This window comes from Triturus cristatus, chromosome 10 (genome assembly GCF_964204655.1).
Source record: "Triturus cristatus chromosome 10, aTriCri1.1, whole genome shotgun sequence".
Lineage (NCBI taxonomy): Eukaryota > Metazoa > Chordata > Amphibia > Caudata > Salamandridae > Triturus > Triturus cristatus.
This window is the reverse complement of record NC_140593.1, coordinates 901,690,350-901,978,707: the sequence shown is the minus strand read 5'-3', so window position 1 is coordinate 901,978,707 and position 288,358 is coordinate 901,690,350. Positions and strand designations below refer to the sequence as shown.

Below are 288,358 nucleotides of genomic sequence, written 5' to 3'. Positions count from 1 at the left end.
TTCATTCTGTGTTTCGCCAGGTTGGAGCGGATGCCACCACACTTGAAAAGAAACCAGCCCATGATTTGAGCCCAGGGGACTGGGTGAGGATAAAAGTCCACAGAAGAAGTAATTGCCTGGTTCCAAGGTGGGGAAGGCCAAGACAGGTCATTTTGACAACAACTGCTTTGAAGTGTGCCGGACTGAAAAACTGGATACATGCAAGTCACACTTTGAGAGTTCCAAATCCAGCAGACGGCATTGGAAAAGAATACTTTGACGAATCAGAATCAAGTGATGAGTCAAGCAATGAGAATATAAAGTCAAAAGAAAATCCTGAAAGGGGGGAAAGGGAGCCAAGACTAGTTCAGACCCCCAGAGAAGAAATTCTGAGGAAAAGATTGCAGATTTCAGATGATTCAGATTCTGGAGGCGAACAGAATGCCAATAGTGAGCACGGAAAGAAGAAAAGAAAAGAAAAGAATATCCAGTCAGAAGTAACATTCACCCCAAATAAGAGAGTAGAAGAAGTTCCACCTGAGAAAATACTGGAAGAGGAAGAAGGGACAGTCACAGAGAGAGAGGGACAGATTGCGGAAAAACCCCACGGAGGTGTAGGGAACTGCAACACACAGCTAGGTGAACGGACAAGTAGTCAGCAGGAAGATTGCGTGCCGGAGGTCCGAGGAGGGACAGAAGTAGGGCCAACACAAGAGGTGGAAAGAGAGACTGTTGAGACAGGAAAACCAAATCAGACAGAATCTGAAGACAGTGAAACGGAAATACCAGAAGGTCGAGTTCTGAGAAAGAGAACTTGGATTGAGGAAAGAAACGGCAAAGACGGCAAAGCAAGAAGGAATGCTAAAGGAGATATTTGGCCAAACAAAATTAAAAAACGGAGATATCGATTGACACGAGTTAAACCCTCAGAGGCTGAACAAGTGAATGAAGTAACCAGTCAACATCCAGAGAAAGAGGGAGAAACAGAAGTGTCAGAAGCAAATAAACGAGCAAGAAAACCAACCAGAAGTATAAGTCACCTGAATGGACGTACGTGGCACTGCCTGAACAAAGAGAAGAGGCAGATAGTCAAGGAAATTCAGAGGAGACGTTGCTGAAATTGATAAAAGAAGAAGAAACAGGGGAAATCCTGAGAGTTATCTTATCCGACATCGGAGAAGAAGCGGAAGATCAGGAAATCCTGCACGTGGGTGACGAGAAGGAAGTGAAAAATGATGAAAGGCCGAGCTGAGTAATTTAAATTGATCCTTGTAGGAATACACAGGATTGAAAAAAGAAATTGAAGAATTTGGATCACCTGATAAGGTCTTAGCTCTTGTAGGAAAGCTACAAGAGGCAGAGTAGAAGAGGCTAAGTCAAAAGACACGGTTAGATCTAACAAGATGGCTAACATAGATGATAACAAGAGTAGATGTACCTTCATGAGAAGATTGTGCAAGGCATGTTGTTGTTGTACAGGACTATTAATGCCTCTTTGGAGCGTCATCGCTCTTTTGATCTCTTTCAAAATAACCTTAGATACACTAGCAGGACATACTGAGAATATGACTAACATAGTGAAAAGCTCGCAAAAGGTAATACCAGTTAGGACCAGCACTGAGCATATGCATCAAGATAGGTCTATAACTGATTTTTCTAGCAATGTGTTTTCGAAATTATTGTATGAATATGTTAAAACAATGGACGTAAGGAATTGCTACGTTTGTATGCAATTACCTGCATCTGTTTCAGAAGGGGTGACTTATCATCACCTCCCAGCAACTTATGGAATAACATGTAGCGTCTTAACTAGTATATTTTATCAAGTAGGAAAATTAGAGTATAATTTGTCTAATATAGATAATATTCTTGGACGATTGCCCATGAATAAAGAATTAAATCCAGCTAAAGATGCTAATATATTAGGGGACATTTTTATAGAAACTAAAGGACTAACTCTAGAATATATTTTTAGGAACAATTTAACTTGCAGTTTGAAGACGGAAGAGAAAACATTCTTGGATATGGTTGAGGAGAGGAGATTGAAAATACACAAGAATGCCGAAGGACATAAAGAAGGGGAAAACATTTGGACAATAGATGGGAACAAGGAAACGAAGGGTGATGTTAGACCAACAATAGCTATAGACTCACCACAGAAAGTCAAATTATGCATCATGAGAGAAAAATCCCAATATGATTATATATATAGGGACAAGTGAGTGTCATGATACATATTTTATTGCATCCGGATGGGGATTTAGAGGTGGAGAAGATCCAGTTTTCCCTGGACTGTACTATATTTGTGGGAATAAGGCTTACTACAGGTTGCCCGACCATTGGTATGGCACATGTTATGTTGGCCTGGTCTTTCCAAAGATTTTCCACATGGATAGAGTAGAAAATAGTGGCCCAAATAACCTACTAATGCGTAGCAGAAGAGAAACATGGTTAGAAATTGTAGGTGATATTTTTGGAGCCTTGATACCAGCAGTGGGAATATCTTTGAATGCAAATAATATTCGGAAGCTGTCCACCATAGTGGATCGTTTGTCAACAAGCACAGCTGGAGGATTTCTTTTGGTAAACACTGAATTGGTTGCCATGCGTGCTATGATTATGCAAAATCGACTTGCCCTTGACATCTTATTGGCAAAAGAGGGTGGAGTCTGTGGAATGCTGAAAGTTCAACATTGTTGCACTTACATTCCTGACGAAAGCAGAGATCTAAAAGTCTATATTAAGAACATTACAGAATTGCATGATGAAATAAAACGACTGGAGGTTGAGAGTATCTGGACTAGAATTAGTAATACGATGGCTGCTATAAAAGCTTTCTTAGGGAAAATAGGTAGTACTATAATAGGGAAGATATTATTTCCATTAACCTGTGTGATTTTTGTATTATTAATACTTAGATTAGGATGTTTATGTTGTAAATATAGAAGAAATAAAAAGAAGGTTAAATGAGAAATTTATAAAAAGAGGGAAAAGAAACCAGAAAAAGATCTTAATGAAATAGAATTGGAAGAGTGGAAGGAGAGCATGTATGACAAAACAAAAAGAGAAGACGAAAGGGAAACAGAATTTTAAGCAAGAAGACATTTCAAAATTTCTGTAAAAGGGGAAAAATTGAAATTTTTGTGGGTTTTTTGTGGTGATAAAGTCACCAAAGGGGGGATTGATGGAGCGGGTAAAATGTTTTTTGTTTTTTATACCCAATCCATTTATATAAGTTTATATTAAAAAGACTAAACGACTAATTTAATGATTAACAGAGTGCTGTGATGAATTAATCCACCTTATTAACCAAGAGAATATACGTGGGAAAGCATCTGCATGGCTAAAATAATAAGTGAACTAAGTTTGTATGCATATTAAAAACAATGAGCGTTGTTTGGTAATGTTAATGTAATTTGCGCATAAATAAACCAGCATTAACGGCTTTAAATGTTGCATATGGCTAGGTAAATGCATACACATAAGGGTATTAGCAAGGGAATAATATTGTTTAATCATTTCCATGAATTAATTATGATTTTGTGTCTCTTTACTTAAAGTTGACCATTCTGGCATACCTAAAGATCTGAACTGAATCCTAACTAAAGTACATGACCTCATCAATTGAATAATGGAGAAAGGCGCCTTCACTGACTTCGTTTGTGGCCTTTCCATGAACCAACAGACCAGGCCCATGAAGACTACCCTGGGCGAAGTGCCAATGTCCCTGAACGTGAAGCAATTGTTGCCAATGTGTATACATGAACTACCTATTCACAATAGACTGATACTTTCCTGACCTGGGAACAGCCTTTCCCATGCGCCTAGTTTATTCACCATCCGTATGTGAAAGTTGGAGAATGTTTCTTAATGTATTGGGACGTGGTTGAATTCAGCCAATCCAAGGCATGGAAATAAAGAAAATGATACTGTTATATGTAAATTCTAGTATAAATATTAGCAGTCCAGAGAGGGAATATTAGTTGAGACCCTAGAAGCGGAGACCCTGACGGCCGAGACCCCTAGCTGATCGATGCTACTCTATGCGACACTCTATGATGATAGAGATCCTTGTGCTGACGGAAGAGGACGGGACTTTAGGACTCTGATGATTTTCGAAGACCAGCTCTGACTTAGAGAACGACATTTAGCCAGAATAGGTAAATATGACAAAAGATAATATTGCATTATTAGGATTTATTATGATACAAAGGGAGGGACAAGACAGACGGGCTTATTTAATGAGGTCCAGTGTACAAGCCCCAATAATCAAGAACAAAAACTGGGTACAAAGTTCCTCTGGTGCATAAAAAAGTTTGTTCAGAACGTCAATGCTATTATACAGAACCGGAAAGGCCTAGTAGTAACTTGGGAAATTCCCTTGGTTGAACTAGAGCTCTCACACACCCAGCAAGCTGGGTGTCATGCTTAATCATATGAGCTCTGCCCCTCGTCAAGGCGGCGCTGCAATCCTTGACGGGCACCCGAACCGGGGCTCTTTATCGGGGATCTTCTGTTCCTGCCGGTTGGTGCATGGGGGTGAGGGGCCTAAAGTGTGTAGACGTGTGGAGGAGTGAGATTAAAACGGGTCAGTTAGTCCTTATCAATAATTTATTCGGAAGGTAAACTACCCGATTAAAATGGTGTAGAGTGGCTAGTGTACTAGAGAAGGTGTCTAGTCATGAAGCTCTACTCTATAGATCGACATGTTTCGTGCCTCGTGTGTCAGGAGGATCTAGGCACTTCTTCAGGATCATAAGCAACTATCTACACTACGTGGAGAGGTGCATTCTACCTACCACGTCTTCAGGTGCGTTGCCTGCGGACAAGGGTGAAAAAAGTATAATACCAGATAACAATCTAAACAATACTCTTCTAAATATCAACAAGGATTATCACCGAAGTGAAAAAACCACGCAATTAAGGTTTGGATGCATAAGGGTAAATCAACTCTTTAATCATTAACGCATATGGTGTGTATTTACACCCAGTGTGCAAATCAAAGAGTAAAGGGGCGTGCAGTTAAAAGCATATTTTAAAAAAACATGTATTAAAGGAGAGGAATAATACATCACTCATGGACAAAGGGATTGCAGCTGCGAACTCACCTAGTGGGTTGCTAGAAATTGCTAGCAACAGTCCTGGCGGTGACTAGAGGACACCAGTTGGGTCCTGTAGAAATGAAAGCGTCAAACAAAGGGGAATGGGGGGTTAGGGAGGCCTGGTACATGACGTAAGTGAGGTAGGCAGTGGTGGTATGGTAATCAGAGGCACTGATGGGGTGCTGGGTGGGAACTCAACCGTGTATGGCACGTCCCACTCACACCGAAAAAGAACCGCACCGCAAGGAGTGTGTCGAGCGGTCTGATCGGGGCCGAGGGTACGGCCAATATACAGGCGGAGGAGAAGCTCACCAGGAGAGCCCAGAAGTAGCTCTCGAGAGCAAAACGAAGTAATAAGAATCAGGAGCTAAAGGTATACTCACCCGCATTAAATCACGCTACGCTGTAACACCTACCCAATACCGCCAGGAGCCGGGGTGGTGACCGGGAGTGGATAACTCGGAGAGATATACCCACAGTTTCCTGATTCAAAACGTGAAAGGGGGTGTGGTGCGGACGTGGCGCGTCACCGTAGTGATCACGTGAGACGTAGGGTCACGTGATATCGCCAGAAACTATGGCGGACATGTTGGAAAGGGGAGATGTTCTAATCCTCACATACCGAGTACTAAGCACGAAATGGCAAAAGATTCCACTGGCGAACATGTTGGTGAAAAGATGTTGTAAGGTATGCCGGTAAAGAGAGTGTGTTGTAACAGAGACTAGCAGACAATAAACATTGATTAATGGTTTATTGTAGGGTAGGTACCAAGACGACAGAACATCGTAGGCTAGGTTGGAATAGACTAGGCTCGTTATCCCAATGTCGTCAACAGTGTGGAAAGTCTGTGTAGGAAAAAGGGAACAGTACCAATGAAGTAGTGTATATGAGAAGGCCAACTATTGGTGGATAGCCTCTAATCCAAATAGTGCGATGATTCAAGCAAGTAATGGCACTGTTGGAATTGGGTTACATATTGGATGATTAAGAAATGGAACTCCATGGGATATCGTCATTCAAACCCTCAGTGTGGCTCGCTAATCTGTGTACCCATCTCTGTTCGATCCTGAACAAAGATTGTTTGGAAATATGTAGGTGAGCTTCCAATACAATCCAGTGTAAGGAATCAGGGGAATGTTGAGTCTCTGTAAAGTGTCTGTACATTCTCGTGGTGGCTCGTTGGCAACGAATGTTACTTCTATGTTCGGTGATGCGAACTTTGACCGGACGCATGGTCATCCCTATATATTGTAGACCACAAGGGCAGGTGATCAGGTAGATACACTGTCTAGTGTTACAATTAGTGTGTGTTTGGATGCACCACTTGAAGTTGGATCGAAATGTCACTTCTTTGGTCAGTGTTGTGTACTTGCAGACTGTGCAAGTACCGCAGGGATAATGTCCCTTCACAGGTGGTAGACCCCATAGAGTGGTTTGTGTCATATCGGCATGGGTCCTGGGTCTCGTATGGATCAAAATGTCTCGTAGGCTACGGGTTCTGGTGTATGCAAATCTAGGTTTTGGTATCCTTAAGTCTCCTGTATTCAAGATGTTCCAATGTTTCAAAATGATCTTCTTGGTTGGAACTGAGGTAGCTGTGTAAGAGGTGACACATGTAATAGAGTCTACTGGTGGTTTGGAGTGGACTTCTAGTAGTGCTTCCCTAGGGTTATTTCTGGCTCTCTTCATAGAGTCATTGATCACCTTGGTTGGGTAACCTCTAGTCATTAAATTGGTAGCTAGAATCGAGGACTCTTTCTTATAGTCAGTGGTGGATGTGCAGTTGCGTCTAATGCGCAAGAACTGCCCAAAAGGCAGATTGTCTTTGAGAGCCCTAGGATGGTGGCTCTGATATAGGAGTAAGCTGTTACGATCAGTGGGTTTCCTATATAGACTCGTGGAGAGCTCCCCCTCAGATAGTCTAATGTTTAAGTCAAGAAATGCAACATTGGTTTCTGAAATGGTGTGAGAAAAATTCAGAAAAGTGTTTTGTTGATTAATCCAACCTATAAAGGCCATACATGTGTCGATGGTGCCATGCCAAAAGATTAAAATGTCATCGATAAATCGTTTCCACAGTTTCAGGTGGTGGACATAGGGATTGTTGTTGTTATTGATGACATTCATTTCAAAGGCCGCCATGTACAGACAGGCTAGACTGGGAGCAAAAGTACTCCCCATCGAAGTACCCTGGCATTGATGATATAGTTGGCCTTTAAACTCAAAAAAGTTTTCAGTCAATGCCAGGGATGCACACTCCATGATAAACGAGATGGGAGTGGAAGAGTCCCAATCTAGGGAATTGAGGGCCGCTTCTACAACAGTCAGAGTGTCTCCCTGGGGAATGTTTGTGTAGAGGGCCTCTACATCTAGGGTAATCAAGAAATCAATTTCTCCTGGGTCCTCTATAGATCCGATGATTCTGAGGATGTCAGTCGTGTCCCTTATGAAAGATGGTGTATTTCTGACTAAGGGCTGTAAAAAATAGTCAACAAATTTAGACAAGGGTTCAAGTATTGAGCCAATTCCAGAGACAATAGGGCGCCCAGGAACCGGAACTGTGCCTTTGTGTATTTTGGGCAAGGTATAGAAATACGGTATTTTGGGTTCTGTCGCAATCAAAAAGGCTGACTCACGTTGACTAATCCAACCGTTGGTAACAGCCTCATGTACTAATGTGGAGATGGCATTAGCGAGGCGTGGGGTTGGATCAAGTGTGATTGGAGCATAGTATCTGTCATTGTTAAGTTGACGTCTACATTCTGTATCATAGTCAACTGTGGATTGTATTACAGTTGCCCCACCCTTGTCTGCTTGTTTGATAGTTATCGATTTATCTCCAGCAAGTATGTTCGCCGTTTGTATTTCGATTTTGGAAAGGTTGTGGAAGGGAGAAGGAAGAGGTATTGAGGCTAGGTCTTTTAGTACTGCCTTCTCAAAGGTTAACACTTCCACGGGGACCATAGCATTGAGTGGGGTGAAGGTAGAGGGATTCCTCAATCCCGAGTCAACCTCTGTATTTTGAGGTTTGTCCTGAAAGAAGGACTGAAGACGTATCTTGCGAAACAATTTTTGTACTTCACAAAGGTCTCTGAATTTGTCTACTTTCGGGGTGGGGACAAAGCCTAACCCCTTTTGCAGTATAGATGTCTCAGATTCAGTGAGAATACGTGGTGACAAATTCACCACTAGTTTCTCTTGTTCACCGTTTTGCTGCGTGTGTCCATCCCTGTTGTTGGTTGGTCCTGCCATTGGACCCGTTTTTGAGAGCCTCTTCTGTTGCGCCCTCTTCCTCTGCCCCAACCTCTGTCTAAAAAAGGGGGGCCATTGTTGAAGAACTGAGGGGGTCCTGGTTGGAATGGTGGGTATTGCCAATATGGAGGTGGTGGGGGATGGCCTGGAAACAGGGGAGGTCCCTGGAAGGTCTGGGCATTGTAATGGTAGTTAGAGTGTTGATTTCTCCGTGTATTGTTACTGCCCCAGCTCCCTGTACTGGAATTGCTGTCAGAGGAGTCTCTTCTATCCGAGTTCTCATCAGATGAGTAGCTATTCTTGACCGATGTGTAGTCTGCCTTAAGATAAGGGAACACTTTCTCTTTATCAAATTTCAGAATATCTTTCTGAAGCTTCGCTATTTTTTGTTTCATCAGATATTCCTTGTTATCGGTAATCTCTGCATTGATCTCAGCAAGTCTACTCTTGTAGGCTGTAATCTGGATGGTGGTTTTGAGTGCTCCCTCAGCAATTTGTATTCTGACTAGGAGGGCTTCCGATAGGCGTCTTGCTGTATTAATGATGAGCACTAGTAAATCCCTGGTGCATTTCCACGCAACCAGGGACCATTCCTTTTTGAAGGTTGCATCATCTAGAAATAATCTAGGGAAATTGTTGATGATGAGTCCAGTGGGTGCAATGTTAGCACGTAAATATTCCGTCATTAGGGCACCATGGAGAGTTATTTTCAACCACTCTCTTTTTAATTGCATCAATGCATTCCAATCGTCAGATTGTGAGCCTGAGGCAATATTACCATCATTTAGTAGGAGGGACGGTGTTCTCTCAAGTATGTCTGAGACCGCAGCATCGCCGAAGCTAAGCCCTTGGGTATCCATGAGAATTAAAATTAGTGGTTAGTCGGTAGAAAGAGAATGGAAGGATAGACGGTCCAGCCTGGATTAATTTAAATCTGCTGGTAACCTAAAGGTAATGTCCCACGGGTGGATACCCGTGCTAGTACAATGATACAAAGGGAGGGACAAGACAGACAGGCTTATTTAATGAGGTCCAGTGTACAAGCCCCAATAATCAAGAACAAAAACTGGGTACAAAGTTCCTCTGGTGCATAAAAAAGTTTGTTCAGAACGTCAATGCTATTATACAGAACCGGAAAGGCCTAGTAGTAACTTGGGAAATTCCCTTGGTTGAACTAGAGCTCTCACACACCCAGCAAGCTGGGTGTCATGCTTCATCATATGAGCTCTGCCCCTCGTCAAGGCGGCGCTGCAATCCTTGACGGGCACCCGAACCGGGGCTCTTTATCGGGGATCTTCTGTTCCTGCCGGTTGGTGCATGGGGGTGAGGGGCCTAAAGTGTGTAGACGTGTGGAGGAGTGAGATTAAAACGGGTCAGTTAGTCCTTATCAATAATTTATTCGGAAGGTAAACTACCCGATTAAAATGGTGTAGAGTGGCTAGTGTACTAGAGAAGGTGTCTAGTCATGAAGCTCTACTCTATAGATCGACATGTTTCGTGCCTCGTGTGTCAGGAGGATCTAGGCACTTCTTCAGGATCATAAGCAACTATCTACACTACGTGGAGAGGTGCATTCTACCTACCACGTCTTCAGGTGCGTTGCCTGCGGACAAGGGTGAAAAAAGTATAATACCAGATAACAATCTAAACAATACTCTTCTAAATATCAACAAGGATTATCACCGAAGTGAAAAAACCACGCAATTAAGGTTTGGATGCATAAGGGTAAATCAACTCTTTAATCATTAACGCATATGGTGTGTATTTACACCCAGTGTGCAAATCAAAGAGTAAAGGGGCGTGCAGTTAAAAGCATATTTTAAAAAAACATGTATTAAAGGAGAGGAATAATACATCACTCATGGGCAAAGGGATTGCAGCTGCGAACTCACCTAGTGGGTTGCTAGAAATTGCTAGCAACAGTCCTGGCGGTGAATAGAGGACACCAGTTGGGTCCTGTAGAAATGAAAGCGTCAAACAAAGGGGAATGGGGTGTTAGGGAGGCCTGGTACATGACGTAAGTGAGGTAGGCAATCAGTCAAACCAAAGCTGACAGTGGTGGTATGGTAATCAGAGGCACTGATGGGGTGCTGGGTGGGAACTCAACCGTGTATGGCAAGTCCCACTCACACCGAAAAAGAACCGCACCGCAAGGAGTGTGTCGAGCGGTCTGATCGGGGCCGAGGGTACGGCCAATATACAGGCGGAGGAGAAGCTCACCAGGAGAGCCCAGAAGTAGCTCTCGAGAGCAAAACGAAGTAACAAGAATCAGGAGCTAAAGGTATACTCACCCGCGTTAAATCACGCTACGCTGTAACACCTACCCAATACCGCCAGGAGCCGGGGTGGTGACCGGGAGTGGATAACTCGGAGAGATATACCCACAGTTTCCTGATTCAAAACGTGAAAGGGGGTGTGGTGCGGACGTGGCGCGTCACCGTAGTGATCACGTGAGACGTAGGGTCACGTGATATCGCCAGAAACTATGGCGGACATGTTGGAAAGGGGAGATGTTCTAATCCTCACATACCGAGTACTAAGCACGAAATGGCAAAAGATTCCACTGGCGAACATGTTGGTGAAAAGATGTTGTAAGGTATGCCGGTAAAGAGAGTGTGTTGTAACAGAGACTAGCAGACAATAAACATTGATTAATGGTTTATTGTAGGGTAGGTACCAAGACGACAGAACATCGTAGGCTAGGTTGGAATAGACTAGGCTCGTTATCCCAATGTCGTCAACAGTGTGGAAAGTCTGTGTAGGAAAAAGGGAACAGTACCAATGAAGTAGTGTATATGAGAAGGCCAACTATTGGTGGATAGCCTCTAATCCAAATAGTGCGATGATTCAAGCAAGTAATGGCACTGTTGGAATTGGGTTACATATTGGATGATTAAGAAATGGAACTCCATGGGATATCGTCATTCAAACCCTCAGTGTGGCTCGCTAATCTGTGTACCCATCTCTGTTCGATCCTGAACAAAGATTGTTTGGAAATATGTAGGTGAGCTTCCAATACAATCCAGTGTAAGGAATCAGGGGAATGTTGAGTCTCTGTAAAGTGTCTGTACATTCTCGTGGTGGCTCGTTGGCAACGAATGTTACTTCTATGTTCGGTGATGCGAACTTTGACCGGACGCATGGTCATCCCTATATATTGTAGACCACAAGGGCAGGTGATCAGGTAGATACACTGTCTAGTGTTACAATTAGTGTGTGTTTGGATGCACCACTTGAAGTTGGATTGAAATGTCACTTCTTTGGTCAGTGTTGTGTACTTGCAGACTGTGCAAGTACCGCAGGGATAATGTCCCTTCACAGGTGGTAGACCCCATAGAGTGGTTTGTGTCATATCGGCATGGGTCCTGGGTCTCGTATGGATCAAAATGTCTCGTAGGCTACGGGTTCTGGTGTATGCAAATCTAGGTTTTGGTATCCTTAAGTCTCCTGTATTCAAGATGTTCCAATGTTTCAAAATGATCTTCTTGGTTGGAACTGAGGTAGCTGTGTAAGAGGTGACACATGTAATAGAGTCTACTGGTGGTTTGGAGTGGACTTCTAGTAGTGCTTCCCTAGGGTTATTTCTGGCTCTCTTCATAGAGTCATTGATCACTTTGGTTGGGTAACCTCTAGTCATTAAATTGGTAGCTAGAATCGAGGACTCTTTCTTATAGTCAGTGGTGGATGTGCAGTTGCGTCTAATGCGCAAGAACTGTCCAAAAGGCAGATTGTGTTTGAGAGCCCTAGGATGGTGGCTCTGATATAGGAGTAAGCTGTTACGATCAGTGGGTTTCCTATATAGACTCGTGGAGAGCTCCCCCTCAGATAGTCTAATGTTTAAGTCAAGAAATGCAACATTGGTTTCTGAAATGGTGTGAGAAAAATTCAGAAAAGTGTTTTGTTGATTAATCCAACCTATAAAGGCCATACATGTGTCGATGGTGCCATGCCAAAAGATTAAAATGTCATCGATAAATCGTTTCCACAGTTTCAGGTGGTGGACATAGGGATTGTTGTTGTTATTGATGACATTCATTTCAAAGGCCGCCATGTACAGACAGGCTAGACTGGGAGCAAAAGTACTCCCCATCGAAGTACCCTGGCATTGATGATATAGTTGGCCTTTAAACTCAAAAAAGTTTTCAGTCAATGCCAGGGATGCACACTCCATGATAAACGAGATGGGAGGGGAAGAGTCCCAATCTAGGGAATTGAGGGCCGCTTCTACAACAGTCAGAGTGTCTCCCTGGGGAATGTTTGTGTAGAGGGCCTCTACATCTAGGGTAATCAAGAAATCAATTTCTCCTGGGTCCTCTATAGATCCGATGATTCTGAGGATGTCAGTCGTGTCCCTTATGAAAGATGGTGTATTTCTGACTAAGGGCTGTAAAAAATAGTCAACAAATTTAGACAAGGGTTCAAGTATTGAGCCAATTCCAGAGACAATAGGGCGCCCAGGAACCGGAACTGTGCCTTTGTGTATTTTGGGCAAGGTATAGAAATACGGTATTTTGGGTTCTGTCGCAATCAAAAAGGCTGACTCACGTTGACTAATCCAACCGTTGGTAACAGCCTCATGTACTAATGTGGAGATGGCATTAGCGAGGCGTGGGGTTGGATCAAGTGTGATTGGAGCATAGTATCTGTCATTGTTAAGTTGACGTCTACATTCTGTATCATAGTCAACTGTGGATTGTATTACAGTTGCCCCACCCTTGTCTGCTTGTTTGATAGTTATCGATTTATCTCCAGCAAGTGTGTTCGCCGTTTGTATTTCGATTTTGGAAAGGTTGTGGAAGGGAGAAAGAAGAGGTATTGAGGCTAGGTCTTTTAGTACTGCCTTCTCAAAGGTTAACACTTCCACGGGGACCATAGCATTGAGTGGGGTGAAGGTAGAGGGATTCCTCAATCCCGAGTCAACCTCTGTATTTTGAGGTTTGTCCTGAAAGAAGGACTGAAGACGTATCTTGCGAAACAATTTTTGTACTTCACAAAGGTCTCTGAATTTGTCTACTTTCGGGGTGGGGACAAAGCCTAACCCCTTTTGCAGTATAGATGTCTCAGATTCAGTGAGAATACGTGGTGACAAATTCACCACTAGTTTCTCTTGTTCACCGTTTTGCTGCGTGTGTCCATCCCTGTTGTTGGTTGGTCCTGCCATTGGACCCGTTTTTGAGAGCCTCTTCTGTTGCGCCCTCTTCCTCTGCCCCAACCTCTGTCTAAAAAAGGGGGGCCATTGTTGAAGAACTGAGGGGGTCCTGGTTGGAATGGTGGGTATTGCCAATATGGAGGTGGTGGGGGATGGCCTGGAAACAGGGGAGGTCCCTGGAAGGTCTGGGCATTGTAATGGTAGTTAGAGTGTTGATTTCTCCGTGTATTGTTACTGCCCCAGCTCCCTGTACTGGAATTGCTGTCAGAGGAGTCTCTTCTATCCGAGTTCTCATCAGATGAGTAGCTATTCTTGACCGATGTGTAGTCTGCCTTAAGATAAGGGAACACTTTCTCTTTATCAAATTTCAGAATATCTTTCTGAAGCTTCGCTATTTATATAATACACAAAGGCACAGTTCCGGTTCCTGGGCGCCCTATTGTCTCTGGAATTGGCTCAATACTTGAACCCTTGTCTAAATTTGTTGACTATTTTTTACAGCCCTTAGTCAGAAATACACCATCTTTCATAAGGGACACGACTGACATCCTCAGAATCATCGGATCTATAGAGGACCCAGGAGAAATTGATTTCTTGATTACCCTAGATGTAGAGGCCCTCTACACAAACATTCCCCAGGGAGACACTCTGACTGTTGTAGAAGCGGCCCTCAATTCCCTAGATTGGGACTCTTCCACTCCCATCTCGTTTATCATGGAGTGTGCATCCCTGGCATTGACTGAAAACTTTTTTGAGTTTAAAGGCCAACTATATCATCAATGCCAGGGTACTTCGATGGGGAGTACTTTTGCTCCCAGTCTAGCCTGTCTGTATATGGCGGCCTTTGAAATGAATGTCATCAATAACAACAACAATCCCTATGTCCACCACCTGAAACTGTGGAAACGATTTATCGATGACATTTTAATCTTTTGGCATGGCACCATCGACACATGTATGGCCTTTATAGGTTGGATTAATCAACAAAACACTTTTCTGAATTTTTCTCACACCATTTCAGAAACCAATGTTGCATTTTTTGACTTAAACATTAGACTATCTGAGGGGGAGCTCCCCACGAGTCTATATAGGAAACCCACTGATCGTAACAGCTTACTCCTATATCAGAGCCACCATCCTAGGGCTCTCAAAGACAATCTGCCTTTTGGACAGTTCTTGCGCATTAGACGCAACTGCACATCCACCACTGACTATAAGAAAGAGTCCTCGATTCTAGCTACCAATTTAATGACTAGAGGTTACCCAACCAAAGTGATCAATGACTCTATGAAGAGAGCCAGAAATAACCCTAGGGAAGCACTACTAGAAGTCCACTCCAAACCACCAGTAGACTCTATTACATGTGTCACCTCTTACACAGCTACCTCAGTTCCAACCAAGAAGATCATTTTGAAACATTGGAACATCTTGAATACAGGAGACTTAAGGATACCAAAACCTAGATTTGCATACACCAGAACCCGTAGCCTACGAGACATTTTGATCCATACGAGACCCAGGACCCATGCCGATATGACACAAACCACTCTATGGGGTCTACCACCTGTGAAGGGACATTATCCCTGCGGTACTTGCACAGTCTGCAAGTACACAACACTGACCAAAGAAGTGACATTTCGATCCAACTTCAAGTGGTGCATCCAAACACACACTAATTGTAACACTAGACAGTGTATCTACCTGATCCCCTGCCCTTGTGGTCTACAATATATAGGGATGACCATGCGTCCGGTCAAAGTTCGCATCACCGAACATAGAAGTAACATTCGTTGCCAACGAGCCACCACGAGAATGTACAGACACTTTACAGAGACTCAACATTCCCCTGATTCCTTACACTGGATTGTATTGGAAGCTCACCTACATATTTCCAAACAATCTTTGTTCAGGATCGAACAGAGATGGGTACACAGATTAGCGAGCCACACTGAGGGTTTGAATGACGATATCCCATGGAGTTCCATTTCTTAATCATCCAATATGTAACCCAATTCCAACAGTGCCATTACTTGCTTGAATCATCGCACTATTTGGATTAGAGGCTATCCACCAATAGTTGGCCTTCTCATATACACTACTTCATTGGTACTGTTCCCTTTTTCCTACACAGACTTTCCACACTGTTGACGACATTGGGATAACGAGCCTAGTCTATTCCAACCTAGCCTACGATGTTCTGTCGTCTTGGTACCTACCCTACAATAAACCATTAATCAATGTTTATTGTCTGCTAGTCTCTGTTACAACACACTCTCTTTACCGGCATACCTTACAACATCTTTTCACCAACATGTTCGCCAGTGGAATCTTTTGCCATTTCGTGCTTAGTACTCGGTATGTGAGGATTAGAACATCTCCCCTTTCCAACATGTCCGCCATAGTTTCTGGCGATATCACGTGACCCTACGTCTCACGTGATCACTACGGTGACGCGCCACGTCCGCACCACACCCCCTTTCACGTTTTGAATCAGGAAACTGTGGGTATATCTCTCCGAGTTATCCACTCCCGGTCACCACCCCGGCTCCTGGCGGTATTGGGTAGGTGTTACAGCGTAGCGTGATTTAACGCGGGTGAGTATACCTTTAGCTCCTGATTCTTGTTACTTCGTTTTGCTCTCGAGAGCTACTTCTGGGCTCTCCTGGTGAGCTTCTCCTCCGCCTGTATATTGGCCGTACCCTCGGCCCCGATCAGACCGCTCGACACACTCCTTGCGGTGCGGTTCTTTTTCGGTGTGAGTGGGACATGCCATACACGGTTGAGTTCCCACCCAGCACCCCATCAGTGCCTCTGATTACCATACCACCACTGTCAGCTTTGGTTTGACTGATTGCCTACCTCACTTACGTCATGTACCAGGCCTCCCTAACCCCCCATTCCCCTTTGTTTGACGCTTTCATTTCTACAGGACCCAACTGGTGTCCTCTAGTCACCGCCAGGACTGTTGCTAGCAATTTCTAGCAACCCACTAGGTGAGTTCGCAGCTGCAATCCCTTTGCCCATGAGTGATGTATTATTCCTCTCCTTTAATACATGTTTTTTTAAAATATGCTTTTAACTGCACGCCCCTTTACTCTTTGATTTGCACACTGGGTGTAAATACACACCATATGCGTTAATGATTAAAGAGTTGATTTACCCTTATGCATCCAAACCTTAATTGCGTGGTTTTTTCACTTCGGTGATAATCCTTGTTGATATTTAGAAGAGTATTGTTTAGATTGTTATCTGGTATTATACTTTTTTCACCCTTGTCCGCAGGCAACGCACCTGAAGACGTGGTAGGTAGAATGCACCTCTCCACGTAGTGTAGATAGTTGCTTATGATCCTGAAGAAGTGCCTAGATCCTCCTGACACACGAGGCACGAAACATGTCGATCTATAGAGTAGAGCTTCATGACTAGACACCTTCTCTAGTACACTAGCCACTCTACACCATTTTAATCGGGTAGTTTACCTTCCGAATAAATTATTGATAAGGACTAACTGACCCGTTTTAATCTCACTCCTCCACACGTCTACACACTTTAGGCCCCTCACCCCCATGCACCAACCGGCAGGAACAGAAGATCCCCGATAAAGAGCCCCGGTTCGGGTGCCCGTCAAGGATTGCAGCGCCGCCTTGACGAGGGGCAGAGCTCATATGATGAAGCATGACACCCAGCTTGCTGGGTGTGTGAGAGCTCTAGTTCAACCAAGGGAATTTCCCAAGTTACTACTAGGCCTTTCCGGTTCTGTATAATAGCATTGACGTTCTGAACAAACTTTTTTATGCACCAGAGGAACTTTGTACCCAGTTTTTGTTCTTGATTATTAGGATTTAACCTGCATTTCAATTAGATAAAGAAAATCATTATTTGAAGAACTGTGTCGGGTGATTATTTCTTGAAATGTTTATTGGGTAAATTAAGAGTTAAGTGTTTTCCATCAAATTTCCACAACAACTAAATGATCTATTCGACCTCCGGATGGAGGAACTGTTAGGGTGATTCAGTAGATGTGGTTTCCTCTATCCAAGTAAAGAACTGTAGTTCGGGATTGATTTGAGATCCCTCTGTAGGCACGGATAGCTTGATTGACTGAATGTTGGTGTTATGGGCCCCACCAGCGTGTGATGTGTGTATGTGCGTGTGACTGTGAAATCATTCCGTCCGTGGAAGCAGGGGGAGATTTTGTGTTCTGAACTGCACCATCTACACCCACCCACACCCATCCATCCATCACAGGCGTGATCAGTCAGGTGACACTGCCAATAAAAGAGGCTGGGCGCATGTGCCCTGGGACAGTTATGCTGCCACCACACTAGTGTCTGTGTCATTATGTTACTTGGTATGTGGGCATAGGGCCCACTACTTTACATTGGCAACGAGGCTGGCTGCTCCCACAATGCCCTGACACCATGTTGCCAACCTGGTGGAGCACATCCTGCCCAGGGTCTCACTGAGGACTCCCGACATGCCTGAGCACGAGAGACATGTCCCCCAGAAAATGCCCTCAGATAGGAGGAATGGGCTTACAACTCAGCCCGTGGCAATGAAGGGCACCGGACCCACCCACAAAGTAGAGAGTGGTCCAGCTGCATAAGGGCCGCGAGAGACATTAGAAAGCCTCTGACCCAAGCCATGGCAGTAGTTTCCAGCAGGAAGAAGAGAGGCTGTGGCAGAGAGAAAACTGCTTGTCCACTAGTGGCTACCTGCCTGCTGTCACTGTCAGGCAGGGAAGAAGTCACTTGCTCCAGCTACAACCCTACAGCAGACAACCCTGCAGCACCAGCCGAGAAACTGCCAGCCATGAGGAGCACATGAGAGGCACATGCAAGAGCGGAGAACAGGGGCGGAGGAGAGCCGCCCCACTGCTTTCTCACACTGCAAGAAAGTAGAAGTCCCTGGTTCTGCTTGAAAGCAGGGAAGGAGTGACTTACCCAATGCTGTGGGCCCTGACTGTTTGGTCGGCCCTCTGGGACTGACCAAACCAGTCATGCACACTCTCCCTTTTCTCTATGTAGGCTGCATGCAGCCTACATAAACAAAATGGCCTCCTCATAGGCGCCCGGCTGGGCGCTATCCTCACCAATCACAACGCTGCCATTGCATCGTTGTGATTGGCTTAGGGCAGAGGAGGGAGGCTGCCCGTGGCTGCTTCCTGTTCAGGAAACTAGCAGGAAAATGCAGCACCCAGCCAGGAGCTGAGGTGGCTCGGGACCCAGGAAGGTAAGTTCTTTAAAATTTTAATTAACCCTCCCTCCCCCGAGTCATTCTGGCTACTACTGGCAAAGAGCCTAGTGTTAGAGGTGAAGCTGGTGAGGTGCAGCCACACGATGCTGCACCTGGACACTGCTATCCAATTCATAAGAGGCAGGTTGACGAAGAACAGAATCAGTAAGGCACTAGCCACACAGGAGCGCCACACGCCCCCTCGTGACAATATGTCACAACCGCAGGAGAGGGGAAGACTATTTTGACCTCCTGCAACAACCCCCCAGCACCAATGGTGCGCCAGCCACCCCCTAACCCCCTTCCTACAGAACGAGAATTACAAAGTGCCTGGGGCACCACGCACAAGGGGAAGAGAGTGCCCAGCTGAGGCCCACTAGAGGAAACAGGCTCAGAGGGGTGCTGCTGAGGTGAAAGGATGAGAGCGAGGCCCCACAGCGCCCGCAAAACTCACTCAGGGCATGCTACAGCAGCAGGGGTAACTCCCAGTGTCCTGTGCTGCAACAGAGACTGATGTGCTATGCATCAAATGATGGACAGAATGCTGAATGAATCATACATTCACCCCAGTCAAGAGATCTGGGTTAAATCCATTGTTCTTTTGCTCACGATGCCACCCCAGTTTAGACACAGCCATATGCAAATCAGTCTTGACCCTGTGCCTCATGGGAACAGTCAAGACCGAACTGCCAAGCCAGGTCCCCCCGGGACCAGAAATAAGCATCCTGGGACAGGTTTCGGGCACTGTTGCGAGATTTTGAAACCCATCCCAAGTCCAAAGACGCTCAAGTATAAGCCCAAATTCAGCCCAACGCAGACGAGTGTCAGCCCAAAAACCAGCCCAAACTCGAAACTCTCAAATTTTGCAAAAGTAATCTTCAAAATACATTTTAAGGATGTATCTAAATTCTTTTCAATATATAGAGAGTGGGAGGAGGTTAACTGGGCACCTGTTTTAATAAATATTAATTTTCTAGACTAGTAACCACTTTGACTTTTCATCTTGTGGTTCTGTCACCACACAACCAAACCTGAATCTGGCATTCATGAATGACCTCTACAAAAGCACATTATAAACCACTTTATGTCTCTGGATTGAAATTTCAATGCTATCTCAACAATGTGGCTCCAAAAAACAATACTGGAAAGGTTGTGCAAAATTAGCACTACACAATGATCTACATATTAAGAAACATCCCTTGTATTAAAGTAATTGCAACACAACTTGTTTGGCACTGCTTAATATTCTATGTACTTGTCTGAAGATATTCAACAACAAAAAACTCCTTCACAATGACAGTATGGGACAACAGCAAAAATAAACATCGCAGCAGACAAATCTGAAACCCAGTTTTTGTGCAAAACAAGTGTATGTAAATGTGAAGCAACAGTGGGAAAACTGAGGGTTGCTACAGAAATACGAGAGTTCAACACTTTTCCGGTTAAAATGTAAGGAGAGGCCAGAAAAGAAACAGTCACCTAGTCTGACCGATTCCCTGCCCACCGATCTAAAGTCTTTCACCGTGACCACTTACTCTGGCACTGAAAAGTATAGAGGACATTGTTGTTTCCATTGTGTTGCAGCAAGCACATAACTAAAGCTCCTAGTCTTGGCCAGCAGCAGATGGGTTTGTTTGGGGTAGAGATGAACGCAAGTCTGTTGGAACAGAAAGGAAAATGACCCAATTTCCCAGAACTTTTGGCAACACCCTCAACACCGACACTCCCTCAACTCTGATACTGTCATACTGTTCATGTTCCATCCCACTTCATTGTTAGCACTGTCTCACTCCCAACCCACCATTGGTCTGGGCCCCCTCATGAGGCTCCTTTACTCCTATTACCCAGCCAGGGCTTTAATTATTCTTTCTCTTTACTTTAAATTACAGGAAATGGCCATGAATGATTGCTCATGTGGAGGAAGGTGTCCCTTCTTGCACATAAGCAATCATTTAACAAATTATGATTTGCAATTTCTATATGTGCTGACAGTGCAGCACACAGCAGTTGCAATTCGCCATACATAATCATTCTCTTAACGCTGGCACCCTTGCACGATAGTGCAAGGGTGTCTACGTTGGTGCTACGTAGCTGAGTTTAGAGCCAGCACTAGAAAAAAATGCAGGGATATGCTGCACCATTGTAAATACGGTGCATCTCTGCGTTTTCAGAATGGAGCGTGGCATTAGCAATGTCTGCTTAATGCCACACTTCGAAGTGACATCTCAGAAGCTAGTCCACCTACCCCATCGAGCCGGGTGCCGCTGTTGACCGCCTGCTGCCTGGACCGAGAGGTTACTGCGAGGCCCCTCTGCTTGGCGATGCGGTGGGGTCCCCGTCTGCGGTCCAGGGCGCTGTCGCGGAGTCTGCGGCCTGCAGAGCGGTGAGTTTCCTGCCGGACCGGCGGTGTTACTGTGGAGCGGAGCGCCGGCTGCTGAGTCTTGCCTCAGGGCGGACTGCTCTGGGGGGGGCTGCGCTGACCTCCGTGGCCTGCTCTCCGCACCGGGACTCTTCATGCTCGCTGGTGGAGCCTTGGTCGGCCCGGGACGGGCCGCGGTGCATACTGGTCCAGGCTGCGGCCGATCTCGGCGGGATAGCCCGGCTCCTAACTCCGGAGATCGCGCACCTGCTGGGACGTCTGGGGCGTGTCTGACTCGTGCGGCGCTGAGAGGCGGTGGGGCCTGGGAGACCTCCCGGACTTGTCGAGGCCTGCCTGAAGACAGGATAAAGTGGATAATGTGCTGGGCCTGCACGGGATAAATACATTGAACAGCGCATCACCTGCTTTGCCTCTGTAGGGTTGTGTGATCTCCTGTATATCGTTTGGACTGTGTCTGCGTTCTGGTCTCGGCTGGGTGTTCTCTGTGCTGCGTGGGGACGCGCTCTGTGAGACTGGGTGAAGCCAACACAACTCCATAAGCATTTTCCCTACCTGCCGTGAGGGGAACCATCGTGGCGGTGTAATCATCATTGGAGCAGCATCACTGGCGCCGTGAAGGGAATGGCCACCCAAAACTACATCCCCCAGAATTTCCACCACTGGGCGCTCGCCGATGACGAGCTCCGCCAGCGCCTACGATCTTCAAAAGGCCCGCAGGTGCCAAGGGCGGGCCCGTCCTTGCCCGTCCTTGCCAGGAGGAGACAGGACAGGGCTCCCCCTCTAACTCCCCAGGACACGAGCTCAAAGGTACATTTCACTCTTGCCATTTAAGATTTTTAACATCTCGAAGGGGGAGCGTTGAAGCGCCAATCATTATTGAAGCCTCTGACATTTTACGTTCTCCAAGCCCATCGACTTTTTCTTGTATCTCTACCGAAGTACAACTTATAATTTACAATATATTATCGTTATTGCTAGTGAATGGGTAAGAGGAAGGTAATGGAGGGCGGGGGCACTGTGGGGAGCAAAAAGGGCAAAAAGACCAAGATTGCCAGACAGGCAGCTAGTAACTGCGTTCTAGATAGAATTGAGAATATAGTTACTGACTGTGAGGAAGTCTTGGGAGGTAACATCACTGTGATTGCTGTGGGCAACGAGGAGGGGTTGGGTAATACTCCTCATAAGGTTATACCGCCCATGTTTAAAAAAAAACACATTGTCACGCATCCTAATCCCATCTCCCACAGTTCGCTAATGGATGATTCTAGGTTCACATCTGCTCTGGATTCCCCTGCTCCCCGGCCCAAACTTCTAGTGATAGGGAGCTCTGGCCCTAAGAAATGCCTTGACGAGTCCCTGAAATCCATTCCGTGCTCAAATCGCTTTTCAGTGCTGGACTCCGCAGTAGCGACAGTAGAGACAGTAGATAGTCCATCTAGAAGAAGGGGTGATCCTGCTGAGACCGTGGCCCCACCCGTTTCCTGTATCTGTAAAGTATCCCTTGAGCGCGAGGCCCCGAGAAGTGAAGGCTCTGCTGGCCGTTGGTGGGCACTGGACTCCGGCGGTCTTGGCCTGTTGGCAGTACGGGCTCTCTCCTGCCCGGTAGGGGCTGCAGCTGCTGTGAGAGCTGCCCCCTGCCTTGGGCGGCGCGTGCTGTAGCTGCCTCTGGGGAGGATTGCTGATGCGCCTGGTTTGCACGGAGCCGACTGCGACTGAGGTGAGTGCCTGAGCTGGGCCCGCCTGGAGGACCCGATTGACGAGCCTCGACTGGGCACGGAGTTGCTGGGCCTAATAGACTGACTTCCCTTGGTGGGCCGATCAAGCAGTGCTCGCGCCTGTGTCGTGTGCGGGGGCTTCTCACGGGGCATTAGAGCTTTTGGAACTGTGCTGCAATAACTGGGCCTCACTGCGGATCTCTCTGCGGGTTACAGTTGCCTGATATCGCCGGCGCGGAGTGAGGTTTCGGGCACTTGAGACCTCATGGCGCCTGTCTACAAACCACAGTAGGTGGTGACTCTGCTGCGCCTACACATTACATATCCTTCTGTGCTGTTTGCCAGACTTTCACTGTTTGGATTACACTGCGCAGTGTGCGTTGATGTTCTGTGTTTGCAGACTGTGAACCTCTGTTTTTGGTGCGGCAAGGTGAATTGTTTTGCGCTTGCGTGTTCCACGTGGCACACTAGACGGTCCTGTCCACGCCTGACTGCCTGCATGGAGGGTACTTACAGCCGGATCGGCCAATTTTTTCAGGTACGAGAGTGTTATGGGACATTACTTGTAATTTGGACATTGGCGCTTTCACGTCCCTGCCACCATGGGCAAAACGGATAAAAATCAGCCGTGCCTTAATTTTGAATTACGCAAGTCGGGGAAAGCTTCACAGTCTACCGCCTCCGACTTGGAGCTGGACTCCGCCCCTGCACCTCCGACTGCTTTGGAAAGGACTCTGACTGCCATCCAAGCCAGTTTGCAGTCCATTGATGGGAAAATTGAGGCCCTCAATGGCCGCATGGATCATATCTCAGCTAAACTGGAAAGGCAGGTGGTTAGAACTGGAGAGGCAGAGCAACGCATTTCTAATGCTGGAGATGGTCTGCAGCAGGTGACCGCCAAGACCACCGACATCGAGAAAGTTCTGGCAATCATTCAGGCCAAAAACGAGAACCTTGCGGCGCGCTTAAGACGCAATAACGTGCGCATTTTGGGTCTGCCAGAATCCATGAATGTAGGCCGGCTGAAAAAGATTTGGAGAAGGTTGGGAATCTGGGTAATGGCTTTGACTCATTGGGACGGCTAAAGTGGGTTGGGGTGGGGGGATCTTATGTTTCACACAGGAGTTTGTTTAATGTGATTGTGATTACACACTGCTCGACATGTCAACTTATTTCTGCACCTGTTTACACCATGCTTAACATCCTGTTTGCGCTTGGACATCTCACACTTGTTTATGGGCGATAAATATACCTGCCTAACTTGGAATATTCACGGGTTAAACACTCCCAAAAAGATTCGCCAAGTTTTTGCCTACTTAGATAGACACGGGGTACAGTTGGCTCTCCTACAGGAGACACATCTGACTAAGTCAACTGAGGCTATGATTGCGCTTAAATGGGCGGGATACAAGCTAGCCTCATCGTATTCCTCTAATGCCAGGGGGGATCTCATCTTACTTAAAAGAGGCATACCGTTTACACCAATCACAACCCATACTGATGATGAAGGGCGCTGGGCCATGGTACATGGTAAGCTGGGAATGTCAGTGGTCACGATTGTTAATGTATATGGTCCAATGTATATGGTCCAGTCGTGGATGAACCACAGGTATTTCTACAACTGCTCAGCGTGCTGCGCACTCTGCCGGATGCAGCCATCTTGTGGGGCGGAGATTTAAACACACATCTGGACCCTAGTCTGGACAAATCTAATCCACAAGGAGTGCAAACTGTTAGAGTTGCTCAGTGTATACGTGACACCATGGTGGAATTGGGCTTGGTGGATACATGGCGCTTGCGGAACGCTGGAGCAAGGGGGGGTACGCATGCCACTCCAGCGCACAACAGTTGGTCCCGCCTGGATTACTGGCTGCTCAGTGAAGGTCCAAATGAGTGGGTCACGGATATCGCACCCCTACCACGCACTTTATCTGATCACAACCTAGTGCGCCTGGACCTCCATATCCCTACAAACATGCACCGCCCCTTCACCTGGCGCTTCCTTGCTGAAGCTTTACTAGACCCGATATATAAGGACACTGTTAGGAAGGCAATAACGCAGTACTTTGAGCTAAATACGGGCACAGTTGATAGTGCGGCCACCTTATGGGAAGCCTTCAAGGTTACTGTGAGAGGAGTCTGCATCAGTACAACAGCAGGCATACTACGCAACATAAGGGGACAGCTCTCCAAGACGGAGGCAGCGTTGGGGGAGCTGGAACAACAATACACAATCACACTATCTGCATCTATTCTTGCCTGCATACATGAGCTGCCACTGGACTACAACAAACTAGTCGACACTGAAATACATTATATATCACGCCGACAGTCGCTAGAGTGTATGGAGAGGGTGGTCGTCCGGGCAGACAGTTAGCTACCAGATTAAAATTTCGGGCCGAACATCACCACATTACCAAGATAGTGGACGGTAATGGAGTTGAACATTTTACACCCCAAAATATAGTTAACCAATTCAAAGATTGCTATGCAGATACGTATACATCATGCTGGGGCATGAATGATGATGCTTTGAATGAGTACCTGTCCGATATCGCCTGTGCTTGGTTATCAGACAGTCATCGCCAGTACCTTAGCCAACCCATTGACGACACGGACATCAAAGCGCAGAGATACTCCATTGGAGTCGATTCCAGCGCTATATAAACCCGCAAATAAATAAATAAAGCAGTGATACTCTCCCTCCCAAATAACAAAGCCCCGGGGCCGGATGGCCTCACAGCCGAGATTTATAAAGCGTACGCTGACCTTTTGACGCCCTATTTATTAGAGATGTATGCGGAGGCCCATGAGTCGGGCATACTGCCTCCTTCCCTTTGACAGGCCCTCATCATCACACTCCTTAAAAAAGATAAGCTGCCAGCCCGATGTGAGTCATATCGTCCGTTATCATTAATCAATTTGAATGTGAAAATCCTGGCTAAAATACTGGCTGTCAAGCTTCGCGCTGGGGGTCCGCACCGTACCTACGGGGGGTGGGGGTACGCGCCGTACATACACGGGTGGGGGTCCGCACCGTACATACACGGGTGGGGGTACGTGCCGTACATACACAGGTGGGGGTACGGCGCGTCCATCCGCGGGGGGCTGGGGGTACGGCGCGTCCAACCGCGGGGGGGCTGGGGGGACGGCGCGTATATACGGGGGGCTGGGGGGGACGGCGCGTACACACGGGGGCTGGGGGGGGCGGCGCGTACCGGGCACCTGTTTGGACGCCTCCATGGTTGCTATAGGAGTTCGCTCCGGACGGTCTTTTTACCATACGGTTGTACAATTGGACGGACGGTACGAATCGTACTTGCGCGCTCGGACTTCAGTTTTCAGATTCGTACATAAAAATGTCCAGGGACGTGTCGGACAACTTTTCCGACCCGAGGACGTGTCGGGGAATTTACCCAATGCGATTCGTATGGACTTTTTAACATACAAATCGTACTTGCCAATTTGTACGGGACTTGGACGATTCGTACGGTAAAAAATCCAGATACGATTCGTACAGGGAATATTTATCCAGGATCGGAATCGGCCCCTAAATTATTTGTATTTCATTTTAAAATGATATAACAATATACACATATATATAATATGTATATATATATATATATATATATATATATATATATATGCAAAAAAGAAGCAGAGAACTCTGGGTAGTTCTCAAGTTTAGGTGGAAAGCAGCTCCTGTATGGAGCACTCTCAACACCAGCGATACTCTAGATCTGCTCACCTCAAATGTCTGTTTTTCTATCAAAATCTTTAATCATAGGATTAGCACAGTACCATCCACGCCGAGATAGAAAAGGACAAAGTCTTTTGCCATTTGTACAGCAAAGTCTTTAAGCATAGGACTAGCACAGTGCTGTCCTTGCTGAGCTGTAAAATGACAAAAGCCAATTACCACTCCAGGCACAGTATTACAGCTTTGAATTGGTAAAATACCAATCAAGCCAACCTGAAATGAGTAAAAGCAACCCCTGACACAGTGTTTCGCTCTAATTAGAGCTCTTCAGAGAGGCATAGCTTTGTCCAGACACAAGGGAGCACCCAGTATAAGTCAAAGAAATATATATATATATCATAAAATCTATTATAAATTAAAATATTAAACTATTTAAAAATCTTTAACTTAAATTTACCACTCCAGTCAGTGCAACAGTAGGGAAAGTGTTGGTTAAGGGGGAGGAAAAAATTACTATTTCCACTCCAGTGAGTGCAACAGTAGAGAAAGTGTTCGATAGCGGAGGGGTAAAATTTACTATTCTCACTCCAACAAGTGCAACAGTAGGGAAAGTGTTGGATAGCGGAGAGGTAAAACTTACTATTCCCACTCCAGTGAGTACAACAGTAGGGAAAGTGTTGGATAGCGGAGTGGAAAAAATTACTATTCCCACTCCAGTGAGTACAACAGGAGGAAAAGTGTTCGACAGCGGAGGGGTAAAACTTACTGTTCCCACTCCAGTGAGTGCACCAGTAGGGAAAGATTTGGATAGCAAAGGGGTAACAATTACTATTCTCACTCCAATGAGTGCAACAGTAGGGAAAATGTTAGATTGCAAAGGGGTAACAATTAATATTCTCACTTCAGTCAGTTAAAAAATAAACAAAATATTAACAACAAAAATATTTAAAATAAATATAAAAATATATAAATATATTAAAACTTAATTACAAATATATATAAAAAAAACATTATAATGTTAAATGCATATGCCAAATACCTACAAATATTATATTAAATAACATAAAAAATAATTTTCAAACAAATACATATTTTTAATTAGAAAATATTTAGAATCAAAAACATTAATTATTACATACATTTACTTTTTTTTATTTCCTACCCCATGACACCCCACAATTCACAACCCACATCTAAGTTTTATTTAAAAATGTGCTTACATAATTAATGACCAAATAAAGATATATTATTAATTAAAAAACAAATTAACACTCATAAAAATTAATAAACTCAACACACATTACCCCTATAATCCCCACAAACCACTGGTAAAATTAAACTGTAAAAAAATTAATTACACAAATAAAACGTATTTTCAATTAAAAAACAAATAGTATATAAAAACTAATTAAGTAAGTAAAATTAATTTACTCACTACTCTTTACCCCTAAAAAAGTAAAACCCACTAACATAAAAAATATATACAACTACACTGATTAGATATAAATTAATCAATTAACAAAATCGCGGAAATTTTTAAGAATTTCTATAGCGCACTATATAGTAAAAACCAGGAGCTGGATAGTACAAAAACAGAGGACTACCTGAACGATTGCACACTACCTGCCCTCTCATACCAACAAAAAATCAAAATCAACAGCCCATTTACTGCTTCAGAAATCGAAAGCTCGATTAAGGCCCTCAAAGTTGGCAAGGCCCCGGGCCCTGATGGATTTAATGCCAAATTTTACAAGTGCTTCTCCTCGGTACTGATTCTCCCACTTTTAAACTTGTTTAACGAATTTAGGGACTCTGGACAGATTACTGGGACGCCAGCAGAAGCTATCATAGCAGTAATCCCCAAAGAAGGAAATGACCCAACACTCCCTAAAAATTAGAGGCCGTTATCTCTAATTAACTTAGACAGTAAAATGTATGGAATGATTCTCGCCAAATGCTTTTTAAATTTTTTATTTAAACTTATCCATCCCTCACAAGTTGGTTTTAAAAAAAATAGACTTTCTAGTGACAATACTCGAATCCTAGCTCATGTCCTAGAGAAAGTCAAATTCACTGACTCACCAACAGTTGCTATCACTTTGGATACCGAAAAGGCCTTCGACAAAGTTGATTGGGCCAATTTGAAAGCAACACTTGATAAATTCAATCTGGGAGAGAATTTCACGCGTATGGTTATGGCACTATATTTTAACCCTTCGGCTAGAGTCAGAGCGGGAGGCTGCCTCTCATCCTCCTTTCAATTAGAGCAGGGAACAAGGCAGGGCTGCCCTCTTTCACCCTCTCTATTCCTACTTGCTATTGAACCTTTCCTCTACCACCTTAGGAACAATAAACATATCACAGGGATACGTTTCAATAACTGCACAGTCAAAATAACTGCATATGCCGATGACGTGTTAGTTGTCTCCGAGAACGCGGAAACTACTATCCCTGCTCTCATGTATTCAAAAGTATACTTTGCTTCCGTATCTGGGTATAAGTTAAACAAAGACAAGACTAAGGTAAAGCTCCTGAACAACCTGGGGGGGAAAGAAATTATTGGTAACTCGGGTCTCTTATGGCAATCTAAGTGCTTCAAGTGCCTAGACTTAGATTTCACAAGAGATCTGATCACCATCCTTCAGACCAATGAAAATACTCTCATCAAGAAAATCTGCCTGCTCTCCTCACCATGGATATATCCTCTTTACCCCACTCTAAATATATTTTGCTTAACACTAAAAGAGCCCTATTATGATTGGAACACTGCTCCACACTAAAAATCAACAAATCCAACTTGTCCTCTCTCTGGTGCAACCCGAATCTGAAGGTAGATCAAAAAATGGTCCACTGGGAACACTGGTCTAAAAGCGGCATAAATCTAGTCAAAGATCTTTTTACTGGCGGCGTCTGCCGCTCTCGCCGCTCGGCCGAGCGGCCTTGTTTAAAATGATGTCCCTGCCACGCTTCCTCTACGCCCTCCAGAATACTATGGACTTGGTCCCGGCACGCTATTTCCGTGAGGTGGAGGGCCTCCAGCGGCGCCTGTTCTGGGACGGGAGGCCGCGCATTGCTCTGGCTAAATTGACGCTCCCGTGGTACGATGGGGGGGTCGCCCTCCCTGACATTAAACGGTATTACTGGGCCTCCCAACTAGCTGCAATTAATCATGGCCTTTACGGGCCCGCCTTGAACCCGGCATTTGAGATGGATAAGATGCTCCTGCCCGGTGGCGATTACAATCGAGCGCTCTACGCTGGCGTGCCCGACTCCCGTTTGACGGGACCGACGCGTGTTATGGTGCGTGTCTGGCACGCGGCTAATGCAGCTATGGGGTGGAAGGACCGTTTGACCCGGGCGTCACCGCTGTATGCGTCTGAGAGGTTGGGCTCCCTGTGGACGTCGAAGGGCTTCGAGAAGTGGGACACGATCGGAATCAGCACGGTGGGAGATCTCTGGACGAGGGGGGGATTCAAAACTTTTGAGACGCTGCAGGCGGAGTTCCAGCTGCAGGGCAGTGAGTACTTTCGGTACCTACAGGTCCGCCATGCGCTGGGCTCCGTCTTCCCGGATGTCGCATCCATTCCGGAGTCTTCCCCCCTGGAGGACAGAGTCCTAGATGGCCATGTCCCGGACAGCACGATCTCCCTCATATACAAAAAACTGATCAACGATAGATCGTGCCTGCTTACTAGTCTCCGCGAGGCTTGGGTTGCCGACGGGCTGGAGCTGGACGATGAGGATTGGATTTCCGCGGTGGCCTCTCCGAAGGAGGTGGCCATCCCGGCTCGCCTTCGTTTCGTCCAGCTCAAGATCCTTCACCGGGTTTACGTGACGGGGCCAAGGCTTCTGCGTATGGGTTTTGCTGGTGACGGAATGTGTAAGCGTGGCTGTGGTGCGTTGGCGACTTTCATGCATATACTGTGGGAGTGCCCGAAGGTGGAGCGATTCTGGCGTGGTGTGCATGAGGTCCTGCGTGTGGTGACGCGTGTTGCGCTGCTGCCTGAAGCGAGGAGATGCTTGCTGAATGTATGGGAACCGAATGACTATTCGGTCCCGCAGACGCGGTGGGTGACTCTGGGATACATGATAGCCAAGCGCGACATTGCTCAATTGTGGGGATCCCAGAGGCCCCCTGCGGTGTCGGCCTGGAAAGAGCATATGGATTGGTGTATGTTTCGTGAAAAGGTGGTGTATGTGGCGAGAGGTAAGCCTGGGGCGTGGGTGAAACTCTGGGGCCCCTGGAACGCCTACCGCGGGGGTATTTGTGAGCCACCACTGCTACCGGCTGCCTCGCCTGCTCCGTCTCCCTAGATGGCCCCCCTCCCTCAGCCGCGGGCGCGCGGTCCCCCAGTCCCTGATCTATTCCCATTCCCCTCTCCAGAGTTCTGCTGCTGGTTTGGATCCCCCACTTATGGAGCACGTGCTGTTATTTTGGATCGCGGGTTGCCCTGCGGGTGTGGTTTTTTGGTGTTGTTTTGTTTCACGAAAAGGGAACCGTACTGTGGGCTTGGAGCTGTGTGGCCTGCACCATTGATTACTCCTGTTTCACTGCTCTGCACTGCCTAGAGACTTTTACTGTATGTGTGCAATATGTTTTTGTCATTCTAGCGGCCGGCCGGATGGTTGTAGGCCCATACCTGTAACTTTTACGAACTGCAATAAACGGTTTAAAAAAAAAAAAAAAAAAAAAAAAAAAGATCTTTTTACAGCGTCCCTCCCCTTGCCTTTTTCTGTGCTTCAGTCCCGACACGGGCTAAAACCAATAGATTTTTATAAATTCCTAAAACTAAAATCTCTCCTTACAATGCGCTGCATTAAACCTTCTGATCCGTTGATATTCCCAAAGATGCTACAGCTACTAAAGTCAGGAAACACCATCTCTAAAATATATAAACTTTTATCCCCTAAACCTCACAAATCTCACATGAAATGTGAAGTAAAATGGGAATCTGAACCCAACTCTAGCAATATTTCATTGGATTGGGAGAGAATACATATCACCCCCTTCTCGAATAAAATATCTCCAATATTATCACAAACCAAACTTATGCTAATAAATAGGACATACTGGACCCCTGAGAGAATTTTTAAAATTAACCTCAGTGAGAGCCCTACATGCTGGAACTGCAAATCTCACGTCGGTAACCTTGCCCACATGCTCCTCCATTGCCCTATCTTACAAACCTATTGGGATAAGATTTACGAATGTATAGGCTACATTTTCAATGTACCCCTCCAAGGGAATTGTCCTATAACCTATTAGGTGCTTTGGACCCTAAGATCACAGATATTAATTATCGATACTTGTTAGATGCTAACTTTAGCCTGCAAAACTGTACTGAATAAGTGGAAAAATGCCAAAGAGGCATCATTTAGGATGTAGCAAGAATGGCTATCCTTCCTCAGAGGGGCAGATAATGTCGCACTTCACACCTCTCCTTGGCGTAAATCACACAGGAAACTATGAAAGTCCCTTGACGCCTCCTCCTTTTCATATGATCCTCCATGAGAATTGACTCAACCCCCTTAATGTAATGCCTACAGAATGTTTATTTGCAGTGATATCCATGTACTGTATTGTATTTCCTGCTATCACATCTGTGTAAACTGTAGCTGCTTGTCACACCTATACTGCACTGCAGGGTATTTTTATTATCATTCGGAGAGAAACTGTGTTTGTCTGCCCACCTGTATATCACTGCGGTATCGCTCCGTCTACCATGGTAAGGCACTTGAGTAACTTATTGAGTAACTTATTGTTTTAATTTTAATTCTCTTTCATTTTTACACTTGTGTTAATTTTATTATTATTATTGTGTTCACCATTATTATTTGTTCTTTTCTTGAAATTCAATAAAATGATTTGAAATTTTAAAAAAACATTAATGATCAACCAATTATTAATCAATTAAACATAAATTATTTCCCACACTTTAACCTTATAAGCCCCATAACCCACGGCTAAAAGAAAATCACACAATTACCATAATTATCAATTAGTTAATATAAATTAACAACTAATTATTAATTAATTAAACATAAATTACTTCCCACCCTTTAACCCTATAAGCCCCACAACCCACACCTAAAATTAATTACACATTTTCATAATGAATTTCGAATCAATCAATTATTATTAATTAAGAACTAACCCTATAAACCCCACAACCAACAACTAAAAAAATCACACAATTACCATAATTAATGATCAATTAATTAATATTAATTAACATCCAAATAATAATTAATTAGAAATGCATTTCTTCCCACAATTAACACCATAAAATCTAAATTACATAAATAAAAAATAATCATTAATTTATTATGATTAAATCACTTCCCACCCTATTCCCCTATAAACCTACAACCCGCTATGGAACGAAAAAACGCAAAATGTAATTAAAATAAAATTGATACCTACTAAAAATGTAACACATATATTAAAAAACAAACCATACTTATACAATTAACATACATCACATACATTTAAATGTATACTAAAATACATAACACTAATTTAAAAATCGATATTTTAAACAACCATATTTTTGCAAACAATATTAATGACTTCTATATTCTTAAAAACAATATTTCTTACCTTAAATTCGATATTCTTGACCATGATATTCTTGTTGTCGACATTTCTGAATCACGATATTTCCAACTCGATATTTGTGTAAGTCGTCATTTCCAACTCAATATTCTGTCTCAACACTTTTAGCTACTTTGTATCCAGAGGCTGTCGCACTAAGGCTATCAGTCATGATTGAAATTGTTCCCAGGATAGGTTTTCCCCATGAAATTCTCACTGACCAAGGAGCCTCATCTAGGAAATAAATACATTTTTATTCGCATTTGATTTCAGCATAATGGCAACCATTTATATCCGAATTCAAGATTGCAGAAGAAAAAATAGACTCAACCTGTTGAACCCTCCCTTAACACAATGTCTATCTCCTCCTATTGATGCCTGCCTCCCCCCAGGCTCCCCACCCACGCTGTGAGAACACGGTTCAGTCTCTACTGGGATCAAGCCTAATGCAATGCCAGAGATTCAATGTGTCATTACACGGTAATGGAATAATAATTGTCAATTTTAGAGCTCTCCAGGATCTTTAATACCCACTGTGGGTATTAAAGATCCTGGAGAACTCTAAAATTTACAATTATTCCTTCATTACCCTGCGATGCAGGGTAGTTCAGTAAAGTGTTTACTAAAGTACGCTATATTTGGGCTCCATTGTCTCACAAAATCTTTCTCTTCTCTCCTGGCCCTTTATGATATTTTTCCATCCCTAGGAGCCATCATAGATTTTCAATTCATGTGTGTTCAGTGGGGACTGCATGCTGCTCCCATATGGAACAGTCCTCTGCTTGGCCGCTAACAACAGGTGGGAGATAAGGAAGCCTTTTTTACCATGTAGAGGGACAATGTCCTATGCTGGGTGACACAGTATTACCATCTCTGGGCATTTGGTCAAGTTACAGTATGTGGTTTGTTATATTGTTTACAAGTTTGAGTTTCAAAAAGTCTTCGATTTGGGGCAAGCCCAAAGAATATGTGTCAGAGTTCCATTCTCACCACATACCCCCAACACATGCTGGCCAACCTCATCAGGGTATCAGTTATCCATACAAAATCTTGAGCAAAGTTTACTGAACCCCTGCATTGGATGCAAAGTTGTTTGTGATGTGTCCTCCCATTGTTCTGCATCCAAAAGAATGTGTAGCTCTTTCACCCACACTGGCTGAAATGGAAATGTATCATTTCCACAATTAAAGTTAAGCATAGTGTACATTCTCGAAATTGAATGTGTATCCCCAGTGCATGTCAGTAGATACTTCTCAAAGGGTATTAGTGCCCTCGACGCTAACTCTTTGATTTCAGGTTTATGTATCTAGTGATGCAGTTGCCACTGACGTCTGATGAAACAAAAGTAGGGTTTTCCAGCAACCAGACAGGTATACAAGAATTGTTTTGGCATCCTGTTTTGCTTCCTTTAAAGTGCACCCACAGTGTTAAAAGGAAAATCCAGAAAACAGAATTCTGGTAGAACAAAAGTAAGGTTTTCCAGCAACCAGACCGTGGATACACAAGAATTGTTTTGGCATCCTTGTTCCTTTCCTTTCAAGTGTGCCCCAAATTGCCATTTGTAGACGCAGCAGACCTGTCGAGCAGGATTTCACATTCAAAGAGGAATTTACACTGTACTGTCAAAACGGATGCACACAGCCCCCACCCTGTCTATTCTGGGAGGTTCAGAGGAGTAATTTCTTCCCATTCAGGTGAGCCAGTTAATTTCTCCTGGAAGGTTTTTCACTCCTTCTTTATTCCTATTCAATGATAATCCCTGGCAGGGAAAATTTGAGAGCAAATGCAGATTAGCCTTCAGGAATTTTTGGCAGGGAAAATGTAAATTTCTCAAAGTTACTTTTCCTGTATACTTATTAAAAATCCAACTTAAGCATCAAATTAGATTTCTAATAACTATTAAAAATAGTGGTTACATTTTTTTTTAGCAAGTCCCATTCCATATTAGGATTTTAATCTGTACTTTAGTGTTCTGCCTAGGATAGCTGGGCCTATCACAGTGAAAATTAGCTTTTAGGGCCTAGTCAGTGTAAGGACACGTTAACATTACATTTCTACATGTCCTGTTTTTAAAAACCATGCACCCTGCCTTGCGGACTACAAGGCCTACTTGGAGTGACTTACTCAAATGTAAAAGATTTGGGGGGTGTGGCTAGCAGTCAAAGGAAATGGCCACTGCCTAGAGAGGCTCCGCGATCTAAGCGACATCCCCATTAATCCTGAGACTGAACCGATGGTGAATTAAGAATTAAAGCAGCGGAGGGGGCGTCGGAATAACCAGGGCATCGATTGAGCTGGTCATGAGCCCTGGGCATTGAACAACGGACTGCCTACGTCATGTGGAAGAGACGTGGCCTGCGGTGTATGTCAAAGCTGGTGTATCGCGTAAACTGCTGGCCGAGTAACTTAGAAATTCATGCGGGCCAGATCCAACGGGAGAAACTGGGGCGATCGTATGGCATGGACAAAGACGAGCACTGCTACAGGTCGGGAGCCGGAGCGCAGCCACACAGCGTACTGACTCTACCTGCGCAGTACCGAGCGGTGCATGGACTGCGAGTGAACCTGTGGCCGGGCAACGGCTAGGACGCGAGACCTGGCTCCGGTGGGCGGAGGTGGAGTTCGAGTGCGTCGACCCAGCGGCGAGTGCCAATCCGGGCCGGGGTCCTACGCACAGTACTGTGACGCGCTGATACCGCTGGCAAACGTGCAGACTTGGGTGCGCATGAGAAGCCTACCGGAGAACACCTCACCATTAAAACCATAGGCCGCCCGACATCCTCACATGCACCAGGTGGCCGATACACGGAAGCTTAAAGCGAGTGCAGCGAGGAGGTGGTTACCAACATCTACGGCTGCTGTACTGGCGTTCCCCGTGACAACACTGGATGTGCTCTGTGACTCCATAACCTCAGCGCGATTGCAAGTATATTCTCGCCAGCAAAATACCAGCACCACCGCACTGCCTGCATACGCAACCGTACCTACCAGGTGACGAGATTTACCCTTTGCCAGCACTACTGTTTGGAGTCGGTGGCTCGGTGGCTCGGGAGCCCGCAACGCTTGAGAGGTGCCCGGATCAGAAGAGACAGTCCTGCAGCAGGCTGACCCACCAGAGCTCCAGCAAACTTTACCACTACCGGAAGGCCTTAGGTGGTGGCATATACGGCCGAAGTACAGATAAGCCATAACAAAGGCGAACTTCCCCTGAAGCATGGCACAAGAGGAAACCCTATCGTATTTTCCAGCCGCACAGTCTCTGATTTCTAGTACAACAGGCCCTCCTCTCACTGTTATATCAAGGAATGTAAACGGCCTTGGCGATAGGATAAAGAGAGGATTGGTCTTACAATACCCTAAACGTAGGGCACCGGCAGTAGCCCTGGTCCAAGAATCACACTTAGTGGGTTCTGCCTGTAAAGCCCTGGATAGGTGGGGTTTCAAAATGGTGGCACACTCCGAATTCACTTCTGGCTCTCGAGGAGTGGGAGTCCTGGTTAGCAAACGCTTCCCACTTATTGTTACTGGGTCCTGGACAGATGATCAGGGATGTTTTGCAGCTGTATCGTGCCAATGGGAAGGACGGCCATATAATCTAGTCTCAGTATACTTCCCACCGGCACTGCATCGTGGCCTTCCCGGCCCTGGGTAAATTCCTATTAGCACTCCAACAAGGCAAATTAATAATGGGGGGAGACTTTAATGCCACTGTCGATGCTGCCATGGATCGAAAAAAACCCAGGGACCAAAGCGGCACAAACCTCTGGTTTGCAGAATTCATGGACGCCTTTGGTCTCATAGATGTTTGGCGATCAATGTTCCCACAAGAGCGGCAATACACCTTCCGCTCAGGAGTACATAACAGTCTCTCGAGAATAGACTATATGTTCACACTGGCGACGGGTTTGGAGAGAGTAATAGAGATATCACACCTGCCCAGGGGTATTTCCGACCACTCCCCTGTTTTAATCAAATACACATCTCATGTCCTGGGACGACGGCGCATCTTTTCTGTCTACCCTGGGTTCCTTAAAAACCCCAAGATTTGGAAGGGTCTAATTACAGCCACGAGACAATATTTTGCGGAAAATGAGCACTCAGTCACATCCCCAATGACTCTGTGGAGGCATATAAGACGGTACTGTGAGGCCAAGCAATCTCATTAATCACATGCCATAAACATGACAAGCTACAACAGTTGGAGACCCTGGAGTGGGAGGTAGGCAAAGCCGAAGACAAACACACTTTAGATACCAATGACATCACTGCCCATAAGTTAAATTTGGCCAAACAGGAATACAGGGACTTTGTATGGGAAGAGGCGAAGACTAGGCTCACCAAGACACAGCACACTATTTATGAAGTTGGAGATAAGGCGGGCAAGCTCATAGCCTTGTTAGATGGACGGGAAAAGGCTAGTCACTGGGTGGTGCAATTGAGATTAGACACTGGAGCTATCACTACAGACCCACAACAGATAGTTGACGCGTTAGCGCTCCATTACGAGACGATATGTACGCCTACAGCCACAGCCACATTAGCTGACAATCTCGCCTTTCTGAAGGATATCTAGATGCCTACACTAGCACCTAACAAAATTCAGGAAATAGAGGCAGATTTGACCTCAGAGAAACTGACACAAGCAATAGGTGCACAACACACTGGGAAAGCTCTGGGACCTAATGGCCTACCTATCGAACTTTATAAAAACGCAGCAAGTCAACTCGTGCCACACTTGCTTGAAATGTATGAAGATAGCCTAGAACGAGGAGAACTACCCAGGGATCAACGTTCAGCGACGATAGTGGCAATCCATAAACCTGGTAAACCACTGCAGGAATGTGCATCGTACCGGCCAATTTCTCTACTAAATGCGGAAGCCAAAATACTGTCTAAAACACTGGCCGTCAGGCTACAACCATATCTCACAATGCTGATACACCCGGACCAATTGGGTTTCATGCCGGGCCGCAACACGGCACTTAACCTGAGGCAACTGCACAGTGTCATGGCACGCATACCATTCCTTAAAGAGGACGCTGTCATTCTCTCCTTAGATGCACACATGGCATTTGATCCAGTCGAATGGCCTTTCCTTCGCGCAGTCCTTAGGCACCTAGGTTTTGGCCCCAAGTTGTGCGCATGGGTCCAACTGTTGTACACAAAACCCTTAGCACAGGAAGGGGGACAAGACAGGGCTGTCCCTTATCACCGCTCCTGTTTCCACTAGTGCTTGAGCCGTTGGCGGCTTGGATAAGACGGGACCCGGTCATCCAGGGGCTAAAATGGACGGAGGGATGGGAGGATCGCATTTTATTATATGCGGATGATGTGGTACCTTACATGGCAACCCCCGCACGTTCCATTAACTGCCTCCTGTTTATTTGTGCTGCGTATGGCAGAGTCCCAGGTTATACCCTAAATTGGGCAAAATCACTCCTATATGTGCTTAGCGGCCCCCTTCCGCTGCTACCAAGGAACTGTGAGATACAGGTTGCAGATGGGGGGTTTAAATACCTGGGACTTCATATCATGCCCCAGCCCACGCAGTTACAGAGAAAAACCTCCTGGAGCCCCTAAAACTATTCCGCCGGGATGTTAAACATTGGCGATCCTTACCACTGACACTGTTGGGGAGAGCTGCCCTTTTTAAAATGATGGCACTCCCTGGATTCCTGTACGCCCTACAAAATAGCCCATTCCTGGTTCCCCCAGCCTATTTCAAAGCGATTGAAGCCGAAGTGAGTAATCTCTGGGATGGAAAGCCCGCCCGTATAGCCATGCATAAATTGGTGAAGGGCTGGTATGATGGTGGAATTGCCCTTCCAAATATAAAAGTATACCATTGGGCTTCACAGCTCACCGTGATAAACCAATGGCTTCACGCCTCACAAGAGGAACCGGTGCTCCGTATGGATAGGTATGCCCTTGGTGCAGAGGGCGTTATGGGAGCACTTTATAATAAGTCGCGGGGGAATACCCTCATTTGTCCAACAGCACACACTGTACGAGTATGGTTCACTGCACTCCGTACACTTGGCTGGGAAGGGGTTCTAACACAAGCCCCACCACTCTGGGAAACCCGACAACTAGGCCGATTACGCAATATCAAGGGCTTTAAGCAGTGGGACCTAATATTTATCTCAAAGGTAGGGGATCTTTGGAGTAAGGGCAAGGTCATTGCATTCTCTCAGCTTCAAGAAACATATGGAATGGCCTCAACAGAAACTTTTCGTTACATGCAGATCTGACACGCACTCATGGGGATTATCCCACCAGGAACTGAGCTATCAGAGGCCTCACCGTTAGAGGACAGACTCTTGACGGACCACATGACTAAATAAGCCATTTCCCAAACTTATCGCAAAATTATAAATAACCAACCGGACCCCACAAAAACCCTTAGGGAAAGGTGGCAGACCGATATTGGATGAGACAGATTGGCAGGAGGCATTGCATCCCCGTGCGAAGTTGCAATACCCTCCAAATTAAAATGAGTGCAAATAAAAATCCTCCACCAAATCTATTAAACACGAATAACTATGCACCGACTGGGTCGGAGATTGCCAGGTACCTTTTACCACATATTGTGGGACTGCCCAGGGATCACACCATATTGGGAAGCTGTCATGCACACAATTTCACAGGTTAGTGGAGCTAGCGTTTTGCCGGAACCAAAGAGATGTCTTCTCAATATCTGGGAACCGAGGGACCTTAACCATACGGCTCAAGACTGGGCGACGCTAGGTATGATGATAGCTAAACAAAATATAGCTCAACACTGGGGAACGAGGTTGACTCCCACCTATCGTCAATGGTGTTGTGATATTGTTGCAGGGATTCTGCTTATGCACAGAACTATGCACAGGAACCAGGACCTCAGTGAATTGTGGTGTACCAAAAACTCACCTCAGAACCCAGAACCCCTTATCCGACCAGCATCAGTGTCCCATTCGTTATCCGAGTTTTATCTCGGCGGTCCCAATGTATAGACAACCCAGAACAAGCGACTTAGGGTATTCTCAGGAAGGGTGGGAATCAGAAATACCTGTTCGTAATTATTCTCATATCAGTCCACAACAGAATAAACAGAGACACGGTAAAGTTTAAAGAGTTTATTTTATAAACCTTGTGTCCTAAGATGCAGTACTTTGGCTAACATAAGCAGACAAATAATTAAGATCAAAACCATCAGCATAGTTACAATACCATAGAAAATGAAAGGAGTAATCATAATAAAATGACAGTGGATGACAACCACCTTCGTTTTGCTAGTAAACTAATATGTATATTATTAGACTCTTAAAAGGTCTCTTAGGCTTGAATGGGGAACCCCATACCGTAAAGATCAGCTTAGTGGAATCACATCACAGGATCAGATAGACTCTGCTCCTGGGAATGCTCTTCTTACGAATGTGTCTAAAGCATGCTGCCTGCAATATTAAAAGCACTCGACTTCCAGGTATTTGCAGCTGCGTGCGTGTTATGGCTAAATAGTGGGCCGATCAACCTGAACCCAACAACATGCCCTGTCTAGCGACCCAGACTGTTTCTTTACACAATGTTCAGACCAAGGTCGTTGCTCACTGTTAGGGATGTGAACAACAGACAGTTCTCATGTGAAGCAAAGTCGAGCAAGCATTTCTCAATTAATAACATGTGACCACAGTGTCGTGTGCAAAAGCAGCAAAAGCGGCAAGATGACTTTCTAACATCTAACGCGGTTGTGCTAACTTAGCATTGTACGTATATAGATAGCAATCTTCACTACATCCCCCCTTGATCGGACCACTAACCAGTAGGGGTGCACTTGCAAGAATGCAGAGTTCAAGTTTGATAGAACGGAACCAAGGGCATAAATTGTAAGTCCATATAAGGTAAGTGAAAAGTTCGAAGAAAAAAGAGAAAGAAAAAAAAATAAAGACGATTGAAAAAAACCATTTAAAAGGGAAAAAAATATAATCGATGGATGTTCAACGAAATGAAGGGGGAAAAAGTCAATCCATCAAGGTATAAGCACAATAAGTTGCAACAGCCTCCAAGAGGAAATCATTGGAACGTACTGCAAAATTATCTGCCATCCAGTTAAGCAAGGGGAAGGAACACACATGTTCCTCGACAACTGGAGCCTCCAGCACCACTCGAGGACAACTGGTGTGTTCTTCAAGATAACTTCTCCCTAAGAATTCAGCTGCAGCCGTTCCGATGTCCCAATTCCCTAGGACTCCATGTGCTGCTCCACAGGCCATAATCCTGACGCCAGAACAGTCCAACTCATGAGTCACTAAGGGGCTCATTAGTCGATCATAATCCGGGGCAGGAGACACCGAGTTTGACAGGCACAAATCCAGAGCCCATTGGAAGGGACAATCTAGGCAATGAAAGACGGGCTGCACACAAGTAAAGTAGGGAAACCGGAAGGACAATCCATAGGCTATGCTTAACGTCGCCAGTGGTAAAGTGCCATAGTATTCAAGCATCCGGTTATGAAGATGGAGCAGCCGGGACATGCTGTCGTGTGACGCAAGTTGTGCATCCATAGCGTAGTACGCAGATCAACAAAAGCACCCCAGCCACACGGGCGAGAAGCAAAGGGAGACCTCCAAAGACGCTGGAAAAAATAGAATGAAAAAATGCCGGGATCACACCAAAAATAGTTTGAAAGGAGGTCACGAGGCCGGAGCCCACAATTTTAAAAAAATGAGCCAGGCCACTTGTTGACGAGGCATTAAAGATAGTCTGAATCAGGGTCCCAAAATGAAGTGGGAGATCAGTATTCAAAAGTGCTTGCACCTCAGTGCGCGTGTTTGCTGCGTGAAGGACAAATGTTTTCCGGGAGGAAGTCAACGCGACTTCTTTTTGAGACAATAGAGCCCTTATTCTGCTCATCTTATTGAACTCTGCTTTCAAGGTTGGAATGGAAGGCCAGATGGATATATCGAGCCGTCCATGCGGGGGTGGGAAAAGGACGTTATTACAGCAGACTACTCTCTGTGATACAGTCACTATGTAGGGAATTCCCACTAACATCCCACAGCAAGCTTCATTATTCAAAAGCAAATAACTACCGTTAGCAAGCAGCGTAAAAGACGGTGTTATAACTGGCACAGGGATCCCTTTCAGGATGCAAGCCAAATTAGGAGCGTGCACATTACATGCACCATGCAATTGGATGCGCCTACACGCTACAGAGTGATCCGGAGTGGAAGTGCACTCTTCACCTTTTAAATTAACCTCTTTTCCGTCCCTCACGCATCTGTACGTGAATGGGAGTGACCAAACTTTGTGTAGAAAGGCAGTACCAAGTTGTTCATATCTGCCCAGGGCATAATGTTTCATGCACGAACTGAACTTAAACAGGGGGAACGGTAATGTGATCAACCCATGTATAAGCCACACAGCGGAATTCAATTCAGCAACAGAGAAAGGCAAAGGTTCTAATTTCTCAATGTGTAGTAATGAATATGTAGCATCTTTCATGGACATGAACTGTTGTTTCGCAGTTAAATTAAAAGGAAGGAATAAAGATGAACATTCATGTAATCCCAAGGGACTTTCCCTGCCTTTAACGTTTCCAAGGTCCATGCAAACTGCATAATAGAACGCAATTGATTTTGACCATGATACAATACAGACAAATCATCCTGCACAATGTCTACCACAGATGATACTATATTATCCAAGGTATAAATTCTGGAAGACAGGGTGTTAATGCTATTACCTATTACAGCCAATACTTTCTCCATATTGGCTTGGTCAATAGCTCGTAATCGGGATGCAGCCTCAATTTGCGACAACTTCCAAACTTCGTTGTAAATAGCATACACCCATCTCTTGGACCTGCCAACCGCAGGACCCTTAACAAAATCATTCAAATCTATTTTGTCGTTCAATCGTGATAAATGAAGTTTAACAGATGCTAAAGTGGAATGTTGCAGCCAAGATTGGCATAACTTCCCTACTGAGTAGGTAGTTACAGTGTGAGAAGATTCAAAACGGGGGTCTACACAAACCTGTGTATACCCCTGCGCTAAATCCAGAAACCAATGTTGACAGGAGTCCGAACTCGTCTGCCACACCAACCACCCTTCCGGATTTAATTCAGAAATATTGAAGGATGTGTTGGAAACCTATGTCTGCAACATAGCAAGGGACAGATCCGTATGATTACCCCAATTAGGATAAACACCCAGACCCGGAATGGAGGGAGAATTTAATTTTTTAGAAGTAGCCAATCCAAAACAGGTGATCTGAAAAATGGACGAATTTAAAAATAACATGTGATTCGGGATAAGACAGGCACGATGCAAAGCTTCTGTTCCCTGTACCTGCCACGGATTGGAGCCCCAAACCAATTTAAGATCGATAGTAGCTTTCCATAGATCATACCCTCCAATTGCCAACTCGTCCATAAAGGACTTGGAATACAACAATTTGGTGTGTGTCAGTCTAACTTTAGAAGCAGACTCAGGCGCAACCCTAAAATAAAAGGAGTCCGGATTTGACACACTGAAATCAGAAAAATAAGTGAATTTGTCCACTAACGTGGCGGAGCTGCCCAGCCTAGGGGCGGGACAGTGTTCCCATTGTGTGAAATTTACAAAATTCCTAAACGTATTTGCTTTGTGCAGGAAATGCGTGCCATAATGTTAATAACAGAATTGCTCATCATAATTAGCAGTATCTAAATACAAATCCTCAGCATCAAATGCAGCATAATATTTCAAATCAGAAAACAGTGCTTCTATGGCTTGAACATCCCAGTCATCTGAGCGGATGTTCTGCTTAACGACATCATCCATAGAAACACGAAATACATTTGGCACATTAATTACTTCAGTGGGGCCATGAATTTGAAATTTTACAGCATCCCAAGCGATCCCATCACGTACAGGCCAGGCAGTAATGTTCACAAAAGTCTGGTCCCTTTTCATAATATGTGATGAGGAGTGGGGGGCCAAAGTTCCATCAATTAGTCGAATCGTAGATCTTTCTTTCAGGTAGTGTCCGTTAATAAGTATAAAAAACACTACCACAAAGCCAATGGACATAAACAAGAAAATACATATGAGCATTAGCCAAATGTAAGTCCAAGGGGGAATTAAAAAATGTCTTTTGAACCAGGCCACAAAAATCGAAACTTTGGACGGGGCAATGGAAGTCATTGAATTAGAGTCAAAAGAGTCTTGTGAGTGGGCAACTGTGGTGGATTGTAAAACAGGCAATGTAGTATCCGCAGGATAAGCATATTCAACATCTTCAGACAGACCACCAGGTGTCGGTGGCAATAAAGGACTAGTAACTGTATGCATCTCGACGGCAACATCAGGCACTGTGTTAGAAGCTCGGGCCACAACAGAATTTCTCAGCATCGAAGGGCAAGAAACCGCCGGAGTCATACTAAGAAGAATCGGCCACTCGCTGTAGCTTGACATTGTCAATAGAGATGCACCTGTTATCCTTTCGACCAGGAAGTGGAGGTAAAATGACTGTTCTAGTACCCTGTACTCCAAGCACTGGAACTGGTGCACGATAAGAGGGGCCAAACTCCTTCTTGTTCTCCACCTTCTCACGGACCAGATCACCAACTCGAGGTAGCCAGCCGACTACCGGAACCTGAAGCGCAGCATCAGATGAGGAGGGTACGTGTTCCTTCACTAGACTGTCTCTGGCTTCTTGAAGATTCTGCAATACAGCACAGTGTTCATCTACGTCAAAGGGTGCGGCTGACGCCGCCATGTCTAGACCATCAAGGTCTGGGACAAACATTCGTACACCAAAGAGCATCATGTATGGGGTCCGCCCACCCAGAGACCTTCTAGGGAGATTATTAAGTGCACGTTGCATGTCATATAAGTGGGCTAGCCAGTTCCGGCCAGTACCTAAAACCCTGGCTGTCAAAGATTGCTTTAAGTCACGGTTCATTTGCTCCACCACACTATTACCCTCAGGTCGGTATGGAGACGAAAATTTGACATGGACCCCCAAATTTCTCATGGCTTCTTTGTACGCCTTAGAGGCGAACGCAGGGCCCTGATCGGAATGAAAGGTACCACATGCAAAACTTCCAACAAAGACACGCAAATCCTTTATGACAGTACGGGAATCAGCACTCCTTTGTGGCCACACCCACAGAAAACGTGTGCACGAATCTACTGCAACCAAGATGTATTTGTACGCAGTATCAGAGGTAAATGGCCCTCAATGAAAATGTCCTTGCGTACAGAACTAAATAAGGTAGGCATAACCCCCCCTTGTGTTTCTTTCTACGCAGCTTCCTTCACGATATTCGAATCCCTTTTGAGGCCCAAATGAAGGTATTTAATTTCGACTGGAGAGTCCACAAGCTTTTTTCATAGACTACCAATGGGATATTCTGTAATATAAAAATTAACTTGGGCAGCAGCATCATTTTTATTAGATTCACTCTACCAATCAGAGTCAGAGGTATATAAACCCAACCCATTAAAGAGTTGTTTATTTCTTTTGTGATCTTTTGAAGGTTTTTTTCTGCAATCTTGTCAATATTTTGGGTATTCAGTATTCCCAAATACCTGATCACCTTTTTTGTTGGATAAGCACAGGTGCCCAAATTCCATGCCATAAATTCTGTTTTTGTTGCATTTATATTATATCCTGAAACACTCCCAAACTTCTTTGCCTCTTCATACATCAACGGGATTGAGACATTCAAGTCCGATGTATAAATCATTAAATCATCGGCGTATAACGCCACCTTCTTTTCCCAATCCTTAAATTTGAAAGATTGTATACCTGGGTGCTGTCTGATCTTTTCAGCCAGAGGCTCGATATATATGTTAAAAAGCATCAGGGATAAAGGGCATCCCTGCCTAGTGCCTCTCTGGATTTTGACAGGAGCAGATGGATTACCATTTACTAGAATTCTCGCTATGGGGGCTTGATATATCAGACAAACTGACCTACAAAAGTTATTTCCTAGATCATATTCTTTTAATATGTGTTTTAAGTAGGCCCAGTTTACTCTATCGAAACCTTCGTAGCATCTATCGTTATGATAGCTAGCGGGATTTTGTATACATTAGCTATATCAACCACCCCAATCAAGTGAGCTCCCTTATTCTTCTCCCTCTAACAAATCCCTTTTGGTCCCTGTGGAGAAGGCACTCTGTTACTCCATTCAACCTCTCTGCCAATATTTTTGCAAAGATCTTATAATCAATATTGAGCAGAGAGATAGGCCGATATGAATCACAAGATCTTGGTGATTTGGAGGGTTTAAGGATTAGCGAGACCGTTGCTTCCTTCCACGAGGGTGAAATATCTTCTCCCTTTTCAAAAATATGAACAAACAATGTCATCAAAACCACCGGAGCAAGAACATCCCTTAGAACTTTGTACAGTTCCGCATGCAACCCATTCGGGCCTGCAGCTTTCCCAGATTTACCCAAATCAATGGCTTTCCCAATCTCAGCTCTAGAAATCAACATGTCCATATTGTGAGATTTATCATCGGTAATCCTATTTATAGGGGTCTGACACAGGCACTTTCTTATTTCTCCTACTTAAACATTTAAGTCTTCATGATAGACTTCCTCAAAGTATGACTGAAAGACCTTTTCAATTTCATCTGGGGGTCTTAAGTAAACCCCCGGGACAGCAGAGTTCAGCTCATTAATGGTACCTCTGGCCAGGTCTTGCATGGACTTCCATGCCAGAAGCTTCCCAAACTCTCCCCATACTCAAAATGAGCTAGTTTACTGGCTTGCCATTTCTTTTTCAACCTTGAGTCAAGAACAGCCACCAGATCTGATTTAAGAGATTCTAACCTTGCTGTCAAGTTTGTATCCAACGGGTTACTCTGATGTGCAATGATGTAATTCTCTATTACATGTATTTCTTTTTCTATTCCCTCAACTTTATACTTTTTATGTCTAGCAAGTTGTAGAGAGGTTATTAAACCCCTTAAAAAAGCCTTGTACGCATCCCAAACAATATGTATTGGGGCAGTACCTAGGTTAATTTGAAAGAAGGCCTCTGTTTCTGACGGTAACTTCTCAATTATTTCTTCTTCCAAAAGAATGCCACGCTCCACAGTTCATCTCCTGGGAATCAGTCTAACTGGTACCTTAAGAGTTAATGACACTGCTGAATGATCAGAAAGATGTTCCCCTACATGGTTAACATCCTGAACCCATTTCTTTAAAACTGTACTCAAGAGAAAGTAGTCTAATCTAGACTTATGATTGTATTTTTTATTGTGGAAAGTATAACTTCTTTTCTTGCCCATTTTACTCCTCCATACATCATATCAGGCAAGCTGTTTCATTGTGTTTTTGATCAATGCAGCCATTTTATAGTTTTAATAGCTCTACTTCTCTGTGATTTATCAAGTGCATGGTTTAGGACCACATTAAAATCTCCAGCCAGTATTAATGGATCTGTGTAATTTAACAATTCATTTTTAAAAGGCCCTGGATCATCGGTGTTCGGGCCATAATATCCTGCCACTGTAAACTTAAATGTATGGCATTTAACCTTAGCTATGACCCATCTCCCCATTTTATCCACCGTGCTGGACTCAAGAGAGATAGCTGAATTTATTTTTATAATTATAGCAACAACCTTTGTTGAGTGTTGTTGCGTAGTACAAACTACATTCTGAATCAATTTTCTAGATTTGCATAGAGATTTTAGTTCACTTTCCAACAGATGTGTCTCTTGTAATATAAGAATCTGTTCTGAGGTATCCCTCAAGTACTGGAAAAAAAATTCCAACCTATATTTTGTCCTCAGACCATTAAGATTCCAGGAAAGCACGTTTAACCTAAAATTCTGATTATCCACTGGGCAAACCATTTCCCTGATCTCTTCTCTGGTTAGAACATTCTATTCTGGCAATTTGGCGATTTGGACATACCAGATGATTCGGATGTAGGTGTGATGTTTAAGGAGATGCTCACAGATGTTGAGAGTGGGAGTCAGGGTTTTCTATACAAATATGGAGACCCGAGATTTTTCAAGAAAGTTCGCTTAAAAATACTACGCGGTTTTGCTGGTACTTGGGCTAAGATTAAGAAGACCTTGAAGATTAGCTACTTTAGTGCTCTTGCTCCTATCTGGAATGCTCCAGGGTCACCAGGGTAGACTAGAGATTCTCTGTCAATTCCTCTGATAGAGCAGGTATTTTGCGCTGGGAACAGATAATATTGGAACGGTCTCTGCTATCCTGGGATGAGCTGAATTCACTTACAAACAGCCGGCTTTCCAAATTTAAGTACTGGCAAATAAAAAGTTGATATCAAACCATCAGGACTGAGGTGGGCTTGTCCAATGAACTAGAAAAGGCACTTTTGAGACAAATTGCAAAAAAGAAGGAGGTAGCGACTTTTTATTGGTTAATGCTGGACCTGGAGGAAGGAGAGTTTAAACTACCGACGGAGCTGTGGGGAGAGAGTTTGCCCGGCAGTCATCTTGAAGATTTATGGCAAGTATCTCATGACATCTTGTACATCACAGTACAACCTGCAAATTTAAGAAGGAATCATATCTTTTGTGTTCACAGGGTGTATTGGTCTCCCCTTAAGCTCTCACAATTCTCGAAAGGTCCAGCGCCTAACTGCCCAAAGTGTCTTTTGGTTGATGCGGATGACGTTCATATGTTTTTAACCTGTTCAAAGCTACGGTATTTCTGGGTTCTGGGCAGAGGTAAATAAAGGTATGGATGATATTTTTGGCCTAAGCATCCAGGTAAGCACAGCTTTAGTTTTCTTTTGCTTGTCTCCAGATTATAAGTCATTTTCCAGGTGGGAAAATAAGTTATGCTTATATTTGATTTTGCTTGCAAGAAGAGAAATTTGCAAAAAGTGGATAAAGGATATCTCCCCAACTTTTTTAGACGGGGTGATTTCCATCAAATATACAATGAAGATGGACAGAGTTAAATTAGAAAACAAATATAAAAATAAAAATAATAAGGATAAAAGAAAAGATTTTTGGAGTGCATGTGAGGGATGGTTGGGCACTCTTGATCAATAGGGAAATCAGTCCAATGATTAAGCCTTTACACTTTTTATTTACTTCATCTCTCTGGTTCTGTAGGGCGCCCAGGATTATACAGAACAAGCATGTAGAGAGGCTCTGTGTAAAGCATTTCCATCTAGATGTAGAGCTCTCCAGTTGGTGCTATTTGAGAGGGGGGTCACAGGAGTAAATTCAACAGCTCTGACTTATCTGATGGACTAAAAATACATAAATAAGTCAAAGTTTTAATGTTTGAAAATAGTAATAATTTTTTTTAAACTGTAGAACAGTGGGTAAAAATGGGGTGACCACTCTAAAGATGGAGTTTCTCACAAAGCTTCCTCTCGCTAAAAGGAAAAGAGCAACTTAACTGCTCTCTTGTCAGTTCACATTGTTTTAGTGGAGGGATGTGCAAAATCCATATGCATAGTCGTGGTCAGTTCCAGACTCACATCCTACTGTGAAGTCCACACCCTGTTGAAAGACCATCTCAACAATTTTGGAGCCTCGATCATTGTCTGGCTTTGACAGTACTACCACTCGGCCAATCTTAATCCCAGCCACTAACTTTACCTATGGGACACCTTCTCCTCACTTGCGGACCCCATCTGGGAAAAGACTATCCCTAGCCAACCCACAGATGCATCCCCACATGCAAACAGTACCACCATGGCCAATAAAGTGATATGGCCCATCCTGCCTCCTAGGTCAGACTTCTGTCTCCAACGTATGGTCCGCCAGCATGTTAAAAAGGCAAGAAAACAACAAAGGCTACAGACAACTGTTAGTGTCAGAAACAAAGCCACTGGCCATCCACTGAAAGGTGAATCCAAGTCCAGTGCCTTGGTTAGGGCTCGTATCAAGTCTGTAGAATGGCATGGAGTAACTCACTTGTTCTTTAGGTTTCTCTGTCCTCTTTGGCTTCTAACAATGGAGGCTACCCACTCAGGTTGCAAACACCAACCCCATCCTCCCCCAGTCCCCTTGGGATCACCTCCTGAGATTTCTTTGACACCCTAGTGCGACTGTCACATCGACTGTCCTTCCAAGCTTTCTGGGATCAGCCAGTATGGAGTCCACTATGTTCTGGTGCATCTTTTAAGAACAGTAACTCAAGATAAGCTTCTTCATTATCAAAGTATACAGCATATCAAATCCCAACTGCCCTTCACCCAGCTCTCCAGTGCTTTTAAACTGGTGTCTACAAACTCATCCCAAGATTTTTGTGAGTCTTTGTGTGCATCTCTTAATTTTTTATGGTACTACTCAGCAGTGATTCCACTGCATCCTTCATGTGGTTGCAGTACTTGGCTACTTCGTCATTTAGAATCAGGAATATATCCCACTACGGTGCATGCATCATCCTGAAAACAATTCTCCCAAGTGCTGTTTTCCCAAACTGTGCATCCTCAATGCCTTCTCATAAGAAGCAAACCGTTTATCAGTGCCATACCCCACAAAGCTAGGCGCAACAAGTTTAGGTAATCTATGGAGTGATGACCCCCTGTGGACTCCTCATTCTTGTTGTCATCATCTCCTTTGGATGATTGCCCAGCCCGACCTTTCTCTCCTGCAAGGCCAGTATCTTCTACTCAGAGCAATCAATTTTCATCTCTGTCAGCACAATGGAAGTCCGCTTGGCTTGAACGTCCCTCTCTGACTACTTCTCAGTGTACTCCATCTGGTGGACTCCCAGCTCTCAGGGCTCAGGCTATGGGAGCCCACACTTTCAGTCCTGGAACGTACATGAGAAGTCTCATTGAGACAGATTGTTATCTGTCTCCTCTTGTTATTGACCTTCCATATTTTCCTTTGAGGTGGTCTGTAGCTGCAGAACCTCTTCCTAGGCCTTGAGGCCTGTGTAGCGATCCTACTTTGTGGAATTGCTGCTCAACTTCAGCCCTCTCTGCTTGGACAGGGTCTCACTTCTCCCATGCTGAGACTCTCCAGGATAAACAGATCCACATCCATGTTTCCAAAAGTTAAGTTGTAAAAATGAGAATACATTTTTTAAAATAAATTATCAAAAATGACCCAATCAACATCTCATGCCAATTAAAATTAAATTTTTACTATCAACTGTGAATACAGGCTTTTAATTTTGACATTCCAATACTGAGTGGTCCCTACTAAACAGAAATTCTGGATCCCACCACAGAACTCAATATAAGCAAATTTGTGTGTGTTAATAACCCATTTGCTTACAATGATAATATACTCAACTCAGCAAGCATTAGGAACTCCTTCCTTTGGACTGGGTAGACAGCACAAATACATTGTTATGGAAGTAATGAAATATTAAAACACAGCACAACAGCAGACAACAGCAGAGAGCGTCACACAGCTATACGTGGTGAAAAAGCAGTACAGGCCCAAAAACTTGTGCTGATGAGAAAGAGGTGAAGAGTTTACTTGAGAATAGATGGCATGACCTGTAAGGTTGTAGTTAAAGTAAAACTTGTGTTTGGCAAGCTTGAAGGAATTTATGGCATTAGCACACAGGCACACAGGCACGTATTCTGTGTTTTCAATAGATTGAAACATGATTAGAAAATAAAGCAGGAAATTGAATTAGCCAAGAACACACAGAATCCGTGAAGTGGTCTTAGGAACACAATGATAAAGCACACACACAAATAAATATGCATTCACCACAAATACACATGCATTCAAAAGTAGAAGAGAATGTGTAGAGAATTAGGTTAAAGTTTAGGGTTACGGGTGACTTCATGTTTTGCAACCAATGGAAAAAGACACACAAATGATGGATGGAATTAATCAAACGTTCCCCCCAAACAAGATAGCTGTGTTAAATCCAGTGTTCTATTGCTCTCAGTGCCACTCCAGTTTAGACCCAGCCATATGCAAATCAGTCTTGACCCTGCTCCTACTGGGAACAGTTCAGCCCGAACTGGCAAGCCAGGTCCTCCTTGGGCCAGAAACAAGCATCAAACATCCCTCATAAGCCAGGTTAGCTTCAATCCAGTGGCACAGTGAGCCTGGGACCTATGTCTGGGCATACCTGGCGCACTTAGGACGAGAAAGCTAAAGACACAGAAATGATGGACGGATTGTGAAACAAATCACATTTTCACCCCCAGTCAAGAGATCTGGGGTAACTTTTAATTAACGTAATGTTTTTTGTTGTTGTTTTTTCAAAAACCTTTATTAACCTCTTCAGTGCCCATGACGAGATGGTCTCGTCATGGAGCACGGTTGCGCTGTGCCCATGACGAGACTATCTCGTCATGAACCCCACCCACTAGTGCAACGCCCGGCACAGGAGGGGGAAAGGGCGTGGCACTGAAGGGGTTAAAGGCAAAAAGGTAAAGGAACACAGCGTGATGCCCACATCCCTAAATGGGCCGGCAGCGCGAGGTAAAATCAGGCAGAGCAGTATGGACAGCCAAATTATACACAGCAAGCCGCCTACAACCACTTCGGGTCGGCCGCGTCAAATAGGACATACGGGACAGGCAGTTATCGATTTCATGTTCCTCCAGTTCTACGTCAGCAAATATATGAAACAAGGAATAGCGACTTATATTTGTGAAGAACAAACCCCCCCTCCCCCTCTGGCACTGCAACAGTATGATTAATAAAGCAAAAAAAAGAAATAAAACAATTTGACTCTTGGTATACCAATCCACAAAAAAAGAGAAAATATCCTGGGACCATTTACATCAGGAGTCTTTAGGTACGAACTGGGAAGTGCATGTCAGCTTATAAGTCAGGATGGCTCATGAGATATAATGTAAGTGGGGCCCAGAAGTCCTTAGGCCAGGATGATTCAGGCAGTATCTATGCATAGATTTCCAACTGTTCCCTACAGTAGGATAATTCCCGGATCCACTTTCGAACCGTGTGTAATCTCTTTGCGCCCCAACATTGTGCCACAGCCCGCTTCGCCATCAGTGTAGCCACAGCAACCAGCCTCCTATTGCAGGGTTTCAAGGACCGCACGTTACCCAACAAGCATAACTCAGGTGTGCACTGCACTCGTTCCAACACAACATCCGTTAGCATACTCGCAACTTTAGCCCAAAAGGTAGCAATCCCGGTACAGCGCCAAGAGAGATGCAGAAAGTCAGCGTCTGCCTGCCCGCATCGCACACAACAAACAGTATCCCGCAAGCCAAATCTCCGCAATTGCACAGGGGTATAGTAAAGCTGATGTAAAAATTTGAAGTGTATAATGCGCAGGTTGCAGTTGGCTGTGAGTCGCCTACTCAATTTGCAGCAATAGTGCCAATGATCCACTGACAGCACATTACCCAGGGCTACATTCCATTTATTGTATTGGGGATGCACCTCCAATTCCCGCTCGCGAAGAGATGCGGTGTAGAGTTTAGTAATCAGTCCCTTACGATCCTCCCCCACGAGCACGGCCTGCAGCGCTCGCAGTGTCTGAGGTTCCACGGGGAAATTACATCCCTGATGGCTTGGCGAACCCGCACGTATGTAAAGCACAGCATACCGCCCTGCGGCCGGCCCGTCTGCATGGCTCGAAGTGAACTGAACTGGCTTCGTATATACAAGTCCCCCATGTGCGAGATCCCGGCAGCTTGCAGCGTGGTCCGCGCCAGATGCTCCTGCACCGCAGATATACCAGGGTGCGCCGCGATCACCAATTTGGGAGAGTAAAGATAGGACAGCTTCGCTCGTTGCGCCAGCGTCTGCCAGGCCCAGGCGGTACACTGCACCGGATTAATTTTCATCCGGGGACCTCCTGTCCCTCCCGAGAGAGCCGCCCCCACCAGTATTAGTGGGAGTATTTCATCCGCCTCAATCGCAGTATGAGGGAGAAAGCGTTGTGGAAAAAACAATAGTGCGCAAATTGCGCCTGAGCGCACAGGTAATAAAGGCGCATATCGGGAGCCTCAAACCCACCCCGCTCAAAAGGCCGGATTTAATGTATCCCAGCTGCAGCAAGGTTTTTTGCCCCTCCCCCCAAACGAAGGACAATAGGGTTGACTGTAATGCCTTGAATACAGAGATATTCAGGCGGATATGAATATTCACAAATAAATATAATAATTTTGGCAACATAACCATTTTGAGCACTGCTATGCGATCTGCTAGTGAGAGTGGCAGGCGAGCCCACCTCTCCGCCTTTTCAGTGAGTTGTGTAATGGAGCGTCATTAATTCATGGATATTACCTGCGCAGGGTCTCTGTCAACCAGATCCCTAGGTACTTCACCGGGTCCTGAGTCCAGGACAGAGGAAAATCCAGTTCAATCTCATAGGTACCCGCCGTCAAGGGGAATACCGTTGACTTGGCCCAGTTTATCCCTAAGCCCGAGAAAACTTCAAACTTAACGTATTCTCGCAGCAATTCTGGGAGATAGGTCGCAGGTTCGCGAACATATAACAACATGTCATCCGCATAAAGCGAGACAACAAGTGGCCGTTGTCTGAAGCCCAACATCGGGTTTTGGTGTCGCTATATAGATGATATCTTTATGATTTGGGATGGAGATGATACATGCCTTGCAGATTTTCACAACTGGTTAAACTCAAGAACAGCTGAATTTAACTTTACTAAATGTGCCGACCATGATAAAATAAACTTTCTGGATGTATTTATTCAACAGGAGAATGAAGTATTGGGGGTTTGTCTATACACAAAACCGACAGACCGGAATACCCTTTTACACTTCACTAGTAGTCACCCACGTACTTTAAAAGAAAATTTGCCATATGGGCAATTTCTTCGCGTAAGGAGGAACTGTACAAACAAAAAAGACTTTTTCACTAATGCAGAGATATTGAAAGACAAATTAATAACACGAGGGTACCCAAAAAAATTAGTGAAAGGTGCACTTAAAAGAGCATGGTACACCCCAAGGGAAGTCTTACTAGTTCCGAAAGTAAAGGATAAAATACCCCATTGACATGTGTATTAACTTTTGATCCGAAAGCGAATAAAGTTAAGAAAATTGTCCAAAAAAACTGGAAATTAATTGAGACTTTGGGAATTTCGAAACCTTTGTTTGCGTTTAAAAAAGGTAAAAATATCCAACAACAACTCGTGAGGGCTACAAGACAGACAGAAAAACCAAGAAAAGATCTGCGGAACCTCCTGAAATTGCCACCTGTAGTTGGCCACTTTCGATGCCAAAACTGCTTGGCATGTAATCTAACAGAAGACTCCAAACAATTGGAGATTAATGGCCTTACGCACTACCAAAAGACGTTTTCCAATTGCAATTAAAAAAATGCAATTTATTGCATAAGGTGCCCATGTAATAAATATTACATAGGTCAGACAACACAGCATGTAAAGAAACGTATATTGCAACATAAATCAAGGATTAAATGTAAAGTTCAGGGGGCCCCCTTGGTGCATCATTTTCAGAATCAACATCATTCAGAGAATGACTTAAAATGGTCAGTAATGTGTTTAGTCGGTAATTTTGAAAAAACTGAGCTGCAAATGAAATTTAACAGATTAGAGGCCAGACTGATAGCAACATATCATACCACAACGTTAGGCCTTAATGATAAAGATGAGATCTGGGCTCTGTTACAATAATTGAGCTGTTCAAATGGCTTACAGGTTCTTCAGACGATGTTTCTTGCAATAGCAGGTTCATACTAACCCGCAACAATGTACTATGGATGGCTAGAATGTAAGGAGTGGGGGTAGCATACTGGGTTATAAGGTGACTTTCTTTATTTTATTTTATTTTATTTCAACTCTATTCTTTATTGTTACTAAATAACTATAAGAAAGAAGAACTTTGGAGCACTAAGTATAATTTTAGTGCATTTGATATGATCTAGACAATTGTCTTTTCGGTAGTCTGGATTTTAATCGGTCCCAGTCTTCCTTTATATTGAATACAGGAGGACTTAATTAGGTCGCTCTACTATGGCGGTAACATCTTGTGATAGCAAGTGATTTTTCATTTTGGTGAATTTTGGTGAATTAGTTATAAAAATAAAGAGTTTTTTATTATTATATATATATTCTTGGTAATTACCTTAGATATTGTTATTCGCGGTTATCCGTGTTTATGCACTATTAGTCTTTTTTCGTAGTCAAAAAGTGGTCCTTCTATTAGGTTTACGGCTCTTAACGCCTTAGTCTTTCTTCGTAGTCAAAAAGTGGTCCCTCTATTATGTTTACGGCTCTTACTGCCGTGTTTAAATCTACTTCCACATCACGTGAATGTGGACGTGATCCTTGTGAACTGGAGAGATGGAACGTTAGAAGTTGGTCCCTGGTATAAGCTTGGAGGTAAGGAGACGGGCGACCCGGTATGCGTTAGAGAAGACTTTACTGTTTGATTATGGTTAGTGAGAACCTGTACTTAGATTTATTTTTTCTTTGGGTTTATCGACAGAGGTGAAGTGCTAAAATATTGTAAGTGCATAGGAAATGCCGAAAACAAGAATCGTGTAATGAGTTGTTTCGCTATGGTTCAATAGTGATTTACAAGGTATGTACAATATTTTTAGTGACACGCATGTTTTACATAACGCATTTGGTGCATCTCACGGTGTTAGTTATAGTTTCTGGTTCCTGTTCTAAGTAACAACTCCATTCGTTTACTTCGAGACAATATAGATTACGATACAATGGGAAACTGACTAATAAGACTGTTATTAGAAAGTAGATATATCTATTAGAGTTAGACTGATTTGCCTCTGAGATAATTATTCTTTTGGCTTTGTTGCTTTTAGCCCGCCAAGATATACAAAAAATATACAAAAAAATATCCAAGAAAAAGGAAAGACGACCATTTGTCTCAAAAGACTGTAGTTGGACAAGAGGTAATATTCAGTTCCCGTTATAAGGGGTTATACGTACTTTTTCGGGTTTATTGAGTAGAATTGAATTATGCACCTCTTTACTCAATTTCTTTATATTCACTTTCGGTGATAGGATAGATCGGGTAATAAGGTTGACTCACACCTTGGGTGTTTGATTTAAATTTTTCCTTTTTTGTATGGGCCGCCTCTTCAGTCTTTGTAATATAACTGTAATATAATGTATTTTAATATTGTTCCGATTGTTCCTGTGTATATAATGTATATTGAAATAAGATGGACATTAATAAGGACAATTTGTTCTTATAGGTTGAAAATTATTTGGATGCCCTAGTCCTGATGAGGCCGAAAGAGTTATTTGGCTGAAACGCGTCGACATTTATTTTGAAGACACTCGCTTGATTGTGTTTTGTGTTTTGGAATGAATTTTGAAAGAGCACTCAAAATAATTAGGAGATTGTAAACAACAAAATCTCGAAGTGTTTCTGGAGGAGTGATCTTCGATTTATAGGAATGCTGTCTCAAAATAAGCACATAAGCATCCTGGTTTAAACAAAGGGCGTTTGTTGATATGTATATGTTCAGTTGTTTTGTCATATGTAAGTATTGTAAATATTGTATATGTCTGTATATATATGTCTAAAAACAAAAGATTTTCATGAAAGTGTGCAGAAAATGTGGGGTATAAAATAAATATACTTACACCTACACTACTGAACAGTCAAATATATATTTTTTTAAATATATTTTTTGTTCTCATTGGAATCGCCGTTGACTTGGCCATAAAATAAAGCATCAAAGGTTGTGTTGGAGAAAAAATATTTCTCTAGGGAAGAGATAATTTATCTATCTCTTCGCCAAAATTTATGTTATATTATTAGTCCAGAGGCATTATTTATTTTTTTCATACGTTGTCTGAAGCGCAGCGCCGCTGAGGCATGTAGTTGGCGCAGTTTGCAGGCCAGTGGCTCCAATGCTAATGCAAATAGCATTGGCGACAGGGGGCAGCCCTGCCACGTGCCTCTGCCTATGGGAGACGCCGAGGACACCCAGCTAGTAACCCGAACCCTGGCCACAGTTTTGGTATACAGGACCCTGATCCAGTGCAAAACAAATGGGGGGAATCCCATCCTTGTGAGAACAGTAAACATATATTTCCAAGAGAGGGAGTCGAACATTTTGGTAGCGTCGAGGAGCACCGCCACGGCCTGGAAATCTGAGTCGAAGTAATGGAGAGTGGCAAAAACAGTGCGCAAGTTGTGCACAGTAGATCTCGCAGGCACGAATCCGGACTGATCGGGGAGTACCAATAAGGGGATCAAGGGCTTAAGACGGAGGGCGATAATTTTTGGCAATATCTTGGTATCAATGTTAATCATCGAGAGTGGTCTGTAGGAGTCGCATCAATTGGACGCCTTATCGGGTTTCAGAAGCATCACTAAGAGAGCCTCCCGTAATGACGGCCGCAGACGCCCCGTGTCATACGCTTCCGCGTAGACTTCAAAGAGTCTGGGGTCCAGGTCGTACGCAAAAGCCTTATAAAATTTGCTCGGGAGACCATCGAGGCTCGCTGCTTTGCAAGTGGGGAGGGACATAATGGCGATCTTTACATCTTCCTCATCGAACGGTTGAATGAGGTATTCTCGCTGTCCAGGGGCAGGCCAGCCTAGCGCGACGTCATCTAAGTACGAGTAAATATCATCCGTCTGCACCGCGTCTCTATTGCTATAAAGGGACGTATAGTAGTTGAGTATAGTTTCACTGATGGCTGCTGTACCATAGTGAGCTTTCCCTGCCTCATCTAGCATTTCCGTGATATACTCCTGACCCCGCGATGCAGCTAACTTCTGAGCGAGGGAGCGGCTAGGTCGACCCCCCTCTCCATAATATCGGGCCATAGTACGTCTGGATCGGTGTACCATCTCCTGGTCAGCAGTTTCATTGTGCTCAGTAACCAACTTGCGAATCCTAGACAATGTTTCAGGTAACATATCAGAAATATCCCTCGCCAGTTTGTAAATCCTGCGTCTCACGACTCGCAGTACTCCAGCCTGCGCCCCTATGCAGACCCCTCTGATAGTGACCTTAAAGGCCTCCCACATTATACCTGCGCTATCAACTGAGCCAGCATTGTCCCGAAAAAAATTGCGGATAGCCTCCCAAACCGTGGCTTTAAAGACCAAGTCTGTCAAAGAAGACGGTTGCAATCGCCACTGGAATGGTGGCCTCTCACATGCCGAGACCTGCAGATCCAAGAGCAGTGGGGAATGGTCCAACAGCGTCCGGGCTAAGTGACGCACCCCAACCGCCAAGGGACATACTGCTTCTGTGGCCAGCCAGAAGTCCAGGCGGGACCACGGCCCGTGTACAGATTAAATAAACGTACTCTCTCGCAACCCCGTGTGCTACAGACGCCAGACATCCCTCAGACATCCAGCAACCATCAAGCCAAGTAAAGTCTCCGCAGCTTATTTAGGCCGTGCACAGTCACTACCCATCCGATCAACATCCATATCTAAACAGACATTAAAATCGCCTCCCCATATGATGTCGGTGTCAGGGAACCCTGAGATGCGACGCCAAGCATCCGTGAAAAAGGCCGGGTTGTCAACATTTGGTCCACACACTTTCCCAAACAGAACACTCGTCCCGCCCAGCAGGCCATGTACCAGCGCTACTCGGCCAAAGTCATCTATCTCAGTACGTATAACCTGAAATGCTATCCCTTTTTTAATCAATATCAACACTCCCCGTGCATAACTAGAGTAGGAGGAAGCAACGCGTGTCCCAGCCCATCGGACCCCCACATTCTTTTCCGACGATTTCGTAAGAGGAGTCTCCTGCAGTAAGGTAATCTGAATATTCATTGTGTCTAAATAAGTGTCAGGTCCTGTCAGGTACGGGGTTAAGGACCACTCACCTCGTAAGCCGGATACAGCGGGAGCGATGCTGGTGACCCCTCCCCCTCAGTGGTGCTGCCCACCAACCCTAAACCAGGACGTCCAGCGAGGAACACCACTTCGAGGGGGGAAGGATCAGAAGGAACCCCGGGAGAAGGAAATAATGACGGAACCCTTGGAGGCTGACGTCTGAAGTTAACCTCACTCCAGAAACGCACTCCTCATAGACCCTGTAAGAAAAGAGCAGAGCGTGGTAGAAGGGGTACGGGGTGTGAGCACTGACAAACAGTATAGATAGCACAATGTCAAACACTAGAGCGCTACTCACATGACCTGCGAGTGATGTCCCGCATGAGAGGGTAGTCCAGAGAAGTCAAGTAGGGCTCCCCTCGCCGGTAGTCCCCTGTCATAGCCACGAATCTAAGCCGCTCTCCGAGCCTTTCAAGCGGCTCCAAGCGCGTAGGGTATCTGGTCAAGGTGCGCTCTCCGAGCCTTTCAAGCGGCTCCAAGCGGTTTAGCTGAGGGTTCCAAAAGGTGAGAAGGGTTCGTTCCTGGAGCGCCCCGAAGAAGCTCCTGGCGTGACGCCCACAAAAAGAAACAGCAGGGTTCAAAACAAGAAGACAGGTCCAAGTGCGTCCAGGTTCGCACCGCAAACCCCCAGGGCTAGAGCGGCGTCCTGTTAAGGAGTCCCTGCGATTTAGCCTGTGGAGGTACGCGTTCTGGTGCGCAAACAAAAAGGAGTTCCCTTTAGTAGGGCATGAAAAGGTCTGAAAGCGGCTGTCAGCTCAGCCGGCGTTGCTCCATGTAGGAGCCTGGAATTCACCTGTGGAGGCTCCGGGTTCTGATGTCGCGGTGGAGTCCAAGGAGTTGTGGGGCTGGGGCGTGTCTCCTCACTGCGGCTCCTCGGCTGCTGGGTAAGGCGGGAGACGCGGTTCGCGGAAGGAAGGACGAAAGGAAACGGGCAGCGCTTCCCTGCTCGTTCATGTGCGAATGGCGGTTGGCAAGCGCCGGGGCGAAGGAAGGCGGGGCCTATGTAGGTCCCGTTCTCGCGTCTTCCCCCAGGCATGTTGGGAGGTGTAGTTTCACGCCCCGCGTGCGCCTAAACAAGGTTGTTCGGGCGTTCCGAACCGTGACAATAAGCAAATACTGCCCTGATCTTTTTGGGGAAGTTGAGGCCTCGGACATTCCAGGTTAAAAGGCGTATGATTCCACTCATCTGGTCAGTGGATTGCGAAGGAACCTAGCAATTAGATAGATTTGAGACATGTGTGCGCTAGTGTAGGAGAGTGGAATCTGACTAATGGTTGCCCCCAACTTTTTGCCTGGTATTTGAGTGGTTTTTGACTAGTCTGGCTATCCAGGACCCCAGCCTATCTGCTTTCTCCCTAAAACTGAAGTAAAGTACTCTAGGTACAAACCTAATTGGATGCTGGGCATACCCTACCAGTCCCTTGTAGATGGTACCCTAGGTACCCAGGGCATGGGTCCCCCAGTAGGCCTACCAGGGCTGCAGCACTTATTGTGCCCCCCTGGGACAGCCACCCAAACTGACACCACCAGACCACTACTGTAGTCTGGGTAAGGTGGTGCTAGCACCCCTTACAGGGATGTAGGTACCCTATATCCCATACCCTTACAACACATATACTCTCATAGGTCACCCCTATGGCAGGCCCTGGTAATCCTACAGGGCTGGGTGCTGAGGTATGTGTGAAGGGGGACCCCTACGTGAGTAGGACCCCTCTGCAACCTTCGTAAAATCATTACTGGGTTGTTTGTAGTGTGGCCATACCATATACACTTAACCGCATTATAAGTTATGGCGTCATCGCTGTAACTTGGGAATGGCTACACAGAACCATATCGTGTTTGGTGTCAAACATGAAGGAATCATACCCCCAGTCCAGCCATGGGCATGAGGGTACGATTCCCCCTTGCTAGGAGGGTGATATGGGAAAAGCGGTAGAATTTAGACACCAATTTAAAAGTGCACATGTACCACAAAATGGCTACTGTCCGCCACCTACACGACTCTGGCTGGCTGTTGCTGGGGAAAACCCCAGCCTCGCCATCTGGACAATAGGGCTCCTGTGGCAGGGAGGTGCCAGCACCTCCCCAGACAGGATATGTGGATTGGAACAGGGTGGGTGCACCAAATGTCCTTTCAGAGTTGCACGTAGGCAGCTGCAGAGCCCCAATTCTGCATACACCGCCTGGAACCGGTTCAGGGGCATCCTGCCCCTCGCCCAGGCGGGAAACACACAAAGGGGAGTGGGTGTAGCCACCCTTTCCCGCCTCTACTCTGATTGGTAGGCTCTATTTGGGACCATCCCCTAATCTTGGGGATATATGGGAATAACTTTGCCCTAGAGCCTTAGATTCGTCCAGAACTTTACAGAACTGACCTTCGACGAGCTGCTGCCCAGCTGACTGAAGAAATCTCCCTTGGGATAAAGGAGTTATCCCCCTGCATGGCAGGCACCTAAAAGACTGCAAGATACCCGGTTGGAACTTCGCTGCTCTCACGAACTTCGACGCCTTCCATCAACCTTGAGGTGGGTCTCCAGTGCATCCCAGAGTCCTGTGAGCGTGCCCAGCAAGTCTGAGCACCGTGGACCACGTGGGTGCCGAGATCCCTGCATACCACGAGACCCCAACCACCTCTTGCATAGCACACGACCCCGACCAGTGAAGAAGTTGTGCTTTGGCCCATTTCTGAGCCAACCTTCAAGCAGCATCCGTGCCAAAGCTCAGCTCCCTAGTCCGCTCCGGTGGCCCGTGGGAGCCCTTTTACGCACTCCATTTTGCTGCCTTCCGCGGTCCCTTGTCTCTCGACTTGTGGGCCCTGACGGAAGACAATCTACCTTTCTAAGAGTTCCCCTGGTTGCTCCAGGCCTGCTCTGTGCTCCCTGCAAAGGAGAGCACCCTCAGACCTCGTGGGTCTGCACCAGCAGCTGCTTTGTACATCTTGCGTGGGTTGCGGTTGCCAATGCTTAGTGGATCCAATCGGGACACTAACACCGCAGCGACCCTCAGATTACGTGGGACAGTTGCCCTCCAGAAGCTGGCCTTCCTTGAAGCCTCCTGGAGCCCGTGACTGCAGAGCCCAGCTGAACCTTCTACACCTGAAGCACCCGACACCCACGAGCTCCTTCCTGTGAGCTCCCTGGTCACTGTGCTGTGACCCAGACTCTGTCCCCTCTGCTTTCAGGTTCATCTTTATCTTCTCTTCATCTTCAATCTTCACGACTTCAACGACGCTTTCAGCTAGCAGCAGTTTGGACTACTTTTCCATAGAAAATCAGCCCGCGACCCGACACCAGAATCGACCTATGCACCCGGCTTCCCTGGGGCAGGTAACAGTGGTACTTCGGTACTCCCGTGGTGGTGGGCTCTCCAAAGCCTTAAGTCTCAAACCTTAACTTTGTACTGTTGCTAGAAGTGTCTTTAAACTCTAAATATTCAACCGCGACATTCTCCATAGGCTAACATTGCGATCCCGATAGCAGCTCTTTGCACTGCACGCGTCTCCCGTGGGTCCCCTTCCTCTTAACTGTGGGTGGATTCTGAAGGGGCAAGCGATCCTGAATGCTCTAGGCATTGCCTGTAGAATTGTCGTGGTTCTTATACCACTATTTTAGTATATGGTTTGGTCCCCCCCTGGGGCCCATTGATTTCTGTGCTATTTATTGTGTTTATAAATGCTTGTTTGAAGTGTAACTTTGCCACTAGCCACATAAAGTGACTGTGGGATTCTGTCTAGAATAAATACATATATTTTATATATATACCGGTGTGGGCTACTCTTTCATTTGGTTATTCAAGGGGTTATTATGGTAAAACAATAAGCTTAACACTCCTTCAAGACTTAGCCTGAAGGCTGCTCTCCACAGCTACCACTAGGATAGCTTTCTTTAAAGGTTGTCTTAAACCTATCATCAATAAGAGTCGAATTGGACTGGTGCAAGGTGTCCCTATAACTAGGAACAACATATGCCAGGCCAACTTCTCACAGCTAGTACAGTGAAAGAAAGAATTAAGTGCAAAAAACACAAAACATACAGTGCCAGAGGATGTCCCACCCTGTGCAACCCCTCGTCCCCCCTCCCACTTCAGCATCCCCAACTCGCCAAAGCCATCCCAACCCACCCCCACCTCCTCCCAACAAACAAACAATAATATAAACCTTAGTTGGGGTATACCCATACAAGGGCGTTAGAGTGCAACCTTCATCCCGTCTAGCAGGAGGTGGCTGAGCAGGGTGCTGTAGCTGTGCCTGCAAAATACGCTACCATGAAACCCACACCAGATATGTAAGCATGTGTAACATAGTTAACCCCAGCCAATTCCACTGGTGCGTGGGAATGAAACAAGGCGTACATATAAGTAACTGGTCGTGGGTTAATATAAAACCATAGGTGACTTAGAGTTATCCGGACAGCAGGAGAATTCTACGAGTACCACATATAGGCTTAATGTTCCTCCGTATCTGATGGTGTTCGGGATTCACGTCTCCTTCGCTTAAGGCATTTGGCATGTTCTAGGGCTGCCTTGAGATTGTTGAAAATGTGAGAGTCTCCATCCGGGCCAATCTTCAGGCGGGCGGGGTAGAGCATAGCATACGGGACCCCTTCGGACTGGAGAACATCACGGTCCCTATAGTTCAATACTCTCGCAATAATGGGGCGAGGGGGAGCTCCTGGAACCGGACGAGCAGCCAGCGAGCGATGGGCCCGCTCTACAATGAACATGTGAGACAGCTGCTCTGTACCAAAAATGTCTGTAATCAGTGTTTCAATGAAGGTCTCCATTTTGCCTACATTGGTGGACTCCAGCAGCCCAATAATACAGATATTGTTACGCCTGGAGCGTGCTTCCAAGTCCTCATTTTTAGCTTGAATGATGGACAAGACTTTTTCCATGTTGAGGGCTTTCCCGGCGACATCGCTCAGGCCGTCCTCTGCTGCAGAGACTCGCTGCTCGACCTCTCCCATGCGGGCGTTCTGTTTTTCCAGTTGTGAGGACATGTGGTCGAGCCGATGATTGACAGCCGCCATCATACCCTCGATAGTCTGGAGGCTGCACTGCATTGCCAGGAACGTGGCCTCGAGGGTGGAGGGCTCCCCCTCTGGTACGTCGGCTTCAGAGTCCGAGGCGGCCTTCTGCAGCGTCTTAGTGGGCCTTCATGCCTAAAAAGTGAGGCGAGACTGGGTCTTGTCCGTCCTGCCCATGTCGCCCAGATACCAAGAGGGGTTATCTGCAAGGGGTAAGGTGGAGTCCGGCCCCCTCAGCGTCCTGTGTACGAACTAAGCAACAGTCCATGGGCACCTCCTCCGCCGTCCACTCCCCCAGGCATCCGCAAGACCGCGGCTTACATGTGTGAACTCCCACCCGCACTTCAAGGGAGGCAAGCAGTGAATCGTCAATGCGAGATCAAAAGAGAAGGCTGTCACGATCGCACCTGATACCTGCGCTGCGTGTCGAGTCCTTCGAAAACCGGGATGACAATCGGATCCCGGAAAAGAACTACAAGGCCCAGACACCCCGGCAGTCCACGAGTCACGTAATTGGGCAAGCCGCGGAAGGCACAAAAACCTGACACACCCTCACGAGAAGGCCGATTATTCTCGGACGTATCCTGAGTTGCTACGTGTTGACGTAACATCCCGCAAACCTTCTTCGTGCCCTGAAGACAGCGATCCGCAGCATCGGCTTCCCGAAGCCTCCAGTCGCAGCGCCAAGAGACCATCACCGCCCAGGGATTTCCGGGCTAACCCAAAAAGGGGTTTATCTTCTCTGTTCCTGGCTGCACCAAGGAGCATAGTGCAACCTCGCTGCCCAAGGATTTCCGGGCCTCCTCAGTCCCGTGGTATAGCGCTCCTCGGCTCAAGGATTTCGGAGCCTGGCAGTAGTAGCGCCATCGTATACCTATCGGGACCACCGAGTCTTCGAAACACAATTCCCGTGAGGAAGAACCCCTGCTCTTGGGGATTACCGTTCCTCTAGACCTCCTCTGTCCCTCTCGTCAACCCAGAGGATACTCACAGACCCGTTGGGGTTGCACGCGCTAGGCGGAACTTACCGGACTCCCGTTTGGAGATACCTAGCCCGGGGCAGCGCCCTTCAATCACCTCCCCCCTCAGCTAGGTGGGAGGAGACGTCAGGTAAGCGAATCACCCTCATAGGGGAACCAGGGGGAGGACAGGCTGAGCTGGCTATCGCTCATAGTGTGTTTTTTTCCTTTCAGATCTCCATCCCAGCCGTTCCTGTTCTCCTTCCCTCGCTCACCTGCCTCTTCCGTCCGAGTGTGTAACACATCCTCCGGACTAGGGGCAGATGGGAGGTGGACCCTAATTAGCATCAGCATCATTCTGAGGAGAGGAAACCAGCGGGTACGCGACAAAGCGCCACGGGGGTTGGTAGAGACCGCAATCTAATTGAGGCGCGGAGCGATACAGACCCCAACCGGACGCGGGGCGCTCACAGCCAACAGAGGCACTGCAATTATGCGAAGTTGCACGAGAGCCAGTCCAGCAAGAATCCCAAGCCACAGGAAGTGCACCTCACCTCAAGCTCCGCAGTGGCAGCACCAAAACCCACCTCACGCAGGTAGGTCGCCCAGCGGCTATGTTCCCGGTGCCAGCTAACCCTCAGCCAAGCGGTAGCACCAGAGGAGCGTCTGGCAGGCGTGGGCAAGCAACACAGATCAGAGTGCCCAACAGGTAGAGCACTGGCTGGTCCCGGGCCAGGCCCCACAACCTCAGCAGTCAGGGCAGTTCAGAGCACCGCAGCGCGTCTGATACAAGATGGACGCCGCGCTCTCCTCAATAATCTAGGTAACAGCGCAAGGCGAAGCTATCTCTCATATCTTTTTAGCTAATTGACAAAAAGACTAAGCTGCTATTTTGTATTTTGTATTGTGTTTGGTGTACCGTTACACATTGCTCATTTGCACGACGTTTTTTAAATTACTTTTAAATGTTTTATAAACAACTGTGCTCTTGCATATTGGGAACTACTTGCTTCTGGGTCTAATTACTCACCTGCTGCAAACAGTGTGTGCTCTCTTCGCGGGTCACGGTCCCCGGTCCGTCACGGCTAAAAGTGCCGATTGAACGGAGGGACGAACGCGACTCCGCCTACCTCCCGACCTTCATTTCCTGTTCCAGGGTATTTAAGGCAGATGGTTTGCCGGCCGCGCTAAATCTAGGTAACAGCGCAAGGCGAAGCTATCTCTCATATCTTTTTAGCTAATTGACAAAAAGACTAAGCTGCTATTTTGTATTTTGTATTGTGTTTGGTGTACCGTTACACATTGCTCATTTGCACGACGTTTTTTAAATTACTTTTAAATGTTTTATAAACAACTGTGCTCTTGCATATTGGGAACCACTTGCTTCTGGGTCTAATTACTCACCTGCTGCAAACAGTGTGTGCTCTCTTCGCGGGTCACGGTCCCCGGTCCGTCACGGCTAAAAGTGCCGATTGAACGGAGGGACGAACGCGACTCCGCCTACCTCCCGACCTTCATTTCCTGTTCCAGGGTATTTTAGGCAGATGGTTTGCCGGCCGCGCTAAATCTAGGTAACAGCGCAAGGCGAAGCTATCTCTCATATCTTTTTAGCTAATTGACAAAAAGACTAAGCTGCTATTTTGTACTTTGTATTGTGTTTGGTGTACCGTTACACATTGCTCATTTGCACGACGTTTTTTAAATTACTTTTAAATGTTTTATAAACAACTGTGCTCTTGCATATTGGGAACCACTTGCTTCTGGGTCTAATTACTCACCTGCTGCAAACAGTGTGTGCTCTCTTCGCGGGTCACGGTCCCCGGTCCATCACGGCTAAAAGTGCCGATTGAACGGAGGGACGAACGCGACTCCGCCTACCTCCCGACCTTCATTTCCTGTTCCAGGGTATTTTAGGCAGATGGTTTGCCGGCCGCGCTAAATCTAGGTAACAGCGCAAGGCGAAGCTATCTCTCATATCTTTTTAGCTAATTGACAAAAAGACTAAGCTGCTATTTTGTATTTTGTATTGTGTTTGGTGTACCGTTACACATTGCTCATTTGCACGACGTTTTTTAAATTACTTTTAAATGTTTTATAAACAACTGTGCTCTTGCATATTGGGAACCACTTGCTTCTGGGTCTAATTACTCACCTGCTGCAAACAGTGTGTGCTCTCTTCGCGGGTCACGGTCCCCGGTCCGTCACGGCTAAAAGTGCCGATTGAACGGAGGGACGAACGCGACTCCGCCTACCTCCCGACCTTCATTTCCTGTTCCAGGGTATTTTAGGCAGATGGTTTGCCGGCCGCGCGCGGCGGGCGCGCCTAGGGCAAGCCCGTCTGCGCCCGTCCGCGACCGGCCGCCGACCAGAGCCGGCCAGCATGCCAGTTGTAGGAGTGGTCGATCTGTTTGCTGGTCGCGGGACGAGTTGCTGGATCTCCAAGGTCCTCTCTGCGCTAGATCTCATCAGTTTGACCTAGCGGCTGCCCCATTGCCACTTAGCTGCGGGACCTGCCAAAAGAGTTTGTGTTTAGATCAGGCTACCAACACAAGACAAACTGGTCCCCGGGGCCTTTTAAAGGAGCGTAAGGTTAATATAAAGGCAGCCCTTATTAATTGCAGATCTTTGGTTAGGCATGCAACAGAGGTGTGGTCACTTCTAAACGATGGGATTTGGGACTTGCTGTTTTTGACAGAAACCTGGCTCCACCTGGATACGGTTACATCAATTGCTTTGGCTATACCCTCTGGCTTTAACTTTTTCTATGCCAATCGGGAGGGCGGAAAGAGAGGGGGTGGGGTGGCCATTATCCTCAAGGATTCGTGGGAGATGGCATCCTCGGACTCGCTGGCTGAGCAGGGCATTGAGGGTCTTAATTTCTGCATACAATTCAATCCGACTTTTGCCCTTGCTGGCATCCTTATTTACAGACCCCCTGACTGTGCTACAACGGCTCTCCAGAATCTATGCAGTTTAATTGCCCAAAAATCAGTAAAGTACACCAATTTTATGGTTCTAGGAGATTTTAATGTACATGCTGGCGATGCTAACAGCGCACAAGCAGGTCAACTTATATCTGCTTTCGCTGGCATTAACCTCATTCAACAGGTTTTCTCGCCCACGCACATTGCAGGCCACACCTTAGATTTAGTATTTACCACTCTTACTGATTTAAATATGGAGAGTCCAATTCCGTTAACGTGGTCAGATCATTATCTGATCCCTTTTGGCTTTACCCTGCCAAATGGTGGGCAAGCGGAGGGCTCCTGCTGGACGCTAAAGAGAAATTGGAAAAACCTGAATGAAGCTGGCCTAAGCACTGTTTTACGGGCTACTCGTCCCCACCTATCCTCTGACCCAAATGTAGACGCAGTCTCCATTCATCAATGGATTGCCTCTGCAGTAGACGCGGTAGCTCCGGTTAGAGTAGTCAAATCCACGAGATTGTCCCCGACTGCCGCCTGGTTCTCATGCGCCCTTAAAGCCACAAAAAGTAAGTGCAAAAGATTGGAGCGCCAGTGGAGAGTGAGTTATAGCGACTCAACCAAGGCTTCCTACAAAAAAGCATTAAAAGACTATCATAAGGACATAAAAGCAGCTATGAGAGATTACTTTATCAACCGCATCCAGAATGCAGACCACTCGCGAGGTTTTTAAAGTAGTTCAATCCTTTTTTAACCCTAAGGCACTGGAGACCAATGTCAGACCCACCCCAGCCCTGTGTGGCAAAATAGCCAATCACTTTGAAAACAAAATTTTAAAGGTCTACGACTCCTTCGCACCATCGGAGCCAACTATGGCGCCAGACAAATCTCCAATCGCGTCAGATTCTCCTATGCTTATCAATTTTACGCCTATACTATTAATGGATGCTCTAGCCGTAATTCAGAAATGTCGCTCAGGCGCTCCTGATGATCCCTGCCCACCTAAATTATGGAAAATAATATCCGCCCCTATGGCGGATACATTACTCCAGCTATGGAACTCCTCGCTGGACACGGGAATCTTCCCGGACTCTTGGAAACATGCAACTCTTCTACCACGACGAAAGAAACCGAATGGTGACCCGGACGATCTTAGTAATCTCAGACCTATTTCCTTACTCTCCGCCCCAGGCAAGATGCTGGAGAAACTGGTGCAACCTCAACTGACCTCCTTCATCGAGCTCAGAGGGTCACTGCATGATACACAATCAGGCTTCAGGGCCGGTTTCAGGACAGAAACCGCGCTCCTTGAGGTCGCAGAGTCAGTTAGATGGGCTCTGGACTCAGTAGCCTCGGCAATGCTGGTGCTCTTGGATCTATCTGCGGCGTTTGATACCGTGGACCACTCTATACTGATCCAGAGATTACACGCCGCGGGATTTGAGGGTAAAGTTCTGTCCTGGCTGACATCCTATCTGAGGGGCCGTACTCAGAGGGTTGCCCTTAAGCCATATGAGTCCGATCCGAAACAGCTGTGGTGTGGTGTCCCGCAGGGATCGGCCTTGAGCCCCCTACTCTTCAATTTATACCTCGCTCCGCTCTTCTCTTTGATCGCCAACTGGGGTGTTAAAGCGATTTCCTACGCTGACGACACCCAGTTGTTTTTCTCTTTCAAGGAGCAGACGGAGGAGGCTTTTAAGAATTTTAAAGGCTGCTTACGGGATATTGCGGCTTGGATGAACTCAAACAAATTAAAGCTGAACGCGGGGAAGACCAAAGTATTGTTCTTCGGTCAGGGCTGTGTTCCTGACGCAGAGTTGTGGTGGCCGGTAGAAATGGGTCCACCTCCCTCTCCCGCCAAATGCATCCGGAACCTAGGGGTGAGATGGGAGACAGATCTCTCCTTCTTAGCTCAAATACAGCAAGTCTCAGCTACTTGCTTCAGTAAATTAAAAAATTTACGGAAAATACTGCTGTATTTACCAGAAGACTGCCGGAAAACTGTAGTCCATGCAACAGTTACCTCAAGGCTGGACTATGCTAATGGACTGTACCTTGGTCTGCCAAAATATGCGATTCATCGACTCCAGATGGTTCAGAACGCGGCTGCGAGACTGGTCTGCCGTTTGCCTTCTCGAGACCATGTCTCTCCGCATCTTCAGAAACTCCACTGGCTTCCAGTAGAGAAGAGAATCGTTTTTAAGGCCATGACCCTGGTTTACAGGGCTCTAAGCGGTAAATGCCCGAGCTATCTGAAAGAAAGATTGCGCCCCTATAAACAGACCCGTGCGTTGCGCTCAAACTCCCAAAACCTGCTACAATCTCTCCACTTTAGGAAATCTCGCCTAGGTGGGAGAACCTTCACGGTTAGAGAAGCCACACTGTGGAACTCCTTGCCAGGCTACCTTCGTCAGGCTAACACAGAACCTGGCTTCCAGAAGGCCCTGAAGACCTGGCTGGTCAAATCAGATTAACACTCTTGAGGTGGCTCTCTTCCTTCTTCGTTTGCTGCAGTGCGTGAGGTTTAGCGCCGGGACACACCTGTCGGGTGTAGCTGTCGCGCTCTATAAGCTGCTGTATTATTATTATTATTATTAATAACACCTCCCCGCTATAGGCAGTGAGTGGCCATGCGTCCCACCTCGAGATAGCCATTAATGAGTCAAATGGGGCCCAGTAAAATGTTGTGCAGGAAGGCGCGGACCTGTCTCCACAGATGCTGGCAGTAAGTCAGTCGCTGAGCACCCCACTAAAAAATGGGCATGATCCACCCCAATCGCTGCCAGAGAGGGACCAGCAGGTGGGACACCTTCAGGGCAGAGAGCAGCGTGGCTGTTTGCAATGCGTATGTAGCTGCTACCGCACGCAGTGAATTCCCGGGTACCCGCGTCCCCAGCACCTTCCCGTGGCTCGTGGGACGCCGCCCGCACCCGCCTCCGCCACCACGGACCTGTGCTAGGCCGCGCCGCACTCACCACCTCCAGCGCCGGGTACACAGGGGCCCGCCTCCACTGCACTCGCCGCAGTTGCCAGAGTTCTCTGCTCCCTCGTTTCCTCTCACGGCCGCACGGGGCCCGGGGCGGCTCCTCCAGCAGGCGCGATGGCATCAGGGGCAAAGCTCAGACTTCCCCAATTCAATCCCTGATGGCAGGCGAGCTTCTCAAAGCAAAGAGGGCACACCGACCCAGCGATGACGGCCCGTCTCAAAGCTCCCCGGGCGCCGCCATTTTGTGGTCACTCATCGGCAGGCCTCAGCAGCAGGGATTCCACAATTCCTTCGATCGTGAGCAGCATCAAAGGGCACAAATTGAAGCAGGGGGACCTCGTTCGTCAGATGCACCCCTCTGCGCCACCGGATGACAAGTTTGCAGGCAGATATTGGTCAGATCGTGGGTCAGCCAGGCAGGGCCTCACTAGGGTGCGGCCATTTTTGCTGTGCGCCCTCTAGCGCCCCCCAATTAACATAATGTTTAATCTTTTGTAACAAGCATTGTCTTACTGTGTATAAATTAAGCTGCCTGTGAAGCAGCAAATTGAGATTAGCTGTTTACCTGAATGGGGATGGTCACTCTCCCGGCCACAACAGTTAAGAGCTGCTTTAACATTGCCAAGAGGAGTTTGTCTTTTTCTTTGTTTTTAAGCTACCCTGCAAAGTTGGCGAACCAGCGAAGGAGGCCTTCTTGCCCTCAACCGACTGCTGCCACCGGAATACTGCCTACCCCCTCTGCACAGATCATTCTGCATTTTTGATGAGGTGAGCAGACACTGTGTTGTCTAACGTTCTGCCTATTCACAGGGCGGGTAGGACTAGGAGATTATTGTCTTTAAAGTGAGGACAATGCGGACTTTGTGCCATGTTTTTCTATATAATGTATGACTTGTCTTTTTTGGCACTGGTAAACACAGACATAGATATAAGGATATAAGGTTATCGCATGCAAGATTGTCATGTTTTGCACAATATTAAGTTGAAGGCGCTGCATAGTCGATAACGTGTTTTACCCAATATGAAGTTGGAAGTGGTCAATGTGGGTAAGTCGAATTTGGGTTTCCAATATGTGTTGCAATATTTGACATAGAGGGACAACTGAAATGCTGATGTATCTAAACTTCACCTCCAGGTACAATCTGAACACTCAAATTGCCACCTGGACCTAAAGTCCAGAAGTTATTCTATGGCCTATGAGGCACATGATTTGAAGGTTATCCTCTCTAAGCGCAGAGGTAAGTGGCCAATGGCTGCAGACTGTATTTACCGTTTAGTGTTACAACAATGGTGATTTGGCTCACTGAGAAAGTACAGGCCCCAACTGACGGTACGACCAGCACTACGATGGTGCGCAACAAGGGCCCAGGCCAGGCGAACCAAATTGACAAATACACAGTTGCAATGAGCTGAGACGAGGGGGCGGAGTGGGCCCCCCGCTGCACGCACCAGAAGAACAAGGGCCGGATCCATCGCTGAAAGACATCATGAGGGCGATAACAGATCTACGAAGCACCCTTCAACCAAAACTAGACTCGATAACAGAGGAGGTTAACCTCCTCAGGGTAGACTTAAGGAAATTGGCCAAAAAAACAACAACTACTGAAGCGAATATAGGGGGTCTCCAGGCTAAGACCAAACGCCTAGAAGAGCAGGTCACAGTCCTGACAAAGCAGCAAACAGACATCATAACCTGCCAGGAGGCCCAGGAAGGCAGGGCCACCGTAATAACATTTGGATGGTGGGGGTGCCAGAGGGGGAAGAAGGGCAGTCAGTGGACCTCTTCCTGCAGGACCTCATCATCCATACCCTCAAGCCAACGCGACTGTCCACCTCAGTGGAGCGAGCGCACCGTGTGCTAGGTCCGCGTCCGCTACCGGGCCTGACCCGCACACGATTGTGGCCCTTATCCTTAACTTTAGAGACAGGGATGCCATCCTGCAAACGGCACTGATACGGGGAGACCTCCAATATGAAAATACCATTATCCGTTTCTTCACGGATTTCACACTCTAGGTGCAGCGCCAGAGGAAAGCCTTTGATTCAGTGAAAAGGATTCTTAGAGACAAAAATCCAAAATATATGATGCTATTCCCTGCCAAGCTCAAGATATTGGACGACGGAAGGTCGCACTTTTTCACAACTCCAGAAGCGGCGTGGGACAGGCTAGAGGGCTGAAGGACTGTCGGGCGGGGCAGAGGCCGTGAGTAATCACCTATCCAAAAAGATCAGCTACAGAAAAACCAGAACCTGGCATTCCAGATGGGCAAATCCAGCCAACGGGATCCATATAAGTGACACTGGGGGTCCATATGACATTTCATATCAGCCATGATTTCTGGGCCTCAGTGATACGGGACATGAGGATGCCACGACCTGGGGGAAGGGCCCCTGGGTATACATTTATTGAGCCTTCATCTGACGTAGGAAATACTATCTGCAACAGGCACCACTTAATGTCAGCCTCTATCAGATGTTACCCCACATAGGATTGGGGATAGTGATATATCCATCCTAAATTTCGAAATTATGACGTTGGTGGCGCACTCGCCGCCCCTTCCCCCTTTGTTTAACTGTTATGATGATCCTATTTGGGCGACAGGCACTCTGCATGTTGGGGATATGGGGGGTTTGTAACTCACCAAGCAGGGATGCAGGTAGGGGGGAGTTAAGGGTATTGATTTATTGTTATGTTTTAATGTTTTTTGCTGCTCATGAACGCGATAGCTGGCGTAGGTCACATGCACATACCAGGGTCAAGACACGATGGACTAAAATGGTGAATAGAGCCAGGTATGCCTGACAAAAAGGGAGGAATAGCCAATATCTGAGTGTGGTCCTGGAACGTAAATGGCCTTGGGAACAAGATTAAGCGCACATTGGTCCTCCAACACATTAAACACCATGCTCCAGACGTTGTGTTGCTTCAGGAGACACAACTAAAAGGCAGCCATAATAAAGCCCTGGACCTCTTTGGTACAGGTTCGCAGCTCACTCTGGGTACTCCGGAGGGTCCTGGGGTGTGGGCAGCCTGGTGCGCAACTCCCTGCCCCTTACAATTAATAAAATCTGGCATGACGACTCAGGATGCGGGGTAGCCCTGGCAGGTGTTTAGGAGCGTCGCCCACTTGTCCTATGCTCCATGTATGTGTCACTCAGGCTACACTCGGCCATACTCCTGAAGTTCGGTGCCATACTGCTGGAGCTGCCCCTAGGCACTCTCATAGCTGGAGGTGAGGCCAACGCAGTGATGGACCAAGAACTAGATTGAATGAGCGCTGCCATACCCCCACAAAGCTAGGCGCAACAAGTTTAGGTAATCTATGGAGTGACGAGCCCCCTGTGGACACCTCATTCTTGTTGTCATCATCTCCTTTGGATGATTGCCCAGCCCGACCTTTCTCTCCTGCAAGGCCAGTTTCTTCTACTAAGAGCAATCAATTTTCATCTCTGTCAGCACAATGGAAGTCAGCTTGGCTTGATCGTCCCTCTCTGACTACTTATCAGTGTACTCCATCTGGTGGACTCCCAGCTCTGAGGGCTCAGGCTATGGGAGCCCACACTTTCAGTCCTGGAACGTACATGAGAGGTCTCCTTGAGACAGATTGTTATCTGTCTCCTCTTGTTATTGACCTTCCATATTTTCCTTTGAGGTGTTCTGTAGCTGCAGAACCTCTTCCTAGGCCTTGAGGCCTGTGTAGAGATCTTGATTTGTGGAATTGCTGCTCAACTTCAACCATCTCTGCTTGGACAAGGTCTCACTTCTCCCATGCTAAGACTCTCCAGGATAAACAGATCCACATCCATGTTTCCAAAAGTTAAGTTGTAAAAATGAGAATACATTTAAAAAAATAAATTAGCCAAAATGACCCAATCAACATCTCATGCCAATTAAAATTAAATTTTTGCTATCAACTGTGAATACAGGCTTTTTATTTTGACATTCCAATACTGAGTGGTGCCTACTAAACATAAATTTTGGATCCCACCACAGAACTCAATACAAGCAAATTTGTGTGTGTTAATACCCCATTTGCTAATGATAATATACTCAACTCAGCAAGCATTGGGAACTCCTTCCTTTGGACTGGGTAGACAGCACAAATACATTGTTATGGAAGTAATGAAATATGAAAACACAGCACAACAGCAAACAGCAGAGAGCGTCACACAGCTGTACGTGGTGAAAAAGCAGTACAGGCCCAAAAACTTGTGCTGATGAGAAAGAGGTGAAGAGTTTTCTTGAGAATAGATGGCATGACCTGTTAGATGGTAGTTAAAGGAAAACTCGTGCTTGGCAAGCTTGAAAGAATTTATGGCATTGGCACACAGGCACGTATTTTGTGTTTTCAATAGATTGAAACATGATTAGAAAATAAAGCAAGAGATTGAATTAGCCAAGAACACACAGAATCCGAGAAGAGGTCTTAGGAACACAATGATAAAGCACACACGCAAATAAACATGCATTCACCACAAATACACATGCATTCAAAAGTAGAAGTACTTAGTTTTGTAAGCATTATTAGAACTGCGATAAAAAATGTGTAGAGAATTAGGTTAAAGTTTAGGGTTACGGGTGACTTCATGTTTTGCAACCAATGGGAAAAGACACACAAATGATGGATGGAATTAATCAAACGTTCCCCCCCAGTCAAGATAGCTGTGTTAAATCCAGTGTTCTATTGCTCTCAGTGCCACTCCAGTTTAGACCCAGCCATATGCAAATCAGTCTTGACCCTGCTCCTACTGGGAACAGTTCAGCCTGAACTGGCAAGCCAGGTCCTCCTTGGGCCAGAAACACGCATCAAACATCCCTCATAAGCCAGGTTAACTTCAATCCAGTGGCACAGTGAGCCTGAGACCTATGTCTGGGCATACCTGGCGCACTTAGGACGAGAAAGCTAAAGACACAGAAATGATGGACGGATTGTGAAACAAATTAAACTTTCACCCCCAGTCAAGAGATCTGGGGTAACATTTAAATAACGTAATGTTTGTTGTTGGTTTTTTTCAAAAACCTTTATTAAAGGCAAAAAGGTAAAGGAACACAGCGTGATGCCCACATCCCTAAACGGGCTGGCAGCGCAAGGTAAAATCAGGTAGAGCAGTATGGACAGCCAAATTATACACAGCAAGCCGCCTACAACCACTTCAGGTCGGCCGCGTCAAATAGGACATACGGGACAGGCAGTTATCGATTTCATGTTCCTCCAGTTCTACGCCAGCAAATATATTAAACAAGGAATAGCGACTTCTATTTGTGAAGAACAAACCTCCCCCCCCCCCTTTGGCACTGCAACAGTATGATTAATAAAGCAAAAAAAAGAAATAAAACAATTTGACTCTTGGTATACCAATCCACAAAAAAAGAGAAAATATCCAGAGACCATTTACATCAGGAGTCTTTAGGTACGAACTGGGAAGTGCATGTCAGCTTATAAGCCAGGATGGCTCATGAGATATAATGTAAGTGGGGCCCAGAAGTCCTTAGGCCAGGATGATTCAGGCAGTATCTATGCATAGATTTCCAACTGTTCCCTACAGTAGGATAATTCCCGGATCCACTTTCGAACCGTGTGTAATCTCTTTGCGCCCCAACATTGTGCCACAGCCCGCTTCGCCATCAGTGTAGCCACAGCAACCAGCCTCCTATTGCAGGGTTTCAAGGACCGCACGTTACCCAACAAGCATAACTCAGGTGTGCACTGCACTCGTTCCAACACAACATCCGTTAGCATACTCGCAACTTTAGCCCAAAAGGTAGCAATCCCGGTACAGCGCCAAGAGAGATGCAGAAAGTCAGCGTCTGCCTGCCCGCATCGCACACAACAAACAGTATCCCGCAAGCCAAATCTCCGCAATTGCACAGGGGTATAGTAAAGCTGATGTAAAAATTTGAAGTGTATAATGCGCAGGTTGCAGTTGGCTGTGAGTCGCCTACTCAATTTGCAGCAATAGTGCCAATGATCCACTGACAGCACATTACCCAGGGCTACATTCCATTTATTGTATGAGGGATGCACCTCCAATTCCCGCTCGCGAAGAGATGCGGTGTAGAGTTTAGTAATCAGTCCCTTACGATCCTCCCCCACGAGCACGGCCTGCAGCGCTAGCAGTGTCTGAGGCTCCGCGGGGAAATTGGGATATACATCCCTGATGGTTTGGCGAACCCGCACGTATGTAAAGCACAGCATACCGCCCTGCGGCCGGCCCGTCTGCATGGCTCGAAGTGAACTGAACTGGCCTTGTTTATACAAGTCCCCCATGTGCGAGATCCCGGCAGCTTGCAGCGTGGTCCGCGCCAGACGCTCCTGCACCGCAGATATACCAGGGTGCGCCGCGATCGGCAATTTGGGAGAGTAAAGATAGGACAGCTTCGCTCGTTGCGCCAGCGTCTGCCAGGCCCAGGCGGTACACTCCGCCGGATTGATTTCCGTCCGGGACCTTCTGTCCTTCCAGAGAGAGCCGGCCCCACCAGTGGTAGTGGGAGTATTTCATCCGCCTCAATCGCAGTATGAGGGAGAAAGCGATGTGGAAAAAAACAATAGTGTGCGAATTGTGCCTGAGTGCACAGGTAATAAAGGCGCATATCGGGAGCCTCAAACCCGCCCCACTCAAAAGGTTGAATTAATGTATCCCAGCTGCAGCGAGGTTTTTTGCCCCCCCCCCAAACGAAGGACAATAGGGTTGACTGTAATGCCTTGAATACAGAGATATTCAGGCGGATATGAATATTCACAAATAAATATAATAATTTTTGCAACATAACCATTTTGAGCACTGCTAGGTGATCCGCTAGTGAGAGTGGCAGGCGAGCCCACCTCTCCGCCTTTTCAGTGAGTTGTGTAATGGCGCGTCATTAATTCATGGATATTACCTGCGCAGGATCTCTGTGCAACCAGATCCCTAGGTACTTCACCGGGTCCTGAGTCCAGGACAGGGGAAAATCCAGTTCAATCTCATAGGTACCCGCCGTCAAGGGGAATACCGTTGACTTGGCCCAGTTTATCCCTAAGCCCGAGAAAACTTCAAACTTAACGTATTCTCGCAGCAATTCTGGGAGATAGGTCGCAGGTTCGCGGACATATAACAACATGTCATCTGCATAAAGCGAGACAACAAGTGGCCGTTGTCTGAGGCATGTAGTTGGCACAGTTTGCAGGCCAGTGGCTCCAATGCTAATGCAAATAGCATTGGCGACAGGGGGCAGCCCTGCCACGTGCCTCTGCCTATGGGAAATGCCGAGGACACCCAACCATTTACCCGAACCCTGGCCAAAGTTTTGGTATACAGGACCCTGATCCAGTGCAAAAAAAACAGGGGGAATCCCATCCTTGTGAGAATAGTAAACATATATTCCCAAGAGAGGGAGTCGAATGCTTTGGTAGCGTCAAGGAGCCCCGCCACGGCCTGGAAATCTGAGTCGAAGTAATGGAGAGTGGCAAAAAGAGTGCTCAAGTTGTGCACAGTAGATCTCGCAGGCACGAATCCGGACTGATCGGGGAGTACCAATAAGGGGATCAAGGACTGAAGACGGAGGGCGATCATTTTTGCCAATATCTTGGTATCGATGTTATTCATCGAGAGTGGTCTGTAGGAGTCGCATCGATTGGACCCATTATCGACCCATTATCGAGTTTCAGAAGCATCACTAAGAGAGCCTCCCGTAATGACGGCGGCAGACGCCCCATGTCATACGCTTCCACGTAGACTTCAAGGAGTCTGGGGGCCAGGTCGTCCGCAAAAGCCTTATAAAACTTGCTCGGGAGACCATCGAGGCCCGCTGCTTTGAAAGTGGGGAGGGACATAATGGCGATCCCTACATCTTCCTCATTGAACGGCTGAATGAGGTATTCTCGCTGTCCAGGGGCCAGCCAGCCTAGCGGAACGTCATCCAAGTACGAGTGAATATCGTCCGTCAGCACCGCGTCTCTATTGCTACAAAGGGCCGTATAGTAGTCGAGTATAGTTTCACTGATGGCTGCTGTACCATAGTGAGCTTCCCCTGCCTCATCTAGCATTTCCGTGATATACTCCTGACTCCGCGGTGCAGCTAACTTCTGAGCGAGGGAGCGGCTAGGTCGACCCCCCTCTCCATAATATCGGGCCATAGTACGTCTGGATCGGTGTACCATCTCCTGGTCAGCAGTTTCATTGTGCTCAGTAACCAACTTGCGAATCTTAGACAATGTTTCAGGTAACAGGTTTATCTCATAGGCTCTTTCTAGGGCAGAAATATCCCTCGGCAGTTTGTGAATCCTGCGTCTCAAGTCTCGCAGTACTCCAGCCTGCGCCCCTATGCAGACCCCTCTGATAGTGACCTTAAAGGCCTCCCACATTATACATGCGCTATCAACTGAGCCAGCATTGTCCCGAAAAAAATTGCGGATAGCCTCCCCAACCGTGGCTTTAAAGACCAAGTCTGTCAAAGAAGACGGTTGCAATCGCCACTGGAAAGGTGGCCTCTCACATGCCGGGACCTGCACATCCAAGAGCCCTGGGGAATGGTCCGACAGCATCCGGGCTAAGTGACGCACCCCAACCGCCCACGGACATGCTGCTTCTGTGGCCAGCCAGAAGTTCAGGCGGAACCACGGCCCGTGTACAGATCAAATTAACGTACTCTCACGCAACCCCAGGTGCTGCAGACACCAGACATCCCTCAGACATCCAGCATCCATCAAGCCAAGTAAAGTCTCCGCAGCTTGTTTAGGCCGTGCACAGTCACTACCCATCCGATCAACATCCATATCTAAACAGACATTAAAATGCCCTCCCCATATGATGTCAGAGTCAGGGAACCCTGAGATGCGACGCCAAACATCCGTGAAAAAAGCCGGGTCGTCAACAATTGGTCCATACACATTCACAAACAGAACACTCGTCCCGCCCAGCAGGCCATGCACCGTAGAGTAGGAGGAAGCAACACGTGTCCCAGCCCATCGGACTCCCACATTCTTTTCCGACGATTTCGTAACATGAGTCTCCTGCAGGAAGGCAATCTGAATATTCATTCTGTCTAAATAAGGAAATACTGCCCTGATCTTTTTGGGGGAGTTAAGGCCTCGGAAATTCCAGATTAAAAGGCGTATATTTCCACTCATCTGGTCAGTGGATTGCAAAGGAACCTAGCAATTAGATAGATTTGAGACATGTGGGCGCTAGTACAGTGAAAGAAAAAATTAAGTGCAAAAAACACAAAACATACAGTGCCAGAGGATGTCCCACCCTGTGCAACCCCTTGTCCCCTCTCCCACTTCAGCGTCCCCAACTCGCAAAAGCCATCCCAACCCACCCCCACCTCCTCCCAACAAACAAACAATAATGTAGACCTTAGTTGGGGTATACCCATACAAGGGCGTTAGAGTGCAACCTTCCTCCCGTCTAGCAGGAGGTGGTTGAGCAGGGTGCTGTAGCTGTGCCTGCAAAATACATTACCATGAAACCCACACCAGATATGTAAGCATGTGTAACATAGTTAACCCCAGCCAATTCCACTGGTGCGTGGGAATGAAACAAGGCGTACATATAAGTAACTGGTCGTGGGTTAATATAAAACCACAGGTGACTTAGAGTTATCCAGAAAGCAGGAGAATTCTACGAGTACCCCATATAGGCCTAATGTTCCTCAATATCTGATGGTGTTCGGGATTCACGTCTCCTTCGCTTAAGGCGTTTGGCATGTTCTAGGGCTGCCTTGAGGTTGTTGAAAATGTGAGAGTCTCCGTCCGGGCCAATCTTCAGGCGGGCGGGGTAGAGCATAGCATACGGGACCCCTTCGGACTGGAGAAATGTTTTGACATCCGCAAACTCCCTTCTCGCCGCCTGGACCGCGACCGTGAAATCTGGAAAGAAGGAGAGTTTGTTGCCTTGGTGTTCAATGGTGCCCTTCTCTCGTGCCAAGCGTAAAATTACATCACGGTCCCTATAGTTCAATACACTCGCAATAATGGGGCGAGGGGGAGCTCCTGGAACCGGACGAGCAGCCAGCGAGCGACGGGCCTGCTCTACAATGAACATGTGAGACAGCTGCTCTGTACCAAAACTGTCTGTGATCAGTGTTTCAATGAAGGTCTCTATTTTGCCTACACTGGTGGACTCTGGCAACCCAATAATACGGATATTGTTACGCCTGAAGCGTGCTTCCAAGTCCTCATTTTTAGCTTGAATGACGGACAAGACTTTTTCCATGTTGAGGGCTTTCCTGGCGACATCGCTCAGGCCGTCCTCCGCTGCAGAGACTCGCTGCTCGACCTCTCCCATGCGGGCGTTCTGTTTTTCCAGTTGTGAGGACATGTGGTCGAGCCGATGATTGACAGCCGCCATCGTACCCTCGATAGTCTGGAGACTGCGCTGCATTGCCAGGAATGTGGCCTCGAGGGTGGAGGGCTCCCCCTCTGGTACATCGGCTTCGGAGTCCGAGGCGGCCTTCGGCGGCATCTTAGTGGGCCTTCGTGCCTAAAACGTGAGGCGAGACTGGGTCTTGTCCGTCCTGCCCATGTCGCCCAGATACCAAGAGGGGTTATCCGCAAGGGGTAAGGTGGAGTCAGGCCCCCTCAGCGTCCTGTGTAGGAACTAAGCAACAGTCCGTGGGCACCTCCACCGCTGTCCACATCCCAAGGAATCCGCAAGACCGCGGCTTAAATGTGTGAACTCCCACCCGCGGGGTTTGGTAGAGACCGCAATCTAATTGAGGCGGGGAGCGATACAGACCCCAACCGGACGCAGGGCGCTCACACCCAACAGAGGTGCTGCAATTATGCGAAGCTTCACGAGACACAGTCCAGCAAGAATCCCAGGCCACTGGAAGTGCACCTCACCTCAGGCTCCGCAGTGGCTGCACCAAAACCCACCTCACACAGGTAGGTCGCACAGCGGCTATGTTCCCGGTGCCAGCGAACCCTCAGCCAAGCGGTAGCACCACAGGAGCGTCTGGCAGGCGTGGGCAAGCAACACAGATCAGAGCGCCCAACAGGTAGAGCACTGGCTGGTCCCACAACCTCAGCAATCAGGGCAGTTCAGAGCACCGCAGCACATCTGATACAAGATGGATACTGCGCTCTCCTCAATAACACCTCCCCGCTATAGGCAGTGAGTGGCCAATATAATGAACTGGGGCAGGCTGCTCAACGGATCCGCAATGCGTCCCGCCTCGAGATAGCCATTAATGAGTCAAATGGGGCCCAGTAAAATGTTGTGCAGGAAGGCGCGGACCTGTCTCCACAGATGCTGGCAGTAAGTCAGTCGCTGAGCGCCCCACCAAAAAATGGCCACAATCCGCCCCAATCACCGCCAGAGAGGGTCCAGCAGGCGGGACACCTTCACGGCAGAGAGCAGTGTGGCTGTTTGCAATGCGTATGTAGCCGCTAACGCAGGCAGTGAATTCCCGGGCCACCCGTGCCCCCCAGCACCTTCCCGCGACTTGCGGGATGCCGCCCGCACCAGGCCCGCACCCGCCTCCGCTGCGGACCTGTGCAAGGCCGCGCCGCACTCACCACCTTCGGCACCGGGTACACAGGGGCCCGCCTCCACTGCAGTCGCCGCAGTCGCCAGAGTTCTCCGCTCCCTTGTTTCCTCCCACGGCCGCACAGGGCCTGGGGCGGCTCCTCCAGCAGGCGTGATGGCGTCAGGGGCAAAGCTCAGTCTTCCCCAATTCAATCCCTGATGGCAGGCGAGCTTCTCAAAGCAAAGAGGGCACACCAACCCAGCGATGACAGCCCGTCTCAAAGCTCCCCGGGCGCAGGGATTCCACAATTCCATCGATCGTGGGCAGCATCAGATGGCACCAATTGAAGCAGGGGGACCTCGCTCGTCAGATGCACCCCTCTGCGCCACCGGATGACAAGTGTGCAGGCAGATATTGGTCGGATCGTGGGTCAGCCAGGCAGAGCCTCACTAGGGTGCGGCCATTTTTGCTGTGCGCCCTCTAGCGCCCCCCCATTAACGTAATGTTTAATCTTTTGTAACAAGCATTGTTTTACTGTGTATAAATTAAGCTGCCTGTGAAGCAGCAAATTGAGATTAGCTATTTACCTGAATGGGGATGGTCACTCTCCCGGCCACGACAGTTAAGAGCTGCTTTAACATTGCCAAGAGGAGTCTGTCTTTTTCTTTGTTTTTAAGCTACCCTGCAAAGTTGGCGAGCCAGCGAAGGAGTCCTTCTTGCCCTCAACCGACTGCTGCCACCGGAATACCGCCTACCCCCTCTGCACAGATCATTCTGCATTTTTGATGAGGTGAGCAGACACTGTGTTGTCTAACGTTCTGCCTATTCACGAGGCGGGTAGGACTCGGAGAGTATTGTCTTTAAAGTGAGGACAATGCGGACTTTGTGCCATGTTTTTCTATATATTGTATGACTTGTCTTTTTTGGCAATGGTAAACACAGACATAGATATATGGATATAAGATTATCGCATGCAAGATTGTCATGTTTTGCGCAATATTAAGTGGAAGGCGCTGCATAGTCGATAACGTGTTTTACCCAATATAAAGTTGGAAGTGGTCAATGTGGGTGAGTCGAATTTGGGTTTCCAATATGTGTTGCATTATTTGACATAGAGGGACAACTGAAATGCTGATGTATCTAAACTTCACATCCAGGTACAATCTGAACACTCAAATTGCCACCTGGACCTAAAGTCCAGAAGTTATTCTATGGCCTATGAGGCACATGATTTGAAGGTTATCCTCTCTAAGCGCAGAGGTAAGTGGCCATTGGCTGCAGACTGTATTTACCGTTTAGTGTTACAACAATGGTGATTTGGCTCACTGAGAAAGTACAGGCCCCAACTGATGGTACGACCAGCACTACCATGGTGCGCAACAAGGGGCCAGGCCAGGCGAACCAAATTGACAAATACACAGTCGTAATGAGCTGAGACGGGGGCTGCGGAGTGGGCCCCCCACTGCACGAACCAGAAGAACAAGGGCCGGATTTGTCGCTGAAAGACATCATGAGGACGATAACAGATCTATGAAGCACCCTTGAACCAAAACTAGACTCGATAACAGAGGAGGTTAACCTCCTCAGGGTGGGCTTAAGGAAATTGGCCAAAAAAACGACAACTACTGAAGCGAATATAGGGGGTCTCCAGGCTAAGACCAAATGCCTTGAAGAGCAGGTCACAGTCCTGACAAAGCAGCAAACAGACATCATAACCTGCCAGGAGGCCCAGGAAGGCAAGGCCCACCGTAATAACATTCGGATGGTGGGGGTGTCAAAGGGGGAAGAAGGGCAGTTAGTGGACCTCTTCCTGGAGGTCCTGATCATCCATACCCTCAAGCCAACGCGACTGTCCACCTTCTCCTCAGTAAAGCGAGCGCACCGTGTGCTAGGTCCGCGTCCGCTACCGGGCCTGACCCGCGCACGATTGTGGCCCATATCCTTAACTTTAGAGACAGGGATGCCATCCTGCAAACGGCACTGATACGGGGAGACCTCCAATATGAAAATGCCATTAGCCTTTTCTTCCCGGATTTCACACTCCAGGTGCAGCGCCAGAGGAAAGCCTTTGATTCAGTGAAAAGGACTCTTAGAGACAAAAATCTAAAATATATGATGCTATTCCTTGCCAAGCTCAAGATATTGGTCGACAGAAGGTCGCACTTTTTCACAACTCCAGAAGTGGCGTGGGACAGGCTAGAGGGATGGAGGACTGTCGGGCGGGGCAGGGGCCATGAGTAATCACCTATCCAAAAAGATCAGTTACAGAAAAACAGAACTTGGCATTCCAGATGGGCAAATCCAGCCAACGGGATCCAGATAAGTGACACTGGGGGTCCATATGACATTTCATATCAGCCATGATTTCTGGGCATCAGGGATACGGGACATGAGGATGCCACGGCCTGGGGGAAGGGCTCCTGGGTATACATTTATTGAGCCTTCATCTGACGTCAGAAACGCTACCTGCAACAGGCACCACTTAATGTCAGCCTCTATCAGATGTTACCCCACATAGAATTGGGGATAGTGATATATCCACCCTAAATTCCGAAATTATGACGTTGGTGGCGCACTCGCCGCCCCTTCCCCCTTTGTTTAACTGTTATGATGACCCTTTTTGGGCGACAGGCATGTTGGGGATATGGGGGGTTTGTAACACACCAAGCAGGGACGCAGGGAGGGGACTTAAGGGTATTGTTTTATTGTTATGATGATCTTATTTGGGCGACAGGCACTCTGCATGTTGGGGATATGGGGGGTTTGTAACTCACCAAGCAGGGATGCAGGTGGGGGGAGTTAAGGGTATTGTTTTATTGTTATGTTTTAATGTTTTTTGCTGCTCATGAACGCAATAGCTGGCGTAGGTCACATGCACATACCAGGGTCAAGACACGATGGACTAAAATGGTGAATAGAACCAGGTATGCCTGATACAAATTGAGGAATAGCCAATGTCTGAGTGTGGTCCTGGAATGTAAATGGCCTTGGGAACAGGATTAAGCGCACATTGGTCCTCCAACACATTAAACGCCATGCTACCGACGTGGTGCTGCTCCAGGAGACACAACTAAAAGGTAGCCATTATAAAGCCCTGGACCACTTTGGTACAGGCTCGCAGCTCACTCTGGGTACTCCGGAGGGTCCTGGGGGGTGGGCATCCTGGTGCGCAACTCACTGCCCCTTACAATTAATAAAATCCGGCATGACAACTCAGGGTAGCCCTGGCAGGCATTTAGGAGGGTCGCCCACTTGTCCTATGCTCCATGTATGTACCACCCAGGCTACACTCTGCCATACTACTGAAGTTCGGTGCCCTACTGCTGGAGCTGCCCCTAGGCACTCTCATAGCTGGAGGTGAGGCCAACGCAGTATTGGACCAAGAACTAGATTGAATGAGCGCTGTGGGGGTACATGCTGGGGGGAGAGTTCTCCCAGACTTTATAACAGAAATGGGGCTAGTAGACATATGTAGGACCCATAACCCACAGGGAAAAGAATTCACATATTATTCGGCACGCCATGGGTCGTTTTCTAGAATAGACTACCTACTCACACAACAGGACCAGGTGGGGAACTTTGAAAACCTGACGCACTTGGCAAGAGGTATCTCGGTGTCAGGAATCACAGGAGGTTTCCTCCTCCTACTTCCTCCGTAGCTACTATTCTCTCTTTACAAACTCAAAGAGTAGCTAATCCCTTTAGTTGGAGCGCTAGTTGGCACCGTAGAAACTCCAACATGGCCGCCAACATCCTGACATTGCAACAGCATAACTCTGTTTAGCAGTCTAGTCTTTCTGCAAATGACAGTTGGTGAGGTGTGCTCCAACATTCCACTGCGCACTTCACTGAAGATTCTTCTGGAGCAGCACCTGTTATTCATGCGTCGCGAAAGTTAGTCAGGGTAGTGGCGGAATATGCGGGTTTAGCTTTGTCGGTTACTACCAATATCCAAGATTAAAGGTTAGTGTCAACTTCAAAGTATTTATTCTGTTCACATCAAAGTTTTCGGGCTATAAGCTTTAGAAACATAATTCTGACTGAAGTCTTCCTAGCGTTATCAATTGAAGTAAAATCTGTGAAGAAGATTAGTTATTGTATATATTAAGGATAGCAGTCTGTTAAGGTAACCAAAATATCTGACTATTTAATGTTTCTAGCTTAACAATCTGAAGAAGAAGACCAAGCAGGACCAGCAGTGTTTTGGAGCTGTCTCTTCTCTGTTCCATCCCCTTTCCCCCCTCAGAACTTACCTGCGATGGCTTAAAACAAACCTAGCAGGGGGGCTCCTGAGATGGGCATTGGGAATAAGCGTCATTTTGCTCCTGTGCTATTCGTTAAGTTCCCCTGACACTCGGACCACTTTCCTGTGAGTATTACTCTCAGGGGACCAGCCATTAATAGAGCAGGATTCCCCAGGATAGACCACTGGTACCTCCGAGACCCTGAGCTGAGAGAGAAACTAGATGATGGAGTGGAGATGTATTTCAAATAAAATGAGAGGACGGTGGCTTCTCAACTGACCCTATGGGAAGGGTTCAAGATGGTACTGCGTGGGCAGGCACAGGCGCTTATCGGGGGAAGAGGAAAGAAGAGGCATCTAAAAGCCAGACTCTGGAGAATGAAATAATGGCATTGGAGCATGAGGTGGTTGAAGGCGGGAAAATAAACCTGACACAAACTAAATCTGTGACAGCAAGACCTATGCACACTAACCGACAATGCGGCACGGACGCATGCACTGGCCACGCAGCCCCAGTTGTATGACGTTGGAAACAAAGCCTCCAAGCCACTGACTTGGCTAGACAAGCGGGATAAAGAAAGATCATGGATCACTGGAGTCAGAGATGGAGGGGGTACCCTTAACACTACCCGTGCCCAAATTGCAGGGACCTTTGCGTCATATTATGGAAACCTATATGCCACTTTGAGCTCAAGGTCAGACCAAGACTGTGCAGAATTCCTAGCTGATTTTTCGCTCCTGACACTAACCAGTGACATACGCGACACCCATCCAGAAAGGCCATAGGCCCTAATGGTCTTCCGGTCAAACTGTTCAAAGGCTTAGCCGCTAAAACTAAATGACCAATGCACAAGATGTTTGAAGAGGGCAGGGAGCTGGGCTCACTTCCTGTGGACCATTGCACGGCCACGATAGTGGTGATACATAAGGCAGGTAATCCCACCGAGAGCTGCAGCTCGTACAGGCCAATTTTCTTATTAAATATTGAAGTGAAGGCATTGACCAAAGCCCTAGCTAATAGAATGACTGCCGTCCTCACGAATATTATCCACAAAGATCAATCGGGCACAGAAGCACTCGCCACAATTTACGGTGACTGTACGCCCCGCCATTTGTGCAGTACGTGCTGATGGCATTAAATGCCTCAATGGCCTATGACAGCATAGGCCCTATTTATTCGCAGTGTCGGCTAAGCTGGGCTTTTGTCCTAAGTTTTGTAGTTGGGTGAAGCTGCTGTAGCAGAGTGCACTCGCGAGAGTGAGAGTTAATGGGGAGCTGTCATGCCACTTCTCGCTGGGCAGGGTAACCAGGCAGGGTTGTCCCCTGTCAGCTATTGTTTGCTTTGACACTGGAGCCCCTGGTGCACCGGATTAGAGGAGACCCGATGATATGGAGTATACAAGCACCGGGTGGATGGAAAAAATGCATCTCCCTCTACACAGATGATATACTCTTGCACTTGTCGAGGCCCTACTAGTCCATAGCTCGAGGACTCCACATTTTTAAGTTGTTTGGAAGCTATTCGGGCTACACTGTAAATTGGACTAAATCAATCATGCTGTCCCTTTCGGGTGCTGCCCCGAGATTACTGGCAAACTGCACAGCTCCATTGGTGAAGGAAGGATTTAAGTACTGTACTGCTTGATTTTCCTGGCCTTCTGGTGTTATAGAGCGATCAATATGACTTCAGTCTCTTTCCATCCAAGTCTAAGGACTAGAGTAGTGAATAGGGCCTATCTATTAGACACTTTGACATAATCCTGTGCTCCTACCCATAGATCAGGGCCTACATACATAGCCTAGGGGATAGATTCGTTAGCATCGAGGATAACTTGCCCTATAGTGAGGGTATTTCATGGAGTCGTGCTGAATTCAGGCCTGGTAGGCCTCAGACAGGAGAGACTCCATCTTTCCTTCTGCTCCAGCAGCTTGGGACACTTCTAGAGGGAGGGTGATGTTTTAGTTATGAGGTGTTATTCGCTCGGAGAGAACCGGTTCAGGCCGGCCCTTATCGAAGGAATGTATTTTTTCCCCTGCCGAAGACACTACATCAGGCCGGCCGGCTGGGAACGTGTCCTTGGCACGGGGAGGTACAGGAATTTGGTGGGCGGCAGGTTTCGAGCTGGAAATTTCCATGAGAGAATGCACCTCTATATTAGTGAAAGTCTGAGTTAGATATGGGCACTTGCTTCTAGACCATAGGCGGCATCTGGCCGTTAGCAGAAAAAAGCTACTACTTATTCCAGGGAAGACAGATGACGAACTTGAATCTAAAGAGGAGAAAGTAGCCGATGAGGAAGAGGTTCCAGTGACTCGGAGAGGGAGAAGGGAGTAGATCCGCGACTGCGGAGGTGTGACTTCCAGGCGAAGCCGAGGCACAGAGGGAGAAGGGAACCTAGATGACCATTGAGCACAGACTACATACAATCCAGGTGATGTCGACCCCTTTTTCTTTGAAGTGTATAACTTAACCTTTCACTTTCCTTGCAGGTTATATATATATATGATGTATTCTGCGAATGTGCATGTGGCATTTAAATAAAGTATTTAGCTTGTCGTGAGTTAGCATGTGTTGTGTATTTTTGTATAGGAGGATAGCCTATTCTTTTAGTCAGAGTTAACTCAACATGAACAGAGGTTAATCCTGGTCAGGTAAGTGGTAACTGGATGAGGGGGAAAACGAGCCCCTCGAACTAGAGAACAGGTTGTGCTCAACTAATAGTCTTTGTGTGATCTGATATATGGTAATCCCGATTCCCCTGTCATGTACTACGGTAACAATAGGATGAGCTCGTGCTAAGGCTGCCGTCTGGTAGGAGATTCTGGGTCTGCCTGAGGCCGCGAGACTATGGGTGTTGCTGCCGTCTGGTAGGAGATTCTGGGTCTGCCTGAGGCCGCGAGACTATGTGTGTTGCTGCCGTCTGGTAGGAGATTCTGGGTCTGCCTGAGGCCGCGAGACTATGGGTGTTGCTGCCGTCTGGTAGGAGATTCTGGGTCTGCCTGAGGCCGCGAGACTATGTGTGTTGCTGCCGTCTGGTAGGAGATTCTGGGTCTGCCTGAGGCCGCGAGACTATGTGTGTTGCTGCCGTCTGGTAGGAGATTCTGGGTCTGCCTGAGGCCGCGAGACTATGTGTGTTGCTGCCGTCTGGTAGGAGATTCTGGGTCTGCCTGAGGCCGCGAGACTATGGGTGTTGCTGCCGTCTGGTAGGAGATTCTGGGTCTGCCTGAGGCCGCGAGACTATGTGTGTTGCTGCCGTCTGGTAGGAGATTCTGGGTCTGCCTGAAGCCGCGAGACTATGTGTGTTGCTGCCGTCTGGTAGGAGATTCTGGGTCTGCCTGAGGCCGCGAGACTATGGGTGTTGCTGCCGTCTGGTAGGAGATTCTGGGTCTGCCTGAGGCCGCGAGACTATGTGTGTTGCTGCCGTCTGGTAGGAGATTCTGGGTCTGCCTGAGGCCGCGAGACTGTGATTGCTGAGATTGCGAGGCTGTGAGGTCTTGATATATATATATATATATAATAGGAATTCCCTGTCCTTAGGTGGTACATATATATGTGGTTATTTAGGTGTAAAAAGGCCCTAGGGAGGGGGTAACGTTCTGGTTTTGGGTCAGAAGGCATATGTGGAGCGGGTTCCACCCGATCTGAAAACCCAAGCAGAACATTTGGCGTCACGAACTGTTTACGAAACCTGTGTGCGTTGTCTTTGTCTTGTGTTTGCTTTCAGCGTGTGCGTGGTTTTCTTTTTTATATATTTGCGTGTATAGTTTTTTTCTCTCTTTCTTTCTCTCTTCCTTTTTTTTTTTTTTTTTTTTTTTCTTTTTCTTCTCTTTCTCTGTGTTTCTTTTTCTTTCTTTTTCGCGATGTTTTCTAAGAAATCTAAATCTACTCTTAAATTGTCCGTTGATATTCCCGGATGGGATTCAACGCCTTATGGAGCCTTAGCCCGTGAGTGGGCTGACTCTACTGGTCTGAGTGAAAATTGGAACTCTTCTTTAGAGTCAGCGGAACCGGCTGACGTGATTACTTGTTTGCAGACGGCACCTGTATTGAAGGGTGAGGAGGTTCCCGCTTTGGGGCGCAGAGGTTGGGTTATTCTGTCTGCGTATCGGATTCTGCATGAGAGATTGTTGAAATTGCAGATCTCTCTTAAGGATGTGGAGGCACACTTTGTTGAGATTCAGAATTCTAATACTTTATTGCGGTGTCAAAATAAGTTGCTTTCTGACAAACTTGACACTTATCAAACGGTTGCCGAAAGGGCGGCTGTGCGGATTGCTCGTTATAAGTACAAGAACAGGCGTGGTCGAGTTTCGACGCGTAAGGTGCGTCTGGTCGTGGCGAAAGCTGGACTAGATTGGAACCCTGATGAATGGGATGGTAATATCTGGGACTCGACTACGTCTTGTTCCTCGGGTGAGGAGTCTGTCAAGCACGAGTCTTCTCGTTCCCGTCATGAATGTAAGTCTGCTTCTCGCACCTCTGATGGTGCACCCCGTGATTACGCTCGCTCTTCGGGCGGCATCGATGCTTCTTACACTGATTGTCCCTCTACTAGTACTGCTCGAGCTCCTTGTGATGCTCGTCCCGTAGTCTCTGCGCATCCGGTTTTTCGTCGGAAGTTGCAGCAGTCTCCCAATGCTCCGCAGGGTATTTCTTTAGACTGTTTAGAAGATTTTACCCAACAAGAAATTAGTGACATTTTGCTGCGCTTTCGGCAGCGGGCTGGTGAGGCTTTGCTCACATGGATGGTGCGCCTTTATGAACTAGGCGCTGCTGGTATTATGTTGGATACTGGCGATTGTTTGAAATTTTGTTCTTTGAGTTTGGATTCTACTGTGCAAGATCATTTTCGTAACTATAATGGTGGTGGTCAAATTTCTTTGCTCCAATTGGCGACTGAGGGTTGTAATTTGAAGTATCCTACTGAATCTGACTGGCCTGTCAATGACAAGCCATGGTATACCTTGCGTGATGCTGCGCAACGTCTTAAGGAAGAAGTGATGAAAACGGCTATTTTTCTGGGCACTGCTGACAGGTTGCTTGATGGGATGTTGACTTCTTCTGTGCGAAATCGTATCATTCGCTCTTCTCCTGTTGCCTACAAGCAGGTCATGATGACTTTGTTGATTAACCAGACTGGTAATGTACTGTCTACAGTGTTGGAATCGGTACGCCAACTCGGTGAGTTGGGTGAGTGGTTTAAACCTGAACGTCAGTCCCGGCCTGACACTCGTACTCCTGGTGAATATAAATTTACTAGACGTGATATCTTTACTGGTCTTTTGGCTGATGGTGTGCGTCGGGAGGACATTGATGGTGAGACTACTGCTCGTTTGTGGGAGATGTTTCGCAAACGGGGCTTGGATCGGAAGGAGGGTGCCCGGCGTGTTCGAACGACTGCGTGTGATCGTGGTTGTTCTGATGGTAGCAGTGATGATGATCGCCGTGGGCGCTCTGATCGTCGTGATGATCGGCGTCCTGCACGTGATCTGTCTCCCCGTCGAGAGCGGGACAGGGAGAGAGAGGGGGAAAAGGAAAGGGGGAGAAATGATCATGCTTACAGCAGACGTAGAGATGATAGGGATCAATCCCCTGAGTTGAGAAGGAGAGAGGATCGACACAGTTTGGCCGATCGAAACCCGCAGTACAATGCAGAGGACAGGAATCCATTTCGTAATAGAGATGGATATGAACAGGAGGTATCGATACCTAAGAAACGTGAGAGCCTTTATCCTGATTTGTCCTGGTACACAGAATGCAGTAAGAATGACTAGGAAATAGGTCAAGCTCCGGTACACAGATGGGCTCACAGAGATAATAGACCCTATGTAGATATTGATATTTATTGGAGACATCGTAATATCCAAAGGGCCCGAGCATTAGTTGATACAGGAGCGGAGGCCACTCTTATTCATGGAAAATCAAAGAAATTTACAGGGCAGCCTTTTACTATTACCGGATTAGGAGGAAAAGAAACCCCTGCAGTTCAAACTTTGCTTGAAATGAGAATAGGTAGAATCCCTAGAAAGGAATATTCTGTATTAGTGGTGCCACTCTTAGAATTCATAATTGGAATTGATATTTTGAAGGGAATGACGTTGCATCTTGATGATGGGTGTTACCAATTTGGAACGACGCATTATATCTCGTCCAGACCTATACGGGTTGGTCGTTTAAGGATGCCCCCTATACAAGTTCCCCAGGCGACCAAAGTGGTTTGTCAGAAGCAGTATCGCATTCCGGGTGGTCATGAAGAGATTAGTACCACCATTCAGGAGTTGGTTGATGCAGGCGTTATAACTCCAGTTACTTCTGCTTGGAATAATCCTGTTTGGCCGGTGCGTAAGAGTGATAATTCTTGGCGCATGACTGTTGATTATCGAGAATTGAACAAACACACACCCTCTTTGACTGTTGCAGTACCGGATGTCATTACTTTAATTGAAAGAATCCAAAAACATCCGGGTACATGGTATGCGTCCATTGATATTGCTAATGCCTTCTTTTCTATTCCAATTGCCCCTGAGTGTCAGGAACAGTTCAGTTTTACGTGGAACGGGCGCCAGATGACGTTCAGAAGTCTTCCTCAGGGCTATGTGCATAGTCCTACGATTTGTCACCGGTTGGTGGCAGAACATTTGGCTGAAGTACCAGTTCATCCCAAAATTCAGATATGTCATTATATTGATGATGTTTTGATCCAAGGCGAAACACAAGAGGATGTTCAGACACAATTAGATAGAGTCATTGAGTGTCTGCGTGGGAAAGGTTGGGAGATCAATCCGGATAAATTACAAGGTCCGTCTCAAGCTGTAAAATTTTTAGGTATTAATTGGCACGAGGGACACCGCGAGGTGATCCCTCAAGTTAAACAGAAGATTCTTGATTTTTCGGTTCCGAGGAATAGGAAGGAAGCCCAGAGCTTCATTGGCTTATTTGGTTTTTGGCGCCAGCATATTCCTCATTTGAGTCAAATATTGGCCCCTTTGTACCGAATTACACGTAAAAAGAATGCATTTGAATGGGGTAAGCAACAGCAAGATGCATTTAGTCTGGCGAAAGAGGCAATTCAACATGCTATGGATCTATGGCCTGTACGTGATGGTGATGTGGATTTGAATGTGTCTGTGCAAGGCCCTTATGCAAATTGGAGTCTATGGCAGAAACAAGGCAGGAGTAAGGTACCGTTAGGGTTTTGGACCAAAAAGCTACCTGATGCTGGTGAGCGTTATACACCCTTTGAGAAACAGCTACTTGCTTGTTATTGGGCTTTGGTGGATACCGAGCAATTGACTTTGGGACATGACATATTTTTGCGTCCTGAAATTCCTATTATGCAGTGGGTTTTGAGTTCACCAAAAACTCATCGAATTGGGCATGCTCAGGAGGCGAGTGTGATTAAATGGAAATGGTACATACAAGACAGGGCACGTGTGGGTCCGAAAGGAGTTGCGTTTTTACATGAGCAAGTGGCGCAAGCACCATCGGCTGAGACTGAGAGTGAGTGTTCCGTACCTTTAGAACAGGAGTCCCCTGTCAAGTGGGGTAGACCTTTTGATGATTTGTCCGCTGAGGACAGAAACCATGTTTGGTTTACAGATGGGTCGGCGAAGTTTATTGGAACGACACGACACTGGAAGGCGGTGTCTTATAATCCGATCACACAGAGACTATTGAGCACAACTGGTGAAGGGAAGAGTAGCCAATTTGCCGAGCTTTACGCTGTTTACCAAGTTTTGAAACAAGAGTTACCCGGCACATGCCACATTTTCACCGATTCCTGGTCCACTGCCAATGGACTGGCTGTTTGGTTGCCGACCTGGCATTCCCATAATTGGAGGTTACACTCCAAAGAATTGTGGGGAAAAGAGTTATGGCAAGAGATTTGGGAGATGCTCCCACAGAGTACTGTTACCATCTTCCATGTGGATGCTCACACCCCAATAGACTCCCTTGACAAATTTTTTCATAACATTGCAGATGAAAAATCTAAAATTGCTGAGGCAGTGGTGGACAGACAAGATCCTGACATTGCGGGATTGGCGAAATGGGCACACCAGAAGGCAGGACACTTTGGAGAGAAGGCCACTAGCAGGTGGGCTGCTGATAGAGGAATTTATATTCCTCTGGATCTAATCAAAAATGTTATCTTACATTGTCCCGTCTGTCAACATATCAGACAGCGTAAGGTACCCCAAATTGTTAGAGGCCATTTACATCGCGGGAAACTGCCCGCTCAAATTTGGCAGATTGATTACATCGGGCCCCTTCCCATGAGTAGAAATTGTCAATATGTTTGCACAATTGTCGATACATATAGTGGCTTGCTGGTAGCTCTTCCATGTAAGCAAGCCACCCAATTGAATACTATAAAAACATTAGAATTGATTATGATGTATTATGGTGTGCCATTCCAAATTCAATCTGATAATGCATCCCATTTTCGTGGAAGATTGGTACAGGAATTCTGTGTGGAAAATAACATTGAATGGATATTTCACATACCCTATTACCCGCAGGCCTCAGGCCTGGTGGAGAGATTGAATGGCCTGCTAAAGGATCAGTTACGAAAGTTAACAGATGACAAGTATAAAAATTGGCGAGACTTTCTACCCCAAGCACTATTGATCCTGAATAATCGTCCTTTTTTAAATGCTGAATCTCCGCTCATGCGTTTGTTTCCCCCAAATGTTGAGACTATGCCTAATGTAATCAATGAAACTGTGATGTACTGGGAAATTACTCCCGGAGCTCTGGCTCCATGCAGAGCGACCCCAGGGTCGGCAGGTTTAGACTTGCATGCTATGGATGACACCGTTCTGGAAAGTAAAAATCGGGTCATCATTGCTACCGGTGTTGGTATTCATATACCACCGGGGAATTTTGGATTGATCGCCCCTAGATCGGGGCTGGCTGTAAAAGGCATCCAGGTGCTTGGAGGAGTTATTGACAGCGACTATCAGGGAGAGATTAAGGTACTTCTGCTAAATAGCAGTGAGATTGACTTGCTGATACATCGTACTGACCGAGTGGCTCAATTACTCATTATGCCTGTTTTCAGTGGTGAAATAATGAAAGGCACTGCCCCAACTTTGCTAACTGTACGTGGCCAGAAAGGCTTTGGCTCTACGGATAACCCTGGGGCCAAGGTTTGGGTGCAATCGCCTAAGAATCCCCCTGAACAAGCAGAGGTTATTGCCACCGGTCAGGATAATACCATCTTGGTCATGAGGCCAGGGAAAGATAGCTGGGAAGCTGTCCCAGCTGATAAATGTTATTTACGAGAATGATTAATGCCTGTATTTGGTTCTTTTTCAGATCATTCTTTGGATTGTTGCTGCAGGATGTGCCGGTATTGGACCCCCTTCGGACTACTTCGGCGAGAGGGAAGGGATCCCATCAACCCGGGATGAACTGGGAACCCGAATGTTGCGTTCCTTCAATGCGTGGGATTCATCATCGAACTTTTGGACCCTACTGGCCAAGAGAGTAACTGATGCCCCTCACTTCTGTTTGACACCGATGAGATCTGTGCACGATATTCTTGCGACCTGCCTAGTTGCTGTCCCCGCCTCGCTGGAGACTTTAATCAGTATCTTTAACATTTCGAAGGCTCGTCCGAATATTATCCTGGGTGATTTTGCTACCCATGTATATTGTCCTTTGTGTACTGAACTGCCGAATGAGCAACTCCCCATCCAGTCCCAAATAATTACGTACAATATTACACAAGGTGACTTATGCTTCTTTCTTACATGTAATCCTAATGCAATTTCTGAATGCCTACGCCTCAAGTTAAGGGGCGCCACTTCCTTTACACCTCATGAACGAACTCTGTGTTTCCAGAGGACACCGACGACATGTGTCTCAGTCCAGAACAATATGACTTGCAATAGTTTGGTAGTTACTCCCAGTCACTATCGTGCGATGTTGCTACCTGCCGGATGGCTTTTCTCATGTGGTAATACTTCCTGGCCATATGTCCCTGCAAACATTTCCGGAGGCCCGTGTGCCATCACTAGATTGAGTTTACTCATGTTCTCCTCCCATCCAAATGCCAACTCTCGTGTGCTTCGAGATACAGTGATGTTACAGGAGGATTGTGACTCATCTTTGCATTTATATTCCAAGTCTGAATACCTTAGCCTAGCTGTTTCAATTATTGGTGTTCCTGCTTTGGCGGTTTACAATGCCAAATCCATTGGGAAAATGGCTTGCTGGATGGTTAAATCTATTAATCATACTTCTACAGTCTTGTCTGACTTGCTATTAGAAGCCCAGGGTGAACGTAGGGCCATTTTGCAAAATAGAGCAGCCATTGATTATCTTTTGCTTAAACATGGACATGGTTGCTCAGATTTCGAAGGCCTCTGCTGTTTTAACTTATCTGATCATACACAATCCATTCGTGCACACATAGATAAATTGCATGACTTAACCAATGAAGTTAGAAAACACATTGATCAGGGCTGGTTTGACTGGCTCTTTAATTGGTTATCGGACATGCATATGCTACGCTACATATTAGGTGGCATTTTGATTGCTATTGCTGTTTTGATTTCTATCTGTTGTTTTATTCAATGTATCCCTTCACTGCTTCAATTCTGCACATCTGGTACTAGACATAGATCGGTTAGTTTTGTTTCATATTATTCTTCCACCGATGTGACTTCTGTTTAAATGTATGTATAATAGACTGAAGTCAAGGGTGAAATGTACTGCTTGATTTTCCTGGCCTTCTGGTGTTATAGAGCGATCAATATGACTTCAGTCTCTTTCCATCCAAGTCTAAGGACTAGAGTAGTGAATAGGGCCTATCTATTAGACACTTTGACATAATCCTGTGCTCCTACCCATAGATCAGGGCCTACATACATAGCCTAGGGGATAGATTCGTTAGCATCGAGGATAACTTGCCCTATAGTGAGGGTATTTCATGGAGTCGTGCTGAATTCAGGCCTGGTAGGCCTCAGACAGGAGAGACTCCATCTTTCCTTCTGCTCCAGCAGCTTGGGACACTTCTAGAGGGAGGGTGATGTTTTAGTTATGAGGTGTTATTCGCTCGGAGAGAACCGGTTCAGGCCGGCCCTTATCGAAGGAATGTATTTTTTCCCCTGCCGAAGACACTACATCAGGCCGGCCGGCTGGGAACGTGTCCTTGGCACGGGGAGGTACAGGAATTTGGTGGGCGGCAGGTTTCGAGCTGGAAATTTCCATGAGAGAATGCACCTCTATATTAGTGAAAGTCTGAGTTAGATATGGGCACTTGCTTCTAGACCATAGGCGGCATCTGGCCGTTAGCAGAAAAAAGCTACTACTTATTCCAGGGAAGACAGATGACGAACTTGAATCTAAAGAGGAGAAAGTAGCCGATGAGGAAGAGGTTCCAGTGACTCGGAGAGGGAGAAGGGAGTAGATCCGCGACTGCGGAGGTGTGACTTCCAGGCGAAGCCGAGGCACAGAGGGAGAAGGGAACCTAGATGACCATTGAGCACAGACTACATACAATCCAGGTGATGTCGACCCCTTTTTCTTTGAAGTGTATAACTTAACCTTTCACTTTCCTTGCAGGTTATATATATATATGATGTATTCTGCGAATGTGCATGTGGCATTTAAATAAAGTATTTAGCTTGTCGTGAGTTAGCATGTGTTGTGTATTTTTGTATAGGAGGATAGCCTATTCTTTTAGTCAGAGTTAACTCAACATGAACAGAGGTTAATCCTGGTCAGGTAAGTGGTAACTGGATGAGGGGGAAAACGAGCCCCTCGAACTAGAGAACAGGTTGTGCTCAACTAATAGTCTTTGTGTGATCTGATATATGGTAATCCCGATTCCCCTGTCATGTACTACGGTAACAATAGGATGAGCTCGTGCTAAGGCTGCCGTCTGGTAGGAGATTCTGGGTCTGCCTGAGGCCGCGAGACTATGGGTGTTGCTGCCGTCTGGTAGGAGATTCTGGGTCTGCCTGAGGCCGCGAGACTATGTGTGTTGCTGCCGTCTGGTAGGAGATTCTGGGTCTGCCTGAGGCCGCGAGACTATGGGTGTTGCTGCCGTCTGGTAGGAGATTCTGGGTCTGCCTGAGGCCGCGAGACTATGTGTGTTGCTGCCGTCTGGTAGGAGATTCTGGGTCTGCCTGAGGCCGCGAGACTATGTGTGTTGCTGCCGTCTGGTAGGAGATTCTGGGTCTGCCTGAGGCCGCGAGACTATGTGTGTTGCTGCCGTCTGGTAGGAGATTCTGGGTCTGCCTGAGGCCGCGAGACTATGGGTGTTGCTGCCGTCTGGTAGGAGATTCTGGGTCTGCCTGAGGCCGCGAGACTATGTGTGTTGCTGCCGTCTGGTAGGAGATTCTGGGTCTGCCTGAAGCCGCGAGACTATGTGTGTTGCTGCCGTCTGGTAGGAGATTCTGGGTCTGCCTGAGGCCGCGAGACTATGGGTGTTGCTGCCGTCTGGTAGGAGATTCTGGGTCTGCCTGAGGCCGCGAGACTATGTGTGTTGCTGCCGTCTGGTAGGAGATTCTGGGTCTGCCTGAGGCCGCGAGACTGTGATTGCTGAGATTGCGAGGCTGTGAGGTCTTGATATATATATATATATATATAATAGGAATTCCCTGTCCTTAGGTGGTACATATATATGTGGTTATTTAGGTGTAAAAAGGCCCTAGGGAGGGGGTAACGTTCTGGTTTTGGGTCAGAAGGGATATGTGGAGCGGGTTCCACCCGATCTGAAAACCCAAGCAGAACAAGTACCTGGGCATATACGTTACGTGGAGCCCTCAGACATTTCTACAAAAAAAACTCTTCCCTCAGCTACAGAGATTCCGTGCTGATGTGGTGCATTGGCGTACTCTCCCACTGTCCTTGATGGGCAGGGCCGAGCCATACATAATGATGACTCTGCCGCGTGCTGCAAAACACACCCTACCCAGTCCATGCTTCTTTTTTCAAGCAGATGGCTCAAGAACTCTGCACTCTGATATGGCAGGGGGTGGCGCCCGAACAGCACTAAATAAACTACAGAGGGGAGTCTACGACCGAGGACTGGCGGTCCTGGATGTAAGATTGTACTACTGGGCCTCCTAGTTGGTAATAATAAATGATTGGGTTTATGTGGGGAGGGATGAGCCGGCTTATAAAATGGACAGAGAAGCAATGCTGAACGAAAATCATGAATCTCTTATATATGCCAGCAGGCCCCATCAAAGATTACCAGCACACACGGCAAGAGTGGTCAAATGCTGGATCGAAGCAAAGAAATATTTGGGATGGCACGACCGCTTGACAGCAATGACGCCGCTATGGGTGGGAGACCCTTGAAGGAAGAGACCACCTTGGCAGGTTTCTCGGGTGCCGGACTATAGGTATTGAGCACCTGGGGGATGTGTGGAGTAGTCCAGCGCCTCTGTCCTTTGAGGACTTGCAGAGTGAGTTTGAATTAGCGCCTGCCCAGATCTTCCCCTACACACAGCTCATGCATGCGTTAAATAGACACATAAAACGGGGAGAGACTATCCCTGACTACTCCCCCCTAGAAGACAGGCTATTGGCAGACCCCATACCTGACAAAGGGACATCCAAGATATACAAAAAAAATAATAAATAATGCACCAGACCACCTGACCTCCTTCAGCACCGCAGATCTGGGCAATATTGAAGACGAGGAATGGATCGAAGGGACACAGAGCCCGAGAAAGATAGCGATCATATCAAGATTCAGGCTGAAACAGCTCAGGCACCTACACCGCTCATACTACCCCCGCACGTTACTGCATAAATGGGGAAGAGCGCAGTCGCCACAATACTTAAGAGGCTGCCAGGCAGAGGGATCCTTTTTCCATATTCTATGGGAATGCCCAATCATTAACTTATTCTGGCAGGGAGTGACAACTATAATGACAGGGATGATGGGAGTGGAGGCGCCTGTGAATGCCAAGTGGCTCTTACTGATGATCAGAGGGGATGACGACTGGCCCAGACATAGTAGACTCTGGCTGGCCCTAGCAGCCGGAGTAGCAAAGCGTAACATTGCACGCAGTTGGGGGTCACACATACCCCTATCTGTGGCAGAGTGGGAGATCGACCTTGATTGGTGCCAACAAGCGGAAAAGGCCTTTTATGATATTAGGGGTTGCATGAAAAAATGGGAAAAAATATGTTCCCCCTGGGACAAATACAGAAATGTAGGTGAGTAATTAATGGCCCACAGGTCAGCGGGCCCACTGGCTGCCTCTGATTGAGAAAATCCTGAATTGAACTTGCCGCCTGGTTTAGGTATGGTTTAATTATGATGTAACCTGCTTTACGTAGACTATAACGATCATTGTTTATTGACCTTGCCATAAAGTAATTTGTTATTGCTTATTTGATCCTTTGAATGCATGTGCTCGCCTTGTATTTACGATCTCCTCATGAGCCTGTTTAATAAAAAGAGTTTTTTAAAAACCAATGGTGATTTACATTTAGAAGTAGTTGAAGTGTTCATATTTTCAATAGCTGATGGTAGCTGCGTGTGTGTGCAGGTGAATGGAAACGTGGCCACAGACTGATGTTGTTTTATAATGTTTTTAAAAAATATTTTTTTATTGGTATTTATTTCACTTTGAGGTGTACAATAGCACAAAGGACATATCTCTTTATATATTCCAGGCTTCCAGGTTTCCAGGTCACACAGTGATGATAAACATACAGATCATAGCCCACTTGAGTGTCATCATGAGATTCCATATTACCTGAGATTCCTAGCTACCTATCAAAGGGAGGGACTTTCCCCGACCCCGTCTGGCTGTTCTCTGATGGTTTGTGGGTGTGACTCCTATGTTATCTTTCCCATTTCTAACCCATAGTATCATCAACGTGCTCCAAATTTTGGTAAATTTTTTGGGACACCCTCTAGCTTTGTAGGTTACCTTTTCTGCAGCCATACACAAATCTAAGCTTGGCTTCATTCGCCAATCGTAGGAAGGCGTTGTATAATGTTGCATAATATTATTGTGATGCATAATGTTTAATATATGATTGTTTTGAGGAAAAATTACAGATTTTCTTGTTTATGAGGACTGGAGTAAATTTAAAAAGAAAAAGTAATATCGACCAGACAGTTATATTGTAAGAGTTGTTAGAAATATGAAAGATTATGGAGACTCCCCTAGCACACATGCAAAAGGTCTTTCCAGGTGATAAGAGGAAGTTACAAAAATACTGTCAAGAATGGTTTTAATCCACACAGAAATATGGTATCCCTGGCCAGAGGAAGGGACATTTGATGATAAAATATTAGAAGATATCGTTATGCATCTTAGAAGTAAATATGCAGGAGCTAAATTGAAGAAGCGAGAAGCAACTTTAGCCTCAAAGCGAGTCTTTTGTGAGAAGCCTAAGGACTCCTCAAAAGTTGATACTCTAGTACCCCATATCGATATGATCCTATGATAACTTCTCCCAAGGTACCTGGTATATATCCACTGATGCAGCTACATCGAGCTACAATGGGATAGGAGAACCCTGAAGTTGACATCCCTTCACAATCCCCAAAAAGGAATATCTAATGTCGTACCACAAACATCAAAGCCAAGACATACGAGCACTCCCAGACTACAAGTGAAGGTGGATGACTCTCAGTTTTCAGGTCAACAAAAAAATGCAGTTAACACTGCCTTTAGATTCAACCTCTCCCTAAGAGGACAGAGTTGAAGAGCAGAGTTTAGGAGATAGTGATGATCAGTCACATTTTTCCTCAGCCACATCACAGTTGTTACAGAAAAGAGACATAAAAGAAAGGATAGTTAGTGAACGAATGTCTTCCCCACAGGGAAGAGATGCACATGATGCTCGATGGAGTGACTATGTGGATAGGGCTGCTAATATGGTGCGATGGCCAGTCTCTCAAGAAAGAGATAGGACGAAGATAATCTACCACTGGGGCAGAAGGAGAAGGGAACGTAATAGTTTCACCAGAGAGTGTTCAGGAATGGTTGTCAGGAAGTGAGGATAAGAGAGATGCAAGAGAAGTGAGGAGAGAAGGATATTATGATAACCTTTCAGGACAAGTTCAGGAAGTTTTGGGAGGATGTTGAATAGATTAGAGTCCAAACGTAGATTATAGATAACATACTTAGATCCCCAAAGGCTAGGCACTCCACTTATGAAATAACCACTAAAGAAAGGCCCCTTATCGATTTTAATCATACAAATGGTGCAAGGGGATTGCCTAATCACATTGATACTAGAGAAGGAGATCAAGATGTGTTTTCTAAAACTAGGAAACTATGAGCAACAGAGCTTGAGAGGTTGCGGTTTCATGGGACTCATGACCAGCCATGCCCCAGGATGGGATCTTGTGAGGCTATGGCAGGATTAACACTACATGATAGACCGATGCAGCAGATGACTGTTCAATCTGTTTTGCGCAGCACAGATCTCACCCCTAGTGAGACAGTTAAGGAAGGAGAGAATAGTTGGTTCAGTTGCGTTGCCATATGTAGATAATTTGGCAGAATCAACGGAAGAGTTAGCTCCAGGGATGAGTCCATGGCCACGAGAAGAGTCCTTTGAACCTCGGGATATAGCAAATGCAGTTGATTGCATTCTTTATGGTGAGAGAGATTGGGATTATCCCTACTTGCGGAAATGTTTGCGTGTGTGGCAAAAATTTGCTCGACTGCACAATCCCGAGCATTCTGCCAGTACGTATATCAGATACCCCTAATATGCAAGGGACCTGGGGCACCTCCTTATGTTCCTAAGCCTCAAATGGACAAGGAGAATCTCAAGAAATTGTTACCACCACTTACAGAGGGAGCAGGAAAATGCAGTAGAGCTTTTGAAAAGCAGACTGCAGGCATCACCTTGGCAGTAAGAGACATAACGAGTTTGCTTAGCTCTCTTATAAGAGATGAATCAGAAATTGTTTTTCAGAAAGCTGAGGTGAGAAATATTACTCTCACTGAGACTAGAAATGATGGATCTCCATTTAACTCAGTTAGAACAGTAGTTTTGGATCATCTGAGGAAAATGTATCCAGACAGGTCAGACATTCGGTCTCTCATGGCTCAGTCAATGCAGCCAAATGGGGTTTCTCAGCAGGATGAAAGAAAAGAGAATCCAAGAAGTAGGTCAGGGTTGGGAAATGACAGGAGGAAAGGCTGTGTTATTTTACAACATAGTGACGAAAGGGTTACACTCTGATGTACAGGATAATCTTGATAATTTAGTGGCACTGTTAGCCAAGCCCTGGACAGAGATACAGGCACATATAATCCATTTTTGTGTGACGAAGCAGGTGAAAGAGAGAAACAACCACAAAGTGACAGAGAAAGCAGAAGCTAAGTTAGTGCAGCAAAAGTTGGCAAAGAAAGGAGCAGTGGAAGGAGCCGTAGTTGCAACCACCACTCAAATGACAGGATATCTGTGGGATCGGTCCCAGGGACCACACAACAACAGTACACACAACAGCAGGATAGTGTAAGAGCACAAGGAAGTAGCAGAGGAGGGGGGAGGAATAGGAAGACGCAGTATAGGTTCCCAAAGGATGGATCAAGTATGTCATTACTGTCACAGATAAGGACATTTTATTTAACACTGCAGAACTAAGAGATGGGATGAACAAAGTGGAAGGATAGGAGTTTACAATCAGCTGGGAAAAACAGTAGTACAACCACAGTCAAATCTACAAATAATATATGTACCTCAGGCACCATCACAAAATATGCAGCATTTCAGTAATGCCTGAAGCAAAAGTGTTGCCACAGCAAAGATAACAAGCACCCCCAATGGTGGTTCCAGTTAAAGTGGACAGGTAGGTGTGATTGTGAGAGGAGGAAATCATCTCCAGACAAATTATGTGGGATGATGTATGCAATGAAGGTGCCCACAGAGTATTTCCATGTGTCCAGTATTGTCAGTGATGCAGAGGCCAGATGAGGAACCCACTGTGACTGTAGCTATCAATAACAAGAAGTATGCATTCCTCGTAGACACAGGAGCAACCCGATCTTGTAATAGAAGTAATGAAGGTTCCATTTACTAAACCAGTGGAGATGGAAATAGTAGGGAGGTACATTGATGAAAGTTTTCTCCAGCTGCCCCAGATAATCTGTTATTTGACAGACCAATTTAAAAACTGACCATTCATTTTGTGTCTGATGGTACCAGCTCCTATTGTTTGGTGGGGACACTGGTGTGGTCATTCGTTTCCTTTGGTGGTCGACTTTGCAGGTTTTGGGGCCAGTTTTGCATGTCACTGGTGTGTCACCACTGTTTTTTTGGGTTCTGTGTTCACTGGGGACACTCTGTAGCTGTTTTTTGAGGACTTGTATTTATGCTTTTGTATATGGCTATTGTTGAACATTGAGGTGTGTTTGGTTTTTCTCCTTCTGATATCGACGTGGCCCTTGAGCGTTGCTGTTGCGCATGTGGGTGACACCTTCTTTGTCGTTTTCCCACAGGAACCACTGTATTTGTTTACAAAAATGATAAAGGCACCCCCGCCAAGGGCACCAACACCCAGCTAGCAAAATTACTTGACCACTCCCCCCGGCCCCCCTGCCCAACTGCCCCGACCTCAAAACACCAGTCGGGGAAGGCTGCAACAATTCTATCAATTGTGACATGAGATTACATCAGACCAATGAGTATTAGAAATTGCCATACAAAGATATTGTTTAGAACTACTTCAACAACTTCCAAATATTCCACCAAAACAGCGGATCTTAAATCCACAGCATCTACACCTGCACAAAGAATAAGTGAAGGCATTACTATAAAAATGGGCCATCAAAATAGTCCCACTGAAACATCAAAACAAAGGAGTCTCCTCTCTTTATTTTCTCATACCAAGGAAAGACGAAACCCTAAGACCCATTCTGAATCTACGGCCGCTCAATCACTCCATCCAGCACACCAAAAGTTCCTGAGGTTTGTGGTAAGTGGACATCATTATCAATTCAAAGTACTGCCCTAGGGGTAACAACAGCCCCAAAGATCTTCACAAAGTGCGTAGTGTTTGTAGGTGCAAAACTACAAAGATAAAACATTCATGTGTTGAATTGGAAGTAGGGATTAGGGCTTCTGGTGTGATTGGTTGCTGGACTAGGTGTGGGACTAAGAGTAGGGTTAGGCTTTCTATTGGAAGTAGGGACTAGGGCTTCCTGTGTCATTGGTTGCTGGGAATAGGGTTGGGACTACTGCTAGCGCTAGGGCCTTTATTGGACATTGAGATTAGGGTTTTTGAACCAGATTGAGTGCTTGGACTAGGGCTCAGATTGGCTGTAAGGTCCTGGTCTCCTATTGGCTCTGGAAATTAGGGCTGGTGTTGTGATTGGATAGTCTTAGGACTAGCGTTCCCATTCGCTGAAGGGGTCACCTGATTAATAGGGCTATAAAAGGCCAAGGCTTAGGGCGTCTCAGCCCGGGCATCGATGTTAAGGATGGAGAGGACAAGGGCAGTTGCCTGTTTGAGCCTGTTCGAGACTGGTCGGGACTAGGGCCAGAAATGCTGCCCATTTTCCCATTCAGTAATATCCACCCCACACCATCCACATCCACAAACATAGTAACACACTCACTCCAAATGTACACCACACACAACCCTATGCACAAATCAATGTACCAGCATACACTATAAAACCAACCAAACCACATCAATACACCCTTCTGTCCCAACTACCACACATTTCCACCATCACCTAGAAACAGCACATAACTCTATCCTATACCACAAACCAATCCACTCATCACTAACACAACACCATTCAACACCATACATAACTAAATACCATCCAGACACACACTCCCTACTCTAATTACTCGTAACAGACCACCTTTTATCACTAACAAACATATAATCAGCCTTCCATCATTTGTCCAACCAACACCCTCCTCTTCCTTCTACCATAATAACACTAACACACAACACATACACTGCACGGCACCACACTTTTTAACTCTTGCAACAAACCAGTCTAAGACAAACATTCTTACCTCTACTTCATTCCCTCCTACACACAACATACACTCTACTCATAAACACATCACCACCCCCTCTACCTTACAACCCCCTCTCACAAACAAAACTATGCAAACAAATCCATTGCATGAAACAAATACACCAACACCCCTTTTCACTACTCCTCAAAAACAAAACATATCACACACACTAGCACAACAAGATCTTCAAAGCACAACACCTCATAATACTTACCATCACAAAATACAAACATACACCCACCTTTCAAACCACACAAAGGAACAAACTCCAATGCCAAGCATTCTCTCTTTCACCACACCTAACACAGATACAGCAACAGAGCAACTCTCTTCTAACTGCCTCTCATCCATTGGACAATTTAGAAACGTACTACATGACCCACATGCTGCACCAACACCCCTGACTCATACACCTTCCACCCTAATCACACGTAAACAATATAAGCAACGTGCCACACCTCACAACTTCGCTTCCCCATGTTTACTGCACAACAATGCTACACCCACGAAAACAACACAGCACACCACTCACTCTCAAATACCTTCTCCACCACATACACACGCAGACCCATCAAAATGCCTTCTTAGCATGCTACATGAGGAACATGATACAGAACAGCTACACGATTGCTATCCTAATACAGCTAATGCCAGCACTAAAAACACACCTGCTACAAACCCACACAATACTGATCACTCTTCTACAAAACAAAGTCTCACTGTCACCAAAGCCCATTCTCTTAACTGTCTACTAATAAATGCTCGATCCCGCTCTAAAAACAAACATTGCATCTACGAGCTTCTCACAGATGCAAAACCAGACATACTATTCATAACTGAATCATGGTTGGGAGATGATATGGCTCCAGTCCTGCATGAAGCCGTTCCTCTAGGCTATCAAACAACCATCCAAAATCATATAGGCAAAAAAGGAGGTGGTCTAGCTGTTGTGTTCGTGCAAACATTACATATCACTAAAGTGGACGACATCACCAGAAAGAATTGTGATGCTCTTCTCACCAAATGCAATCCTACACCGTCTTCCTCCTGTAACTTCCTGCTCCTTTACAGACCTCCACCTAGCAAGGCGACATTCCCAGACGCACTTCTAGACACTGTTTCAAACCTGATAACAATACACTCCAACCTATTCGTTCCGGGTGACCTCAACTTCTGGATTGACAAACCCAATATGACCCATCCAAAAACAATAATTACTGGCCTAGATGCACTGAACCTGCATCTGATTGTCCACAAACCCACACACATCACTGGACATATCCTCGATGTCATTTTTGCTAATACTGAACTAGTTACCTTTCAAACTATAACTCCAGTCACATGGTCAGACAACCACTTGCTTGCTTTCCAACATAAAACAACACTAAGCGACTCACCTAAAACTACCTTACATCCATCCACCTATAGGCCATGGAACAACCTCAGTTTGGAACACTTAGAAACACAACTAACATCCATGACAAATCTGGAAACAATAAATTCTGCTAAAAAAACTATATGAGTGGCTACAGGAAGCTTTTGACATCCTGATACCACTCAAAACCACACAACAGAACAAAAGAAAAAAAGCGCCTTGGAGAAACATAGAAATAAAAGACATAAAACAAATTAGAAAGCTGCAACGTACCTGGCTCAAAACAAGCGCCAAACAAGACAAACTTCACCTACAGAAAATTAACAGTTTATATCAGTCAGCTATCAAAAAAGCTAAGAAAAGGTACTATTCAGACAGAATTCAAAATGCTAAAGAATTCTATAAAATACTCAATGAATTTCACAAACCAAATTGCCTAAAAGGAACTCATCCTGTTACTCAAGATTTCACAGACAAACTGGAAAATCATTACATGGACAAAGCAGACACATTGGACTCATACTTAAAACAAAAACAAGACACCAGCACTAACCCTTGTACAAAACAACAATCCAAGAATACTCTAACCCAGCCTCTCTGTTCCTTCCAACACATCTCACACGATTAATTTATGGACCTGGTCAAGGCAAGCAGGCCTGCCGGCAGCCCTTCTGATTCATGTCCACCACAAACTTTCAAGACAATTCTTCTAACAACCTCTGCTGCCATTCCAGTAAGAAGAATCATCAACGATTCCTTAGCTACCAAAATATTTCCAGAAGAACTCAAAAAGTCACACATACGCCCTTTACTGAAGAAAACAAACTTGGACCTGCAGAACCCTGATAACTACAGACCCATTACAAATGGACCTTTCCTGGGCAAACTGATAGAAAGAGCAGATGTTCATTGAAGAGAATGACATACTTTCAGACTTCCAAACAGAATTCCATCCAGGAAGAGGCACGGAATCTGTCCTCCTTGCCATCTGGGATGACCTGAAGAATACAGTAGACCGCAACGGGGTTGCTGCGCTACTCCTCTTGGACCTCTCAGCTGCCTTTGACACGGTTGACCATGACACTCTGAAACAAAGACTCTATGAAGCCGGCATAGAGGGGACTGCTCAAGACTGGATCGCGTCCTACCTTTGAAACAGAACTAATGTCATCCATACCCCACCGTTCTTGTCCAAACCATACTCCACAAAAGTAGGGGTCCCTCAAGGCTCTATCATCTCGCCCATGCTTTTCAACATCTACATGAAGTCATTACCGGTACTGATCAATCAATTTCACCTCACGTGCTAGAACTATGCAGATGACATGCAAATACTCCTTCAACTGGAATGCCCCACCCAAAGACATTGGAAAATCCCCAATTTTCAGTTGTCTCAGAGCCGTGGATCAGTGGATGACTTGGAGCCATCTCAAATTGAATGCTTGCAAAACGGAAATACTCAAATGTGGCGATTGGAACAATGACCGCTTGCAGCCTGGCCTGATGAACTGGGATCACCGCCTAAAGTATCGAAGGAAGTAGGAAACCTCGGAATGACCATGGACTCCAAGCTATCGATGAATGCCCAAGTGGACAAACTAGCAAGATCAAGCATTGTCACTATAAAAATGCTGCGACAAATTTTCCCTCATTTGGGATTTCTGCACAAGGTCCAAGCTACCATCTCCCTTGTTCTGTCCAAACTCGATTATGCCAATAGCCTCTACCACGGATGACCTTTAACAACCATGAAAAGACTACAACGGATGCAGAACTCGGATGCCAGACTACTCTTGCATATCAAACTGCAAGACCACATCTCAACTGCCTTGAAAGCCCTGCATTGGTTACCGGTTGCCAGAAGTTCCACGTTCAAGCTTCTTTGTATCACCCACAAAGCAATACATGGAATGGGACTGCTCTTCATCAGAAATAAAATCACCAACAACATTCAACAAAGGAACCTCCGCTCTAAAGGGGCATCTCACCTCAAAATCCCAAGATACAAGAAAAAACCCATGGGTGGCACATCCTTCTCCGTTAAAGCAGCCAAACTATGGAACTCTTTACCCCACCATAAGATCCAACGACAACACCTTATCTTTAGAAAACTACTCAAGAATTGGCTCTTTCCCACATAAGCACCATACGCAAACAGAAATTTACAGCATATCCTTCTGTATACAAGCATTTATGTTCACTATAGATAAGTACCTATATTTGCGTATTGCTTTGTATAAACATGTAGAATAATTATGTTGTAAAACATTTTTTTTAAGTACAATGACACTTGAAAACTGGAGTATATGTGGTGCATCTTTGGTCTACATGTACTTGCTTTCATTGTGCATCTATGTACCTTCCATGTACTTGGATCTGTGCGTTTGTTACTTTTCTCTTAAAAAAGCATATCCAATGCACTGCCCTATTTCTCATCCTACACCTCTATCAATGTATTTAATCTACATATACTTACCTCCTTTATGCATCTATATACTTTCAATGTACTTATTGATCTATATATTTATCACTTTCTTTTAATTTAGCATTTCCAATGCACTACCCTATTTCTCAGCCTATACTTCTTTCAATATATCTTCTAGCCCAACTTTCTGAGTCATCTCAAACTTCTTTCTACTACTCGTTCGAATGCACTACCCTATCTCTCACCCTATACATCTGTCAATATATCTTCTACATCCACTCTCTCATTTATCCCAAAGCCCATACCACTACTATGATCCCCAAAATAACCCTTTCTAGAGTCTCCCCTATTCTACCCCTCTTTGCATCATCTGACACATCATTTACTACACCGATTCCGCAAAACAAACCTTTCTAAACTCTTCCCTCTGACTCTTCCCCTCAAAAAACCCTTTTTACTCATCTAAAAGTCTCCTCCTCCTGCTTTGACATCCCCCCCAAAAAATCCAAATCCTTAACTCTTCTATCCCTCCACTATCCTTTTCAATCAAAATAACAGGCTAACATGTTCACTTCTCAAATTCCGTATTTCACTATACTAATTCACCACTAATCCTTTATGGGTTCCATAGTAGCGTGCTACTCGCCAATAAAGCGTTTCAACACCCCATCAGGGTTACAAGCACTATATAAATGCAAATCTTTTTCCCTTTTCTACCCCTCCCCAACCCTTCTCAATCCAAATAACTGACTAATATAGCCACCACTCAAATTATTTTCATGTTTCACCATACTAATTCAACACTAATCCTTATGAGTTCCAGAGTAGCGTGCTACTCGCCAAAAAAGCGCTTCAAAACCCCATCAGGGGTAGCAAGCGCTTTATAAATAAAAACCTCTTTCCCTCTTCTATCCCGCCACCTACCCTTCTGTATCCAAATAACTGAATAACATATCCACCACTCATATTTCACTATACTAATTTTCAACACTAATCCTTTATGGGTTCCGGAGTAGCGTGCTACTCGCCAGAAAAGCGCTTCAACACCCATCAGGGGTAACAGGTGCTATATGAATGCAAACCTTTCTTCCCCTTCTATCCCTCCGCTATTCTTCTCACTCCAAATAACTGACTAATATCCACCACTCAAATTACTTTCATGTTTCACCATACTAATACACCACTAATCCTTTATGGGTTTCCGGAGTAGCGTGCTACTCGCCCCCAAAAAAGCGCTTCAACACCCCATCAGGGGTTACAAGCGCTATATAAATACAAACCTTTTTTCCTCTTCTAACCTTCTGCTATCCTTTAGAATCCAAATAACTGACTAACCTATCCACCGCTTAAAATTACTTTCATGTTTCACTATACTAATTCAACACTAATCCTCTATGGGTCCCGGAGTAGCGTGCTACTCGCCGAAAAAGCACTTCGACGCCTCGTCAGGTGTACTAAGCGCTATATAAATGCAATTACAATACAATACAATGATTTGATTGTTCTACCCCTGGAGTTTCACCTTTCAGGATTATGGCAGTAACAGTAGATTACTCTACTGGAGGGAAAATCAGAGCGTGACCTGTTGATATCAAAGCACTTACCAACCCAGTGTATACAATTTTAGCAGAGATGCTAGAGTTACTGGGAAAGGAGGTCCAGTTACCCAAACAATTGCTTTTCCCAGCAACAAGAACAAGATTGTTGGATGTCTGATCCAGAGGTAATATTGCAAATAGAAGCCTTAGAGGTAACACCAATCTATGGTGATCTGATAGCCAGTGATCATAACCATGTTTTATGGGCATGTGTTATATTCATTGAGCCAAGTAAAATGGTTTCGAAAATATTGGATGATCAACTGTTTGATGACGATTAGAAGAAAACAGTTTTATTCTTTCAGGATGACATACCATTAAGGACAATATTAGATGTAAGGACGCCCATACCAGGTAGAGCTTTTGATTCAGTTAGGGAAGCTGACCTTTCCTAAGTACCAGACACCTTGTGGACTAAGGGTGCCCATAATGTAGGCCTTATTCGTACTGCTAAACCATTTAGAATTACGTTAAAGTAAGGTGTTTTCTTACCTAGAGTGAAACAGTATCCTCTTTCTAAAGAAGCAGATGAGGGCATCACCCCTACTATACAGGCATTGCTAGAGCAAGGAGTAATTTGCTCTGTAGTATCTCCTAGAAACACCCCGATTTACCTGGTTAAAAAGTCTAAGTGTGATACTTGGCTTATGGTTCAAGACCTGTGGCCCCTGAATGATGTAGTAGTACCAGAATTTCAAATTGTTTCTGACCCCTCCATCACTCTAATAAATATTCCTCAGGATGCTCAATATTTCTCTGTTATAGATCTGAAGAATGCCTCTTTCAGCATCCCTCCCAATCCAGGAAGCCATAATTTGACAGCGTTCTTCCATCACGGGACTCAGTATTTGCATTCTAGGTTACGCCGAGGGTATTATGAGTTCCCCTAGTATTTTCAACAAAGTGGTGAAAAATGATGGGTCAAACTTTCGGTATGACAGTACATTGTTGCAGTATGTCGACAACATACTAGTTTGTAGTCCTACAGAACAGCAGTGTAGGAAAGATACTATATGTCTCCTGGTTACTCTTGCGCAGAGAGAATACAAGGTAGAGAGAGACAAAGTCCAGTATCGCCAGGAGGGAGTCCATTTTTTAGGGCAATTACTTGTCAGCTTTGGGTCGACGAGTAACCCCTGAAAGAGCAGCCTCTATTCGTCAAATTGAGAAAACAAAATAGTGGAACACTCCTCATATGTAAGAATTGTCATCATAATCCATATCAATTACACCTACTAGTTAGTGTATCCTGGTATGCATAGAATTTGTATTACTTGAATGACATAGAGATGCTATCTCATAAACAGATTTCACACATTTTTAAGCATGTGATATTTTTACTTCTTGCTTGAAAACTGTCACTAAAAATTGTTATACATCAGATCATATACTACACTCTATAGTTTGTTTATCACTTAATTATACCCATAACAATTTGATAAATTATATATGCAGTGCGTTCCCTTGTTCCACAGGTACCGTTGTTGTGGGGACCTTTTCTCGTAGATGATCCTAGCCGACTCGTTTCCTTCTTAAAGAACTTTTTCAATGCAATGCTCAGGTGTGTTGTTTCCAGCTCACAGATATTGGTCACTCTTAATTGCGGCAATAACAAAATATGAAGATTTCCCAAAATATCAGTAATACCGTTAAAACAGAGATGAGACTTTAGAAGTCCTGGCTGTGCAATCCACAGGGTCATGTGGGTGATTAATGGCAACTGTTAATTACGTAATGTATGTAGACACAAGTTGTCTAACCCTGTTGTTGACCTGGACCTTGATAAGTCCTAGACATAGACATCGTAACTGCTGCAGCAGCGTATAGTCCTGTTTAGCGTCTGGGAAGGGAAGTTTTCAGATGTTGAAGGCTGAGATAACAAATGCTCAGTTTTGGGAACTCCTGATCATACCAAGGAGTTTTATCTCTTTTGTCATTGCAATGTTCAAGTGATGACAGCTGTCCTTAGGCTGAAATATCCTTTAGGACACACACCCATTCCATATTTTAGTGGACTGTTGCATTCAGTGATGAGAGGACATTATCCTTGCGAGCAAGCTCTCACCACTGCAGCATTTGCAGTGCAGGACACCCCCATTGTCATGGGGGCACATTTGACGCTCAATGCAGAGCATGCAGTGTTTGCTATCCTTCAGTAGACTACTCTGAAAACACAGAGAGTGTCAGGATATGAGGTGATACTGTCACTACCGTCTTTGAAGGTTGGGAAGTGTCATACAGTAAATCCTGTGTGTATAGTTCACCCCTGGATGGGGTGAATCCCCCTAGGCACAACCAGTCCCCAGTTAAGGGTGTTGGACTGATAATTGATTTAAACAAAGACGACACGTAAGCCAAAGTTCTTTTTACATGTTCCAAGATTTGTATTTTGTAGTAACAATGAACTTATTTTCAATTCATGATACTTAAATATCCATAACGTTCGCAAAAAAATGTATCGCATGTTTTTAGATAAATTCCAATGAATTCCAATGCATTTCGGGCATCTTGCCCTTCGTCAGGGAAACAATTGGAATAACATGCAGATACGGTGTGTTTTAAGCTCGAAACACTCCGACGAGTGTATCTGGTGCCCGCGAACGTGGTTCAGAGAGCGATACCCTGTGAGCACATCTTAAAGGAAGAAATTGTTCAGCTTTACTGTTTAAATTTAGGTTGTGCGCGTGCAAACCCTTTTTTTATACAGTAAATCCTGCAACATGCTATGCTCATCCTATATTAGACTCTGAGGATGATGTGTATGATTGTGCAACTTACCTTCCTAATGAATCTAGTCAAGCAAGAGAGGACCCTATACTATGTATTATTACCTATTTTGTTGATGGTCCTTATACTATTGACCAGGATGCAGGAGTAAGAAACACAGGTGCAGCAGTATTTAGAGCACAACGGTATGACTCTTTAGATACACTTCAGATAGTAGAGCAGTTAACAGCACCAGCATATTATTCTGCACAAGCAGCAGAACTGATAGTCTTGATAGCAGTTCTCAAGCAAAAAGCCGGAAAAGTCATCATGATCTATTCAGATTCATCGTATGTACATTCCAGCATTATGAGATGGAGAAGGAGAGGTTTCCTTAAGTCAGACATAAGTCCTGTTATGCATAGGAATTTCCTAGAGGCTTCAATAGAGACACTTGCGTTACCAGAGGCATGGGCAGTTGTGAAATGTGCAGCACATACAAATGGACAGGATTTTGTGTCTCGGGGTAATGCACTAGCAGATTGGGCAGCTAAAACTGTGGCTTGGCACCCCCGTCTGTTTTATCGAGTTCACAACATGTCCCTGTTTTGGTGGCTCAGACTACTTCGCCATCTGTATCTAACCCTACCATAGATAATGTCATGCCTCATTGTGCTGAGACAGCATGTTTACATCTTCGAGAGTTGGAGGCTGCTTCACTACATGAGAAACAGTTGCAGGAAGCTAGAGGATGGTCCTAGTCAGGGGATGATTTAATATATAAACAAATATCTACAGGTAAACCAGTGATGCCTCAGCCTTAACTTATAATAGCCCCTTATAAGTTGAATTTACTAACCTAAATTTGAAGAGATCATTTGTCTTTGCAAATACAAGACTGGTTCATCTCCAATTTGCATGATATGCTTACCATGTACCTTCGTAACTGTACTGATTGCTAACAATTCTCCCCTAACACCACATTAAAAGTGCTAAATTCTACCATTCCACAAAGTCCTTTTAAAGCTCTCCATATTGACTTTGTAGACATGATAGATAGGTGCAATAAATATCTTTATCTAATAGTTGTAATTTGTCCTTTTTCCTGATGGATCGAAACAGGGGCGGTCGTCCATTGTGATGCTAAGTCAGCTGCTACCTTTCTGATTTGTGAGGTGATTCCACCCTGGAGAATTCCATAAGGGATAAGATCTGACAATGGCACACACTTTGTTAATGCGATCTTCACACATCTTACGACAATGTTAGGGATAAAACATAAACTATCCTCTGTTTACCATCCCCAAAGCAATGGCATAGTGGAGCACCTAAACAGCATGCTAAAGAATAAGATTAGCAAGCTATGTGCCACATTGCATAAGAATTGGTCGTATTGCCTACCACTGGCATGCTTTTTCCTTAGGAATATGCCTGGATCTGATCATCCCCTGACACCTGATCAGATAGTCATAGGGAGACCGATGAATGTACAAATACCTGCCAGTAGAAGTAATGTATAGAGAGAAATTACAGCAGAAATCTTAAACAATGAAAGACATGTTTACCTTTGTGAATTAATCAATTTCTAAGAAGGTAACTAATATGGAGGGGAAGTGCTTCACCGCTGAGGTTGACCTCCCAGTTGTGCATATAGGTGACAACGTCTTCATTCGCAATGTTGTTCGGAAATGCAAACAGCCCAGATTCGACTGACCTTTTATGGTAACCATGGTGACCCCCTCTGCCCTGAAGGAAGGTGGCAGGAAGCCTTGGATCTAACTCACCGATATTTGTCTGAATCCAGCATCATCAACAGTGTAAATGGAATAGGGGGGGGGCAGATTGTCATCATAAAAATACCCTCTTCCATCGCTGCCTTTTGACAATTTATTTTAATAAAATAACATACGTTATGTATTTTTGTTTTCCTTTTTCTTTTTTGTCTCTTAATACTATCTTTTCAATTCTTGCTCTTCCATAGCAAATTCTACCTCTAACCCCACACACCTACGAAGAGAACTTTCTATTCATGCTAATGTGTCCCACAGTAATCATACCAGATTATCAGATAATATGTGGCATCAGCATATGTCAGACATAGGTTCGGAAAGTACCAATGAATCATGTTTCATCTGCTCTTTAATTCCTCAGGATAGAGGATCAGATAGACGACATTCAACTAAAGAAGTACCCACAAGCACAGCTCTGTCTTTTGCATCTCTACTTGTGTGGGATGTAGGCCCAAATGTAACTAACAAATGTCAAAGTAGCACATTTTCTAGTCAATTCCACAAAATTTGACTCGTTGGCAGAAGTTTTATATATCCTTAAAGATAGACAGGGCAGTAAGGCTGAGATATCACACATGGAAAACAGGTAGTCCTACTTCTGCAGAATAGATACAAGTGGTCTTAGATTTAGGATTTTTAGGTGTACAATGCCCTCCCACTGAGTGTAATAGCTATTTAGTGAATCCTTTGCCCCCAGATTGTGCTCATAGGCCAGTATTTAAAGTTACTGGATCAGTTGTTGTCCATGATCAATGGCATTCTGATATTTAATTTTCCTGGAGTATCACGTCTTTATGGAATGGTACTGATATTAGTCAGGGTGCAGTAAGAAAGTGTGTGTATGGGATATGCGATAATAATGTTGCACATTACACTTGGATAGATAGTACAGTGAGTCCTCAGACAGTCATGTGACTAACATCTGTTTCTTTGCATTTCAGAGGAAATGGCACTTTTAATGTAGAACACAATGTCAACTGTAGAGCCACAATAGATAACCACGACATGCAGGGGGCACCTCCAGCCTCATGAACTGTTATTGGCAGTGTGGAGAACTACTGTACATCCAGTTACCACTGTACTGGGGAGGCCTCAGCACCATGGTCACCATGCACGCCCCTGTTTTGGTAATTCCTGGAGTTAACATATCAGGTTTACAAGATCATCACATGAGCCGTCCAACAGCTTTGTTACATCATCATCAAAGGAAGAGAACTGCATAGTATTATGGCACTACTACCTGGAACTATATTCCTCAAGAGTATTGGTTGTTTAATGATGCAAAGCTGTTCTTCTGAAGTATTTTGCCATTTGTTCAGGGTAAGGCAAAAGCCCAATGACTGCAGACAACACGATGGGAGATTATCAAGTGCATCAACACAACAAAAAAGGATTTAATGCATAAAGGAAGAGTTGTGTACTATAAGAATTATGACAATGCAGCACCGTTATGTACTTGACCTCATGACGGCCATGCAAAGAGTGGTATATGCCAAGATAGGAACCGCTTGCAGACATGAACAAAGCTTTTGACACCCTAAGCTGGACATATCTCTTTGCCCTGCTTACTCATCTGAATATTGGTCCCCGGCTATTGAGCCTTATTCGCTTGCTCTACACTGACATAACTGCAGCAGTCCGTGTGGCCGACTCAGTTTCCTGTTGCTTTCCGATCGGGCGGGGGATGCGCCAGGGTTGCCCCCTCTCCCCCTATCTCTTTGCCCTTGCTTGGCTTGGATACGCATAGACACACAGCTACGTGGTTTCGAGTGGGCACCGGGCTTGTCTGACCACATAGCGCTCTATGCGGATGATGTCTTATCCTTCCTCACGGACCTTGATCGAACTGGTCCACGGCTTCTCCGCATCATGCAAATCTTCGGGGAAACATCCGGCCTCCACATGAACATGGGGAAATCCTATTTCTGGCCACTGCGGGGTGGGAACCGACTAGGCGACTGGTCGCGGGAAGTAGTAGTGACCCATAGGGCTTTAAATATCTGGGAGTATATCTCTTATCGTTTTCGACACTGGCGTGGGATAAAAACCTCACCCCCTATGGACGCAGGTAGGCGATGAGACACAGGCATGGTCCCATCTCCCCTTATCTCTCTTTGGTAGGTCCGCTATCTTTAAAATGATTTCCCTACCTTGTTTCCTTTACCAATAGCAAAACCATCCTTATCTGATAAAACTGTCATGGTTTCGCCAGTTAAATGCTGTCCTGGCCCGTTTTCTTTGGGGAGGTGGCGCCTCGTGGTGGCCGTAAGGACTTGTTTCCCATCCACCTACTCTGGCGGAGTGGCAACTCCAGACGTCCAGGCATACTACATGGCCTCTCATTTACTGGTCCTCAATGACTGGTGGTATGGCGACCGCGGTGGTCCTGGCATATGCTGTAGAACACTGGCTATTGGGAGAGAACACCCTCCATCTGGTTCTCTATTCAGGGGCGCTATACCGAGAGCTACCACCCGCCACAACCACGGTCTTCAAGATCTGGAAGTCGGCACTCCATCAGATGGGTTGGTGGGGGAGACTCACCAGGGAGACTCCACTGTAGCATAACGGACAGTTCCCACAGCTTACGCTACTGTCTAGCATTTGAGGCTGGGAGACCATCGGGATAGATACAGTGGGAGCAGTTGTACGGGAATGCACTCTCAAGTCCTTCCTAGATATACAGACGGAATATGGTATGCCCCACTCGCAAATTTATCGTTATCTCCAATTCCGACACGCCTTTACCCCATACATATCTCATCTATCAATGATTCCGGAATTTCATCCCATTGAGGTGAAAGTTTTTATGGGCGACCTGGGAAATCATAAAATAACCGAAATATACCGTACACTTATTAACAATACCACTACTACATTGCACAAAACCAGAGAGGCATGGCAACAGGACTTGGGGCCGTTGTAGGAAGATGATTGGGTGGAGGCTCTGGAATCCCCACGCAGTACGGCAATCGCGGCACGCCTACATTTTATTCAATTCAAATAGTTACACAGAGCTTATTATACCAGATACAGGCTGTGGCGTGCTGGGCTTATCGAATCCCCACACTGTCTACGCTGCAAGTCCACGGAGGGTACCTTCCTACATTCCGTCTGGTCCTGCCTGGCACTGTCAAAGTTCTGGACGGGGATGTGCGCATGTCTGTTTGAGGTCTCGGGTGGGATATTGCACCCTCGCCGAGGCTTGCCATGTTGCGTATTACAGAAGATATAGGTGAGAATAGATATAAGGGCCATCTTCTATTTCTTGGTCTTACTCTGGCAAAACGTGATGTCGCCAGCCTTTGGAAAGATGAAGCTCCACCATCACTTGCGGTATGGAAAAAGGGTCTAGACTTTTGCATGGGCCTGGAACTCCCGGCATTTACAGCAAGGGGATGTCCCCGTAAACACTATAAAATTTGGAAAAGGTGGGCTGACTATAGGGGACTATATTTGGAGCCCCCCCCAACGGACACTGAGGAACCACTACTTTGACACCAGTCGACCGAAATTTGGGTAGTGCTATTGTTAGATGTAACTATGCGTGGCAAACTTGTTTTCTCTATTCAGAATTGTGGCATTTGTTGAGCAGAGATACTGTGGTAATGTTGTTTTCTTTCTTTCATTCTTTCATTCCTATTCTTTTCAATTCTTATTTGTTCTTGCAGTCTATTTACTGTGTAACCATTTCTTGATTATTGTAATTTACCCTGCGTATATATCTTGGGTGCCCTACAAGGCCCTTATATTGTATTGGCTGTGAACAATAAAATTATGTTGAGAAAAAAAAGATAGGAACTGCTCGCTGCACTTATGTCCCAGCAAACGATAAGGACAATGGAACTATGTCAGTGGTCATACAAACTTTGTATAGACTACAGAAGAAAATGGTAAATGAGGGAGGTGCCCCAGATAATTGGTTTACCAGATAGTTTTCTTTTCCACCATCCTGAATGTCAGGACAATTGCTAGCCTTGTTGCCAGCTATTGTGGTCCTACTAGTTGTGTTTTGTCCTATCATATTAGTACTAGCATGTTGTATAAGGATTGGTACAAACATGGGAGGGATGTTTCCAAATAGGACACCAACATGTGTAGTGATGCCCAGCGCAACACATAACACTTAGTGCCAAGTGTAGACCAAGGTTTAGAACCAGTATTTGAAATATCAACTAGAGGGAAGGATGGTATGGAATTCAGCAAGCATTTGGAATTCTTTTCTTTGGACTGGATAGACAGCACAAATACATTGTTATGGAAACTATGAAATATGAAAACACGGTGCAACAGTAGATAACAGCACTGCGGGCTGAGGCTATGGGAGCCGTCACTTTCAGCCCTGGAACGTACATGAGAAGTCTCCTTGAGACAGATTGTGATCTGTCTCCTCTTGTTGTTGACCTTCCATATTTTCCTTTGAGGTGGTCTGTAGCTGCAGAACCTCTTCCTAGGCCTTGAGACATGTGTAGAGATCCTGTTTTGTGGAATCACTGCTCAACTTCAGCCCTCTCTGCTTGGACAGGGTCTCACTTCTCTCATGCTGAGACTCTCCAGGATAAACAGATCCACATCCATGTTTCCAAAAGTTAAGTTGTAAAAATTAGAATGAAAAAAATTATTTAAAAAATCAAAAATGACCCAATCAACATCCTTTGCTAAGTAAAATGATATTTTTGCTGTCAACTGTGAATACAGACTTTTAATTTTGACATTCCAATACTGAGTGGTGCCTACTAAAAACAAATTCTGGATCCCACCACAGAACTCAATATAAGCAAATGGTGTGTGTATTAATAGCCCATTTGCTTACAATGATAATATACTCAATTCAGCAAGCATTGGGAACTCCTTCCTTTGGACTGGGTAGACAGCAGAAATACATTGTCATGGAAGTAATGAAATATGAAAACACAGCGCAACAGCAGACAACAGCAGAGACCGTCACACAGCTATACGTGGTGAAAGAGTAGTGCAGGGCCAAAAACTTGTGCTGATGAGAAAGAGGAAAATAGTTTACTTAAGAACAGAGTGCATGGCCTGTAAGGTCATAGTTAATGGAAAACACTTGTTTGGCAAGCTTGAAGGAACTTATGGCCTTAGCACACTGAAACACTGGCACGTATTCTGTGTTTTCAATAGATTGAAACAAGTTTGGATCATAGAGGCAGGAGAATGAATTAACCAAGAATACACATAATTTGATAAGAGCTCTCATGAGCACAATGATAAAGCACAACGCAAATAAATATGCATTCACCATAAATACACATGCTTTAAAAAGTAGAATAATATTTAGTTTGTTAAGCATTATTAGAACTGCATTAAAGGATATGTAGAGAATTAGGTTAAAGTTTAGGGTCACAGGTGACTTCTTGCTTTGTAACCAATGTGTAACTTTTAATTAATGTTTACATTTTTGTGACAAGCATTGTCTGACTGTGTATGAAAATAGCCTCCTGTGAAGCAGCAAATTGAGACTGGCTGTTAACCTGGGTGGGGACGGTCGCTCTCCCTACCGCGACAGTAAATGCCTGTTTTTACATTGACAAGAGGAGTCAGTCTTTTTCATTGTTTTAAAGCTACCCTGCAACAACATTGCTCTAAATGAATATAGCCTTAAAAAGATGGACGCTTTTTTCAGGTTTCTAAAGCATTATGATGAATTATTGAAATGACATGACCATTTGCTCAATGACTGCTTCACAGGAAATCACATAGGACCTGTCGCCCAGATCAGAATAAATGAATGTGCGGCCTTTTTATTTTTCACTACGATTTTTATTTTCTCCCTTTCTGGTAACTAATGTGCTATTAAAATTATTTGGGTGGGGTTTGCAAGTCTCCTGGTCGAACATGTCTTCACGGAGCTCTGGCAGAACTCCCACACGAAGGCTGGTAATGGCGGAAACAGTCAGGTGACGATAGAACCAAAGGTACACATCTGTCAGAACCTAAGGAGCACCAAATGTTGTAATCATGGGCTGCAATCCCAGAAATAATTACATATTGCTGCGGCTCATTAAAAGGGACACAGCGTAGTAGTCAGCGAAATAGTGGATGCTCCAGCAGGTGTTGCCGCTGGAGGGTACCACTGGAGAGTATGTGGAGGCTTCTCAGGCCTTGAGAAAAATGTCGTAACCACCTGTTGCTGACTGGTGTGTACATAGGGAGTGAAAGGGTGAGTAGTAGCTGAGTCCTTGACGGGCTTAGAGCCCTAAAAATGTGGCACAGCATACTGACAGCGGCCTCATTAGACTAATGATACTGGAGACACAGATGTCAGCTAAAAACAAGCATTTACAATGCAATGGTCTCGGCAATATTATAGGTAGAGCTATTGGTATTGCTCATTATTTTTTTATCATTTTTGTATCCATAAATAAATGGCATTGTCATTTCTATTGGCATTAGCTTTTTTTTTTGCATATGTGATACCTATTGCATTAGCAGAGATGGAGTGAGGTAGTGAGATAGAGAGAGAGAGTGAGGTATTGAAATAGAGAGTGAGGTAGTGAGAGAGAGTGAGGTAGATAGAGAGTGAGGTAGTGAGGTAGAGAGTGAGGTAGATAGAGAGAGAGGTAGTGAGATAGAAAGAGTGAAAGTGAGTTAGTGAGATAGAAAGAGTGAGGTAGTGAGATAGAGAGTGATTGAGGTAGTGAGTGAGAGAGAGTGAAGTTGTGAGGTTGTGAGCTTCTAATTCTGAACTCTGCATCTTATTGATTTTCGGTCAATGCATATACGCTGTTCTCTTAAACCTACTCTGCACATTTCTTTGAAACCTCGCTGGATTAAGGTCGTTCTGTGTAACACAATACATTCATAACATAAATTAAGCAGTGTGTCCTGCTAAGGAGATCACGTCCGAAGGCCTCACTTGGAGCAGTTTGTTCTGCTCTGTAGTGTTTATCGGCAGCATTGCCTCGTGGTGTTTTTTTCGGATGCCCATCTGAAATACTAGCAGTTGGTAAAGCCGGCGACCATGTAAAGCCTGTGCGTCGCAAGGCTGCAGAGAAATTAGCCAATTGTCTTTCTTTTTTGGTTTCATGCTGCTGTGGCTTGCGTGCTATTGTTTTTACTGCACTGACATTTTCAGAATTCTGCACATTTCTTTATCGATCTTAAAGGTGGGCCCTGCCACCCTTCAGAGTCGCTGGGGTGCTTAACTTGCTAAAATAGTGCAAAGGTCTAAAGTTGTTCTTAGGAGCCCGCCGCTGCCGAATGCCAGGGCTGCAGACTAGTACTATTCATGCCAGTTCTTGATTCTTTCTTCCCTAAACCCACACGTCCTATCTTTTTAGTTCACTCTTGCATGTTCTTTTCCCCCTGCTTTCTCCCCACGTAGCTGATTTATGTTATCGTTATCTGCGTCCTTCTTTCAAACTCTCTTCCTACGCTCCTCAATTTTGCTTTAGCTCGGAGTCGGATACTGTAAAACAAACCCGCTCCCCAAAACTGCTCACCGCCTGTCCAACGTGAGCACCGGACAGAGCGGGCACGTTTCGTCATTTCTGAGGCAGGCCCCCACTGCCCCAGCGCGCGGCGTTGCAGTGTCCTATTGTCCTCACTTTCAGCCCTTAATAGAAGACTCCGGCCTGCAGCCTTTTGACGCTCTGTTGCATATCTCTCAATATGTAGAGCACACGCAACAACAGTACCAACTCGCCTCACATGCAGAACAAATGTATTGCACCCAGAAGCAGTGACACTTCCCACGCACACGTGACAGTGGCAGCCGTTGCACCAGATTCTTCCAAAACACAGACAAGCTTCCCTCCCGCACAACAGACTAAAGTGGGCAACAGAAGCAACGCAAGCATCATTCATGGGGTAAGCGCAGCATGGTCACCCGCACACAGCACACGGACCGAGCAGATATTTTAAGTCCGTATATGTTAAGTTCCTGCGTTGCGTAGAGTTTTGTTAATTGTCAAGTTTTGTCATCTGCAGACTCAACACATTTTCAATCGAAACCCCAGTTGAAGCCAAGTTAATCCCGTCAGGCTCGATTCCTCTGCGGCTTGTCTTTGTTTTCTGCTACGGCCAGCAGTCACTTACGAAACGAACTTCGCCGCCGCTTTCCTGCTGCGGCGTTGCAAGAGCAGTCTCCCGCCTGACGTTTTCCGTGGGAGTGGATTTGGGGCGGGGGAGAGAGCCGCTGTCTAACTCACTACCAGGCTCACCTCTTCTCCGGTGTTCTTTCGAATGGGGTCCAAGTTTGCGCCTGCGTTGCCCGGTTCCACCAGCTCTACAAAACAAGATCCTCACAGCCAGAGAACAATCGTCACAGCTAGAGAACAGCAAAACAATGGCGGCTGGAAGAATCGTATCTTTTTCGGATTCGGGGCGTGTTCATGCTGTTTTAAAAGGGCGTGGCTAAAAAGTGGAAAGAACAGCAAGGAACACGCCCCCGAATCTGAAAAAGACGGAGCCTATTTGGAGGGACGGCTCTCTCCTCCAATGCCTGGCCTCCGTTTAGGAAGCCAGCCAATGGAGGAGAGGCAAAAAGAGAGGCGGGCTAAGGAGCCACTCTAGGAAACATTAAATCTCGACTTCCGGTTCTGCCTTCGGCAGACCGGTAGTCCTCGACCTAAAAACAGGCTTATGCCCGCTACATCTGTGCTGCTGGGGGATAACCACATGTCATGCTTTCCAAAGAGATTAAATACAAGGGAACCACAGAGAAGAAAAATGTCTTTGACCTGAAGAGGACCTCTACCCCGCAAAAAGATGGAGGAACAGATGAAACAAAAGACACATGTAGTACCAACATGACTCAAAGGGAGTCAATGCTGAAAGAACTCCTGCAGGAATTGGAGGCCACAACTAAACATGTGGAGGAAAGGGTATCCTCAATAGAGGGGAGTTTGCATGAGTTGAAACAGAGACTGCCACAAAAGGAAAACAAAGTAGGAGGTATAGAAAAAGGTCTCACAAAGCTAGAAGGCAGAAATCAGGAGCACGGTTAGACCGCCCAGCAGTAAAGTACATTCACAGATTGTACCATTCCAGTAATGCTAAGAATGGCGGATGATGTGGAGAGGCGTGACAACATGGCCTAGGCCTCGAAACTGTGGGTCTTAGGACTATGTCCACTGCACGAATCTGAATACATTGAATACCTGCTCCAATGGTTACTACAAACTGAGGTGATGGGCTTGGAGGCCACAATACAACTAGAGGTCTGCAAAGCATTTTGTCTCCAGATGAAAGAAGAGAGGGGTAAGACATTTGGGAGCACGGATGATACTGCTTGAGATGGGATTTCCTGCACAGAAAGAGGAGGTCACCCAAATGGCTTCTAAAACCAAAGAGTAAAAATTCCTTATATACGTAGGGTCATCCTAAATAGGGAACATGAGTTACAAACTATAAAAAAGCAACTGTTGACAGCGGGATTTATGGCTTCTGTGTGGTATCCATCCAAATTGCACATCTAATATGATAGGTGCCAAAAGAAGGGCAGTATTTTATAACTAGCAGGAACCTTGCAAAAATGACAGGCCAGAGAGAGGCAGAACTCTACCATGACTGAGGAGGGATTTGCATTTTCTTGGACATAATCTGGCTGTGCAATAATCTGACCAATTATCTTCACGGTGAGGGAAAAGCACACTGTTCATCAAGTCAGAGCCTTCGTAATAGTGGACATTCCTCTCTTCCCTCTCCCTCCCTCCTGATTCATACTGAGCTGTTCGTCTTTCTGTGTAAACGGAGAGAATTTGTTTCCTCCCTGTTCGATTGGTGGTATAAGAAAAGTTTAATGGACACTTACTGTTTAGGAGATATTTAAGGCCTGACTTTCTGTGATTGATACATTGTCCAATAACCAAGATTGAATCTTAAAACTACATCAACAAAGTGTGATGTGAGAATCCCTTGTACAGTTGTGCACTTAGTGCAACAAAGCAATACCACAGACATATGTGCAAAAATGTCATGACAGAGAATGCTTTCAACATTAATGAGGTACAGAGAAAGACCAAGGTGTGGTGCATTAGAAACGAACCGGCAACAGTACAAAGTACTGTATGCTCAGCCCCCATATTTTCTTACATTTCATCAGACATCTCCCATCCTGGTACAACTCTTTCTGTTGCCATGCTTCAAACTGTATTTCACATACCAAAAGTCCATTTTCAAAGCATCAGGACAGCCCCATCTCTGCACGAAGACCCTACATGTCACTATAGTTTCAACTGTCCAGCTTTTGAACCGGATGATAGCTGACAAATAAATGTTATAATCGAGTGATGGTTGGTGACTAATGCCAGCCTTAAACTCTGTGGAACTTTTTGTCATCAACAAAGACACCAGTGAATAGTGTAATAATGACAAAGACACTGGAGCACACCATGCTCCAGTGTCTTTGTCATTAGTATATAATTGGAATACAATTTGTATATCCAGGAGTCAACACTTTAGGTGGATGAGTGTTTGGACACTGAGGCTGCACCCAAAACTGGAGATAATATAAATAATAATTTTTGTTGGTTAACATTAGAATGGAGACACTTTGATGTGCAGATCAAAGATAGCAAATCCACTGTATTGTTCGAACCAGTGAATAGTGTAGTAGCAGTGCCTCTAGCCAGGGGAGCCAGCTTCTAAATTTCCCGGGTTGGGAGGGGGGCAGGTTGAACTATAGGGTACAACTTTTGGACTCTTGGACGTGATCAGAAGTGATGTCACAGGACGTGATGTAATCGCCAATTATATGGCACTGAGGAAGCTGCTGGAAAAACAGAAAAGGGGCTTTAAAGCCATAAGATAATACACCAAATTTCCTTCTACACCAGTGTGCAAAAAGGTGCCCCACTAAAGTTCTAAGCTGCTGTCATTACCTACTTCTGTTACACAAATCCACAAATTATTTGCAGCTAGCATTTCCTGCATCACATTTCTCATGGACATTGTTAGACCTGGCATCTTTTGGCGTGTTTCCCCTGTCTTTTTGCTTTCTGACCTGGTATTGACTCGGTTTTTGCTGGTTTAGTATCTCTGCGCACTATCTCACTGCTGTTCAGTGTTAAAGTGCATGTGCTCATATTGTAAATTGTATTATGGATTGGTGTTTCCATGATTGGCATATTTGATTTACTGGTAAGCCCCTAGTACAGTGCATTGAGTGCCTGGGCCTGTAATCAAATGCTGCTAGTGGGCCTGCAGCCCTGATTGTGCCACCCACACGAGCAGCCATTGAAAGGGTTCTTAGACCTGCCACTGCAGTGCCTGCGGGCAGCTTTTACTGCCATGTTGACTTGGCAAGTGCACCCACTTGCTGAAGGAAGTGACCCAAATCGGGTCACCAAGGTCACTAGAGACCACCTCTTTGCCTTCCAAGAGATGAAGAGTCGGGAAGATAGTAGAGAATACCAACCAAGCAATTTTATTAGTAGTGCGCTGCAGCGGAGTCGGGGCTGACCAGCCTCATGGGATAGCTGCAGAGGGACTGACTCCCCCCAACACAACATCAGATATTATACATTTTCAGATCCCTAAGAACCCGCCCAGACTGGAAAATTCAAGTACGGGCTCTGATGAACAAAGGGGCACACAGAGATAAGCTACCACCTGCAGAATGGGTACATCTTATCACATTCTCATGGTTGCCTTGACTGAGCACAGCACTCTTCAACGTGGGAGCAGGGATACGAGAGAGGAAAGGCATGCGAGGGCAGAATAAACCATTCATTAGTACATTATGATACAGCCTTGAATATGATACAGGGAAATAACTCGAAGCTGCCTCCTTCGTCGAGGCAGGAAGGCAATGTGACAGTCTTACTTTTCGATCATAGTACAAAATGGCACCTACATACAAAATGGCATAGCAAATGCTAATTTAGCATGAAAAATGTCAGCTAGACACATTTTCAGTCCAACAGACCCTCCTTTTAGCATTTGCTAACAATGTTGTCTATACTAACATAACAGGAAGAACAGTAACTGCAAGGTCATACAAATGCATACTAATATTCAAAAAGTCCTACATCAATGTTCATGAGGTCATGAACAGTCTGCATCATCATAGCTGAGGGTTTTGTATCCTGCCTTGGGGCCTTTGGTGCAGGTGTTAACTTGCTAACACAATATGTACAGCATCTAGGGAGACAATTAATGCACAGGCAACAAGCGAAAATAACACATGCAATGGCTACTAGAAAAAGGAGTATTTTTCAACCCCATGATGCTATCATACCCCAGAGCCAGCCAGAAAGACACCAGGTGCCATTCTCTTGATGAATATCAGATGCAAGTCAAAGTAACTTCTGTATTTATGCATAGACATTTGGGGCATGGTCTGGTATATACACACAGCAACTACTACTGATGACGCGACAAGCCCCACCCAGTTCAGCAAGGATGACGTCTAACACCATCCTGTTTTGAAGGGCAACAATTCTCGTAGCCTGAATCTCTGCTATGATATTTGTTAGTATTTCGGCCGTTGTATTAATAACTCCCTCCACAACTCTTGTGAGTCAGCGAATGTTAAGACTATTCGACATAGGACCTCAGAAAGGCAGAATACCTTTTTTTTTTTTTGAAGACCTTTATATTCCACAGCTGTGTCATCATACAGTATACATTCACCATCCACGGTGGCTAATCAAGTAGACATTAAGCAGACGCTTCCAGATGAAATGACACAGCCATTCAGCCGGTAACCCGGGGGTCCGGTGGCGTTGTTCATGGTGGTATTGTTACAATCATTAGGTAATTACCTCGGTAAATGACAGGTCTATGTTTTTCCTTATTCTTAGTGTCGGTAACAAAGATAACGCAGTGTTCCAGCCCGCATTGTGGCCAGTGCGGTCGTCACCCAGGCCCTTATTGAGAGTTGCACAAGTCGTCGTGGGTAATCATGAACGTGGGGGTCCCAGGGCGGCACAGTGGCAGCGTCGTGTTCGCAATGCTGGCCGGAGCGTGGCAGCTATGTTACGGTATAGCTCACTGAGGCATGAAAGCTAACGCTTAAGTTCGGCAAGTCCAGTCTACAGCTTCATAATTAGGGCCTATGTGCGGGCTGCGTGGCGCGTATCCGTCCCCCCATCGCGACGCCCCTGAAGCCGCTGGTTGTCGGGGTTGTGTCCAGTATCCAACTCAATGTACCCTTGTCAAAATCTCATTGAATGCTCTGGATGTACCCATCCCTGGTAGGGCGCGTATGTCAGCGCATCTCTGCTGCCAGAGAGAGGTGTGTGTTTAATAGGGTATCGCTTCGGGGAGTCCAGACGGCGCGTCCATCACCTGTTATCCGAGATAAGATAGGAGTCCGGTCAGGGAACGTGACCAGTAAACAAACTGTTCCCTACGCTTGTGTGGCGGTAGGGGGAGTAGGGGTTAGGGTTGTAAATTCAGGTGGGGTCAAGGGGGAGGGGGGGGAGATCATCATGTGCTGTAGCGGGGGGGTCAGCAGCTGTCCAGTGGGGCACAGCGGGGCTGTGCACTGTGCGCGGGAAGCAGCGGACAGGAGGGGGGGGAGGAACCCCCAGGCAGGTTGTGAGCCCAAAGCGTCGATACCCTCACTTATTTTCTTGGTGCGCAGGGTGCTCTGCTGCGTTGGGGGGAGAAGGGCAAGGTGGGGCGAGGTGGGTATGCCCTCTCGCCTGTGTTCCCAGCCAGGTAATGTGCGTGTAGCGTCAAATTGTGGCAGCAGCGTTCGTGTGGTGTGTGATATCCGCATGGTAATGTATCCCTGGTGACGGTCTCATTTAGGGCGGGAGCAGAGGCTGCCAGAGGCGAGTGGGGGGGAGGGAGTTGGCTCCGCCGTAGCATTAGGGCCGTCTCAGACTGACATCAAGAGATCAGTTAGATCTATAGTCTCAGGTTATCCCTCGTTCCTGGCAGGCCATCTGGAATGCTTTGAGGAGGTCATCCCAAAGCTGGGCGATGGGGAATTTCCGGAGTCCCGCGGTTTCCTCCCGAAGGAGCACCGTACTCTCCGCTTGTGCCCAGTTGATGAAGGAGGCTTTCCAGTGTCTAGTGTGCGGGGGGGTCGTGGCCTTCCAGTGTTTAGTGAGCAAGCGCTTGGCCGTTATAAGGCCCATGTCCCAGAAGCGTGCCTGCACTTTGTTGTTTTTGGTGCGCTTATACAATCCCAATATGCATGCCTCCCATGTGTGTGGCAGTTGCTCGTCAGTGTCGCGCGCGAGTAATGTCAATATTTCGTCCCAATATGTCCGTATATCAGGGCAGTGCCACAGCATATGTAGGAGGTCTGCTCCCGGTAGCGAGCAGCGCTGGCAAGCTGCGTCCGTTAGGGAGAAGTATCTATTGATCTTGTCGGGCGTGAGGTATGCACGTTGCAATATGTAGTATTGTATAATTTTAAAGCGGGGATTACGTGGGATGTTGGTCGGGCCAGCCAGGATCAATGCCCATTCTTTATCTGTCCAATCCCTTCCCCTGTCTGTCGCCCAGCGTTCTCTCAGCAGTAGTGTGGATGGTTGCGAGTGTGCCTGCAGAGCTTGCGCTAGCCAGTGTATGATGTGCGAGCCATTGCCCATGACGTGCAAGTATTGTATGAAGCTGTGCATCGGGAGCTCTGCTGTGATGTCGCCCCAGGAAGTAGTAAGCGTGCGCAAGAGGGACGCGTGCAGTAGGAACTGCCCCGTCGGGAGATCTGTGCCATCAGTCAGGTTTGCGAAGGTGAGCAATTCACCATCTGCGTATAGGTCACTCAGCGTGCCTACCCCTGCACGCTCCCAGCTAGTCAAGTGGGCTTTAGTAAGCGGTCCCGTCAGGCCAGGTGTGCCTAAAAGTGGTAAGATCGGGGCATATGGCGTAGTTGCTCGTGTGAGACGGAGGCACCGCAGGAAACACCTGGTCGCCACCGCCAGGTATATCTGGGAGGGGCATTGAGTGCGGGTGATCGGATGGAACAGCGTGTTAATTTGCGTTTGTGTCCAGGCAACTGTGTTCGGGCGGTATCCTCGAGGTGATTGCCGCTCAGCCATCCCGCCACCCATTGCATCTGCGCTGAGAGGTAGTACAGCTCCATGTTAGGAACTGCCAAGCCCCCCGAGTCTGTGGGCATGTATAGTTTGGTCAGCGCCACTCGTGGTCTCCCCTTGTTCCAGATGAGGCTGCGCAGCAGCACCTCTAGATCGCGGAACAGCTTGGTGGGAACATACGTGGGCATGTTTGCAAAATAATAGAGTAGACGAGGCAGCACAATCATCTTAGTCAGCGCAATGCGGCTAGGCACATTGAGGGGTAGGGTGTTCCAGAAGCCGATTTGTGCTCGGATGGAAGCTATCGTTCGGAGGAGGTTTCCCTCTAAGATGTCTGTTGGGTTTCTGTATATTCGTATCCCCAAGTAGCGAAAGGTGGTAGGGTACCACTGCAGCTTGTCCCCGCCCAGACGGATGTCCTATTCAGGCGTGTCCGGACTAAAGGGGTAGGCCCCCGATTTGGACCAATTGACTCTCAGGCCCGACACTTCCTCAAAGATGCGAAAAATGTCAGCAAGGGAGGCGGGGATGTCAGTTATATCTCTGACGTATAGCAATAGGTCGTCCGCGTACAGTGACACCGCATGCAGGCCGTCCGCTAATGGGATTCCCCAGTCCGGTCCATGTGCCCTGAGAGTCGCGGCCAGGGGTTCCATGGCCAGGGAAAACAACAATGGCGACAGTGGGCAGCCTTGTCTAGTGCCTCTGCGGACCCGGATGGCATCTGAAAGGAGCTGGCCCGTGCGGACTCGGACTGTCAGTCTGCCATAAAGCAGGCCGACCATGGCTCCGTACCCACCCCCTAGTTGGTACTTCTCCGTAACCGCTCTCAGGTACGGCCACTCGACCGAGTCAAAGGCCTTCTCCAGGTCCAGTATCAGGCATCCCGCTCTGGGCCATTGCTGAGTAGCGTACTCCTGCACCCGAAAGAGGCGTCGAATATTGTGGGAAGTGTGGCGTGTGGGGACAAAGCCATTTTGGTCCTGGTGTACCAGGTGGGGCACATGGGGGGCCAGCCTCCGGGCTAATGCAGAGGCCAGTATCTTGTAATCCGTGTTTAGCAGCGCCAGGGGGCGGTAAGAGCCCACCCGCGAGCTATCTTTGTCAGGTTTGAGGATAGAGACCAGAGTGGCCTCGTTTAACGTTGGTGGTAAAGCGGCGTCTTCCGCCGCCGCATTGAACATTCTCAGAAGTTCTGGGACGAGAATATCCGAGCCAGCCTTGTAAAGCTCAGCTGGTAGCCCGTCCGGGCCCGGGAATTTGCCATTAGATAGGTTAAAAATGGCTTCTCGGAGCTCGTCCGGTGCGAGTGGGGCTCCCAGTTCATCCTGCTGCGCGATAGTCAGTTGTGGCATTTGCAGGGGGGAGAGGTAGCCAGCGATATCAGGGTGGGGGACTGGTAGGCGGGAGCGATACAATGCCTCATAGTGGGCGATGAAGGCGTCATGTATGCGACGTTGTGTGTATAATAGTTCACCTCCATCTGTCCGTATGGCTGCCACTGGGGCTGAACGGTCTTCTTGGGAAATCAGCCAGGCTAAAAGTTTGCCGGGCCTGTCACTTAGGTGGTGTGTTCTCGCTGAGTGTGCAGCATAGTTGATGTTTCAGAGTCGCTCTAATAGGCACGTATGTTCCGTGTGAGCTTCGTGTAACGGGTCCTCATCACCGTCAATAGCCCCCTCCTCCCTGGCGAGCAAGTCAGACTCCAACCTAGTTAGGTCCCTCTCCAGTTGGTGTCTCATGTGGCCCTGTGTGCTCAGACAGTGCCCTCAGAGCACTACCTTGAAGGCGTCCCATTCTGCCTGAGGGGAGGACGCCGTGCCTGCATTGTCTGCAAAGTACTGTGCAGTGCGCATGAGTAGGGAATCGCGGAAAGTCGCGTCCAGTAACAGTGCTGGTTGCAGGTGCCATGTGGGCACAGGGGGGGTGCGGCTGTTCCCAGGTTATGGACAAAAAGTGTGGGTTGTGGTCCGAGTGCGTGCGGCCCATGTAATGTGTATCTGTTACGTGGGGTAGAAGGCCAGTGGATGCCATGAACCTGTCCAGGCGGACGTGTAAGCCATGAGCGCCTGAGTAGTAGGAATATGCCCGTGTCCCCGGGTTGCGTGTTCTCCAAACATCATGCAGGTCCCACTGTGTGGCCCACTCCAGTAGTGCTTTCGTAGCTCCCCGTGTGGAGGCGTTAGCTGGGGGTGGGGAGGAGCGATCTAGCGTTGTGTCCAGTGTGCAATTATAGTCGCCCCCCAGTATCCACGAGGTTGCATGCCAAGGTGCCATGGTCGTTGAGAGGCGCGCCAGGAAGCCGCCCTGATCGACGTTGGGGGAATAGAGGGACACTAGTGCAATTTGCTGTCCATCTAGCCTACCTTGTGCAGCGGTTAATCTGCCCTCCCGGTCTATTGCAACATCTGTGACCTCCCAGGGGGTCCCAGGGCGGATCCATATCAATGCTCTGCGAGCGTATGAGGAATAGTCCGTGGCATACAGTTGCCCTCGCCATCTGCGGTGCAGTGCCCGTACCTCAGCCCTGTTTAAGTGCGTTTCTTGGAGTAGCGCCATGTTGATCTTATGTCACTTTAAATATGAGTAAATGTGGTAGCGTCTAGCCGGTGTGTGCATTCCCCTGACGTTCCAGGTACATATTTGTATACTAGCCATAGCAGTCGTGTGTGTGAGCGTCCCCCAGTCCCTCCCAAGGTGGAACGCCCAGCGCAGTGTTCCCCCAAGTCCAGCGCTTCGCTCCCTCCGCAAAGTCATTGTTGGTGCCGCACGTGCAGTGCCATGATCTCCAGCAGTACATGGGGATAGGGAAGAGAGGGAAAACATATATCCTCAACATGGCAACAAAGTCAAAAATGCCAAAAGGTCGGCTGTACAACATGTCGCCGTCCAATCGCTCGAGTGAGCTCGTAAACTATACAGTCTCAGGGGGTATCTTGTGGCTTATATTTTAACAGGAAACAAAACGGTGTAGTCTTTGGAGAGCTCGGCATCCCTCCCGGGTGAGGTGTGGAGGCCGCCGCTGTCCGGCGGACGCTCAGTGTCTGCCGCTCAGTGCCACATCAGCGGCCTACCCGGGTGTCAATCAGGCGTGGGCCTCAGGGGGACATTCCCCTTTCCAAGCGTCTCTTGCGACATCAGAGCGTTGGGATAGCATCATTGGTCAGGCGTTCGTGTCTGTGTTGCGGGTGACTGAGTCTCGTGTCTACAAACAAAAAAATGTACTCACAGTGTCTGGCTCTGTTCTCGAGTTCTTGGAGCGGAGATGGTCTGGACGCAGGCAGGCCCATGATTCGCCCAAAGGGGGGCGCGGTAACCAGGCAGGAGCTTAGGTAGGTCTGTACCGTGCTGCAGAGGGCGGGCCGCAGCCGGGTTTCAGTCAGCCAAAGAGATCCACTGTTTGCGGCGTGACGTCCGGGGGGTCCCCAGAGCGCTGGGTATCCGGGATACCGTAGATCGCCTCATCATCCGTCATGGACACGGCAGGGCTAGCGCCCGGATGAAGTGATTGCGCTGGGGAATTACTGATTTCTGCTACTCTGCATAGGGCATCTCGCTGTTCGTGTTGAATTGGGTCCACCGATGGGGAGTGAATCATCGCATCTCTGGCCAGTGGAGGCGTGGGCGACTTGCGGCGGCGTCGTCGTCTTGGTCCTCGGGTCCGCTCGGCGGTGGTTGTTCCCAGCACTCTACTCGGCGCCTCGGGCATTCCTCCATCTAGCCAGGCCTCCGCTTCCTCTGGCCTCGTAAAGAAGTGTGTCTTGTCTCGTGCTATCACTCGCAGTTTGGCAGGGAAAAGTAGCGAGTACTTGAGGTCCGCTTCGCGCAGTCGCCTTTTCACTGCCAGGAAGGATTGCCTCTGTCTCTGTACTTGCACAGTATAGTCCGGAAAGAACATCACCGGGGCATTATCTATGCTGATTTCCCCTAGTTTCCTGGCTTCGCGTAGTATGGCATCGCGAACCCTGTAGTTGAGGACACGAAGGATGAACGGTCTGGGGTTAGAGCCAGGGGGGAGCCGTCTCGTGGGCACTCGGTGGGCTCTCTCCACCACGAAGTAGGGGGAGAGTACGTCTTCTGGCAGCAGTTCCCTTAGCCAGTCCTCCACACGGCGAGCCGGATCTGTCCCTTCCCATTTCTCCGGGATGCCTACTAGGCGGATGTTGTTCCGTCGCGCCCGTCCCTCCGCATCCTCGGCTCGGTCTTCCAAAAATTCCACTCTTTTCAGGAGGTCTTGTACGTGTTTGTCTGTCTGCGTCACCTTTGGTTCAATGACTGCCATTGTATCTTCCAGCGCCTTGGTGCGATCTTGTAGCTTCCTGTGGTCGGCCCTGAGGTGGGTTAGGTCTATTGCCACGCCATCGATTCTGGTCTCCAGGGAGGTGCGTGTCTGTTGGATGGATTCTTCCATCCTTTCCATCGCTGCTAGGACGCTGTCCAGCTTCGACGCCACTTGGTCGGCATCCATCTTGGGCGTCGTTTTTGTTTGCTTTCCCTTTGTTGACGCGCTCCCCGATCCGGTGCGTGTTCGCACCCCTCCAGACATGGGGCTGGCGGTGCGTGCGAGGTATTCCCTCCTGTCGCGGGGGGGTGGAGGTCCGTCCCGCGTGGCAAATCACCTCTGCGACATCGAGGCTGTCGTCGTGGGCCGTAGGTCGCCTTCAGGGAGAGGAGTGTCCCACACACATCCCAGTGCGTTTCAGGGTTCTGCAGCTGCAGGCCACCGGGTCTCGTGTAGTGTGTCCTGGTCGTCGCGGCTCCAGAGGTGCCAGGCAGCGAAGGGCCCGATGTCGGGTGGGCGGATGCCAGGTGTCCCCCACCAGGGTATGTGGTTACATCCGTGTCTCTGGCCCTCTCTGTGGATTTGTTCACCCCCCGCTGTGTGTGGAGGCGCAGGTTCTGCGCTACAAAGGTCTATGGGGTCCAGCCAGTCACGTCGTCAGACCCCATGGTGCCGGTGGGTAGCGGTGATAGTGGTAGCCACATCCAATGAGTGGCGTTGCCACTGTCCGGTTGAAGTCCGTCCCCAGGTCGCAGTGTTCTCCAGGAAGGGGGGGGAGAAGCCTTAGCTCATGAGAAGCCGTGCCGGAGCGGGGGGGGGGGGAGCCACAGCTTCCCCTCATGCACCCCGAGATTCCAGTGTCCGCAGGAGTAGTCCACTCCTTCAGGAAGCGAGTCTGCTCCAGCAGCACCTGAAGGGCATCATCTGCAGTACGGTAGCGGATAGGCTCTGTCTTCACCCAGGCGCTGCCCCGCCGCTCCCGGGACCCCAGGCAGGTAGCTCCCATGCAGGCCAGGCGCCCAAGTCTCCTCTCACGTGGTTCCTCAGGGCCGGCTCCGGCCTGCTACCGCCTCCAATCGCATCTCCGGGGGGGGTTTCCAGAGTGCTCCGAGTTCAGCCCCAGCCCTGTGGGGGACCTCGCCTGTAGGGTCGCAGGCTTCTGCGTGTTGCCGCAAGTTGCTCCCCGTAGGCCGCAGCTCAGGGCCCAGCAGGCCGCCAGAAGCCGCGGACTTGCGTCGCCAGGGTCCCTAGCGGCGTCACTGCCAAGTCAGCCTCAACCTCGCATCTGGGGTTGGTGCGGAGTCTTACCGCCGATCGTCACCGGAGGCAGCCGGAACGTGCACCGGGGCGCGAGACAGGTCCGCCGGCAGTTTCGGGCCGTGCAGGATGGTTTGTGCCGGAGAATCGACCCGGGGTAGGGGAGCTCAGTCGGGAGCTCTACCCGGGCACGTCCGTCCGCATCGCGTGGTAAGCCACGCCCCTAAGGCAGAATACCTTTCATGGCATCCGTAAACTGCTGCAGAGTGGTTTCTGACTGATCAATATCTTCAGTGTTAATAACTCTTCTAACTCTGGACAAAGATAAACTTCTACGATACAGTCGATGGTCTCTGTGATAAGTGGATGGTGCTATATATCCTGAGGAAGAAGAAAGGAAACATAACAAATGCCGGACCATGCCCTGCGGAACCATACGTAAGCCTGAGGCCCACAAACAAAATTAGACATTGTGGGGTGGAAGTAAAGGTGGACTATTGGTCGTGTTCAAGTCATATGTATAATTGCAAACACTCTTTCCCACTTTAACATTTCCAAAACCCTGGACACAGAAGCTAGCTGTTGTGTTAACTATTGGCACGAGCATCGCTTTGTCATGGGAAATATTACGCATGTGGAAGGACCTAAAATACTCAGTAACATTGAAGTTATGGAAATCCATCATCTCATTCTGGAGTCATGTAATATTTTCTTTCTCTTCAAATACATTCATACAGGCATCTGGATGCAAGGTATCAGGGTCCCCCTGTTCCCCAGGCATAAACCCTTGGTGTACAGTAATATACTTTAACACAGTCTCATAATCGCTATATGTTATGTTCATGGCATCAGCATGGTAATGGATATACACCATAGTAAACAGCTGAAACCAGGCCTCGCAGCTACCTAAATAAGAGAAAGGCAGGGACATCAATAAATCATTCTTATGCATTACAGAAGGGAGCAGGCCACAAACCCAGCAATTAGTAACATTAGTGGTATGATGGGCCTGATGGAGCATCTGCACGAACACAACGTCCACATGTGTCTGCCTGTGCCTCTCCTTATGAGGGGCCAAAGTGACAAATACATGTTCAGTGGGAATGGAAGTAGTACCAATCAAGACATGCACAGGATGTTTTTCTTCAAGGAACCATATGATCCCAAACACAGCTACCAAAGCGATCAAAACAATTATTATAAAAACTGCCTTAGTTTTGGTAGACCAATTCAACCAGCTAGGACTATTTTGCTCAAAACGAGGGGGTGCTAAGGGCTGTTCTTCATCCATAACAAGGCGGCCAAAGGGGTACATTTTTTTTATTATATATCAAAATTACCAGAGGAAAGTTTGTACTATGGAGCCAAGAATTATGAAAAAGGCACACAGTACAGTGTTATGTTATGTTATAATGGACTTATACCGCGCACACATACTCAAGAGTGTCCTGGCGCGCAAAATAACAATGACCCTATGAAACAGTGCTTTAACACGACTACGGGAAGAGGAAAGTTTTCAATTGTTTTAAATAAAATCTGAGATCCTGAATATTCCGTAGTTCCTGAGGCAAGGCGTTCCATGCCATGGCTACTTTGACAGACAGAGACTGGCCCCCCAACCGTGTTCTGCGGAAACGTGGGATCACCATCCGTCGATGGGTGGCTGACCGCAACGCTCTATTCGGGACATAGAAAGCAAATTGCTTCCTGATATACATAGGTCCAAGATCGTGCAGCGCTCTGTGCGCCAGGGTAAGAGCTTTAAATTGCACTCTCTGAGCCACAGGCAGCCAATGCAAATCGCATAAATACTGTTTTACGCTAGATCTTCCACAGATGTTGATCTAGCAGCGGCATTCTGTATAGTCTGTAGTTTTTTGAGTAGGTATCCTGGAATGCCCACATACAGAGCATTGGCATAGTCAAGACGGGAGAGGATGAGAGCACGAACGACCATTTCCTTAGCCGACCTCGGCAGCAAAGGGAGGAACCTTCTTAAAGACTTGAGGGGGCCAAAACATACTCCAGTGAGTTTCTTAATTTGTTCCGCAAACCATAAGTCCTCTGTGAACCAGTGAACCTGTGAACCAGTGTCCGTCCGAGCCTCACTGGTAGACTCCTATTGTTCATCAACGATGGTGCTATTGAGCACTTTACAGTGGGGCTGTGCGATCACAACCCTGTCTGTCTCTTTGCTCAGGATAGGACACCCTCCCTCCTGGGAAGACACCCCCAACTTATCCTGTCCAGTGCCTCGGACAATGCACCAATCTCACTTTCCCTAATCTATCGTTGGTACCGTAAACAAGGCACATCCATAAACTCCATCCCTACTAATCTGACTTCTCCTTTGGTTCACTGTCCCTCTGTGGGGGACGCAAATTGTACCTAGCCACTCCAGGCACTGTCTAGTCGCGGAAAAGGATCTTAAACTCAGAGGGGGCAAGGGATTGAGTCTCAAGCTCCTGTGGGTCAGATAGAGGTAGATCCTGGGTAGCCCTTATTTCTGGGGGGACCACCTCATTCAAAGCAGTGTTGTTCTCCTCCTCCATTTGCGCCCATGTCAGACGATCGTCAGAAAAAGAAACAAAGCGCGGCACCTTCTCCGTCTCATGGTCCCCTACACCCTCCGGGACCCACCGGTCGTAGGGGAGAGGCAGCGGGATTCGCCGGCAATGTGATGAGTGAATCCAGTGCTTCCGGCCATCCACCTTCATTGCCATCTGGGTAGCAATAAGGACCTGCAGAGGCCCTTTTCACCGTGGCTTGAAGCACCCTTTCCTCTAGAAATTGCGGATCAGAACGAAATTGCTGGGCTGGTTGCTGTGCCCTGGCCCCTCAGGTATTCACGGTAACGCCTCATTGATCTGTTGTTGAATAGAACGCAAATTTTTAGTTAATTCGCACAAATTGTCCACAAGTAACGGGTATTCAATTTCAGAAAAATGACGGGCCAGGGGACGCCGCAAACATTTGTGGGACGGCCGAAAACAACCTCATATGGGGACAATCCAGTTCTAGAGTGGGCCGTCACCCTTGGGGACAGCAGGGCAAGGGGTAACGCATCTGGCCATTGCAATCTTGTACTCTCCTTGATCTTTGCCAACTGCAGCTTGAGAGTACCATTGTACTTCTCAACCAAACCTGCTGACTTGTGATGGTTTGCTGCATGAAACTTTTGCCAGATGTGCAGACCATCACACACCAGCTGAATAACCTTTGAGTTGAAGGGACTCCCATTATAATAAACGGGGCAAGCCGAAACTCAGGAAGAACTTCTTTAAAAGGAACTTAGCCGTTGCTTTGGCTGTGTTCTCTTTAGTGGGATATGCCTCAATCCATTTGCTGAACACACAAACAACCACCAGCACATATTTCAGGTTGTTTACTCGTTCCATTTCGATGAAATTCATCTGAAGAACCTCGAAAGGAAAAGAGGGTGGTGCAAAATTACCAGAAGGTGTAGGGGTACCTTTCCCCAGGTTATGTATCATACAGACCATACAATGCTTTACTAGGTGAGCGGCTACCCTAGGAATGTTATCATTCTGCCACACAGGGTCCAATAGTCTACATATTCCCTTCACACTAATGTGGGCTGGCCCATGCGCCATTGTGACTACTGAGAGTACATATGCATCTGGTAACATCCATCTCAGCTTCTCTTATTTGTCCGTCCAGTACCCCTCATCGTTTAGCTGCCCTGTTCTCTCCTGCCATATTGCTAGCTCCTCAATTGTTGCCTTGCTACGAATCTTTTACATTTTCCAGTGTATCTTCAAACATTGCATTATCATTTACCCATCTAGCAGGACCCGTCACAAACATTCTTTTCATTTTTGATCGGGCTGCATCCTTAGCTGTCTGGTCTGCAAAAGCATTTCCCCTCCCCACATCATCAGTAATTGTCTTGTGGGCACTACACTTTACCACTGCTAACTTTTTGGGAACTGTCAGGGCTGACAACAGTCTGTGAATTAGTGGGCCGTTTTGGATCTTTGACCCAGTGACGTCAGGAAGCCTCTCTCTGCCCCTCTCTGCCCAGAGCCGCCCAAAGTTATGTGCGACTCCGAATGCATACTGTTGATGTAAATATTGACAGCCAGTCCCTCACTCAATTCACAGGCACGGAGAAGGGCAACCAATTCTGCAGCTTGGGCTGAATGATAAGGGATTCGCAATGTCTCGACTACTGTGTGTAAAGTGGCAGTGGCGTATGCTGGAGTTGTCGTACCATCTGGTGGTTTGAAACAAGGGCCATTGACATATAGTTCCCCTTGAGGCTCAGACAAGGGAACATCAGTCAGGTCTACCCGTCCTTTCGTCTCTTCTTCAGTGCGGAAAATGCAGACATGCACTTGCGCATCCTCACTCTCCGAAGGGAGGGGTAGTAACGTGGCTGAGTTCAGAGTGGCACATCTTTTTATGGTGATATGTGGTGCAAACAATGTCAATTTGTAGCCAGTCAGACGTGCACTGGTGAGGTGCTGTGTCTTTGTTCTATTCAAAAGTGTGTCCACAGTATGCAGTACCATGACTGTGTGATCAGTATCAAGGACGAGCCCTGCTGTTTGTCAGATTGAGACGGCCACGACCGCGACCGCTCTTAGACAGCTTGGGAGGGCTCTGGCGACGTTATCCAAAAGCGCAGAGAAACAGGCACACGGCCTTTGCTTACCTCCAAAGGCTTGTGTTAGAACAGAGAGCGTGCAGCCAGCCATCTTGTGTACATACAACACAAACAGCTTCTGGTAGTCTGGCGTACCAAGCGCAGGCACAGAGCAAAGCGCTGTTTTTAGTTGCTCAAAAGCTTGTTGCCATTCATGCGTCCAAGGCAAAGGCCCATGCAGATCCTCAGTGGTTAATTGTAGGAGGGGTTTTGATAGTAGGGAATAGTTAGGGATCCAATGGCGACAATACGAAGTAATACCTATAAAGGCACTCTCTGCCTAGCCACCTAGGGGGTGGGCAGGTGTCAGCCTAAGTGTGCACTCCCTTCTCCTGACTAGAGAGGTGGGTTCGGCCAGGCTGAGGTGCATACCCTAGCCAACCAGAAACTCAATTTTCAACATTGGTAGAGAATGCCTATGCGTTGTTTGCAGTCCATTTGCAACCGCCCCACAGGGCGAATGTTTTAGGCCACAAGGTTGTGGTTGGCTCTTGGAGGGGAGCCTGGTGAAGAGCTACGGTCAGGCTAGGATGTCTGGTGCTTTCGCCACACTGTTGAGTCCCAGTCACAAGCGGATTGTATCAGGGTGAGCTGGCTGTGGGTCAGGAAGCGCCAAGGCATCAGTAGCACTGAGCGGCTTACAGCCTGTGGCGGTATCCGATGCACGGGGCATTTGTTAGATTAAAGCCCTACTCAGAGGTACCGCCTTAAGTGCTTGGAGGTCTGTAGGAACTGCCTTTCAATGGAAGCCATTGTCTGGCGGGCTGCTCTGAGCAGATCATTTGCAGGCGTAAGTAACAGTATCCGCTACTAGTTCAATGTGCATCTTTCACTAATTTACTCAGATAACTGGGACAGGAAGTAAGGTGGGCTGGATAACTCTTGCTTCTACCTGCATTGGCATATCTTGTCAGGAGTGATTGTCAACGGGATTGCACTTCAGCCAGGTAATGTTAGCACCCATCCACACCAAGCCGATTGTTTAAGGTCACCCTGGGCCACATTTACACCGCGCAGTAGTAGGCCCTTGTGGTTGCCAGTGCCATGAATTACTAAATTAAACTAAACAGGAGGCGTGCCCGTGGGTTATACCAGCAAAGTTTGGAGAGAGCTAGACTCCGCCCATGGTCAAGGGGTGGGTTTAAGTAGTTGGAGTGGCACTCTTATTTGACCTGGGGTTCAATGCAACACGAGGGCATCGCCGCGCTGCGGCCAGAGCACGGGCATTGGGTGGTTCACAGGGGGCAGCAAGTGTAGGCAAGGCGCTTCCCAAACATGGCACCAGAACACAAGGTAGTCAGGGCCAACTGGTCTGTTGGGTGACTTGTGTAGGCACCGTGTAGTTGTCACTCCACGAAGGGGTGAGTTGTCTCCAATAGTGGGCACAATACATATAGGTGTGTCTCTGGCCTTACAGCTGTGTGGAGCCTGGCTCATTTAGAGGTACGCCCAGGAAAAATGTGTGTATTTAAGGTTTGCAGTTGAGCTCAAAGGCCCGCCCGGTTAGTTATGGTAGCCTCGCTGGGTGGTGACGCTGTCAGCCAACATTGCGTGCTGTCGCCCGAAGAAATGGGGAAACAAGGTGTCAAGCACAAAAGACTACTATGTAAAAAAACATTTGGCACGTCCAGTGATCAACAATGATTAAAATTTAATGGAGCAGGTAATTTTCCCCTTATGGGGTGGCCCAAGGGTGGTCAGTGTGAACGCCCCAGCCCCCCTTTTTGGGAATGTTCTAGGATGTGATAGATGCAACAATTTGATCCCTGACAAAGTAAACCAAAGTTCTTATGGTCAGATGCACAACATACAACCGTTCACTCCAGCTTCACTGAAGGTAGCCTGTTAGCAGAGGTATAGAACGGGACGTCTTGCGCCAGGGTGCGGACGCTGCACGGGTGTCGTGTCCCCTCCGGGTTTCTCTCCTCAGAATGACGCTGATGCTCTATGGGGTCCACCTCCCATCTGCCCCTAGTCCGGAGGATGTGTGACACACACGGACGGAGGAGGCAGGTGAGCGAGGGAAGGAAGGATAGGGACGGCTGGGAGGGAGATCTGAAACAAGACAAAACAAACTGTGAGCTAGAGACTCTTCTACAACCTCCCCGGCTTCCCTTCCGTGGGTACTCCTTCTTACCTGTCGACTCCTCCCGCCTCTTTGTTGGGAAGTTCTGTTCCACGACACTACCTGTTATGTCACAGGGACGTGGGGGAGCAAGGCCAAGGTGACCCTGCGAGGTACTAGTATCAAGGAGCCGGGAGCGGCTCGCCTTGAGAAAGCGAAAACGTCTTCCCCAGGGGCTGTGACTTGATTCGTCGGAACCAACAAAACAAGGGGGGGGCCTTCCAGCACCGTTAGTTCACGGTTCTGCTGTGCCCGTCTTGGGTATCCCCTCTACTGGAATAGTTGCAGTGAGGTCGGGTTCTGAGTAGCTGTGTTGGCGCTGCCACTCTATGCTCGGATGCCCAGCGAGCAGAGGAGCGCGTGAGTCTAGGGCCCCGGAAATCCTGGGGCGATGAGTTGGTAGGACTCGCTACACCTCAATGCTCCTGGCGGAGCTTGGAGCAGAGGAGCGAGCGCGTGAGTCGGAGGCCCCGGAAATCCTGGGGCGATGAGTTGGTAGGACTCGCTACACCTCAATGCTCCTGGCGGAGCTTGGAGCAGAGGAGCGAGCGCGTGAGTCGGAGGCCCCGGAAATCCTGGGGCGATGAGTTGGTAGGACTCGCTACAACTCAATGCTCCTGGCGGAGCCTGGAGCAGAGGAGCGATACTCCCCTGGATGACGGCCCGGCACTCCTGGGGCAATGAAGGTTGCGCGCGGATGCCCGGAAATCCAAGGGCGTTGCTGGCGGCGTTGCTTCTGCTCCCGCTCTAGGAGGAGCCGAGAACCGGGGAGCGTCTTACGCGAAGGTGGAGAGGCCCTGCTCTCCTGGGTTGACAACAAGAAAGGGCTCAGGACCGGTAGATCAGTACCGGCGTTGCGGAGGTGGCGCACTTCAAGAAGCCAAGGTACGCAGTTCCAGCCGACGAGAACTGCCAACGCTTCTCTGCTACGACGGGAACGTCCGGGAATATTCGGCACCGCCCTCGACGTCTTTGCAGCCTATATGCGTTCTCTTCCGCGTAGGCGTATCACGTGGTGCGGGTTTCTTCCCAGAATTCTGGGAATCGTAGTTTGTGCACATGAGCGGCTGTTCCGTCCCAGCTCGGGAGTTTCGGGATGCGACACTCAGCGCATTACCGAGTGCGAAACCTGACAGTACATCCCCTCTCACTCCTCATGTGGCGCTGAGCGGAGCCCGAGGCTTACCCGGATATCTGCGATGAAAGGCCGCTACCAAGCGATCTGCATGGACTGCCGTGGCAGGCTCCCATGAGTTCTCCTCAGGCCCGTACCCCTTCCAGGCCAGGAGATACCAGAGCTTGCCTCGTGCCATCTTGGAGTCCAGTACGCGGTTCACCACATACTCGCGTTCATGCTGCACCCATACAGGAGGTGGGAGTTTACGAACTGGGCAGAGTGATGGTTTGAGCAACGAGACGTGGAACACCGGGTGGATGTGCAGATGCGGGGGAAGTTTCAACTGCACCGCCACGGGGTTCACGTGTCGTACCACGGGATAGGGGCCTATGAATTTAGGTTTAAAGACGCTGGGTCTCCGGAATCTAATGTTCTTCGTGGACAGCCATACTCTATCCCCTTTGTGGTATACTGGGTTGGGTCTGCGGTGTTTGTCAGCCTGGTGTTTGTATCGTGTCTTAGCCATTTGAAGGCTCGTGCGGGCCTTTTTTAGGGTCATTCGAATCGTGGTGAGCCTGTTCTGTACATCAGGAAGACTGAGGTTAGTGTGAGGGAGCAGGAAAGGAGTAAAACGGGGATGATACCCCGACGAGAGGAAGAAGGGTGTTTGTTGTGTGGATGCATGTATGGAGTCATTATAGGCCACCTCGGCTACCCACAACCAGTCCACCCATGCGTCCGACGCCTTGTCCACATAACAACGGAGGTATTGCTTAAGGGTCTGGTTGAGCCTTTCGGTCTGTCCATCGGTCTGAGGATGGAAGCTTGTGGATAAGGACGACCGAATGCCTAGTTCAGCACACCAGACCTTCCAAAACCTTGCCGTAAACTGGGAGCCTCTGTCCGAGACTATTCCGAGAGGAAGGCCATGGAGCTTGACCACGTTCACCAACAGGAGTTTTGCAAGTGCTCCCGCCGTAGGTACTTGTTTACACGCCAGAAAGTGTCCCATCTTGGTAAGGTAATCTATTACCACGACTATGGCTGTGCAGTTCTGATCTTTGGGCAACCCTACGATAAAGTCCACCGAGATTTTCTCCCACGGATTCATGGGTGTAGGCAACGGACGTAAGAGGCCTTGTTGCTTGCGATGATCAGATTTCATCTGTGCGCAGACCTCACAGGATTTGACCCACATTAGAATGTCTGGCCGTACCGACGGCCACCAGAATTGTCTTAGTACTTTCTCTAGGGTCTTTGTTCCTCCCATATGCCCTGCACAGGGTAGATTATGACACCAATTGAAGACCAGTTTCCATAACCTGAGCGTCGGGACCAACATTCTGGAGCCACACATGGGGATGCCTTGCTGCAGACGCCACTCCTTATGTCGTTTTAACCAGGAGTTCCAATAGAAGGAGGCTATCCCTCGCCTTACTCCGAGCACGAACGACTCGGTTTCTGTTCTTCCCACCACTTGCTCCGGGGACAGGATGGCTTGCTGTGGATCCACTGCCGAAAGACCGGTCATGTCCTGTCTGGATAAGGCATCGGCCTTTTTGTTCTGCGAGCCTGGCAGGTAGGTGACAATGAAGTGGTATTCGGCGAAGAAGAGCATCCATCTACGTTGACGGGGAGAGAGGTGGCGAGCCGACCGCAGAAACTGGAAGTTCCTGTGGTCGGTGAACACGGTGACTTGATGTTGGGCACCCATCAGCCAGTGTCGCCACTCCAGGAACGCCTCCCGGATTGCGAGCAGCTCTTTCTCGGAAACAGTATAATTCTGTTCTGCGGTGTTCAGCTTTCGGGACATGTAGGCAACGGGGTGGAGGTGTCCGGTGTCTGGATGGCGTTGGGAAAGAACTGCTCCCACGGCGCCATCGGATGCATCCGCTTCCACTATGAAGGGAAGATCGGGCTTGGCGTGTCGCAAGATGGGAGCGGACGTGAAGGCGATCTTTAGCTGGTCGAACGCCCTTTGGGCCTCTGGTGACCAACAGAATGGAATTCCTTTTCGAGTCAACCTGGTGAGGGGCGAGACCAGTTGTGAAAAGTGATGAATGAACCGCCTATAAAAGTTTGAAAAGCCGAGGAAGCTTTGTATGTCCTTGACGGTTCGAGGTTGAGGCCATTGCTTCACAGCCTGCACTTTTCGGACGGACATTACCTGTCCGGCGGGGGTCAGGTGTACTCCGAGGAATTCCACGGTGTCGACGTGGAACTCGCATTTGGTGAGCTTACAAAACAGCCGGTGGTTCTTCAAGGCCTGCAGTACGAGCCTCACATGGACGACGTGTTCTTCCTGATTTGCTGAAAAGATCAGGATGTCGTCGATGTACACCACGACAAACCTGTCCAGAAAGTCCCGTAACACCTCGTTGAGGAAAAACTGGAAGGCTGCCGGGGCGTTACAAAGCCCAAAGGGCATCACCAGATATTCGAAGAGGCCAAACCGCGTTTTAAAGGCGGTTTTCCACTCGTCGCCTTCTCTCATTCTCACCAAATGGTACGCCCCTCGTAGGTCCAACTTGGTGTAAATCTGCGCTTCGCGCACTTGTTCCAACAGCACCGGAATCAGCGGCAAGGGGTACCGGTTCTTTATCGTCAGAGCGTTGAGGGCGCGGTAATCAATACAACAGCGCAACTCACCGTTGGCCTTTGGGATGAAGAAGAGCGGAGACGCTGCAGGCGACCGTGAAGGACGAATGAATCCTAACCCCAGGTAGGTGTCCAGATACTCCCGGAGATGCCTCGTTTCCGGCCCGGTAAGCGCGTAGATCCTGCCACACGGAACGACTGCTCCTGGGACTAAATCAATGCGGCAGTCGTACTCCCGGTGTGGGGGCAGCTCCTCTGCTTTTTGTACGTTGAACACCTCTTTGTACGATAGGTACCATTTTGGGAGCGTCACGTCTTTTTCGGCCGCTGTGGCCACGTGTTGGGTGGTTGATGGTTCCAATGCTGGGTTGGTATTGGAGCGATGGCACCGGAGTTGGCAGAGAGCTGAAAGGAGATCGTATTGGTAGACCAGTTTATCGTGGGTTCATGCTTTCTTAGCCACGGTAACCCTAGGATGAGCTTACAGCGAGGGGCTTGGATGATGTTCAACTGAAGCCACTCGCCATGGTTTCTCCCGATGGTTACCCAGATAGACGGGGTGATGTACCTTATGGGACCGGATTCCAACTCTTTGCCGTCCACGGCATAGACGAGTTCTGGCGAGTTCTTGAGTATTAAAGGGATCCCTAGCCTTTCGGCTTCCTGTTGGTCCAGAAAACATCCCGTCGCCCCGGAATCCACCATAGCTCGTATGGTTTGCATTCGTTGGTTTATCACCGCTTCCAGAGTGATAAAGAAGTGGTCAGGTTCTTGAGCGGTTTCGAACTCCATAGAAGGGATGGAGTGCTGGCTTGAAGGCTTCCCTTCCTGGTCCTTCAAGCTTTGTAGTTTCCCGCTGCTCCTTCTTCTGTTACCAGCGCCGCTTGACCTGTACGGGATCTGCTCGTCTTGGGTCTGACAGGACATTCTCGAAGGAAGTGGCCTTTTTTGCCACAGTATAAACAGAGGCCCTGTTTGCGGCGATGGTCACGTTCGCTCAAGGTCAGGGAGGCTCTCACCGTCCCGATTTCCATAGGGTCCGCCCTGGGAGTAACATGGTCAGGAGTTCGGGCGTGTTCAAATGCGGCAGATGTCTTGTCCTTCCGTTTATGGTCCCCTTTTCTTTCCCGGAGGCGATATTCCAACCGGGAGGCCAATTCTACCATGGCAGAGCAGGTACGGGGTTGCGGGTCGATTTGGGCAATAACGTCCTTCAGTTCATCCGTGAGCCCCCTGTAGAATATGGCAGACTGTTTGGCTTCAGGCCAATCGGTTTCTGCCACTAACCGACGGAAGCTGTTGAGGTATCCTATGAAGTCGTTGTTGGTCTGTTTGAGGTCCAACAGGTCTCGGTCTGCGGAGAAGGTGTCAGCCATCCGGTCGAAGGTTTTTTCAAATTCACTGCGGAAGGCATCCCAATCGTACAGCAGGGCTTCGTCCTTTCGGACAATGGGAACTGCCCATTGCGCGGCGTCTCCGGCCAAATAGGAAATCAGAAAGGCCACTCTGGCTTGGTTGGTGAGAAAGAGCTTTGGCTTACAATGAAAGTGTAGCATGACTTGTGTCATGAAGACCTGTACCTTTTGAAGGTCTCCATGAAACCGTTCAGGGGGGGCCAAAGGTACGTGTGCCGGTATTTCTACCACTACCTGGGGGGTCTGTGGAGGGAACGGAGACCCTGCATCAAAGGGGTTGCTTTGGAGACGATCTATTCGTGCGTGTAGTGCGGCTGTATCGGACCTGGAAGCCGCTAGCTCTACTTGAACCTGGGCTAATGCGGCAACCACGTCTTCTAAAGTGGCCATGATCTAGATCAGCGTGATCGGGAGGAGGATTATTCGTGGGCCGAATATTCTGTTGTGTCCCCTCCGGGTTTCTCTCCTCAGAATGACGCTGATGCTCTATGGGGTCCACCTCCCATCTGCCCCTAGTCCGGAGGATGTGTGACACACACGGACGGAGGAGGCAGGTGAGCGAGGGAAGGAAGGATAGGGACGGCTGGGAGGGAGATCTGAAACAAGACAAAACAAACTGTGAGCTAGAGACTCTTCTACAACCTCCCCGGCTTCCCTTCCGTGGGTACTCCTTCTTACCTGTCGTCTCCTCCCGCCTCTTTGTTGGGAAGTTCTGTTCCACGACACTACCTGTTATGTCACAGGGACGTGGGGGAGCAAGGCCAAGGTGACCCTGTGAGGTACTAGTATCAAGGAGCCGGGAGCGGCTCGCCTTGAGAAAGCGAAACGTCTTCCCCAGGGGCTGTGACTTGATTCGTCGGAACCAACAAAACAAGGGGGGGGGCCTTCCAGCACCGTTAGTTCACGGTTCTGCTGTGCCCGTCTTGGGTATCCCCTCTACTGGAATAGTTGCAGTGAGGTCGGGTTCTGAGTAGCTGTGTTGGCGCTGCCACTCTATGCTCGGATGCCCAGCGAGCAGAGGAGCGCGTGAGTCTAGGGCCCCGGAAATCCTGGGGCGATGAGTTGGTAGGACTCGCTACACCTCAATGCTCCTGGCGGAGCTTGGAGCAGAGGAGCGAGCGCGTGAGTCGGAGGCCTCGGAAATCCTGGGGCGATGAGTTGGTAGGACTCGCTACACCTCAATGCTCCTGGCGTAGCTTGGAGCAGAGGAGCAAGCGCGTGAGTCGGAGGCCCCGGAAATCCTGGGGCGATGAGTTGGTAGGACTCGCTACAACTCAATGCTCCTGGCGGAGCCTGGAGCAGAGGAGCGATACTCCCCTGGATGACGGCCCGGCACTCCTGGGGCAATGAAGGTTGCGCGCGGATGCCCGGAAATCAAAGGGCGTTGCTGGCGGCGTTGCTTCTGCTCCCGCTCTAGGAGGAGCCGAGAACCGGGGAGCGTCTTACGCGAAGGTGGAGAGGCCCTGCTCTCCTGGGTTGACAACAAGAAAGGGCTCAGGACCGGTAGATCAGTACCGGCGTTGCGGAGGTGGCGCACTTCAAGAAGCCAAGGTACGCAGTTCCAGCCGACGAGAACTGCCAACGCTTCTCTGCTACGACGGGAACGTCCGGGAATATTCGGCACCGCCCTCGACATCTTTGCAGCCTATATGCGTTCTCTTCCGCGTAGGCGTATCACGTGGTGCGGGTTTCTTCCCGGAATTCTGGGAATCGTAGTTTGTGCACATGAGCGGCTGTTCCGTCCCAGCTTGGGAGTTTTGGGATGCGACACTCAGCGCATTACCGAGTGCGAAACCTGACAGCGGGAGACACAGCAGATAGTCTGCTGTCAGACGAGGGTGCTTGCGGGTTAGGAGGCCAGGCTATGTAGCAGAACCAATGCTAAGGACCTCTCTCCCCAACCAGGCTACCTGAGAGTGTGAGTGCAGTGGGATTTGCAATGTTACAGGGTATATACAGGCCCATACAGGGGCAGAAGGGTACATTGAAGGTAGCTGCATAAATAGAGTGGGGGCAAGACCTATAGACGATGTGCACCGGTAGCCGCAAGAGGGTGGTGCATAGATCAAAATCTCGCAGCGGCAAGTTAGGCAGGTGACATGCGTCAGTTGGTTAGGCCAGAATGTGTGCCGTGGCTCCAAGAGCGGCTGAAAAGGTGTTTGGAGCACCATCGCTAACAATTCCAGAGCGCACACTGCACCTCGGCCCAGTAGGTAAGGCTATATGCTCATGTGCGGCTTGATCTTGTGGGAGGCAATATTCCCTGAAATAACAAAGTACTAGGTCATTAGCTGGGTTGAGCATCAAGGGTCACAGCTGGTTAGCAGGTATGTGTGTATCTGTGATCGAGCTTTAGTTAAGCAAGCCTGGTAGGTGGCGTACGTTGTCACTCCAAATGGTTGCTGTGACTGCAACAGCGTCCGCTATGCGAACAGTCTTGTTTGCCAGGGTTTATTAATCACAAAGGTCGGTGCACATGTCTGGTCAACTTCAACAAAGTAGGTGCACTCTGCTCCCAGGGCGGGTTATGGGTCGCTTCAGGATGCACGAAATGCCCCGTCCGCATAGCCAGAGTATATAGGCTGGTTGTGGAAGCAGTCTTCTAAGCAAGTGTGCTGCTGTCCCATAAATTGGGGAAGCAGATGTTAGGAAGCACGAAAGGCTAGAAGGACTGCAACTACAGGTTGCAGGAGGTGGGAGCCACATCAGCTTGAAGGAATATAGCGATGTTTAAGAGTAGAGCTCCCTCCTGGGAGGCCATCACATTCTTGCAGGTCATGCGAGGTACTGATACATTCCCAGAGAAGAATAAACCGCTCTATGCGCAAGTTCGCAGAGCAAGGGGCTTTGGCTTCATCAGGCATGGGCTATGCTGGGCGAACACCAAAGGTTATTTTGACAAAGTTTGAGTGCACTTGGCACAGGTGGGCCTGGATCTGTTCCTACTGCTCCAGCCGGACGCTGATCAGTTTCCAGCCGGTGAGTAAAGAAGAGGTCAACTCTATTCTCCTCTCCTTAAAATCAGGAGCACCTACAGATCCATGTCCACCAACCATCATGCATCAAGCTGCAGGCCCAATCACTGAACATCTTACCCTACTCTTGAACCAAATTCTGAGCTCTGGAAAATATTCTGCCATCTGGAAAAAGGCAGTCATTACCCCTCTGTTAAAAAAACCTAGCTTGGATCCCTGCAATCTTAACAACTATCGTCCCATTGCAGGACTTCCCTTCTCAGCTAAGGTTCTAGAAAAACATCTGAACAGATCCCTTACCGCTCACCTAGACACACACGGCTTGCTCGACTCTTCCCAGCACGACTTTCGGCCACAACATTCAATGGAATCAGCACTTGTAAAAACTGCTGAACAGATCCGTAAGATAGTGGATGGCGGCGGAAGGGCAGTCTTGGTACTTCTAGACCTATCGGCCGCGTTTGACACCGTTAATCACACCGTTCTGGTGCAGCGGCTGAGGGACCTGGGAGTGGGAGGCACCGCCTTGGCCCTATTAGCCTCTTTCCTAGAAAACAGAGAGCACAGGCTGTTCTGGGAGGGCATGAGATCTGACAGTTTCCACCTCCCCTGCGGAGTGCCACAGGGGTCGGCCCTTTCTCCTACTCTTTTCAATCTCTATGTTACACCTCTGGCCGACCTCGTCAGGAAACATGGTTTCACGTTAGTATCGTACGCAGATGATTCTCAACTTATCATATCTACTATCAACCAGCCTGAATCTGTTGCATGCAGATTCCATGCATGCCTCTCGAAAATCATGTCCTGGATGGGTCAGAATTATTTCAAAATAAACACTGATAAAACAGAGGTGATGGAGTTTGGACCCGGCCTACCTTTGTGGAATCAATCATGGTGGCCGGCAGAGGCGGGAGAATGTCCGTCCCCTGTAGAGAAGGTCAGAAACCTGGGGGTCCTTTTTGACAGCAAACTTAATGTTGCTGCTCAAGTCAACAGCTTGACGTCTTCGTGTTTCTTTTTACTGAAGACGTTAAGAAAAATGTTTCCCTACATGCCCCAGAAACTTCAAAAAACGGTAATGGTGGCCCTTTTTCTCTCCAAGCTAGATTACTCAAATGCCCTTTTCTTAGGGATAAACAAATTTCAACTGCTGAAGCTACAGTCCCTGCAAAACGCAGCTGCCAGGCTGACTTTGGGCCTATACAAAGGGCAACCCACTTCGGACGGGATACGTTCCCTACATTGGCTGCCTATAAAACAACGCATAGATTTTAAAGCACTCACACATGTGCATAAGGCAATCTATGGTGGAGCAGCTGAAGGTCTTGAAAGTTTCCTCATACCATATGCTCCTCTGCGCGACTTAAGATCAGACACTCAAGGCTTGGTCAGAGTACCAAAGATCAAAAGAGAAGGCTGGGATGGCCGCACAATTACATATTGTGCAGCCAGACTTTGGAACAAGCTGCCCCAATCTATGAGGCTCCAATCCAACCTTCAGATTTTTAGAAAACATTTAAAAACCAGGCTCTTTGCAACTACATAGGCCGTTAAACTCCGCCTTTCCCCTGCTACAGCACCTTTTAGCGCCAAGACACCTCGGCATTCGAGCGCTTTAGAAATATATAAACATAAACTGGACATGAATGAGGCCCGGGAAATTGCAGGTTGCAGTGAGAAAGGAACTGTTTTGGTGGGGGGGCTCTTTAGGCGACGGTGGCCACCTCCAGAGCTTTGGCGGAGTTACAGGGCGATCTGGAAGCATATGGGTACAGAAGGGTACCTCTGCAAGAGCACAATAGGGGTGCCAGAGCCAAATCCCAGGAGACTCAGGGGAGAGGCCTGGAATAATTACGTTGGCGCCCCGTTAGTCTTTCGGGCGCTTGTGGACCTGAACAACCGGGGGCTTGCCTTGCTCCACTCCGCCCTGAAAGGGGGGTGAGTAATAAGCTACCAATGTGTCATGTGATCCAGTAAGAGGGATCACTCCCATAAGGGTAGCGCTAATTGGATTCTCCACAGTGCTTGGCTCATCAGGCGGGCAGGGCAGCATAGGTTGGTACAGCTGCCTACCCTTAGATCGCCCGTAAAATAACCCACCATATTGCATACTTTTGTATGGAATAAACCTGCAGCAATATTTTTCCCAAACAAAAGTTGTGTTGTGTATTTATTTATGCATGCATATTCTGTTGTGGTGTGGGTGGGGTGTGTTGCCAATAATGGGACTATGTGTACTACAGGGTTGGCCTTTTTTCTCCAGGGAGGCAGTGATGAAAGTATCACATAATTTCCACAGGAGATTAATTCATAAAACCCCCGTAAAGACAGGTCCAGGAGCAGCTTCAAGTAGCCTTGCCACCTAGCCACTATTTTCCATGCACTGCCAACATTTCTAGTTCAATGCAAGTGCACAAATAGTGGGAAATCGCTAAATCCAATATTTTACTCGTTTAAATTAAAAACTCGACATTGGAACACAAACCGAAAGAACTAAAAACGTGTTTTGGAACTGAATACTATATGCTCAAATCATTATTGTTGAAGGCAATGGAGACTTGTGCTGAAAAATGAATACTTGAGATTTTCCACAAATTATTACTGAGGTGCCAGCTCCTAGTCCTTTAATAATCCGACATTCACAAAAACGCGACATTTGTCTCCGAGTTAAGTGTCTCCAGCTTTGCTATAGATGAAAGCAGTGGGGTAAAAGGCTTCAAATAACCTCGGCCACAATCAGGTCGGTTATATTTTTACCCCACCCTGCCACCTACAAAGCTAAACAATGCAGCTATGGTTAATTTCAGTGAGATTTAGCATCAGCCTGTACATTGTAGCTTTTCTCCTTTTTGTAGTCTTTCTTCTATTGCAATGGCACGCACTGTACTGACTGACATTCCATTACCTACAGCTGGGCTTTGAGTGGACTAATGACATCATTGCTAAGTGATAGATGTCGCGATTGTTTCTCGCATTCCAAGTACAGATGAACTCCGAACAGACTTTATCCAGAGAGGGTACACTTCGCATTTTAAGGAATGGGCGGGCAAGAAATCACCTTCTTGGAGGCGTCACTTCGCACGTTTGGTTTACGTTACTGTTGTGGGCCGATCTCCCATGACGTTCTGACGGAGGAGGCCTGCCTGTCGTGCGTGACGCCACTGGCGAAGGGGGCGCGGCTCCAGCCCCTGACGCATCTGGCCAAGGGGGCGGGGCGCCTGCGATGCTGGAGCAGGGGCCTGGTCTGGGAAGCGGAGACCGCGGCCTCTCGTAGCCCTGGGGGCCGCAGAGGCCGCTCAATGATTTCCGCCGGCACAATAGACAGTCTGCAGGCCCGTGGGGGCTTTTGCGGCAGGATGCCCGAGGGAGACTCTGCACTGGCTGCGCAGGTGAGTGGCGGTAAGACAGCGAAAGGCTGTGGTCAAGGGATGACTGAGGGGACAAGGGGGGTGAGAGGACCGATAGTGCGCAGGTGAGGGACCACTGGGAGGAGAGTGGATGCAAGGGAGGGGCTGGGATGTAACCATGGTAAAGATGGACATTATGGTTGGTGGGTGCTTATCATAGGAGATTGGTTTCGAGGTTGTGCCACCCTGTGTGACTAGACGGAGAAAGACCAAATCTGCGCTACACAGATGGGTAACCCTAGGTGTCCAGCCCTGAAGATAGGTCGTGTCAGGTGAAGTAGCGAAACGTCTTGGGAGCAGTGTTGGCAGTCAGGACAGTACAGTGGCCGGCTGGAGGCCCAGAGATTGAAAGGTCGGACGATTGTGACTACTATAACTTGCTGAGTTCAAAAGTTTGTAGAATTATTGGATTACTATCACATATTACACTGTATATTGGGACTCGACCCTTAACATTGGTTACATCATAAAAAGTGATACATAAAATTATAGAAAAGTATACAAATACATTTGAAAAATAATTTTAAATCGAATTAAGAGAGACTATTAAGAACTTACGTAACACATTGCTTCTATCTGAAACGTGCACCGTAAGGTAATAAATTCACTGTATAAACAACTTTTACAGACACGTTCTGCCCTATGCTCTACCATTGTCCTTTTTTGCACACAATATGTGAGGGCATGCCACTGTTCCCAAAAAAAAGAAGTCGGGTGACTAACCATGTTAGGTAGTATGCAAGTGAAAGCATGACACATGCCACCCCAGCGCATGATGTCATGGTGCGTGACATTGCACATGACATCACAGGAAGTAACATAACAAGAAGTGGCAGCAGATTTTAAGACCTTCACACATGTTTATCAGGTATATTATGAGTACATTTAAGCGCGTTATGAGATTTAACAAATTAGATTTTGCATTGGGGTTGTGGCAAAAAAGTGGCCCAATCCTGAGGCAAAATCTGGGCCTCAACTAATACATTTTTTTTAAACCCTGCCGCAAAGATATTGGCAACACGGAGAAGCATTGCAGTAGATCTGTTCTGCTTAGTTGGTTGCAAAGTCTACATTTTAAAATATTTTCATTGGGTTAAGGCATCTGCTGAACAGGTGCCCTGTAAATCTCGGGGAATAGTAGCAATGGTGAGATAACGCTGAAGGTTAACGTATTTGTGGGAGAGATCTGTGTTTTGTGAAGTTCCAGATTTTAACCAAAGTAGTGTAGATGTTAATGTGTCTCCTGCAAAGCACATCATGTAACATGCAGATGACCGTTATTTATTTTATGTAGATAGGTAAGTAGGTTACTGCTTTTAACACAGAGATCCTTTTGTTACCTGCAGTTCATAAATTGTAATCTCTCTAATATAGCACAGTGAGATATGGACATGTTACATCTACACCTTGTAACCCTGTGTCATGTCACTCATCTTGTGCATTGATTTACACACTTAGATGATTTATTGTTAATTTATAATGCGTATGTTTTGTAAAGAGCTCTGACTCCCTGCATTGGGACAAGTCGCTCTATAAAAGAAATAAAACAGTACTATTGAAATTATTTGTGTAAATACTGGGACAGACCAACACATTCGACATTCTTACAGTGCATGCACTTATATACAGGGACTGAACAAAGTCAAAAGCATGCCTCTCTTAAGTACCTGTGAAGAGATAACAAGCAGTGTGCCTTTGTTTCTGCTGTATTTACTTTTAAGTGTGAGGTTCAAGGCTGCCTCCCGTCATCGTATTCAAACAAAAGGAGGCCTGATGGCAACTTTACTTCAGCCTTTATTTGTGGCCCAGCTGGAAATACGTCCAGCATACGTGCGCTGCTGGACGTGTAAATTACACGTTCAACATACTTTTGTGTGGCTCAACTTCTTGATAGGGTGCACGGTGTCTACCCCTTGAAAATAGTGGTTGGACGTCGTGTACTTTGGGCCCTGTGTGAGGGGCATAAGACACTAATATAACATGTACGTGTCCGGTGTGAATGAAAAAAATGTCAGCTCAGCATTTTGGTAGATTTCCTTAGCAAACCAGGGGCTGTGGGAGGGCTAATCTCTGGACCTTTTTGGCCACCACAAACACCTCTGCGTGGTCTGCCATTATCCATAGCTGTCAACTGGCCTTCTGACGTGCTATGCTCAAGCTCATTTTTTAGGCTAAACACCTTCCATGCTATGATTTGTTTATTTTTAGCCACCATTACTGTGTTAAAGCAAAACTCCATATCTGAAACTGACATGTGTGGTAAGCTAAAATTCAAAGACTGCTTTAATCAAATATGACATGAAGCCTCTTAACAGCTAAGGCATCTTGAAATAGCGTTCTGCCCTTTATAGGTCAGAGCCTACCAAATAGCACAACTGTCTGGTTGGAAAGGCCAATTGGGGACATGCTCAAAGTCTACCTAGCAATGCATTCTGCCTATTACATACTATTGGCTTTGTGTTTAGTAACTAACATTTGCTTGAATTTTTATCTGCTTTTTTTGTTTTAGGATGTTCAGCATGTCTTTGTCCCTCCTGTGGAACATGACCTCTTTACAACCTCTCTGTCTGGCTCCGTGTATTCTTCCACGAGTGCTCGTTTTCCGAGAACTTCTTTTTTCTTTTCATATAGCACTCCACCAGAGTGTGCGTGTTTTCAGCTGTCGCCATTGCATGCTAGTTCATGGAGCAGCTGGTGAATCTTGGAGGGTTGTAATACATATACAGTATTTGTTTGAAAAAATATCTACATCCTTTGTGCACTGCTACACTTTTGGTAGCAAGGATGATGTAATATCCAACCCACCAAACACAGCAGGACACTTCAAGTTTCTGTCCACTGTCCATATTTCGCTGGTTGTATTCAAGTACTTCTCTTTTCTTGGCAGAGATCTCATTCTGCACGACTGATCATACTTATCTCTGGCATTAGGCAAACATGTCTGCGACCATGCTGGAATTCAGAAAGGAAACGAGCAATAAAGAGCCCGTTACATATTGTTTTAATCTTGGTACATTTGCTGTACTCTCAAAGACAGAGGTCAAATCAGGGGAACGCCACTAGGCCATTTTTAGGTCTCGCCTGACCCAGCGCATGCGCTGGTCTGGCGAGACTTATTGAGAGGGCTCCAAAAAGTGCTGCCAGGCCAGCCTAGAGCTACAGTGCATGGGCGCGCGCGCGCCGCGCTTTACCGCGATTACTTTCATTTTCGCGCTTTACCGCGATTACTTTCATTTTCGGATCTCGATCACTTTCGTGACCGCATGGCCGCTTTGCATAGCCTATAGGTCTCGCTTTTGGGACCTTTATAAGTATTTAGTTATGCAACTGTTGCATAGCTAAACACTTATAAGGTCCCAAAGGCGAGACCTATTGGCTATGCCAATGCTTGTTGTAAATGGGATGCAGAATCAAACCATGCCAAAATGAAGGGATGGATTCAGTAATCATACAAGTTGTAAAAGTGTTTCCAGGGACGTAGACCAAAACTCAGTATCCTGTTTGTATTCTGATGCAGGGATGCCGTTGGGACTGGGCGTTCCATCGGCTCTGCTTTTTGTAATCAGGTTTACTATTCTTGTGGGCTTTAAAGTTATCGCATATTGAAGGATTTGCACCAATGTTGCCTCAGGCCTTCCTTGCACACGTTTTTGCTTGCTATAACTAAGTTGTTAATTAGGACATTTTGTTGAAACATTATACAAAAAGCTGATGTGTGTGATTCAGTTTTCAGGGGTAACATTATTCCCATTTATATTAACGGTCTGACCCCCCTACTGAGACGGTTGATAATGATCTAAAAAATCCTTTGGGTTTTTATTTCGACAGGCCAAATTAGTTTTTTTATCCCAACTACGTAAGGTTTTTATTTCAGCAAACAGATGGATTTGACCCTGATTTGAGTGATCTATCTTCTTGTTAATGCTTCTTTTCTGGATCCTGAGCTCTTTTGTAACCCAAGGTTGTGAAGAGGTAGACATGGAAGATGTTATTATCGAGTTAGTCCGTTGACTGCTAACGAGAGCAGAAAGTAGCCGTTGCACAAGGAGCTACCAGTTGTTAATTATATGAATCAAAGAGCTGCTATGATTAGGTAACATTGCTTTCCAGATGGTATATTTTGCAGCACCTTCTAAGCTCCATTTCAATCCTTGAAAAATCGCTAAAATGTTTCTACACCTGCAGGTCTATTGACTTAAAAAATCTACTTGACCTAATTGTAATGCTCTTGACCCATAAACTGGTTTCAAATGATGTGATTGTAGGCAAATATTTTAATTGAGACGTCATTTTCTTCATTATCGCACACGAGTACCTTCAAATATGAGTTCAGTATGTCTGCTGTACAAAAAACTCTGATTTAATAGACTAAACGTTTGCTCCATATATAGTACAAATCTAGCCACATATAGGATAAACATGATCCCTGGCTTGCCTTTTAGTTCATTAACAGCATTGTCATCAGTGCGGGGGCAGGAATGTTTCTCAAATCATGTTTAAAACCTATCACTTTTAATAAATACATACAACTAAAGCATGAAGTGATGGCACACTGTCATTTGCAATCAGCAGATTTTACATTGAAATGGCCACACAATTTCTCACTGACATGCAGTTTTAATGATAAAACTATATAGTGTACAAACAATAACGTTTACAAATAGTTTTTGCAAACATGTGTCGTGCACATTACCAAGTAAAATGTTCTGATATGTTTTGCTCCTGTGTTACTTTGCATCACACTTCTTAATTTCAAAACAAATGTGCTTTTGTAATTCCTGATATGTTTTGAATTATTTGTAATATTAATTTACAGGCTATTTACTTAAGTGTTATGTGTTAGAGAAAAAAAACTGAGATCTTCAGACAGCTCACTTGACAAAAACCTCTAACTGTAGTAAGAGAAAGAAAAATAGACTCAATCTTCCAAGCAGCAATTGGTAAAAAGACAAATTGACATTTGACCTCTTTCCTTGAACAGACAGCAAATGTGTCGAGATAAAAACAAGATTTAATAGCATCTTTATTGCTCATTCACTTTCTGAATGAACAGAATACCTGTTCCTTTCCAGCTAAAGTTCACTGCCATATGGGACTTTTATTTGCTAAAAATAGCTCGACCTGATAAAATTTCACTTACAATTGTGAGTGAGCGAGATTTTTTTTCAAGGCCTGTATCTGACACGTTTCCAGTTGTTATGAACGTCATTTGATTAGATGGAACTTAGAATGTGCTTTGATACTGTTTTTTATAAACAAGCTCTGGGGCATATGGTCATTTTCACTACGCAAAAAGATGGAAAATTAGTTAATGGCATTTAACAATGAGATTGAATAGTGTGTTTAGTCTAAAATAGCTGATCTTTTCGGGGAGAAATGTGTGGGTTGGGAGGGTTGCTCTTCCAGAAAGCACCCTTTCAATGCTTGTAGGGGCATCCCCTCTAAAGCGGCTAGCAAATTGCAACCAATAGAGTCTGTTCTTTGTGGAATTGTTACCAGCCTTTGAGTCAGCAACCGAGAATCCGCAGTTTTTTTTTGCCATGCTACAAAAAGGGTTATGGAGCAGATTTCAATTGAAATCTCCAGTCAGGAGAAGATGAGCGTTGGCATGACTGTGCCTGATATCCAAAAATTAGCTGCTCCAACTCCTTCACCTTTTGATTTTTCCTTGAGGACGCTGTATAAATGCACGTTTAGTGAAAATAATTTACTGTTCCTGGAATTGTAACTCTAATTTGTGGTCTTTTCGCATAAAACATCTTTGACTGACGGTGTACTCAGAGACTGAAATATCCCGACGAGTTGTCAGAAAGATGGAAAGACCACCCATTGTATGACCATTTGTATGCGATCTAGTAGAGGAAGAGAAGAACTCACAGTAACCTTACATTGGAGTTTCCATGTGACACCAAGGTTCATGGATACATATGATGTCATGTAATGTTAAGGCGATGTAAAGAAAGACATTGCGTCAGGGTCTGTTTGGAGACTAAAGACATGGTTGCAACCTTATTCTCTGTACTTCGCTTTAGACTAATATGTTCTTTAGATGCAAGTCAGTTTGATTCGTACCTGGCTAAGGTGTAAGTAAGCCATCCCCAATCCTCTTGGGGTTTTTCCTCTGATGGAGTGGCAAACATGCAACATCTACCTGCCTAATAGTGAGTGGAAACAATTATTGATTGAAGTTTAGTACACTCTATTGATTGAAGAGAACCAATTGCATTTCTTAAAAGAGACGGTTGTTTTTGAGTTTTATCGAAATGGCCTATAAGTTTTGTCTTGATTAAGTGGGGACTAGATGAAAGCTTGATCATGTTCTTTCTTGAAAAGTGCTGTTGGGTACCAAGGCTTTGTTGGAAGAGTTATCAGTATTCTCCAATCTTCTAAGATTTTCTGACTTTCACAGATTGTGTTAACTGCAGATTGGGTTGACCATGTCACTGCTAATACTTACTTGTGTGCTAATGTGTTTGAAGGAATACATTACATAGCTACTTCAGTGCGATACTTAGCTATGATGTGTCTGTGTGGCCTTTCACAAAATGTGAAGAGGAATAGGCTGGACTAACGGGCTGGGGCATGTGTGGATGCTTGCAGGACAAATCCGCATCAGATATCTTTGGAAATCATTGAAATAATAATCACAAAAGAAGGATCATTGCGAAGTTATGTGCGTGGTCTAATTATGAAAGATCAGCAGCCATCTTGCAATGTGCAAGGATGCACAGTGACGTTTGCCTCATTGCGCCTCCCAAAGCAGCTCCATAGAGTCCAGGAGCGTGGTGAGGGCCATGAATTCTCTATGTGAGGCATGGATGCGAGGGGGGGCTGTAGTCAATTGCTATTCCTTGGTCCATGGGATCAGAGCCAGGTACAGCAAGCAGGGCAGAGATGATCCCTGTCTGCTGGCCTCTCCCACCCCACTTCTCAGTTATGGTTGGACTTGGGATGCCAAGCCAGAGATGCACAGACATTCCTCGCCACTCGCCGCCATGACCCTCAGCCCCCACGAACACATCGGAAGGGTTTGAATGCCTAGGGGATGAGACACAGAGGAGGTTTAGATGCAGAGGATTCTGAGGACACAGCTTAAATATAGGAGCTGCAAAAAAAAAGTCATTGAAAGGAAGAACATGTCTTGTGTGAAGGAAGTCATCATGGAAAATCATAAAAATGTATAAAGCAAGCTTTTGTCGAGCGGCCGCTAAAGTGAAAGCAGTCATGCCATGAAAAAAATAAGCGCTGCCGTTAAACTGAAAGCGGTCTTTGCCATTAATTAAGCACAGCTGCTATACTTAAAGCGGACTGCGCTGGAAATGAAAAAAATACACAACTAAATGACAAGATATAAAGGGTAGTGGCGTGCTGCAACATCGTGGGTGCAATAGGGAAGATCATTAAAGAAAAAAGTGCTCACCGACTAGATAAAGCAAACCATGTAACAACACAAGTAAAAAGTTCATTCATTATGGGAGGTTACAATTGCAGACAAGGCGGTACCCAGGCTCGACCTAAAAACTGACGTCTTCAGACAGCTCACTGACAAAAACCTCTGAACTGTAGTAAGAGAAAGATAAACTCAATTTTCCAAGCAGCAATTAGTATAAAGACCAACTGGCATTTGAACTTTTTTGTTGAACAGACTGCAAATGTGTCAAGATAAAAACAAGATTTAATGACCTCTTTATTGCTCATTCACTTTCTGATTGAACAGAACACCTGGTCCTTTCCAGCTTAAGTTTACTTACCAGTACTGACTAGTAAGTGCTAAAAGTAGCTCATCCGCAATCATTAAGGGATTAAAGCATACAGTTTTAAACAAGCATATTGTTTTGAACAAACAAATTCCCTGAAATTCACCACTTATAGTTATCTCCAGTAACTATAACTTGTGTCCTAAAGTAACTGTAAGTTATGCCCTGCCATGCATAGTGTAGTCATCAATGATGTTATTTCGGACGTTGCAGTGATGTTATCAGTGGTGTCATAGAACTTGTAATGAGTGATGTAATTTTGGATGTAATTAGCAGTGCCTGGCAAGGGTGTGAGTTATAGATACTTTAAGACATGAGTTATAGTGATTTGAGATAGTTATAACAGATGAATTTCAGTGGATCAGCACTGGTGTGAAAAAGTCTCTGCATTTAACAGGTTAATGCTTCTAATGCCTACAGCAGTATTTCAGGTATTAATAGTCAATCTTCCATAAATAAAAAATAAAAACTGGTTCATACTCATCTCTCTGGAAAATGAGCTCTGCAGACTTGAACTTACAAGTGACAAACAAGATAGGTTTGTAAAACAGTCTCTCCAATTCATTTATATTCATTGACATTTTCAAGTTTTTTGCCATGTTATCCACCAACCTTTATTCATTATTGCCTTTCTTCCACTAAATACCAGAGCCTTTGTCGTACTTAAATTGACAGCCATATTATTCTTACATGCATAATTGGATAACCTTTCCAGATGTTTGAGCCCAACTGGAGTTGAGTTAAAAACAAGCACATAATCTGCATATATAATAAGAAAAAGGAAAGTGCATCTAATTTTAGGAGGAAATACTAGATTGTGAGCAAGATGTTGTGGTAGCCCTACCGTAAAAGCACAAATAACAGAGGAACTAATACACATCCTTATGTCAGTCAGTTTCGTACAGGCATTTTCTTTGTAACTCATTATTTAAACCTTTTTAGGTCTGAGCGATTTGTTAGAATGGAGTGCTATAAGGATGGACATTTCTCTCGGTATTCTCAAGTTACTCAGTTTTGACCATTAAATAGTGAGTTTTCACAATGAAGAGCACTAGAGAGGTCAATAAAAGCTGCATAGATTTTTTTGGCCTGTCTGTGACACATATTGTTTTCAGAAAGAGGCAAGAGGAGTACATTATCAGTTTTGGAGCATAATGTTCTAATAGCATACCATTGTATTAGAAACAATGTTGGAGGAGTTCAACCAGTCTTCCTCACACTGCTTAGCATTGGGTGGAAATTAGTTGTCACAAATTATGCACTTTTTTTAGGTCGAGCTTAGTGCATCGGGCATGCGCTGCTCTAGGAGAAGGCCTCTTGGAATCACTTCAGACTTTCTGCAAACTCGTGCGTGTGGTGCTCGATTTTCCACACATGCTATTGGCCTTTGCGTGTTGCTTTCAAAAATGAAAGCATGCAATTGGCCAAAAGCGGGTGCATGTCCCACCTTTTCTGAAAATGTTTACTTCCACGGCGTTTAGCTGTCGGGAGCGAGCAGCGGCGCGCAGCGTGCCATCTGTTGTGGATCATGTTTCATTTCAAGACCTTGCAGCTTTCCTTACAATGACCATCTGCTCCACCCCGGCCAAGGGACAGACCCCACCACCACAAGAGTGCGCGCTTCTTTTCCAGCACTAGCATTCATGACAATAAGATGCTAACAAGGCGTGTCCCCTCCACCCCGGCCAAGGGACAGACCCCACCGCCACAGGAGTGCGTGCTTCTTTTTCCAGCACTTGCATTTCATCTATGTCAGCACTCTCTTCCTGCACCGCTATCTTTGCATTAGTATGTTAATGTCAATACATTTGCTGTACTCTGTAGTTGGCCTCTATAGTCTCCTCTTTTTCGGTACCATCTTAAAAATTGACCGCACCTTTTAACATTAGCGCTTTTTCATCACTATGGTGCGTGCTTCCTTTTACACCTCAGTTAAACAACAAATGGTTCTGTCGGGTAGAAGGTGCGATACTTAATGGTGCTAATAATGCACATGTAAAATATAGTAGCAACCTTTATAATGCGCCTGTAAGGGAAAAAATTCTCTATGTAAAAATTGAAACGGAGTTCTAATTGCTTTGTGCTGTTTCTTTTTATCTGAATTACTTAATTCATAGATAATCACAGTGGACAAAAGCTGTCTACATATAATAAATACGTGGATAAGGGTGATTTTGTGACATAAGTGCTCAGTGCTATACAAGTGTACAATATGTACAAGGTGGTTGAGGTTTTTATATACAAGTGAGAGGCCAGAAATTGCTTGTGCGCCAAAGACTACTCTCTTTCGTTGTGTGGAGTCTTGGTTGGTCTGGGCCTTAGGTAAGCGTCGACGTTTCGACCCTGAATGTGCCCCAGTCGGTGGTCACATCGGGTCTTCTTCAGGACAATGTGTCGGGGGGGGGGGGAGGTGACAGCCCTAGGTTGGCTGGAAGAGTCTCAGCCAGGGTTGGGGGACAATAGAGGAGATCCGGGTCCAAGCGGTGGATGCTCTGAGTTTAGAAGAATTTGGTAGAAGGGGTTGGGCAGGCGTGCCAATGTACCGTCTGTCTGCTGCTTAGAGCCAGGACCGGAAATCTCCTCGAGTCTATGAATGAAGTAATTCAGATGAAAAGAAACAGCACAAAGCAATTAGAACTTTGTTTCAATTTTTTCAAAGAGAATTGTTTTTCCTTACAGGCGCATTATAAAGGTTGCTACTATATTTTACATGTGCATTATTAGCACCATTCCGTATCGTACCTTCTACCCGACAGAACCATTTGTTGTTTAACCTCTTCAGCGCTGCGCGGATTCCCGCGCAGTGCTGAAAGATCTGAGCGCGGGCGGGGCCATGACGGAACGGTTCCGTCATAAGCACAGCCCAACCGGCGTGCATGACGGAACCGTTCCGTCATCGGCATCGAAGAGGTTAACTGATAAATAACCAGGTTCTGAGGGACACAGGGTTACCCCATTATTGTCTAATCCTTTTACACCTCTGCGCAGCTGTGGTGCGTGCTACCTTTGACATCTCTGCATAGTGCACAGCTGTGGTGCGTGTTTCCTTTCCCCACGTTGTTTTTGGTGCTCGCTCGATTCAGGGGCGTAACGCAGGCCCTTGCTGGGGGCTAATTTGAGCCGGTATCTGCCAGTGTGCACAAGGGCACTTAATTATTAGCCCTTTCTTTTTGTGTGTGCTTGCTGGCACCGGCTGCTAAATAATGCCTCTGTGCAGCTGTGGTGCGTGCTACCTTTCATATCTCTCCAGAGGACACAGCTGTGGTGCGTGCTTCCTTTCCCCCCATTGCACAGTACACAGCTTAAAAATTGGCTGCACGGGGCATGGCCAAAATGGCGACCTAGGCAGACGCATGTTCTTGTGGCTCCCTGCTCCAAGCCCCTTCTTCTGGCCGTTGTGTGCATTATAGTCCCCAAATCAGCACACAATTGCCCACGGAGCAGTGAGGGGACACGAGGCTCCCGCTGACAGAGATTCTGGCAGCCTCACGTCGCTGTAAGACATTGTTTCAACCCCCGGACCAGATCGGCAAAATGGCGCCCAAGCGGAGCGGACGCTAGCAAAGTCCCCCTCCGTCACCGACACAGAGAGTCTCCAGAGCCTAGACAGCACTCCCTCGCCACCATCCTGAGAGCGGTGAGTGGACCGCGGCAGAGAGGGGGGCAAACCGCTGGAACCCCTGGAAGGCGTGCCCACACATGTGGGCCGCCCGGCGCCTCCAGCGCTGCCACTAAAATTGAGGCCGGGGCTGCTTGGCCTTGGAAACGAGGGCGGACTCCGTTCCCCCCTAGGAGACCTCGCCTCCTCCAGGAGAGCGGCTGGGCCCCAGCGCCGGACCACAGACGCCATACCACAGATACAGAAGAGGGACAATAAGGAAAGCGACCCCACTACGCAGCTCTGCCGGGTGCCTCATAGTAGGCCCAGCTCTGGGGAGGGGTAGAGCCGGGCGCCAGAGGAAGGCCCGCAACGCCACCGCAGAGAGGTCCGAAAACCACACGCCATCAAGCGGAGGCACCAGCTCCCAGACAGCAACCTATCGCCGCCGTCCCGAGAGTAGTGTGGGGGATGCGGCGGCAAGGGGGAGGCGAATCGCTGGGACTCCTGGAGGGCGTGCCCACATGCCAGAGGACCGCCCGGCGCCTCCAGCACCATCTTTAAAATTGAGGCCGCGGCTGTTGGGCCTAGGGGAGCGAAAGCAGACCTCGCTCCCCCTAAGAGAGTCAATGCTCCTTCCAAGAGTGTGACATAGTGAATACGGAAGAGGGGCAACAGGGAAGGCGGCCCCACTTCGCAGCTCCACAAAGTGTCGCATAGTCGTCCCAGCTCAGCGGAGGGATCGAGTCAGGCATCAGAGGTAGGACGGCGCCGCCATAGCGGAGAGGCCCGAGATCCACATGCCGGGGCAGGGTGAGTGCGGCCCAAAGGACATTCCCCCCTAGATCTGAGTAGGGCGAGGACGCAAAGAAATACAGTACCAGCACACACCGGGGGACGCCCTGCACAGCATAGGCGACACCAAATCACAAGATACCCCGGCTGCGGGAGGGACCGGAGCCACGCCATAAGCAACTGGGGGAGCGGCGGGAGGGGCAGCAGGAGGGTCCCCCCCCCCTGCGAGCGGCAGCGGGGAGTTAGCGCCATCAACAACATCGGCTGGGAGTCCAACGGCAAGGAACATCTGAGGGTCCTGAGGACTCATACCAAGTGCCACTGGTAAGCTGACCCTTCCCCTCCCCCCCCACACACAGGGACCATCCCGCAGCACCTACGAGACGAGCCTCCTCCAGAAAGGCTGGCCCCCAACCATAAGACCGGGCCGCACCGGACAGTTTGGGCACATACCCCTATTGGTGCGGCGTCTTCATATCGCCTGATAGAGCGGGACGCGGTGGGCCTGAGGCTGTTCTTGACCTCCCTCCCCCAAGTGTGAGCACACGCCTGGTAGTGCCGGGGAAATCACAGCACCACACAAACAGAGCTCAAAGAAGTAAGGACCCGCTTTAGCGAACGAAGGCCCAAGGAGTGGGGCCTCTTGAAGCATCAGCAAGCTGAGGGAGCAGAGACTCACGGGGAGACGCCTTTTCATGGCCACAACACGGAAGAAGGGGGAACGCACACTGACAGACATGCTCCTTAAGGGCCCCAACAAAGGAGACAGGGGGCCCCTCTCCCCTGCCACCCCAAAGCAGCAGACGGCCCACGGGGATGGGGATGTGCCGATTACCTGGTTGTTCCTGGAGACACTATTCAACTCCCTACAAGAGGACTTCCACACGCTCAAGCAGGAGGTGGCAGGACAAGTGAGGGAGATACGCCGCGAAGTGGATGGACTGGGTGAGCGGTGGCATCCATCGAGGACAATGACCACACCAGAAGCGAAGAACTTGAACACCTCCGACAAGAACTTATTCGCCTTAAAGACCAACAGGTGGGCTTACAAGCACACGTGGAGGACCTAGAGAACAGATCGAGACGCAACAACATACGGGTCCGAGGTGTTCCATCGAAAACGGAGGGAGCTGATATCACCCAATACTTGCAGGGCCTCTTTCGGGAGATACTCGGCGAAAGCTCCGACTTCGAAATTCGTATCGATCGAGCATATAGAGTGGGTCTGCCACGGCGTATGCCTGCTCCCCCTCCGGACATCTTGGCCTTCCTGCCGGACTTTCCACTGAAGGAGCAGATCCTCCGAGAAGCGCGATTGAAACAGCCTCTTCGGCACCAAGGACACTCAGTGGCGCTATTCCAAGACTTGTCCGTTATCACACTTCAAAAACGGAAAGCGTTCAGAGAAGTCACCTCGTTTCTGAGGGCCAAAGGGATGCCCTACGCTTGGGGTCATCCCTTCCGCCTGATTTTCAAATGGAATGGGGTGCTGCAACAATTGAGATCCCCCTCAAGAGTCTTGCGCCCTGCTGGGTCTTGAGCACAGCGAGACAGACGCCTCCCCAGATCGCTCTCAAAAACCCCCGAGAGACGGATGGCAACGCGTGGGCCGCAGGTGTCCACCTATCGCAGAGCTGAAACAAGGCCGCGCAACCATGTCACAGGAACAGGCTTCAGCCCTCAAGGCGGTGACAAGAGACACCTTTCCTATCGAATGACTTGCTCTACAGATGGGGACACATTCGCATTGATTTTCAGCTGGCTGGGGGGGGGGGGGGGGGGGGGGGTTTGCTGGAGTTGCACGCTCAGACAGGTAACTTCACCACAAGCCTGCGGTACAAGTGTGCAGGCTTGGGACTATGGTAACTTGTTGGGAATGCCCAGTTGGGGATAGGGGGAGGAGGGGTAAGGGTCATCAGTTTGGTAAAAGTTGGGTTCGGGGGGGGAGGGGCAGTAGGGGTCCCCAAACCAGATACATACTCGTGGGAGGCGAACTCAACCTGGTCATGGACCGTGAGGCGGATAGATCAGGCCCTCGCTTTGGCTCCACGGGAGCAATATCACCAGGGGGGGAAGGACTGTTTCAAAGGGGACTGGTGGACTTGTGGCGGGAAACGCACCCTCGAACTACGCACTACACATTCTACTCCCATGTGCACCATACTTACGCCAGACTAGACCCCTTTATAGGCTCCTCGGAGCTTCGCACAATAATAGATGAAGTAGGCATTATTCCAGCTGCTATATCGGATCATGATACCGTGACTGTAGGGGTTCCCCGGACCAAGGCAGCAGGGGGAAGATGGAGACTGCGGGAGGCCCTACTACAAAGGAAGGGGGTCACACAATAACTACAGAAAAGCATCACTGACTATCTCACACTTGACGACCAGCCAGGCACACCCTTGACTGCAATCTGGGGAGCACTTAAGGCAGTAGTGAGAGGGGTGCTGATAGCCATCTCAGCGGCAGAAGCCAAAGAGCGCAAAGAAAAGCGGGAATCCTTTACAGCTACGGTGGTCGAACTCGAGAGGGTGCACAGCCGCACGGGTGCACCCAGGATTTGGAGGCAGTTGAAAGCTGCTAGAGCGCAACTAGCTGGACTAGATATCGATCGCGCCGACTATGCAGCGCTGAGGCTCTGTCACACATACTACGTGGGAGGCGATAAAACAGGGCGTCCTTGCAAGTGCGCTTAGAGCTCGAGTCCAGCGGTCTAAAATCACAACCCTTTACAACGCTTGGGGGAGAAACTGGGAAGCGACGTCCAGATAGCTGAGGCCTTTAGAGAGTTCTATGCGTCGCTATACAGTTCGGATCGGTCTCTTGACAAAGATGGAGAGGCTTATCTGAGTAGAGCAGCAACGACTGTTCTCAATGCAGCTGGCGCCACCTCACTGGATGCGCCTATCAGGATAGAAGAAGTGGTCGGGCGATATCCCGCCTCAAACCCTTGAAATCGCCTCGGCCAGATGGCTTCTCAGCCGGCTTGTATAAAACCTTCTGCCTGTTACTAGCACCGCTTCCCACACGACTTTTTAACTCATTCCAAGGGCCTGGCTCGATACCTTCGGATATGTTAGAGGCCAATATCATTGTACCACCTAAGCCAGGTAAAGACGCCACCCAATGCGCCGCTTATAGGCCAATCTCTCTACTCAACCTTGACCTTAAACTCTTCACAGGGGTTCTCGCTTCTAGACTTGGGCCACGGCTTCCCGGCATCATCGAACCGGATCAATCTGGCTTCATCCCCAGCAGACAATGCAGTGATAATACTAAACGCCTCCTGCACTTAATAGACAAAGCTCACTACGCGAAGTCAGACGACATGCTCTTGTCCATAGATGCTGAGAAGGCGTTTGACAGAGTGGATTGGGATATTTTAGATAAAACATTGGCACACTTTGGAATTGGGGATCGCTTTAGGGCGTGGGTCGCCAGCTGTTACGATAAACCTAGAACAACGATTCGGGTCAACGGCATAGGCTCACGGCCCTTCGACATCCAGAGAGGCACGAGGCAGGGATGCCCGCTTTCGCCCCTCCTCTTTGCACTCTATGTAGAACCCCTTGCGCAGCGGGTTCGAGATAGCCCAGACATCGTCGGCATTTCCTTTGGGGTGGAGCCTCACCCAATTAGCTAGTACGTAGATGACATCCTGGCTGCGCTGGATAAGCCTAAACAATCAGTGCCTGCCTTCTTGGGGGAGTTGGAGGCCTTTGGGAGGGTGACCGGCTTCAAAATGAACACGGGGAAATCAATGCTCCTTCCACTGGGCTGCAACACGCACACAATCCACGATGCATCTTCTGCTTACGGGGTCTTGCAACTTCAGGCATCTATACCATACCTGGGGATAGTCTTAACCCCATCTACTGAGCGGACAGTTACTCTGAATTACATGAATATCTCCTCCCAGGTACAAGGGGACTTAAGGAGATGGCAGAAACAGCCCCTCTCACTACTTGGGCGCGTCGCTGCGGTAAAGATGTCCATCCTTCCCAAACTCCTATATATCTTTCAAACCATCCCGGTGATCCCTCCCTGGGACACCATAAAAAGATTACAAGAAACGGTGCAACACTTTATATGGTCCGGGAAACGGCCTAGGATGCGTAGATGCCTCTCCTACCGACCTCCTGACGAGGGAGGCCTGGGGATCCCAAACCTACAGCAATACTTCCAGGCGGCGCAATTGAGATACTTGGTGGAATGGAGCCGGCCCGAGTCAGAGAAGGGGTGGCTCTTTCAGGATAGAGCGATGGCGCAAACATCGCTCTGGAAGATACCTTTCCTAAAACACACTGATAGGCCGGCATCCCTTCAGAAATCCCCCATCACTCGCACAGTGATGCGTGTGTGGGATACAGTAGCGGTTAAGAGGGGGCTCACCACTTTTCCCTCACCGCTTACACCTTTGTTCGATAATCCTGAATTTACTCCGGGGTTAGAGAGTCGAGCGTTCCAGCAATGGCGGGTGTCGGACTGTAGATCCGCGGGCCATCTATTCGATCTCGAGGGGCTCGTCCAGCTCTCCGATCTAACACAGCTTTACGGCATCAAAGCCCCGCAACGGTTTCAATATTTTCAAATCCGACATTGGCTGACACAGCCCGAAATAAGCCCTCTGGTCGGTAGAAGGTTGACAGCTTTTGAAAAGTGGCTAATTACCCAAGAGTCGGACCGTAAGCTGATCACGGACTTACATAAGATGATTGGTCCGCCTGCCGATTTGCGCCGCTCGGCCGGTCAGAGGCGGTGGGAGGGAGAGATGGGGAGAACCTTCACGGACAAGGAATGGCAAGCTATATATTATAGGGTCAACCACACAGCCTGGAATACTGCCAGCAGGGATGCAGCGGTGAAAGTCGCGACCTATTTGTATCTGACACCGGTAAGGTTAAATAAGGGCAACCCTAACCGTAGTCCAACTTGCTGGAGAGGATGTGAGGAAGAGGGCACATTGACTCACCTACTATGGGAATGCAGGGAGGTGACAGAATACTGGACAGCAGTCCTTAACGACATTGACAGGCACTTTGATACTGAAATTCCCCGCTTCCCTGCCTATGCGCTTCTAGGGCTGCCCAACGCACTCACATTTCCATTGAAATCAATCCGAGGGAGACAGATGGGTCTGGTCATGAGTGCGGCTGTTCAGCACATCTTATCACTCTGGGGTACACAAACTTGCCCCACCCATTCAGGCTGGCTGCACAAACTATGGTACACATTGGGTACGAAACGCATTCAAGCCAAACTCACGCAGTCCACGGCATCCTTCAACACGGTCTGGCAGCCTATTCTGTCGTTCCTATCGACGGAATTCAACGAAGTTACCTACCCAAAGTATCTTCGTCTTTTGCGACTTACCAATACGTCTTCCCCCAAAAGGCATCCCTGGAAATTAGACACTTGGCTGTTCTCACATATGATGACCTAAGGAGGAAAAACATGGCACACCGGTTAGGGGGTGTGAGGGGGGGGGGGGGTCAAGGGGGAGGGATGTTTTTGTTCTGGTTTGGGCATTTTGGGGCAGATACGCGACCACGTAGCGGGAGCTTCGGCCCCGCCAGTGCCCATGGACACTGGATACTCCGAACTTTAGCTGACTCGCGCCCATATAAGGGGGACGGGTGGGAGCCCGAGATTACTCTTCTACGTACCTACATGCGTGCTTCCTTTCACAACACTGCACAGTGCAGATATGTGGTGTTTCCCTCCTTTCACCCCAGTGCACAGCTGTGGTGCGTGCTTCCTTTCACCTTAATGCACATTGCACAGCTGTGGTGTGTGCTTCCTTTCATCCCACTGCACAGCTGTGGTGTGTTTCCTTCACCCCACTGCATGTGCCCCCTCCATCACACCCACGTGGTTCTCTCGTTTTCTGTTTAATAAACAAATTTCACACACAGATGCCCAGGTTTCCAATGTTAGCATTTGTGAACTCACTGGACCTCGCAGCTTTTCTTTCAAGGCGCGTCACCTCCTACCCGGCCGAGGGACAGACCCCAGCGCCATAAGCTGGATTATAAAGCGCCCTGACAGAAGCATTAAGGTGCTAGACCTTGCAGCTTTCCTTACAAGGTGCGTCCTCTCCACCCCGGCCGAGCGACAAACTCCTTCGCCACAAGCTGCTGTGATAGTATGATAATATTATTATTTTTAGGAACCAATCTGTTTATTTGTAAGGAGTCAGTATGCGATAACACAGCCTCCTGCCTACATCCAATGGCCGGCAGAGCGCATCTCTCGTAGCAATACACAGGTTTCATGCCAACAACCCAGAGGCCGGCAGCATTGTGGCCGGAATGACTTTTCGCATCAATTATAGACTTCTTACTTTTCATGGGAGAGAAACACATTCAAATAAAAGAAGAAAGAACAAATAGGGGAACACAAAAAAACACAATCCCATCCCTAGACCCCCCCCCAAATCCCTCCCCCACCCTCTTCTGCACCAGTCATTGCCTACCTATCGGATCTAAGGCCCCTGGACAGAAGTGTTAATGGTGTGCCACTCTTAAATGGTATTCGGCGGTGCAACAGCATGCACGTCCTGTAGTAGTAATTTAAGGATTTGCAGATATTTAGGGCAAGTGACTTCTCTCATGTCTTTGGACAACAACTGTAGAAGTGGCGCCCATAATTCTGCGTAGACCTCCCCCTTTCCATCCACAACGGAGGACAAGCGCCCCATAGCCAAAATATACCACAAGCGATGTAACCAACTCGCTACTTCCGGAATGGCCTTCCTGCCCCTTTGAGCTAACATTGCTTGCCTTGCCGCTAACAGGGCTAGCGCTATTTGCCTACCTCGCACGGAACGTAATGGGAAAACCCGTGAGTGTGAGAGACCAAGAAGAGTGTATTCTGGAGACCGGGGTAAGGCGGTGTTGAATTTTGTCTATATTATTAAGGACCTCAGTCCAGTAGCGCTGGAGTTTGGGGCAATGCCATAACAAGTGTGATAGGGTGCTGGACATCCCACATCCTCTCCAACAGAGTTCGGATTTGCTTTTGTCCCAACTGTGTATTCGCATTACCAGTATGATAGGACTTTAAAGGCGGATTCCGCCCCAGCAGTGTTGTGTGCAGTGTGATGCGCTCTGTAAAGTATATGATCCCATTCCTTGGGAGTTAGAGGTCTACCCAGTTCGGTCCCCCAGTGGATTTGCGCCTTTGTGCACTGCTCAGTGTGTCGAGCGGTAATCATAGCGTACAGTTCAGAGATAAGTCGGAGATCGTCGTGTTTGCGAAGCAGCCATTTTTCAAATGTGGTAAGGGGGCGAGACATTTTGTTGTAGTTTGAGGGCGTCATGATCCAGTGATACAGTTGTTGGTAGGCATATTTATCAGTCACTAGGTGATCATAGTCTTTTTTTGAGCTGCGCACACAGGGCCAATCCTTCTGTGTCAAAGAGAGACCCCACCCTCTTGCATCCCTCCTCTCTCTAGCGGTGGAACACCGCTGAGGCCTGTCCTGGGGGGGGAAGTCTGGGTTATCCACAATTGGAGTCAGAGGTGAAGGAAAGGAGGTCCAGATCTTCCTAATAGCCATCATATCCCAGACCTTCAGTGTCGGGGAGGTGACAGGGGAGGAATATAACCCCCAGGCCCTGTGCTTGCGGGGCAACCAGAGCTCTCTCCAAATGCTAATTCCAGCTACTGTCTGGTCTATAAGTTCCAGTGCTTGCCGGATAGGGGTCTGTTCCACTCCACTATGTAGCGGAGGCAGGACGCCTGGTAGTAGCCACTAATCAAAGAGAGACCCACCCCACCTGTATTCTTCTGGCGGACCCTTTGAGTTACAGAAAGACGCTGCTTCTTCCCTCCCCACACAAACTTATTGCTAAGGGTCTGCAATTGCACTATCGCCCGCAGCGAAGGTTTCATGGGGATAGTTTGAAATTTATAAAGAATACACGGGAGGACTGTCATTTTCACCGCCGCAATCCTCCCAAACCAAGCTAATCGTAGTCGCGACCAAGCATCCAGCGCTTTGGCCATGTGTTCCAAGAGAGTCGCATAGTTTAGAGCAATCGTCCGCATGATGGTCGGCGCAAGGCGGATGCCCAAGTACGATATGTCGTGCTGGGACCACTGGAACGGGACTGTTGCCGTAGACCATCCATCATAGCTGGGGGGATCGAAAAGGTCAGTATGTTTGATTTGCCCAGGTTGACTTCAAACCCAGACACCTCTCCAAAGGCGAGCAATTCTTCAAGGAGAGCCGGCAGGGTTGAGTGATGATTGGTGAGGGATTGAATCACATCGTCTGCATATAGACTGTTCTTGTGCACATCAGCCCCGAATTTCAAGCCTTCTATGCGTATATTCACTCGTATACGCTGGGCCAATGGCTCCATATAGAGTGCGAATAAGAGGGACAACCTTGGTGGGTCCCCCCGGGATATCGGGAAAGCTGCTGATCTGTTGCCATTTACTCTCACAAATGACTCGGGCCCGGAATAGATGCATTTAATCCACTTTATGTAGTTCTCCCCAAATGTGAAGCAGCGCAGGGTATCAAATAAATATGCCCAACCCACCCTATCGAATGCCTTTTCGGCATCAATAGATAGGAAGAAGGCCTGCCTGCCGGATCTCTGTACGCTATCCATGAGGTGGAAGAAACGCTTTGTATTGTCCCTTCCTCCTTGTCGTGTAGGGATAAAACCCGCCTGGTCAGGGTCTATTAAGTCTGCCTTAAGGGGATTTAAATGTGCCGCTAAAATGCCGGCAAAGATCCTCGCATCTATGTTGAGGAGGGATATGGGCCTGTAGGAGCCTCAGTCTCGCGGATCTTTAGCAGGTTTTAGAATGACTGAGATAGCAGCTTCCGACATGGATGGCGTTACTGCCCCCGTCTCTAAAAACAAATTAAACAATTTAGTTAAAAAGAGAGCCAGCTCTCTACAAAAGGTTTTATAAAAAGAGGCCGAGAAGCCTTCGGGGCCCTGCGATTTGTCAATTTTCAATCTGGATATCGCCGTAATTACTTCTATTGGAATGGCAGAATCAAGTAGTTCCGCTGTAAATGTGGGGAGAGGGGAGATCGCACAGGCGTCAAATATAAAAGAGGATCCCGTGCTGGCTGGTCTTGCCCAGTGTATAGGGTGCGATAGAACGAGCGGAAGTCTTCCACTATGTGCACATCAGCGCTCTGTTCCTCCCCGTTGTGATCCCTGATCGACTGAATCAGAGCCGTATGTGTTTTAGCCCGTAGTCTGTGGGCTAGGAGCCTACCACATTTATCACTGCTAAGGTAGAATTTATGGCGGAGGTGAAGAAGGGCATACTCTGCCCTATCGAGACGGTTCTCCAACTCCCTCCACACCCTCGGCGCCCCAGTTCTTTTGTGAATAGACTCAAGTTCCTCTACCCCTTTCTCTAGTTCGCTGCGCTTCTCTTTCCGCAGTTTGTTTTCGGCTGCAGATATGGCTATAAATTTACCCCTGGTGACCAGTTTCAGGGCCTCCCACACCACAGAGAGCGACGCTGAACCAACGTCATTAAGCTGTAAATAGTCCTCCAATTTTTGTTTAATGCGCTGCACCGTTTCAGCGAAATGCAGGAGTTTCTCCCGCAAATGCCACCCAGGGGCGATCGCATGTGAGGTCTGTGCAGGGTCATGTACCGCAATGAGAGCGTGATCCGACAAGGACCGGGGCTCAATCGTGGCAGTGTGCAGTTGATGCGCTAAGAGAGTGGAAGCCAGAAAATGGTCAAGTCGCGCATAGGTTTTGTGGGATGCTGAGTAGTAAGTGTAGTTCCTTACCCCGGGGTGTTGGGTGCGCCAAACGTCATGCAGGCCATTGTCTGTCAGCCATTCCCGACCCCGTGGAGAGAACGCCCCCGTTTGATTTGATCTTTGACCAGATCTGTCCAGCTCTGTGTCCATTACTAAGTTAAGGTCCCCTCTCACCAGTATTGCAGCATCTGGCGTCGCAAGGACCTCTGTGAGAGCAGTGAGAATAAAGGATTCTTGTTGTGTGTTCGGAGCATAGAGTGAGGCCAATGTTAAGTGTAAACCCTCCCACTGCACCCTAAGCGCTAACAGGCACCCCTTGATTTCTGCCAGAGTTGCAATGACTTTGCCCGGAAAGTGAGCTCCAACCAAAATTGCTACCCCATTTTTCTTGGACAGACCCACCGACTAGAATTGCTGCGGGAAGCGCCTAGTGCGCATACGGGGGGGGGAGGTGTCCTTAGAAAGAAGGTGTGTCTCCTGGAGAAGACAAATATCCCCCCTGCATTTTCTAGCAAGGATAGAACAGCTGCTCTTTTCACGGGGTAGTTTAGACCCGCACATTAAGGCTAACTATCTTAAGGGCTTTCCCCATAGGGTGGGTGTGGGGGTGCAACAAACTGCTTTGCCAGCATCCCGCTGTCTAGGCCTGCAGTGATCCAAAGGCCCTCATGACTTGACGGGGAAGCTGGACAGAAGGACTGACTGGTGCGGAAACCCCCAAAAGACATGAAAACAACCAAAAATGTCATCAAAGGGAGAACAAATCTCAGAACAATTACGAAGAACAAAACACGACCAAAGTTCGCCAGGGAATGGAGAACCAAGGAGCTCATGACTCGTTCAGCAACAAGTGGTGCAGAGAGCATGGGCCGCCCTCGCTCGCAGGCGGAGAGTTTGTCAGCGAGCATTGGGGACAGCCACGTGTGCCCCCCGGTGCAGTCCAGTTGTGCAGATCATGGGGTATCCGGGCGTTCCGACAGCTGCGATAGGGAGGAGAGCACCACCTCCCGCTCCTTGGTCATCGTTGCCTGGTTGTGCTTCAGGGTGGAGGCCGGCCTGCCAACTCGCTGCCATCGACGAGAAGCATGCTCGCTAAGCCTCTCTACCGGCTCCGCTGTCGTCGTGCTATCGAGGCCAAGTAACTCAAGGGCCTCAGTGAGAGAACGAATCTGGTGTAGTTTTCCATGTAGTTTAAATATGATGCGAAGGGATGTCCCCAGGAGTAGGGATGCCTTGCTCACGGAGATGGGAGGTGACCGCCTCCTGAATTCACGCCGTTTGAGCAAAGTGGAAGCCGCCAAGTCCTGAAAAATAGCGGGTGTCTGGCCCCGGAACTAGATTGGGTGAGCCTCTCACGCCCTCCGAATTATCTTTTCTTTTAATTGGAAGTTATGGACGCACACAAGGATGTCTGGCAGTGGTGCTTTGTTTCCTCGGGGGAGGCCCACTCTGTGAACACTGTCCATCTGTATGTCAGTCGTGTCATCTTCGCCCAGTATCTGCTGGAACAGAGCCCTGACGTAAGCCCTTAGAACGTCCCCTTCCTTTCGCCATGGCACACCTCGGATCCGTATATTATTCCGCCGAGAGCAGTTCTCGAGATCTTCGGCATGTGCTTGTAGATCTAGATGCTGCTCTTGGAGGCGGAGCATGTTTTGTTGCAATTGGTGAAGATCCTCTTCTCTGCTGAGTTCGCGCTCTTCTAGATCGGCGGAGAGCTGGCCCTTAAGTTCCTGTATGTCTTCTTTTATGGCAGCAAATAGTTCCATCATAAAAGTCTTAGTGGCCAGGCAGTCGCCCCCATCCAAGGCCCCATCATGTCTTGCGGTGGTAGTGGCACCCAGATTGCTTCAGATGCATTTTTTTCAGTGTTTTGTCTTTCTTGGTGCGTGCTGCCACCATGGTGCAAATACTAAGTGTCCGTGCTCCTCTCTCTCCCAGTCAGTGACGGGGACCCCGAGCTCTCGGGACAGCCGGTTGCGAGACTATGTCCAACACCAGCCACATTCGGCGAGTCACCTTCTCCCTATCAGCTTGCCGACGTCCGCCAGTGGGGTTTATCGTAGGGGAGCTGTGCAATCCAGGCCGGGTCCGCACAGCACAACACCCATGGTCCCCGCCACCGGATACAGACTCAGTTCAATCTTGGCCGGGCAGACCCCAGGATGACCTTCCGGCTCCTCCGCGCCGCTGGGCTTTAATCCCTCTCAGGCACAGGGCTGATGGCTGCTCTGGGTGCGTGCCCCGTGTCGCCACGTGGTCTCTTCTATCACCTCACCAAAGAGGGCCAATGCAGATCCGAATGCACCCCTCACAGGCCTTGACAGGCCCACCCCGCCTCCAGGGCCCACCAGGCTCGAAATGTCCCCGAGAGGCTGTTGCATCGGGATCCAAGGCTAGCCCCTCAGTGTCTCCTCTCCTGTATGGCAGCAAAGGGCCACGGGATCCAGGAAGCCCAGCACACCTCCCGTTCCCCGGGCACGTCAGGGCTCTCGTCCCCTCTCTGAGCTCTGCCGGGCCGGAATCAAGGCCTCAAATCAATCCTTGTCACCGAGGGGCTCCCACTGCGGTCATCTGCTGGGAGAGGTCGCCCCCCCATTTAGCTGAGCCAGCTCCCCTGCGTCATAGTAAAGACCGCTGCCAGCCCGAAGCGCCGAACGAGTGTTCCGTGATGACGGGTCTCCTAAGATGGCGGATCCTGCGGAGCCACGCGCTCCGACCCTCGCACAATCGCCGGCTCTCACCTGTTTCAGAGCAGCGGCTCACATTGGCTCAGCTACCCGGGCCCGCAGGCACCCCTGCACTTCACCGCGGCAGACGTCCACACAGCGGCAGCTTCCTGCTCCTCCGCCGCCGGGCCACACCACTCAGGATGCTCCTCCCGGTCACAGGGCCCTCTTGCGCCACTCGCCGGGCCGCCGCTCCGGCCTTCGACTCCGGAACCAGCAGGTAGCGGCTGAATCTCTGGAAACTCGACAGGCAGGTACGGTGCTGATCATTGAAGCCGCCCGGTCCCGTTACAGTGCTCCAGGAAACCGGGAATGGGCTCGATCACAAGGCTATTGGGTGGCGGCGCCGGAGGTACACGATCCTGCGTTCTACCTAGCTGCCATCTTGGCCACGCCCCAAATATTATTAATTTTTATTATTCCTTGCAGCTTTGGCATTGACATTATTGCCCTTTATTACAATATTTGTTCGTTTTTAAATCATCAGCAGCAACATTTGTACCCCTGTGCGACTCAGACAGGAAGCACACCAGTACCGCCACTGTAACAGGAGGCAGACCCACCACCCCTCGCGCAACTTCCAACAGACGGCTCTACAGTAAACAGTCTGTGTATTGTTTCTTATCGCTGCAATTTATCTCCCTTCACTGGCTCCTCACCCGCCCCCATATAACAATATTCGCATCAACACAGTAACACCTCCTCATCAGTGCACCACCACCACCAGTGCAGCAACAAGTCACCATCAGCACAGCACTACCTCAGATACACTGCAGCAACACCTCATTATCAACACAGCACCATCTCAGCATTAGCACAACACTACCTCCACATCAGTGCACCACCACCAGTGCAACACCAGCTCAGAACCTGCACAGCCCCACACCAGCAGCAATTCAGAACCAACGCAGCACCACTTCAGCATCAATACAGCAACACCTCAACACAGAACAAAAACATCACTTGGCACCACATAAGCACCAGTTCAGCTTCACTACATCAACATAACTCATCACGACAAAATCACTCGCAACACCTCAGCATCACTCAGTACCACCCAGTACCACCCATGTATCATTCAGCATCACATAAGCATCACCTCGCAACCAGTGCACCACCACTTCAGCATCACCTCAATATCATTCCGGTACACCTTAGCATCACCTCCGCCACTACTTACAACCACTTCAGCATCATTCCACACCACTTCAGTTTGGCATAAAAATTTGACATCTATTAATTCTCCACAAATAACTCTCCACTACGCCTATCTAATTAAAATACTATTTCACAACAACCACCCTCCTGTTGTTTATATCCCACAACTAACAATAAAAACTATTTAAAAAAAATTAACCTACAACAAGCAAGGAAAAATTGACAGCATTGCTTAAACAAACTAGAACTCATTTTTTGTATTAATTTTGGTTTTTAGTACAATACTTCAGCTGTGTATAATGTTTTTTCGGTTAGATATCAGGTGACAGAAATAGTTATAACACTTTATTATAACTTATACATTTTCAACATGCTGCACAACATTCACAATGCTCTACAACACATTAAAAACGTTAACAAAGCCAATTGCTCTGTCTAAACACTTATAAAGCCCCAAAGGCGTGACCTATAGGCTATGCCAATGTTTATTTCTTATTTCCCAGCAATGGAGCCTTGTGTATTAAAGGTTACTGATAGGTGAGTGGGCCTAATGTGTTAGACACTTTAGAAGACCATATTAGGTGGAGAACCAGTTTTTCTAAAGGACTGATGTTCATATCCATGTAATCAGCAGTGACAGAAAGAGAGAGAGATGTTTAACCGAAAGGCCTGGTGACTTTATAAAGATCACTTCAATACAGTGCCTACTACATTATTAGTGTACTTTTGTTTTGTAGTGATTTTCTATTTGTGCATGCTGAAGACTTCACCAGACATCCCTCAAAGGTTACTTTGGTATAGAGATTTCCTAAAACAACAACTGCTTTTCGCTTGGGGGGATTCTCTTGTAGCCCTTTACATTCTGACGGCATGCTTCCTGTTGCCTAGACATTTGATGCATTTAAGTTAAGAACATCCTGTTAGACAATTTAAAAGCATAATTGCTAACGAGGAGTACCACTTCTACAAATCTGTAGAATAATTTGTCAGGTCCTCGCTAATCCCATTCTATAACTTTTTTCTAAAGAATTGTATATGGTGCCTAAACCAATTTTAGTTTAACTTCAGAAGACAGGTTAATCTCATACTCCTATTTAAGTGTTTATGATTAGTCCCATTCCAACTCAAACGTTGAAGTTTGGTACATAATCCAATTCTAAATAGGAAGTAAGCCTATAGTCAGTAGTTGAGGTAACTTATCTATTGTACCATATTGGCCTACTGGTCATTTATGCCACATTTGGTTATGATGGCCAACGTACAAAGTTTCGACCCTTTGGTCAGGCCTAGAATTAGAAATTTGGGGTACATCTAAATCTCAACATTAATCTAAGTCTTGTAGTCGCAGTGAAGTCAAGTCCAAGAGAGTGGTCTAGCTCACTACTGGTGTGGACTTTCCACAGTTTGTCAAAAAGCTGATCTTATTGGAAGCTTTTATTTTATTATACGGCTAAATGCTTGAGTTTAGTTTTTAATTTTTTAAATATTTAAGTCTGCTTCCTTTTTGTTGGTCAGTTAATATAGGTTCTATTAGTTGTGGTGTTTTCGCTTTCTTTATTGGTGATGTCATTTTAGCTCCTCTGCCACCTTTCCCATACTTCCTTGCTTGACCAGTATAAAGAGGAAAATATCCATATCATGATTGTTACTATTCAAGACTGATTGGATAGAGATGTGGTCAGTGGAAAATGCAAGAAATCCCTTTTAAAATCCCTTCATAATGCAATCTTTACCTAATTCAACAAGATCCGGCATATATGTTATTGTTGTATTTTTTAATCTGTGTGTTGCTCATTTATAAAGTTAAGTGTGCCAGGGTCATCCATATATTGTTAGAAAATTAGCACTTAAGATTTGAGGCATCATCCTTTGCTTTAAGATGTCTTGTCAAAAGGTTTGCCGTTGAAGTCAAAGTGTTTTGCATAGATATCATCACAGCCAAAATAGGCTGATCAACATTATTAGTTGACTAATGTTATCAAATTTAGCTAGGGTTTTAGCTGTTCAATATCTGCCTGAATTCAGTGCGGAAGCAAATTCATGGTAAGTATGCAACCTCGTACAAGCGATGTAGACCAAACGAAGCAACGGGTGTTGCAGCTACCTGTCCTAGGACGTACTGAATTCACTGCTTGGGTAGTGTTGCCACACTAGTGGAATTAGACTCAAAGTCCGTATACTGTTACGAGACATGACCTGGGATTGTTTGTAACAAGACATAACATAGGGTCACTAACCCGTTAGGTCATACGCGACAACGGATCATCTTGGAAGACCTTTTGTGACTCATTTAAGTCCTTTATCTTATTTGGGTCGCCAGCCCACAAGCGATACGAGGAATCGACGCATATCCATTGTGACTCGCTGGAGTCTGTATCATCATTTTGACTTTCCTGTTTACTATATACTATTGGTTTTTCGAATTCACCAACGGATTATGGCCTATGAATCGATCGCATCAGACCACATTGCGACTAATTTACTAAATCGCCTTAAAAGTCTAGGATTAGACGAAACACGTGTCGGCAAGTTCGTGTGCTGGGAAAACTTTTTGAGAGAATTAATAAAAAGAAATTGAAAATTGACAGATTACCTCTTTTCACTGCTCATTGTATGCCGGATACCTCACTAGATTGTCCGCATGAACTGGTGTTAACTTTTGCTTGGAATTTGGACTTATCTAGAACTTATCCAATACTGTATTTGGATTATTATTAATCATAAAGGTTGTACTGCATCAGCTTTGTTTTTTGTTACAAATAGGCACTGCTCTGGACCAAGTACCTTTCAGCGAAATTTGGTGAAATTCCGTCGGGCGGTTGTGTCTAAAGTCTCTACGGGAATTAACATAGGTAAAAGACATTTTAAGACCCCCTCTTTGTCTCAGCCACCACTTGACGGATCACCCTGAAACTTTCCAGACTGCAGCTGAAGTGAGTGTCAAACTAGTTTTGAAAATTTCGTGAAGATTCATCAAATGCGCCAAAGTTATTAGCAAAACAAAAACGCTTTTCCTATGGAAACCAAGCCCTAACTAAAACTACCTACTGGCGAGGGCTGACCTTAGGTCCTGAAAACTGGAACTGTAAGTGTGATACCCAACTGTTTAACCAGAATATTGTTTTCCCCATAGGATAACATTGAAATGTTCAGAAATAGCATTAAGTGTCGACTTTTAAAACTGAAAGGTATTTTCATTGAAAAACATACTTATTGCCAAAATATTGGTCTTAATATAAAGTACACAGCAATTTGACTTGATTGTTGTTAAACTAATACAAATATTTAAACCTAAAGTACAAACAAAGCTAGTTTTTCTAAAATTGCTGTGGATTTCCTTTTTGAGTCGTGTGTCCATTATTGGTCAGTGTTGTGCAATAAATGTCTTACACTCCACATGTTAGGCCCAAGGCTGCTCGCCCACATTACCTCTAATAGAGCACTTACGGTTTTACATTGAGTCCTGTACACAGTTTCTTTCTCCCCCCAACTCATTGTTAAATTTGCATAGTTAGGCGAAAATGAAAAGCCCATGGCGGTACCACAGGTTTGCAGGTACAGATCATGATTAAACAAAAACATGTTGTTGTTCAGGCATAGATCAATCATGGTGAGTAGCATAGCTGAGTGTTGTTGATCCTCAATGTGACGTTGTTTTAGAAAATATGCAAGTAAGTAGCACCTAGAAACCTCCATGCAGGTCCTTGCACTGAGCAGTAAGAGTGCATGATATGCACTCAAATGTACTATACAAAACGTGCACATTATGGAAACTTTGGAAGTATGTCACTGTATATATAACCAATAGGTTAAATTGGTTAAAGTGTAAAATACAGCCCTTTTACAAATTACAATGGTATTACTGTCCGTTTAGCAAAGGTGACTGATAATTATTACGAACTACATCTCCCATTAGGCGTCATTATGGGCTGAGCTGAGAGCACAGAGTATATATACTGAATTGTGGGTAATGTCTACCAACCATGAGCAAGGCCCGGTGTGGCTGAAACGCGTCGGTATGATTACGGACTGAGTCTGTTTGTACAAAATAAATATACATCAAAGAAACCTGAGTGCGGCGTATCTTTGGTTGCAAAAAAATATATATATATAAACACACACACGTATGTATATACATACGTATGTATGTATATATGTGTGCTCTTCAGTTAGAAGGTATTCAAGCGTGTTGCAATTTTGATTCAGTCTTATTTCTTTAATCAGTCCCACATTATACCTTACTATGTAGCCCAGGGGTGATGACCAAAAACATTATTCAGGATGCTTTTCTGAGCCAAATTACTAGAGGCAGAATAGTGCACTGCAGAATGACACATTACCTGTGAATTTCGGATGCCTCTGTGTTTCTTAGACAATGGCTGTTTCTCTGCTACAATCTTGCATCATTATACTTTGTTGTAAACAATATTTGCACTGTTATTGAGCTAGCTCTACTTTATTGTAGCCGTAAGCTCCCCTGTGTCTATTCTCTTTCTTATCCTTTTCATCATCGGGGCAGTTTTTCTTCTTTTTTACAGTTTATTTTTTTTAAAACCTTGCCCATCATCTGGCCACATAAATCGGACTCAACAACTATGCTTCTATCAATGCTTCGTTGCCATTGTGAGCGATGGTGTTGGCTCTGTTCCCATCGACTGGTCATGTCTTTTTTGGCTACAGTAAGTCAACATACACATTTAATTTGAGCTTTTCACATGAGTTCAGTAGTTTTTGCTTGAGACCGCTACTTCTGATGATTACTTGTGTCCAATTTTTTGTAGTAACTTCATACTCTGTGAAGACAGTAGCTGCTGCACTAAGACATCTTATGTAGTTTGGATTTCTAGTCTAGCTTTTCTTTCACATTTTCCTACAGTATAGTTACACAGGACTGTATAGTTATGCAGAATTGTTTGCTGTATCAAAAACCTGTGCGTATGGCATCCTCTGACCACACTTTTGAAAATCTGGATGAAACGTGATCTGAGTGCATAGAGTATTCATGATCTTGGGTGCATTTCCAGAATATGATTGTGAGTGGATTTCTTATTGATACAGGTATTTGTAGTGGTTTTTGGTTGTTCAAAAACCGATGACATCAAGGGTCAGCAATTGAGCAGCAGCTTATAGTGGTATTTAATTTTGTACTGAGTATGCTGAAACATCTATAGTAAAATCTAATGAATAAAACTTTGGAATGAAGGAAAGCTATGAATTATAAAAATGTTTCCTTGATGCTGAGTTTAGGAATAGTGGTTATATGCAGAACTCAGAATATTCCTTGTTACACCATCATCATCATCAAAACCACTTTAATCGATTAATTAAAATCACAAAAGTACATCACAATATTACAAATTGTTAAAAAACACAGGTACAATACAACAACAACATAATAAAAATTCATCCCGACAAATACAATTAACACTAAGATCATAAAACAGACTGTGCATCTAGTTTTTTCCTTGCCCGAGCTGCAGCAACCAGAAAGTTAGCAATGTTAAAGGTAATCCAAGGGGAATTTAATAATTGCAAATGCATCAAAGCAGGTTTAACTTGATAAAAACCCCTCCCTCGCAAAAGTGGTATGATATACTTCCTTCTGCTTTCATCATAATATTTACAAAAAAAGGTAAAGTGCGCAGTATCTTGAAATGAGTGGCCGTCGCAATTACAAAAAGCTGCATCTGTAGGTTTACTCCATCCCTCAATGCTCCCCAAAACAAAATGAATTTGGTTGAAACGAAATCTGGTCAATAACCAACGATGATAGTGATTCCTGACCAGATTAAGGTAGGGCTCGATCTGGGGAGAGGATATCAATAAAAAATGAGCTCTTACCGATGTTTTTGTGAGCTCCTCATCTTCCCGCTCTTGAGTTCTTAAATTTAAAAACTGAACTTTAACCCAACCAATGTCCCCCTTAATAATAGATTCTGGGTTCTCATAGATCTCCGGGCGACCTAGTTTATAAAACATTTTCTTGACGTACAAGAGCCAGGGGATGTCAGCCGTTCTATCTAAACCCATGCAATCATTTAGAATCAATCTATTAAGGGAAAGTTCAGGATTCAACCATGTTTTCAACCAAAATGTAAGGGGGGCCAAACTTAAATGATCAGAAACAAAACCCATCCCTAATTCTTGATGAATTTAGAAAGTTGAAAATGATTGGGGGACGGAGAGAAGTGAACGGAAAAATGTATTTTCTGCAACCTGAATTCCCTCCGCCTTTTTAAACCCCCAGATGGCAGCACCATAGGCTGCTATAGCTAAACACTTCGCCCTATAAATAGCAAGAACTGCGTCACAAGGTTTTCCACCCAAGCGTCGTGCAAAACTTAATATGGCTGAAGATGCTCTGCCCACACTATTCTTTTTAGCAGTAAGCTGAGGGGCCCACGAACCTCTATCGTCAAATATGACCCCCAAGTAGGTGAATACCCTAACTCTAGTGACCTCCACTCCCTTGCAGTAACATTTTTTAACTTTATTTTTCTGGCTGCCCAGGGACATCACATGTGATTTAGAACTATTCACCACGAGGTCCAATGAGCTCATAAAGTCCCCGAATGAGTTCAATAATCTCTGTAGACCCAAAGGGGTACGGGCCAGAAGGACGGCATCATCCGCATATAGAAGAGCAGGTAGAGTATTGCTCCCTATACGCGGAGTGTCCAAACTGGCTTTACCTAGAATTACATCTAGTCTATTAATATATAGGGTGAAGAGTAGGGGGGCCAGGATACATCCTTGGCGTACCCCTCTGCCCGATTTAAAGTGACGTGTGCATTTTCCCTCGTGGGAGACCCTCACTGCAGCATATAGATCTTGGTGCAGTTCCGCTAAGAAATGCACCAGGCAGGGGTCTAACCCTAGATCCAACAGGATCGTCCACAGCCTCGACCTGTTCACCAGATCAAAGGCTGTGGACAGATCCATGAATGCTAAATATAGGGACCCTTTAGAGGCTTTAGTATATTTATTAACAGGTACAGGTTGAGGCACTGGTCCATAGTACCTCTGCCTGACCTAAAGCCATATTGTATCTCTGATAGAATCCCCTTCTCCGCCACCCAATCCGAGATTTTGTTTAAAACCACTTTGCCCAATATTTTGACCGCTGAGTCAATCAGAGAGATGGGCCGATAACCTCTCGGGTCACCCCTATCCCCCTTTTTAAAAACCGGTACAATAGTTGATTTGGACCAAGATACCGGGAACCCATTCTCAACACTATCATTAAAAACATTTGTTAAAATGGTACTCCAGATCTCAATGTTCCCTTTATAAAGATCCAATGGAACACCATCTGGTCCCGGGGCCTTATTAGAGGCAGAGTCTTGTATGGCCTTCCCCACATCTTTCTTATTAAATATCAACTGGTTGAGAGGAAAGAAGGAATCAGGGACCTTAAAAGGCTCGGGGGACAGGTTACTCGCATAAATTCCTTCGAAGTGAATCAGCCACTCCCCCTCTGGGATGTTAATATCGAGTGGGGCGTTATCGTTCCCTGTTAGAAAAGGGCTGTTCACTATGTTCCAGAATTTTGCGCTATCCTTAAGGACTTCAATCGAGGACAAGGCGTCCCAAGCCTCTTGTTTTAAATCGTTTTTCCGGCGCTGAATTGTAGATTTATAGTCTCTCCTAAGGGTGGCTATTAGAACCTTATCGCGGGGCAATGTTTTTAGGGCAGTTAATAGGCTTCGGTGAGCCCTGGAACAACTAGCATCAAACCACTTGTTTCCCTGTTGACTGCGCGGAATGCTAGGTATGGTTAAGTCAGAGGAGACCTGTTTACAGATTAAGTCAAAAGCAGCTATTGTCTCACCACCCATATTAGAAGGGTCCATGCACTTCCTAAAATCATCATTTCTCTTTGCCATTAAGCTATCCAAAAAGTCCTCTGGTACTACTCTGGGCCACTTTACTTTCCTGCCCTTTTCTCTAGTGACCAGGGTAGCAGAGGGGACTATCGCCAGTGGGGCCACTTTGGAGCAAAAAGCCTTATCAAGTTCTAAGATCACTGGGTTGTGATCACTAAAAGGAAGGCGAAAGACACTATACCTGTGGACCCACCTCAAAAGTGCAGGGGATAAGAAGATATAATCAATAATTGATTTGCTGTCCCTTGCCTCAAACGTCCTTCTTACACACTGGCTTGCTTACATTTGGAAGCCAAAAGTGAAGAGAAATTCAGTTTATAATAACAAATGTTCTGCTGCCCGTTGTGTCCCACAGTTCTCCCACTTGTGCGACTGAACCTCGCGCCTTTGACACTATAGGCCTCAGTTGACATCAGATTTGTTTCTGACAAGAAGATACCTAGTGGAGTCCTGGGTGGTTGACATGCGTGGGTACCATTATATTTTTTTACCCGAAATGCTGTGCAAACTTTGACAAAAATCACACATTTTCCTCATATTTCTGACACAGTTTCTACTACCCATTGTTTCCAGTCTTCTCACGATACAAATGGTGACCCATTTAAGTGGCTGGGTCTATAACATGAGACAATAGCTGACCAAACCAGTGACCATGCAAAGATTGCATTGATAGTACATTGACTTTATATGGTCACACCATAATCTGTTCCTTTTCTGGCTGCCTGATTGAGTTCAGAAAGCAATGAGTGAATTTGGATTAGGGAATATTTGGAGAACCCCATTTTATTTTGTCTGTTTTTGATTTGATAACATAATTTCATAATTTGGAATTTTGTCTGAGACTGAGAGATTGAAGAGTATCATTGCCGTTTGTTGACCTTCCTTCCGGGTGATGAGATCTTGTTGCAATGATTTTTGGAAATTGGGTCTTCAAACATTGCAAATTTATAATGTAAAAAGCTTTGGGTTTGTATTCTCATGATTAGTAAATCATTGTGATGATGAAAAGGCAGTTTTGCTGGGGAAGCACCTTGAAAAGGAATTCTCAACAGACAATGGTTTGACAGGCTTCTGATTTGAGGTTTTCTCTGTTGTATGCTAAAGACTGGTTGTAGATGAAATAGATTTATGTTCTTGATTTGAGTCATGATTAATCAGTTGGAATGGATGTTAAATCTGTATTTCCTTTGTGCATCTTCTCCTAACTGGGACAATCATTGATTTATAGTAGTAGAGGTGATTTATAGTAGGAGAGGTCTGGTGTTAAGTTGATTACCACACCTAGTTGGAAGTGGTGAATTAAGACCTCTTTTACAGTACTTACAGATTTTAAGTTGCTTAATTTGTCTGTGGTTAGAATTTATTGGAACTTTGATAGTGTGGGGCTTTGACTCTTTCTGCATTCATAGAAATAAAGTTGGTTGACTAGATGATGGCTAAAATTCCTGCTAAGGTGAGCCAGGGAGAGTTTTTTAGTCTTCCATTGTGTTAGCCAAAGTTGGCATGATAGTGGTTGGAACAGTGTAGATATCTTTTGTGCTTCACTTGTGGGGTTAGTGGTGGTATGGCCAAGGTAAGTGTAAGCTGAGGGAATCATGCAGGAAGTTTGTTTGGATAAGTATAGAAGTCTGAAGGCTTTTAGGGAGGGCTAGGATTAACTGGTAGAGACAGATTTATCATTTGGTAGAGAAGGTGGGTGAAGGAGGTCAAATATCAGGTATTGTAGTTGTTTTCCAGGCCAGATGGATTAAAGTGGAATCTTTCTGTTCTGCATCGAGTATCGAGGATACTCACCTGTGCGAGACTTAAGCTGACAACATGCTTGAGGATGTTAAGTGTGTTCTGGGTAATAATTTTGAAGAAGTTTCCACTATTTTGTGACTAAAAATGTATAAACTGCTTCAATACAAAAGTAGGAGCTAAAAGAGATGTGATGTGCTATTCGTGAACCTGTTTCTTAAGGCTAATTAATCTCCAGCTTAGCATGCAGTTATGGGAAGGAGCCCATATACATGTCACATTCCAGAGTAAGTGAATGGCTTCTGGGCTGTAATGAGAAACTATGTCAGAGTACTTAGACTTATTTGACTTCTAGTGCTCTTTTAATCAATAAGCTTCTAAGATATGGTCTTGATTGTGTATAAAGGATATTATTGAAGGATTAAGTGTACTCAACTAAAGCTTTAGGTACAAGGTTTAAGCCATCTTTCATATGTATATGACCCTCTGGGTTTGTGCTGCTCATCAGGTCCCAGTCATATAAGCCTCGGTGATATCATATCTAGATTATAGTAATTTAGTTTACTTAATGTGCTTTCATCACTATTTTGAAGAGACTCTAATTGGTCTAGAATGTGAAAGCCGTTTCTATTCCAGTATGTACCTATAGATATTATATCTGTCTTATCATCAAAGCTTTCCTTTAGTTACCGATCCCTTACTCACCATTATCCAAAGAGGATTCTACCAGCCTTCTCCCTGATTTGTATTTATTTATTATTTATTTTGAGGAGGGGGTAAGAAATTCAGATAGAACAAACCACAACACTCCCCTCACTAAGCTCTCTTGGTTCTCCTATACATGGCAAAAGTCAGAACAATCAGCTTTTGGCAACAGACAGACCGTAGTTTGGGCTTGGAATTCCTTGCCTACGACCCATCAACTAGAGCCCTCCCTCCATATGTTCTGTAAACACTTTTACTTTAAAAATGCTTTTTAACCAGTAAATTAATCTTAGTAAACCTGTCCCATTTGTTTACCTTTGTTTCTGTTTATACCCCAGATGTCTGCCTTCTCTCCATTTAAGTTACTGGATTGCCTCTAGCTGCTCCTTTGAATTCTGCAGTCTATAAATACAATGAAGCATATTCAAGTTAAAATGATAGGGACTTTTCTAAGATGGCAGCCTTGTGGTGAAGGTAGCATGGGGCAGAGAGGAATGTTGGGTAGTAATGTATTTTTTCTGTTTCAGGGACTGGGTGTCTCTGAGAGAATCTCAGGTAGCCAGGGTTTTTGTTTATTATGTAGTTGGCTGAAGTGAGATTTTAGTTGCATTGCTCGTCTCTTTGGAGTGCTAACTTCGATGCTGTGAATTGGCTATGGGATCCTAATCCATTCAAAGATTGCTACCTAGGGCGACCAATCTACCTCGGTTCAGTTTCATTAGTCTTCCCATATCCCTGTTGTTTGCTTAAGGGCATCCATATTTTATTTTTCATCTTGGTGTAAACTGAGGGATTAAAATACTGCAGTCAACATACAGATTGATTGTTTTGTTGTAGTTGATTATTTTTGTATTTTTTTCGATAACCGTCTTAACTTGAATCGCTGTATTTTCATAAGCTGGTGCAGCTGAATAACTGTCACAAGTACACTAAAAGAGTGAGGTATTTGGAAAACAGTGAGTGTTGGTTTCATGGCTGCACTTGAAGGTGACTCTTTAGTAAAGAACTTCATTAAAGGGCAGGGTACATGTTCTATGTATTTGACTTGATGTAGAAAAGCCAGGGAAATACTACTAACATATTCCTACTTAACTTAATCCTCAATGCCCTAAAAAATACTTATAAAAGTGACAATGTCTTCTCAGCAAGACTGCTAAACTGATAAAAAGCTTCTGCATCCAGAGCATCATAGCTGAAACCCATCATACTATTTAATAAAGGCTCTAAAATAGTATGAACAGAAAATGCACATAGAGAAGAGTCTTTTTGTAGCGAGGGGAATGTACCTTACTAATTCAGCTACAGTAACACAGCTAAATAAGTGCTACTTTTCGGTAACTGCTTTGTTTTTACGTTTGTGAAACAATGTTATGTTTTTCCTTTTTGACAGACAGGTTAAACTCCAGTTATGTAGCACAGACTCAAGAAACTTTTTTTGCACGGTTTCCATAGACTTCACTTGTTCCCTGTGAGGCATATGTTTTGTATTTTGATTTTCCAATTTGCTTTTATTTTGAATTATGGGTGGTCAATACATAAAATGGGCCGAACAACAAATAAAGGTCCTCTTATAGCTTTCAAAGAACCAAGTAGACTAAAACGATTTTCAAAAACCTTCATTGAGGATTTTCACCTGGTTATAAAATATGTCTGTCAGGATATCTTTCAGTTGTTAAAGGGGCTTGGTGTTTACCTCTGAAAATTTTGATTGCACACTGTAAATTGAGAGATTTTGTTTTTTAGATTTTCATTTATGAATTTCTTTTTGTACAGTTAATTATGTTTTATAAATTATATTTTATAACATTGATTTAGTTGTCTTGTTCGCTTGTATTTTTTGGGTGGGGTAAAGTAGATGAGATGTAAATGGTAGAAAAAACGATTGGGCACTGAATATTGTATCGCTTTTGTACAAGTTTGTGGAGCCACATTCATTGTAATGCTGAAAGTGACATGCATCACCCCCTGAGATAAAGAAAGAGATACATTTTCATCCGATGATGGCCTTTGCAAGCCGTGCTATAAAATCTAGTATTTCTTTTTATGGCCTTGGAAAATTGATCCACTTCTCTTTAAAAAAAAAAAAAAAAAAATAGTATGGTTAAAATGATTTTGTGCTTGCAAATCCATTAGAGCTGTGACGGGGGTTTCATTCGTCTTGAATCCATTTAGAGCTCAGGCATCCAGCACCAGTAGTCCTGTGCATTCTGACTGCTTATTGCTTGGTATTTCAGGTGCCCATGAGTTTTGATGATGTGGCATCATACTTCTCAGAGGAGGAATGGAAGGACTTGGAAGAATGTCAGAAGGAACTTTACAAAGACATGATGAAGGAAAATTATGAAGCTCTTATTTCAATGGGTAAGGATTTTGTTCTTTTATGTGTGGAGACCTTCATTTCGTAGTACAAATGTGATGAAAAAAATATGCTACTCTGGTTGTGGGTAGATTCAGAATTTGAATAGTCTCTTTTCCTTTCGATTGAAGTACTAAATAAAGTGTTGAATTAATCTAAGTCATCTGTAATTACTCGCGCTGCATCCCAGTTCATCATTATTTTGCACAATATGCCACCTTAGTTTAGACCCAGCCATGCTCAAATCCTTCTCAACCCTGTTCGAATTGGAACAGTAAAGCCACAACTGCCAGGCCAGGTACTCCCTGAAGCAGAACCGAAGCAACGCTTGACCACTCGTGCCCTAGTTAGGGCTCATCAGCCAGGTGGTTCCATAGACACCGTGCATGTGACCCTCATCTGGGCACAGCTATCCCACTTAGTACGACATACTAAAAACAATAGATGGAATGCTTCATTTAATCTGAGCCACTGGTAATTACTCAGGATTGTATCCCAGTGCATCATTATTTTGCATCCCAAGCCAACTCAGTTTGAACCAAACCGTATGGAAATTGGGCTCTATGCTGCTTCAATGGGATCAGTCCAAAATGAACTGCCAGTCCAGCTCCTCCCTGAACCGGAACACAAACAACCCAAGACTGGACAAACCTATACCCGACTAATGAGGCCTAATGAGGGCAAAACCAGGCCTTGATTGCTTGTGTTCCAGTTCTGGGAGAAATTGGCCTGACTGTTCAGGCTGGACTGTTCCTTTTGGACCAGAGCTAAGACTTATTTTCATATGCCTGGATCCAAACGGAGGTGGCATGGTGTGCAAAATAACAATGTAATGGGATGCGGCCTGAGTAATTACCAGTGGCTTAGATGGATTTGAGCATTCCATCCATCAACTTTTTCTGTACTCTTTTCCTGTAGCATTAGTCTTCGTTAAATGTGTAATTCATAACCTTACTTCAGTGTGCATTTGCACTGTCTTACTTCGTGGACGTGCAATGCAAACCGAATATGTAGCTCCTTTTCACACAAAGCACATGAAACATTTGGAAAGATGTGTAGCTTGTGAAACAATTTATTTTGAATTGTCTTCTAATTATTACTCTGTACAAACAGCTACAGTTCTTTGGACAGACTTGCTGGTGAACACACTCTTACTTTGCCTAATCATTAATCTATTTCGAACCTACCCTCCATTTAGCCCTTCCCTGCTTAACTCTTTCTCTTGCGCAGTCTCTCTTCTGTGAACATTGAAAAAGTTCTACGAGATTAAAGCCCCTGATACTCTTTAAATCTTTTTTTTATTTACATAGGCAAACCGCAATGCAAGCACATAGGCAGCATAGGATTATAGAAAAGAACTGCACTGTTATTTTAAAGTCAACAAGGCTCACCTGCTTTGTTTATTTGTACAGCTTTTTATAATGTGGACCAAGGCTCACGGGCCTCAGAGTGGTGCACACATGTTGGATCAAATTTTTGATTGAAGAGAAAGATGATCATTTTTAAAAGGCAACAGTACAGGGGAAATGGGATACAGTGAAACAACAATACATCGTGGGTACTAAGGAACAAAATCTGTTTATCATCCAAGATGGAACGATAAATCACAGCAGAAAACGTCTTGGAAAGCCTAGATACTAAAAAATGCACATCATATAGGATGGAAGTTACTTTAGGGTAGAGTGGTGAAAACCAATCTAGAATTAGCACAAGCAAAACACATTTTTGCTTTTCAGTCCGAGTTGGAAGGACAAAAACCACAGCTAGCTTGGCCAGTGCATCATGTAGGAGTCTGAACAGGACCTTTTCCTGTCATGGGGTTCCTGCTAAGTTTATTACATTGTAACATTTCCTTGCTTTAAAAAGTGGTGAGTTCGGCCTTAAAGATGTTGAGAGTAGGTTGTTTCCTGATAAAGAAGATTTTGGAAGTTCAGTAATTATTCAGTAGCTCCAGAGGAATCCTTCTTAAAGGTCGTTTGTTTTGAGACTTTAGGGTTTTGAGGCGAAACAAAAAACATTCTTCTGAAAGTGAGGGCTCCTCTTGAAACCTTGATCATACAACCTTGTATGTTGCACCAGCAGGAATAAATTTGCATCTTAGTAGAGGGAGCCATCGGTGGTCATTTAACGCTAGGGTAATACCAGATCTTTAGTAGGTTGTAGTCACCAAATGTGCTGCAACAAGGTTGCTTTAAGGAATTGCAGTTTTGATTTTGGGGAAACCAGTTACAAGTGTATTATCGTAATTTCGTCTGTTATGAATCAACATCTGAGCAACTAGTTTAAGGTTTGTGGTTAGATGGTTTAGTTGTTCTTATCAACCTGACTCGGTATTGGACCCTTTTACAGCAGTCTTAATGTACTCACATATGCTCATTCAAATGCAGGTTATCAAGGATGATGTCTGGGATTTTTTTTTAAATCACATTGGGTGGAAGTTCTAGGGAAGCAAGGGATTTATCCCAGTTCTAAAGCAGGGAGTTTTTTTCCTAGGGCAAGAGTAGCTAAAATTCAGTTTTGGCTTGATTAAGGCCTATGTCTTTGTTGAGAACTCAAGTCTTTAACTTACTCTAAGCAGTTTGAAAGAAAAAAAGCATCTTCCATGGAGTTTATTATGAGATAAGTGTCATCAACATGTTGTCAATATTAATTACACAGTTCACCTTGGTCTCTCAATGGTTCCATATATAGAATGAACAGCAGGCGAGTGAGAATGGGTCTTGTGGTATCATGTTTAGGAGAGCTGGTATTGTGCATATGTATTTGCATTTTCCTGTTGAAGTGATATGATGAGAACCTTTCCAGAGCCATGCCCTGAATCCATGACCTCCTTTCCAGGGTGTTAAGAAGAATGATATTGTCCGAGGCACTGAAGGCTCTGGAGAGACCTCATAAAATATGGAGTTCATACTCTCCACGATCAAAGAAATTAAGGATATTATCAACTACGTGCAGGATAGCATTTTCTGTACTTTGACTTTTTGATAAGTAGTTTTTCAGTTGGTTTGCAAAACAGTTTTCCAGTAGTTTGGCTAAGAATGAAAACTAATGATACATCCACAGGTCTGTGGTCTTCAGTGCCACCACCGAGTGTCTTAATGTCCATTTTTAAGGAAATCTAGAAGTGCAGTGTAGTAGCTATTAAAAATATATACATAATAATGCCTCAGCAGAAAATGTTGAATACTGTAAACAAACCTGTTCTATGGTATTTCATGTATTTTCTTAAAATGTTAAATTTAAATAATCATGGCTTGCTTTACTGAATTCTGCTTTTTCCTTTCCATCCTCCAGTCTACTGGAGAATCGACGCATTCTAAAAAGGGGAATGACTAGAAAAAGAGAGTGAGGAGCTGAGGTTGCAGGAAAAAAACTGTACAGGAAGTTTGCCCATGCAGACAAACCATGACCAAGGATGTCTCTAGTGTGATGTGGCGGGGTATGCTTTGGGTCTTCTTATCACTGATCACTGTGCCATAACAACTGGCTTTACTCTGCAACCACCTATTTTATGAATGTTGCTGTACTTGCTGCCTCTTTTGCTGCCTTGTTGTCTCCGGAATTGTGTCCTACGTAGCTCACCTGATGGGCATGTTGATTACTAAGACCTCATTATGAGTGGCCCATTAAATGGGCTGGATTTTCCCCACCCCTTGTGTTACTGACTTCAGGAGTACCGTTAAATCTGCAGTTGGGGAACATTTGGCTTATTGCTTTGACTTAAGTTGGAATGTCAGGGTCCACTAAAAATGAGGAATTACAGAGGAAATTGATAATTCTAGATCGGAGTACCCAGATTAGTCTTCGATGTAAGTCCACACGGAGATTTAGATTTTGTTCAGCATCCAAAGTCTCCCGGTGAAAGTAAAGAGATCTGGAGTGTTTCCACTCACACATAATTCCAAGGGAGTCTGTAACTGCTGGTATCAGTCCCATTGGAGTTAAGAGGCCACTTGTGATGAGGTCCTTGATATTCTGGCATTTGCCATTGAACTGTGGTTTCGATTAATCACATCGTACCCTACCTTTCACAGTGTCTTCGTGTTCTCTGATTTTTCTTTTGCAATTGTCCGCTTTTACCGAAATGTTGATACACTTCCAGGATTTCTTTGTTCTGCAGTCCCACACCCTATCACCTGGGTGCGTCTTTAAGCTTACAACACTTTTTAGGTCGAGGACTACCGGTCTGCCGAAAGGCAGAACCCGAAGTCGGAGATTTAATGACTTGGAGAAGAGGGGCTTGATCCAGCCCCTCTTCTCCCCTGTTCTCCATTGGCTGGCCTCGTAAATGCTGGCCAGCCACTGGAGAAGAGGTCAGTCACTCCGATCAGGCCCCGTCCTTTTCGGATCAGGGGGCGTGGTTTTTGCGAAAAGTCTCAGGGAGGAGACAACAGCAAAACACGCCCCCGAATCCGAAAACGACGCTGCCTTTTCGGTGGTGTGTGCTTGCTCTTGTTGGTAAGTAAGGCTCTTTGATGTTTCCAAGAAAGCTTCGGAAATCCGTCTCGAGGAGATCGAGGCATAACCGCGGGCGGGTCACGAGATTCTGCGCAGCCCCCCCCTCCCCCCCGTGCTTCCACAGTCCTGAATATTGCTTCCTGCTGGCATTACTGGGAGGCTGGCACAGAGGAAGCGGCAGCCGCGCGCACCCTCTGCAGAGAGGAAGCGGTTACACTCATCTGTAAAAATAGCTTTCTCACCAACTATACTCTTGAATCACAAAAAAATAACATTTCCCGCCTTGAACCTGATGTTTGGTGTGTTTTGTTGAACGTGCACACGTAAGTCTTCTGCTTGGCCTCGATCCGGGGGTGAAACCCCCGCACAGGGCGGCGTGTGATGCAGAGGTGTTTCTCGCTCGAGGAATGTCCGTGTTCTCATCCTGACCACACTGATGGAACACAGTGTGCCCGTGACTGTTGAAACCGAGAGAGGTGTCCCTTTCTTTGGTAAATCTCGATGACAGTTATTAGACCAAGTCTGATCCAAACTTTTTTTTAAAAATAAATGTGACCAGAAACACCCCAGCAGGTGTTCGAATTTCGTCTGCGCAGCACGGCGGGCAACCCCGAGATCTGCTGTGCAGGTTTGTGAAAAGAGAAGGCCGGCACCCTCGCTCTACTAGGCTCCCACTGCGCCGATACATCGAGGTGGGGGAGGGGGGAAGAGGGCCTGTCCCGCTGTGCGCCCCGCCAACCGCAGCAAACAAGCGGCAGGGCAAACTGAACTCACCTCGGGAAAACCAGCAGCCAAGCATGCTGACGAAGAACCAGCGGAGGGGAAAACACACGGACTTCTCTCCTGCCTACCTCCACATGCTTGTATTGTGGCACGGCGAGCTGGGCCCAGGCCCAGGGCGCCGTCTTTAGAGGGGCGCACGGAGCAGCCTGTATTAACAGCAGTGTCCCTCTTGACACCAATGATGCAGGCTAGACTGATTTTACTCCCTTTTACTTGCCTCAGGTGCCGTCCTACAACCCACCTACCCCTTCCCGCCCCTCCTATCTCCCTCCCCCACACATATCAACAGCGCCATTCGCACCAGCAACAACTCGGCACTAGCGTGACAAAGCTACTGCTGTGAGTGACTCAATCCCACCCTTGAGGGTCTCAAGGCGCTCTGGGATATTTTGGGAAAGTGCCGAGAAGTTTGTGCTCAGAAGTCAGTCAGTGCTTTGATGTGTGACTGAACTGTGAATTATTTTATTCACCAGCTGCAGCCATGGTGCAAATTTTCTTTCCGCCCAGGGCGCTACATTTCTTCCCGCCCAGGGTGTTATCGGAGAGCAAAGGCCGACTATGACCGTCACCGCACATTATGCCGTTCTGTGCGAAGAGCTAATAGTCAGGAAAACTTAAAAAAAGAAGCAAATGGAAAAATTGCACACCCACGCCTGACCCGTTCTGTTTCCGCGGTGCTGTCCGTGAAGTGCTGCACCGCGCTCTTCAACTTACTTTGCGGAAAAATAGCGATTCGCGAAGTAGCTGGGAGGTGTGACACGGCTTCTTAATGAACCGAAACAAGCACTCCGTGACTCGCATTGTAGGTTTAACACTCCCATTTGGCAACACAGGCTTCTGTGAGGTGCTGGGGTGAAGGAAGAGGCATAAGGAAGGAAGTGTCCTGTCAGGGGGAAGCATTGCATCCCCCGCCGACCCCCCAAACCCTCTCACACCAACACTACCGCCACCAGAGATGGAGAGGTCGGGTGGGGCTGGAGGTCCAGGCCTGGCTGCGGTTGCAGCCGAACCCTAAAATGATTTCACCAGGTGCTTATATCTGCCGATAAGATAGGGTCAGTGCTCCTACACCTGAGAACACATGGTGTTAACACACCGGATCATTCATGACGGGGTGGAGTGGAGTTCCACATGGGAGTTCCGCCCCCTCCTGCCCCCCCCCCCCCCCCCCCCTCTTGTAAGGAGGGCCCATGAGTCTGGCTGGGCGATGCCCTTATAGAACCATCTCTATACAGATCCCCTCCACCTTCCGTCAAGTGAAAACTCCAGGCCATGTCCTGTGTGCAGCCAAGGCTAGACCCACGCCAGAATTTCAGTACATCCCACTGAGATACATGTACATAAAGGGAATCTACATGAGATTCGTTGGTTGCCCTGAAAATCTGACATGGATCCACCATTGTGGGTCCAGCCTGAGCATCACATTAAGGCCCTGGGTGAAGGCATCGGGTGACTCGCCTCCTCTTTCAATATGTTCTTCATTCATATTTCATTATTTCTGATACCTCAATATTAAGTTTCTTAAGACTGGCAGATACCAGAAAAAACTTTTTAGGAAGGAGAGTTTAGTTATACAATTCCTGAAAACAATGTGAACAAGCATTTACAATGCAATGGTCTCGGCATTGGTAAAGTTAGAGCTACTGGCATTGCTCATGACAATGCCGTTTCTTTAAATGTTTAAAAAAAAAAAAACATAAACAAAAATAATGTCATGAGCAATGCCAATAGCTCTAACTTTACCAATGCCGTGACCATTGCATTGTAAATGCTTGTTTGTCCCATGTCAGCAGACTGCATCATTTGACTAGTCTTTTGGGATTCATTATCATTATCAATTTTGCTTTATTCGATAATTACTATCATAAAAGCTTTCATACAATACGGTCAATATTATATAAGTCAAATTTGTGTAATAGTTAAAAAGGATAAATATTTAAGAGTACATGGTATAACAACAATAAAAGGAAATAGCAATTCATAAAAGTTCCCTTTAAAAACAAATTACTATAATCAACAAGGGGTCTCAAAATCACAGTTCATTCCTTTAGACCTCTTACACTAGAAAGTGGGTTCAAAATTTAATCGATAGCAACATTGGCTAATTTTGTGGCTTTGGAAATGGCTTTCGTGCGAATGATCCAAGCCCGACCCAAAAATGTGGCAACACCGCACACAATTACTGGTCTAGACGCATCTGATCTCAAGATGCGTAGTGCAACTAGATGGTTCCTTGTTCCTAGCTGAACACAAATAGGTTTAAGCCATTTATTCCTGGCCTGCTGATAAGCCGGGCATGCAAATAGGCAATGAGCTATTGTTTCGTGGGGAGCTTCGCAACACGGGCAACTAGGAGAGAGATTTTTAGCTGGATCCCTCTGAGCAACTGAAACATTGAGATACAGTGACCCAAACCGGAAAAGTATATACAGCTTTCTATCCATAGGGACTCGAATGAAGTCAAGATAGGGTTCCAGATGGCCAACATGTTTAAACAGTAAAAAGTCTTCTGAGAGTTTCCCATGCCTCGGATAGGATAGATGACGCTGGAGTATCCAGTTCCAGTAGATCTTTTTTAACTCCGCCTTGGAGGGCTGGGCTTGGTTCCTCCATGCGTCAGCTAAACCCAACGAGACTAGGAGTTCCTTCAGTTCGGTGAGCCATTTTACCCTTTTGCCCATATCCAGAGAAATCAGTTCACTGAGATCTGCCGCGTAATGTAATAGTTCCGGGGTGGATCTTAATCTTGCCCAGTATAAGAGGGGGCGTAGTCTAATCGTGTCACTCACCCTGCGCCTCCCAGTATCGAGGAATAAGGGGGTTAATGGAGTGCATTGGGGGACAGAGAGGATATCTCTTAAAAACTTATTCTCTGACTTTTGAATTTCAGCTATTTTTTCAAACCCCCAAAGTTCTGCTCCATAGGTTGCCGCGCTAACTGCCTTACCCTCATAAACAGCCAGGGCAGGGGAGACTAGTCTAGAAATAGACAGGCGCTGTTCTCTTACAATTGCCCCTGCTACCCTTTTATGATTTAGTAGCATTTTATTCAAGTGTGGTCTCCATGACAATTGGTCCGATAGCCTCATCCCCAAATAATCAAAGCAGTGAACTTGCTCAAGATGAGAGCCATTAAGGATGAGTTTCGGTCTAAATTGTTTTCCAGGGTTAAAAGCCATAAATTTTGTTTTAGAAATATTAATAATAAGGCCCCTTTGAGTACAGAACTCCTGGAAACGGGAGAGTAGTAATTGAAGACCCATGGGGGATTTGGAGATCAAGAGAGTATCGTCAGCAAAGAGAAGTGTAGCTATTTTTTCCCCTGCCAGGGCTGGTGCATCAGCTTGAATGTGGCTCAAAAAATCCACCACACCATTCACATAAAGCGAGAAGAGTGTGGGAGCCAAAACACAGCCCTGGCGGACCCCTCTCTTTACTGGGATACTCTCAGTAGTCTGCCCTTGATCTCCCCATCTAATTCTTGCGGAGGTACCGTCATGGAGGCGAACTAAAAGGGATCAAATATAGGGGGGTATGCCCATTTCCTGCAAGACGGCCCACAACTTAGCGTGTGGAACTAGATCAAATGCCGTCTTGAGATCGATGAAAGCAAGATATAAGCTCCCCTTTGCAATAACAACCACTTTCCAGTATAATAATAATAGACGGAAGACTTGGTCTATGGTACTAGTAGCTTTCCTGAAACCCACTTGACATTTAGATAAGATTCCCCCTTCCTCCATCCAAAGGTGAATTCTATTAAGGAGAGTACGTCCTACCACTTTTTGCATACAGTCTACAAGGCTAATAGGCCTGTAGTTGGCAGGGACTTGGCGGTCACCTTTCTTAAAAATAGGAATAACTTCGGCTTGTTTCCAGGATGGGGGGACTTCACCACCTTCTAACAAGCTATTAATCAGGTGTTGGATATATTTAGCCCAACCGCCTGGTTCCAAACGGAACAAATCACCTGGGATGCCATCAGGTCCTGCGGCTTTAGCTGGAACAATGCTATTAATAGCACTTAAAACCTCCTCCCAACTAAAAGCAATTATATGGTCCGGATTGAGTAAATATTGATTAACCCTACTAGACACTCGCTCTCCCTCTACGTCAACGGCATATAAGTTTGCAAAGTGGTCCCACCAATTCTGGCTGTCTATAGGGTTTGGGATTGGGACAGTGCCTGCCCTTCTTTTAATGCTAATTAGTGACCAGAAGTAGGCAGAATTTCTCTTAGAAGCCGCTATTTTCAGCTCATCCCAGTGGTCCTCTTCCCAAGCACGCTTAGCTAATGTCAAGGATGAGTTATAATCTTTCCTTGCTAATTTGACCCTGATGTTATTTTTCTCCTTGACCGCAGCTATTAGTGCTTTTCTTTTCTCTTTACAGAGATCTGTGAACCAAGGGTTAAGGGTGTTTTTTCCAGATCTCCTTTTTCCTAAGCTAGTGCTACCAAGAAATTGTTCCGCAATCAAGGAAATAGTTTCCTGGTGAATTATAGGGATCTTGCCTCTCGTCTGGATCGAGGCCATGGCTTCCTCAAGATCTCTAGTTTTTTCGGTCAATATTAAAGATATAGAGGAGATCTTCTTTTTGTCTGCTAGTACTCTAGGCCACCTTAACCGCCTGCCACAATTGGAAGGTACTACCTCTTTGGAAAGAAGGGGGTCAGCATCACATACAGATGCTATTGTCAGCGAAGCAGCCCAACGGTTCTGCAAGGTTAGGGATAAAGGATTGTGATCGCTGTCTACTGTAAAACTAACCTCCATATCGACTAGACTTTCCCAGAGACATAGATACAGCAGAATATAATCAATACGGGAAGGACATGTCAGCTTGTTAAAAGTGTTTGCCCCCTTAAGGTCTGACAAGGTTCTTCCGTTAACGGCTCTTAAGCCGTATTCCAGTGTGAGGGCGTTAACCTGCATGACAATCTCCGTCCATTTTTTAATTTGGGCCAAGGAAAGAGGAGGCACTCCCCATCTAATGTCTTCTCCATCTAAGTTCAGGGGGTCCTCGGAACCCAAGGGCTCGAATGTACAATTGAAGTCCCCGCATATGATGGTTTTTGAGGAGGGAGGGCAGTGTGCTAAGAGGAGTTCTAATTCACTCAAGATGGTCGAAGACCTGCCACTCACTGTTCCCCTGATGTAGACATTAAAGAGGTTAATTGATTCACCTTTTTTTGGGGCCTTGATAGATAGCCACAAGATGTCATGATTATTACTTTTTTTAGAAGTAATAGACCATCCCAGATCGAGGTTAATCCATATTAGGAGTCCACCTGAGGGTCTACCCTTGCCACTAGAGATTGCAGGGATAAAATAGGTGGCAAACCCTGAGATCAAGAGCGCTTCCATGCTCCATGTCTCCTGAAAAACACAGACGTCATGCGTGCTCACAAACTCAACCGGAATATTCATATTTTTCTTAAGGCCTGCTATATTCCAGGACAGTATTTTTTAATTCATTCGTCGCGGATAAGCTAGCAGGATTGAGTGGAATGGGTGGTTGGGCATGTAATGTCTGGGAAGATGGGAATTTAGAATTAAGTAAGGGGAAGGAGCCCTGGACAGTAGAACTTGAACTAATTGTGTTCTCATCTAAATGGGGCATAGGGAGTCAATCATTTTTATCAAGGGAGGATAAGAGGTATAGTATTAGGAGAAGTCACTGTCCATCGCCTGAACTGAATTCTAGAATGGTCTGGGGAAGAGGTTCTATATTCCAGTGCAACCAGATTCTCAACCAATAAGGCATCCACCAAGGTTAGCTCAATCGTATCAAAGTTAGAATCTGGGATAGAACATCTCTTAGCCTTCACAATGTCCTCCCTAATAATTGAACGACACCCTCGTACATGGCGGATCCAATGGATTAATTTATTAATTAGTGAGTCGCTAGACTCATAAGAGCCTAGGGAGGATATCTTTGGAACATTAGTCATGAAAATAATGTTAGGTGATCTCTGGCCAGGGGCCATTAGGTCTCGGTCCACAGGGGGTCTAGGTGTCTCAATTAGCCCTAAATGCGATGTTCTGGGCGTAGGGCCCTGTTGGTGACCTCCTCTCCAGCTGGGGAAGGTAATACGATCTTTACGAATGGTCTTGGGAGCTACCTCCTCCCCCCTAGGGAACTGCTTCCAAGTCTCAACCCCTGCTAGAGTGTTGTTCAAATTACCCCCACCAGTAGGGGCAAGGTCATTTCCATTTGTAGATATAGGACCGTCCACAATGTGATGGAAGTTTTCTGAATATTTGTGTTGGGTACGATCCAAGAGGTCCTTTAATAGTCCCCTAATACCCATGACCTCCCCTCTAAGCTCCATAATGACCCTTTCTAATTCTCCAATTGTATGGGAACAATTACAACTACAACAGTGTCCCGGACTAGAATGGTTCTGACCGGGCACAAAAGGGGTAACATCATGGTTAACACTTATTGGGGCTAGAGGGGCAAATCTATTAGAGCAGATTACATTTGGGATCGGTTCACAACTGCTCTCGCCCTCGACCTGAGCGTCTCCCTTGTTGCTTTCATTTAAGTCTACAGACACATAAGAATCCCCCGCTGTCCGCTTTACCCCTCTTTTCTTATGTTTAAGGAATAACTCGGGTATCACTAGGCTCTTGGGAGGGGATACAGCGACTTTTTTGGTGGCTTCCTCTGGGTTGGGACTGGGGGCATTTTCTAAGATACTCTCGCACTCTTCAATAACAGTATCAATTCTGTCCATCACACGATTGGCAGCAGCACCTTTAGCCGATATCTTTAACCTCTTTTTCTTACTTTGGATAGAGGTAGAAGTATTGTGGGCAACCATCCCCTCCATGGCTTTCCTCTTCCCCATCAGTCCTGATTAAGACCCCCCTACAGTACCTTGACCAAACACTTAATCAACAAATAATACTCTGTGATGGGCTAGTAACAATGCTTACTCTGAACAACCGGACACAACTATAGGGACAACTCAGGGAGAGCCAGATAATAAATAGTGGTCAAGGGGTACCTCTACCAGACAATAGCGAAATAGTCCTGGCCCAGCCCTGCCTCAGTCTGCCTCAGACGGCCTCAGACGGCCCGCCCGGCGCCCGCCCGCGCGCATCCCGCGTTGCGGGAGGCGCGAGCTGTATTTCAACAATCCCCGGTCACAGGGGGCGGGATCCCTGTCACGGGTCCAGTCCTTCAGCCTTCTGGGACACGTAGTTATGTCCACTCGCCTCCACTGAATGCCCCTGGTCCAACGAAGCGTCTCCCCCAATTCACCACTGGTGTCTTAACCTTCAGGTGGGATTCAATAATCTTAATTTCTTCATCGAGTGCTAACATTTTTCCTAAAGTTTTCGAGTTGCCTGAACGACTTTCCTCCACAATTCAATACACATTAAATGCCTCTAGTGATTCAGTACATTCGGATTATTGATCTACTGACCCGGGGCAGCTAATCATTTATCCTGAGCATGTACATCATGGTGCATCTTTCTTAGTCTTGTTCCTTGCACATGTTCAAGCTGTAGCTCTTTACATCCAAGTCTCCACTGTCTCTCTTTCCACTTTAGAAACCCAATTTATTAACATGTTAGTGACTGTCTTCTTTCCCCAAACATAGTTTGTTTCACTTATTCCTCTGCCCCTCTGTATTGTTAACCATATTTTCAGTCATAATTGCATAAATCCTTCGTCACAATGAGGTTGCTTTTTTGCCTCCTCCCTTATTGGTCCTCAGCCTAATCTGTATTCTGACGTACGTGTCCCTTCTTTAACCCACAATTTGAAGCACCTAACTCTAACATACACCTCTATTTCACAAACATAGTTTGATTGAGAGCACATCTGGTATTCATTCTTCTTGCTCTTAATTCATTGGTTTATTCCTTTGTGGTAGCAGAATGACAGAAAACGATCTTGTGCAGTGCTTTGTGGTTTATTTGCTAGGATTAAAGAGCAGAAAAGGGACAAGTTGGTGTTTAACACCATTGCAACCAAGGTATAGCTTGTCATTCTCTGTAAGTTCATGGTTTTCAGTTATAGAATTTGGATATTTATAATGGGGATGCTGCATCAGTTTCACAAAGGCTCCTCTGCCCTATGAATTGCAGCATATGTTTACACAAATATCTTTCTCACAAATGGCACAACTGCCTGTATGGATGATCATGGCTGCACTTTTTCATTGATTGTCCCCATGTGTTTATACCTATTTAGGATGTAACTAATTGGTCTATTAACTGTCCTTTTTCATGCTAACCTTGGTTGACAGAACATTATTTTTTATAGTGCTTGAAAAAATGCATTTGCCGCCAAGGCAACTGTGTTGGCGTGCTTAATGTTTAAATGATTATTTGTGATATAGAACACAGATCGTGTTGGTTGGGTGTGCCTGAATAGACTGGCACATAACTCCAAAATCTTGTCGCTTCCATGTGTCAGTAGAACATCAGAAGATTTGTCGATAAATAGAATACCTTAGGGTTTTGAAACTCTACAAGTCACCCCAAGTTTTAAGAATAATCCACCACTTAGAGAACGGCAGAGAGAGTACCTCATAAGGTAGCCAGAGTCGTCTTCAACACTATCATTCTATTTGTTTTTTACCCCAACCAGCTCAGGCTTTTTGTTTTTACTGAAACATTTTTCAAATGTTTTTGCAGTTTTTGCACGTTTTCTCTCTTTCCTCTCTTATAAATTGTTTGCTTCCTTTACAAGGGAGTGTGAATTCTGTCATTTTATTTTGTTTATGAATATTAACATTCTAAAGCTGTAGAATAAAAAGGTATGTAGGTGTACTCAATTATTCAATCAATCCCAACACCTTATTTCTGTTAAAAATCTTTAATGCACTGTTAAAGGGACAAGAGTTAACAGTTGCGGTAGATAGAAATCTGCCAAGCGTGTAGCAATATACAGCTAGAGCAGCTGGTGCAATTTCCCACTCATGTGAAGGGGCACACATTGGACTTGGTTTTTGCTGACAAGGAGTTGGTCGTAATTAATAAGGTCATGGATCAATGCTGGACTGACCATGCTTTAGTTCTTATGTCTATTTTTTTGTCGGGAGAACTGCGTAGTGAAGATGGCCCGGTTAAGCATAAATTTGGTAGACAATGGTCTCGCTTGTTAAGGGGATCAAGTCTACCTAGACTATTGTCCACAGCTTTCTCGGTGGAGGAGACTGTGGATAAAAGTTATGTTGCCCTTAGTCAGCAAATTCTGACATCACTAGACAAATTGGTCCCTCTAAAGAGGGTGAAGAACAAACCTTTGAGAGTTAACACCTGGTTTACTAGCGATCTCAGTCAACAGAAACTTCGCTGTAAACAGGCGGAGCGTGCTTGGAGGAGAGGATATGGGGAATCGGATCGCGTGGCTTATAAGCAGGCCCTGCGGGAATATAAAGTCCACCTAAGGATGGCCAAGTTCTTGGAAGATTCCCTGGCAAAAGCCTCTAATAAATCACAGACCCTCTTCAAACTGGTAAACAGTACCAGTTACTGTAGCATCTCAGGAACTGTGTGACTCTTTGGCCTCTGCGTTTGAGGATAAAATTAAGTTAATTCTTAGTGGCCTCTCGACCTCGGGCCATTCGGCCTCGGCAAGGCTTCTTCCATTGGAATCCCCCTATTCTCCTGGTGATGAGGGGACTGAGGCTAAAGGGGAGCAACTGCAATTATCTTGCTTTCCTACCCCTTCCTTGGAGGAATTTTATACACTGGCTAATGGTGTGTCCTCGGGCTCCCCACTTGACCCTCTGTCACATAAGTTCTGGAAGGCCTTCCAGACAGTGCTGCTGCCCCCGCTGTATACCATCTGTTGCCAGTCATTGGCCACAGCCTCGGTCCCAGACAGCTGGAAGCTGGCAATAGTGACACCTTTGTTAAAAAAGGCTTCTTTGGACCCGCTATGTTCTGCTAGCTATAGGCCTATTTCGTTGTTGCCATTTCCTATAAAAATTGTAGAGAGGCTGGTCACAAGAACCTTATCTAATTTCCTAGAATCCAACTCATGTTTGGATGAAGTCCAATTTGGATTTAGGCCAGCCCACGGGACTGAGACCGCTCTGATCACCGTGCTGGATGATCTGCGAACGCGTGTCGACATGGGTAAGGCAGCATTTTTAGTACTGCTCGACATGTTGGCCGCGTTCGACACGGTGGACCATGCTGTCCTTCTGGACCGCCTTCAGAGAGCGGGTGATGCTGGTCTGGCGTTGGGATGGCTAAAATCCTATCTTGCTAATAGACAACAAGCAGTGGCACTACCACCTTTTCGCTCAGCCGTACGTCAGGTGAAGCAGGGTGTGCCACAGGGGTCTGCGATCAGCCCGATCCTTTTTAATCTTTACCTCCGACCCCTAATCAGTTTGATAAAGTCATTCGGCATTTCAGTCATCAACTACGCCGATGACACTCAACTGATTTTTTCCTTTGAGGGTAAGGAGGCGGTTTCGAGGGACACTTTTCATCAGTGTATGTCGGAAACTGCAGAATGGCTTCGGGTTAATTCGCTCCAATTTAACGGGGCAAAAACCGAGGTGCTTTATTGCTCCTTGGATCGGCCCTCTCGCCTGCTGCCAAAGGATTTCTGGCCGGCTTCTATCCTGGGCACAGTGACAGCCGCCGAGTCGGCCCGTAATCTGGGGGTCATGTTTGAACCTAGCTTGCAGCTTGATGCCTCTGTAAATAAGACCACAGCAACGTGTATGGGCTTACTTCGAGCCCTACGTAAAATCTTGCAGCTGCTTCCCTTGGGAGCTCGAGCAGAGGTGGTGCGCAGTACTATTCTCAGTAGACTAGACTACTGCAACGCACTGCTTCTGGGGGCTCCCAAGTCTCTGGTATCTAGGTTGCAGAGGATCCAAAACATGGCAGCCAAATTGGCCCTGGCTCGTTCACGCTCTGCGTCATCTTCGGCAGCATTATTCGAGCTCCACTGGCTGCCTGTTCAGCAGCGGATTCTTTTCAAGCCCGCATGCATTGTTTTTAGGGCGATGCATGGGCTGGGACCCTTGCCGCTCCAAAACCTTTTTTCCTGGTATCCGGCTGCTAGACCTTTAAGATCCTCCTCGGCGTTTCTGATAAAAGTTCCTAAATTCAACAGAGCGAGGATGGGCGGCCGCGCTTTTAGCTTTGCAGCCGCTAAGGTGTGGAATTCCCTCCCTCTGTCGCTAAGGAGTAAGCAAGATCTAACTTCCTTTAAAAGAGATTTGAAGACCTATCTCTTTCCAAGAGCAATGTAGTGTGTTAGATCTGATGATTTGTTGAAGGTCAAGCGCCAGGATACCCTTGGGGTGGCAGTCGCGCTCAACAAGAACGTAATAATAATAATAATAATAATAAAGATAGGGATGGTAGTAGACCGAAATATGGAAACTGTGAAGCGATACCTGTTCTTATTTGCAAACCATAAGATGTCTTAATGATGGCATGCAATCTCATCATATTTAAAAAGTGACCGTATTTACCTTATGTTGCTAACTGCTGATGTTAATAAAGAAATGATTTAAAAACATCACAAACAATTGTAGCCAAGATGAAAAATAATACATTAGTAATTGCATTTATTTCAAATCCTTTCATTGGAATTTTCTTTGAGAGTTAAACATAAGCATGACATATGTAACATCTGTCAATTAAGAAACATGAAAGAAAATAACAAGCAGCCCAGAGTTAAAAATCTCACATGTCGGTTACAGCTTCTTCACTAGGTCTGTGGCAAACCAGCTTTTAAACTCAGCACAATCACTACATGTTGCAAACAGTCAATTTCTTGTGAAAGTCCGTTAACCCTCATAGGAGAGTAATCTGAAAAGGAAACTTACACATACTTAAGAAAAAGAGAAAGAAAAATTAACAAAACTATGATGTCATGGTGCAAATCATAAGACTGTGGACAGGAGGATGTGAATGCCGTGATCATCGCCTGGGTGGCTTGAGCACGGCCTTGTGCTCCTATAACTGCAGAGTGGTTAGATATGGAATAAGTTGAGGACCCTATGGCGTGGGGCACAGGCCGTCGGTGGGAGCCCCTCCGAAAGGTAGTTCACCAATGGAGACCAAACATAGTCGAAGCCTTTTCTGGTGCCGTCAACAATGTCAGCCATGTGCTCCAGCACCCTCCATAGCCTCGCATGCCATTGGGTAAGAGATGGTGCGTCTTGTTTTTTCCGTGCAGCCGCCACTGCCATTTTTGCTGCCCCCCAACAGAGCCTCATGATAGATCTATCACTCTGTGTTTGGCGTTTCAAGGAAGGAGCTCGTAACCCCAACATCGTGTGTTCCAGAGAGCTGGGGATCGGATAACCCAGGATAAGTATGATTTGGGATAGGATTTCCTTCCAGAAAGGCTGTATAGAGGGACAATCCCACCAGATGTGCTGGAAGTCGCCTAGTATGCCGCAACCCCGCCAGCACCTGTCTGAAGCGGTAGGAAAAATCTTATGGAGTTTCTGAGGGTAGAGATACCAATCGTACATAAGCCTATAATGCGCTTCCCGTAGGAACATGGAACGATTGTATTTCACTATATCCCTGTTGACACGTTCCCATTGTTTGGCTTCCAAGGAGGAATCCATGAGTGCCTCCCAGAAGCGCTTAAAGCGCGGGGTCGATCTAGGGCTCAGGGTTTGTATAAGAGCATATAGGAAGGACATATATCCCTTGGAGGTGGACCCAGACTGGGCATATTTCTCAATGGGGAGCAGAGCCCTGGTAGCAGCCAGCCTCGTCGGGGGTTGCTGAACCCAATGTTTCAGCTGTAAGTAATGATATTCTTCTTTGGTGGACAGTGCGAATTGTATCTTGCATTCTTGGAAGGTAAGGAGTTTCCCTTTGTCAAATAGATGAGAAATCATGTGGCACCCTCCAAGCCTCAAAAGGTCCCTCTTTAAGTGTGTTACATTTAATGTTAACATCAGTGTGAAGGGCCAGGTCTTGATAGAATAAAATTTGTGAGAGAATGAAAATACCTAGTTTAATTGACACAGACTAATCATTGTTCGATGTCACAATATAATCGAAAACCAAAAAATGTAAACAAATAAAGCAACATTACTAAAAATAAATTATAACCACTAATTCTCAATTGATTTTATATATATATATATATATATATATATATATATATATATATACTTGTCGAAAACCGCTTGGTTAATCCTGCCGCGTCTCCAGATCAAAGGGCGCGTCGTCTTGTCAGACCAACCCCGCAAGGTCCGTAATGAATTTCCACAAATTCCCTCAAGAAGGATTGACGACGCCGTGTCTTGTGCTGCAAATTAATTTTATTTGTCAGCTGCTGGACGCGTTTCGCCTGACCTGCAGGCTTGCTCACCAACATTTTAAATAAAGTTTTTTCACCAATTTAAATGTGCTCTAAACAAAACGGAAGTCACATGATGGACTACAAAAACAGTACAATGGAAAAAAGACTCGTAGTTTTTTTGCAATCGAAATAATTATACATTGCTTTTCTCTGCACACTCGATATTTCAAACATCAATCATTTGTTTATGTTAGTACATTGTAGATCATTTTAAATCTTATAAATATTCTAATTCCGCCCCAGTGGGCTTTGCACCTCGAAAGTTTCTGTATTGAAACCAATCAACATAATTACTGTTGCTCATGCCTGAAAATCAATGTTTGGTGTATAACACTTGAAAATTGCATTTCATTTACTGAACATGTGTTCTTTGCTTTTTATATTGTATTGAATAAAGCCCTAGTGGGCAAAAGTAAATGCATTTATCCACAGTCTTTTTATATACTTGCAATAGTATGTGACTTTCCTCTAATACAAATTAACCGTGCTCAAATAATAAAAAATGGTTAAAAACGAAGAAAAGGAGTGATGCATTTTTAATATCTATTCTATTTACAGATGTGTGTATAAATCTTCTTCCACATTCAAACCTGCGGGGGTTTTGCAGTTTAATTTTATTATGTATTTAGATTCCATCTTCCTCAACTGCTTCTCCCGGTTTCCCCCTCTCTCATTAGGTTTCACAGCATCTATTACATAATAGGTTAGGCCCGTTATGTTTTTTTGGTGGTATCGTTCAAAGTGACGTGCCACAGGGTACGTTCTGTCTCCATTTTTGACTGCTCTTAGATGTTGCAACACTCTCTTATGGACTGGTAAGATCGTACTGCCCACGTACCTCAGTCCACACGGACACTGAAGCACGTAGACAGCATGGTCTGTCTTGCAGGTATAATGACCTCTGATTTTGAATTCCTTGCTTGCTAAATTTGATGTATATTTAGTGGTGTTGATCCCGTGGATGCAAGCTTTGCATTTTGTGCATTTGACAAAGCCTTCTTTTTTGTTTAACCACATTTTAGATGATTTACTTGGCATCTTTTTCATTACATTACTAACTAACATGTCTTTGAAGCTTCTTGCTTTTCTGAATGTTAGTTGAGGCCTTCTCTGGACAATTTTACCCAGCACCGGATCATTTTTGATCAGATGCCAGTGCTTGGATAAAATGTTTCTCACCTGTGTGTGCTGTGTGTTAAACGTGGTTATCATCCTGCATATATTCACATTTAGAGTTTCTTTTTCCTTTTTCGTGTTGCTTGTCTTGAATAAAATATCTTCTCTGGTTCTTTTTTTAGCTTTCATAATGGCTGAGTCTATACACTGATCTGGGTACCCTCTCGCCTGAAAACGTGTATGTAAAATTTTCAACTCTGCATCACAGTTGTTTTTGTTGCTACAATTACGAATTGTCCTGAGGCTTTCCCCATAGGGAATACTCTTAATTAAATTCTGGGGATGAAAACTTTTGGCATGTAGCAACGTGTTGCCTGCCGTAGGTTTACGGTACAACACTGTTTCTACTTTGCCCTTATCAATGTAGATGGTAAGATCCAGAAAATTGACTATAGTGTCACTGATGTCACTAGTAAATTTTAAGTTCAGGTCATTGATTTGTAACTGCGCAACAAAGTTTGTTGCAGAGTCTCTGGAGCCAGTAAAATTCTGGGCACACACCCAGATGTTAATGGAAATGACAGCTTTTTGCCTAAAAAATAATTACTTTCTTTTCAACGGTGAACTATACCACCAGGTATGTGGCACAGCGATGGGCACCTGCTTCGCCCCCAGCTTTGCTAATTTGCATATGGGCTGGTGGGAGGAGCAGGTGATCCAAAAAATGTACCCGGAAATTTGGCAAGACAATGTAATGCACTGGAGCAGATTCATTGATGATTTGTTCATCGTATGGAAAGGCTCCAGAGACTCTGCAACAAACTTTGTTGCGCAGTTACAAATCAATGACCTGAACTTAAAATTTACTAGTGACATCAGTGACACTATAGTCAATTTTCTGGATCTTACCATCTACATTGATAAGGGCAAAGTAGAAACAGTGTTGTACCGTAAACCTACGGCAGGCAACACGTTGCTACATGCCAAAAGTTTTCATCCCCAGAATTTAATTAAGAGTATTCCCTATGGGGAAAGCCTCAGGACAATTCGTAATTGTAGCAACAAAAACAACTGTGATGCAGAGTTGAAAATTTTACATACACGTTTTCAGGCGAGAGGGTACCCAGATCAGTGTATAGACTCAGCCATTATGAAAGCTAAAAAAAGAACCAGAGAAGATATTTTATTCAAGACAAGCAACACGAAAAAGGAAAAAGAAACTCTAAATGTGAATATATGCAGGATGATAACCACGTTTAACACACAGCACACACAGGTGAGAAACATTTTATCCAAGCACTGGCATCTGATCAAAAATGATCCGGTGCTGGGTAAAATTGTCCAGAGAAGGCCTCAACTAACATTCAGAAAAGCAAGAAGCTTCAAAGACATGTTAGTTAGTAATGTAATGAAAAAGATGCCAAGTAAATCATCTAAAATGTGGTTAAACAAAAAAGAAGGCTTTGTCAAAAGCACAAAATGCAAAGCTTGCATCCACGGGATCAACACCACTAAATATACATCAAATTTAGCAAGCAAGGAATTCAAAATCAGAGGTCATTATACCTGCAAGACAGACCATGCTGTCTACGTGCTTCAGTGTCCGTGTGGACTGAGGTACGTGGGCAGTACGATCTTACCAGTCCATAAGAGAGTGTTGCAACATCTAAGAGCAGTCAAAAATGGAGACAGAACGTACCCTGTGGCACGTCACTTTGAACGATACCACCAAAAAAACATAACGGGCCTAACCTATTATGTAATAGATGCTGTGAAACCTAATGAGAGAGGGGGAAACCGGGAGAAGCAGTTGAGGAAGATGGAATCTAAATACATAATAAAATTAAACTGCAAAACCCCCGCAGGTTTGAATGTGGAAGAAGATTTATACACACATCTGTAAATAGAATAGATATTAAAAATGCATCACTCCTTTTCTTCGTTTTTAACCATTTTTTATTATTTGAGCACGGTTAATTTGTATTAGAGGAAAGTCACATACTATTGCAAGTATATAAAAAGACTGTGGATAAATGCATTTACTTTTGCCCACTAGGGCTTTATTCAATACAATATAAAAAGCAAAGAACACATGTTCAGTAAATGAAATGCAATTTTCAAGTGTTATACACCAAACATTGATTTTCAGGCATGAGCAACAGTAATTATGTTGATTGGTTTCAATACAGAAACTTTCGAGGTGCAAAGCCCACTGGGGCGGAATTAGAATATTTATAAGATTTAAAATGATCTACAATGTACTAACATAAACAAATGATTGATGTTTGAAATATCGAGTGTGCAGAGAAAAGCAATGTATAATTATTTCGATTGCAAAAAAACTACGAGTCTTTTTTCCATTGTACTGTTTTTGTAGTCCATCATGTGACTTCCGTTTTGTTTAGAGCACATTTAAATTGGTGAAAAAACTTTATTTAAAATGTTGGTGAGCAAGCCTGCAGGTCAGGCGAAACGCGTCCAGCAGCTGACAAATAAAATTAATTTGCAGCACAAGACACGGCGTCGTCAATCCTTCTTGAGGGAATTTGTGGAAATATATATATATATATATATATATTAACGAGCTTATAAAGCGCATGGTTACACTAAGGACAGTGTGTCCCCGCGCTGCGATGAGGCAGCAGGAGCAGGTACTGAGGTCTATCCAGGAGGGAACAGGAAAGTCTTAAGTTTCTTCCTAAAAATGCCTTCACAGGGCTCCAATCGAAGGCATACTGGAAGTTTGTTCCAGAATTGGGCCGCCAGAATTCGAAAAGAGCGGTCCCCCATCCTGGCTCTCTTAACCATAGGGATACTAACCAAACCCAGCCCCTCAGACCTGAGGCGGCGGGTGGGAGTGTAGGGGGTGAGGAGGTTCCGCAAATAGACTGGAGAGGTCCCATGCATAATGCGGTGGCACACACATAGTGCCTTAAAACGAACACGTTCCCGGATTGGGAGCCAGTGTAAGGAGGTAAGAGCCGGTTTAGAGGGGGCTCTGCTCGGACGCTTCAGGACTAATCGGGCCGCTGCGTTCTGCACGCATTGGAGTCTCTGTATACACCTCTCTGTAGCACCCAAATAGAGGACATTCCCATAATCAAGACGGGAGGTCACGAGTGCATGAACCAGGGTCTTCCTGGCAGCAGCGGGCAATATGTCCAAAGTCTTTCTAAGTCCCTTTAGAACTCCGAAACATGTGCCCACAACCCGTCTGGTATGGTAATCAAACGAGAGGTGGGCATCCATCCAGACCCCAAGGTTTTTTGCCTGGGCACAGGGAACAGGAGTAGGGCCCAAATGCTGCAGCCACCACGCAGACGACCAGACAGAAGGAGCTTTTCCCACCACCAGTACCTCAGTCTTATTGCCATTAAGTTTTAAACAGTTTGTGTCCATCCAGGCTGCAAGTTCTTGGAGGCATGCCACCAAGTTGGAAGCCGCCGATAGTTGATCCTGAGTCAGGGACACAACCAACTGGGTGTCATCGGCGTATGATACCACTCCAATCCCAAAACCTTCAGCAATCTCGGCTAAGGGAGCCACATACAGATTAAAAAGGGTGGGGCTCAGAATTGAGCCCTGAGGGACCCCCTGCTGCAGTGCCATCACCTTAGAGTAGAACTTACCCTGCCTCACCTGGAAGCTGCGATTATCCAAAAAAGAGGTGAGCCAGCCTAAGGCCCTCCCAGACACATTATACTTTAATAGAGTAATTTTCAGTCACCTATTAACATTCATATCCTCAACGATGTTGTAAAAATATTGAAAGTGAATGGGTGATTAGTGGGGTATTCAACCACAAAGCAGCATGTGTTTTTTTTTTTTTTAACAAATCTTTTTATTAAATAAAAAATAAAACAAAATTATACAACACAAACCAATACACAGATTAAATAAAGCAGTCTTTAAAATATGCAATACTCATTAAATAAGAGAATGGTCAAAAACAAATCATAACAATGAAGCTCATCATACCAGGGGACATGACATGGTCTCATGTAATAACGAAAGTCCGGTGATCAAGGAATTACAATGATTCATTATCGAAAACAAATGGAGGAGCATCACCAAAGGGGACACATAGCCAACCTCTACTTTCATTCCAGGGGGCCCATATTTTCATCCATTTACCTGGGCAACTTCTGTTTTCATATAACGCTCTTTCTGCCTGCATACACCAATCCATATCGGACTCCCAATCAGTGCATCTCAATTCCACCCCTCGTCTCCACGTTCTAGCTATGTTCAGTTTAGCCACCATGCAACCCAGTGATACCCACAATCGCTCGGTTCTAGACAAATCAGTGGCATCCCAAATATTCAAAAGACATAACCTCAGAGTAGCTTCAATTGCCTTATGGCAGATCTTGGACATAGTCGGGATGACCTCGCCCCAATACGTCTGAAGGGATGGACAGTCCCACCATTGATGCAAATAGGTACCTACTTGGCCACAACCACGGGGGCACGTTGGATATCCTAGTAAGCCCATTTTGACCAATGCGGAGCTCGTGCAATAAACCCTGTGGAGTACTTTGAGTTGAATTAATCTAAACCAGGAACGTATCGCCACCTCCCGAGGCGATGCTAGGGCCTCCCTCCAATCCTCATCAGTAATCTCACCCACATCCTCCCTCCACTTTAAAGCAGCATTGTTGATCACCCAATACACGTTAGAGAAATTGAATATTTCCTCTAAGAAGATTGGTAAAAATGACCACAACAAAAAAAGAAATGCATGAAGAGGTGCACTGCTGCCCCATCACATGGACAGATTGGTATTGACTGTGCCTCTGTCCTGCCCAGCAGAAAGGAAAGCAACTCCAGAAATAGGCCAAATCGAAATCTAATCTAGAGATTTCTCTTCCTAGCATTGGATATCCAATCAATATATTGCTCAGGACCGGTGTCAGACATCAAGGGTACAAATGCCTTCACTATTGGATTTAATAACTCAGACTATTCCGGATTGAACTGTAAAAAAGACTTAAAAATGTATAATACTTTAATTTTATCTTCTAAATAGTCTGTGTCCAACTCCTGATGAATGAAACAAGTTGTGGTCGATTGAGGTGGACCTAAGATTCTGCGAAACCTTCTATTCTCTTATGTCTGTAGAAAATTCGCCATTTAATAACCCCACAAACAATCACCATAAGGAGCTGATGGAAAGTCTATTACCCGATATACTTTAAGAATAGAAAAAATATGCATGCCCCCTCGTGACCAAGCAAAACTTGATATCCAAGCATTTTACCTTGGTAAAATCGTTAGTTTTATGAAAAAGCAAAGATATCCAATGTAATTTAACAACAAATTGGACCCCCAAATAAGCAAAAAAAATGCATCCCATCTCTTGCGGGAGCAGCCCACGACCTCTTGGGTCAACGTGCCACTCTCCCATCTACTGCGATAGCTCACTGGTTTTTGTGACTCTGCCATAGTCCTCAATTTCATTATATCATACCTGCTGTTCTGTTTACTGCCTAATTTGTTTTCTGCTGCATTGCATTTTGTTTATCACTGCATTTCGGTTGTTTCTCTGTTGCATTCCCCCTGCTCCCATTGTTTTTCCAGCTCCCTGCCCTCCCGCTTTCTGTCTCCCTGGCAGCCCCTTGCAGGATTACTTCTGGAGGCTGCAGGATGGGTGTGCAGCAGATGCGTGCAGCGGGCACGCCAAAGGCACACCTGTCTGTGTCTGTATGCTCCAGGACCGCTCCCAGCGCCATTAACCCTGGTTCTTCCACCCCACGTAGCTTTACCCCCACAGACCTCAGAGCCCTGGATGCCGGGCGCATCAACAACAGCAACTGCTGCCGCACATCTCCAGCCGCCACCAGAGGACCATTCTCCTACCAGCGCTGTCACTTCACCTGCAACACCTAAGCAACTAAAACCACCAGAGACACCGCAAACAGGACTGCGCCTACCACGCTGACTGAGATGGCCGCGGCACAACTCCAGTGCATTCTGCTCAAAGCACGATCGTTCGGCAAACGCACCACAGAGATCAGGGACACAATCTCATCCTGGGCTTCATCTTACCCGCAGATACCTGGCTGAACTCCGCAACGGACATCACCATTGCCACCCACAAAGGCTACAAGATAACACACTGGGACCAAACCAACAAACACGGAGGTGGAATTGCCATCATCTACAAGGGCACCATCCGCTGCACGACCTATTCAGAAGACTCGACCCAGATTATGGAGCATCTCTACTTCACACAGTCGGAAAAAGCACCATCAGAGGCACCCTCGCCTACAGACCATCAGAACCACGCCCCAGCTTCTGCAATGCCATCTCTGACCTCATTAGCCAGATAGCCATAGACTCCGAGAACTACATCTTCTTAGGGGATCTGAACTTCCACCGTGATGACCCCAGCGACACCAACACAACCAACCTCCTGGAAAGCAACTTGTCATCGACCCTACCCCCACCGATGAACACACGCTCAACCCCATTTTCACGTCCCGCGATAGTAAAGTACAACCACATCTCACCGCTCACCTGGACTGACTACAGCATCCACCCTGCATCCCAGTTCCACGCACAGAAACTGGAAAAAGACATCAGAAGACCAGTGTAACAATACTTTCAACTCCCACCTCCCAAATACAACTTCCAACCCAGAACTGGCTGCAAAGAAGTTCTCCCAGTGGATCACAGAATGCACCGACACAATTACTCCCGCCAAGCCAGCCAAATTCAAGAGGCCTGGCAGAAGAGCCAGCTGGTTAACTGAGGAGCTGAAATCCACCAAATGTAACTGCTGGCAACTAGAAAGGAAGGGGCGCATAAGCAAAGAGCCAGAAGACCATACCACCTTCAAGACAGCACTCAGCCAGTCCACCTCCTCCTGAAAGAAACCAAGAAGAACGCCCTAGCAGACCGTATAGAAGACAGCTTAAACAATAGCAAGGAACTCTTCGCCATCGTGAAAGAGCTCTGTAAACCGAAGCCACCGAGAACGACATTGGCTCCTCCCAAGAACTGTGTGACACCCTGGCAGACTTCTTCCAGGACAAGATTGCAGTCATATACGAAAACTTCAATCCCTTGCTACCAACCACATCCGCCTGGTCACTCACACGAACACAAGCCCCATGCACCTACTCACACATTGGGACCCTCTCACCCCTCAAGCCACAGTCTTCATCATGTACTTCATGCACTTGGGAGCACCCACTGACCCCTGTCCTCACCACATCTTCAACCTCAGGAGCAAGACGATCCGCACCGAGCTCATGAAAGTCCTGACCACCTCCATCACCTTGGCCTCCTTCCCTTAGGACTGGAAACTACTGAAGTGAGGCCCCTCCTGATAAAACATCCACTGACCAAGCAGAACCTAAAAACTACTGGCCCATCTCCCTGGTTCCCTTTCCAACAAAGGTTCTTGAGAAGGCAATCAACCAGCAACTCATCGAACACCTGGAACACAACAACCTCCTGCCCCCTGACAATCCAGATTCCAAGCCAACCATAGCACCGAGACTGCTCTGATCGCAGCCACCGACGACATCAGGGCACTCCTGGGCCGCAGCAAAATGCCAGCCCTCATCCCCCTGGACCTGTCGGCCACCTTCAGTACAGTCTCCCATCACATCTTGATCAGCGGACTCCACCACATCGGAATCCAGGGAGACGCCCTTAAATGGATCGCCTTGTATCTCAAAAGAAGAATCCAGAGAGGTCTTCCACAGTTCACCTCGAATCTGCGGCATTCTCTAAGGATCGTCATTCAGCCCCACTCTTTTCAACACCGTTAGATTGCACAGACTCCATATCTTCTCCTACGCTGACAAAACCCAGCTCATCCTCTCTGTCAGAAGACCCCGCCTCCATCAGAGCCACCTTCCAAAGATATATGATGAATATTGCCGACTGGATGAAGGAGAACTGTCTGAAGCTCAACACTGACAAGACGGAAGTCCTCATTTTTGGGAACCGCACCTGAGCATGGAAAGGCGCATGGTGGCTTGCTGAACTCAGCCAATCCCTCCCACCCCTACAGACCATGCCCGCAAACTTAGCATTATTTTGGACTCTAAGCTATCTATGAAGAAACAGATAAATGCTGTCTCATTCACCTGCTTCTACACCCTATGCATGCTCCGCAAGATCTTCAAGTGGCTCCCAGTCAACACCAGAAGGACAGACGCACAGGCCCTCGCCTCCAGCAGGCTGGACTACAGGAACACACACTGTAGGATTCACTGCACGCATCCTGAACAGACTACACAAAATACAAAACTCAGTGAAAGACTCGTACTCGACCTCCACAGACGGACCATAGCACCCTCCACCTCAAGACGCTACACTGGCTCCAGAATCAGAAGAGATGCCAGTTCAAGATGTTGACCCACACATACAAAGCTCTGCAAAACGAAGTACCAGCATACATCGACAAATTCATGTCCTTCCACCAACCAACCAGACATCTATGATCCCGTGCACTCTTCCTCGCAGCCATACCCCCGATCCGCCAAGGCAACAGCAGAGGACGCTCCTTCTCACACCTGGTGACCAAAGCCTGGACGGACCTTACCCTACACCTCAGGACCGCCTCATCCCTCTGGCAATTCAGTTAAGGACTCAAGACCTAGCTGTTCAAATGAACAAGATCACCACGTAGCAGCTAGCAACTCGGGTGCCATGATTTGCCACTCTTTATAAATCCTCGATTGATAGCGGTACCATTTATCCTGCAAGGTCTAATTTCTATGCTCTTTACACCCAAGACATTATCTTTGATTTGGAAATAGCGTTTTACAGTCCTATTCCTTCCATGAATGAAGCCCATGCCGACACTAAGCATTCCAAGCCAATAGGTGTTAAGACCTTGTCATCGATATACAGCAGAAAGGAGCAACTTGGGGAATTGGATACCACCACAGCTAGATTTTTTCCCAAGCCATTTATGTGGAGGGAGCACAAAAACGGAACCATAAACACACTGCAGGCAGACCCCACCCCCTTAATAACGAGAAACACCTGGTACATTCACCTTTCATGACATAAGGTACCCCAGACTGCAGACTAGAGTGCAGTCTGTGTAGCAATAAGGCACACCAGGCTCACCCCTGTTTTTAACATTATCATCCAAAGCTTTGGAATGTTGATGAGCAAATACGGTAGACAGGTTTATAAAAGCCAGAAAAAGTATTTTGTTGTTGATTTTTACATACTTTGTCGCAAGTTAGTAAAGGATGAGGCATTGCTTCCTAGTATCAAACCCTGTATGAAATCCAGATTACACTCTGGACGGGACACCTGATTAATCTGCCCATTCGTGCATTGTATCAAGCAGAATCCTATTTAAGTACTTTTGTGAGGTATTCAATAGAGATACTGGGCTGTAACAGCTTAGGATTGAGCAATCTCCATGTTTAAAAAATAGACATTATAGTTGAACCTCAAGAAGCAGTGATAGCATTCTATCTGCAAACAGCATTTAATATGTTAGCAAAGAGCCCATAATGGTACATTCTACCTGTAGATATCCAGTACCTTATCTGGGCCTGGGCTCATTCTATACTTTTCTTTCATGCAGTGTTATTTCCAATGGGATACATGAACCTGCACCAGCAAATTAATCAAGTATTGTAATATTTCCTTGTTGGCAGTTTAAATACAGACTGCTAAAACGGATGAACCAGTTGTTTTCCATTATTCCCATAACTAGGGCCATCTCTGGTTGTTCCCCTGCCACCTATTTCCAGAAATGTCAACTGTCCATGTCTCTTTACAGGCTTCAGCCAGACTTCCCTTATTTTGCTATGCAAGCCTTTGTTGGCAGTCTCAGTTTCCTTCCTATGTACAAGTCTGTTTTTGCCCGTTAGCTCAGGATGGCCTAAATTAAGAAACCTAAGTCTCTTCTTTCTTTTCTGCAATGTGTGTTAAACCACGTTGATTACTTGTGCTTAACCGCTTGCACATCATGAAATCAGCAACACCTTTGTTCAGAGCAATTGTCTTCCTCTATCCCGGTTAACCTGCACACTAACCTGCACCTCCTTCAAGCTCGTTTCTGTTTCCGCCCCGTCCAAGACCCGCTTCCGTCTCCAGGTGCGACGCATTCAACACAGCAGTGCGAGGGAGCTGTTAACAAACGCTGGAGAACGCCGAACGGCGACCAACGCCGGAGAAGTGCTTCTGACGGCCTGTGTATCGGAGCGTAAGCGTACCGGGGGCCCAAGAGAAGAGCTTTGGTTGTGTAGGGCACGGAGGGGCTGGGTGAAGGGGGAATCAACAAGAAGTCCGCGCAGCCCATGTACCTACGCGCCGAGGGACTGAAATCCGACACTGCCTCGGATCGGAAAGATGTAAGGTGGTGCTGCAGCTTTTTAGTGAGCAGAACATTTTATTTCGCGTATGTTATATAAAGGACAGCAGGAGAGCAGCTGAAAACCAGCAGAGCTGTGTAAAGTAGGAGACTGTATTGGAAAAGATATACAAGCACAGGCGATAAGGGGCTGGAAAAGTGTGCAGGGGAAAACCGTGGAATAGAGGTAAGTGCTGAATAAACAGTTATTTTATGCTGGAACAATCTGTAGTGGTTTAAAGATTTAAAAGTCATTCTTTAAGGTTCAAATTAACCTACATTTAATTATAGCCCTAAAATACATAACCTAATCTAAATTTAGTGTTGGAAAAGAGACTGAGTACCCCTCAGAGGAAGCCTGTACCAAACGAGTCAGAAACCCTGGGAATCTTAACCCAGCTGGGGGAGAGTAAAAGTTAAAGTCAGAGGAAAGAAATGGCACCGGTAAAAGTACCGTCCAAAGCGAGAGCTCGTAAGACCACAAAAACCGGGAAAAAGACTGAGAAGGATATTGTGGAGAACCCTGTAGAGTCTGGGGAAGAAAATAGTCAACACTAAAAGGGGGGTGGCAAGCGACCCAATCGAAAGGAAAAAGCGACGGACAAGAAATGCACAATCCCTGACCCTAACCCCTAAGCCAGTAAATCAAAAAGCAGCAAAAGGTGGCGCATCAGTATCTAATTCAATCAAAGATTTCCTTGGAAGACATTTTAAGGGAAAGGACGTGATGGAGAAGGAGTCAAGGGACATGGAGCATTCAACCTCTGGAATAGTAGGCAAAGAAGATTTAATTTCCATAAACCAGATTGTACTTAATTTATCTGAGGCTTCCTTAAACCCACGGCTGCCTTCTTCACCGAAATTGACTCAGTGGTCTTTTGAACGGGAAACAGAGGACAAAGGCGAAGAAATAACTATTTGCAGTATTGAGCTAAGCTTAAAAGAATTAAATGATTCGATGACCCATCCAAATGAGAAGAGGGGAGATGACTATTCTCTTGGTATAGAGAATGATCTATCGTGCTCCCCACTGTGTGGGCTTGAGGTTACAGGAACTTCAAGTACCTCCATGCTTGAGGTTATGTGGGTCCTGCAAAAAACCCTACAAGGCCTACTAGAGGTCTCAGTATTGAATAATGACCTATTAAAAATACAAGGAGAGCAGTCTAAGGCTATGCTGGGTGAGCTGACTCAGATTAGAGGTTTAATGCCCGCCTTTGCGAGCCTGATTGATGGAGTCCAGGAGGATATAGGCAGTAAAAAGAAGGAGGAAGTAGGGTTGAGCGCCCCAATCTTAAAGAATGAGGAACCCTCAGTATATATATCTCATCATCCAATGATTGTAAAGAAATGGGGTGAAAGGAGACACTATGCAAGCGGAATCCCGAGATTAGGAGCGGGTGAGGTAGCCCGTACTAAAAGATACCTAACCAATCTCCACGTAAGAAATAAGAGAAAAAAGGATGGAGGAAAGAAAGAATATAAAGGTAAAGAAAGGGAAAAAATGCAAAATTTAAAATCGAAGAAAGCAAAGATTCAGGTAGAAGATAAAAGAAACCATACAAAGTTAGAAAAACCAAAGGAAGGTAAAAGTGACCCAGTATTAACATCGAGGGGGACGGAGATGAAAGAAGGGAAAAGGATAAAAGGGAGATTGATGATGCAGAGGGGACCAGGAAACCTAAATGGTAGCCAGGTACCCAAAGGGAAAGAGAAGGAAGAATATAAGATAAAGGAAAAAGAACCCAGAATTAAGGGAGATTTGTATGGTACAGGGCAAGAGTGCTCCCCAGACTTATGGATATTTTTAGAACCATATAGGGATGTTAAAGGTGGGAAAAGGGTTGGGAAGCTAAATCCTCTAAACTGATCCCAACTTCTTTTCTCAATGGCCAAATGCGTAAGTCTCAGTAGTATTGGCACAGAGGATCTCAAAGAAGTGGGGTTTGTCACAAGTAGTAATGGGGGAGAGGTGACTAAAGTTCTCTTTCACTCAGCCATGGTGAAAAATGCTGTAGAAAAAGCCAAAACTGAGCTGCAAAGGGAGGGAATTAGGCTGGTAAGAAAGAAGGAATTACAGGGACAGTACTTTTTGACGAAGCATGCGGGCCTAGGCCTACGACAGGTAAGATTAATTAACACAAATTGGAATAGGAAGGAGGATCTTGCAATAACGATAACAGAGAGCGGATCCGCGAGTTATGAAACAGACCTATTAATTGGAAATAGATTTAATCATCTAGCATCCCCAGATTTTAGGCCGGATGATGAGGAGGGTTTCCTGAGTGAAACTGATTAGGAACATGGGACGTCACACAGCCTATCAGCCATTTCATGGAACATAAATGGTCTTAAGAAAATAAGTGCAAACACTGATTTTGTTAAATTTATAAGGAAAAATGATATTGTATGTCTACAAGAGACTTGGCTGTGTGACGATACCCTAGAATTACAAGCCCTGGAAGGATTTATCCAACATTCCAAAGTAGCTAAGAGGGAAAAAAATTTGGGGAGACCATCCGGGGGCCAAATAACGTTGATCTCTTCACAGATAGCAAGGAAAATTGATAAATTAAAGCTATCATGTGACTGGGCATTAGGTTGTAGGGTCTTATTACAGAAGACCGACCCTCGATTTGAAGGAATATGTGTCATAAATGTATATATATATATAAGGGGAAGGATAATGACTACAAAATAAATTTGGGAAATTTGAAAGAAGATATAGCGGCAGTTTGTGTAAAGTATCGGAAGGATCTAGCACTAGTGTTGGGAGATTTTAATCACAGATTAGATCCCCGAAGAGTGGATAAATGGTATACAGAATTTTTAGACGCATATAACATAGAAGCAGCCATCTTTCCAAAAGGTGAGATCTCTGCACAGGATATGATATTTACCCAATTGATGGGTTCATTGGGTATGATCTGTGCAAACGGGATATCTAACCTGGACCGACCATCTAGCCGGACCTTTGTGAGGGGCCAGCAATTCTGCCCAATCGATTATATGTTCTGCCAGGCCTGGTGTTTCGAGACAATTAAAAATTTTGAGGTGGTAAAAATGTCAGGTAGTGACCATTACCCATTGAGAGCAGAAATCCAACTATCAAGCAACAATAGAAATAGAGAAAGGGTGTTGCAGACACATGCTGAATATCCAAAACGGCTGAGAACATGTATAACTGAAGAGAATGTTAAAAAGCTTTTGTTAATCCAGCAGGAAATTTCAATGGAAGAAATGTATGTGAATGTTGGAATAACCTGGTATGAATCATCCTTGGGAAGGCTGGCGGAAATACTAAAGAAGAAGATTAGGGCAAAAAAGTCAGAGATGGGTATGAAAAATCCTGTAAACTTGTGGAAGCCCTGGTTTGATGAAGATTGTAGGAGGGCAAAGGCTGAGATTAGACAAAAGGAAAGAAAATTAAGGGCTAAATTTAAGCTGGATGTATATCAGTCGCTCCAACAAGTGAGAATCAAATATAAAAAATTAATTTGGGGAAAAAAAAGAAGCTATAAAGATAAATGTTGGTCAAATATGTTGGAGGTAATAGAAACCAAAGATATTAAAGGATTTTGGAAACTAGTCCAAGAAAGTATGGGGACGAAAACCGGCTCCCTGATATGTAAGGTTGCAGAAGATGATTGGGTGGGTTACCTAGGAGAAATTTATGGGCAATGGCCGATGCAAGAAGATCTAAGAGTTATTGACTGGACGCCGTTGTCAGAGGATATAAAAGAATATTTTTCCTCAGAAAATATAAAAAGTATTATAGCCAGTCTGAAGCTCACTGGTGCGGCAGGCCCAGATAACCTACCGGCTATAATAATAAAAACAAGACCGGAATGGTGGGCTGACCTTTTTAAAAATCTGTTCCAAATAATCCTGGAGTCACAGGAATTATCCCAGAAAGTTGGAAGGGTGCTATTATAAGACCCATACATAAAAAGGGCGATTATAATTTACCGAAAAATTACAGATTGATTAATCTCCTTGACATAGGGGAAAAGGTCTTCGCAAAAGCACTATTGAATGTATTAAAAGACTGGGCAGAGGAAAAACAGATAATCCCGCCGGAACAGGGAGGGTTTAAAGCTGGCCATTCGACAATTGATCATTGTTTTGCGCTATGGGCAATAGCGCGGAAGTCAATGGAAACACGGGGAAATTTATTTTGTTGTTTTGTAGATTTCCGGGCAGCTTTCGACTTGATGGATCGGAAGCTGCTATGGGAGGATCTAACTAGTTATGGGATCCCAAATGAATTGTTACGCCTGATACAAACCCTGCATACCAAAAATTGGGCACAGATAATTTTAGATTTAGACGGCAGTTTATCCAGGAAAATAGAGATTGGAAATGGGCTACGGCAGGGATGTGTATTGGCCCCCCTGTTGCTCTCCTTATTCCTGGCAGATCTACCTTTGACTCTAGGGGAACCAATTGGGGCTAGCCCGAAACTAGATGGGAAGCATATTGCCTGCTTACTCTATGCTGACGATCTGGTAATTATGGACCAGACCGAAGTGGGCTTGCAAAGGAAACTGAATTCTTTTAACGCGTATTGTTTGAAGAAAAAACTGGTGATTAATATGGATAAGACCAAAACTTTGACTTTTGGTCGAAAGAAATCCGGTTTTACTTGGTGGATGGGGACCGAGAAAGTGGAATCAGTTTCTGAATACAGATATTTGGGGATATGGTTTGAGAAGACCATGAAGTGGCATACCCATCTAGACGCATTAAGATTGAGATCCTCAACAACAATCAGTGGCCTGAAAATATTTAACAAAGCCTATGGTGAAATGTCGGACGGCCCGGTGCTAAAAGCTTACTCCGCTATGGTACCCCCACAATTTTTGTATGGTGCTGAATTGATATATTTGAGTGGGAAGATGTCCTGGGACCTTGAGGAAGGCAAAAATTTTAAAAATTTCATTATGCTGCCTCAATCATCCATGGTTCAGGCCGTAAGATTGGAGCTAGGACTGACCTCATGGGGTATGCTAGCTGGTATGGCCTTGTTTCGTTTTTGGCAACGATTAGGGGCTGATGGAAATATAAAAGTATCCCAATGGTGTAAAAATGAAGTAGAGAAAAGTGAGTTAAGATGGGCAAAAGAGATCAGGGCAACCATGAAGAAGTTATACCGTAGGATGGAGGTTACCCTGGACCCTAACGATTCTGTGGTAAACATTGATAAAAAGATTCTGAAATCGTTGGGGAAGGAAATATCTATTGTAGAGGATCGAAAGTATCTTGGGAACAAACCATCCGTACATTTCATGAATATTGCTTGGGAGGATAATCAATGCTTCCCTTATATTGATAGGCTACCAGATTGTGGATTACGGAGGGAAGTCCTTAGGGTAAGAATTGGGGTAAACCCATGTTATACAAACTATATGGTAAAAAGCGCCTTGAACACACAGTGTGATTTGTTACATATATTATTAGATTGCCACAGGCTTTTAGAATTACGATGTATGTTTTTAAAACCATTATTTAAGTCATATGAGATCAAAACAAGGGCACAGGCTGTCGCACTGCTAACCGAAATGACTAATTTAGATATTGCCGTTGCTATGGGGAAGTTTATGCAAAAAGTGAAAGTACTTCTGAATACTTTTATCGAGCTGTAACAAATAGATCACGTGCAATTTAGGTTATAAAGGTGTTTAAATGAGTTTTTATGATGTATTTTAATATTTTAAAAGAAATGAATTTTTTAAGATGCAATTTATATATTGTGTGTTTGGTTTATGGATCTACGGTCCAAATAAACGTGAATTAAAATTGAAATTGACCTTTGTTCAGAATTTTAAATCGATTAATGAGCTCTCTAGCAAGTAGCTATCCAAGCAGCTCATAATATTAAGATTAGTCTGACAATAAGTTTAGTATACCTTTCGAAGTCCACTAATGGCCATCTTAAACACCTACCATCTACGACGGGCAAATTATGGCATGAATGAAGGACCTTAGGCAGGTCCCAGTTAACGTTCAAGGCAGCACTTAATTCTGACTTTAACAAGTTAAGGTCCCTGTCATGCCTCTCAGTTACAGTAAAGACTGTTAAATGATTCATAGACTGTTAAATGATTCAATAAACCTGTGACTGAAATATTGTAAAGTGGCCTTACCCTTAAAGGTCGGGGGCGGGCCAATGTGCCAATTGATTGCCCCCTAGGATAATTGAAGAGACCGTAAGCATCTGGAAAATTGCATAAGTAGTTACTCAACATATCGCCTCCTTATGCTTTCTCTTAATGGGGAATTGGAGCATGATCTGTTTAACTTTGTTTGTTTTCTATGGCTGACCTAGTTTGGAATTAAAATCTCCTAGTATCATGCCAATGCTTGAAGGTTGGTCTCTGTATTTTGAGATCCATGTGTTATCAATGTTACTATACTAAGAGTTGGGAAATGGAAGTGTTGAAATAACTACTATAACAGTTACGCACACACAAGGCTTAATAGATCTTGGTGGGACACAGCACACTGGAGTTACCGGAGTGCTTTTTGTGACTGCCCCTTCCAGAGAATCAATTACCCAGCTGCCTACCCCTATTCGCCATATGAGGGTAAAAAAGGGACATTGCATTTAATAGCAGTCTCTTAGAAGGGGTGAAACAGTAAGGCATCAATAACGTGCAAATGGGCTTTTAAATACCTCTGAAGTGCTCGGGTAAAGTCTCATTCCGGGCTGAGGGCCGACACACACAACGGGAGTACAATGGGTGTTGCGCGACATTTATGTGAGGCCTGGTAATTGCCGGCGGAAAGAAACGCTGCAGCAGGTGCTTCTAATCTAAAAAGCATAAAAAACTTTCAAACACGGACCCAGGAAGCCAGCGGCCGGTGGGCTTTAGGGCGGTGCGACCGGTGCCAGCGCACCGGCCGCTGGCTTCCTGGGTCCGTGTTTGAAAGTTTATTATGCTTTTTAGATTAGAAGCACCTGCTGCAGCGTTTCTTTCCGCCGGCAATTACCAGGCCTCACATAAATGTCAAGATAGCTCCTGTGATTAATTATCTTCCTGGAGAGAGATCAGCATTTTGTGTAGTTGAGGTTTTGACTTCTGTGAAGTTAGTGCAGAGGGTTAATATGCCTGCTGCAAAGAACGTGTGCCAAGTGATTACAGAGTGCGTATGTACAGATCAGCAGGTTACTGCTTTCAAAAGAAACCTCCTTTTATTACTTGCAATTTATAACTTTAAGAAGCATGTAGCGCCAGGGCCAGCTTTAGGGCGGTGCCACCGGTGCCACCTTTCTGGGGGCGCCGTGCTTGAACGTTTATTACGCTTTTGAAGCACCTGCTGCAGCGTTTCTTTCCCCCGGCAATTACCAGGCTCACATAAATGTCACAATAACTCCTGTGATTAATTATCGTCCGAGACAGATCAGCATTTTGCATAGTTGAGGTTTTGACTTATGTGAAGTTAGTGCAGAGGATTAATATGCCTTCTGCAAAGAACGTGTACCAAGTGATTACAGAGTGCGTATGTACAGATCAGCAGGTTACTGCTTTCAAAAGAAACCTCCTTTTGTTACTTGCAATTTATAACTTAAATTCCTAATATAGAATAGTGAGCTATTGACTTTCATCCCAGAACTGCATACACACTGCAAAGAATACATTATTAGAAAATTGATTAATGTTGCAAAAAGGATTAATTTGGCAGAAATCGATTCTTATTATTAAAGAGAACTCCCAACTATGCAGTTTCTTTTTCGACTCTGAGTTTGGGCTTCTCCACACCAAGTACTCTTAAACTATACTGCCTACCAGTATGGATGACATGTGACTCCTACACTTTTAGTCTTTTGGCTTATGTAACATTTCCTATACACTGATTTACACACGTATGATTGATTGTCTCTGTGTAATGTGTGTGTGATGCAAAGTGCTCGAACACCCTGCACTGGTATGAGTGGCGCTATATAACTAATTCAATGCATCTGAGAGAGTGTGGATATGGAGACTTCGTCACTGTTAAAGGGTGCTAGTGAGAGACTCCCTGGTGGAGGTGGTCATTGGGGGGGCGCCAACAAACATTGTCGCACAGGGCGCCACCAGCACTAAAGCCGGCCTGTTTTAATTTTTTGACATTTAAATTGTAAAAATTGCTTGGGGGTCCCCGGACTCCAGTAGTGATTCAGTGGGGGTCCTCAGGAGTCAAGAGTTTGGGAACCACTGTTCTAGAGAATTCCCTTTGTAGTGCTTTGATTTTCCTGCCTGACCTTATTGGCCCTAGACTTTCTGTATGAACAGTAAGGTAGTGTGGAATTCTTTGTGTGAAGCAGGGCACAGCCTAGTGACTTTAAAGTGGGGCTGTGTCCAGCTCTGCCCGCCCAATCCTTCTAGTGATGGCCCATCCAGGTACACCTAATACCTCTTAATGTGTGACTGTCTGGAAGGAATAAACAAAGTCCAACTACACCCAGCCAGACAACCCAGGAATAGGCTGCAGGCACAAAATAGATCAGCCAGGAAAATGGTAACTTTCTAAAAGTGGCATTTTCAAAATTGTAACTTAAAATTCTACTTTACCATTAAAGAGGATTTTAAATTACAAATGCATAGACCCCAAACATGAAATCTCTAACTTTTCTCAATCACGTTAGCACTTATTAAATGAATAAGACTACACAGTGTTATCATATGGGAGAAGTAGGCTTTGCAGTAATGAAAAAATAATTTGAAAGTCTTTAACTATCAGGATATGTAAAACATAAAAGTACATGTCCAACATTTTATTTACAATGCACCCTCCCCTATGAGCTATCTAAGAACTACTTTAGGGAGGATTTATATGTAATAAAAGGGGAGTTTACAGCTTGGCAAAGGGGAGGGGTTATTTTGTCAAGTTGAATTGGCAGTTTAAAAATGTATCTAGACTGCAGTGGGAAACTTGGGACATGTTTTAGGGAGCTCCTTAAGTGGGTGGCACAGTAAGTGCTGCAAGCCCTATAGCAGCATTTAATTTACAGGCCCCGGGTATATGGTATACAACTTTTACAGGGGACCTATAAGTACATTAAATATGCCAATCAGATGTATGCCAATTTTACCATTGTTTATGGAGTGAGCACAAGCATTTTAGCTTTGGTTAGCAGTGGTAAAGTGCACAGAGTCCTAAGGCCTCCTCCTCTAGTTGGCCAAACAAGCTTCCATGGCTCTTGGATGACCTTGACTTAAAACCACACATCAACATAATATTCAACATTTTATCTCTACTTCCATTCCACTGCCTCCTCTGGTTTAGAAGCACGGACAAAGATCTTCCATAATGACTCACTTTCTTACATGATTAAATCACTTCCCTCAAGTTGCTACAGCCCTAAATATCTGAAATTTAGAGTCCAGGTTCTCTGCAGTTTGGCTGTTGGTCAAAACAGCTTGCCTACATCTTGAGGGCCTCTGGCTTGGACTTTACTTACCCCACCTAAAAACTCAGCTACAAACCTGTCAGAAGACTCTGGAATCAGCTATAACTACTTTCTTTCAAACGCGTATTAACTGCACACTATTTCAAAATGAAAAGATATTGTGCAACTTAAATTCTCTTTCAATACTTATAGCTGCCTCGTCCGCAGTTGTTCCTCTTTGATAGCTGGAAATGAATGTTCAGGATAACCTATGTGGTATCCTTGAGTCTTTTCATTCTCTGATGCAGTGGCTTGAATCACCTCTTCTCATGACGATTGACCTTAGTTCCACCCACCTTCTGACCTGGTGTTTTTTTTTCTTCTCCATTTACAGAAACCATCATGGACAAGATCATGAATTCCAGTGCCCATTTAGAGCCATACCCTTTGGAGGTTTCTAAGACTTTTACTCTCGTCCTGGCCCCTCAGAACATTCAACTTTGTAACCTGTTTAAGAAGGATCTATTCCTGTCTTATAAGAGAGACATAGTCATTCTGGTTTTTAAAAGTGTAAGAAAAATCTTAAACAGACCCTTCTCCGAATGGCAATTTTCAGCAAATTTCAAATCAAAATTATAACTTTTCAGTCTACAATTGTAGAGTTGGAAGTTAAATCTCAGCTTCATTGAAGATTTGATTCCTTACACACTGTTTTTCACTCAGCCCACAGGACAGGCATAAATGATATCTTAATGGACAAGGGTAGCTCGGTTCTCCTGGATTTACTGGACCACTTCTCTGCCTTTGATACGGTCTATCACAACATCCTGCGTAAGATGAGGTCATTGTTCTAATTGTGGTTGGTGGCGAACTATTCAACGGTTTGGGGCGAAGATAATGTAGAGATTCGCCACCCTTACAGCTTCACTTAAGGTTGGGCATCTTCTCAAAAAGCTTGAAATGGGACACGGTACATCTGGTGTCATACTTGCAAATGTTTCTTTGAGGCAAGACGTTTCAAGCGCATAAAAAAAGTATGCATCAAAGAGCGTGCCCCTAACTGCACCCTTTGTATTGGAGGGAGACAAAGAAGCTCTTGAAGGTCAACGTAAATCAGAAGAAATGGATTTGAAAGTATTAGACGGATCCAGTATTGTTTATTTTGTTCTAACTTGATGATATGCAGCAGGTATAGTGTGTGCTGCCACCTTGTATTGCAGACACTTTATCTTGGGAATACCTATAGTTCATGTAGACATTGCTTGATTATTCTTGTGGTGACTACTTGATTATCAGTTTTATGATTCACCTGTCACAAAATGTTACAAAAAAGCCATTATCAGAATTATAAGCTGTGAGAAAGCAGTATAACCTCGAAACACATTGTCAGCCATAGCTGCGGTTTGAAGTGATGTACAATATTGGAATTAGGAATGCCATTGTTGACTAAATCTTCAAACCATTTCTTGAAGATACTTTTGAATAAAGAAAGAATTACATGAAAAAATACTGGACCAGTCTAATATTTTCACATACATATCTAGTGATTTACCACAAGTTATTGATTTGATCATTTGGACAGAAACAACACAGTTATAGTGAGACTTCTGCGCTGGGCCAATATCTCAGATATCCCAAAATTTACTTCCTCTATAAGCTGACACATGTTTGTATTTCTTCAATACAGTTAGAACTGGGAACCTCCTCTTTGAGCTTAACCAAAAGCTGATTGTCATCAGTGTACATTAATGCCTAGCATCCAATTCCCTCAATCAGATGCAACTGACGTCCTAAATAAATGTTAGACATTAGTAGAGATAATGAGGAGCCGTGCTGAACAACACTATATACACTGCAGCTCCTGGAATGAAACCGTAGCGGAGACCGGAAAAAAACAGTTATAAAAGGAGAACACCAGCCCACATATACTGGCCCCCACCAAGTCTTTGTATTAGAATGGAATGCTCCATGATATGGAATGTAACATAAAGTACCAGTAATATGAGAGCTGCTGTGCCCTTTTCATAAGCCATTGTTGACATTTTGTTCACAACCAGTAACTGCAGTCTTGGTGCCTCTATATGTTTTGAAGCTCAGTTTCCAGGATTCCAGAACTGACTCCACAAAAAACAAAAGCTGCTTAGTCACAATTGTTTCTAAGGTTTCTTAAGAAATGAGGAGCCTGCAGCGCAGTGTGATGGTACTTCTCTTGCTGATCCCTCATGGCTCTCTTCTGTGGGCCGCAGCTGGTCACTGAGACAGTGAGCAGGTTCAGGTGAGGCAAGACTTGTTTTCAGAGAAGGAGGTCTCCCAGGACCTGCCTCCAGCATGACTGATCTGGAGGGGGCTTTCTGCTTAGTTAGATTTGCTTGTGTCAAGATGAAGAGTGAAGGGATATGAAGCGCCAAAAACAATGGATCCTGAGGACTGGGAGATGGCAATACTGAGCCATTGCAGGTACTAGCATCAGAGGGGATCAGTGACCTGTCGGGGAGAAAACACAGACTAGATCATGTCCAGTGACAGCAGAGATGGGAGCCTATAGTCCTCGTACAGAGCCCCTCCTCTCTTTAAGTAGCACTGATCTTCAGGCCTTAGCAGTAGGTTTCTATTGTGCTTAACCAGTAGGTCACTGAAACATAAGCACCCCCTAACCCCTTTCCCCACATTTATGCTCAGTAGAGGGGTATTTCACCTGTGGTGATATGTCCCACTAAGAATGCAGGCAGAGCCAACATCTCCCCACTGACCTAGTTCTCCCCTATAAAAAGAAAGGATTTTGTTTTCATCTCAGTCACCTAGCTGAGGAACCTTCAGGTGGCAGTTACCGAGAGTTAAAAATTCAGGACTCACACACGGAGCTGGTATTTATTTTTATCAGATTTGTGAAGGATCTGCATCAGTCAAATCAGACATTTGAAAATAAAATGCCCTCACTGGAGGGAGTGCTCATGGATTTGATAGGCAGATTATGGAGCACCAAGAAAGCAGTTTGGAACAGTGGGTCACTATACTAGAAACAAGAAGGTCCGGTTGTATGAAGCTGTTAACCAGAGGAAGCATTTTGAGGACACTGCATTTCTGGGCCCTGACCTACTGTGAAGGGAAAATAGTTTCTTGAAAATGAGGTAATAGACTCTCAGGTAGAGGCATTTTTTAGCCCCCTTTAAGTGAGATTGCTTGATGAAAGGTCTGTGAAAACTGGATGTTTAATGAAATGGTGGGCTCTGATGCTGGTTCCTTAAGCCTTAAGGTGACTGTAACCACAAGAGTCCCAAAAAGGGACTTTTAGGTGCTAAGCAGTCTTTTGGCACTGTGCTAGTGAAACTTACTAGTTGAAGTCAGAGGAGACTCGTACTCCGAATAGCGGCAGGGAAGTCTGACTTGTGTATGGAGGTTTCCAGAGGTCATATAAGCACAGCAATGCTTCATATAAGACCAGAGCTACAGAATATAAAGAATTAATTTCTAAAAGACTGGGGTATCTCTCTTGGTTCCAGGTGAATGAAACAAGTAAGAAATGTGTTTTCCTTTTCGTAACCAGAGGTGGCACATGGGTTTTCTGAGGTCTATTTTGAGTGTTGAGAATTTGGGACCGTTTGACTAGGACTTACCTGTAAATCTGGGAGAACCTTACCCTGTATGTTCATTCATTAGTAAGCTTTATTCAATTTATATTAAAATCATAAAAGCATAACAGCATAGAATATATATATATATATATATATATATATATATATATATATATATATATATATATATTAAAAACAAATACATACAATCTCAAATACGACTATATGAAACATCATGACATACAATAAAGACATTTAGACAGTAATAGTAAAAGAACATACATACAGGGATCAATTAAAAACATGCCATCTAAAAACACCATTATTATATGCATGAGTTAAAACTTCTTTCTTGCAAAGATCACTGCCCATAACAAATTTGACAGATATCAGCATATAGCCAGAGGAGGTATGGTTTGCAAAAAAACATAGACTGGGTGGCATTGTTTGAAATTAAAAGACTTTAGAGATGGAACAATATAGCGTTTCCTCTGTTCTATATCCAGTTTGTAAAAAAGCACTATGTGCATAGTGCCCTGTTGCGACACTTGGTCACAGGGACAGTTATCTAATTTTTTAGATCAATCATTCATTATGGGAAAGCTGGTTAAATGGTGAAATATCCATTCTGACATGCGTAAGTACAAACCTATGCCTGGGGTTTGGAATAAAGCAAAGGTAAGTTTGCATATTGAACGTAATCAGCATAGATTGATTTATTTAGAACTGTGGGTTTTAACAGCTAAGTATTTAGCCTGAATTCTTCAAGGAGCCCCAGGCACTTAATTTTCAGATCTTTCCTACTTCTGTCTAACAAAGTATCGGGCTGTTCAATGTACAGTGGGTGACCCAAGTCACAACAGAGTTGGTTAATATAAACCAGCCATGAGAAATGCATTGCAGAGCTAAGGTTGAGGCAATCTCTAATAACTACTACCTGATTAAGGCTAGTAAATTCTGAAGTCTAAATTTTCTGTGATAACAAGAATGGCTGCATTTTAATTATATCAACAAAAAACGATAGGCCCAGTTTTTTGCATGGCAAACATAAGAAAAAGTACTTTCAGGTGCAGCAAGAAGATACCTCAAACACATTATCTACTATTTAAAGTGCCTTGCAAGCAATTAACAAGGCCCCCCATACACCTGCTCCATAATTAGCCTTCTAAATCCTTAGCATTTCATGGTATAGGTTCTTGCCTAGCTTCCTTTTAAAGTTGGATAGGGCCATAACTGATTTCTTATACACAAGATTCCTGGTCTTGATGCATTGAGTCCATGTGCTCTCCTTTTCAAACAGCATACCCAGATAAGAAAAGGTCCTCGTAGTACTAATCTTTGCATCAAATATGTTGATATTGCGCCATTTTAATTATTCTACTTCCACAATTAATAATATAGTTTTTCTTTGATTGACTAGAAGACCCAAGTCTTGCATATAGTCCACAAAGCTTGAGAGGAGTTTTTGTAGGCTCAGTAGAGTTTGTGCCATAAGAATATCGTCCTCCGCATTGAGGAGAGCCAGTATGGGTTGATGGCCAATTTGTGGGAGATCTTTGGATTTACTAGCCAATTCATACCCAAGACTGTTTTATATATATATATATATATATATATATATATATATATATATATATATATATTCTCCCAAAAAGCTCCGAGCTTTCGAAGATGCACACCACAAGGTAGGTTTGACAAAACCTGTTTATTCATGAAGCGGTATGATGAAACCCAGTTCATTTATCGCCCTGACGCGTTTCAGTGCTTCCAGCACCTTCATCATAGGGTTGGCTTGTAGGCGAAACGAAAATGGACTGCCTCCTTTATTACCCATATGGCACTCGCTTTCCAGTAAGTGGTATGCCGGGAAAGGTAGTCCCAATTCTTCCTCCTCGGTGAGGTCGTTCCGCTAACATAGTTAAACTGCCAATTGTTGCAAGTAATTTACTGCCCTCCAGTGGGTCCCAGGTCTCATTTGTCCGCTCCCAATCCGAGATACCTTGTGCTGCAGGGAGGCTGCAAAATGATTTTCAGCCCCGCAGGCTCAGTCCAGTTCACAAAGGCGGTGCAACCTTCCACGGCCGGAGGCGCCGTGTATTTCATTCTCCCAAAAAGCTCCGAGCTTTCGAAGATGCACACCACAAGGTAGGTTTGACAAAACCTGTTTATTCATGAAGCGGTATGATGAAACCCAGTTCATTTATCGCCCTGACGCGTTTCAGTGCTTCCAGCACCTTCATCATAGGGTTGGCTTGTAGGCGAAACGAAAATGGACTGCCTCCTTTATTACCCATATGGCACTCGCTTTCCAGTAAGTGGTATGCCGGGAAAGGTAGTCCCAATTCTTCCTCCTCGGTGAGGTCGTTCCGCTAACAAAGTTAAACTGCCAATTGTTGCAAGTAATTTACTGCCCTCCAGTGGGTCCCAGGTCTCATTTGTCCGCTCCCAATCCGAGATACCTTGTGCTGCAGGGAGGCTGCAAAATGATTTTCAGCCCCGCAGGCTCAGTCCAGTTCACAAAGGCGGTGCAACCTTCCACGGCCGGAGGCGCCGTGTATTTCATTCTCCCAAAAAGCTCCGAGCTTTCGAAGATGCACACCACAAGGTAGGTTTGACAAAACCTGTTTATTCATGAAGCGGTATGATGAAACCCAGTTCATTTATCGCCCTGACGCGTTTCAGTGCTTCCAGCACCTTCATCATAGGGTTGGCTTGTAGGCGAAACGAAAATGGACTGCCTCCTTTATTACCCATATGGCACTCGCTTTCCAGTAAGTGGTATGCCGGGAAAGGTAGTCCCAATTCTTCCTCCTCGGTGAGGTCGTTCCGCTAACAAAGTTAAACTGCCAATTGTTGCAAGTAATTTACTGCCCTCCAGTGGGTCCCAGGTCTCATTTGTCCGCTCCCAATCCGAGATACCTTGTGCTGCAGGGAGGCTGCAAAATGATTTTCAGCCCCGCAGGCTCAGTCCAGTTCACAAAGGCGGTGCAACCTTCCACGGCCGGAGGCGCCGTGTATTTCATTCTCCCAAAAAGCTCCGAGCTTTCGAAGATGCACACCACAAGGTAGGTTTGACAAAACCTGTTTATTCATGAAGCGGTATGATGAAACCCAGTTCATTTATCGCCCTGACGCGTTTCAGTGCTTCCAGCACCTTCATCATAGGGTTGGCTTGTAGGCGAAACGAAAATGGACTGCCTCCTTTATTACCCATATGGCACTCGCTTTCCAGTAAGTGGTATGCCGGGAAAGGTAGTCCCAATTCTTCCTCCTCGGTGAGGTCGTTCCGCTAACAAAGTTAAACTGCCAATTGTTGCAAGTAATTTACTGCCCTCCAGTGGGTCCCAGGTCTCATTTGTCCGCTCCCAATCCGAGATACCTTGTGCTGCAGGGAGGCTGCAAAATGATTTTCAGCCCCGCAGGCTCAGTCCAGTTCACAAAGGCGGTGCAACCTTCCACGGCCGGAGGCGCCGTGTATTTCATTCTCCCAAAAAGCTCCGAGCTTTCGAAGATGCACACCACAAGGTAGGTTTGACAAAACCTGTTTATTCATGAAGCGGTATGATGAAACCCAGTTCATTTATCGCCCTGACGCGTTTCAGTGCTTCCAGCACCTTCATCATAGGGTTGGCTTGTAGGCGAAACGAAAATGGACTGCCTCCTTTATTACCCATATGGCACTCGCTTTCCAGTAAGTGGTATGCCGGGAAAGGTAGTCCCAATTCTTCCTCCTCGGTGAGGTCGTTCCGCTAACAAAGTTAAACTGCCAATTGTTGCAAGTAATTTACTGCCCTCCAGTGGGTCCCAGGTCTCATTTGTCCGCTCCCAATCCGAGATACCTTGTGCTGCAGGGAGGCTGCAAAATGATTTTCAGCCCCGCAGGCTCAGTCCAGTTCACAAAGGCGGTGCAACCTTCCACGGCCGGAGGCGCCGTGTATTTCATTCTCCCAAAAAGCTCCGAGCTTTCGAAGATGCACACCACAAGGTAGGTTTGACAAAACCTGTTTATTCATGAAGCGGTATGATGAAACCCAGTTCATTTATCGCCCTGAAAAGAAGCGGAAGTCCGTATCTGAATTTCCAAATCACCCACCCTATGATTAAGATGCCAGAGGCATCGAAACGCGTCAGGGACATGAAGTTATCAGGTTGGAAATGCTGTCTGCTGTGAATTAAAAGGTTCGGATGAGCTGTTTCTTGTGGAGTGCGTCTCTGAAAAGCTTGGGGGTCTTTGGAGGAATATATATATATATATATATATATATATATATATATATATATATAAAGAGAATAAAAAAGGGGCAGGCATGCAGCCCTGCCGCACCCCTCGTTCTATTCGGAAGGACCTAGTGCACTCCCCCCCCTGAAACCGTAGCACACTCTAGCCTTGCTACCTGAATATAATTTCCTTAGGAAGTGGATTACAGATATATCCACCCCTAAGTCAGTCAAGATTTCCCACAACTTGCTATGGCTAACGCAGTTAAATGCAGTGAAAAATCTACGAAGGCTAGGTAAATATTCTTTCTATGTATTTATTTATTAACTGTACAATTAATTAAAATCATTATGGTAAAAACAATCAACGTACAAAAACTGGTGCAGTGATATGAAAAGCTTCAATTTATGTTAGATCAAATTTAGCACCCTACCCCATGCCGTTACAGGGTGATGAACTAAGCGCCCTGGGGCTCCAATTGACCATCTTGGAATAGCGCTGTCTTAAGGGTGCGCTGGAGGTGTTTAGAGCAGCGGAGCTTTTTGGAAAGCTGGTCCGCTTTCTACCGCCAAATTTGCAGTACCCTTCACCAGAGTTTTATTGCTTTTGTTAACAACTTTTAGGGCGATCCTGATTTGATGGATGAATTTTGCCAAGTCGTTGTGTTGGTGGTAGATATGCACAAGGCTGACGCTTTGCTACAGGACTTTATTCCATTGGTGATACAGATCAGGCGCAGGAGTCGCCAGCGTTTGTTAATAATGTTGGGGCAACAGCATAGAAGATGCAACCAGGATTCCCTCGTGTAGGGGCACAGTCTGCAGTTTATTCTCTTTCTTAATCTTAGTATATTTCCAGATTTAGCAATTTAGTCCCCACTCCCAGGCGAAAACCATACTGTGGATCTGAAAGAATATTGTTTGAATATGCCCAATCCTGTTTAAGATAATCAAGCCTGCTATCTTCACTAATGAGTCGAGTAGAGATATCTGGCGGTAGGAAGCAGGATTATTACGGTCCCCTCTTTTATAGATGAGGACTATAATTGACTCTGCCCAAGTTCGTAAGAAACCTATTCTACAGCAGTCTCCTAGTACCAAAGTTAATAAGGGACCCCATAATAGTGTGTTAGCTTCGAATAAGTCTATGAGGATGCCATCAGGGCCTTGTGCTTTGCCCCCTTTAATGGTATTAATAGGCATAATGACTTCATCTAAGCTAAGAGAAAGGTCAGTGCTGTCATAAGGTAAATGTTAAGGTGTAAGATTATCGGGTAGTATGTACTAGGATCACCGTCTCAGTAGGTGGTATTGAATATATTCCAGAAAAGTGTTCTATCCATTCTTGTTCTAAAATGGCTATCTCTAGCCTAGGGGCCCCCCCTCATCTGTTAGTATTGGTGAGTCGATCACTTGCCAAAACGCAGTATTATCCTTGTTCAGACTTACTTCAAGCAAAGATTCCCATGCTTTATTTCTAATGGCTCTTTTCCTCTGTTTCACTGCTTTCTTATAGTCCGCTTACAATTCTGTTTTTCAGTTTCACACCTAATGGACTTGTGTAGCGTGCCCTTTAATCTCTTGTGCGCTTTCGAACACACAGTTAAATCATCCACTCCTCATCAGAGTCGAGCGCCTGTTGAAGAAAGTCCCTCCTTACCCTCCCCTTACAAATCTTCAAAAGCTCTTCAATACAGGCGTGTGAATCAACTTTATCATCTAGGCATGCCATAAAGGCATCCTTATTGGCACATATTAACTCATTCAAGAAACCTTCTGGTTCAATCTGGGTCCATCCTAACATATAATCATTATGAGAGGATAATTGAATATTGCTGGCTGTAACCAAAGATTTTTTCGGTATATGGACATCGGATAAAATGTTCAGAGTAAGTTGGATGCTCTGAGGGTAGTGGTCACTTAATGAGATTTTAATGAGATTTTATGAGTAACAAAATGATGAGCTTTTATTTGCTAGAAAGTAGCACAAAATCACAAACACTATGCTGGTCTCTACCATTAAAAATAGGCTTGAATGAAGCATAGGGAATGTAAACTTCATTAGCAAATACCAAATCATAGTTATAAAGTAAATCATTCAGTAGTTCATCATAACAGTTATGTACAAAATGTGTTTGTGCTGTGTTCTCGGCGTTAATCACTCCACAAACCCTTTTAGAAGGCAGATTGCATAAGTGTAGATTGAAATCCCCCCCCATCCCCCACAAAAAACAGATCCTTTTGATTGCCTTTAGATAACGGCTCTATATCATTGTCTAGATGTTGAAGCACGCTAGTCATATCAGTTGACATGGTGTTATTACACAAATTAATCTCAGCTTATATCATAGGATTCGAGATGTCACAAATAAACATCTAGAACAGGGGTCTCCAACGAGTAGCTCGGGAGCTACTGGTAGCTCGCCAGTACCTTCAAAGTGGCTCTCTGAGGTGAAGTCAAGCCCAGCAGCAATTTCAGAGTAGGTGCCTAATAAAGAAGGCAGCACTGATCATCTCAAGATGCTACGAGTGACAGCCAGCCAAACTTATCACAGTAACTCATACTAACACTCAAACACACACAGTGGCAGCTTATAGGACCTGCTACACGACAGTCTGTATCTAATCTCAATATAATTAAGCCACAAGGAGATTGACCATGTTACAGTCCCTCCTTTATCAGTCACAACATGTGTGTGAACAGTGCACCGTCAAAACAGTATGGAAGCAGTAGCCTGAGCTGTAATCAGTGCTGACCCACCAAAGTGCGGGACTGCAGGAGTCAGAGTGAAAATGTGTCAGTTAAATGCATGGTCAGCTCAAGACCTGAGGAGAACAGGGTATGATCCAGAACAGAGAAAATTAAGAGATTCCTCAACATTTATGTGTGTGCCCATAATAAACACTATTACTTCCTGAAACTATGCCTGGTGCCAAGAACCGCCAAATATATTTACTAGCCCCATCATAAGAGTGTTATATTTGGCAGATTTGTGTCCATGCTTGACATAATAGTGCCAATGGCATAATTATGATCATTCTTAACTATTTTAGTATTTTTGGTCTAGTTGTGGTATGCTGGCAGCCATCATAGACCTACTCTGAGCATGACTGGCCTATATGTACCTATTCCTGGCATATTAATGGTCATGACTGATATGTGGTCTTATCCCTGATCCTTCTGGTTTCCAACCTTGGCACAACTGTGGCCCTAGTTTAATGGTGGGCATTACTGGCATAATCCAAGCATCCGTGGTGCTATGGTGAGCATCCATTATGATAAAATGGGGTAACCCAAAATTGTCCACGGACCTGGGTAACGATTGGTATAGGTCAGGAAACAACGGTCCTAGACTTTTTTAAAGCTACAATTCAGCTATGAAAAACATTCATTAGTTAAAGGGCATCTGGTACATATAGAATTAGCATTGTATCATTAATGTACCACCATTTTCTTTACAATGCAAACAAATATATCCCCAAAAGATACAAAGGCATAAAATATCGCTCCAATAGTGACTGTTTATTATTTAGTTACTTTTATAACAGATCACCATGGTCAATGCTCCAAATAGAGAAAGAGGTTGCTCCAACCAAGGGGAGTGTGAAAAGGAAAGTGCTCGTGAGGTAGGACAGATACAAAGGAGGGGAATCCAAAAGGCAAATTCAATAACCAATCAATTACACATTCTGGTATCCTTAGTAAAACTGGTTGTGGTTCATAGTGGCAGAGGATATAAATTACCCTCATTGCAAAAGGGTTGAAACGTTGACACTCTCCCCCAGTGGGCCTGTACCTGATATCATCCCAGCCCTGCCTTTTCACAGATGAATGTTCTCTGCACATCATCAGAAACTCATGAAATGAATATTTGTAAATCCATAAGGGACAGGCCTAGCTGTAAAACTGGTGCCACTATGAACCAAGACCAGTTTTACTAAAATTTCTCTATTTGGAGCATTGGATATGGTGATCTGTTATAAAAGTAACTAAATAATAAACAGTCACTATTGGAGCGATATTTTGTGCCTTTTGAGGATATACTGGTTTGCATTGTAAAGAAAATGGAGGTACATTAATGATACAATGCTAATTCTATATGTACCGGATGCCCTTTGACTAATGAATGTTCCATAACTGAATTGTAGATTTAAAGAAGTCTAGGACCATTGTTTCCTATACCAATACCATATGACTAATACATGGGAATTCAAAGTAGTCTGTCCATATGAGGCATTTGTACATGGGAGTACATGCTGATAATGACAAGCTGATGTTTTGAGACTGTGCATTTCTCAAAAACTGAAAACTGATATTTTAAAGGCAGTTTTAGTTTTCAAACATGGGGTTTCTTCTGGAAAATTGAGTTTGTTTGCCCAAGTAGCATTAGATAGAAAAATGTGCATTTTCAGAAACTGGTGAATGATAATTCAAGCTGAGCTGAGGAGACGTACTGCTGTGCTTATGTCCTTTGTGCCACTGGGCATGTCAAGATTTGAATGTTACTTCATAAGTCAAGGGGAGGCATTTAATATTGAAGAACTGTTTCCCAGCATTTCTGCTGGTAACCGCACTTAGTATACTTGGGTGGTAACTACTGAAAATCTTGCTTTGGGTGGTCATAGTGTAGTCACTATTTTACAGGTATAAAATTTGCTAGTAGCTTGGGAAGACTTTCCTTGAGCAGAAGTAGCTCTCACTACAGAAAAGGTTGGAGACCCCTGATCTAGAAGAACAAGTTGTGTACTGTTAGAATCTTTCTAAATGGCGAATGATTGGATACGTTTTTGCAGATTTGGCCCTAAAGTTATTTCCACATGTGCTGCTGTCCTCTTTAATGCTCTGGGGAAAACGATTATTTTGTTGAATTAGCACTGTTTGATATTTAGTTTGAGTTGGTTTCTTTCCACACTACTCTCAGACCCCTTGGATTGAGCCTGGCTCTCATGTATTAGTTTAGGATCATACGTGTTTGCCATTAGGAAATACATTTAATATGGCCTTTTGCTCTGCTATGAAAAGGATTTGGTTACTACAGTTGTTTGCTAGTTTAGGGCATCTGCTATTTTGCATGTGTTGGGCAATACAAAGATTTTAAGCTAAAGTTTCCGTAAAGCTGGCAAAAGCACATGAACTCACATCCACGTAAAATAGGAATAAAATAGACATCAGTTGCAATGTTCTCATCTATGCGTCCTTTGCAAAGCTGGGAAAAGAGTAAGCAGATGATAATTATACACAATTTGGTATCTACATAACGGGCCAGATGTACGACCCTTACATTTTGCGACTCGCAGATTGCATCGCTTTGCGACATGCAAAATGCAATTTACAACTGTGTCTGTTAGCAATTCCTAATGAGGTCGCAAATTACCTGCCTCATTAATATTCATGAGGCAGGTGCTATTTGCGACCCCGTTAGGAATGGCCAGCACTCACAGGGATGGTGGCCTGCTGGAGTCAGCAGACCACCATGTCTGTGACTGCTTTTTTACTAAAGCATTTTTTTTAATGCACCCTGTTTTCCAAACGAAAACGGGATGCATTTTAAAAAGAAAAATTAAATGTTTTGTTTATTTTTTTAATTACCACTGCCTGCTCTTAAATGTTTTCGCACACACTCACAAAGGGGAAGGGACCCTTCCACATTGCAAGTGGCTTACCACCTACTTGAAATAAGTGGTTAACTGCGACTGTTTTGCAACCGCAAATGTGGTTGCAAAACAATGGTGCATTCTATTGTGACTCACTATTAGGAAGGGATGCTGCTTCCTAATAGCGAGAGTCGCAAACGCAATTGCGTTTCACTGACTCACAAAATAGCGTTTGTACACGCCAGGACCCTTTTTTGCGGTCGCAAACCGGCCGATTTACCGTTTGTGGCCACAAAAATGGTCGTACATCTGGCCCTATGTTTATTGAAAAGAGGAGTTCATATTTTCCATTTAGATGGCATAGCTTGTTAAGCTTGAATGTTTCAAGATTTCTGTAAACACGTTCTATTATAACTGGACCTAGAGCTTTAAGGACTGAATTAGGACAAATGTCATCAGTAGATCCCAATTACTTACACAGAATTCTCTTTCTCTTACCCTCTCCATTTAGGAAAACCATTTTTCCAGTTGCTCCTCTTATTTAGGCCAAACTATCTTATCCATTGTCTTCAAATTGTCCAAAACTCAGTTGGCAAATATTTTCTGGGTCAGAGGTGTCATATCTATCTACCCATCTGTAGGCCCTTTAGTGACTGTTATAAAACACATGCTGTTTGTGCGTGGTCCATAAGGCTTACTACAGTTGCAGTACTATTCTTATTCATATGCTATTCACATGTGCTCCTACTCCCTCAGCTCACATTTTCTACTTATAATGCCCTTTTTGCCAACCCCTGCTGCTAGAAGGCGGGTAGGTTATTTTTTTCTATCTTCTTAGGTCTGGAGCACCCTTTCCTATGAGCTAGGAATAATTGAAAGCTTTGTGCAGTTTAGCAAGTATTGTAAAATCTAGCTCTTTATTACCAGCTACTTGAACCAGCTCTTCATCTCCTGTTTTTTCAGCTGTTATTCAGTGTCGAATCACCAGATACCTGTATAACCGTCAGCTTTAAAATGACTTAACCTCTTGACTGGTAGGGGTAATTGTCCTGTCCACTTAAAGTAGGAAAAAATATAAATGGAGGACAATGTTTTCATCTGTAAGTTTTTTTTGCACCGAAAGTCAGTCTACAAAAGCGATCTGCCCTTATATAGTTTTTGTCTACAAATGTATTCTAACCAGAGCCATCAATCTAACTGTGGCATTTTTAAAAATGGGGGTCTCTAGTTGGCAATGGTTTGCACCTTTATCCAAATAGGGACCCTTCTTCCTAGTCGGGGTAAGAGGGATACACTGTTAAAATAACCCCTGCTCACCCCCTTGGTAGCTTGGCACGAGCAGACAGGCTTGTCTCAGAGGCAGTGTGTGAAGCATTTTTGCACACATACAGGTATACAGTGAAAACACTACAAATGGACACCACACCAGTTTAGAAAAATAAGTAATCTTTATCTAAACCATACAAGACCAAAATGACAAAAATCCACAATACAGTAATCAAAATATGACTTTTAAAAGGTAAACACAGTTCTGTCCATAGTAAATGGTGGATGCGACACTTTCAACACAAAGTACCTTGGATGCGTCAAAAACACAAGCAAAAAGGGTCGCAGTGAAGGTGATGCATTGGTTTCGTACACACAGGAAAGGTGATGAGACGGTTACTTGCTCCAGGGGAGGTGATGCATTGGTTACTGGAGAGGAGGTGATGCATTGGTTTCTTACTGTGTGCGGAGGTGATGTGTCAGATGCCTCGATGCGTAACATTCCGGCACAATGCCATGCGTGAAGATCTGGGATGCCCTGCCACGATTCCAGCTGCGTCCCCTCAATGCATCGGTTCCTAAACAGCAGTGCCTATGTCAGTCGGTGCGGTGATCTCAGGCGCTGCGGTGATTCCTTGGCTGCAGCGATGCGTCGGAAATTTCTCTCATACCGCTGCGAAGCGTTGGAACCAGGCGATGCGTCGATTTTCCCAGTTCTTTACTCTTCTGAAGTTCCCAGCCCCAGAAACAACCTCCAGAGGCCCAGAACACTGGCAGGCACCTCTTGACAGGTCAGAGCTGGGAACTGGGTGTGAAGTCTTTGTATACTTGAGACTTCAGAACAGGAGGCAAGCTCTACTTCAAGCCCGTGGAGATCTTCCTCAACCAAGAGACCCCGCACACACCAAAGTCCTTGTCCTTTCCTTGGTAGAAACAGCCACTGCAGGCCAACCCCAGACAGCACACAACAAAGGGGCAGTACTTCGCCTCAGTTTCTCCAACTCTTCTCCTTGGGAAAGGTTCCTCTTGAATCCCAGAAGTAATCTAAAAGTCTGGGGTCTGTGCCCCACTTTTTTATAGCACAAAATCCTTTGTTCACTGGTGGCAGAGAAGCTCTTTGCCCAGCCAAAACCAGTTATGTCCTCTCTGGTGCAGCTTCCTGGCAGAAGAGGGAGACCGCATTGTCCAAGGCAGACCAGGCCCATTCAGGTGTGACAGTAATCTCCCCCCCCACTCCGAATGCAACCCAGGTCTATTCAGCCCAGCCCTGATTCACCCTGGAAAGGCAGGACACACCTCAACCCCCCCCCCCCCCCAAGTGGCTGTCTGAACAGAATGAACTTCCCCAGCCACTGTCACTCCATAGCCAGACAGTCAATACTCAAACCTAGCAGAGGCACACAGGATGGCTAAGCAAGAAAGTACCTACTTTCTAAAAGTGGTATTTAAAACACAGAATGTAAAAATCATCCTCACTAAAAGATGCATCTTTATATTCTCAGTTCAGGCATAGTAAACGTTATCCTCCCATTTAGTCCTAATGGAAAATTTTATTGATAAGATCTTATAAATGAACTCCCATTCTATCCTATGGGACAGATAGCCTTTCAATAGTGAAAAATGAAATTGACAGTATTTCACTATCAGGACAAGCCACACACATCGGGACTTGTCCTACCTTTCACATACACTTCACCCTACCCACAGGGGTACCTTGGGCCTCCCTGGGGACTGTCTTACATGTAACAAAAGGGAAGATTAGGGCCTGGCAAGTGGGTGCACTTGCCAGATTGACATGACAGTACTAAACTGCGCACAGACACTGCAGTGGCGGGTCAGAGTTACATTTACAGGCTGCTTATGTGGGTGGCACAATCACTGCTGCAGGCCACTAGCAGCATTTGATTTACAGGCCCTGGGAACACAGAGTGCTCCGTACTAGAGACTGACTAGTAATTCACATATGCCAATCATGGAATCTCCAATCCATAGCAACAATTTAGAGGGAGCACTTGAACATTAGCACTGAACAGCAGTGGCAAAGTGCCCAAAGCATCTAGACCAACAAAAACTAAGTTAACAAATAGCAAAAACACAGGAGGCAAAGCCAAAATACAGGGGAAACCCATGCCAAGGATGCCAGGTCTTACAGACGTCTAATGAGTTTTCATTGTGTTTTGACTATTCATTAGTTCAGAAGGTGAAATCTTATTTTTGTAAAATTAATCTGAATTAAAGATATGCATTTCAGAAATGTTTTCCAAAATCTGAATTTAAGAACCAGGGCATGCATACCATTTTGAATTTGAGGTTGCCTATAATATATAGCGATTTAGAAGGCATTTTACAAAAAGTGTTTGTTGTGCACTCTGCTTTACATTTTGATGCCACGCAGAGAAAACCAATAGATGACAAATGTTCTAATGTGTTGTGTTGTCATACTTCTCCCAATTAAAATAGGATATGTATGAGTCAGTCCATTTGTGGAAATGCCCAGAGGAATTTAAATTTCCTCTCACTTGCCATGGGCACGCAGGAGGGGGAGAAGGCTAGGTTAGTGAACACCCCAGTCCTGAGGTGGAGACAGTGCTGCAGTATTTGGACTCCCGACTCCAGGAGGGCAGAAAGGCTATCATTGTGGCCTAGTGGTGGAGTGTACAGCCCAATGCCAGTCCGGCATGCCTCCCACCCTATTTAAATATAGAAACCAATTCCTGGTGTCTTGTGAACTTTCTGTAACCAATACCAGTTATAACAGAACGATTGGGCAGATTGGGTGTTAAACCTCCCAGTCTGCGTACCCTGGACTATCTAGAACCGGAGTGGTGGTGTGGCCCAAAGTCATGCTGGGCTACCCCACCAATCAGTTTTTTGGTTGAACAGAAACTGGTACTTAGTGTCTAGTGTGCTATTTGCTCCCCTGGAAAAGGGAGATTGAGGGTAAATCCCCCCAATCTCTCTCCTCCGCAGTTAGATAAAACGACTATTTGGGATTGAAGGGCAGGAAGTACAGGCTGATGTAGAACAGGCCAGCCCCTAACTCACTTGTTAATATAATCAAATTCCTAGTGTCTAGTTCTTTCTGCACTCCTGGGAGGAGGGGCACATAGTGGTTTAAATTTCTCCAATTCAAAAACACACACGTGCACAAACAAACACACTATCTTGCTCACTCTCCAACGGGGTGCAAAAACTATATGGTCTCCACAGGCGGAGGGTGTGGGCTGATGCCAGAACTGGCTAGCCCATGCCTGCATTTATTTAAACAAAAGAAAAATCTCATTGTTGTCTAGTGAGCGCCACCACCCTATGGGTCGGCTGATTGGTGGCAAACCCATCCAATTTTTCTGCAGGGGAACAGAAGAAAAGGCATTTCTCTCACTCTCCTCCGATCTGATTAACACCAAATCTAACTTCCACAGGTGCATGACCAGTGCTGCAGCCTGTATGCATAGTAGATGCCTCAAACTCAACACAGACTAAACAGAAATACTTCTCTTTGGGAGCAGCAACTCCATGTTGGACGACTCCTGGTGGTCAACGGAGCTCGGACCGCACCCACAGAGCATGCTTTAAAACCTTGGAATAATACTCAACAGCAGTCTCTCGATGAGGAAGCAAATAAACGCTGTCTCATCCTCGTGCTTTCTTACCCTGCGTTTACTCAGCAAAATCTTCAAATGGCTTCCTCTTTGAAATCAGACACAACCAGGCCCTCTTTACCAGCCACCTGAACTAGGGCAACTCCCTCTATGTGAGAATTACTGCTTAACTACTAATCAGACTCCAGACCATCCAAACGCAGCAGCCAAGCTCATCCTTGACCTCCAGAGGCAGACTCTCATCTCCCCACATCAGAGCCATACAATGGCTCCCTGTCTGCAAACACTGCCAGTTCAAACTGGTCACCCATGCCTACAAATCCCTTCACAACAAGGGTCCAGCCTACCTCGACCACATGGTGAAATTCCATCAACCTATCCTCATACTTTGTTCTTCATTCCTCTTCCTGGCCCACACTCCCGCAGCCACATAATCAGGAGAGGTGGCCGTGCTTTCTCACAACTTACGACCAATTTCTGAACCCCCCCCTACCTTCGTACTCTTTCTCCCCCCCCCTACCCCCTTGTAGGAGTTCAGGAAGGACCTAAAGACCTGGCTCTTCAACTAACTCATCTCAGCAGCAGCACCACCCCACAATGCGCCTGAATGCCCTCAGGGGTGACAAGGAGCACTCTACATATCTGATTGTCTATTGGTGGGGTAGCCGAGTATTTGGCCACGCTGAGGGCTGCTCTTTCCCCTCGATCTTGCCAAGTGGTCTAGTGTTGTCGATCTGTGCTTGGGGATCACTCTCCTACAGCGAACTCCAAGCAGCGATCCACTAGGGAGAGGTACCAGTGCAAAGAGCCTCTCCAACCTTTCAGCCAGGCGTTGGGGTTAAGAAGGGAGGGGCGCATGCTGAGCTCTACCTCAAAGCAACGATCAAACTGATAGTAGTCAGAGATTTTAGCTCCCACTGTTTCTTGTTTCACACTTGATGCCATCCCCAAAAAAGCCTCCGGCTGCAAGCTCTTTCCTCGCAGCCTTAGATGGGGGGGCTTAAAAAGGGAATCGCTCTACTGGAACACCAGGATGCTTTGATGTGACTAACCCATCAACAGTACCTGATGGGTTGTGATGTTAAAGGGGTTTCTTGTCAGTAGCACCGAACAGGATAAAGGAACAAATCAAAACATCATCAACAAATAAAATTAACATTGTCACTTAAGAAATTATAGGAATTTGTTGGAGATAGGGGAAGGTCATCTCTCCATTAAGTCTTAGTTCACGTCCAAGTCAGTGATTGTTAAATCAGATGACACAAAACAATATACTTCCTAAACAAGCATGATGGAAACTGATCTAGGACGTTTTTTTAAGGATATTGGCTACTTGCTCAAGATCACTCCTTAGCGATGTTCATTTCCGAAAAGCACACACATTGAGCCATCTGCAACCTGACACACAATGTTCCCATCTGTTTGGGAAACTACAGCTACACCATTTTGCTACTGTAGAAATTGCTAAAATGTGTACTTTAAGTTACCAAGAATACAAATAGAAGTGGAGCGAAGGATATTCATGTGATGCGCTTGGGCGCATGCCTGTCCAAGAGTGTCTGTGCCCGTTCGCGACCGACGGAGACCAGACCGGGCAACCCCTTTATCTTTGAGCTCTTTATACCTCCTCATTATTGGTAAGCGGAAGATCTCTTCTGTCCCTCATGTTCAGAAGCTGGTGTGAAGCGTTCACTGGTGAAATCACAAATGTAGAGGAAGTACTGGGCTGACAACAAATGCAGCCGGTAAAGCCCTGGACTCTTCTACTAGGAGCAGTTTGACTGCATCCGAAGCCCCTTCCCCCCCCTTTAACCTCCATTTCGCCAGATGCACAGCACCCAGTAAACACTCAGATTGTGGAAGCCATATTACTTCATACAGCTGTTTCTGCTGCAGTTCGTAACATCGCAGTGAGGAAGAAACCTAGGAAATCGAAGGGTGTTTTGTCGCAGACAAGGATCCTGTTGGAAGTCAGAGACATGTCAACATAAATCATGACTCCTTCACTGATTTCATTACTAGCCTATTTGATAAAGTTGAAGCTTTTGTCTTTAAATCGTTTGCCTTATTTAATGAGAAGTTGTCCAAGATCGAAAATTCACTTCCAAAGTTAACTGCAGGCCCTTCTCTTCCTTTTCTCCCTTCTATGGATGTGTGAGCCCAGCAGCCCATATGTTTAGTGTTTCGACCACAGACTCTGAACAAAAGAGGGATCAGGGGGGCTTGAAGGTCCAGCATACGTGCCCCAAAGAGCCTATATGGAGGGAGAGGAAGGGGGAGAAGGCTAGGTTAGTGAACACCCCGGTCCTGAAGTGGAGACAGGGTGTCTCCCAATTTGGGAAGTCGGGCCCTCACACATCCAGCTGCGTGTCATGCTTCATCAGAGAGCTTTCTCCTCGTCAGGCCGGCTCTGCAATTCCTGACTGGCACCCTATGAGAGGCTCTTTGGCTGAGATCTTTTTCTCAAGCCATAAGGTGAAGTGTGGGCGTGGGGCCTCGTGGTGTAGATGTGGACCAAGTATGTGGTGGAGTGGTGTTCCGGAGGAAAAAATGAGTTATAGTGGTACTCCCAAACAAATTTATTCGGCGAGCCCACTGGTCATAACTAAAAACATATAAAGTGTCACTGCTGATATAATGGTCAGAATTCGCTATGTGTGAATGATCAACCTATTTCTCGCCTGTAGTGTAGTAAATCACGTGACGATTCGTCTGGACCGGGAATACTTCACTATCTACACAGTGGTTGGTTGCTCAGTGGTAAACCAAGTACTCTAACACCTAGCAGTGAGGTATCTTTTTAATCTATTTACAATTGACCAACCTATGTAAATGAAAGTAAGGCATCAGAAACATAGAAAACATAAGTAAAGCATACACAATGGACAATGCAGCCTCCAAATGAAAAACGTGCCACATTCACATGCATGGATGGTTAATGCAACATAAACAAGCATTTGCAATGCAATAGGTCTCGCATTATAAAAGTGTGAGCAGCTGGCATTGCTAATAATAATGCAACACTAGCTATTGGCTTTGTAAATGATAAATAAATGCCATTATGTGTTTGTTTTATAAAATAGATTAAAAAAGGCATTGTCATGAACAATGCCAATAGCTTAAACTTTTGCAAATGTGAGACCTATTGCATTGCAAATGCTTGTTTAATCATAGATCTATGGCATCCAGAGTATGTACATAATGCCTTGTTAGCCAATCACCGACCACAAAACGTATAATAATTATATAAAACAACCCTCAGACACTTATAGTGACACATGCAGAAAAGTAGCACAGGAAGGGAGACCAAAAAAGCTCATTCGATAATTATTGCTCCTGTTTAGACAGAGTAGTGCACAGTGACAGAAAATAAACCTGATTGGCACATAAAAGAGCAAGGTCCACTTAGGGAGGCTATTTTCTTAACTGTCATAACCCTGCCTGGACTTTAGCTTTTGTTTTTTTCTTGAAACACCAAGACTGACGAGCTCTGCTCAAACTTCATGTTTTTGTTCTCACTACTTTCACTTGAGATTTTTAGCTGGTCATAAACCTTCTCACTAAAAGAAACTTTTTCATGTGCTACTTCTGAGGCTATCTCTAACCTTAAAAACATGTTCCCTCTGACGTAGTACTTCTATAAAACACACACACAAACACACTCAACAACTCACAGATTTGCATTTTTTCTAGATACATAAAAGCCTTGTTCAAGAATAATGTGTTAAGAGCTGCAAGATACCCTAGTGTAGGACATTATCCAGAGAGTGAAGCAAATGCAGAGGAAAAAAATACTCTAAATGCTGGGTTCCACCTCAACCAGCTACATGTGTGGAAATGCACTCTTTTTTCACTTTTTTAAGCAAAGGTTTGGAGTGATATTTGGCGCTGCACCACATACGCTGTCTGGTTTCCGTCGCACATAGCCTTAGTTGCAGTGCCCAGAAACCTTATACTGCCGCACACAGAGGAAAAAATTTAGAGGGAACATTGGCCTTGGACCCAAAGGGCATATTTACTAGTAAAGTGACGAAGCGTGCTTTAAAGCCAAGAAGGCTAACGACAAGCGCCATCACTTTAGAAACACAGGGCTGCACCATATTTATAAGAACATGGTGCAATCCTCCGTTTCCCCCTGTGGTGGCGCAAAATTTAGCTGCCTAGTGCCAATGCAGGCACCCTCGCACCATAGGGCAAGGGTGACTGCGCTGCAGGGGAAGATGGCATTTTGTTACTTCAATGTGTGCTGCTCAATGCAGCACACATAGAAGTTGCAAAATGTCATTTTGTTTAAATGATTGTTTATGTGCAGGAAGGAGCACCTTCCTGCACATAAACAATCACTGGAGTTTTGCTGTTTCCATGTGTGCTGTACCAAGCAGCACACATGGAAACAGCTCAAATTTGGAGCAATTAAACATTTCTCCTTCTTTCGCCAGGGTAAAACCAGGCTGCAGCCCCTGAGAGGCCTCTGCGGTACCTATTCCCTAGGTACATAGTATACCATATACTAGGGACTTATAAGGGTACCCCAGAATCCAATCTGGAGTGTACCTAAAGTACATGCAATCGATTTAGAGAGGAAGCAGCTAGGCTGCGGCCCTGGATAGCACGGTCACAGCCAGACTAATGTAAAGAAACAGTGAAACATCAGCAAAAAGTGGGGGTAACCCTAAGAAGCAGATCCTACTCTCCTACATGTATTGTACATTTACATCTGCGATTTATATGTATCAGTTCTTCAAATTAGCCTAGAGTATTTGCATACAGGGCAAACTGTCCTAAAAACTTGCTTTTCTATAGCCCTCCATACTTGACTTCAGCTGTTTCTCAGCAGAGGTGTTAACTTGCCAAGTCTTCGTGAAGGCTGTGCATTCTGTTATCAGCAGCTCAAACATTATAAGGCTTAACTAAAGCAAGAAGCTCAAGAGAAAATCAACAGGCTAAGATGAACTACTCGCACATGAGGTAATGTTGCTACCTATAATGTACTTGCCGCTTGTATGGCAAAGAAGCTTGCATTGCTGTCTGTGCGTACCTGTTCTGTCTTGCAAGCAAACCTGTATTTATGGCTGCCTTTTACTACCTAGCCAGGGTTCTGGAGCCCTTTTCTCTTGATGCCACCATGGCGCAACTGCTACGCCACCGGAGAGAAAGGAAGACATGGACAGACCCAGACCCTCCAGTGCTGAGCTGCCTGCACGCACCCCTCAACTACTCTTCCTACACAAGGCTGTTCTTGGAAAGCCTTCTATATGACTATTCCGTGCAAGCCCCGCCCCCTGCCCGCCATGGCAGAAGAATGTCCACATAGACTCAGGGCTCCTAACCTGAACGATGTCAATAAATGAGGTGGGTGAACTAAGCCCCCTTTCACTATCATTGTTTCTTACCCTAAGACGGTAAAAAGAAAGAGGCCACTACCCTCATAGCAGTAGAATCGTGCAGAACAGCTATCTGTAATTTATGGACATTTTCTACAAGTCGTTTTGCATTTCTATGATAACTATTGCTTCGAGGAATATTTTTAGCGAGGTTCTACCAAAAGAAATATGCTACTGCCCTCTTGTGGAACAATAGAGCATAAAATCACAGGTGAGCGGTTTGTGTTAAGAAACATCTGAAGTTCAGGTGCTTTGTTTGAGAGATGAGTCCAAACATGGCATTCCTAGAATGTTAAAAGTCAGGCCTCCCTTTTGGAACATTACATAATTCTGATGGCTAAGATAATTGTCAGTAAATCAATTCCAGGGCGAAAAAATGGTAATCGATAGGTCACCCACGAGCTAAAGGACGGCAAGGCAGGCACTTGAATAAGAGTAAGTAAGGGGAATTCTAGGAGAGACTCTCCTTGTCAAAGGGACACGAATCGGACATGAGTGTCTGATGGAAGACTTCTGAGGCTCCAAAGACGAAAGTCGCAATTTAAACACAGTACAGCATATAGAAGCCTTGGACTTTCATCGTCATACTTGTGCGTTTTCTGGCTTCATCTGGACTTTAAAGTTTCCAAATGGGTTTTAGCAAAATGAGTGGGAAAACACGGATTGTGTAAAAAAAACAAAAAGTGAGTTAGCATCACCTGCATCCCAGCCTCATGTCAATCAAATGTCTCTCTCCTCTTGGTGCCTTCAGCGAGTCGAACAAACAACTGGATTCCAGCCACTGACTCAAGGCCATGACTCGGCTGGATCTGCGCAGCGCACGAAAGTGAAAGTGATCGCGATCAAAGCGGCCGTGCGGCTGCGAAAGTGAAAGTAAACGCGGCGCGCGCACATGCACTGTAGCTCTAGGCTGGCCTGGTAGCACTTTTTGGAGCCCACATACAAAATGGCTCTTCGAGCCAGCGCATGCGCTGGGCTCAGCGAGACCTAAAAACGAATGGCCTGACCCACAGCAAGCAAACCGTGTGATAAACGTGACACACACATAGCACTGAAGTGTGGGTGGTGGTAACCAACCACCGTCAAGTACTGGCCAAGAACTCACCCAGTTCCAGTTTACGTCAGGCTCCCTTGACTGGCAGGCACAAGAATGTGTGTTACAAAGAGTTAAGGTCCTGCCTGTTAGGAATCAAACAGGGAGATGTAGCAAAGTTAAACGAAGGCAGTTATCACAGAAAAAATAGGACGGCCGCCGTGTAAGCGTGGAATCAAGCCCCAATGTAGACAACCGTACTCTCAGTTCTTTCGGGAAACCGGTGCCAGGAACCTACCCCTTGCTCTGCCTGGTCGGAAGAGTGAGGTGTGTGTGTGTGTGTGTGTGCGGGCCGGGTTAAGTAGCCCCAGGTGGGCTCTGCTCAATGTGAGTCCCGGAAACGGTCCGGGCGAGCTTGCAAGCGTGCACGCATGCCCTAGGTGGGTCCGGTGTTGTGAAGGGCTTTGTGGACGTGGGTGAGTAGCTTGAAGGTGATTCTCTTCTCGACGGGCAGCCAGTGTAGTGTCCGTAGGTGTTTGCTGATGTGGCAGTGGCGCGGTAGGTTGAGGACTAGTCTGGCGACAGCGTTCTGGACGTTCTGAAGTTTGCGGGTGATGTTCGTGTTCATCCTGGCATAGAGTGCCATGCCGTAGTCCAGTCTGCTGCTGATAAGGGCATGGGTTACGGTTTGCCTGTGTTCGAGGGGGATCCAGTTGAAGGTCTTTTGGAGTAGGCGGTGGGTGTGGTAGCAGGAAGAGGTGACGGCGTTGATCTGGTGACCATTTTGAGTTTGGAGTCAAGGATTATTCTGAGGTTGCGTGTGTGGTCCATGGGGGAGGGAGGGTTCCTGAGGGAGGGGGGGGGCACCAGGTGTCGTTTTAGGCATCGGTATGTGGGCCCATGATGAGTACTTCAATTTTGTCCGTGTTGAGTTGAAGGCAGCTGTTTTTCATCCACCTGGCGACTGCTTCCATTCCTTTTTGAAAGTTGTTTTTAGAGATGTTGAGTTCGTTGGATAGGGAGAGGATGAGTTGTTTGTCTACGTACAATACAATGTGAGTCTGTGTGATCGGACGATGGATGCGAGCGGGGCCATGTAGATGTTGAACAGGGTGGGGTTGATGGAGGATCCTTAGGGGACTCCGCAGGTGGTCGGTGTGGGTTCCAAGAGGAAAAAGATGGGGGGGGGGGGAAATCTGACCCGCTTTGTTCTGCCATGGAGGAATGAACAGATCTAGTCGAGGGCCTTGTTCCGGATACCTGCGTCGTGGAGTCTGCGGGCTGGGGTACGAGGTGAGACTGTGTCGAAGGCAGCGGAGAGGTCCAGGAGGATGAGGCCAACAGTCCCCTCCTCTGTCGAGTAGGGAGTGGATGTCATCTGTCGCAGAAAGAAGGGCGGATATGGTGCTGTGGTTTTTCCTAAAGCCTGATTGGGAGGAGTCGAGGATGTTGTTTTATTCGATGAAGGAGGCGAGTTGACTGTTGACGGCTTTTCCATGACTTTCCCCAGATATGGGAGTAAGGAGATCGGTCTGAAGTTCTTGAGGTCGGTTGGGTCCGCCAAGGGTGTTTTTCTGGAGAGGGTTGATCTCAGCGTGCTGCCAGTCGTCGGGGAAGGAGGTGGTCTCGAAGAAGCGGTTGATGATTCATTAAAGCTTGATGTCTGTGGCCCTGTGATAGATGTGATGGGGCAGGGGTCCGTGAGGGCCCCGGAGTGGGTGGTCTTCAGAGTGTTTAGGTTGTCTTCGATACTGGGGGCGGTCCAGCTGTCCAGTGTTGGCTGCGTGGTGCAGGGAATGGTGGGTGTGGGTTCCTCGTGTAGGTGGTTGTTATCAAAGTTGTAATAGAATGGTCTTGATTTTGTGATGGAAGAAGGCACTGAGTCTGTCGCAGAGGTCCTGGGAGGGTGGGATGTCGGTAGTCTCACTGTTGGGTTGGGCAAACTCTTTGATGCTGAAGAGTTCCTTGCTGTTGTAGCTTTTCGAGGCATCTGCAGGTTTGTCTGGATTCCTGGAGTTCGGTGGAGAACCAGCTGGCTTTATTGGTGTTTGTTTAGTGAGTTTTCTTGAGGGGGGGTGATGGTGTTGGTCGGAGATCTATTTGTGTAGGGTACAGGCGGCGGTGGTAGGGTTGTCATCCGTGGCGGTGGGGGCGGAGCTGCTGAGGGAGGCAGCAAGCTGGTCATCTGAGATCTTGTTCCAACTCCTGCTCTGGAGCTGATGTGGACGTCTGCGGGAGATCTTTGCTTTGAAGGTGAAGTAGACACAGCTGTGGTCCGTAGTAGTTCAGAGTTGTGGCTTAAGGTGATGGAGTTTCCTGCTGTGAAGATGGGGTTGAGGGTGTTTCCTGCTTTGTGCATTAGTTCTGGTACGATCTGTTTGAGTCCGATGTTGTAGAGGTTGTCCAGGAGGGAGGTGGAGCTGGTGTATTGGCGGTTGTCGAGATGGAAGTTGAGGTCTCCCAGCAAGGTGTAGTCAGTGGAGGTGATGGCATGCGGGGTGATTATGTCGGTGATAGTCTGAGAGAAGTGCACGAGGTCCGTGGGGTCTGTAGATGAGTGCCTCGGAGGGTGGTGGACAGGTTGGTCTATATCTTGAAGTGGAGGTGTTCCATCAGATCTTTGGGCCTGTCGGTGTAGGTGCTCAGACAGAGGATGTCCCTATGGGCGATGGCAATGCCCCTCCGGGGCGGTTGGGGCGGTCCATCTGAGTGATTTTGTATTCTTCGGGTATGGCGATCACGATGACTGGTCCGGAGGCGGCGTTCATCCAGGTTTCAGTAAGGAAGGCGACGTCAGGGGTGGTGCTGTTGAGAAGGTCCCAAATTTCCTTGGCATGTCTGTGGAGGGAGTGGACGTTGAGGAGGATGCATTGTAGGGTTTGGGGAACAATGAAGTTTTACCTGGAGGGTGGAGGTGAAAGGCAAAGGCACTGCCTAGGAGAGCTGTTGGTGGAGCTGAGTGCTGGGAGAGCAGAATCCCGAGGGGACTTACCATCACACTCAGTGGTTGGTCAGTTGCCAACTGTAACTTACACATTGTATATTCATATAAGACATATCTGCTATGAGGATTGGCCATCACCAGTACTGTGCAGCCAATAAACCAGCCATCACTAAATAAACAGGTATGGAGTAACTGAAAAGATCTGTCACACACTGTAAATCAAATAGAGGGATTTAATCTAGCCCAGTACTGCAATTCCCACATATAATTACAATATGGCTGCTTCTTTACATCTCACACAAGGACACTCCCACCCCCGTAACTAGGGCCCTGATTGATATATTTTGTTTTTGTCTCATCTGTTATAGTTTAATTTTTACTTGATTTCAATGTTCTCTGGGATTCCAGGAACGACCACAACTTGATTGCCTCATTTCATTGGGTTTTTAGCACAACACCCACTCAGTATTTGTCGCACAGATGGTGCTGATCATTGATCAGAGCCAGAGACTCGGGTGGAAAAATGTTGACCAGGTCAATTTCTACTCAAGTCTGATTTGTGTTTTCCATGATGCTCTGGAAATTGGCGTAGATGATAGAGGATCCCTGGATGAGTTTATTATTTCTTCCTTTAATGAAATTAGTACATTTATGAAGTCTTTTCTGTCAATCACTCGGAAATCCACCATGAAACCAAACAGATGGTTTGATCATTCATTCTTGAAAGCCCATCAGGAGCTCATGGCTAGGATTCCTCCTAGGATTGGTTCAAAGGTAGCCGCTTGCTGTGTTCACTACAAATTAGCCATACGTCATAGGAAAAAGTTTTTGAAACAGGAGGCATGGGAGGAGATAGTAGGTGCATGTAGTGACATGAATCGAGCCAACTTTTGGGAGATTGTCAATCGTTCTCTGTTTAATTCTGTTTTGGGTTCTTTGTTATTGTTGTATCACTCCTGAAATGCAGGTTAGACATTATGAAGATATTTATGACGACCCAAGCTTTAATTCCGTGGGAGGTGAATCTTTGCTCCTTTTGTCTTCTGCCTATAGTCCTGTGTTATCTTTTGACTTGGTAGAGGTTAGAAATGCCATCGTTTGGGATGGCTCGTAATAAAGGCCCAGGCCCTGGCGGAGTCCCTTTGCACTTTAAGTCCAGTGTTAACTTCTGGGTCCAGTGTTACCTTCATCGGCCCTTTAATACCCTCATACATTAGTAACATTTTAAGGTATCGCTTAACATCCTCGTCTAAATCAGTCCTTATATCTGTTTTTTAAAAAAGTTGTGAAAGATGATTCCCGCTGTTATCACCACTCTCGTTAATTCAGATGTCAAGGTTTTGTGGAGAATGGTCCTTACTAAGCTGAGAGCCTGGGCAAATGATCAAGTTCTTTCTGACATCCAGTGTTCTGTTTGAGCACGGATTTCCTGCTGCTTGCTTAAATAAAATAATTATTTGTTTATTATGGCTGCATCTATAGAGAACTAATGTTTTCCAGTAGCATAGTGGACTGTGCATTTTGCCCTGACCTGCTACCACAAGGAAACCGACCTATTCCAGGGAAACCTAAAGCCCATTCTTTAAGTGGAAAGGCAGATTTTCAGAGCATCCACCTGGGAATCATTCCATACTACTGTATGGAATTTATGTATCAACTTCTGTTACAGAACAGGTGCCTGAGTAGATCCAGATTCTCTATATATTCTGTTTAGGTAAATTACCAGTTATCCTTTTTAGGTCTTTTTCAGCCTCAAAGATTTGTTTCCCTTCCTCCAGTTATTGAGAAATATCTTTCCGTTGTATTCAGAAATTAGGGATATCAGTGGAGATACCTTAACAGGCAAGGAAAAGTTGCTTGTGACCAAAGTTCTCTATAAAGACATCTTTATTAAATTCATAAAAATACAAGCACCTCCTCCGTAGACAATGAATTCAGAACAAATTTAGATGCATCAACTTTTATCACAAATTAATTCTGACCAGCTCAAACAGTATGCATTCAGTTTGTTCATCAGTTACATCACTTAAGTGTTGCACACAAAACCCAGTGGGAATGTCTCCTTCACCAGTCTGACATGCTTATCTCACCTAGTTAACTGTGGATCTTATAAAGTGATTTGGAAGTATCCAAAAATCTCAACATTTCACCGAAACAAATATGTTGGCAGGTATTTATGCAATTTGACACTGCAAAGATTGTCAAAGAGCAAATCCAAAACTTTGATCATGCAACTTGTCAGATGCTGGTTCACAAATTGAATGCTTGTCCATGAGAACCATAGTCTGTCAGCATCATCAACTAGCGCTCCACCATAAGGTATGCTATTGTGTGTGACATCCCTCATTCTCTCCTTCCCCCGATCCATTGTTGAATAATTACCCATATATGGAAGCAAACTTTTCCCAAACCTTAAGGGTGGATTTTAATGTGAAGCATGGGAGTAACAAAGAGCACCTGATATTGATAATTTAACAGTCATGCACATCAGTCTCCATCACCACTGTACTTTATCCACATCTGGCTACTTGTTATCCACGCATTAGCAGTCTCAAGTTCACCGTAAAAAAAATCTTCATAATCTTCTTTACAGGTACCCAATACTACATGTTATGTGCCACATTAACCTCTGCACCCACCACAACAACCCACTTATACTCGTCCTACACCACAACCACTTCATCATTACACACCACTAACAAACACGACGGGAATCTGTCACAAAACATTTTATTAAATATTTATTCAGCAGCAAGGTTTGAGGCAATCAAATTAGCCAAGCGCAGGGCAATCATCGTGGTTGGTGTTCCTTACCCTTTATAACAACCATTTGTTAATTTTTTTCCTAAATTCTTTTTTAGTTTATTAAACATAACATTCACATCTTACGGGTGCTAGGCCCACAAGGCAACACAACATAGATTGTACATTTGACGACACAGCATTCTCTGAGACAAAGGTAAACACGTGATATCGTATGGGGTTTCGAGGGGACTGTTAGTCCAGGTAGTATATGAGTGCACATGGCCATACTTTCAACAGTTCGAGATAATCTTGTACTTTATCATCAGTTCTAGTTAGTGTCATTCTGATTTCCCTCTGCTTTTGTCTATTCTCTCACATCATGTGTTCAGCTTCGGTTCTCTGCGAATATTATACTTAGCCATTGAATCATCACTTGGCACTTCGCTAACAGGAGTGTGAGATGTACAAATCTTTTTAATTTTAGATTTACTTTTGACTACATTAATACCCAATAAACATGCAGATTAGGTCAAAGGGACAGTTAAGGGCATATGTTCCAAGCATCTGAACACCACCTCCCCACTATATGCAGCAATTCTAGAGAACTCCCATACCAGGTGATAATAATTGGCCTCCAGGGTGCAACACTTGGGACATCGGTTTGAGGCATCTGGGTTTAAGTGGTGTAGCATTGCCGGGGTCATGTATGTGCAGTGTACATAGTTAAAATGAAGTAAGTGAAATCTGGCATAGCTTGATAGCACTTTTATCAACAGTAGTGTCTGTTTCCATTGTGTATCAGAGAAGGCTTTATCGCAGTCTGTCTTCCATTTCACACATGAATGCAGTGGGTGTTTGTGTGAGTGCTCCCTAATGGCTGTGTATAGCTGTGTGATAATTCCACCTCCACAATTCATGTAGACCAATAGGTCCAAAGTGGCAGACCAAATGCCACCCCTCCAAGGCTTGTGAATTACGCGGTAATGTATAGATCGTATGCAAGGGATTGGAAAGTGCGTCTGGACAATATCAAGAGGCCATTGCATCTGTCTCTCAGATGTCTGCTAGTGTGAGGCAACCTCTCCTTCTCCATTTTGACATGTCCATAGTGTATTTCAGGTGAGTAAATTCAGGCACCCAACACAATGAAAATTCCACAGTATATGGTATGTCTGACTCACCATCTGCGGTATCTCTGCCATAGGGAACATTGTGTCTTGTATTTTACAGGGTACTCCATTTTGCGCAGCTGTGCAGTTGATCTCAATGTGTGCTGGTATCAGTGCCAAAGCAACTGGCTATGAATTACAGCTGTACTGCCAGTAATGTGCCTCTTGTCTGAGACCCGCATTCTCCCCGTCTCATATATACAGACTAGCATGTTCATTTTTACCATACTTCTCTTTTTACCCCATATGAGTGTATTTTTGAGGGATCGGATGCCCTTGATGACCAATCTCTGAGTATTCAGTGCATGTCAATTCTGTTTCGAGGTAGTTACCAGTATTCCCAAATCACAGAACACCTCTGTCTCACATAAGATCTCTGGGGGAACGGGCGGGTAGGGACTGGAGTTGCGGATTAGGGAAGCGGATCGGGGCAGCAGTGCTGTTGGTACTGCTGAGAGCCCAACTGTTGGGTACAGCAATGATTTGTGCATGTTGGTGCTCAATCCTAATTGTCAATCAAAGTCGTCCAGTATAGTAGGGAGGTGCGGTAGTGTCTCCACAGTGTTTTGCAGGTACACAAACAGATCTTCAGCATAGAGCGATGCAAATTGCTTCACACTCTCCACTTCAATGGCCCAATCTGACAATGAAGCCCTAAGTTGGCAGGCCAATGGTTGGGCTGCTAGCTCCTAGAGCAGAGGGGGCAGTGGGCACCCCTGTCGCGTGCCTTTCTCCAATTCCCATTCTGCCGATATAACCCCATTCGTTTTTACTCTGACATCAGGGTAAGTATACAGAAGATTAGCCATCGCTGTGATAAATACCTGGCCAAAATTCATGACTCTTAGTGTCTCAAACATATAATGCCAAGACAGTGTGTCAAATGCTTTTCCTGAGTCCAGAGACACCAGGGCCATAGGTTCATTCGTAATTCTCGTTTCACAAAGGACGTGCCTCAGACTCCTAAGTTTAAGCGCTTTGCGCCTGTTCGGTATGAAACTGCGTTGGTCTGTATCAGCTGGTGCTTATTATGTTTTGCCTTTGTTGGGCCAGGGCTTTACCTAGTATTTTGTTCTCAGTATTTAGGAGCGTGACTGGTCGATATGCTTTTAAATCTAGTGGATTTTTCCCCAGTTATGGGGCCCATCTCAGCCTTCTGCCTTGGTCCGTTACAGCTATTGCCGAACCCCCTTCCTGTCTATTTGATACTGGTAATTGGGACTGAGCAGCAAGTACTAAAGTAAGTGGGTTATGATCACTAAACACAATGTGTTGTATATTAAACTTTAAAATACCCCTATTCAGTAAAGGGGAGACCAAGATAAAATCAATATATGAGTGACAACCTCTCCCTTTAAATGTAGAGGGAACCGGAAGCGATCATGTCATTGTTTGGATTAACACATAGAAGTATAAGAGACCAGTCAGTTCCTGTCCAACCTGGGTATGCTCCAGGTGCGGTCCTTTCCTTAATGGACCGGCTGACCAATCACCCTGTGCCACCCTCAAGTGTGGGCATAGGTGACAGGTAAAATCACCACATAAGATCAGTTGAGATTGGGCCAGCCCTTTAACTCGTGTATGCTCCAGCCGTGTGTTAAATTCATTGAGACTGTTTGCGCCCTGCGCATTTGGCATTGCATTGTAAAAATGTATTAATTTTTCCCTGAATATGATTCGAGAATTTTAATCCTTGCACAACATTTGAATCCCAAGCCAAGTTCTTCCAGCTGCCCTGTATTCTCAAATCTATAAACATAATCAGACCCCCCTTTGCTCTGCCGGCTACCGATCTGACTGCTGGCCAAAAGAAGGTTTTGTATCCTTCATTGAAAAAGTTTTTGCCTGTCTCCCAAGTTTCCTAGAGACAAATTATAAGGTACACCCTTACGTAAGTGAGCCATTGCTCCTCCCCAAATTTGCTAGATAGTCCTGCTATAGTCCACAAGATAATCTTTAGGTCTCCCCCACTGCTCACCACGATAGAATCCGCTGGTGCAATATCACTTCGCGGGGTGGCGGACCTACCCCAGGGATTTATCTCTAAGTTATTAGGTTCCCTGCACGCCACAGGAGAAAGTAATGTTCTCCCATATGAGACTCCACACTCTTGTCTGCTGTTACAGCATTGGCCAAGAGGATATCACTGGCTCTACCCCCACCCTCCCTGTGATTTAGTCAGTCGATATCATTCTAGTCCCTCAATCGTGCAAATGCATTAGTTACCGCCTCAGGCCTACTGCCACACCAGATACCCTGGTCCAAGCCAGTGTGGCTTTGTGTGAAATTAAGGCTAGGGTCTGGTCTGTAAACAAAAGCCCAAGGGTAGTGGTTTATTGCTAGACTCTAGGGCGAATGAACCAGCTGAATACGAGAGGATTCCCCACGCCATCCCATGGTATCTGAGCGTGACAATAACGCAGTCTCCAGCAAAAATGTCCTCGATTTGTCAATCCAAGACACCCTCCTAGCCATAAGGATGTGCCGATAATCTTAAATATTAAATCGAGCATACTTGCACATCCAATGCGCCACTTTGTTAATTAGCTGAACAGCGGGCTCCTCTTGTGCATTGTGGTGACCTGGCACACCTGTCAAAACCACTGTTTACGGGCAACTTGCCGGGGGGAGATCTATTACTGGGAGCTCAGCGTTATAAGGGGCGACTGGCATATCTTCCCCTCCCAATTGTTGTCGGTGTCCACTATCCCCATTCGAGGCCTTGTGCTGATTCTCCAATTGGACCTTGTCGGACCCTGCCTCCACTGCCCTTGCATCCCTTGCAACCTGTTTCCTAGATTGAGCCTTAGAGCGTGTTACTACAGTATTAGGTTGGGGGGTATGATTTAACCTGTCATTCACTGTGTCAGCTCGGTTGTGTAGCCGGGAATCTGAGCCCGTTACAGGTAGTGAGGAGGTCATCCTTGTCACATGCTCTCCCCCTTCCGTTGCCCTCTGAACTTGTAAATGGGGCCACTGAAGGTTGGACAGAATGATTACAGCAACACCCCCCTATATTTGATGAGTTAGATAATGTATTAAATGATATACTATTACGCTTTTCAATCAACACGAGTTTCTCCTCGATAGACCGTAATATACATAACTAACACAGAACTAACTTAAGACAAAATCCTAAACTTACTACCATTTCGGTATTCACAGAAGTTACGAGTCCTAACTTTAGGACTCCTAAATGCCTTCTGTGAATACCAAAAGTCTTAAAGTTAGGATTTTTCTCAGTTTAGGAGTAGTAAAGCTAACTTTACTACTCCTAAACTGAGAAAAATCCTAACTTTAAGACTTTCTGTATTCACAGAAGGCATTTAGGAGTCCTAAAGTTAGGACTCGTAACTTCTGTGAATACCGAAATGAGTAAGTGCCTTCTGTGAATGCCAAAATGGTAGTAAGTTTAGGATTTTGTCTTAAGTTAGTTCTGTGAATCGGGCCCAGAGGGTCCAGGAGCACAGACATCAATGTCTCAAATCTTCTCCACTGCTCATTATTGCAATCTGGAATTGTCGGGCTGGGAGGTGAGTCATGTAGCGCAGGATGTCCAGATGACCCTTGTACGTCTACCGTGGCCGTAAGATCTTGATTTAATTTGGGAGGTGGCTTCCTTGATCTGGGTTTCTGCCTTGGCTTCTGGAGAGCTCCACGCCTTGGCCGTTTTGCCAGTGGGTCGGTAATAACTGATAGTTTTGATCCTGTTCCATCCCCCCTTGGGTGCTTTTTAGATCTGGTTGTGACCTCTCTGGGCCCAGACTCTGGTGATGTTAAAGTTAGCAATGCAGTCATAGGAACAAGAGGTACTAGTGGCATAACCTCTGAGGAGTGGGACCCCTCCTGCATCAGCATGGTACCGCTTCCCCCTGCAACCGTCCCCATGCCTGAAGTGACTGCTAGAATAAGTGGGTCTGCGTCTAGGATCACTGTCGCAGGCTCCACTTGCCCCCCAAGTCTGTCCGCAATTGCTGCAACATCATGCAGGTACACGGCATCTATATGCGCACCTGCGGAAGAATTACTGGGAGATTTAGCCCTGCTTATATAACCTAATGATGATCTTTTGTGGGTCGTAACACTATCCAGACAGTCTTTTTTCTGTTAAATGAATTTTGTGCGTCAGCACCGATTCCGCCTGTGTCACAAAGGCGTCAAGTGTCCCCACAAGGCCCCCTCCTGAGGATGTGAGAACATTCTTACGTTTGAGCCGCTTAGCCATTGAGTACTAATTAACCAGTCACTTTGAAATAGTAAACAGTACCTTGGAGTTATAGATTCTGCGCCCCTGGCCGGTGACAGAGGGTGGGCCCAGCCCGGCCTCCTCCTGGCTCTGACGGGTGCGGAGGAGGCCCGTCAGAGCTGCAGGAGCCCATGAGCACTTTTAAAGCGCCTCCTGGCACAAGATGATGGTGCTGGTGGCGGCAGCCGCACAGGAGGCTGGGGGCGGTAGTCCTGGCTCATCTCCCCTCCAAGCGGCGAAACAGCAAGACGGCTACAACAAAGTCAATCATTTTCTTTATTATGTCTGGTCATTGGGTGTCCAGTCTGGCTTCAGCCTGTGGGTTTCCCTCACCAGTGTTTTGTTGTGCAAGTTTCCTATTCTTGGCTTTTTCCTTTTTTTAGAGTTCTAATCATTGTTGCATCCGGTAGCTGGCAAAGCTGCACACCACTACCTCAAGCGCATCCCACTCTGTTGCTTGAAGTATTTCGTGATTGTATCATACGTGGCCTGGCCAAATTTATGATTGTGTAAGACTGACACTGGCAGCTGCCATACAGGTATGAGTGTTCTGTACGTTATTACGGAGTATGACTCACACACTTGGGATCAGAAATTGCTCTTTCCACGTGCGTCACCTGTGCCATGTAGCTCTCCTGACTATCCACTAATATGTAATGTAGTCTAGAGTAGATATGGCTAGGGGCAGGGTAGTGTGTGATTGCTTTGCCTTCAAATATCCATCAGATTCCAGTCTTCCATCACTTGGCAAAGCTATATAGATAATCAATGCCTTTACGCAGGGTTTGGGTGTATGATCTATATCCCCATTCGTAACACAGTTAAGGGTGTCTAGACAGATTAACGGCATGCCTTTATATGATGTAAGTGGTTGTCTGGGAGTGATGAAGAGCGGGCCATCATCTGTGTTCGGGGCCTAAATTCTCACCAGTACTAGATTTCTGCCATTTAGTTTGCCCTGCAGTGTAATATAACAGCCTTGCTAATCAAGGTGCACCATAGTGGCAGCAAACGGCAGGCCCGGGGAAAGCCATGTGCCCACCTCCTTCGCATGTGCACTAAAGCTCGTATGATGAAAGAACCCTTTCCGTTTATGTTACTGTGTATGGGCTTCTGCTGGCGTCGAGTGTCTCTCTTGCAGGCAGACAGCTTGTATGCGTTGCTTGAGCAGGTATTTTCCTACCCGTAGCCTCTTGCTGCAGTGATTGAGACACCCTTAATATTCCATTTTAGTAATTTGATCACATCCATAGGCTAAGTTTCACATCGTTGTGTGAACATTGCAGGGCCACCAAACGTTAATGGACTAAATTCACAGGACCGTAAATGGTCTATGCCCGTATGAGAAGGGATTTACTTGAGAACAATATCCATTGGACATCTAGCATGAAGGAAAACAGGGTTTCTCAAATTTGTACCTTTAAAAGATATTGGAATCAGTCCTGAAGAAGCCCCTCCCTGGAATTAAACACGTTGGCTACAGTGTAAAGAAGTTTTTAAGAGGAATACAAATAAATAACTTTTTAACAACAATTTTGATGAGTCGTTGAATTATGTGATTCTTATTGACATTCCATGAATCTAACAAGGATCATAAAACCCGTTTAATAATATTGTAATATCTTGGGTGCTGAGTCATGTGTGTTATTACACCCATAGACTACGTATACATATATACAATTGTCATGTGTCCAGGTGCCATTTGTGCCTAATCTTCCGTCGTGCTGCGTTGCCAAGTATGTGTTTGCACCCAACAGAGTATACTAAATTGCTGCACGTGGACTCCCATGAGGGCATCCATGTTTCTACATTCTAGACGGATATTATGCTCTTGGCTGTTGCTTCCTGTTACTGACACGGCCAGTTAATGAAAAAGGTAAGAACAATATAAACATTGCAAATAGAGTAGAACAACATACCAACTGGTGCCAACCATGGTTGCACCACAAGTGAAGAACATAAATGCTTTGGCTGACCTGTCTATTTGGTCTGCATGGTGCTCAGTGCGAAGGTCCACTGCACTTATCTGGTCCTATACATGTAGGGGGATGGTAGTGATTTTATGTGTGCCCCATACATAACCTAAACTGAAGGCATCAGTTTATTCTTCATTCACAGGGTCATGTATATCAAGTTTGGTAGCAGCTGCATTGTTTTGCTTGGCAGGAAGTGGTTCAGCAGCATCTGTGTTGTGCGATCTGATCTCCTGGGACGCAGCGTGCCCCCTCACCTGTCAGTCTCTATGGCCTGCAACATCACTACTTGTGTCCAGACACTCCTATGCCTTAGCCGGTTCCGTAAAGAAGTGTTTTTTACCTTCATGTAGGATTTTTTTCAGCATGGCTGAATAAAACATCCCATATTTCAGATTGCAGTCTCTCCATCGCCACTTTGGGGCCTCGAAAGACCGCTGAAGTTTCTGTACTTGATGAGAAATAGCGCTACATTCCCTTCGGTTGCCTCTGTTCCAGGATCCATTCCTAAAGGTAAAGTTCTAAGTAGTTGTCCTCCACACTCATTGGGAGACCCACTAGGCGTGCGTTATTTCTGCGTCATCTGTCCTCTGTATTTTCTACGTGAGTTTCTTATAGTTTCCAATTAAGGTCATCTGTCACCTTAGTGGTGCTGCGGTGGCCCACCACAATAACTGTAGTCTGTTGCTCCACTTGTGCCACGCTTTCTATGACACCATGCAGGTCATCTCATACTAGATTCAGGTTGATCACCATGCCATCCACATTGTGGACTGCCTTGAGTACGTCTGATAAAGTTGGGCATTTATTGTTGTGCTCCACTTCCACCTGGTGTTCCCCATGCGGTATTGGTCTGGTGTATTTATCAATGGGTGTTTGTGCCACTGCCTCTTTGCCTCCCTTCCCCATGGTAGCCACTCCTGTTGGTCTAAAGCCGGGGTCATGGGTGTTGTATGCACTGCGCCCCACAGCACTAGGTGTGCAGGCCCGAGCTCCATGGTTGATTAGGGGTAGTGTCTCGTATGCCGCTTGTGGTGGCAATCCTCCTCTCACTTTGGTGTCATTGCACAAGGCGGCAGACGCCTAGCCAGGCCCTGAGCGGCCACAACACGTGTGCCACCTATGCATTCTTATGCTCCTTGCTGCTGCCACTGAGGGCTTCTCTTCTACACTGTGAGGAGGCCCTCAGGACCTAGGTCCCCGCATGCGTGCTCCATGGCTGTCTATTACCAGGACTCAGCTCACTCATAGGCTCCGCACAGGGCATTAATGGAGGGGTCCGCCCTGGTCTCTCCCTGCAGGCTCTCATAGCCTCTAAGGTCACCCTGACCTCCCACTGCAGCACTCCCCATGGCTGTCAGCAGTTCCCTTAGTACTTCGCTGCAGGCAGCCACAGCTTGCCAGTGTCTCGTGTCAGGCACTTGGTGGCAGTGGAAATACGCCTGGCTTTTCCTCAGCTGCACGCTGCTCAGCCCTGCTCCAGCAAAGGCTGCAGGAACCCATGCCAGGTGGCAGACAAGCCCCCACGCTGCAGCATCCGCCACGGCCACCAGCAGTGGCTCCACCCGATCTTTGCTGCAGGCACCTGAAGCAAGCTGTAGTTCCCCATTAGGCACCTCGCAGCAGCAGGATCATGCCAGTCCCTTAATATGCCGCTCATAACCAAGCTCCACAGCAGCATATGCCTCAGTTACTCCTGTCCAGTTGGCTTTCCATAATTCTGCCCGGAGGTGACAATCCGGGGGGGAATATTTAGCAGTTCCGTGTTCTACGCCACATACTCTATGTTGGGAGTTAAGAATACAGGTAAGATGCCTCCTCTCAGGTGCGGATTTATACATATTAAGACCGGGCCAGAGAGTTGTCGCAGATCATGTCACTACAGCATGGTAGCTACACCACGCCCCTCAACCACCATGTTTTTTAAAATGTATTCTGTAAACAAATAATATATGGTGAGCCCTATGAAAATATCCTAAAATATTGAGACACAGAACATCAGGCAATAGACTTTTGCATTTAATAATGAAATTTCCCATCATATCACTTAACAGCTTCTAACAATAATTTATTTTTACCTGACTATTCTGTACCAGACACAGCTGCTCCTACCCCTTACTCACTAGGTACTACTGCTAATAGCCTTAGCTTTTACATACAATTTCACTAACAAATCATTTATTGATGCACAAGAACTATTTTGCGTTTTCTCTGACCCAGCAAAATAAACTACCTTATTCAACAATCGTCTCATTTCGTGCATGTTTGACGAACGATGTGATGCAAATACAGTACAAGCAGCAGGAAGGGCAACAACTGTACCTTGTTATTTGGTATAACCACACCCAACAATTCCATCATCAACTAAAGTATGTACTGAGAAAGTGAAGCTCCTAACCATAATCTGCAACTTGCCCTACCTTGCGAGTCCACTTTGGTTAACCATAAAATATTTGAAATCATACTCATTTGACTCTCTTCTGTCTTCTAAATCACTGAAACCAACTGGAAGAGTGTGTAATTTGGTTACCATCAAACAACTTCTGTGACATCTTCTGGAATATAGCAGTTTCCTACCCCATTGTAATTGGCATCACTTTTTAACCAGCAGGTTCCAAACAGGGTAATGAGGTGAAATTCCGCTTCTCGGGGTATAACTTTTAAATGCAACCAAGGACCAATGTGATCAACCACTCCTCTGGCTTGATGTGAGGACACTGCAAAATAATTGCGAGTGGCTAGTATTGATTCACACACACTCAGCAAAACAATTGTTCCATCCAATCACAGACCAGCATCGGATAAAATGGCCTTCAATATAAAGAATGAATGAATGAACAAGAGAATCTTGTATAGCACACGGCTACTCCAGGAGTGTCCTGGCGCTTAGGCAATCAAAGATAGAAGTAGAAGCAGGGAAAAGCAGGAGTCCTACTCTCCCTAAAGTTTGAATAGATAGGGTTTCAGCACCTTCCTACATTTAGATTCCTCCATTCTAGATCTCAGGTACCCATGCATCAGGTTCCACATGCTTGACAGTGAAAGAGGAACCTCCTCTCCGCTGCTTTTTAAAATGGGGAACTTAGAGTATACTAGTGTTACTGGAGCGCAAAAGTCTCCCTGGTCTGTATTCCTTGATTCTCTCATCAAGATACAAGGACCCATTGTTCTGGGGGGCTTGATGTGTCAATGCCGGGGCCTTATACATAATGATTTGCTGGACTGGTAACCAATGCAGTTTCTCCCGTAGCTGAGATACCGACGCATGCTCAGGAACTTTATAGTGGACTGTCATGTTCCTAACTACTTGTAAATGCTGAACCAAATATTCAGGAAGACCCAAGTGCAGGGAATTGGCATAATCCAGCCTAGAGAGAATCAATTCCTTGACCACAGTGACTTGCGCTTTGTGAGACAAGAATTTGAGAAATTTCCTCAACATACAGCAGATCCAAAAGCAATATTTCACAACCTCAGACACCTGGGCAATGAAAGATAGTTGGGAGTCAAACATAATGTCCAGATTCTAGGCCACGGCCGTTGGAGGGGATAAGGAGGAGGGGAACGCTGTTGGGCCATCCTCCTACCCACCCTGGAAAGGTATTAGGCCCAAACAGTAAGATCTCTGTTTTGTCTCGGTTGCACTGCAATTTGTTGGTTCTGAGCCATTCAAATACTGCATATAAGCATAGTGAAAATGCTTCAATTGCACTCGCAGAATCCCCGGACTAAGTGAGCAAGAACTGCATATCCCCTGCATATGATATCACCTTGATGTCAAAGGATTCGACCAGATTTGACAAGCGGGTCATATAAATGTGGAGGAGAGCAGGAGTCAGGGAGGAGCCCTGCGCACCGCACACTTCAACATCTTTGCTCCCGAAAGACATAATGCTTCATCCAGACCTCCTTCTCTCGTCTCTCAAGGAAGTAACCTAGCTGGCCTGTAGCTGAGCCCGTCGCCACCAGATGTTCTAGCCTGTGTAGCAGATGGTGTGGTCCACCATGTCAAATGCTGCGGACAGGTCTAATAGAACCGTAACCACATTAAGTCCAGAATCCAAAAGTCTCAATAGATTATGAGACCTCCAATAACATCACCTCTGTGCTGTGGTGAGCCCTAAAGCCAGATTGGGACGGGTGTAACAGTTTGTTCTCCGTTAGAAAGGAGGTAAGCTGTTGATTCACCACTTTCACCAGAATTTTCTAGGCTCCTGGGAGCAGAGAGAGTTGTTTAAAGTTTGCCAGTATTTCAGTGTCAGCATTAGCCTTTTTGAGCAAGGGAATGACTTCAGCTCTTTTCTAGTCTTCTGGCATAGTGCCTGAATGGAGGGAGATGGCAAATAGCTCCTGATTGATAGAAGCATTAATATCCGAGATACTTAGCATATGAGGTGGAATGGAGTAGTCCGTGGACCTTGGCCTACAATGTGAGAACTGTGCCTTCAATACCTCCATGGAAGAGGCCTGAAGCGCCGATAGTTTCAAATCTGCCGTTGCTCCAAATAGATCTCTCACCCCTGGCCCAAGAGTCAGATGATTCACAACCACTAATTTAGATCTGAATATACAGGATCTTGTCCTCCAAAAAAGTTGCTGAGTCCTAAGCATAGAGTTTGGCTACTCGCTAATTGGGGGGAGGGGGGAGAACATGATTTTAGGGTTTGTAAAGCTGGCGACAATCTTAAAATTCTCTTTCCCATTATTGCTTGCTTTGTTAATACAAAGGGGCACTCTGAGCCCCCTTGAGATTCTGGTGGTAGACCTCAAGTGTCAGTTTGTAACATATTTTATCTGTCTGCTGATAGTGGCGACACCATGTCCTTTCCAGTTGTTTGCATGCAGCTCTTTCCTAAAAGAAGCAACAAGCTGAACGGGCTGGAGCTGCTTTTCTAAAGACAGTCGTAGTAGCCAAAGAATCATCCAGCTTCATCAGCCAGGACCTAATGGCAGTGTCACCTTCTGTGACTGAACCTTTAAGGACTGGTTTGGATTCAATCAGGCCCTCCTAAGGCCTGAGGTAGACGCCTTATTTTAACATCTATGTTAATTTAATTTAAAAAAAAAAAAAAACGATTTGAACCATAAAATGGCTGGGCTTTCCATTGCGGCAAGATAATTATTGGTGCTTTCACCAGGTTAAATCATTTGCCTTCTCAGTAACCTAAACCTTGTCACACATCCCCTTGTTTTAGATCTGGCTTGAAAGTGCACCTTTCACCAGACCTGATGTGATTTTAAAAAACAAAAAAAGCTTTCCTGCTTATAACAGAAAGTGACAGTGGCTACACCCAGATGTTGATTAAATTCACCTGAGTAGAGGATTTGATTTGGCAAGAGCTATGTGTCTCCACAGAAAGAATGCCTCCCCTCCAAGCAGCTGTGATAATTTTTTATCCAGAGTCCTAAGTCAGCAGTATGGCCAGCTAGAGAAGACTCTCTAATGCCTATAAAGTATTCAGTCAGTAGGATGCCCTTTAGGTTACACATACCACTGCGATGTGTTAAAGTCTCCTAGATAATTAGATTTGTTGGTTCTTCTTTAGCAGCAGCACAGCCAAGAGGATTGAAGTCATAAGGAATGTATTTCTGTTTACATTAAACCATGACCACCCTTTGCAGGAATATCAGCAGTGGCCACTCAAGCATTTTAGATGAGGGTATTGGCAGAAATCTATAAATTAACGTATCCGTATTCAATGCTACCATCTGACTATTTAGAAGTCTGAGCATCACGTGCCTACTGGCACAAAGAACATAACCACAGTAATAAGTCTCCCAAACTCAGTTTGAATTATTATTCAACTATCAACTTTAAATGTGTTTTGGAATTGGAACCTTTTGTCTCCATCAGCATATCAGTTTTATAAAAAAAACTGTTTGTTTTCTATAATATACCACTTTCCATTTTGAGCAAACAACCTTGTATCCAGAAGAAAAACCTTTTCTGAAAAAACATAATTTTTGCTTTCAAAATATCAGTTTTATTTGTTCAGAAATACACTGTCCTCCAACATAATCTTTCAATTTTCATTGACCACCCACATGCACAAATGCCTCACTTGGACAGATTCTGCTTCAAACGCCAAGGTATTACAATCATAGGCCATGGATAACGATAAATAACGACAACAATGAAGGATGTCTGTAAAATGCCAGTAATGGCCTTAATTATACCAGGACAACCAGTGTGCCTAGGCTGGACACCAGAATAGTGGCTGGACACCATAATAGTAAGTATGTAAACCATACATCAGTCATGAACAATGGTCCCTTACAATATAGATAAGCAAAATTAATAAACACAATGATATAATAAAGACTGTGTTATATACTTCCTGATAAGAAAATAGATACTTTCATTTACAACATAAAAAACATCTCTTGGCACTCCACTCCAGACTGCTACGGGTCTGCACTTCATGAGATGGCCGCTGATTGACCCATAGGTTCAGCTTGCGACTCGGGGTGAACATCGGACTCACCATCCCTCTTCCAACTGTCTATGAATTCCATCTTGAAATCGCTGACAAATTCAGTTGACAAAACGCCATCGACATTAGCACCTGGACACGGAATTGCTCAATACAACTACTGTATACTGGTTCAATGGTGCTCTCATTATGACTGTGGACTAACTGGTAATTGTATTTTGGCCACATATGTTCATGCCTGAGTTTCTTCTAACTTTGCTTTCTGACATGACTTGACTTTCTTTCTTGTTTTTTGTGATGTAAATAAAAGTATCTATTCTCCCATTAGGAATGCTAAAACACAGTCTTTATTACATATTGTGTTGATTGGCTTTGCTTATCTATATTGTAAGGGACCATTGTTCCTGTGTAATTACCTGTACCCCAGGTCCCACTCAGACCAGTTGGGTTCCCTTGTTCTTTAAAAATATGTCAGTCACGGCATTATTATGCGAGGGATGGCCACCATTATAACAAGGATGGATAAAGGCAGAGCACTAGTAATGCTCTCTGTGCCAATGATGGTTGCCAGTATTCCACACCTATGTCACAAATGTTCAAAATATGTCAAGGATGGCCTTTATCATGCCATTGTCACTAATATGCCATGAACTAACACATTTTGCCTTGTATAAACCCCTAATGATGGGGAGTAGTATACACTTCTAGTTTTCCTAATTACCAGGCATAGTTTCCAGGGAGCAACTCTATTAATGGACACAACGTCACAGTCACACATAAATGTGCACATACACATATACAAATACATACAAGGCTCTTAATTTCTTCTGTGTTAAATCCATAACCTGCTCACCTTAGCTCATATGCTGATGCACCCAACTAAGGGCCTGATTACGAGTTTGGTGGATAGGATATTCCATCATAAGCGTGACAATTATCCCGTCCGCCATATTACAAGTTCCATAGGATATAATGGAATTGTAATTTGCCAGACGAGACATCCGTCACATTTGTGTTGGAGTAACCCTGTCCGCCAAACAAATTGTCTACATTTTTACTTGTGCATTTTTTGCATTTTGATTTTGTGTGGGTATCTGGGATTCACAGCGAGCTATCTCCGTCTTTAACCGGTAAAATTTCCATTTTGATAAAGTCACTGAGTAATCTTTACATTTTTTCTCCCCAGCAGATGATGGGCCACTGAATGACAAAGATAAACATCATCCGAAGTTTGAAAAAGTAGAACCCCAGGAGCAGTCTCCAGTGGCTGTTCTTGGAAATGCTGGCCATGGCTCTGAACTTGAAAATGGATGCAGGAATCAGAACGCTGAGAGCAGGCCCCAGAAAAGCCAATCGGTTATAGAGCAGGACAAAACCTCCCCGTATGAAGAGGGATTCTGCCCTCTGCCTGACTCCTCGGTGCAGCCGAAAATTGAAGAGTCTGAAGAGAAACTCTATCAGTGTAATGAATGTGGAAAGGCTTTCCGGAAACGTGACAGTTTAAAACGTCACCAACAAACCCACACTGGGGAGAGGCCCTACACTTGCATCGAGTGTGGTAAGAGCTTTATTCAGAAGCAGCATTTGGTCACACACCTAAGGACCCACACAGGCGAGAGGCCATACAAATGTGAAGAGTGTGGAAAAAGCCTGAGCACTAATGAGCGTCTAAAAATTCACCAGCGGATCCACACTGGTGAGCGACCTTTCAAATGTAATGAGTGTGGCAAGAGCTTCAGAGCCCATCGGGTGCTCAAGGTACACAGGCAAACTCACACTGGGGAGCGAATCCACAAGTGTGAAGACTGTGGTAAACGTTTCAGGCACAAGCAAACCCTTACAGCACACCAGAGGACCCATACTGGTGAGACCTCTTTTCAGTGCGGGGAGTGTGGTGAAGGTTTTCGAACGTTTAAGCATCTGAAATTTCACCAGAAACTTCACAGAGGAGAGAAGCCACACAAGTGTGGCAGCTGTGGTAAGACTTTTCGAAAGCATGAACACTTGAAACGGCATCAGCAGATTCACACAGGGGAGAGACCTTTTCGCTGCAATGAGTGCAGTAAAGGCTTTATCCAAAAGCACCACCTCTTGCGTCACCAACGCACCCACACAGGGGAGAGACCATTCAAAGTGGTTATTGTTGAGGAATACCCATACTCTTCCTCAACACCACCTACGAAAGGAAGCCCTCACATATGTAGTGAATGTGGGAAAAGCTTCACTACCTATGAGCACCTCAAGCGCCACCACAAACTACATACAGACGAACCCCTCAAAAGGTGCGATGAATGTGGGAAAACCTTCAAGTCACAGAAGCTCCTGAAATCACACCTGCGTTCCCACACAGAAGATGGCCAACTCAAGTCTGATGATGGTGATATGAAGCCAAACTCACCACCACCAGGGGAGAAGCCGTATGAATGTGGTGAATGTGGCAAAACATTCCGTTTCTTAAAGCACCTAAAGTTTCACCTGCATACCCACACAACTGAGCGCCCCTACACCTGTACTGTTTGTGAAAAAACATTCCGAAAGCGGGGCTGTCTTAAGCGCCACCAGCAGATTCACTCTGGGGAGAGACCATTCACATGCACAGATTGTGGAAAGGGATTCATCCAGAAGCAGCACTTGACAAGGCATCAGCGGACACACACTGGAGAGCGGCCCTACATATGTAGTGATTGTGGGAAGACCTTCAGCACTTGTGAGAACCTAAAAATACACAGCCGCACCCACACTGGTGAGAGACCCTACAAGTGTGGTGAGTGTGAGCAGAGTTTCAGGAAACGGGAGTACCTGAAGTGCCACCAACAAACTCATACTGGCGAAAGACCATTTACATGTTCCGAGTGTGGTAAAAGCTTCATTCAGAAACACCACCTTATTGCACACCTGCGGACCCACACTGGTGAGCGTCCATATCAATGCAATGACTGCGGCAAAACATTCCGGCATAAACAGAACTTGACAACGCATCAAAAAACCCACAGAGGGGGTATTATGTGACAATCTTGCATGGGGGTTTAAGGGTTAGAAAGAAAATGTGTCATGCGTTTTGTCTGGTGACATTTCATTACTTGTTTCCAATGAGAGTATTCTAGCCCTGTGCACTGAAATCACAAGCAAGTGGGAAACGGACAGATGCTGCAGTATGTTGGCGTGAATTTTGTGTTAGTTTCCTAAAGGCCAATTTTGGAAGGTTTTCGGCATCCTTGCTGCCCATTTTCGTTATCTTGCTGTGACACTTGTTTGCTGAAAAGTAGATTTCAAAGCTGCCTCTGTCAATAATATGGGTTTAAGTCAACCCTACAAGTTTAATACGAATTGCATAGCATTCCACTCTCCAAACCTTTTTTGCCCTAATGCAATCTGCTTTTTGTCATAGCAGAATGATTCCATTGTTCATGAGTGAAATTTCACTCATATTGCTCTTATTGATGGCATTCATCTCTCACTTTTGTCCTGTCAAATCTATGGTCTGTAAAGGTTGGCAGTTGTTGGACTTTGAGGGACATGGTTCATTGAAATGGCCCTCCATAAAGAATAACTAGATGCACCTCTCCTGGCAACATTAAGTTGTCCGGCAGTGTTTTAGTATTCCCATGCCTTTGGTTTTTACCAAGCTTAGCCCGTTGCAAAGTCTCTCCATTATGATAATTGTGTGATATGGGGTAAGAATCCGGTTTGAATTTATTGTACATAATACTTTTCTGTGGTATCGAATTGGTGGAGTGGTGCACTGCTAGTTATTGTGACAGTAGTGGTCAATTAATCAATAAGTCTTGATATATAATAAGTCTTGTTTATTTCCCAAGAAATAGATTGCCAGCCAACGCGTTTCGTTCATGTAATGAACTTCTTCAGGGCAAGTATGGGCGCTCTTGTCAGATCGGAACAGAAAGGTGGCCAATGTACAGCGCGGGGGCCGCCTTGATAAGGGCCTGTGTGCGCAACGTCTGTATGACAGGATGTGGAGGAAGCTAGTTCGCTCACGGAAGAAAGTGTGGTCACCACACTTTCTTCCGTGAGCGAACTAGCTTCCTCCGCATCCCATCATACAGACGTTGCGCACACAGGCCCTTATCTAGGCGGCCCCCGCGCTGTACATTGGCCACCTTTCTGTTCCGATCTGACAAGAGCGCCCATACTTGCCCTGAAGAAGTTCATTACATGAACGAAACGCGTTGGCTGGCAATCTATTTCTTGGGAAATGAACAAGACTTATTATATATCAAGACTCATTGATTAATTGACCACTACTGTCACAATAACGGGCAGTGCACCACTCCACCAATTCAATCCTTCAGTTATCTGCTAAGCAGTTGGCACTCCTCAACGGCGAGTGCGGGAGTTTGTTCTGTGCACGCTCACCCTACATCCAATTACCAATTGACAACAAGGGAACAACACAGGGTAGTGCGGTCATTGTGTCCGCCGTTGTTTGGCACTACAAATTTACTTTTCTGTGGTACTCTTCCGTCAGAAACTTGTGGATTTACAAGGGGAACCTTGGTATGAGGAAGGTGATCTGTGAAGGAGGCATCAATTAAGGCCAACACTGTGACTGTTTAAAGCCAACTTCCCTTGCTTTACTACACAATTATATTGTTTTACTACACAATTATAGGGGAGATGGGTCCGTGCCCTCCCAGAAAGCACTTTTTTGAGAGAAGTTTATAGGGCATCGGTGGATGGAATGTATGCTTGTTACCAGGCTAGAAGTCATATTATGGTGGTCAGTGGAGCATATTTGGAATGGATCAATATCCATAAAGTAAGTACTGTGTGGAAACTGACGTAGGTCACACTCTTACATGACTTCTAAATGTGGGAGAACATTTTATTTGAAACAGTAGGCATTAGTTTTTGCAATTTTATGAATAAGTTTTCTATTAGAAATGGCAAGTCTGAACAAATGGGGCAGTTGCAGAACAGGGAAAGACACTTAATTGCCATTGAATGCAGATGTATCACAATTAGACTTCAAGAAAACACCATAGAAGAATGAAATATGCTAGTCTATGAACATTGATTGGAGTAAGCTCTTGCGGTGGATATAATATTTGTATGTTGTATGTGGTGGTTTGTCTGAGATTGCCAGAACGAACAAGATCTTTTAACACTTGTGCATTTACTTTCAGTCGGAGACTGTTAAAAAATGTGGGTTATGCACTTTGCATCTGTTTGGGCTGACAAGAAGCGGGTCTCTTGGCGGTGCTTCACAGATAAATTATAATATTACCATGAAAGTGTTCTCCATATAGTGGTACCAGTTTTGTCTTATGTTAGAGGTAGAGTTTCAGAAGCGTAACAGGCTGCGGGGAAAAGCTTGAGGAACCTGTAAACTGAAAGTTTACTTTTAGTAAAAATGAATTAATCACCCCCCCACACACACAACCTCCATATCCACCCCACCACAACTTTTACTGCTAATAGTACTATGTACTTTTATGTTAGAAGTCAGTATCAGTTCTGCTGGTGTTTAACCATCAGTGGCAGATGGGCCACAACGGTCGTCCCCGTTTGTTGATGGTCGGTGTCGGGCATCTTCCTTGATTTGCTTATAATCAAAAGAAAGTTGTATGGACATTATTTGGCTCTGGCATTTCAGTGGTAACTTGAAACACAAAATAATGGGTTTATTTGGTTGGTGAATGTACATGTTTACAAATGCCCCGTGTTAGCTCTTGCCTTTTATTGCCAATCTGCCCATTGTTTCTGCTTGTAAATTTTCTAGTTCCTACTTCCTGGTTAGCAATCTGTGGCTAGATAGGATTGCATTGCCGTAAAATGTCTGGAATGATGGAAGTCATCATTACTACATTCATTCCTGTTGCTCTCTTAGATGGAGGACTCAACAGATTGAAACCTAATTTGTGACCCATCTGTACATGATCTTAAGAAGTCTTGCTCTTTTCTTTTAGCAGTAGACTCCTGAAACATCCTGTGATTAATGCTTTCTCAATGCATGAATACCCAATAAGCCGTGGTTGGTGCTTTTCTTGGATGTCTAAGCAAAGGACCATGATAGTGTACTTGTAGAGTAACTTTCCTGCAAAGGTACGTTAGTCTGTCAGTGTCTGCTCTCCTGTTGCACATGTTTCACCTTAATTTGTGGAACTACATATTTGCATACCAGTCAGACAGGGGAAAATGTGTACAAATTACACCTATCTGCCTTTGCTTCTGTCTTCCATCTTGCAGTCTAATGGATAACAAAAATCCTTTGTCCTGGTCGTATCGTCTAAAATCAAATCATGCAGATAACATTTTGCAGTTTTGCTTTCCAGCTACTCGAATGTGGTTTGCTGGCTGGTACTGTTTTGGAATTTAATTTTATGTTTTTATTTATTGTGATAACTTTATTTGTATTCTGTATAAATGGAAAGCTTAAAATTCATGTGTCAAACACAGTTTTGAACCTGATCAAGCACGAAGCATGAAATACTTTTATTAAAAGTAAGCTTGGCTGAAGGGTCCTGCACTGTAGCAATATCTGATGGTCTGCATTACATGATCATATTTTAAGATTTAAAATTCTAGAAATAAGTGCTAAATTTTTTCTGAGATAGGAGCGATTGAACCCATTGTGATCAGAAGCCTGATTCTAGAACCGCACTTTACTAAGGTCAGTTAGCTAAGCCCTTTATTAGAGACCTTTGTCTCTTTTATTGCTCTAAAAAAAACTAGCACTCAGCCCAGTTTAAATAAAACCATTTTTATTATTTTAACAGTGTCACAATGCACCTCATTAGCAAGCGTTATTATCGCAGTGTCCATGTTCTGTTACACTATCGCAGATTGCGAAATAGGAATTGAAGTTGTACTGAACTGTTGCCCATCAGCATAGTTTATCCATTGACAACGATACACTATTGAGCACATAGAGAAGTCGGATTTACAAAAGTAGTGGTTTTGCAGTTCCAAATGGGTCCTCACAACTGGCATGCTGTGCTATTGGCCTTCCTCTGCTCCCCATCAGTTTGTATACCCTCGTGTTTTTTCACTACATTAAAGCCTTTGGTGCGGAGGTAAAAAAATGTATGAAGTTTAAAAAAAGAACGACAACTATGATAAGCCTATGATATAAGCTACCGAGTTGAAAGTGGAAGAGAACTTCAACTCCTTGTCTCTGTTACCCAGGTACTTGGGTCACCTGAAAGCATGAGAACCAGAAAGAGATTGTGTTGAACCCTTTGAAATTCATTTAAGAATCTCAGCATATTGTACCTAAACCTAAAGATTGGGTTAAACGTTGTGAAAAGTACCTCTACCTAAGCATTTTTCCTCAAGATCTGCACTTTTCTAAAAATGTGGTAATACACTGTGATCAGTGCGCATGACAGTTTGGCCAGCCGTCTCAAGCCGGCCAAACCAGCATGCACGCTGGCCAAATAGTCATGCGCACTGAATCGGTCTCCAACCCGAGCTGCATTGCTGGGTTGGAGAGAGCAGGTACAGGCTTCCAGTGTCCATGGGAGAGCAAATTCAGAGCGCTCAGGCCAATCCTGACACTGCTCTCATGACATGAGAGCATGTACAGGATTGGCCACAGTGGAGTCTGGGAGCCTGTTCCCGCAAGAAGAGGAGCAGAAGAGCGTGACGGGCCAGCTGTAGGTAAGTCTTTTTTATTTTTATTCCCCCCCGGCCACCACTCTTCCACAGCACCAGCCGCTACTGATAAAACTGCAGATAAGTTATTACTAAAGATGTTTAAGAGACCTACTCTAATTGATGTAATTTCTCGCTAATAATCAAGCAAATGTTGTTCTTCATTAAGTCTATCCTAGCACACTGTGGCTATAGTCCAAAGGAGAGATAGCCCATCAAATTTTCAATTGATAAGTTCTATTCTCAAGGCAACCGTTGCCAAAATGGGAAATATTGTGAAGTAAAGTAGGTAGATGCCGCACATTTAGGAAAAAAGAAGACTACCAGAACAAAAAAATATTACAAATGTGATAAAGCCACTATCTTGAGAACCAAGGAATTCCTTGAAAATTAGCTTACAGTTTGGCTTCTAAATAAAATAAGCACAGGAAAAATGCAAATGATCCAAATATATATATAATCTGTCAACTAGAGAATTGTTACTGACTGCTTTATGTGTGACATTGGACTACGATCAAAGACTCTAAAAGCCAAATGAAATAAGGAGAATAGTGCTGGATATTAGCGTTACAGTAGCTGGTCTCGCGTTCAGGTAGAATCGTCACTTTAATACTGTGCGGATATGTTATGATTTTGCCCATTTCTTGCGGCACATTTTTCATATGTTAGCATGCACTTTTATGTGTTTAGCCGTAAGTGTATTCTGTGCACAAAAGGCTCTGAGCGGAAAGTCTTAAAAAAAACAAAAAAACCTCAAACCTGTTCACCCATAAACTAGGAAATTAACAGTGTTGGTATCTGGGACGCTCATCTTAGTGAGAGAAACAAGTCTGCGTTGATCATAAATGTGTTTTTGTGTTTGCTGGCTAATGGTCTGTCGACCACATACACAATCAATCTTTCATTATCAAGGCCATTACTCCTTGCATTTTCGTTTGGTTGGCAGGTTTAGAAAGTGCGTAGTGTGGTCTTTAAACCAGTGGTGTAAGAATAATGAGAAAATAGCTCCGCTAATCATTGAGCAATGGACTTTCTGCAGTTTAAAACAAGCATTGGCATAGCCAATAGGTCTCGCCATTGTGACCTTATAAGTGTTTAACCATGCAACAGTTGATGTTGGTGTACCAAGGATATTGTGCTGTATACCTAAATAATTATAAGGCCCTAAAAGCGAGACCTATTGGCTATGCCAATGCTTGTTTTACAGTGCTATAAATATAAGCACCGACAACCACTGATTTGTACACATTTATGCAAGTAACGAAAGATGCTGGGAACCCCCACCTGAGTGCACAATGTCATGCCCAGAAATATAGCTTCACCAACAATGACAAACAGTAATCCAGGAAAAGCAACAAAGAAAAACATTATGTTAAATCTGCTGTGTCTAGTGTCAGCATTGTTTGGCCCCAGCATCTTCAGATTCAACACACCCACCCCAAACTACTCACACAGTTCTCAACAACATAAAATATTAAAGTACTCAAATCATTAGTGTCATACCAAAGGCATTGGTCTTTACACTCTGCCACCCACTGCCTATCAATAGAGTAGACAAACCCTGCCCAAAGAGCCTCAAACAGACACCGATTGGTATTTATGACTTGGGTAGAGATAATACTGACGTTTCAGGGACTTAGCATGTTGCCAGACTTGTAAGAATGACATCTGTTCAGGAGACGGTAGGGACTGTGACACATAGCTGTACAAAACAAGAGAATACATCACTTACCAATAACCCTGAAATACCCAGGCTAATAGTGTGGTGTAATAGTCGAGACTGCTAATCTGATATGACCCTTAAACCAGAGCTGTGGAAACTGTTCTGCACACATTGCTACATGAGGAGTCAGGTCTTATCTTTTGGGCCATTTAAGCTATTGTGTTCCCATTAATACTTTTTGGCACACACCTAGCTAACAATTGGAGCGGTTGAAGTTTCTATTTTCTTACAAAGGTATTTCAACTAAAGTGAGGTACTGAAAGCGGATGTGCTTGTAGACTGCTGAGGGCGTGAGACCTGGCTGTTAATTCAAACGTTGTGAAGCTGCTGTATTCGCTTGTAAATGTATACGGAAGGCTTAGCCCTCGTTCCAAACATAATCATAAAGTGCTCGCAGTGCAGCAAGTGTTCAGGGGGTTACCTAGATCTCTCCGTGGGGATTCGGAAACTGTTCTGCTCACAGTTCGGAAAGTAGATCACAAAAGTTACTGCCAAAGGTCGTGCAATAGCTCTACTCACGCACACTACTGGAAATGGGTGATCTAGGTCTCACTATATGAGTTCTGCAGCAGCTGTTCTCACAGTCCTGAAGGTGTGTGACCAAGATTCTCTATGGGTTTGAAACAGAAGGTGCCTTGCTTACACGTCAGCCAAATTCATTAAATGTGCTTCTTTCGCACAAAAGGTTTGTCTTGCAAAGAAGGCGTTGTGATGACAAGACATGGGACAGCTATGCCCTGTTTTAATTCAAGACAGATGACTAGAAGGCACTCAAACATCTGTCTGTCATCCAGGAAGGTATTCTGTCTTCAAACCAACAAGCGTGTAATAATCTTGCAGTACTTAATCTGGGTTGATTTAGGGTTCCAAGTCGCAGTTGTT

At 45.7% G+C, this 288,358-nt stretch overlaps 1 protein-coding gene across 3 annotated transcripts; it reads left to right on the top strand.

Moving 5' to 3' along the window:
- Positions 1-155,639: 155,639 nt before the first annotated feature.
- On the top strand, positions 155,640-281,893 carry LOC146796210 (uncharacterized). 3 transcript variants are annotated; one of them, XM_085628708.1, is made up of 3 exons: positions 155,640-156,067; positions 194,445-194,571; positions 279,326-281,893. In XM_085628708.1, the coding sequence occupies exons 1-3, from the start codon at positions 155,717-155,719 to the stop codon at positions 281,146-281,148; spliced, it is 2,301 nt and encodes a 766-aa protein (XP_085484834.1). In that variant the 5' UTR covers positions 155,640-155,716; the 3' UTR covers positions 281,149-281,893. The 3 variants fall into 3 exon arrangements, with proteins under 3 accessions (XP_085484834.1, XP_085484836.1, XP_085484835.1); XM_085628710.1 differs by lacking the exon at positions 155,640-156,067 and adding an exon at positions 197,861-198,005 and having other exon boundaries at positions 194,455-194,571; positions 279,329-281,893; XM_085628709.1 differs by lacking the exon at positions 155,640-156,067 and adding an exon at positions 197,861-198,005 and having other exon boundaries at positions 194,455-194,571.
- Positions 281,894-288,358: the final 6,465 nt, after the last annotated feature.

Bases quoted from the DNA above. Each gene is read 5' to 3' on its own strand.
- LOC146796210 (XM_085628708.1), top strand. From the start codon at position 155,717: ATGGGCGGGCAAGAAATCACCTTCTTGGAGGCGTCACTTCGCACGTTT. The intron at 156,068-194,444 runs GTGAGTGGCGGT...TTGGTATTTCAG, and splicing joins ACTCTGCACTGGCTGCGCAG to GTGCCCATGAGTTTTGATGA. The intron at 194,572-279,325 runs GTAAGGATTTTG...TTTTCTCCCCAG, and splicing joins TGAAGCTCTTATTTCAATGG to CAGATGATGGGCCACTGAAT.